The following is a 232,161-nucleotide window of genomic DNA, read 5'->3' as shown; positions in this document are numbered from 1 at the left end:
TTTTGTCACTGGATTTCGTCCACACCATGTAAAGAACTCTGCATCATGCTAGTGTTGTGATCCACATGGGACCCTCAGGCAGAAGCAGGGATGAGTGGCCGCTGATGAAAGGGTGTAGACAGAGCTCACCAAGGTACAGAAGCTGTGGAAGGGTTTGTGGAAGGAAAAGATCTCTGAGGTGGAACAGAATGGCTGAAAACTCAACCCTAATTCTGTAACCTGGTCATGGGGCAAATTATACCATGTTGTTTTAGCTGCTCGTCCACTGACTGCAGTTCATAAAGACAAGTGACAGCTCTTTTTTGGCTGCTGCTGCTTCATCATCTTATCGGGCATCTTAAAAACTGAAGTTAGCTTCCCTCTGTTAGTCAACATGAATAAGCCTCAACCTCATACCTAGTTTTAAGGTCAGCTAAGTTTCATATAGGCTGTGTATGACCCATATGGCTGGCCTGAAAATAAGAATTTGACCTAATTCTGTCAAGATTTTGACTCAAGAAGTAGGAGGAAAGCTGGCTGTAAGCTATGGGGGCAGGAGCTTGCCCAGGGTGGCTGGGGTATAGGACTCACTGGACTTTGTGCAAGACAACTACACGGAGGCCAGTGGGAGAGGATGGGGTGGATGAACTGGCAGGACAAAGCGCCAGATCAAGATGAGAGTGGCCCTAGTCGTCAGAGAAAAGGCTGCAGTAAGAGAACTCACATCCTTTCATGAGGAATTCGCTTGGCAGATAACCCTGGAGTGGGTTAGAACATAAGCTTTTCACAAAGAACCACAGGGAAACAGGTGGAAATCAGTGCTTATCCTCAGATCTGCATGTGACAAATGGGTTTTGCTTTCTGAAGTCCTTTTCATGCTTCTGAGCCTGCTGCTGTCTCTACCAAATAGCTGACTCATATTAAAATTGTTTTAAGAAAATAACTTTACAAACTGAAAAGCAAGGTATAAACATGAGACAGGGTGGACTGGGAAAGAGTGAGGCATTCTTTAACATAGGGGAGAAAAGAGCCAGTATTTGTCTTCCATTTGGGCTCCTTTCGGGGCAGCAAGCATACCTTGAGGCCATAGTGCGAGCTCTCTTTCAATCTCTGACTCCTCATTTAAGGGGATGCACAGATTCAGTTCATACACACTAGTTAAAGAGGACACCTCCCAAAGCTTGTTAACAGGCTGAAGTTCCCTCTCTCTGGGAAATTCATTTTGAGATTCCAATTTTCCTTTTTAGGCAGTCAACTAATTGCATTAAGACACTAAATGTTGGCTATAAGAAGCCAAGAGGGAGCTAAGTTGTGACCCATCAGACAGGAGAAGGAGAGGCCAAATTCAGGATTACCGCCCTTCAGAGGACACCAGAGAATGAGTGTTCAGGACCCGGCAAGAAATGCTAGAGGCACGTGGCAGTTTAAACAATCAATTTGGAAGAAGTCAAGTTCAATGCCAGTTCTGAAGTCAAATACACAGTGAGAGGGGAGTTTTGAAGATTTCTCTCACAGGTCAATCAAGGGCTTGTGTGTTTGATCACACAAAGTCCTCAGGCCTGAAGGAGACCACTGCCTCCAGACTCAGGGTCCCGGAAAACCACTAGGGCCTGGGGAGGGAGCACGGTGGTGGCCACAGGGCCCCATGGAGCAGAAGGGGAAGTGTGCAAGAGGCGGGTGAGGGTGGGGGAGGAGCCAGCGTGCTTACAGGGACCCTGGGGCTCCAGAGAGCACCTGCTGGAAAAAAGAAGTTGGAAGGCTTAGGGGAGTAGTGTGGGAATACGTGAAGCATCCAGAATACCAACACGACAACTTCAGAGAAACTCAAACAATATGAAAACACTTGGAAAATGGTTTAATGATGTTTTACAACAGAAATGAACTGTACAGTTACAGTAAGTTTAATATATATAAAAAATTACAGCAGACAAATGCATCTACACAAAATCTACCATTTCATTCTGATTCACTGTCACCTACACAACCTTTCCCAAGCCTATAGAGCCCCTGCAGGCAGCCTCAGGAAGGGGATCCTATAAAGGGCACTTTTAAAGAGACAGCACCGCTCATGTTCCCCACCACCTCCTCAGGCCTCAGGAGGTACCAGCTAATTCCCCCCAAAGTGAAGTTGCTTGTGTTTCGGGTTTTCAAAACCAAGAAAAAGTGTTTCCCAAGGGCCCAGATAATGAGGTCCTGAACTCCAAGTTATCAGTTGATTCTTATGAAATATTCCTATCAGAGGGGAAATGGCTAACTAGGTATGCTGGGACAGTGAGGCTATACGATAGCCACCCAGACTGTAGTTATCTAAGCAGAAATGTAGAAGGACTCCCAATAAACTACTTATGAATTGTCACTGCCTCATTAAAGTTGCTGGACAATTTTGGAAAAAAATCATTTACACCACATCTTAAGTTTCCACAAAAGAGAACTCAAACTCACATTTTAAAGTTAAGTACATAAAACAAAAAGTTTGGGGAGACCAAGGAGTCAATTTCCCCTTGTATTCCTCCCTTGACAACAGTGGAAAAACACCCCTGAATCAATATTAAAAAAAAAAAAAAGGCAAGAAAAGAGAAAGGTGGTAAAGTTAAGATATTTAAAGACAGAGAGAAAGAAAACAGCTTTAGAAAAACATGATCACTGTCTTCTTAAAACAAAATGGAATCCCAGTTGGGATTGGTAATCAGCAAATATTCAATCCAAATTGAACCCAGTGGAAGTTTATTACTGAATATTATGTACACTCAGAACTTTTTTGTTTTCTTTTTTATTATGAACACCTAGGCAGTGAAAACTGTTATGTTAATACATACAGAGACACACCCCAAACATACAAAAATACTATTATTCAAACTACTAAGAATAGGACAGTTATTTTCATGCTATGACTTTAAGAGCATTACACTGAAACAAGAAATGACTTTTTTTTTTTAATATCCCAGAAATATACCAAAATATACATCTAAGCTTTGGAATTACTGAGGTTAGACTAATGCAAGTGCTGGGTAATCGTACTTAATACACAAGTCTAAGGTTCTGCAGGAAAGAAATTATCTTTGGTATCTGCATCAGGCTAATATTATTAACATTTGGATTTTGCTTTGGGATAGAGCTTGTATGACCCTAAAACCAAATCCCCCCCTTCCCCAATCAACTGAGATTAAAAAGATCCATGTAAAAAGTTCCTTCATTTGCAACCCCCCACCCCCCAAGTTAAAAAGTCACAGGCATCTACCTAGCACAAAAGGTTGTGAAATACACTGCATAGTCGCACAGTGGTGCTGCAAAAGGAAACAAGTTACAATGAGGAGAAATGGAAAGCTCGATAATCGTTCTGCATGTTTTCTCACAAACAGGACAGCCACTTCCAAGCAGTTCCAGTAAAGGAAAAGAGAGAAAAGGCTCAGAAGGGCAACTTGGCGTGTATTCACCCGCCAGCACCGCCCCAGAGGTTAAAGCACCCAGCAGAGCAGCCAATCCTGCACCAGTGTCTTCAATTTCCCCCACTCTGTGGAGTCCATGGGTGCCCAGCAGCACCCCAACCATCCTAGTCCCTCTGCTAAACCCCCGTGGTGACCACGACTGTTGTAGGGGTGGATCACCGTGCTAACTATAGGGTGTGTTATCATGGTGATGGGCTTCAGTCCACTGTTTTGGAAAATCTGAAATGCCAATTTATTCCATGGCATGTTCACAAGCTGGCAAGAGTCAAGGCTACTGAGCATCTGCCTCTGTAAACCTGGAACGTGGAAAACAGACCCCCTGCCCTTCCAATACCGTCAGAGGCCCCACCTCCCCCGCCCCGGCCCCCTCCTCTTAAATGCCAGGACGCCACAGACTGGATTGATGCTGAAGACTTCCCTTTTCTTTGGTTTTTTTGTTTGTTTTGAGTTTATACAATCATTAGAAAATCTTTGGTTTTGGCTGGAAATTTTAAAAATGAAGCAAAACAACACAAAGAAACCACCCTCCCCCTGGCTTATAGCAGCAGTAGTAAGACCTGGCAAAGCTTTTTTTTTCAACATCGGGGGTGGGAATTGAAGGTTGGGAACTACATTCAAAGAAAAGGTGAAGGGCTGGAGATGCAGCTTCTAGACAGCCCAATGGATATAAGATTGTCAAATAATAATAATAATATTAATAATAATAAAAACTTAAATATTTGGATTTTTTTTGGTCATGTCAAAGGAAAAAAGTGAAATGTATATGCAGCAGTCAGGTTAAAGGAGCCTTTGGTGTGTCTTCCCTTCCACCCAAAGTCCTGAAAATAAGCAGAACCCTGAGGCCTCACAGGGGAAGGGGATGACCTCTCCCTACCAGGGAGAAGGCAAGTACAGGAGGTGATGTGTGGCCAGCAGTCAGAGATGTGGTGGGGGCTGGGGGTGTGGGGAGGGCTGGCCAGCCCCTAAGGGCAGGGTGGCGGGGAACAGATGTTAAAGAGTCCTGGGAAGACCCCTTGCAACAAAAAGAAAGAGACGATTGCAATTTGCCCTCAGCTTGCAGTAGCTTTTAAAGCAGCAACGTTCAGAGGCTTTGGGAAGTCCCACCCTAGGCTACAGGTCCCATGATGCTATAGGCCAGAGTTCAACATTACTCAGAAGAGGGAGGGCAGACTTGGCAACTCTGTAGGGGTTAGAGAAAGTTAAAGCATGTTACTCAGTCACGAGTTAGAAATGAGGTATACAATAGCTCCTGGATTTGTGGTGGGCAGAAACCCCCCACACTTACTCACCTCGTTTCTGCTATCACCACAGCTGCAGGGACTGAACTACAGTCTAATGTAGGGGAGGGCATTTCCTTGGAATGAAACCTCCTGTGGACTGAGCAATGCACACAGGCCCCCTCAAGCAAAGGTAAGAAGCTGGAAGAAGTCGGTCTCTCCCTTTTACCCGCACTCAGGGGAGACACACTATTTACGCTCTCAAAAGCCAATGTTACAACAAAGTCTTAGGCTCTCTCCTTCTCCCACTCTGAACTGTTTGCAGTTTTAAACACAACCAGGCTGGTCCCCTCTCCTCTCAGAAAGTCTACGCCTTACGGAGAACGTGTAGGATCAGAACCAAAGATGTTCTGATTGTAGGCACCTCCAGCTGCCTACAACCACAGCCTTTCCTAACAGGACTGTCATTCTGCTTCTCAAAGTGCTTTCCCTTCCTGTGCTATTGTTCAGACTTAGAGACCCTTTGGGACCAGGTAGGAGCACAGAGTCTTCTCTCCCCTTGGCTCTGTCCTTTTCAATTCAAAGGAGATCCCAATTTTAAAGAAGTGTTTGGATGTCTTCTCCTGGAAACAACACTGTACCCAACTGTCTGCCTGCAGACTTCTTATATCACGCGAGAGAGCTCAATGTCACTGCCAAGTCACGAAAGAAGCCTTAAGCTGCTTTTGTGAGGTTGTGGCTGGCTCAAAACAATGATGAACAAGTAAACAAACCAAGCTCGGGGGAACTTTGCATCACACTTCAATGTTTTGCTTGCTTTTTTTTTTATAGAAAATTAGTTTTGGGGTCTGAACCTTCTGACAGTGTCCTGGGTTTGAACTAGAAGGTGACCCTGGGTGGCACGGTCCTGTACAGAATGGGCTGATTCAGGGTCAGAAAGGATCATTACGGGACCGGCCCTGCCCTGCCCACCCTCGGAGCTTCGCTTCCGCGACAGCGGAGGTCCGTCACGTATGGTCTGTCTTCCCACAACTGTTTCAAGTGATGTTATCTTTAATAGTCTTGTTACCTGCTTCCTGACCTATCTAGTACTTTGAAAAGTCACATAATATTAATATCACTTTTATATAATGCCAGAATAGGATTACTGGTAAAGCTGTCATAAAGTTCTGCAACCTGATCATTTTTTGATAGAATATGAAGAACAATAAATTTCTTTTCCCTCTCCCATTTTCTGTGTCTTATCAATAGTAAACCAAAACAATGAATTACTCAAGTCTCCAGAGCCCATACGTAGAAACATTCTGTAACAATACAGCTCTACGGAAGAATAAAAGAAGGTCTTTCGGGTCTTCATGTACTCTTGCTCTTAAAAATGCTCATTCTTTACGAGTGACAGAACAACTAAATAGCATCTGAACTCACACTGGTGGTACTTGTTCTCGCTGTAAGTGTTGGATAAAGGGAAATAAAAGACTCCTACTCCTATCTTTTGCCACACTCTCTCTAAATTTCCCAGCAATTCCAAGAATATCACTGCCACACTGAGCAACTCTATGCATCTTTACAGAACCAGCAGAGTGAAACTAAATAAATCTCTTTCCCAAAGCTAGGACGACCAACAAGACTTCCTTCAAAAGTGGAGACTATAGAGGCGGAAGGAGAGAGGGGAGAGGAAGAGTAGAGAGACAAATGTAAAGCTTTTTCCAAATTTCAGCGTTTTCTCCTTATTTCTGCTGCTTGTGTGGAAAACATAAGAATAAACAATGCAGTGTCTTTGGTATCCAAACGGAACCCCACTTAGGTTCTGAGAGAAGGGTCACCTACTGAAAAATAGCCTTTCTGGATACAGAGTCTATATCTGAACTTGGGAAGCCAAGAAAGTCTGTCCCACAGTCTGGCCAGAAAGGGCTCTTAACTGTTCCTAAACCACATCATTTCTCATTCAAGACAGCCCACCAAGAACAATACTTTCGGCAGTCTCACTAACCGGTCTCTAAAGGTCACACCATCACACGTGTCGGGTGAGCTGGTTGGCTTTCAACTTCTTGATCTGGTTTTCTTCTGTTTGCATTTTTGGTCAAGACAGAATTCGCCTTTATATGAGAAAAGGAAGTGAGGTTTTAAACTGCTGTGCTACCTGCACAACATTCAATAATGTGACAGAGGGTGACAAAAAAATGTTTTACTTTAATTTCCTAAGATGCATCAACCACTCATTTCTCTTTTCCTCTCCAAATTAAAGGGTGTTGTCTAATTCTGTCTCTATTTCTCAACTACATACCCCAACATTCACACATTAATCCTTCTCTTAAGCTCTTGCTACATGAGAGGTAATGAATCATCAGAAGAGCCTGGCAGGGTCTGGGGGGCCCAGGCAGCCATAGGAAGGGATGGAAATGCCTCGAGGACCCTGAACTGGATAACGAATGTGTAACCTGCAAGCCACCACACACTGCACTGCAGCCCAGACCTTAGAGAGGCCAAACCCCAAACCCAAACACAGGGATGATCAAGTTTCCTTTGGCAAGACAGAGATAAGGAAACACACACACACACACACACACACACGCAATGCAATGTTTTCCTTCTAACATAATCACCTTCTTCTCTTCCCCCCACCCCTCCCTAACTCTATAAACTGTAACCTATAAACAGGATCCCAAATACATATAGCATCAGTCATGTTTATCAATCATAATAAACATTAGTTCCACTAAATGCTACAGCTAGAATTATTTCCACTATTTATAAAGTTTTTCCTTTTTATTTATTTGGTTTTTAGTTTAAACCAGCTCTGTAACAATGCTAAGCTATGCTGAGGTATTTTATGAAGGTGCCAGAAGCTAGCTGTTACCCACCAGCATTATCCTCACGGATTAAGGTATCACCATTCAAAGTGAAAAGGAAGAGAGGAAAGGAGATCCAGATTACAGAATAACATAAAATCCACGAATGTTTACTGCTTTAAGCAAAGGCTGAGGGTAGAAGAGCCTACACATGGAACTGCTTCATGAATAAGGATGTTCAGAAGAAAGCAACTTCACAAATCATATGGAAATCTGGGTATAAACTGGAAAACTGAGAAAAGACATATTCCCTGCCCTCTGGCTGGATCCGTTCAAATATCTTACTGAAAATTTCAGGGGTGTCCCATTTAAGTTCTTTAGATTAAGAAAAGTATATGGTAGAACAGGATTAGTATTAGTTTTTAATGGTGAAAGCAATTTATTTATCCTATTTTTGTCCAAGTTCGTATTTGTACTGTGTGCATAGATGGCCAGGGCTGCAATTAAACTAAATGCTTTTCACACACACATACAAAAAGGAACTCGCAATGGTTATGATCAACTGAATCCATCAATTCTTGCCCATTTGAGTCAGCTCCCTGTCCATTCTCTCTCGTTTCTTCCTATTGTAATGATTTCACTTTTCTCTTGGTAAAAGTTTTGTGAGGGTGATATGGTTTGGGAACAACTTTAGACTATGAATTACAAAGAGTTTATTTTGTAAGCCAAGTGTTTATTATATACTAATTGCAATGTTTACTATCAGGATCTACAACTTTAAAAATCTACATTAATTTCCTGTATTTGCAAACGTATCCAGCTTTCCCAGCAATTTAAATAGAAAATTTAACGTTAAAGATTGGGCTGAATTTAAATATTGTGTCAAGCAAGTATCTGTGCTTCTGCATAATATATAGACACGGTTCTCTCCCACCTTCTCTCCCACCAAATAAATGAGGGGTAATAGAACAAAATAACGTAAGAGAGAGGTATATGTGCTTTTCTTCCCAACGATGGATGAACTGTGTAGAATAAACTGGCAAGATAATCTCACTAAAAATCTTTTAATTAATCTTATTTTCCCTTTTAGAAAATGCTAATTTCTAATAATGCTACCATGAAGTACAAATCAGTATGGCCCTAAACAAAATCAAAGTTGGATGCCTTTGGTTCCATTTCTCTAGTAATAAGTTGGGCAAACTGGGATGGTATTGATCTTTCTTAACAAATAAATAAAAGAAAGTGTGTTTTATATCAAGTCATAAATGGATAGGAACAATTTTTTTTTTTAATTCTAAAAGACTGCCTATATAACTTCAGAAACATTTAAACTAACATAGCACTCAACATATTTCTTAACTCAAGAACAATAATATTGTTCTTCTGAGAAGCCCTTTTCTAGGTCTTTCTCCTCTGTCCTTTAGATTTATACAGGGTACAAAGAAAGTTTATAACCAAACTGCCCTGCCTGTGATAAGCAGGATTGAGGCAATTACATTCATCACTCCCCAGGCAGGGCCCAGTACCATGGGCAAATATAGTATCACTATAAATGCATTTGGAATTAGTCTTTGGCTTAATATGTGTTAACCAAATTCAGGAATAAAATAAAACCTGGATAAAGATTAAGGGGAAAACAAAGAAGGACCACAATGAACTGTGATGACCTACCTGGTCTTTTCTCTTAGAAGCGCAGAAACTCTACCAAACATTTCTTTTTGGCCAAATGGACTCCTTAATTTCCAGACTCTCCCATATAAGGTGGCTAAAAGTTAAGTCTGAGTACCTTAGCTTAGGAGATTCAAAGCATTTCTTGAGATGATAAAAAAGATGATACAAAGTAAAAAAGGACTAAAGGCTGAGGCATCAAGCAATATGGTCAGTAGACAATCTAGGGATGATGACGGGGATTCAATTTTAAGTTAAACACCCATCAACAAGCTGTTTTAGTGTTTCATGTATACATTTCACAACTTGTTTCTTAAATAAGAGAATAAAAGAAAAATTCTAAGAGTTACCTTTGTCTAAAGGATATATTTCTTCTTTCGAACACAGGTTTTTATGCTGGTTTTAAGTTTATCCTCACAAAGTGATCCACACTCATACCCACACAAAGGCAGAATCCCTTTATCCCAAACTGATTAGAGACTACAGACAGGGCAGGGAATAGAAGACCATTGTACTGACACTTAAAGCTTAGTATCTTTTTCTTAATATGAAAGTCGATTGGTGATCTTATTTCAGAGAGGGAGTATATCTGAGCCACACGGGGAAACAAACACACACGGCCTTTCCTTGCTCCTCCTCTTAATCCACTGGGCTTGAGTCCCTTGGGACTCAACACTTCCTTTGGTAGCGATTTGGGAAATGAATGCTACAACCTCTAACCCAGTCTGGTGGGTATCAGCATTTTCCTCCCTGAATCCTTCCTCCTAACCTACCACTCCCAAGGGAGGGACCATCCCTGTGGGCAGCTACAGTATAACTGACAGCCCTAAAATCATCTGCACAGACTAAAATTAGAGACGTCAACTCAGGAAAAGGTTAAATTCAACTACATCAGAGAAACAGAGGGATGAAGAGGAGAACAATTAGTAACTGACACTGCCATTCTATTTACACACCAAACTAAATAAACTACTTAAAAAATCAAGTTAATGTCTGCCCAGAGGATATTACAATTTACCAACATAAAAGATTAAAACAAGCAGCAACTTTTATATAAAATTAATAAAGACAAATGAAAAAAAGAAATTGTCAGTAGCATCTATCTCCTCAATGTGTCTGAACTGCACGATATAAACTAGTCCATTAGTACAGCAGCTTGCTAAAAATTGACTTTGGTTCAAGCTTAGTTAAAAAAAAAACATTAAAAAAACATACCACACATAATAACGGTGGATGGACATTTGTTATCGTTTCCCTGCTTGCAGTTCACTGATTTTAGAGGGATTTTAGGAAGGTGAAGGGTACTTTGTGAAATAAAACGGGAAGACAAAAGAAACAGAAGAAAAATTAACAAGGGAACTAAAACGTTTCTGGCCTTTTAATATTAATATGCCTGTCTCCAACTTGAATGATCACAAACAAAAACACACACTGTGTCTGTATCACTGCCTTTCCCAACACTGAGACAAATACACAGAATTCAAGCTCCCTCGTGGACACAAGCAGAGCAAGAAGAAGAAAAATCACCTGTAAGCTCTCTCTCAGCCCCAAGCTTGGAAGGGGAAAAAAGTGCAGTCATGGAACCACTGGAGATGTACACAAGCACCCACAGATGCCAGGCGGGAACCTTTAATTCCAATAAGAAGGGAGCTCAAATGAGCTGCATTGCAGCGATCCAGTCTTTGGGAATTTTTTTGGATACAGATACTATAATAACAGAACACTGACAAAAAGGGAAATCCAATCTCCAGGTTACCCTTCCTGGAGAAGGGAAACCTTCATTCCTATTCATCTCCTTCCATAAACATTTCCTTTTCATGGGCTCATTGACATCGTCTAGAAACACCCTGAAAACAATTATAGAAGCTAACTGCCTTCTACAATGAATAAAGAGATGTGTATTGCCATTTAGACCTACCTAGCAGGAGCATCACTAACAAACCAAGAAGACACGTGAGGTGTGTACAAAGTTCCTGCTCAAAGTCTTTCAAAGGTTCAACAGATCCCATATCTGGCTAATTAGTGCCTTCTCCAGTCAGAGAACCAAGGAGAGTATCAGGGTTAGAGGAACTGATAAGCCATCTACTGAAAAGGAAGTCTGTGGCTGGAGGAAAACGTGGTAACCTCACACTCTTCTCATCACACCTCTTTGGGTGATCCAAACCAATGAAAAACAGTCTAGTAGAGTTCCTTCAATAAACAAAAGAAGGGAAAAGGTTCCCAGTTTCATTTTCTTCTTTGCCAAGTAAGTTAAAGGAAGTTTGGATGAAAAACTTCCACAAAGTGGAAAAAACAAACAAACACACCGACAGTAGGAGCATTTCAGGAGATAAGAAATCAGGAGAACCACCAAGTCAGGTGTCTGCAGTAGTCTTTGCTCTTTGGAACCAAATCCTGCCCTGCAACATGCACAGCCGTTTCCATTCAAAGTAGCAGAAAGCAGCACTGTCGCACCACAGGATCTGGGCCTCAGGTCAATGATCTGGGGTGAGTGAGAGCTACAGTTCAGCAGGAATTCCTTCCTACACAAAAGTGCTCCAAAGGCACCACCTGATGCGGGGGAGGGGGCGTGTGTGGAGTGGGAGTGTTTGCACACACTGCCTTCAGCTTCTGCACCAAGCCTCTTGCATAAGTGGCAAAAGAAAATAATTTTCTAGCACCTCTGTAAGAGTCATCAAGGATAAGGAAACCGGCAAGAACATTCCCCGCAGTTAAGAGCGTAAGTCCCCCCTCACCCTAAAGCCCTCCCACCCCACAGTGTGGGAGCTCGCTGAAACAGGATCCAGGAGCGAGAGATAAACATGTCCAAACTATATATATATATATATATATATAAAAAACAATAACAACAATAACAATAGAGATACAGTAATACAGGCCTGCCTAAATTGTACCAGTTAAGAAAGGAACCCCCAACACAATTGATATGATTATAAACACCTTGTTATGACTTAATGGCCTGTACAACAGACCCATAGAAATGATTTTTTTTAAAGAAAAAGAAATTTAGACAAACAAGAAATCCCCTTCCTATGTCGGAATTGGTAACCCACCTTAACTCGTCATCATGACTGCTGGAAATGATAAGTAGTCCTTTCACTTATTTTTTTGTTTGTTTTTGACTTTTTGTTTCTGCCTTTTTTTTTTTTTTTTTTAATTTTTGGTTAGAAAGTTCTCCAATCCATGAAGCAATCCTGAAAAGACAGTGTTTTATTAAAAAATTAGGCAAATTTGCTGTCCCATCTCCATCTCTTTTTTCCGCCGTGTGTTTTCTCTCTTCTCTCCCTCCTCTCCCTTGCCCTTGCAACATGGCAACAGGAAGTCCATCACATGTTTCAGTCTCTGCCAGCAGCGCCGCGCGGCCCAGCTCACTGCGCCTTGGAGGCGGTGGTGGTGGTGGAGGCAGCCCCGCTGGCAGAGGCCACAGTGAAGAGAGAGTTCTGGATAGACTCAGCTGAGGTGGAGGTGGCATGAAGGCTGGCTACAGGTCCAGAATTCCCTGCAGAGGTTGCAGCGGCAGAGACCAAGCTAACTGGATTGCTGGTGAGCAGAGAGAGGTTCTGAGGGGTCAGGAAGAGAGGGGCGGTCACGATGTTGGGGGCTCCTCCTGCGTTGGCGAATACCAGGTTCCCAGTCGCGTCCAGTGACGTTATTGGCAGAGAGCCACCAGAAGCAAGAGCTACAGACAAACCCCCGGAACAGGCAGGAAGGAGAGTGTTAGTACCAGCCTGGAGAAGACCAAGAACGCATCAAACGTCCTAAGCGCTCCTACAACCCCGATGAAAAAAGTTTATCCCTTAGCTGAATTTTTCCCCTTAATCACAGTGCTATAATTTACCAACCAAAGATTACTTATAATTTTAAAAGAGCCTAGAGGACTGAAAACTCAAATGAGCATGAACAGGATAGGAGAGAAGAGAATCAGAGTTATATTTTTACCTTGAAATCTCAACTTATTTCATCTACCCAGAAATATCTGTTAAATCCAATAATTTTGATTTAATGAAAATTACTGACTAAAGTAACTCCATTCAAAAGACTATTTTTTCCTGTATCTGAAAACCCCCAACAATCCCCTCACCCATATAATCACACCCTCACATGTATATCTGAGGGTTTTTCCTAGTGGCATTAAAATTTTGATTTCTTACATAATTAAAAAAAGCAAGAGGAACTGAGGGAATGTCCCTGACTTTGGACACGATCACACAATGAGTACAGAACAGTGAGTCCGGGTGCAGCTTGGCATTCTCTGAGACCCCAGGCTTAGGGGCATAGTCCAGTTCGGTACTCAGCTGTGTCTTTTTAGCATCACCACAGACCAGAGACACATTGTAATGCAAGAGAAAAAGTGATTTACCACAAATCTTACTCCAAAAAGAAATCATTTTATAACAAAAGCTTTACAGATCTAACCAGGAAGCAATTTCACATATGATTTAGTCAATGAGAAAGTCAATATAATGTAAGGTAATCTAGGTGGTATTTTGGATTTGTTTGGAACTAACTGCCCACAGTATACTGTAGAGATATCATCCATGAAACACTAATCCTAAATGAAGTTTAGCAGTTTAAAAACTGTTTTTGGCTCCAAGAACTCTCATTTAAGCACGAATTATTTTAAGAAAAAATTATGAGATTAGTATAGTGATGTCTCAAAGTGTTTCCTTGAGTCACATAACAGCAAGCATCTTCAAACATGAAGCTCAAATACTAAACAAAGCAGCCTCTTCAATATATAGAATGAGTGGACTTAGACTCATTTTAGACTGGATAGCATGCTAAGGCCAAAAGGGACACATCTGGGCTTGGGAAAGAGATGTTAAAATCCAAGAGAATCTAAGCTCTATAATGATGAGGAAATATAGATGGCAGAACCCAACAAGAATTAGAAGTACTCCTGTAGGCTGCATGCTGCCCTCCAACATTAATTTGTTACAGAGCCTTCCAGTACATGGCTCTTGAGGGTGAGGATGGGGACCGGGCAGTTTTACTTGGTTAAGCTTGCCTGGGGATGGTTCTTGGATGACTATTTAGATAAATTTAGGAAGAAATACCTCCAAGCCTATATTGTAAGAAGATAAATAGTAGCATAAAAGTGCCGGTTTCTTTTTCTGGTTTTCTGCCACACTGTGCAGCCGGCAGGATGTTAGTTCCCTGACCAGGGATGGAACCCGCGTCCCCTGTGGTGGAAGCGCAGTTTTATCCGCTGGATCGCCAGGCAAGTACCATCCTGGTTTCTTAATACACCACACTAAGCATATTTCCTATTCTTACAAACTGACACCTGTATTTTTCTTACAAAGCTTTTTATAGGAACACATTCCTGGTCCTCAGGGTAGTCAGCATTATCAATTCAACTATCTCTTCACGTCACTTTCATCTCTAGCAAAGCAGACTTCCTCCATCTAAGAGAAGAAAGAGAAAGCTAAAGTAAGGGAAACAATTCTACTGACCTTGAATAGTTGCCAGTGTACTGTTGCTCATCAGAGCTGGGCTGAGAGCACCACCAAGGGTTCCCGGATTGAGACTGAGTAAGGCACCTCTGAAAGACCAGAAGAGCAGAGACATTACTACAACGCAGACACATGTGTCAATCTGACAACATACCCAAGGGGACAAGAAAAAGGAAAATACAGGTGGGAAGTATACGGGAACATGTGTTATTCTTTTTATACTCTTTACATGGTGCTTCCAAGTTACTGCTTTCCTTGATGCTCACTTATACAAAGCAAAGCACGGTTATGGTCCACACAAAATGTAAAACTTACAGTCATTTTGACTCTTTAAGTTACTTTGTTCTCTTTTTTCCAAAGCAAGAGAAAAAAATGACAGAGAATAGAATATATTTACAACTAATTCTTATTTTTTTGATGATATAAACTCTAGTCCAACCTCAATCAATGTCCCTGTGCTACTACAGAGCAACCTATTTCAAAGAGATTATGGCTTTAAAGGTTTTCTGTTTTGCATTTAAGATAGTGTTGAAAAGTATTCCCTATGAGTAACTCTAGGGATGACCTCCGAGTTGTTTCTCAAATGTAAACAGGTAAGAAAGCACCTTACCCAGCTGCAAACTGTGAGGGTGCCATCAGGCCTGGGTTTAGTCCTGCAGCAGCAGCCATGGCAGCGAGACTGGCATTTGCTGGCAACTGGGCAGCTCCTTGGAGGGCGGCAGCTGCTGCTGTTTGCAACCCTGATGCTGTCACCATCACCTGGCTGGTCCCAAGAGGAGAGGACAGAGGAGCAGAGGTGGTCTGTGTGGTGCTGGTCTCGCTGGCGCTGGACGCCTCGGAGGTGGCGGCTGAGGCGGAAGGGGAGGGGCTCAGGGCGGGGGAGGTGACCGCCGAGGGGGCCGGAGGCGCCGTGGAAATCACGGTTGCAGTGTTGTTGGAGGTGGTATCTGTAGTGCCTGAGAGAGAATCACACCGGACAGTGACCTTCTGGAACAGTTTTTGGAAGGATGGTTGCTTTATTCAGCCATACTCTAGATTCAGCTGCATCATCTACCATCCAGTAACATGTCTTTTTCTATTAAACTCGTTCAGTGTTTCTATGGAAATTAACCACAAAAACAAACATTGTAAGAACCAAAGCCATGAATCCTACTTTAAGAGGCGAGAGTAATAAAGTAACCCTGAAACAGAGAACATGGCTTTTCAATTCCAATTTCCTATTAAAAAAAAAAAAAAAATCACAGAAGCTCTAACTATAGAACACAACTGCTCTGGAGAAGATAAGTATAAGAAAAAAATCCAAGCTTCTGAAAAGCATTTTCATTTAGAAATCTGCTTAGTCTCTTTAGAAAAATCAAAACAAAGTAATGAAATCAAGAAAAAGATGTATATTTTTATAAAATAAATATTAATAACATTTACAGAAATAGTACAAAAATAACTAAAGGCATATGTCTGGAAGTATAAAAGACTTCAGAAATGATATAAGAACTACACAAATCAAAATAAATATTTCAAACCCATAAACATATTAGAAAAAAGATCTATATAAAAACTTTCTCTGTGATAAAATCTGTCACTAAGCTATAGAATACTCTCTTCTCTATTCACAGCTGTATTAAAAATTTAGTCAGTTTTGTTCTTTTAAAACCTATGCTGAAGCCTTTTTCTGACCTGTACTAAGAACACCTAGAATTCAACTCTCATCATTTTACTGTGAAGAAACGTTTCTTTCACATATCACAGTTCAGTTCAGTTGAGTTGCTTAGTCGTGTCCGACTCTTTGCGACCCCATGATTCCCAGCACGCCAGGCCTCCCTGTCCATCACCAACTCCCAGAGTTAACTCAGACTCGCGTCCATTGAGTCAGTGATGCCATCCAGCCATCTCATCCTCTGTCGTCCCCTTCTCCTCCTGCCCCCAATCCCTCCAAGCATCAGAGTGTTTTCCAATGAGTCAACTCTTCACATGAGGTGGCCAAAGTACTGGAGTTTCAGCTTTAGCATCATTCCTTCCAAAGAAATCCCAGGGCTGATCTCCTTCAGAATGGACTGGTTGGATCTCCTTGAAGTCCAAGGGACTCTCAACAGTCTTCTCCAACACCATAGTTCAAAAACATCAGTTCTTCGGTGCTCAGCTTTCTTCACAGTCCAACTCTCACATCCATACACGACCACAGGAAAAACCATAGCCTTGACTAGACAGATCTTTGTTGGCAAAGTAATGTCTCTGCTTTTGAATATGCTATCTAGGTTGGTCATAACTTTCCTTCCAAGGAGTAAGCGTCTTTAATTTCATGGCTGCAGTCACCATCTGTCATGATTTTGGAGCCTCAAAAAATAAAATCTGACACTGTTTCCCCATCTATTTCCCATGAAGTAATGGGACCGGATGCCATGATCTTCATTTTCTGAATGTTGAGCTTTAAGCCAACTTTCTCACTCTCCACTTTCACTTTCATCAAGAGGCTTTTTAGTTCCTCTTCACTTTCTGCCATAAGGGTGGTGTCATCTGCATATCTGAGGTTATTGATATTTCTCCCCGCAATCTTGATTCCAGCTTGTGCTTCTTCCAGCCCAGCGTTTCTCATGATGTACTCTGCATATAAGTTAAATAAGCAGGGTGACAATATACAGCCTTGACGTACTCCTTTTCCTATTTGGAACCAGTCTGTTGTTCCATGGCCAGTTCTAACTGTTGCTTCCTGACCTGCATACAGATTTCTCAAGAGGCAGGTCAGGTGGTCTGGTATTCCCATCTCTTTCAGAATTTTCCACAGTTTATTGTGATCCACATAGTCAAAGGCTTTGGCATAGTCAATAAAACAGAAATAGATGTTTTTCTGGAACTCTCTTGCTTTTTCCATGATCCAGCGGATGTTGGCAATTTGATCTCTGGTTCCTCTGACTTTTCTAAAACCAGCTTGAACATCAGGAAGTTCACGGTTCACGTATTGCTGAAGTCGGCTTGGAGAATTTTGAGCATTACTTTACTAGCGTGTGAGATGAGTGCAATTGTGTGGTAGTTTGAGCATTCTTTGGCATTGCCTTTCTTTGGGATTGGAATGAAAACTGACCTTTTCCAGTCCTGTGGCCACTGCTGAGTTTTCCAAATTTGCTGGCATATTGAGTGCAGCACTTTCACAGCATCACCTTTCAGGATTTGAAATAGCTCAACTGGAATTCCATCACCTCCACTAGCTTTGTTTGTAGTGATGCTTTCTAAGGCCCATTTGACTTCACATTCCAGGATGTCTGGCTCTAGGTCAGTGATCACATCATCGTGATTATCTGGGTCATGAAGATCTTTTTTGTATAATTCTTCTGTGTATTCTTGCCACTTCTTCTTAATATCTTCTGCTTCTGTTAGGTCCATACCATTTCTGTCCTTTATCGAGCCCATCTTTGCATGAAATGTTCCCTTGGTATCTCTAATTTTCTTGAAGAGATCTCTAATCTTTCCCATTCTGTTGTTTTCCTCTATTTCTTTGCATTGATCGCTGAGGAAGGCTTTCTTATCTCTTCTTGCTATTCTTTGGAACTCTGCATTCAGATGCTTATATCTTTTCTTTTCTCCTTTGCTTGTCGCTTCTCTTCTTTTCACAGCTATTTGTAAGGCCTCCCCAGACAGCCATTTTGCTTTTTTGCATTTCTTTTCCATGGGGATGGTCTTGATCCCTGTCTCCTATACAATGTCATGAACCTCATTCCATAGTTCATCAGGCACTCTATCTATCAGATCTAGGCCCTTAAATCTATTTCTCACTTCCACTGTATAGTCATAAGGGATTTGATTTAGGTCATACCTGAATGGTCTAGTGGTTTTCCCTATTTTCTTCAATATAAGTCTGAATTTGGTGATAAGGAGGTCATGATCTGAGCCACAGTCAGCTTCCGGTCTTGTTTTTGTTGACTGTATAGAGCTTCTCCGTTTTTGGCTGCAAAGAACATAATCAATCTGATTTCGGTGTTGACCATCTGGTGATGTCCATGTGTAGAGTCTTCTCTTGTGTTGTTGGAAGAGGGTGTTTCCAAGGCAAAGTATTCAATATCACAGTAATCCAAGTCTAATCCCCAACCAGTAACACTGAAGAAGCTGAAGTTGAACGGTTCTATGAAGACCTACAAGACCTTTTAGAACTAACACCCAAAACAGATGTCGTTTTCATTATAGGGGACTCAAATGCAAAAGTAGGAAGTCAAGAAACACCTGGAGTTACAGGAAAATTTGGCCTTGAAATATGGAATGAAGCAGGGCAAAGACTAATAGAGTTTTGCCAAGAAAATGCACTGGTCATAGCAAACATATCACAGAGCTAGGAGGAAATCAGACCCCATCTACTTCAGTACTGACTCTATTGTCCCCATTTCCTATCACGTTACACGAAATTGCTATGCAGTCTCTGAATGATTCAGGTAAACATACCTTTCTTACTGTTAACTGAAAAGGGAGGATTTACTTACTCTTCTGCCCTTCTCAAAAATATAAGATGATTCCCTCTTCACTCGTGCTGTCCATAAGTACAAATTACATCTTTGTGGATATTATTAATCACAATATCATCATTCAGTTCTAAATCTATCAAATCAGTTTATGTCGCTGGGCTATTGAAGCTATGTTGGCTCTTATGTTTGGCAGATTCATACACTTTTCCACTTTTTGACACTCTTTTCCTAAGATGTGCACACTGTTCTGTAGGAAGGTAAATGTCTTTTCTCATTTTTCTTCTGCTGCTAGTAAATTTCAATCTTTTCTTGACCAATTTCTCACATTATCTAACTTGATTTCACTTATGGGCACTACTTTCTTTTCAAAGTTCTGAGATGAAATCGCCCATATCTTGAGGTCAAAAGCTTAAAGTGACGTTTATTTCACTCTTTCTTCACTCTCCAGAGCCATTTTTAGACTACTCAGCATCACTTTCTTAAAATCCCACATGTATACAAAGAAAATCTGAATAATTTCATCAGTGAATTTAAGATAAGCTAAGGGACAAAGGCAGAGGAACCAGAGATCAAATTGCCAACATCTGCTGGATCATGGAAAAATTAAGAGAGTTCCAGAAAAACATCTATTTCTGTTTTATTGACTATGCCAAAGCCTTTGACTATGTGGATCACAATAAACTGTGGAAAATTCTGAAAGAGATGGGAATACCAGAACACCTGATCTGCTTCTTGAGAAATTTGTATGCAGGTCAGGAAGCAACAGTTAGAACTGGCCATGGAACAACAGACTGGTTCCAAATAGGAAAAGGAGTACGTCAAGGCTGTATATTGTCACCCTGCTTATTTAACTTATACGCAGAGTACATCATGAGAAACGCTGGACTGGAAGAAACAAGCTGGATTCAAGATTGCGGGGAGAAATATCAATAACCTCAGATATGCAGATGACACCACCCTTATGGCAGAAAGTGAAGAGGAACAAAAAGCCTCTTGATGAAAGTGAAAGTGGAGAGTGAGAAAGCTGGCTTAAAGCTCAACATTCAGAAAATGAAGATCATGGCATCTGGTCCCATCACTTCATGGGAAATAGATGGGGAAACAGTGGAAACAGTGTCAGACTTTATTTTTCTGGGTTCCAAAATCACTGCAGATGGTGACTACAGCCATGAAATTAAAGACGCTTACTCCTTGGAAGGAAAGTTATGACCAACCTAGATAGCATATTCAAAAGCAGAGACATTACTTTGCCAACAAAGATCTGTCTAGTCAAGGCTATGGTTTTTCCTGTGGTCGTGTATGGATGTGACAGTTGGACCGTGAAGAAGGCTGAGGGCCGAAGAATTGATGCTTTTGAACTATGGTGTTGGAGAAGACTGTTGAGAGTCCCTTGGACTTCAAGGAGATCCAACCAGTCCATTCTGAAGGAGATCAGCCCTGGGATTTCTTTGGAAGGAATGATGCTAAAGCTGAAACTCCAGTACTTTGGCCACCTCATGCAAAGAATTGACTCATTGGAAAAGACTCTGATGCTTGGAGGGACTGGGGGCAGGAGGAGAAGGGGACGACAGAGGATGAGATGGCTAGATGGCATCACTGACTCGATGGATGTGAGTCTGAGTGAACTCTGGGAGTTGGTGATGGAGGCCTGGAGTGCTGCGATTCATGGGGTCTCAAAGAGCTGGACACGACTCAGCGACTGATCTGATCTGAAGAGACAATGACTCCAGAAACCATTCAAAGTAGTTTTTTCTGGTTTTATCTTCTAACCACTTCCCAGGTGGCACAATGGTAAAAAATGTGCCTGCCAAAGAGACACAATCCAATAATGCCAATCTCCAATGAGACATAGGGGACTCAGGTTTGATCCCTGGGTTGAGAAGATCCCCCAGAGGAGGAAACTGCAACCTACTCCAGTATTCTTGCTTGGGAAATTCCATGGACAAAGATGGGCTACAGTCCACAGGGTATCAAAGACCCAGATAACCGAGCAGCTAACCGTACACTCCTGCGTCCTCCAGTCACATTCTAAGTGTCTTCAACATGAATGTCCCATAAGCACTAGAGTACAATAACTTAGTAAGATCTTCAAATTATTTCTCCCAGTCAGTAAATCACATTTTAATCAACATATATCTTTTATCTATATTCTTAGCAACTCAATTACTTGGGCAATTTTGATCAGGGAATTGATGTTTGCTGAGCTTCAATGTGCTCAACAACAAAATAAGATGCCATCATCCACCTCACAAGGTTAGCAGAAAGTTACCTGCAAGCATACATAGTGTTTGGCATAACCTCTTGCTTCCCATCTCATCTTTTTTAATTAAAAAAAAAATTTTAAAAAATGATTTTAGTTGGTTTAAATATTGCTCAGGTGTACAGCAAAGTAATTCAGTTATACATACGTCTGTATCTATACATACATTCCCCTCCATTCTTTTCCGTTGCAGGTTACTATAGGATACTTGATATAGTTCCCTGAGCTATACAGTAAATCCTTATTGTTTATTGATTTTATATATAGTAGTTAGTATCTGTTAATCCCTATCTCTGTATTGTTATAATTTTAGTACATGCACTGCCAAGGCAAGCACCCATCTCATCTTTTAAAAAAAATAGATTTAGAGAGATACAATTTATATGCCATAAAATTGACCCAATTTAAGTATAAAATTCAATGGTTTTTAATATATTGACAGAGTGGTACAGCCATCACCCCCATCTAGTTTATGACTGAAAAACGTCCCTAGTACCTATCTGCAGTCACGCTTGTTCCCACCAACAGCCTCCAGTCGTCTGCTTTTTGATCTGTACATTTACCTTTCCCAGATACGTAATATAAATGAATCACTTGGTTTGCAGTCTTTCGCATCTACCTTCCTTCAGTTAGCATGCTGTTTTCAAGGTTCATCCATGTTGTAGTAGGAATCAATACTTCCTTCTGTCTTAAAAGTATCCACTGCAGGGACAGACCACATGACGTTTAATTCATTCACCAGTTGGTGGGTAATAGCTTGTTTCCAGTTTTTGATTATTACGAATAATGCTGCTATGATCATTGTGTTAAAGTTTTTGTGGAAATGTTTGCTGTTCTCTTGGGGGAACTATTGGGTAGGAAGGTAAATTTATGATTAACTTTTAAAGACACTGCCAAAGTATCTTCCAAAGTGGCCATATCATTTTACATTTCCACCAACAATGCATGAAGATTCCAGTTTCTCCATATCTCCAAGACCTATTATTTTTGGTCTTTCTGATTATACCATTTAGTATTAAGAAGTATCTCATTATGATTTTAAACTAGCATTTCTCTGAGTAATAATGTTGAACATCTTTTCATGTGCTTATTAGTCATTCTTATATCTTTGATATAATGTATCAGTTCAGTTCAGTTGCTCAGTCCTGTCCAACTCTTTGTGAGCCCATGGACTTGCAAAGGCTTCCCTGTCTATCACCAATTCTTGGAACTTACTCAAACTCATGTCCAAGTTGGTGATGCCATCCAATCATCTCATCCTCTGTCATCCCCTTCTCTTCCCACCTTCAATCTTTCCCAGTATCAGGATTTTTTCTAAGGAGTCAGTTCTTTGCATCAGGTGGCCAAAGTATTGGCGTTTCAGCTTCAACATCAGTCCTTCCAATGTATATTCAGGACTGATATCCTTTACGATTGACTGGTTGGATCTCCTTGCAGTCCAAGGGACTCTCAAGAGTCTTCTCCAACACCACAGTTCAAAAGCATCAATTCTTCAGTGCTCAGCTTTCTTTTTTTAAATTTTTAGACAGGTTTATTTATTCACTGCTATTAACCACTAATTAAAAGTCTAATTTAGCTCTTGCATGTTTTCAAAATGAAAGAAAAATTTAAAACTGAATACTTCAGTATTTAAAACACATATATTTATTCTTGCAGTTTATAAAATGACAATCTCTTTTTCCATATTCACACTGAAATTCTGGCCCACTGATTTAAAAATTAACATTTTATATGGTGCCAGTATTTCATTAAAATACAAATATATATACACCATATTTTCCTTTGTTACCTAAGTGCCAATACAGAAACCTAATTTTTACATGAATATACATCTGAAACAGTTAACCCCAACTTTATGTTGCTATTCTAAAACAGTTTGATTTATTGTAACAGTTTTTTAAGTTCTCTAATAGTGTTAAAGCCACTTAGACAAGATTTCAGCAAAATCTTATTTTTCTTTTAAACTGATGACAGAATTGGCTTTATCCTTCTGACATACAGACTAAATTCCCAATTTACAGCTACATAAATCCAAAATCACTGCAGATGGTGACTGCAGCCATGAAATTAAAAGACGCTTACTCCTTGGAAGAAAAATTATGACTAACCTAGATAGCATATTGAAAAGCAGAGACATTACTTTGCCAACAAAGGTCCGTCTAGTCAAGGCTTGGTTTTTCCAGTGGTCATGTATGGATGTGAGAGTTGGACTGTGAAGAAAGCTGAGTGCCGAAGAATTGATGCTTTTGAACTGTGGTGTTGGAGAAGACTGTTGAGAGTCCCTTGGACTGCAAGGAGATCCAACCAGTCCATTCTGAAGGAGATCAGCCCTGGGATTTCTTTGGAAGGAATGATGCTAAAGCTGAAACTCCAGTACTTTGGCCACCTCATGCGAAGAGTTGACTCATTGGAAAAGACTGATGCTGGGAGGGATTGGAGGCAGGAGGAGAAGGGGACGACAGAGGATGAGATGGCTGGATGGCATCACTGACTCGATGGACGTGAGTCTGAGTGAACTCTGGGAGTTGGTGATGGACAGGAAGGCCTGGCGTGCTGCGATTCATGGGGTAGCAAAGAGTCGGACAGGACTGAGCGACTGAACTGAACTGGACTACAGGGAGATCCAACCAGTCCATTCTGAAGGAGAACAGCCCTGAGATTTCTTTGGAAGGAATGATGCTCAAGCTGAAACTCCAGTACTTTGGCCACCTCATGCGAAGAGTTGACTCATTGGAAAAGACTCTGATGCTGGGAGGGATTGGGGGCAGGAGGAGAAGGGGACGATAGAGGATGAGATGGCTGGATGGCATCACTGTGCCAATGGACGTGAGTCTGAGTGAACTTCGGGAGCTGGTGATGGACAGGGGGGCCTGGCGTGCTGCGATTCATGGGGTCGCAAAGAGTTGGACACGACTGAGTGACTGAACTGAACTGAATTTAAAGCTCCGTAAGCAAATCCACCATTTCTACTTCCCTTGTAAAAGTGAGGTTCTTACCCTCTGCCCAAGATACCATTAAGGTATACTTTGTGCATAAACAGAAATGTTTCAAATTGGTTTTCTTCATATGTGTACAAGCAGGTTTAAATAACAGAAATATGCACTAGAAAACAAAGGCATACTTAATTTTTAGAGCCAGAAAAATGTTTAAGTTACAATATAAACATTACTGGAAAAGGAAAATAAAACCAGCAGGTGGGCTCATTTCTACATAATCCTTCCTTTGTAAGATAAATAGTCCCTACAAGTACACTTAGTGGGTTTTACTTTTTAATAGATAAAATGAATATCTATACTTTGAAATGCAAAAAAATATAAGAATTAAAATTTAAGGCCAAGTCTGCCCCTATTCATGATTGGCTGCTTGTCTAGTAAGACCTGGGTCCCTAGGTATGTTATCCGCTCTCCAGGAGCTGATTGAAGCAGTGCATGTGAAATTCGGAAGGATCCAGGAGGAACTAAATAGCGTGGAAGACAATAATACGATAAGATGTCAGTCGAGAATTTGTTTTCCTGCATGTATATTCTTCGTAATTTCAGACAGCCCTTAGCTATGACGATCATGGCTTCATCTGAGATCTTGTAACACTGGCCGAAACGATACCTTTGAGTTCTCTGCATTTCGACCCCAGCTGTTTTGAGTCCTTCATCAGTCAGTTTGTCCTGGTTGCTTACATGAACTTTCTGAAGTAAAGGACAGTGAGAGGCAACTGCAATAATAGAGGTGTCAGAAAGCTGTTTACACCTGTAAGCTGTATACCTATGAAGTCCAGGACATTTAAATGTTAGAACACATACGCCAGTATCAGACATACTGCGACAATCAGAAATGCAGATTTCAATTATATTTTGACTTCTTGGTGCAATTTTTTCCAATAATTCATCAGTGACCTGCTGACAACTACTAAGATCCAGCTGCTTCCAAAACTGGAAATCTAAACAAAGGTCACCACGCCAGTACTTGCAAACCAATGATGCAGAAAGGCAACATTCATCCAGAGATAAATTGGAAAATATCTTGAGCAGGATGGAGGGCGGGAGCTGGTTGATATCTGGGGCGTCGGGGGGCAGCTCCCTGTGGCAGTTGCCCAGCAGCTCTGGGCCCTCCGGACAGTGGGCGTCGTCGCCCCCCGCTCAGACCGAGTCCCTGCCAGCCTCCGCGGGGGCCCCTCCCGGGGCGGAGGGGGAGCGCAGGGCTGCTTACAGGGGGTGCAGGCGGGGACCCCGGCCCCCTTCCGCTTGTGCACCATCTCAGGGGGCATGGGGGGCTTGGCCAGCGGTGCCCGGAAGGGCTGAGAGGTGGCGGGCAGAGCAGGCAGGCCCACAGGCTCCGCGTGGGCCCACAGGAGGTTCTGGGCCGGCTGCTCCCGGGCAGCGGCAGAGGCTGGCCCCCTCATCTTTCTTTATAGTCCAAATCTCACATTCATACATGACTACTGAAAAAACCATAGCTTTGACTAGACGGACCTTTGTTGACAAAGTAATGACTCTGCTTTTTAATATGCTGTCTAGGTTGGTCATAACTTTTCTTGCAAGGAGCAAGCATCTTTTAATTTCATGGCTGCGGTCACCATCTGCAGTGATTTTGGAGCCCCCCAAAATAAAATCTGTCACTGTTACCACTGTTTCCCCATCTATTTGCCATGAAGTGACGGGACCAGAAGCCATGATCTTCGTTTTCTGAATATTGAGTTTTAAGCCAACTTTTTCACTCTCTTCTTTCACTTTCATCAAGAGGCTCTTTAGTTCTTCTTTGCTTTCTGCCATAAGTGTGGTGTTATCTGCATATCTGAGGTTATTGATATTTCTCCCGGCAATCTTGATTCCAGCTTGTGCTTCATCTAGTCTAGCATTTCTCATGATGTACTCTGCATTTAAGTTAAATAAGCAGGGTGACAAAGATACAGCTTTGATGTACTCCTTCCCCGATTTGGAACCAGTCTGTTGTTCCATGTCCGGTTCTAACTCTTGCTTCTTGACCTGCATACAGATTTCTCAGGAGGCAGGTCAGGTGGCCTGGTATTCCCATCTTGTGAAGAATTTTCCACAGTTTGTTATGATCCACACAGTCAAAAGCTTTGGTGTAGTCAGTAAAGCAGTAGTAGATGTTTTTCTGGAACTCTCTTGCTTCTTTGATGATCCAGTGGATGTTGGCAATTTGATCTCTGGTTCCTCTGCCTTTTCTAAGCCCAGCTTGAATATCTGGAAGTTCATGGTTCATGTACTGTTGAAGCCTGGCTTGGAGAATTTTGAGCATTACTTTGCTAGCATGTGAGATGAGTGCAATTGTGCAGTTGTTTGAGCATTCTTTGGCACTACCTTTCTTTGGGATTGGAATGAAAACTTTTCCAGTCCTGTGGCCACTGCTGAGTTTTCCAGATTTGCTGGCATATTGAGTGCAGCACTTTCATAGCATCATCTTTTAGGGTTTGAAATAGCTCAACTGGAATTCCATCACCTCCACCAACTTTGTTCAGGGTGATGCTTCCTAAGGCCCACGTGACTTCACATTCTGGATGTCTGGTTCTAGGTTAGTAATCACACCATTGTGGCTATATGGGTCGTAAAGATCTTTTTTGTATAGTTCTTCTGTGTATTCTTACCACCTCTTCTTTATCTCTTCTGCTTCTGTTAGGTCCATACCATTTCTGTCCTTTATAATGTATATTATATATAATGTATATTAGATGTAATGTTATTATATATTAAAATCTTTTGCCCCTTTAAAAAACCAAGTTACTTATATTCTTATTATTGAGTTTTAAAAATTTATTTATCTATGTGTTTAGGCTGCACTGAGTTTTGTTCCTTTGCATGGGCTTTCTCTAGCTGCAGCAAGTGGATGCTACTGCTCCTTGAGGTGCACAGGCGGCAGGAGCTGCGGCTGAGTTCGGCAGGCTTACTGCGGTGGTCTCTCTCGTTGCAGAGCACAGGCTGTGGTGCACAAGCTTCAGTAGTTGTGGCTCCTGGGCTATTAAGAGTGAGGGCTCTGTAGTTGTGGCACACAGGCTTCGTTGCTCTGAGGCATGTGGGATCTTCCTAGACCAGGGGTTGAACCCATGTCCCTTGCAATGATTCTTATACATTGCACCAGGAAAGACAGTCCCCTACTATTGAGTTCTAGGAATTTTTTTTTTTTTTTTTTTTTGCTGAGTGAACTCCCTGGGAATTTTATACATATAGGATGATGAAGAAAAAAAGACAGTTTTAACTTCTCCCCTTTCAAACTGGATGTTTAAAATTATTTTCCATTGTTAAGCTGGCTATAACTAGACTCATTAGAAATCTGTCAGAGCAAACATTCTTCCTTTGTTCCCAATGTCAGGGGGGAAAGCATTCAGTCCTTCCCATTTAGTATGCTGTTAGCTGTAGGTTTTTCAGTTGATGCTCTTTATCAGCTTAGGAAGCCTTCTTCTATTCCAGATTTTTTAAATCATGAGTGGGTGTTGGATTTTGTCAAATGCTTTTTCTGTATCTGGTAAGATGATCATGAGAATTTGGTCTCCTATTACTATGGTGTGTTACATTAATTTATGTTCAATTATTAAGCCAACTTTTTATTCCTGGGATAACTCCTTGGTCATGTATAATCTATTTTATATGTTGCTAGATTTGACTTGTTAAGATTTTGTTGAGGGCTTCTGTGTACATTTTCATGAGTGATATGGGTTTATAATCTTTTTCTTATGATATCTTTGTTTGGCTTTAATAGCAAGGTAATACTGGCTTCATACAATGAGTTGTTCCACTCATTGGACATGTTCCATAGACATGTTCCACTCCATGTCTATCTTCTGGAGGAGACTGCTCAAGAGTAACTCTTACTTCTTGCTCAAATTTCTGATAGAATTCACTGTTACAGCCATCTGAGTTTAGGCATTTCTTTTTGGTTCATTTACTTGTTTTAGGTCTTTTAAAGGTTTTCTATTTCTTGTTGAGTCAGTTTTGGTATTTCGTGTCTTCCTCAAAATCTGTCCATTTCATCTGAGTCACCTAATTTTGGGGGCCATAAGTTGTTTATAATATTTTGGTATGCTGCATAATGCAGCAATTCTACTCCTAAATATATACCCTAGAGAAATGAAAACATATAACCAGTAAAACTTGTAAATGCATACTCATATCAACAGTATGGAAAATGGCCCCAAACTGTAAGTAACTCAAATGACCATCAACTCGTATAATAAACAGAATATGGTATATCCATACAATGAAATACCACTCAATCATTAAAAGGAATGAAGTTCCAATATTACTCTGCAACATGGATAAACCTTGGAAATATCCTAAATGGAAGAAGCAAGACGCAGAAGGTCATGTATTATACGACTCCATTTACATTTGTCTGAGACAGGCAGATCCACAGAGACGGAGCAGATGAGTAACCGCCATGGTACTGGAGGAGTGAGCAGGGAGAGACTGATAATAGCTGTGGGGCTGCACGTGGTTTATTATGAAACGTTACTTCGGAATAAGAATTTGAGGCAGAGCATGTTTAGTTGAGATTATTAAGGCCTGTGGAATTTTTACAAGTTCTTAAGACACATAAGAATAGGTATCTTCCTGGAGCAGTACAGTCATGATCATTCATCTTCTATTCTAGAAAAGTTTACCAGAAATGTTGAATTTAACTCAGGAACACAATGAAAAGAAGTTAAATTAACCAATCATGAGGACTCCAAGGAGAAAATCTTTAGAAAGAAAGTAGAGTGTATTAGATAAACTATAAGATATTGAATGACTTTCATAAATAATATGAGTGAAAGAATATGCTACTTTCATCAACAGAAAAAAAGAAAGGCTGTATAAAAATTTCAGAGCAAAAGAGGCTATAATAAGAAAGTTATGGTCCAAACAGGAATAAAACTAAAACAGGACATGACGTTGAGCTGACAAGAGGAAGAAAACAAAATCCATTTGACATCCGACTCTTGTAATCTTCTCTTTCAAGGAGCAGGGTTTAAGTGCTGTAAGATTACATTTTTTTTTTTTTTACCCTATCATGGTCTGGCCTTGAACAATATTTATGCAAATTTAATACTATTGTGGGCTTCCCTGCTGGCTCAGTTGTAAAGAATCCACCTGCAATGCAGTAGAGGTGGGTTCGATCCCTGGGTTGAGAAGATCCCTTGGAAAGGGAAATGGCAACCCATTCCAGTATTTTTACCTGGGAAATCCCATGGACACAGGTGCCTGGTGGGCTACACAGTCCATAGGGTTGCAAATAGCCAGAAAAGATTGAGTGACTAAACCATCCCAATGCTATCATGCTCACTTTCTATTGCTATTTAACAAAGTACTACAAACTTGGCAACATAAAACACACATTTACTATCACAGTTTCTGTGGGTCAGGCGTGCAAGCACAGCCTAGCTGGTCCTCTGCGAGGCCACAACAAAGGTACCAGCCAAACTGGTTCATTCTGTTGGCATAACTGGCAAAGAGTATGTTGCCAAGCTCACCTGGGTTGTTGGAAAAAATCATTTGGCAGAATTTGCTTGCTACTCTAGACTAAATGCCCAGCTTCTTTCTGGCTGTTGGCTGAAGGTCAACCTCAAAGTTAGAGGTCACCCCCAGTTACCTGACTGGTGAGGTGGGTCTCTGAAGTAAGTCTGCTAACAAGACAGAGTCACAGAAGCATGAACACTACAAGACAGACACCGTGGTGGGGGCTCACCTTAGACTTTGTCTGTCAGAGTTATAAATTCTGATTGTTTATTTAATATTTTGCCTTTGACAATAAGAGTAATGATAGCAAACTTACCCTTATAGCATAATAAGAAGAGAGAAACATATGAGAAATGTTTTAAATATGAGAAGATAAGCAGCACAGGGCTGTGATCCCTGAACAAAGAGAAACAAATGATGTGGGCCCTTTATTTGGGAGCACTTCTATCTGTTTCTTTCTGGCAGCACTGGGTCTTCACTGCTTTGCACAGGTTTTCTCCAGCTGTGGTGAGTGGGGGCTACTCTTCGTTGCGGTGCGTGGGCTTCTCATTGTGGTGGTTTCTCTTGCTGTGAGCACAGGCTCTAGGCACAAGGGCTTTAGGAGCTGCAGAATGCAGGCTCAGTAGCTGCTGCACACGGGTTTAGTTGCTCTGCACTGGCAGGTGGATTCTTAACCATTGTGCCACCGGGGAAGTCCCTGGGAAGTGCTTGGGGAGGAAACTAAGTAGAGCACAGAAATTTCACTGATTCAAGGAGACGAAAACTATGGCTGATGCCAAAATGGCTGGAGTTTGCAGGAAAGAGTAGTGGAAAGGAAGAAACTACATAGAAATGTACAACGGGGTTTCCTAGAATCCTTAGTTGAATACAAAATTACACATGCACAGGGAAACGCTATGAGTCTAAGCAGGGGTGGCTATAAGCTGAATGACCCTTGGAATTCATGCAAGACAAGGAGATACTCCTTGTCTAACTACACAGAGAGGAGACACTATTGAGTTGGGCATTCATTAGAGACCCCAGAAGGGTCACAGCTGAAACTACTGAAGGCTGCTTTAGGCCAATCTAGTAAAGCTTAAAAAATAAGTCTTAAAAGGTCAAGCTAATCTGTAGTAATCTATCTGCCTGCCAAAACCAACTCAGAAACTCTTTAAAAGAAGACATCAAAATCCTGATGTATAATCCCCATCTCTTAAGTACACGTAGATCTGTGAATATGATGCGAGATGCAATAACTATTCCTTTAACTGGATAATATCATATGACAAGGATGAGAGGACTGATTACCTTATATTTATAAGATTCTCTGTATTAGCTGACTGGATAGAGATTTTCATGTTGTTTTTGAAGAAGCTGCCATGTTTAAGGTCATGGAGCTAGGACTTGGGGTTAGCCTGTGGGATTTGACTGATCTAGCTGACAGCCAGCAAAAAAAAAAAAAAAGGGCGGGGTGGGGGGACTTCAGTCCTATAACCATATGGATCGAATTCTGAAAACTAATGAACTTGGAAGATCTTGGTCGTCATATGAGGTCACAGCCCCAGCCAACATCTTAACTTCAGCCTGGTAAATCCCTGAGCAGAGGACTTAGCTCTAATCTATGCCTAAACTTCCAACCTACACGTGGGATAGTAAATGAGTATTGATTTAGGCCACTAAGTTTTAGTAATTGTTATGCACCAACATAAAACTAATATGGTTGGAAAGAAGACAACAATGTCTGTTCTTACCACTTCCCTCAGCTGGAATTTCTAGTCTGTGCAATATTGATCAACTGATGTGAAACAAAACCAATGTCACTGTTATAAAAGATGAAAAATGACTCTTAAGTATATGAAATGATGTCCAACTTTACATGATTAAAAAACTGAAATTTAAAGTACTCCGAGAGAACTTCCCCAGTGGTCAGCAGTTAAGAATCCACCTGCCAATGTGGTGGATGTGGGGGCTATCCCTGGTCCAAGAAGATCCCACAGGCCACAGGGGCAACCGAGTCCTCGTACCACAACTACTGAGCCTGCGCAGTACAGCACCCTTGAACTGCAACTGCTGAGCCCCAAAGCGGCAACTACTGAAGCCGTGCGCTCCAGAGCCTGTGCCTTGCTGCAATGAGAAGTCCATATAGCGCAACTAGAGATAGCCCATGCACAGCCACGAAGACCTAGCACAGCCAAAAATAAAAAAAATAAAGGTACACTGAGAGAGAGATAATTTATCACATATCAGACTGGCAAAAATTAAAAAGTACATAGGCTATGGGGAAGCTGGCCCTCTCATGTATTATTCAGTTCAGTTCAGTTCAGTCGCTCAGTCGTGTCTGACTCTTTGCGACCCCATGAATCGCAGCACACCAGGCCTCCCTGTCCATCACCAACTCCCGGAGTTCACCCAAACTCATGTGCATCGAGTCGGTGATGCCATCCAGCCATCTCATCCTCTGTTGTCCCCTTCTCCTCCTGCCCCCAATCCCTTTCAGCATCAGGGTCTTCTCCAATGAGTCAACTCTTCGCATGTATTATTAGTGGGAATGAAAATAAGTACACTCCTTTTGGAAGGCAATTTGATAGTATCCAACAAAACTACATAGATACTTTTTGACTCAGCAATTCTACTTTTTGAAATTTACCCTCAAGACACACTTCCAACAGTACAAAAATATTTATCCACAAGGTTACTCCTGCAGCATGGTCAATAATTAAAAAATACTGGAAACAAATTCAATGTCCATACAACAGGAAAGGAGTTAAAATAAAATGTAGTATATCCACATAATGGAGTCAAAGTTGGTTAAAGTGAAAGTTAGGTCTCTCAGTAGTGCCCGACTCTCTGTGACCCCATGGACTACAGCCCACCAGGCTCCTCCGTCCATGGGATTCTCCGAGCAAGAATACTGGAGTGGGTTGCCATTTCCTTCTCCAGGGGATCTTCCCGACCCAGGGATTGAACCCAGGTCTCCCGCATTGCAGCAGATGCTTTAACCTCTGAGCCACCAAGGAAGCTCCACATAAGGGAGTATCCTACAACAATAAAACAAGATAATGAAGATTTCCATGAACTAATGTGGAGTGATTTTCAGAATGTCTGTTAAGCAAAAAAAGGTCACCTAAGTATGCAGGAATGGCACAAGTGGGAATGGGATAGAAAGGATACAGAGAATTATGATAGAAAGGAATGACATTTTTCCAAGGAGAACTTAATATCGCATAGTCTTTAAAAAAATCACAAGGATGGAAGGAAAAACACTAATACTTAATATGAACAAAAAATAAACTAAATGGAATTTCAAATGAATAACGTAAATACACTGAAGGGTATATAAGAAGAACTAACACAGATAACTTTTGAACACAGTATTTGGACATCATGTCTTTAGGCTTAAGACAAGAACTCTAAACTGAACTGAACAAGTCGGTCTTTTCAGAAGCATGGGTTAGCAATTTTGAAATCCCTTTCTTTTCACTATAGGACTGTGCAATTAAGTAATTTGTAATTGTTGATAATGGGAGCCAGGTTACTTGTCACTGAGAAGGGAGTTAAAATATGGAAAGAGATTAGGATAGAAAAGAATGAACGAGAGGATACTGGATTGGAACTGGAGATCTCAGTATGAACTTGGGGATTTTAAGGAGGCTGATTGTAGGCCAGAGGCAGAGAAACTTTAAGATGAGGCTGAACATCATGTGTGCCAAAAAAATCAGGAAGTACTCAAAGAATGCTAGGGACACATCAAAAGGGCACAGAAGCCACTTTGAAGTAGTTCCCTTTGGCTAAATCTGGAAAATCTGAATATTAAAATAAAAAGTGATTGTAACCTATTGAATACAGAAAGAATTTCTGAGTCCACACTGATAAAGATAGATAAATAGGGGAAAAGGAAAAGTTCATCCTTAGAGTTGAAAGCCAACTAATAAATGTAAAAGAAATGATGAAACTATATGAGAGTCAGAATAACATAGATTCAGGCAAAAATCATCAATGGACACTAGTGTATAAACATTTGAGGAGCAGGATATTTGCAGTCTCAAACTCCTCATAAGATACTAACTGTAAAGAGTAAAATAACTCTAGAATGTTACTACATTAACAATATACAATAACTTATACAATGAAAAAATCTGGCAGATATCACCTTAATGAAATTATCAAAGTTAATAACATTGGGACTAACCAACAGCACACGTCTCCGCATAAGGCACAAAACGGACTCAACACCACTTCTGTGGGGTTCCTGGCCCAAGTACATCATCTGAATCTAATCATGATAAAACATTTGCTACTGCTGCTAAGTCGTGTCAGTCGTGTCCGATTCTGTGCGACCCGAGACGGCAGCCCACGAGGCCCCCCCCCGTCCCTGGGATTCTCCAGGCAAGAACACTGGAGTGGGTTGCCATTTCCTTCTCCAATGCATGAAAGTGAAAAGAAAGTGAAGTCGCTCAGTCGTGTCCGACTCTTTGCGACCCCATGGACTGCAGCCTTCCAGGCTCCTCTGTCCATGGGATTTTCCAGGCAAGAGTACTGGAGTGGGGTGCCATCGCCTTCTCCGGATAAAACATTTAGGTAAACCCAAATTAAGGGACATTCTACAAAATAACTAGCTATACTCTTCAAAAATATCAATGCCACAAAACACAAAGATTCAAATTGTCCCAAATTAAACGAAACTAAAAGACACAGCAACTGAATGCAATACATGATCTTAGATTTTCTTTTGCTGTAAGCAACATTACTGATTCAACTGGCAAAATCTGAATGTGAGTTATTTACTAGATAATAGTAATTGAGTCAATGTTAATAACCTGATGTTCTATAACTACTCTGGTTATATATAGAATTTCTTGCTTATTAAAAAAATATATAGTTAAGTGTTAGGGGTAAAGGGGGCATATCTGTAATTTGCTCTTAAAAACAGTTCAGAAAAAAACCACATACACAAACACAGGAAGAGAAACACACAGATCAGGGAAAAGGAAGAGAGGAAGCAAATACGGTAAAATTTTAATATTTGGAAAATGTAAGGAAGAGATTTGGGATTTCTTGAGACTATTCTTTTAACTTTTCTATACCTCTGAAATGATATTAAAAAAATTAAAGAAAAAGCTGTATGCACAAAGGTGTTCATTATAGTATTCATAATAGTGAAAACTTCATGCATTTAATAATTACTGGGCATCTTACACTCTAGGTGGTGTGCTGGACATGAGAAATACCGTAGTGAACAAGCAGGGCTGGTTATGTGGCTTAGAGCCTTGAGGAGTCTCCTGGGGTTTAATATTTGCAGGGCTCAGACTGGGAAAGTTGGCTTCCCTCTGTAGAACTTAACCATGATGTCAGCATATAGAAATGTTTATGAAATTACAGTACAATCATTTGATATTAAGGCAAATCAAAACTAGAAAAGTAAAGATTATAGTAACAGAGGAAGATGTTAAAAGATATTAATTTAAAAAAAGAGCAGCAGACACTGTAAATACTATTAGAATTGTACATCTATGCACACATAAAAAAAGATATAAAAACAGCACTCACAGTGGCTTTGTCTTTCCAATTTGAATTTCCCATGTTAAAAATTTTAATGATTAAAGAAAAATTTCACTCCAAAAGTTACTAACATTTCAGAAAATTGTCATAATTAAATGTACATAAATGGGCCAAGTAATTGAGTTTAAGAGAATTTGATTAGTCAGTTAAGATCACCAAAATTTTTTTAATTTCCAGCTAGTTTTGAGTATGTGTATCTTCTTAAAATTACCTTTTGCTTCAGGTTTGTGCCATTTAATGCGCCATTTTATGAAATCTGCAAAGCTACTTGTTCTTAATGTCTGAACTATTATGATTTTTTTTTTTTAACAATAGAGAGGTATCTTTAAACCTAATGTCATATGACTTATAATTTGTTTGGAAGGTAAACTACACAATTTACCAGTTAATGCAGTTAGGGCAGACAGTAACCGCCGCAGAGGCAGGAATTCCATGTTCCTGGTGACCATCACAACAGCAACCAATCACAACAGTTTGCATATGAAGCTAAGGTGCTGAATAGTATACACTCTGGAACAGAAGCTTTTAATTTACCTCTAAGACATCCAGAAATGGCAAGCCTTAGTAAGGTGAGAGCTGATGAGGTTTGTCATTTATAAACCTCCTTGTATTTTACTAAAAACTGAGTATGTCTATTTTGTGAGAGGAAAAGTTTATAGCTTTCACCAAATTTTCAAAGAGGTCAAAGGCCCAAAAGTTAGCAAAGGTACTGCTCTGAATTAACAATATTATGAAATTTTCTAACTTAGAAATTTAATAACTACATAAAACCATTTAATCCAATTTTGTCACTTAAAATATGAGTGGAAAAAAAAATCAAATTTCCCAACTCCAGGTTAAATTTAAGCTTGATTATGAAAGATCATAAATCTATCCAGTGGTTACTAGCATATATATCAACCTGGTGAATAATTAGAGAATGTCTTCTGCAATATGTATCACTAAAAAAATTCTGATGACAATACTAATTTATTTTAGATGTATCTGGAAAATGTGCCATTTAAACAGAAAATATTTATTCATTTTTACCATGAATGTGTCCAACACTAAGCTAGGCACTGACATTTCAAAAATGACAGACCTTCTGAGATGTACAAAGTCTACTGGAAAAGAAAGAAGTATAAAAATTGTTTATAATATAGGCAGGTGGAAATAATTTCCTGGAGAAGCTAAACAATATATATCCAAGAAGAAATGATATTTAAGCTGGAGTAGTTTCATCACTAACAGAAAGAAGTGAAGGCTGGGATGGACATTTTACACTGTGGGGATGTTTACAAAAGGTACAGAGGATCTTTTCCTGTGTTTTGAGGATAGGATCGAGAAAAGATGAGTGGAAGATAAGGTCCAGACAGTAAATGGTTTATAAATTCATGGTGAATTTGGATGTTTTCCTGAATGCAAAAAGCTGAAGCTATTAAGCATTTTTAAGGGGAGGAGAAGTTAATTGGAAAAAAAGTAACTCTGGGCCTTCCCTGGTGGCCCAGTGGTTAAGACTTGGCGCTTCCACTGCAGGTTCAATCCCTAGATGGGAAACTAAGATCCTGCTGCGTGGCACGGCCAAAAAAAAAAAGGTAACGCTGAGGAGCAATGTAAAAGACAAAGTAATGTGGGAAAGAAAAAAAGATAAAATCTTTATGTGAAAGCATTCTTTCTGGAAAAACGTATTATGCCTGATACTTTTTTAGGAGTTCAGGTTTTGACATACAACTTTTTTTTAAAAAAAGCAATATATATTTTTAGTTAAATCCTTAGTTTACAATTTAATGGCAGATTCTCACAGAAACTTATCATGGGCCTCCTATTTGCCTAACAGCTGCACAGCCTGCTTGCTGCTTACCTGTAACAGAGAGATTAGTTACCGCAGCGCTGGTTAAAGGAAGGACTGGATTGACCGTGAGGGTAGTTGCTGCACTGCTTGTCACAAGGCTTGGTGTGGTTGCCACCTAGAGGCCGGAAGTGAAAACATGCAAAAGCATTTAAAAACCAAAATTTAAAAATTTTAAGTCCATACTGTAGATTTATTTTTCCTACAAACATTTTAAAAATTCCAGATACAACAGAATAAAATTAAACTGTCCAAAATGAAATGATTTTATTAATTACTCTCTGACCTTGGAATTGAGAAAACTGGCTTATGTTGAAAGGCTGCTTTTACTAGATGGTTTTTCACTAATATTACAAACGGCTTTGTCCAAGTTTTAATGAGAAATTAACTTAAAAACTCCCATATTTCAATTATGTTGAATAAGATATACTCTAAAGCATTAAAAAATACTACACCATTATCAGTGATCTAAACAAGAAAACTATTCAAGGGGATCATAGAATTTGGAGTTCTTGTACATTACTTCTATTTTCAGCTATGTGGGGGCAAGACTGTCTTGATTTTGTTTTTAATGAAATCTCATTATGGAAAGAATATAAAACAAATTTCTTAAAATGGACAGTTTCTTTTTTTGAAATTACATATTGATACACTAAAGTAGCAAATATTGCCTTCCTTCTATCCTTCCTCCCTTCCTCCTTCTAGTACCAATAAATTGAAAACACAAAAGTCATGTACATAAAACAAAATTACCTAATACTATCATTTTCATAACTACTATCTCATGAACTTTATGATTAAAGTCTTACCAGTTAACAATCAAAGCTTTCACTTAAACTAGGAAGTGCTATTAATGATTACTTTAGTTTGAAAAGTCTCCTTGGCATGGAGTAATATTAAATTAGAAATAAATTAACAAGAAAGTATCAGAAATGCAAACTCAACAATATTCCCATCTTTGGAATCCTGGTTGGAAACATGGCATCACATTCACAATTGTTCTAAAGATCAAGTGAGTCACATGACAACTATATGTCCCTTCAGTCTAGGAATACTATTTTAATGTTAACGGCAGTGGTTACTCAATAAGGTTATAAATAAAAGGGCCACATCAATACGAACTCAGAGCTAAAGGTTATCTGGGAATTTATTGTATTGTATTGTATCACTTAATCATCTAAGTAAAAGTTTAATAAATTGAGCCTTAGAACCCAAAATGAATAAAGAGCAACTAAAGATTTTTTAGATAACTGATATTAGCTGCAAACTGACTCCCAGTTATAGAGTAACCTAAGAAACCATAGCAGAGAAGAGAATAATGAAACTGCAATGAAATAGGAAAGGATTAAAACTGTTTAAAAAAAAAGATCAGTTAAGTTCTTGGGTTAACAACAAGAGATTTCATTACTTTGGTAACATTTAAAATATAAATTTATATACCTTTATTCAACATGAATATATATAATAGATTCCTATAATGATATAAATTCATTTGATAGGTCACTCATAATGTAAACATTAGCCCTCGAGCACGTGCCCTTGCATCCCATCCTTACCAGTGAGGCTGGGCTGGGGAAAACTGCTTTGATAGGCGAGCTGCTGGTCCCACCACTGCTGGGGGGGTTGATTCTTTTTTCCTTCTGGCGGCGGTTACAAAACCAAACACGTATTACCTCCTTTTCCATGTTAAGTTGATCAGCAATCATGGTGATTTCTTCCGAGGTAGGCTTTTGATTCTGAAGGGGAAAATAATAAAATCATCTGTTGGAAAAACTTTCTGAACTACAGGCATAACCATGTCATTAAATGAATAAGCAAACGGGAGGAGAAACAAGAGAATGAAGTTGGGCTATACAGGGCCATATTACTCCACTTCTAACAAAAAACTTCTATATTCTAATAAGCATTTACTAAATGTAGTCATATTAACTTAGAATGTTATTCTTATATATATATTTTTTTTTTTTTTAAGGAAAATTAATCATGAATGAAACAAATGCCTTATTTATTAGTGGGAATTTAAGAATTTTTCCAGTACTTCATACACATAATCTCATTTGGACAATGTGAGGAAGCCAAGAGTTCTGGTTCCAAACACTAGAATTTAGCCAAACCAAACTACTTGTGTTTCCCCTGTACATAACGTTAGTATTACACAGACAATCCCATGTATATGAAAAGTTAAAACCTCACCAACCTCCAAGAAACTCTTCTCTAAGGCCACACGAATGTTGGTCTCTATGCTGGTGCGTTTCTTCCTCCTACGGTTCAAGCCCTCAATCCCCATCCCTGGAGAATTCAGGGCACTTGGGCTGGAGAGAGCTGAATCAGATGAGAGGTTCTCTGTAAGAAAGAAGAAAACACATAAATCAAATTAGCTGAGTATGATTCATGCACATAATATACATATTAACAATAACAATCAACCAAAATACTTTAGGCTAAAAGCAAGTATGAAAGGTTATTATAACTTATATTAAAATATGTTCACTACCATGGATCTTTCCACTGCTCTTACTGGCATTCTCTGTCCCAGGATGGTTCATTATATTGTCACTGCTAGTCTTTGATTTGTTTCTGACAAGGCAGTCTACTACTCCTCTCTTTACTCTAAGCTCTACCTCTTCTGCTTTTATGAGAGTTCTGTTCTCCTGTTTTGGTTTTGCTTGCTCTTTTATTTATTAACTCTAAGGATGAAAGGAAGAAAACCTGGAAATTATTGACTGTTAAATGTTTATCTTGCAAATGACCTCTCATTTTATTTCACTGGTATTCCTCTCCTTCCCCTCAAACCAAACAATGAAACACTTTTAAACTAATTAAAGTTTAAACAAGATTCGGTCATTTAATAGTTTAATGACCCTGAGCATGTCAGAGACATCTCTGAGTTTCTTTCCACTCTGTGTTCTACGAAGGGAACAGACCACAGGTTCTCTCACCTGTGGGACTCAGTAAGATTACAGATGCTGAGGCCGTATGTAGAACAACGAAATCAGACTGTTCAAAGCTGGGAGTTACAGGTTTGTCTTTGCGAAAGACCTGAATTTTGTTCACATCTACAGTGAGAACCACAGTTTAGGGGATCTCTATGATTCCTTACAGCTCTCACAGTTTATGATTCTGTGACTCAAAAGTCAAAACCTCCAAAGGGAAACCGCAGCACAAAGCATGTACGTTAAAATTAATAGCTCAATTTTTTTAATGTATAAAAAGGTGGTCATTTAAAAAAAATCAAAGTATAATGGATTTACAATATTTTGTTGGTTTCAGGGATATAGCAAAGTGATTCTCAGATTGTATTTCACTACAGAGTATTACAAGATGTTGAATATAATTCTCTGTATGATACAGCAGGTCTTTGTTGCTTATCTATGTATAGTAGTAATTTGTATTTTTTGTATTTATTAAACTCATACTCCTAATACGTCCCTCCCTCCCTCTCCCATTTTTGGTAACTATAAGTTTTTTTTTTTTTTTATGTCTGTGTTTCTGTTTCTAAATGAATACAGATTCATTTGTATTATTTTTTGGATTCCACATATAAGTGGTATCATACAGTAGTTGTCTTTGTTTGGCTTATTTACTAAATATAATATTCTCTAGGTCCATCCATGTTGTTGTAAATGGTAATATTTCATTCTTTTTTATGGTTGAGTAATAGTCCATTGTATATACATACCAATGTGTGATCACTTTTTTTTTTTCTACTTTTATTTTATTTTTAAACTTTACATAATTGTATTAGTTTTGCCAAATATCAAAATGAATCCGCCACAGGTATACATGTGTTCCCCATCCCGAACCCTCCTCCCTCCGTGATCACTTTTAATAACAAAGCAGAAATACTATCAGGAACAAATTTATAATAATCCATGGAGGAAGAACCAATAAACTTGTTTTTCAAGTTTATTTAAATACATAGGCCTTCTTATCCTCTTCAACTTCCTTCAACTGTCTCTCATTCTGGGCTCAAATATAAGAAATGTTCCAAAGCTAAAAACTATTGCTGATTATGTACCTTGTAATTACTAGACTATTTAAATGAATTAGCTCCCTAATTTATGTAGTCATAATTTATGTTGATCCTCTCAAGATTAGTGAGCTTCAAGATTCTGTAGTATCAATAATGTAATAAGAAATATAATCCCCATTTATACAACAATCCCTCCTATAAAATTTCAATGATCAACAAGGAAATATATATATTTTTTATATATTTACCCACCTGCATCATTTAGCCACTTCTCCAAAAGTGGCTTTAATTTGCACATGTTCTTAAAGCTGAGGTTCAAGGCTTCAAAACGAGAGATGGTAGTTTGGCTGAAGTCATTTCCATACAGTTTACCCATAGCAAGCCCAACATCGCCCTGTACAATAATACAGAATAGGAAAGGAGAGAGAGAGAAGATTCATGCAATGTTTATGGTCTTCACTCGAGGGTGCTGCTCCAGTAACTGTTCTAGACAAAGAATCAACAATCATTCCATTTACTGGGTTCCACAACAACAACCATCCCTAAGCTGAGCACAGTATTCCAGTGAAGGTTCTTGTTAATTAGGCCTCAATGGTGACAACATTCAAAACTGTCCCATATTCTCTCCATATTGAATCTCTTGTTAATTATTGAAATATCAAGTATTTCTGCTAACTCGCAAAAGGTTGTGCTGATATTCTACCAAGTAAGTGATGCAACCAAAGTGATCTAAGTAATCTTTAAAAATCAGTTAACCTGTATCACCTACAGGGTTAATAGATGTAACTGTCTTGATAACCTTAGATATTTCTGAACTAATCCAACTTCACATAAATCACTTTAAATCTTAGAAATTATGCTTCGTTCTTTAATTTTTTTCCTGTAAAGTTATTTCTGGAAGCTGTGAAAAAAAAATCTCCTTTGCACTCTTAGTTTGGATTTCAAAGTTTGTTATAAAAACCAGGTATTCTAAAAAGACTACTTCTGTAACCATTATAGAAATTCACAGTAGAGAGTTTTGACCCATTTAGTCAAAACCTTTATGGGCACTGGAAACTTGGTAGCCGTAGAGCAATAGAACAATGATCCCCTGAATATACTGCAAAAAATATCTTTCTCTATAAGCCTTTGAAATGTATGGAGGGCTTTTCCTCCAGCTGAAACCTCTCTTATTGTATATATATAGGTAATACAAAGTGTCAGTCGCTCAATTGTGTCTGACTCTTTGTGATCCCATGGACTGTAGCCTCTGTCCTTTGGATTCTCCAGGCAAGAATACTGGAGTGGGTAGCATTCCCTTCTCATGGGATCTTTCTGACCCAGGGATCGAACTCGGGTCTCCTGCATCACAGGTGGATTCTTTACTGTCTGAGCCACCAGTTATATAGTAGAAATAATTCACACTCTCATTTTAAATAGTTTAGTGACAAGACAGAAAGGCAATATTTCTGGTCCAAAATACTACACAGCTAATTCTACTAAGACAGTCACCTCCCAACTATCTTGGCAACACTCGTTCTGAATTAGGAACATCTCACTCCTTTGATTCATCTCCCCTATAAACCACCTTTTGGATAGAACATTGTCTATTAGCACTTACATAAGGGGTTAGTCAGTGAAAAGAAAGAATATTTCTTTTTAAACTCCATTTTCTTACTGGTGAGCAAATTGTATCAAAAAGTTTAATAGAGGAGAAATGTTGGATAAAGATAAAATGAGACTTTGAGAATACTTGAACTGGGGACAGGAGGAGAAGGGGATGACAGAGGATGAGATGGCTGGATGGCATCACCGACTCGATGGACATGAGTTTGAGTAAACTCTGGGAGCTGGTGACGGACAGGGAGGCCTGGCGTGCTGCGATTTATGGGGTCGCAAAGAGCCGGACACGACTGAGCGACTGAACTGAACTGAACTCCAACTGATCTATATTCTAATCTTTCCCATAGAATAGCTACCAGCTGCATGTGTAATTTAAATTAATTCAAAGCAGATAAATTAAAACTTTAGTTCCTTAGCACCACTGCCACCTTCCGAGTACTCAACAGGCACATGTGGACAGTGATTATCCTACTGGACAGCACAGGCACAAACTCATAAAAGGTTTTCCTGACAGCTCCGAATGTACTCTCTCACAGAAGTAGAACAGAAGTAGACCATCACACTTAAATAATTTCATTGTCTAAAAAGCAACAGATGCCTCAGTTAATATACTAATTTTCACTAATTTGATATAAGCTTGGTTTAGTGCTTTTGTAATACACAACCACCTTGGGTTCTCCCTCAGAGTAAATGTTTGAACAGTTAACTCATACATAATCTGAACTAAATAATATCACTTTGATTTTTTTTTTTAAAAGCAGAGAAAAAGAGGAATGAAGATTGAGATTAGGAAATAATGAATGTATCACATGTGAGGGATGGTGTTAGAATATGGCATGCCTTATAATTATGTAATAACATCTACAGCAATCCTTTAATAACAAATTATGTAGTTAGAAAATACTGTTTAAAACACCTAATAACGTGTATATTTACTCAGAGAACAGGAATTTGTTTGTTTCAACTAATAACTTGAATGTCTAACTTACCCTCTGAGTGAATGTGTATAAACTGCATACAAAGCAATGTTAAAAAAAACTACAATTGAGGTATCTGACATAAAACGTGTTGATCTTCCCATCCCACATCAGTAATGTGTGCCTTAATCCACACAGTCAAGGTCTGTGAAATGTTGCCACTGATAAGTCAAAGTCATTTTGAAAAATAAGGAAGCGGTGTGTCAAATAATAGGATAAAACTATAAGCAGAACACCAGATCACAGGGAAGCTCCTTTATCAAAAAAAGAGAGAGGGACTTTGCTGCTAGTGCGGTGGTTAAGAATCCACCTTGCAATACAGGGGATGTGGGTATGACCCCTGACTGGGCAACGAGGTCCCATATACTGCGGAGTAACGAAGCCCGTGCATCACAATGAGAGCCCACAGGCCTCTGTGAAAGGTCCTGCATGAGGTGACAAAGGTCTGTGTGCCACAATTAAGACCCCACACAGCCAAATACATAAATCGTAAAAAAAAAAAAAAAAAAAAAAGCAAGAGAGGGAGAGAAAGACAAAAAGAGAGAGAAACAACCCTGCCAGTGTGTTCGGTCAAATGCCACAGAAAGGCAAACCACTATTTGGCATAAAAATTAAAGAAAGGTTTTTAAAAGTCTTAATAGCCTTGCCATATCACTTGGGCAACAATCTCCTAGGAAACAAAGAGTATGCTATGCTAATAGCTTAAGAGCTGAAGCACTGCTAAACATGCCAACCTTATACTTATTTAAGCTTATTAATTTATTTCTACCAATCTAGTTCTATATTATCTTAGCTTTCTTTTTAAAAGCCAGATGGTTGAGATAGTTCAAAAGTACTAAAATCTTTATGAATTACAATTTGTTTCTTCATAACTGAGACTCTTCACAAATATGCATTTTTTCTAAAATTATTATATGTATTAAAAAACATTTTGTTCTCAATATATAATGTTTCTTTGAGCAAAAATACATTACCAAAGAAATATAAGGAACAAAACAGGGATGTCATCCTTGATTTTTTATCTACTAGAGTAGGTGGTATGTTACAACACTTTCAACATAAAATAATTTGGATAATATTTTAGTGCTGGCTTAAATTTCAAACAGTAATTATATTCTCTGGGGAAAAAGCCATCAGGCTTTTCCTGATTCTATTGAAATACCCAATCTAATCTATACTTCAGTAATTTTATTTCACCTAATGATCTTGCTATGGCCAATGCGTTCTCTTGGCTGAACTCTATTAGCCTTTGCTGTTCTGTATTCCAAGGGCAAATTTGCCTGTTACTACAGGTGTTTCTTGACGTCCTACTTTTGCATTCCAACAACAGAAGACTCTACACGTGGAATCATCAGATGGTCAACACCGAAATCAGACTGATTATATTCTTTGCAGCCAAAGATGAAGAAGCTCTATACAGTCAGCAAAAACAAAACCAGGAGCTGACTGTAGTTCAGATCATGAACTCCACAGTGCCAAATTCAGATTTAAATTGAAGAAAGTAGAGAAAACTACTAGACCATTCAGGTATGACCTAAATCAAATCCCTTATGACTATACACTGGAAGTGAGAAATAGATTTAAAGGATTCGATCTGATAGACAGAGTGCCTGAAGAACTATGGACAGAGGTTTGTGACATTGTACAGGAGACAGGGATCAAGACCATCCCCACGGAAAAGAAATGCAAAAAAGCAAAATGGCTGTCTGAGGAGGCCTTACAAATAGCTGTGAAAAGGGAAGCAAAAAGCAAAGGAGAAAAGGAAAGATATAAGCATCTGTAAGCAGAGTTCCAAAGAATAGTAAGGAGAGACAAGAAAGCCTTCCTCAGCGATCAATGCAAAGAAATAGAGGAAAACAACAGAATGGGAAAGATTAGGGATCTCTTCAAGAAAATTAGAGATACCAAGGGAACATTTCATGTAAAGATGGGCTCAATAAAGGACAGAAATGGTATGGCCCTAACAGAAGCAGAAGATATTAAGAAGAGGCGGAAAGAATACACAGAAGAACTGTACAAAAAAGATCTTCACAGCCCATATAATCATGATGGTGTGATCACTCACCTAGACCAGACATCCTGGAATGTGAAGTCAAGTGGGCCTGAGAAGCATCACTACAAACAAAGCTAGTGGAGGTGATGGAATTCCAGTTGAAATTCCAGAGCTATTTCAAATCCTAAAAGATGATGCTGTGATAGTGCTGCACTCAATATGTCAGCAAATTTGGAAAACTCAGCAGTGGCCACAGGACTGGAAAAGGTCTGTTTTCATTCCAATCCCAAAGAAAGGCAATGCCAAAGAATGTTCAAACTACCGCACAATTGCACTTATCTCACACACTAGTAAAGTAATGCTTAAAATTCTCCAAGAGGGGCTTCAGCAATACGTGAACCATGAACTTCCAGATGTTCAAGCTGGTTTTAGAAAAGGCAGAGGAACCAGAGATCAAACTGCCAACATCCGCTGGATCATGGAAAAAGCAAGAGAGTTCCAGAAAAACATCTATTTCTGCTTTATTGACTATGCCAAAGCCTTTGACTGTGTGGATCACAATAAACTGTGGGAAATTCTGAAAGAGATGGGAATACCAGACCACCTGAACTGCCTCTTGAGAAACCTGTATGCAGCTCAGGAAGCAACAGTTAGAACTGGACATGGAACAACCGACTAGCTCCAAATAGGAAAAGGAGTACGTCAAGGCTGTATATTGTCACCCTGCTTATTTAACTTATATGCAGAGTACATCATGAGAAACGCTGGACTGGAGGAAGCACAAGCTGGAATCAAGATTGCTGGGAGAAATATCAATAACCTCAAATATGCAGATGACACCACCCTTATGGCAGAAAGTGAAGAGGAACTAAAAAGCCTCTTGATGAAAGTGGAAGAGGAGAGTGAAAGTTGGCTTAAAGCTCAACATTCAGAAAACGAAGATCATGGCATCTGGTCCCATCACTTCATGGCAAATAGATGGGGAAACAGTGGCTGACTTTATTTTTCTGGGCTCCAAAATCACTGCAGATGGTGATTGCAGCCATGAAATTAAAAGATGCTTACTCCTTGGAGGGAAAGTTACGACCAACCTAGACAGCATATTAAAAAGCAGAGACATTACTTTGTCAACAAAGGTCCATCTAGTCAAGGCTCTGGTTTTTCCAGTGGTCATGTATGGATGTAAGAGTTGGACTATAAAAAAAGCTGAGCGCTGAAGAATTGATGCTTTTGAACTGTGGTGTTGGAGAAGACTCTTGAGAGTCCCTTGGACTGCAAAGAGATCAACTAGTCCATCCTAAAGGAGATCAGTCCTGGGTGTTCATTGGTAGGACTGCTATTGAAGCTGAAACTCCATTACTTTGGCCACCTGATGCGAAGAGCTGACTTACTGGAAAAGACCCTGATGCTGGGAAAGATTGAGGGCAGGAGAAGGGGATGAAGAGGATGAAATGGTTGGATGGCATCATCGACTCAATGGACATGGGTTTGAGTGGACTGTGGAAGTTGGTGATGGACAGGGAGGCCTGCGTGCTGCGATTTATGGGGTTCCAAAGAGTTGGACACGACTGAGCGACTGAACTGAATGATCTTGCATCACTACATAAATGTCATTCAGCTTAATTATTTTCCTGCTTTATCTGTGACACATTAATCTAAGAGTAAGTCAGCAGGAATGGTTAGAACAACAAGCTATATACCTAGAGCTTTAAACAGGTTTAAACCATTAAATTCATTCCGCATTAAAAACCCTTTGTTAGGTGACATTTTAAAATTTAATTTGGATTTTGATTAATTTGGATTTTTCATCTTCAACAGATTCCTATTTAGTTAATCAGCCTCAGTTTGGTATTACTGTTTGTGTGTGTATGAGTTTCCATTACTGCTTCCTTTTGCCCACAAACTATTTTAAACAAGTCTTTCAAATATTTCCCCTTTCAGCTACTATAAAAGGAATAAAGTAATCTTTATTCCTCTCATTCTTACTTATATACAACACGAAGGGCTAGAACCAAATGTTTTTCAAACGACACAGCCCTCAGTATATTATAGTTATTTCATTCCCCAACATAATCTCTTAAGTTCTCACCATTTATGGGTATAATTCTAATTTCAGAGGCCTGTGTTCTGAGAGAAACGTTAACAATTTTAGCATAATAGTAAATTATTTATTTATACATGAATAAAAATGATGAAAATCTAAACTTACAAATGCAGGAAATGGCTAAGAAAAAGCTACAGTCCAAAATTAAAAACAAACCTGAAAAATATACTGCTCCTTAGAAGTCTCTTTGGACATGGAATGCAAATATTTGGACCTGGCCAAGGAAGGAAGCTTTAGTTAAAGGTAGGTTCATCCTACCTGAGTGAATCCAAGTTTGATTCGTCTTTGTTTGAAGGTCTTGGCAAACTGCTCAAGCTCCTCAAGGTCACTGGGCTCCTCCAAGCTGGGAGTATCAATCCGCTTTGGTGTTGCCTGGCTCTGTGGAAGTGTCTGAATTGGGGTTGCTGCTATTGTGCGTGTTGGGGTTGCTGGCTGTTAGAGAAGGAACAGAAGAATAAGAACACACATACACTAAGAAATTTAAGTTTATATCTGGAATGCTGCAAGTAAACAATTTACACGAACAGCTATATTCAAGAACTATGAAGACCATATAACACTGTGGCAGGTACAACGTAACACCCAGTGAGAACAGCAGAGTGTGGTGCTATATACACTACAATTACAGTTAAGGTCAAACACATACATCTGTGGAAAAGACCTGAATATACAAAAATGAAATCCATTATCCTTGAGTTTTCGAATGGTCTGAATACACGCATCTCATGTCATTTAAGAAATCAGTCTTTATTTTTAAGAACCTGTATCACAAATATGTCACTTAAACTATAAGCTTCAAAACAGCAGGAACCATCCCTGTCTTATCACTATCATATCTCCTACTTGTAATAGAATATTATAAAAAATAAGATTATTAAAAACTATTTTAAGGGGGAAAAACAAATCACCTATAGTTTAAATAACTTAATAGCTTCATTTCTGACTATTTGTTCAAGTTTTCTTCCATAGAGCTTCATTTTTACACTGTTAAATTTATCTATAACCTCTAGAAGTTTTCTTCCTCCTGCACATCTACTGATCTATTGTTAACCTTAACTGTAATTATAGTAACAAAATTTTATACTCTGCTCTTCTCCGTTAACATTAGGTTTCAATTTTTTCTACTATGGTGTTTCAGTCATCTTAATTGTCAAAGGTGGGCTGAAAGGTAATTATATCATAATAATAATTTATTTAGCCATTTCTTTATCGTTAAGACATTTTTCATTTGTTTTTACTAACATAGATGATACCACAATGAAACACTGTGCATACAGTCATTTTTTCCACCTAATTAGTTCTTTGAGATAAATTCACAAAGGATTTTTCTGTAACTGGATAAAGAGTATATACTACACACAATTTCACGGCTTTTGGTATACATCATAATGCTGGTTCTCAGTGTACAATGTTCCCACATGATTTGTGTTAGCAGTTTTAAAAAATGTTTTACTAATTCAGGAATAAACTGTACTTTGCTAATGCCTTAATTCTTATTTCTTATTACTTAAAGCCAAAATTTTCCCATGTGTTAATTATTACCTGTACTTCCTTTCATGTGAATTAACTTTACATCCATAACCCATTTATATATTAATGGTATCCTTATTCTCAAAGATCTCATCAAATGTTATAAATTAAGCCTTTGTCTGTTGTAGTAATACAAATAATTTTCCCACTCTGCTTTTCTCCTTTTATTTTTCAGTGTATGTAAGTGTTGAATTATCATTTGGGTGAACTATTTTTTCTTCCTCAGTTATCTGCTGTTGCTTCAAATCTGAGAAAGCTTTGACTTATTTCTAGCTAAAAATATCCTGCTTCTTCGATGTCTTTAAAAATGTTTAATTATTTAAATCCATCTAAAGTTTATTTGGGACATAAGGGTATACTCTATCTTTTCTGACTCACAAGCTCCGAGTAGAACCCTCCTTCTGAGTACTCACTAGTGACAGGTGCTGCCCTGACTGCATCCTAACTGCTCAGCCAACCCTCCCTGTGAACAGAAGCCCAGGTGAGAGATTACAGGACAGGATTACAGATGGAGCCTCTGGTTGTGTACTTTTTTCCGTATAATTTTAATGCGTCATATTCCCCTAAATTTTACTTCATTAGTAATATGCTCTCTCCAACTGAACTAACTGCCCCTGAAAACTACATAATAGGAATTGCGCATGCCTACACTTGGGGTAAGCTCCTTTCTACCATCCCTCTTCAATGAAGACAAAATTAATCTCTCTGGCGTGCTGACACTGAGAAAATTTTAACCTGACCACCTGGAGGAACCCAAAACTTTACCAACCAAGTTAGAGTCCTATGTGGTTATAACTTCCCACTGAGACTGGTTGATGGTTAGAGATGTGTCTCAACTATCAGACAGTCGCTTTATTTCCAGGCTTGAAGTAGCCCCATTCTCAAATAGTAAAGGACTAAAAATAGCTTGGGTACCTTTTGGTGGAGTGGTTACAGATAAGTTACCCCAACTCCAGAAACCTCAGGCTGGACTGGGCCAGATCTAGAAATAGTAGAGTAAAATTCAGTGAGCAGGAGTCAGGATGAAGCTGTCAGCCCTGCCACTGTTTACAAAGCTTGTAGGTCAGAAAGGAACTGCTGCTATAGGTTTTCTTTTCAACCTCATTTTCATAATTCCGCTTATTCACAATTAAATGCACCATTTAAAAGTGTACAGTTGGATGGGTTTTGACAACTATATGTAGTCATAAAACTCTTATAAGCGATTAAGATGCAGAAAATTTCCATCACCCTCAAAATTTCCTGGGCCCTTTGTTGTCAGTCCTCACCCCTAGCCCCACCCCCTGGCAACCACTGATTTGATTTCTGTCCCTATAGCTTTGTCTGTGTAAAATGCCATGTAAATTGAATCATGCAGTATACAGTTTTTATGTTTGTCTTCTTTCACCTGGCATAATGCTTTTGAAATTCATACATGATGTTGAATGTATCGTAAATACATTTGTTTCTTTGGCTGAGTAGCAATCCATCATATAGATATGTCAAAATTTATGTTATCTATTCAGCAGTTGATGGATATTTAGGCTGTTTATAAAAGCTCTATGAACATTCATATACAGGTCTTTGTGTGAGCAAATGCACTCATTTCTGAGAGTATAGCTGCTGAGTCATAAGTTGTATTTAACTTGAAAAAAAAAACCGCCAAGTTCTCTAAAGGGCCTGCATCAATCCACAACCCCAGTGGCAACGTTTAAGAGCTGGGTTTGCTTTATATTCTCACCAACACTTGGTATTATCATAGTCTTTAATTTTGCCCGTTCTGCTGGGTATGTAGTGATATTTCATTTGCATTTTCCTCATGACTAATAATTTTGAGCATCTTTTCATATACTTATTGGGTATTTAATGTGCCTTCTTTGGTATTTAATTTGCCTTCAAATATCTTGAAATATTTTGCACACACCCCCTTAAAAAAAACAAACAGGTTGTCTTATTGTGCTGTATGAGTTCTTTATATAATCTGGATATAAGTCTTTTATTTTTATACGTTTCAAGAATATTTTCTTCCAGTCTGTGGCTTTTCTTTTCATTCTTTCAACAGAAACTTTTAATTTTTATGAAATTAAATTTATTACTTTTTATCTTTTATGGTTAGTGCTTTTTGTGTCCCACTTAAGAAATTACCTTATCCAGGGACCCAAAGACTTTCCCTTAAGTTTTTTTTTTAGAAGTTTAGGTCTGCAACCCATTTCAAATTAATCTTTGTATATCACTGTGAAGGAGAAGAGGGTGACAGAGGATGAGATGGTTGGATGACATCACTGCTTCAGTGAATGTGAACCTGGGCAAACTTCGGGAGATAGTGAGGGACAGTGAGACCTGGAGCGCTGCAATCGACGGGTTCCCAGAGAGTCGAATGTGACTGAGCAACAACAATATCGTGAAATAAGGAGTGAGGTGCTTTTTTTTTCTGCCTATGGATAGTCAGTTGGTTCTTGATGATGCAAGTCTATCGGACTTCTGCTCTATTTCTATTCACATGCCATTATCACACTGTCTTTCTTACCATAGTTGTATAGTAATTCTAGACAACGAGTAATCCTTTAACTTTCTCACTTTTCAAAACTGGCTATTCCATGACCTCTTCAATTCTGTACAAGTGTTAGAAACACCACACATATTTCTTCAAAGAAAGCTGTAGATATTAATTGGGATTGTGTTGAATCTATAGATCAATTTGGAGAGATCTTGTTTTACGAATCAAAGTCTTCATGAACACATTACATCTCTCCATTTACTTAGGTCTTCAATTTCACTCAGCAAGATTTTGTAGTCTTCAATGTATAGGTCTTATGAACATTTTGTTAAATTTATTCTTAATTACTGCAAATATTTTTCTTATTAATTTCAATTTCCAAATGATTTTTATTAATGTACAGATTTTTGTCTATTGACTTTGTATCTTGCTTGCTAAGTTACTAAGTAATTTTGTATCATACTTGCTAAGTTCACTTACTAATTCCAGCAACATTTTTGTAGATTCTTCTGAATTTTCTGCATAGATAATCATATTGTCTGCCAAAGGAGACCCTTCCTGTTGGGGGCCAGAGTGAGGCACTCTGCCCGTGGCAAAGGTCATGAGGAAGGAGGCTCGACATACGCAAAGGCGGGATCGAGCCTCAGGAGTCCCCCTGGAAATCCTCAAGCATCTACCCCCATAACCAGAGCCTGCCTACTTTACTACTTTGTGCTCTTACCTACATCTCTGACTTTACGGGGGGCTGTCCCCCACCACCTCTTTCGGAGAAGGAGTTAACTTAGGGCTCCAGTTAATAAAAATTCCTGGGCATGACAAGAGTGTTTTAACCTACAAACTCCTCTGAAGGTTCTCTAGCCTGCCTGATAGGCTGGTCCGGCCACATGTGATTGCTCACAGCCTCCCAACCGTGAGAGGCACGAGATGCTTTAAACCTTCTAAAAACAGGTTCCTTAGAAAAGTTAGAAAACCATTAGTATAAGTATAGTGGGCTGATTAGAAACTGTATTGGTGAAGGGTTTTTCATTTATTGAGCCAATGTTTGTTGCTAAGTCTCCACATCCCCTGCCCTTACACACATAAATGAATATATAGAAGAAATAAGTATTAACCTTTGATATAAATCACGTTAGACCTTAGGCTAAGTAAATTTTTTCCTTAACTAAAACCCACTACACCCTCACCCTATAGGAATGTAACTTTATTTGGGTGGCGTCTGTTTTAAGAATAATCACCCCTGGAGAAATAAGTGTCCTGGTTGACTGACCGCTGTCACAAGGAGAGGGTCATAAATTGTCAGCAGGCCCCCTGGCCAGAAGATGATGTAATACCCCTAAGACCTCTGTATACATTTATATGAAGCACCTGACTTTGATAAAAGTCAGGACTGCTGACCCCACGTGACTTTAGCATAACATCTCAGTGTATAAAAGCAGACCATGGAAAATAAAGAATTGGGATCAGTTTCTCGAAATACTGGTCTCCCCATGTCGCTCTCTCTCTCAAACTCTGGCCGAGTCTCCATCTGGAGCGCGGAACCCGCCATGCTTACTAATTATGCCTGGGCTTCTAAGATCCGACCGGGGAGGCCTCAGTGTCTCCTCTCCTTCAGGAGAACGGAAGGATGCCTGCAGCCTACGAAAGTGGTTGCAAACTTCTTGTCTTGAAGTTTTATTGGTCTCCTGCGTAAACCAAGCTACTCAGCCTCTTTTCTCCACTGAATTTTCCTACTGCGCTATCCTCATTCTATTACTCTTTACATCTTTAATTAATATCTAATTGAAGCTATTGTATCCTGATCCTCGCCGATGCCGTCCCCGCTTTGAACTCCTTGGATCAGCTGGGGCTGGACCCCGGCACCTTCCTTTGTAACCTACATGTTCTTTATTTTTCTTATCTTACTGCATTGCTAGGCTCTTCAGTACAATGCTGAATAAAAGTGGTAACAGTGGATAACTGTTCAGTCTTTATAATGTTTTTTTTTTTGGTAGATGCCTTTTAGCAGGTTGAGAAAGTTACTTTCTGTTCTTAGAAGAGTTTTGTTTTTTTTTTTTTAAATCATAAACAGTTGTTGAATTTGGTCAAATCTAGTAATTTGTTAGTATCAAGTGATAACTTCCATAGTTATGAACAAAGAGAATCAGAGATGGAAGGTGAATTGAGGATCAGCTAGTTTAATCATCTACTTTACAGATAAGGAAATGGAGGTGCAGAAAGGAGAAATGATATGCTCAAAGTCACAGCTAGGAAAGAAACAGAACTAGGTCTAAAGCCTTAATCTCTAGATGCCTAGACTTGTACTTTTTCTATAGTTAAACTCTGGAAGAAATTAGCTAAAGCAACACAGGAAAGTTGAGATGGGGAATAAACACAGGGATAAGAGTGTCTTCACAGTTTCTGAGCAAGAGCAAAGAACAATGATGGTTTTAACTGAGGCGCTAGGTGTCTAACTCAAGTGGTAATCTCTCCTGTCATATATCAGGGGAGGGTGGTCCAAGAGCCAGAACGCATTACTCATTCAGTGCTAACATAGTTATTCTTTATGAACATGTAACAAAATAGGGACTAGCTGAAGGTTTTCAAAGACTACATCAATTTGGCAGCATTTTTTTCTATGAAGCTGAAAAACCTAGCTTTGAAATTTTGGTGAGTTTTTTAAAAACTATTCGAATTATTTTTATTAGGGAGTTGAATTAGACAGAGCCCCAAAGTATTTCAAGACAACAGGATAAAAGAAAGCAACCCTCATGGAAGAAAACTGACCTGGGAGGTGAGGGCGATGCTTGGCTGAGACTGTAGGAGGTTGGCTTGGCTTTGCTGAGGTAGTTGTGTTAAAAGATTTTGCGCTTGCAGGAGACCTACAAAACACAAACATGTTATGTCCAACATTAAAGATTACCTTGAACATATGGCATAAGAAAGTGACGTGAAAATTTCAACTGATATCCTGATAGTCCTACTGGTCTTAAAACTCTTAAGGTCTTATTTGCCTACAGTCTTATTAAATACAATTCAGTCGTATTAAATTCAGTCTTATTAAATACAATTTGGGCAAGAAGATATGGAAAAATGTAAAACTGGTATATGTCTTTGGTGTAACCTAACCTCTCTGGTTGATCAATTTTTTTATTTTAGGAAGGAATAGGTGAAAGTGAAGAAGTATTTTAAATGGAAGCAACTTGAAACTCCAAAAAAAAAAACAAAACCCCCACAAAGCTCTACTTCTTAACCCAAAAGCAATTAGAAGCTGCTAAGGCGATGATGGCACCCCACTCCAGTACTCTTGCCTGGAAAATCCCATGGACAGAGGAGCCCGGTAGGCTGCAGTCCATGGGGTCGCTCAGAGTCGGATAGGACTGAGCGACTTCATTTTTACTTTTCACCTTCATGCATTGGAGAAGGAAATGGCAACCCACTCCAGTATTCTTGCCTGGAGAATCCCAGGGACAGGGGAGCCTGGTGGGCTGCCGTCTATGGGGTTGCACAGAGTCGGACACGACTGAAGCGACTTAGCAGCAGCAGCAGCAGCAGCAGTACATGCTAGACCAGAGAACTGTCTAGGTCATGAAAGGGGCAGGCTATCTTATTCGTTTAAAAGTGGAATAGGTATGTGTACAACAAAAGATTTTTGAATGATTAAGAAAAAAGGCTAAAAAACAAATAATGAGGAAGCAGTAATGCACTAATATTCCTTGGGTTGAAGCCTTGATACTCTAATACTGTCTATATTGATTCCATTAACCAGCCCAACAAACATGATTGCACTTTATACAGAAATAACACAACAACATTTGGCACTAAAAGGCCTTGAAGATTTTTTTTTTATAACTCCCCAAATTTGTACAGTTTCTAACATGATACCCTCTTTTTCTTAAACTTTAAAAGAAAACCAATGATTGTTAGAAGCATATACTTTCAATGCTCAAATCCTCAGCCCACATTCTTTGAACACATTCCCATGAAAAACTATCAAAACAGTAGAAGCAATTTATTCAATATATGTGCAGCAGTTGAATTTAATTGAGACTTTTGGTCTAACTCACAGTACTCCTTACTGAGTAAGCATATGAAAGGCAGGGAATGATGACCTTCAATAATGAGGTATGCATGACAAAGTTTTTCTCAACATGAATATTGAGCTTAAAGTTAAATTAAATTAAAAAAAAAACAACACTGTTTTAATGGACAGCTTCCGGGCCAAAATATAATAGTTAGCATCTGTGTGGACAAGTGGACAGCCTTGGTGCACCACTAATAAGCTCTAAGGAGGTGCTCACCCTGCTGGCCCTGGGGCGTCTGTGAGATGATAAACTGCGCTGGTTGCAGGTTGGTTGTTGGATGGACCAGTACAAACTGTTGCAGGTTGAGATTCTGCTGTTGAAGTTGTTGCAGTTGTTGCAGATCCTAAAAAAGTAGGATTAAAACAGGGATTGGAGATTCTGAAATAAAAGTGTGCTTAATCTTAAGTTTCCCAGTTGATGAGTTCTGTCATCCAAATAAAAAGAGAGTCAATATCTGACATTATTATAAACTCCTAACAAGGATGTGCTCTGAATATGTTCCGAAGCGTGTGAAGGAACTTGGAGCTGTGACAAGGACATGCTGTTTCTATGAGTATATATTGCGTCATGACTTAATGCGAAATCTAATTTTCAATAGTTAAATGCTTATGGTTGTATCTTTAACATGTAGAGACCAACATGAGCTTTAGAAGTCAAGTGAGAAAAAAATATGTTGCTTTTTTAAGTGACGGAATTTCCTCTTGTAGAGCAAAAATTAAGTGTTATGTCTGAACCTGCATCAATAAATTAAAAGACCTATGAAATCTGGCACCAGCCTAATTCAACTGAGAAAACAGTGCATAAATTAAAAAAAAAGCTATCCATATAAAAATCTGATCTATAACATATTAAACTTGCTTATATTGGCTTATTATTTCATAATTTTTAATGTCATTGCATGTATATTATCTTATTAGAATAATGTCAATATAGAGTCTCACAACTTAGGCATGAAAAACACTTATTTGGTAATAAAAAAATGGGCAAAATAAAAACTGACTATTAAATAATAATCATAAACATTAGTCTGATATCTATTCTGTACTTATAGTTTATTGGCTTTTTTTTTTTTAATGTTTAGTGAACTTCTAGCTATAATTTAAGCCCATTTCTGAGTCTTCTTTGGGCGTATAAAACAATTATCTGCATTGGACTCATAACAACTCTTCATCATTTCACTGATGTGACTACTTCTACTTTTTTCCTCTCCTTGAGACAAAGGTTTCCATTTACTTTTCCTCCTTGGTAGAACTGTCTATGCCTCTCTAAATAAATTTTTATTATCTCTGGATACTCTGCCCAAAAATGCAAAAATTAAAGCCAAACAACACTCTAATGCAGTTCCGCACAAAGCCAATCACTCTGTAGCAGAGAGATGGTTCTCAGTTCCTCTTACACGCGGGTGGCAACACCCACTGCAGAGCGTGTGAAAGAACGCGGGCCTGTATAATTAGCTAATTAAATAAATATAGTGATCCTCTGCTCCAGAAATACGCAGCTAATTATTCGAGAGCTGCCACCTAATATAAACAGTTATTCAAATAATTGGTTATGTGTTTATAATACTAACTCAAATAAGCAAACAAATGTATTATTTCTAGTTCAGCAGTAAAGAAGTCTTCATCACTCACCTCGCTGATTTAGAGCTTCTCAGGCCTTTAAGCGCCCACACTAACAATCAGAAAGTGAACTTAATACCAAAGAAACTGCCATTCTATTCCTCCCTTCCCGCCCCAGCGATAAGTCACTCACTCACCTGTGCGATCTGTATGGGCTGAGACAAGGGGATCTGCGTCATGGGTGTGGCGGCGGAGGCGGAGATGGTGGCCCCGGCAGCGCTGTGCTGTTGGCTGGCGGAATGCTGCTGCACGGCAGCCGCCAGCAGCTGTGCCTGTGCCTGAGCCTGCTGTAGTAGTAACTGCTGCTGGGCTGGTGTCAAAGTCAGCTAAACAAAGTCAGGACAAACAGTCGGAAAGAGTTAAAGGAGATGGGCCCCCAGTGCAAGCCAACTGCTTTGAAGTAAGTAACTCAAGTGGTATTAAACCATAGCTACCCAACTTCATATGGCAAGTATGAGGCTAAAATGTTCATCAGTGATCAAGCTACCATTACTTGCAGACCATTTACATTAAAATAGTGGTCCTCACTCTGGACTTAATCATTCAAGCTTGTCCAGGACCAAAGGTTCAGGCAAAAAAGTAATTAACTAGTAAGCAACAAAGAAAAGAATCAATACTGCCAGGAAATGAAAAGATATTTACATCCAACAGAACAGCAAGTCATTAGTGAGATGAATAAGGAACAAGGATGCTGGATCTGACCAGGAAAGAACTGATAAGGCCCAGCTTCTTCTAATTAGCATGAATCCCTGCCATATTCCATCACTTTCATTATGTTCTAAGATATGATTAAAGAATATGAGGTCCATTTGTTTCTTTTCCCAGTCTCCGTACAGCCTCCTCCCCAACTATCTTTTCTGTTACTGAAAGCATGGGGTCTCTGCAACTTTACATCCTCTTTCCAATATATTATTTCTGTGAAACAGGTGGTGACAGCCACTCTCTTTAGAGGCAAATGAAGCCCCAGGCCCAAGTTTGACAGAAGCTCCAGCCACATGAACCTGCATTCCCAAGTGTCTCTTACTCTTGTAAACACTAGGCACTCAAACAAAACCCAAACAAGAAAATAGGAAATGTATTTGAAGATTTTAACTTGCTTTCAAAATGCAGCTTTTTTCAAACACACTTAAAGTGTTAAGTATGTTCTACCTTCTTTTTGGTGACATGTTCTGATCAAAGCAAGAAGGAATATTCTGAAGAGCAAGTATGTCATTTAGTGGCATAATCCTTTTTCAAAAAAGGTCCAATACAATTTGTGTATTAGAGACAGAATCAAAATTAAATCATTCAAAATCCCAATACCCGTCAAGATAGATGTTTATAAATATTTTATATAATATGTAAACATATATTAATTTCTATTGATGGGATTTTGTAAAACAATTTTGCAACTATTCTTAAAAGAGCCTTCTGCTACCAAAACATACTTAACTGAAATGAAGGAAATAAAATATTTTGTAGGTTGATGTGATATGAACTGAATAACAAACAACTTTTCCTTACCACTCCTTTTGACTCCCCCACAAAAGATAATTTAATACACAAATTTTCAACATTGGAAAATATTTTTAATGGGGCCTCAGAGAAAAGACATCTGAAAAGTTAAAAGCTTAATATACTTGCACAGGTCAATTTACTACCAATATTGAAAGAGACACATGTACCCCAGTGTTCATCGCAGCACTGTTTACAATAGCCAGGACATGGAAGCAACCTAGATGTCCACTGGCAGACGAATGGATAAGAAAGCTGTGGTACATATACACAATGGAGTATTACTCAGCTATTAAAAAGAATGCATTTGAATCAGTTCTAATGAGGTGGATGAAACTGGAGCCTATTATACAGAGTGAAGTAAGTCAGAAAGAAAAACACCAATACAGTATACTAATGCATATATATGGAATTTAGAAAGATGGTAATGATGACCCTGTATGTGAGACAGCAAAAGAGACACAGATGTAAAGAACTGACTTTTGGACTCTGTCGGAGAGGGCAAGGGTGGGATGATTTGAGAGAACAGCATTGAAACATGTATATTATCATACGTGAAACAGATTGCCAGTTCAGGTTTGATGCATGAGACAGGGTGCTCAGGGCTGGTGCACTGGATGACCCTGAGGGATGGGATGGGGAGGGAGGTGGGAGACAGGGTCAGGATGGGGAACACATGTACACCCGTGGCTGATTCACATGACTGTATAGCAAAAACCACCACAATACTGTAAAGTAATTAGCCTCCAATTAAAATTAAAAAAAAACTTTACTACCAAAAAAACCCAGATGACATTTATTGAACACTATGACATGCCAGACACTGTTCTGTGAGTTTCACCTACATCACTACTCCTAACCTCTAAAACAATTCTGTGAGCTAAGTATTAACATCTCCGTTTAACTGAAGGAAACCTGAGGCACAGAGAGATGAATTAGCCAACAAAGTAAACTGAAGAGCCAGGACACGACAGCAGAGGTTTCATTTTAGAACACTGTGTGTGTGTGTGCTTGGTCACTCAGTCATGCCCGACTCTTTGTGACCCCATGGACTGCAGCCTGCCAGGCTCCTCTGTCCACAGAATTTTGCAGGCAAGAGTACTGGAACAAGTTGCAATTTCCTATTCTAGGGGATCTTCCTGACCCAGAGACCAAACCTGTGTCTCTTGCATCAGCAGGTGGATTCTTTACCACTGAGCCATTTGGGAAGCCCCTTAGAACACTATACAGTAATTTTAAATGTTTTTCTTTTATAGGTACTGATCCATTCTTTAACTTCTACTCTGCAGTGATGTTATAACTCCAAACTGACAACCGCTGATACAATTTCATCACTGTAACTATTTGAACCATGGGAACATGATTCCACTGCAGATGAAGCAACAGTTGGAACACTGGTTTAAAAAAGTTAGTAAGTTTACGCAGAGCCTATCTGCCATAGTAAGAAAAAATACACTGAAAACTCATGACAGAGATAGCTCTTTTTTCAGAGCTGTTTACAATGTAGAAAACTGCTTTAAAGACATATGCCAGGCATAGCCATGTATCTGCTACAGTCAACAGATCTAATCAGATACTGGCCAGTGGCAGTACTGACACAGAGGAAGTTTATTACAAATCTCTCAGTGAAAACTCACCCCAGTTATCTGTCCTCCAGCCAGCATAAGCTGGGTCTGGGGGATGGCTGCCTGCACTGAAGGCTGCTGGGAAGGCTGGCTCGGCTGCTGTGAATCCCCCGATTCTTCATTAGGTTTAGACTGAGGGGGTGGGGGGAGAAAAAAAGATTTAATAATTGATTTTTTAAAAGTACTAATTTCATATTTTGAGATTTACAACACAGACTTATCTAATCATGAGTTTTCCAACTTCACATTTCCTTTCTTATATCTTTGTATTTTCCTAATTTTACGTATTAAGTTTTCAGACTTTTTATTCCCAAACTAGCAAAGCTGCTTAGTTTTTCTCAATTTTTAAAATTTTTCAATAATTCTTAATTTTTAAGAAGTAATGTGGTCTTCCACTAGTTGACAGAACTTTTCATAAACACAAATCCTTACCTCTGGAAATAAGGAGGAAGGGAAGAGCATATTTTCAACCTATGTTTACACTAGACAGACCCTCTATCTCAACATTTTGACATGTCTTTGGTGGCCAGTGTAAAACTTCCCTATATACCATTTCAGAAATTGATTATTTGACCCACTGAACTTTTCAACTAATCTTTTAAAGAACTATAAATTTAGCATTCCCTCATCAAGTAACACGCAAGCTTAGAGGGAAATGCTGAAGCCAAGAGGGAAAGAGAATATGATCCTGAAAGGGGCACTGAGAGAAAATTTTATGGTAATTAAAACTGGTTATGCAGAGCATTAAAATTCTGCCTAGATTTGCATATTTCCCACCACCTGTTTTGGGGACTGCAGCAAGGCTAATTAACATAAAGGCTCTGATTAATTCTGCCAGTCATTGAGAGATAATTACAGTGCAAGACTGTAAACATTCCACAGTGGAGATACAGCCTGTTTGCCAACATCTCTCTAAGGGATAACAGTTTGCCATGGCAACCAAGGCAATTTTCCACCTCCTCTCCCTCAAAAAGGAAGGTCACATTATCTCCTTTTCATTTCTCTTCTCGTCTCCATGTGTTACTAGGTCCATATTTCACTTGGTTTCATGGAATGCTCAGTCCAAGGTCTTTAGTCATTAGCAACACTGAAATCAACCTTCCAGAATACTGTTTTTCTCTCTTGACTGTTAGTTACCTAAACACTATAATGAAAGGAAGCAGCAGGTTGACTGAAGTATTATGGAGTAATGCAGAAGAACTAAACTTTGCATGTTATGTTGAATGGTTCATAGAAACAAAGCACCCAGATTTCAGTTTTGTCTTTAAATTTGACTGTATGAAGCCCATTAACGTTCAGAAATAGGTTTAATTGCAATTCTCAGATTCATGACATGGCAGAGCAGAGAAGAACCTTGTCAATCTTCTAAACTCGTCCACTTAAATACATGCAGTTGCCCCTTGGTATCTACAGAGAATAAGTCCCAGGACCACCCCCACCCCTCCAACCCCCTGCCTCAGACACCAAAATCTGCAGATGCTGAGGTCCTTCACAGTCAGCTCTCTGTACCTCCAGATGTGGAACCCGGGGATAGGCAGGGCTGACTGTATAAGAAAAAATGAGCCCCAGGAGGAAACGTGACTTGCCAAAATTCACACAGCTAGTGAGTGGCAGAATGAGAATTCAAATCTAAGACTTAGGTCTCTCATTTTATTGTTCTTCCCTCTAATATAATGTTTTCCTAAGATATGCAAAATGATAAATGGCTGTACAACTTAGAAACATTTTTACTGAACTTCCAAATAAAACCTTGAAAGTAGAATTTTCTTGTTCACCTTTGGACATTCACAGTGATGTAATATAAAATGGATTTTTATTAATGGCTTTGATTATCATTATTTGAATTTTTATGAGATTCAGTAAGAAAAAAAGTAATACTTCTAAGTATTTTCATTATAAAATTATTGCATATTCATTACAGAAAATTAGAAAAATACGGTAAAAATGAATAGAAAAACTGATCCCCAGTCCCATGTCCCAGCTCACCTGTACATTTAGAGACTGAGCAGCAGCCTGTAAACTTGTTCCAGCGAGCTGGACCTATAAAAGTAAAGCAACTGGGGAAATTCTAATCGAATACTGTTGACATCCATCATTAGAGCCTGTCATCAACAAGTCTCTACAAACGTGTGTTCTATTTAGAGCCAAGCATATGAAGAGGTTTACTTTAAGGAGTTGAAACTTTATGGAAAAGCTCACAGTACCTCCACCTCCCAGCAGAAAGTGCTGTTAAAATTTCCTCTCTGAAGATGTTTTCCCACACTAAATCTGCATCAGCAGGCCTGCCACACTTGTATTTAACATTCCTTACATTACATCGTTAGTACTCACAGGATACTTAGTTTCTAAAACCTTAACTCATCTTCCACATTGTGTTAAAGAACACAGAAGCAGGCTACTTATAGACATTATTTTTACCCTTAAAAACAATCAGAATTATCTACTCATTCTAATTTCAAAATTTCATGTATATAAAAGTAAAAATCTTATAAACACACACACACACACACATCTACATAGTCAAGTCCTTAAAATATTTATTGTCATAATTCAAAAATCCTGGCTGAAATAAAGAATCTGTCCTATAAACCACATATGAAAGTCTGTGAGAACAGTTAATACTAACACTTCACACATTCAGAAAGTTAAAACCATGGTGATATTAAAATAAGGGTCATCATGTGGCAACCATGATAATAATAACTGATTTAGGCAACTGTCACCAATGGATGTTCTAACTAATGGGTGAAATTTAAGGAGTAACATGATATTTACATATGCTCTCCCTATCTCTCCATAGATATTTATTAATTACAAAGGGTAAAATAGTGGGAAAATCAGGAAGACAAGTGATCACAGTTAAAGCCACCAGTAATGATACATGTTCCTCCTACTATGATGCACTTAGAAGAATACAATATTATTTACAGTGTATTTCCCTCTAGTTCTAACCGTGATGAAATATCAGTCAAATCTAAATTGACCAACACTATATAAAACAACTGGACTGTTACATAAACTAGGTTTGAATAAATGGAAACCTACCCTAGAATGGCAGCAGTGGGAATTAAAAGTAGGAAACATGAAAAGTATTGCAAAAGTACTACACAGCATCCTGGAAACTGACTGGATATAAATGAAGAAAAAACAAGTTACGGATTATTCCAGGGTTCAAATTTGGAAGGCTGAAAAATTTATCATTAACATGATAATTCCATTTTGGATTTAGCACACAGCATCAAGACTTCCTGAACTTAAAACTTCTTTGTGATTTTATTTCAATCATGATGTTTCTGGGTAAAAATTTGTTGAGGAATACAAATCTTACAGTATCTCCTTATTAATTATGAGGAAGATAGTTACCTTTATAGTAGACAAATTTGAGACACTACCTTAATCAAATGATCAAATTCAGTACAGAATAATGGGACAAGTTGACATGTATGCTGCTGCGGCTGCTGCTAAGTTGCATCAGTCACGTCTGACTCTGTGCAACCCCACAGACGGCAGCCCACCAGGCTCCCCTGTCCCTGGGATTCTCCAGGCAAGAATACTGGAATGGGTTGCCATTTCCTTCTCCAATGCATGAAAGTGAAAAGTGAAAGTGAAGTTGCTCAGTCGTGTCCGACTCTTAGCGACCCCATGGACTGCAGCCTACCAGGCTCCTCTGTCCATGGGATTTTCCAGGCAAGAGCACTGGAGTGGGTTGCCATTGCCTTCTCCTGACATGTATATACATACACAAAATGTATGTGCACAAACACAGACACATAAAGCTTATATGGTAACATGGTAACAATTAGTGATACCAGATGAAGAGCTTTTGGCTGAAAACTGTTCTATTGTTATTCAATTTTCCATAGATTTTAAAGTTTTCAAAATAGAAAGTTGAAAACAGAAAGTGAGAGCATCCCTTTACAACTCCATTTAGCTAGCTCCCAACATCCTTTGGGCTTCCCTGGTGGCTCAGATGGTAAAGTAACTGCCTGAAATGCTGGAGACCTGAGTTCAATCCCCGGGTTGAGAAGATCCCCTGGGATAGACATGGACCAATGGACTGGTTCAAACTAGGAAAAGGAGCACGTCAAGGCTATATATACTGTCACCCTGCTTATTTAAATTCTATGCAGAGTACATCATGTAAAATGCCAGGCTGGATGAAGCACAAGATGGAATCAAGATTGCCGGGAGAAATATCAACAACCTCAGATATGCAGATGATAGCACTCTAATGGCAGAAAGCAAAGAGGAACTAAAAAAGAACCTCTTGAAGGTGAAAGAGTGGAGTGAAAAACTTGGCTTAAAACTCAACATTCAAAAAATGAAGATCATGGCATCCAGCCCCATCACTTCATGGCAAATAGATGGGGAAAAGTGTTAACAATGACAGATTTTATTTTCTGGGGCTCCAAAATCACTGTGGATGGTGACTGAAGCCATGCAATTAAAAGATGCTTGCTCCTTGGAATGCTGAAGCTGAAGCTCCAATATTTTGGCCACCTGGAAGAAGAATTTGGTGAAGAGCTGACTCACTGGAAAAGACCCTGACGCTGGGGAAGATGACATCACTGACTCAGTGGACATGAGTTTGAGCAAATTCTAGGAGATAGTGAAGGACAGGGAAGCCTGGTGTGCTGTAGTTCCTGGAGTTACAAAGAGTCAGACATGACTTAGCGACTGAACAACAACATTCTTTAAAACCTGGCTTAAAAATCACCCTATGATAAAAATCTTACAATATGTGAGATGAGCTAATCATTTCTTCCTCTGTACTCATAAGTTTTACCATCCATTCATTCATTTGTTCAACAAATTACTGAACATCTATTATTTTATGTCCATATGTGCTTTTCACCGGAGAAGGCAATGGCACCCCACTCCAGTACTCTTGCCTGGAAAATCCATGGACAGAGGAGCCTGGTAGGCTGCAGTCCATGGGGTCACTAAGAGTCGGGAATGACTGAGCGACTTCACTTTCACTTTTCACTTTCATGCATTGGAGAAGGAAATGGCAACCTACTCCAGTGTTCTTGCCTGGAAAATTCCAGGGATGGGGGAGCCTGGTGGGCTGCTGTCTCTGGGGTCGCACAGAGTCGGACACGACTGAAGCGACTTAGCAGCAGCAGCAGCAGTGCTTTTCATTGAACCTCCACCACTAGTACCATCTGGCACTACCAAAATCACTAATGCTGACCTGCACAATTTGTATACTAAACTGGTTCTAGGGTTTATATGAGGTAAAGACCAACAAGTTGTACAAAGTAAAGCTCTAACACATAACTGTGAACATAAATCAAGCAGTTGAGACACATTCCTAATCTGTCTCCCAAATGTTTTCATTGTTTTATTTACTTTCAATTTTCAAGCAGCTCCCATATCCCTTAACTCCTGGAGAGTCAATATTTGTTTTTATATTCCTTTTCTGTTTACTTTAATGATAACATATGGATGATAGATTTAGAGCCTGCTTTAGACTTAGGAGAAATCATGTAACATAAGAGTAATAAAGTTGAACCACAAACCAGGATGTTCACAGTCAAACAAAGCCTCTAAGTGGTTCAGTTCAGTTCAATCGCTCAGTCGTGTCTGACTCTTTGTGACCCCATGAATCGCAGCACGCCAGGCCTCCCTGTCCATCACCAACTCCCGGAGTTCACTCAGACTCACGTTCATCGAGTCGGTGATGCCATCCAGCCATTTCATCCTCTGTCGTCCCCTTCTCCTCCTGCCCCCAATCCCTCCCATCATCAGAGACTTTTCCAATGAGTCAACTCTTCGCATGAGGTGGCCAAAGTACTGGAGTTACAGCTTTAGCATCATTCCTTCCAAAGAAATCCCAGGGTTGATCTCCTTCAGAATGGACTGGTTGGATCTCCTTGCAGTCCAAGGGATTCTCAAGAGCCCAAATGTAAATGGTTTGAAATTGCTTTAAAGAAGGAATACGAGCTGTGAACTCAAAGTCTTACACAGCAGGTCTCAGGCAATGGGCGTTAAATCATTTTGGATGACTTTGTAATTTACTATTCAATACTTTCAGTGATTCACCACAGACCACACTCACAAAACAGTAACCCAGTTGTAAATGTATCTGTTCAAACAAGGAACTCTTTTTCACACAGCTGTGGGGTCAACAGCTATAGTCAACTAAGTTAAAGGATTCCCTAGTAACCATTCAGAACGACACGGTTAGATGCTGGTAACACCACGTTTAAATCAGCTTTAAAAGTCCCACATTCTAAAATAACTTTACTAAGCCCTAGCATTCCATGTCTGCATTTTTCACTCTCACTCCTAGCTGAGCAGAACAACATACCTGATGGAGATGTCCAAGGAAAGCCTGGGCCTGGGCTGTTGAGATGGCTCCTCCAACGGGCACAGGCTGCTTCTGAAAGTCCAGACCATTGGTTTGTGTGCCTAGAAGGCAAGCAAAATAATATAATTATTGAAAACACAAAAACTGAAATAAGCAACGGACTTTTCTTAAACAGGTGCATTTATCAGGCACCTATTTTGTACAAGCATTTTTCTAAGTACCTCCAAGGAGGTAAAGAGATTCAAAAGGATGAAGAAATACAGTAAAATGATTTCTCTTCTAAAGATAGAACTGCAAGACATGTACATGAATGCAGATAAAGGTTAAGAAACAAAAATATGAATAATAAATCATAATCATAAAATCATGTTAGTTCAAAAAGTGAAAGCAGCACTTAGAGCAAGTGGGATCACAACAAGCATGAAACCTACGGTGGCCTGAAGAAGAGATTATCATCATTACACTGCTGTAAAGACTGGTAGAGACACAGCTCTTATGGGAGCACCAAGGCTGTCTTCTAGTCTCTCCTTTCTTGACACATGGCTTGGACAGAAGAAATTAACAGGTGATTTTGCCAAGATTGAGATGAATTTACTCTTAAAATGCTTTAATAAATGATAGTAAAAGCAATCATTTAGATAAACAAAATGATTTTATTAATGTATAGATTGCTGCATACACCTGTTAGCAGGGGCTCTGCTATCGCCATCAGTTTCTAACTGTTACGGCAGTCAGTGCCTTTAACTGCTTACATTGCATCTAATGTAGGAATCGGACTAATGTATGGAAAGACACACCACCCCACTACCCAGAAATACTTTCTAAGAGATATACTACATTGTTTTCAAATTACTATGTCTAGATATTATTTAGAAATAACCAGAGCACTCTTTGTAGTGAATAAAATATAATGGACTATGGGAACCTGCAAGAATCATCGAGTCACATGAACACGGTAGTGAGCTTCCACTTTCTACCACTGGAACTTCTCAACGTCTCTTCCTCAGCCTCGTGTATGTTTACAGAGCAGACCAGTTAGAAAAGAACGAGCTAGAAATTTCAGGCAGTATTTCTAAAAGGGAGCTAACTTCTGCCATTATATGTCCTAGCTAACTTTGAGCAAACGCATCATTTTAATAGAATTAATTAGGCAGATCACATGACTCACAAGAACTATTTAAGGTTTGAGATAATTATTTAAAAAGCGAACATGTATTTCACCTCCTTGAAAAATCTCATAGTGATTGTTCTCTTATGGTTTTTCCTAAAGTTTCTCATAGACAGGAAATACAGAACTTCTAACATATATATAATTAATGAAACTAAGAGTACATGCTTGCATCAAGTAGTGTGAGACACTAGTTGAAATAAAATTTACTTTAAATTCCATAAGCCACATACAGAAGTTTCACTATTTATTTAAAGTTGCACATTTTTGTCAATGGCTGCTGTCTCCATCTCGATGCAGGAAATCACTACTTATGTCAAGATTGTAAGACTGTGCACTATTAGAGAAACAAGCTCAAGATACATTGAAGTGAAGTCACTCAGTTGTGTCCAACTCTTTGCGACCCCATGGACTGTAGCCTACCAGGCTTCTCTGTCCATGGGATTTTCCAGGCAAGTGTACTGGAGTGGATTGCCATTTCCTTCTCCAGGGGATATTCCCGACCCAGGGATCGAACCCAGGTCTCCCGCATTGTAGACAGATGCTTTACCCTCTGAGCCACCAGGGAAGCCTCAAGATACATTAAATAAATCAACAAGGCTAAAAGAAGATAAGATTTTGAAAAACAGAGATAAGCACTTAGAGATTAACACATCACCAGTTGAAGAAGTCTTCCAGAAACAAATATTTCACTCTCATGGAGACCATAAAAATTCCACACACTGGTTCCATTTTCGAGTTCTCATAAAAATAAGAACAACAAGCTTTTTGTAAATCACAAAGAAATATACAACACAAGTTTGACTGATTTCTGGTGTACAAAGCCTATTCCAGTGGCCTACACATAATGCTATTTAAGTACTCTGCTCTTCCTCTTGGGGGTAAGGAGGGGTGGCATAAAGTTATGGTATCCAAAGCATGGTAGGATCAAAACATTGAGATAACAACTCAGACAACCAGAGATCTAAGATGCAAAGGCACAGATTTTTTTTTTTTTAAGTGCTGAGGCTCCACTGGGATATGAGAGGTAGAATAAAGTACATACTGCATAGAAATCATTCTCGTAAAACATATTCTGAGCTAAAGAAAGGAGAAGGGAACAGATACACAGCCATACGCAGGCATATCCTAATCAGACTTCAGTATGAAGACAGCATGGAAAAACAGGAATCAGATCAGAGATCAGTCACTCAGTCATGTCTGACTCTTTGCGACCCCATGAATCGCAGCACGCCAGGCCTCCCTGTCCATCACCAACTCCCGGAGTTCACCGAGACTCACGTCCATTGAGTCAGTGATGCCATCCAGCCATCTCATCCTCTGTCGTCCCCTTCTCCTCCTGCCCCCAATCCCTCCCAGCATCAGAGTCTTTTCCAAAACAGGGACGCTGGGAGCCAAAACCAAATGTGTGCCTGAGAAAATAGCAGCATTCAAAGGAGCAATCAGGGAAACTAAAAGGTTGGGGGAGCAGGCTGAATTACATATGCAGATTAACATACGATACAGCATAGAGTTAACCCAAGTGATCCTGAGGAATTTAGAAATGACAGAGGTCAGAGCTAAAGAACTTGTAAGGTTATCACTAGAACAGTATTACCGAGGTAAACTTCAAAGATCTTGTATACAGCACCTCCTTGTCCCACTGGTGAAGAAACAGAGATTAAGGAATCTTAAGTGAATTGCTCAAGATGTCTGAGCTAGTTGGTGGAAGGGCTAAGACAAGGAATGGGTTCCTGATTCTGCATAAACTCACTCACAGAGAAAGGATAGCTGAAATTAGTAAAGTAAAAAGTCTATTAATTAAGAATGGATATACGTATAGATCTTCCTTAATTAATGATGGGGTTGCTGCTGCTGCTGCTAAGTCACTTCAGTCGTGTCCGACTCTGTGCGACCCCACAGACGGCAGCCCACCAGGCTCCCCCATCCCTGGGATTCCCCAGGCAAGAATACTGGAGTGGGTTGCCATTTCCTTCTCCAATGCATGAAAGTGAAAACTGAAAGTGAAGTCGCTCATTCATATCTGACTCTTCGCGACCCCATGGACTGCAGCCCACCAGGCTCCTCCATCCATGGGATTTTCCAGGCAAGAGTACTGGAATGGGGTACCATCACCTTCTCTGAATGATGGGGTTCTGTTCTGATAAAACCCTTCCTAAACTGAAAATATCCTAAGCCAAAAATGCATTTAATACACCTAACCTACAGAATGTCATAGCTTGGCCTGACCTAGCTTAAATGTGCTCAGAACATTTTTATTAGCCTACAGTTGGGTAAAATCATCTAACACAAAGCTTGTTTTATAATAAAATATTGACATTCTCATGTAACTTAATGGAGAAGGAATATGGCAACCTCCTCCAGTGTTCTTGCCTGGAGAATCCCAGGGACAGAGGAGCCTGGTGGGCTGCTGCCTATGGGGTCGCACAGAGTTGGACATGACTGAAGCAACTTAGCATGCATGCATGTATTGGAGAAGGAAATGGCAACCCACTGCAGTATTGCCTGGAGAATCCCAGGGACAGAGAAGCTTGGCCGGCTGCCGTCTATGGGGTTGCACAGAGTAGGACACGACTGACGCAACTCAGCAGCAGCATGTAACTTAATAAATAATGTAATGAAAGTGAAAAACAGAATGGGTGCATAGTGCTGAATGGTTGTAAGTGTATCAGTTGTTTCCCCTCCTGCTGCTGCCCAGCACCCAAGACAGTATCCGTCACCAGCCTAGGAAAACATCAAAATTCAAGATTCAAAGTATGGTTTCTACAGAGTCCATACTGCTTTTGCACCACCATAGGCTGGGACTGCGTATAGAGAAAAGGTTGAAGATAAGAGGGGACCTAATTAGGATATGTAAAGACAAAGAATCAGAGGAAGCAGTTAAAAAGTAGGAAAAAGCTCCCTCAAGACTAACATCCTCAGGAGCCAGAGAAGAGAAAGTTGCAAGGATGGGGTACTATGATCAAATGGTACAGAAAATATAAGGACTAAGTACTGAGAAAGAAGAAAGAATGGATCAAGAATTAATGAAATGGGGAAAACACGTAACAGAAATATCAACTTGATTCTTTCAAAAGAATCATATAACTAACAAACTTCTGGCAAAATAAAATAAAAGGAGCAAATAATTTAAGGATAACCAAATAAGCAAAATAAAAAAACGTCACAGAAACTAAAAAGAAGATATTGTGAACTGATAAAATAAAACTTAAGAGACAGGTAACTCTCCAGAAACTTTATCAAGACTGACTCAAGAAAGAAAGAAAGAAAAAAAAAAGGCCCAAGAGTCCATAGCATTTGAAGAAATTGAATTAGTAGATAAAAATATTCCTGAAAAGAAAATGAAAAGTCTAGATTATATTATTCTGCTTGCTTTCAAAAATTCAAGGAAAAAAGAATTCCAATCCTATACAACATTATCAGAGTGTGGTTTAAAAAAAAGGAAATACTTCATAACTCATTTTTATGAGGTCAGTATAACCTTGATACTAAAACTTGACAACGTATGAAAAACAAAAATCATAAATATATGAAAATATCCTAAATAATAACAAAAATAATCCAGTATGATAAAATATTGTGACTAAGATGGATTTATTCCAGGAATGCAAGGTTGGTTTCGGGCTAAAAGAAATTCAAATAATGTAAGGGGGATGGAGAAAAACATTTAGACAAAATTCAATATCCACTTATGATAAAAATTCTAGGTGTAGGAAAAGAAAGAAGCTTCTCTAACTTGACAAAGAGTAACACTAAATGCACTCACTTTAAGATTAAGAACAAGATCAGGGTGCTAGCTATTGGAAGGCTTAGTCAGCAAAATAAGGAAAGAAAACAGTTAGTTGGGGTGAAAAAAACGAACCTCCTTCCTAGATAATTTGAGTATGGATATAGAATATCCTAAGGAATGTAACATATAAGATGTTTACAAAGACACACAGATGGCAGAGCAGAAGGATGTGCACTCATCTTCTCATGTGGGAACTCAAAATTGCAACTCGCTGTGGAACAATCATTGACAGGAGAATGTGGGATCTCACCAAAAAAAGATATCCCACGTCAAAGGGCAAAGGAGAAGCCCCAACAAGACAGGAAGAGGGGCGAAATCACGGTTAGAATCAAACCCCATAACCGCCAGAGATGCCTGGAGGGCTCAAAGAAAACCTTGTGCGCAACAGGAGAGCCCACAGACACTGAGGCAGACCTGCCTCTGGGTCTTGAGTGTCTCCTGCGGAGGCACCGGTCAGCAGTGGCCTGCCTCAGGGGCAGGGGCTCTGCTTGTGGCAGACCTGGGTCACACAGTGTGTGGCACAGGCCGTTTAAGAAGAGGTCGCCATGAACCCCGCCATAGAGTTGCCAAGCAGACGACTGACAAACTGCAGAACAATTATGCCAAAGAAATCCTCGCACTGATAAGAAAGTTCTAGGACCCGCAATAGACTTCCCAACCTGGGGATCGGGCAAAGGGACTGAGAACCCCCAGGCAATATGACTTTGGAGGCCAGTGGGATTTGATTACAGAACTTACACAGGACTGGGGAAATAGACACTTGGAGGGGACAAACAAAACCTTGTGCGCACCAGGACCCAGGAGAAAGGAGCAGTGACCCTGCAAGAGACTGACCCAGACTTGCCTGTGAGGGTCCAGGAGTCTCTGGCGGAGGTGTGGGTGCACACTGGCCTGCTGCAGGGTCAGGGGCACTGAATACAACGGTGCCTGTACGAGACCTTTTGAAGGAGGTCGCCATTATCTTCATCAACCCCACCATAATTTGGTCTCAGGTCAAATAACAGGGAGGAAACACAGCCCTGCCCATCAACAGAAAATTAAAGATTTACTGAGCACGGCCCCGCCTGTCTAGTACAGTTCCCCCCACAGTCAGCCTCTCCCAACAGGAGGCTTCTATAAGCCTTTTATCCTTTATCCATCAGAGGACAAACAGAATGAAAACCACAATCACAGAAAAGTAATCAAATTGATCACATGGACCACAGCCTTGTCTAACTTAATGAAACTATGAGCCATGCCTTGTAAGATCACCCAAGATGGACTGAAGACAGACGGGTCATGGTGGAGAGTTCTGACAAAATGTGGTCCACTGGAGAAGGGAATGGCAAACCAGTACTCTAACCATGAGAACCCCATGAACAGTATGAAAAAGCAAACAGTTAAGACACTGAAACATGAACTCCCCAGGTCAGTAGGTGCCCAATATGCTACTGGAGATCAGTGGAGAAATAACTCCAGAAAGAGTGAAGAAACGGAGCCAAAGGGAAAACAACTGCAAGTTGTGGTTGTGACTGGTGGTGGAGGTAAAGTCCGATGCTGTAAAGAGCAATACTGCACAGGAACCTGGAATGTTAGGTCCGTGAATCAAGGTAAACTGGAAGTGGTCAAACAGGAGATGGCAAGAGGGACCATCAACATTTTAGGAATCAGTGAACCAAAATGGACAGGAATGGGCGAATTTAATTCAGATGGCCATTTTATCCACTACTGTGGGCATTCTGAAACTCTTAGAAGAAATGGAGCAGCCCTCATAGTCAACAAGAGTCTGAAATGCAGTACTTGGGTGCAGTCTCAAAAATGACACAATGATCTCTGTTTGTTTCCAAGGCAAACCATTCAATATCATAGTAATCCAAGTCTATGTCCCAACCAGTAATGCTGAAGAAGCTGAAGTTAAACGTTTCTGTGAAGACCTACAAGAACTTCTAGAACTAACACTAAAAAAAGATGTCCTTTGCACCATAGGGTACTGGGATGCAAAAGTACGAAGACAAGAGATACCTGGAGTAACAGGAAAATTTGGCCTTGGAGTACAAAATAAAGCAGGACAAAGGCTAACAGTTTTGCCAAGAGAATGCACTGGTCATAGCAAACATACTCTACAAACAACACAAAAGAAGACTCTTCATACAGACATCACCAGCTGGTTAATACCAAAATCAGATGAGTTAGATTTTTGCAGCCAAAGATGGAGAAGCTCTATACAGTCAGCAAAAACAAGACCAGGACCTGACTGTGGCTCAGATCATGAACTCCTTATTGCCAAATTCAGACTTAAATTGAAGTAAGTGGGGAAAACCATCAGATCATTCAGGTATGACCTAAATCAAATCCCTTACAGTGAAAGTGTACAAAAAGATTCAGTGGAAGTGACAAAAAGATTCAAGGGATTAGATCTGATAGACAGAGTGCCTGAAGAACTATGGACAGAGATTCATAACATTGTACAAGAGGCAGGGATTAACACCATCCTCAAGAAAAAGAAATGCAAAAAGGCAAAATGGTTGTCTGAGGAGGCCTTACAAATACCTATGGAAAGAAGAGAAGGAAAAGGAGAAAAGGAAAGATATACCTAACTGAATGTAGAGTTCCAAAGAATAGCAAGGACAGATAAGAAAGCCTTCCTCAGTGATCAATGCAAGAAACGGAGGAAAACAAGAGAATGGGAAAGAATAGAGATCTCTGCAAGAAAATTAAGAGATACCAAGGGAACATTTCCTGCAAAGATGGGCACAATTAAGGACAGAACCGGTATGGACATAGAAGAAGCAGAAGATATTAAGAAGAGGCAACAAAAGTACACAGAAGAACTATACAAAAAAGATCTTTGTGACCCAGATAACCACAATGGTGTGATCACTCACCTAGAACCAGACATCCTGGAATGCGAAGTCAAGTCGGCCTTAGGAAGCATCACTATGAACAAAGCTAGTGGAGGTGATGGAATTTCAATTGAGCTATTTCAAATCCTAAAAGATGATGCTGTAAAAGTGTTGCACTTGATATGACAGCAGATTTGGAAAACTCAGCAGTGGCCACAGGACTGGAAAATGTCAGTTTTCATTCCAATCCCAAGGGCACTGCCAAAGGGCATTGCCAAAGAAGGGCAATGACAAAGAATGTTCAAACTACCACACAGTTGCACTCATCTCACATGCCAGCAAAGTAATGCTAAAAATTCTCCAAGCCAGGTTTCTACAGTATGTGAACTGTGAACTTCCAGATGTTCAAGCTAGATTTAGAAAAGGTAGAGGAATCAGAAATCAAATTGCCAACATCTGCTGGATTATTGCTTTATTGACTATGCCAAAGCCATTTACTCTGTGGATCACAACAAACTGTGGAAAATTCTTCAAGAGATGGGAACACCAGACCACCTTACCTGCCTCCTGAAAAATCTGTATGCATGTAAAGAAGCAACAGTTAGAACGGGACATGGAACAAAAGAATGGTTCCAAATTGGGAAAGGAGTATGTCAAGGCTGCATTTTGTCACCCTGGTTATTTAACTTATATGCAGACTACATCATGTGAAATACAGGGCTGGATGAAACACAAGCTGGAATAAAGATTGCTGGGAGAAGTATCAGTAAACTCAGATATGCAGATAACACCACCTTATGGCAGAAAGTGAAGAAGAACCTCTTGATAAAGAGCCTTTCATAAAGAGCCTCTTGATGAAAGTGAAAGAGAGAAGTGAAGAAGCTGGCTTAAAACTCAACCTTCAGAAAACTAAGATCATGGCATCAGGTTCTATCACTTCACGGCAAATAGATGGGGAAACAATGGAAACAGTGACAGACTTTATTTTCTTGGGCTCCAAAATCACTACAAATGGTGACTGCAGCCATGAAATTAAAAGACGCTTACTCCTTGGAAGAAAAAGTATGACCAACCTAGCTGCTGCTGCTGCTGCTGCTAAGTCACTTCAATTGTGACTGACTGTGAGACTCCATAGACGGCAACCCACCAGGCTCCTCCGTCCCTAGGATTCTCCAGGCAAGAACACTGGAGTAGGTTGCCATTTCCTTCTCCAATGCATGAAAGTGAAAAGTGGAAGTGAAGTTGCTCAGTCGTATCCTACTCTTTGCAACCCCATGGACTGTGGCCTATCAGGGCTTCTCTGTCCATGGGATGTTCCAGGCAAGAGTACTGGAGTAGGTTTCCATTTCCTTCTCCAACCTAGACAGCATATTAAAAAGCAGAGACATGCCAACAAGGTCCATCTGGTCAAAGTTACAGTTTATCTGGTAGTCATGTATGAATGTGAGAATTGTACCATAAATAAAGCTGACTGCCAAAGAATTGATGCTTTTGAACTGTGGTGTTGGAGAGTCCCTTGGACTGCAAGGAGATCCAACCAGTCAATCTTAAAGGAAATCAGCTCTGAATATTCATTGGAAGGACTGATGCTGCAGCTGAAACTTGGGCCACCTGATGTGAAGAACTGACTCACTGGAAAAGACCCTGATGCTGGGAAAGATTGAAGGCAGGAGGAGAAGGGGACGACAGAGGATGAGATAGTTGGATGGCATCACCAACTCGATGGGCATGAGTTTGAGCAAGCTCCAGGAGTTGGTGATGGACAGGGAAGCCTGGCGTGCTGCAGTCCATGGGGTCGCAAAGAGTTGGACAGGACTGAGCGACTGAACTGAAGTGAATAATCAGAATAAGAGAATTTAATAAGATGCAGCACACAAAATCTGTTAAAAATTGCCTTTGTTATACACAAATGACCTGGGCTTCCTTGGTAAGTCAGCTGATAAAGAATCCATCTGTAACGCAGGAGATTCCCATTTGATTTCTGGGTCGTGAAGATCCTCTGAATGGATAGGCTACTCATTCCAGTATTCTTGGACTTCCCTGGTAGGTCAGATGGTAAAGAATCCCCCTGCAGTGCGGAAGATCTGGGTTCAATCCCTGGGTTGGGAAGATCCCCCGGAGGAGGGCACAGCCACCCACTCCAGTATTCTTGCCTGGAGAATCCTCATGGACAGAGAAGACTGCTGGGATACAGTCCCTGGGTTCACGTAGAGTCAGACACAACTGAGCGACTAACCACATACACACATACTACTTTAAAATTACAAGCATGATTCATCAAAAGACTATGTATGATTAATGAAAAGAAGAAAATAATTACAATACATATAAATAAGAAAGGATTAGTATTTAGAACACACAAAAAACTCCCATGAATCAACTTTAAAAGCCCAAGAGAAAAATTAGATTGGCAAAACGAATTAAGAATTTCACAAAAGAGGAAACATAATGGCCCACAAACACAAGAAAGGATATTCAACTTCCTTGGAAACTAGGGAAATACACTAAAGTGTCCAATGAGATAGCATTTTACACCCACTAGATTGGCTAAAATTACAAAGTTGGTTAATAGGAAGTTTTGGCAAGACTAAAATTCTCGTCTGTTGTTGGTAGCAGTATTATTCAGTACTACTACTTCAGCTACGGCCAGAGTACTGAGAAACAACGTAACAAGTTCAGCAGTTATGTATCAAGAGATTACAAAATTATAGCAGCCATGTTTGTAATAGCAAAAGCCTAAAAATAATGGAAACGTCTATCAATAATAGAATGGATAGAAAAATTGTGACGCATTCATATACTGGGATTACACATCTAGTGAAAGTGAATTAGAGATATATGTACAAACCTGGATGAATCCCAAAACAAAATGTTCAGCCAGACAAAGAAGATATATATATATATATATATAAAAAAATATATATATATGAAAAGAAGAGAAGCGAAAAGCAAAGGAGAAAAGGAAAGATATAAACATCTGAATGCAGAGTTCCAAAGAATAACAAGAAGAGATAAGAAAGCCTTCTTCAGTGATCAACGCAAAGAAATAGAGGAAAACAACAGAATGGGAAAGACTAGAGATCTCTTCAAGAAAATCAGAGATACCAAAGGAACATTTCATGCAAAGATGGGCTCGATAAAGGACAGAAATGGTATGGACCTAACAGAAGCAGAAGATATTAAGAAGAGATGGCAAGAATACACAGAAGAACTGTACAAAAAAGATCTTCACGACCCAGATAATTACGATGGTGTGATCACTGACTTAGAGCCAGACATCCTGGAATGTGAAGTCAAGTGGGCCTTAGAAAGCATCACTACAAACAAAGCTAGTGGAGGTGATGGAATTCCAGTTGAGCTATTCCAAATCCTGAAAGATGATGCTGTGAAAGTGCTGCACTCAATATGCCAGCAAATTTGGAAAACTCAGCAGTGGCCACAGGACTGGAAAAGGTCAGTTTTCATTCCAATCCCAAAGAAAGGCAATGCCAAAGAATGCTCAAACTACCGCACAATTGCACTCATCTTATACACTAGTAAAGTAATGCTCAAAATTCTCCAAGCCAGGCTTCAGCAATATGTGAACCGTGAACTTCCAGATGTTCAAGCTGGTTTTAGAAAAGGCAGAGGAACCAGAGATCAAATTGCCAACATCTGCTGGATCATAGAAAAAGCAAGAGAGTTCCAGAAAAACATCTATTTCTGCTTTATTGACTAGCCAAAGCCTTTGACTGTATGGATCACAATAAACTGTGGGAAATTCTGAAAGAGATGGGAATGCCAGACCACCTGATCTGCCTCTTGAGAAATGTGTATGCAGGTCAGGAAGCAACAGTTAGAACTGGACATGGAACAACAGACTGGTTCCACATAGGAAAAGGAGTACGTCAAGGCTGTATATTGTCACCCTGCTTATTTAACGTATATGCAGAGTACATCATGAAAAACGCTGGACTGGAAGAAGCACAAGCTGGAATCAAGATTGCTGGGAGAAATATCAATAACCTCAGATGTGCAGATGACACCACCCTTATGGCAGAAAGTGAAGAGGAACTAAAAAGCCTCTTGATGAAAGTGAAAGTGGAGAGTGAAAAAGTTGGCTTAAAGCTCAACATTCAGAAGATCATGGCATCCGGTCCCATCACTTCATGGGAAATAGATGGGGAAACAGCGTCAGACTTTATTTTTCTGGGCTCCAAAATCACTGCAGATGGTGACTGCAGCCATGGAATTAAAAGACGCTTACTCCTTAGAAGGAAAGTTATGACTAACCTAGATAGCATATTCAAAAGCAGAGACATTACTTTGCCAACAAAGGTTCGTCTAGTCAAGGCTATGGTTTTTCCTGTGGTCATGTATGGATGTGAGAGTTGGACCGTGAAGAAGGCTGAGCGCCGAAAAATTGATGCTTTTGAACTGTGGTGTTGGAGAAGACTCTTGAGAGTCCCTTGGACTGCAAGGAGATCCAACCAGTCCATTCTGAAGGAGATCAGCCCTGGGATTTCTTTGGAAGGAATGATGCTAAAGCTGAAACTCCAGTACTTTGGCCACCTCATGCGAAGAGTTGACTCATTGGAAAAGACTCTGATGCTGGGAGGGATTGGAGGCAGGAGGAGAAGGGGACGACAGAGGATGAGATGGCTGGATGGCATCACTGACTCGATGGACGTGAGTCTCAGTGAACTTTGGGAGTTGGTGATGGACAGGGAGGCCTGGTGTGCTGCGATTCATGGGGTCCCAAAGAGTCGGACACGACTGAGCAACTGATCTGATCTGATCTTATCTGATATATATATAGTATGATTCAACTAATACCTAGCTGGAAAAATATGCAAAGAAAAGCATGTGACCGTTAACACCAAATTCAGGTTGATGGTTACCTCTTTGGTAGAAGCACATGATCAGAATGGATCTACAGCGGCCTTCTGGAACATGATAACTGTTTTGTGACCAGAGTGGTAGACACATGAGTGCTTAAAGCACACATATGTGTTTACATACAGGTTTTTACAATTACCACTTTTATATTAAAATAGTAAAAGAAAAACATCAACAATGACCAGAGTTGCAGTAAACTTTTGGGGATACATCCAGACAGCAAGAGGCAAAGAAAAAAGCAGGTGCATTAGAGGTGAATCCAAGGACACTAGTTTCAGTGAAGGCCCAGCTGAAAGTTAGGTGAAATTTACATGGAGTTTAAGAATTTTTGGCTTCCCCAGTGGCTCAGCTTGTAAAGAATCCGCCTGCAATGCGGGAGACCTGGGTTTGATCCCTGGGTTCGGAAGATCCCCCAACATCCCCATTCCAGTGTTCTGGCCTGGAGAATTTCAAGACTGTATGGGGTTGCAAAGAGTCAGACATGACTGAGCGACTTTCACTAAAAATTGGCAAGTTGTCATCTCCCAGGAAGTTGTTTCTTCACAGGTAGTAGTCAAGGACCAAACAGGCAAAGGTCTTCTGTCCTGATGAGTAGTTCACACTTCTGAGATTTGCACAGGTTTCATGCTTTTCAATGCCTCTCAGTGTCCAGACCATGTGCTACCTTCCTTTATGTTTCCAACCTTCCAAACACAAAAGCAATAATTTATCAGTTCAGTGCAGTCGCTCAGTCATGTCCAACTCTTTGTGACCCCATGAATCGCAGCACGCCAGGCCTCCCTGTCCATCACCAACTCCCGGAGTTTACTCAGACTCACGTCCATCGAGTCAGTGATGCCATCCAGCCATCTCATCCTTTGTCGTCCCCTTCTCCTCCTGCTCCCAATCCCTCCCAGCATCAGAGTCTTTTCCAATGAGTCAACTCTTCGCATGAGGTGGCCAAAGTACTGGAGTTTCAGCTTTAGCATCATTCCTTCCAAAGAAATCCCAGGGCTGATCTCCTTCAGAATGGACTGGTTGGATCTCCTTGCAGTCCAAGGGACTTTCAACAGTCTTCTCCAACACCACAGTTCAAAAGCATCAATTTTTCGGCGCTCAGCCTTCTTCACAGTCCAACTCTCACATCCATACATGACCACTGGAAAAACCGTAGTCTTATACCTTCTATTACTCCAATGTGATTTGTCTCTTAAAAAAAATTGACTTCTGCTTTTTAAAATTCTGTCCAGGAATGCCTTTATTTTATTATTTTTTGGTAGAGGGAAGACAGTCTTTTCATTATCCTAAACCTATTGTCATTTCTCCATGAATGAGAATAGATATCTATGTCCTTTTTTTTGCTGTTTTAGTCGCTAAGTCATGTCCGACTCTTTTGTGACCCCATGGACTATAGCCTGCAAGGCTCTTTTGTCTGTGGGATTCTCCAGGCAAAAATACTGGAGTGGGTTGCTGGGCCTTCCTCCAGGGGATCTTCCTGATCCAGGGACGGAACCCACGTCTCCCATGTCTCCGGCACTGGCAGGCAGGTTCTGTACCGCTAGTACCACCTGGGAAGCCCCCTGTTATGTACAGTAGTTTGTACATATGAATCCCACACATAGTGAATCCATAATGATTAAAGCAACTTAAAAATATACGTACCTTTCATTTTGACTTTTAAATTAATTTTATTGGAGTATAGTTGATTTACAATGTTGTATTAGTTTCTGCTGTACAGAAAAGTCAATCAGTTATGCATACACATATACGTCCACTCATATTTAGATTCTATTCCCATACGGGTCATTAAAGAGCACAACTGAGCTGTTAAGTAAAGACACTTAATCCTTATTTAGGAGATAATATTAATATTTTCCAAACAGGTCAACCCTTTGAGGCCTCAAAATTAAAACTTACAATCTAATTATCTCTTCAGAATCTAGTTATATCTAAAGGAAACCATGATACTTAAAAACAAATTTTATTTTTTCTAATCTCAGTGACCTCAGATTTTTTTTCTAAATCCATAGGTTTGAGAGGTAGTAAATAAATAAGAAAAACTGCCACTGCCCTCAAGCCAAGCATGGCAGACTACGTTATTTGTGGTAAGAAAGGTACAAAGTGCTTTGAGAGTTCTAGTGTGGCAGAGAGGGAGAGAGGAGATTTTAAATAGGGTCTAGGATTAGAGTGAGGGCTGAACCACCAAGGAGAGCAAAGCAAAAATCAAATGGTTCATATGTAAAAATACTTTATTATTACAACCCATTATTCGTATCTTAAGTCATTCTAACTGTAATACAGAGGAAGATGCCCAAAGACACTGTCAGAAAAAAAAAAAGTAAAGATTTGGATTCTAACACTATTTCCTGACAAAAATGAATACAGAGAGGTTATTTTAAATGTATATTATTCAACCCATTAGCAGGCTCTAAGACTCTTGAGAGTCCCTTGGACTGCAAGGAGATCCAACCAGTCCATTCTGAAGGAGATCAGCCCTGATCTCCTTTCTTTGGAGGGAATGATGCTGAAGCTGAAACTCCAGTACTTTGGCCACCTCATGCGAAGAGTTGACTCATTGGAAAAGACTCTGATGATGGGAGGGATTGGGGGCAGGAGGAGAAGGGGACGACAGAGGATGAGATGGCTGGATGGCATCACTGACTCGATGGACGTGAGTCTGAGTGAACTCTGGGAGTTGGTGATGGACATGGAGGCCTGGCGTGCTGTGATTCATGGGGTCGCAAAGAGTCGGACACGACTGACCGACTGAACTGAACTGAACAGGAGGGAAAAAAAAGGAAAATAACAAGTGTAACAAGGATGTGGAGAAAATGGGATCCTTGGCCCTCATTATGGAAATGGAAAATGATTGAGCTGCTGTGGAAGAGTTTAGTGGGTCTTCAAAAAGGTTAACTACATGATCCATCAATTCCACTGTAGGTATATACCCCAAAGAACTGAAAACAGATACTCAAATCCTTGCACATGAATGTCCATAGCAGCACTATTCACAACAACTAAAAAGCAGAAACAACCCAAATGTCCACTAACAGATAACTGGAAAAACAAACTGTGGTATAGTCACACATGGAATATTATTTGGGCACAAAAAGAATGAAGTACTGCTACAACCTAGATGAACCTCAAAAACATCATGCTAAGTGAAGAAGTCAGACAGACATACTGTATGATGCCATTTAAATGAAATCTCCAGAAGGGTTCAGCCAACACAGACATATCACAGACTGATGACTGCCAGGAGCTGGGGGGAGGGGAAAAGTAGAGTATCCTTTTAATGGCTTCCTTTTGGAATAATGTTAGAACTAGATAAAAGCGACAGCTGCAACAACACTGCGAATGTACTAAATGTCACAGAATTGCTTGCTTTTAATGCTTAATTTTATGTTATATGCACTTCACCTCAATTAAACAGAATCAAAAATGAATTCTCAGCTGTAGAGCAAAACAGACAGTAGAAATCTTACCGCCCTATGAGCTTCCCTGGCTATAGCAGCCAATCTCACCTCTCTGATCGGCCACTTGACATTCTGCTACAAGGCAATTAACAAGAGACTTAGCCTCTAGTGGAACTATGTATGTACAAAAATAAACAAACATTTTTTGAATGAGAAATTCTGGAACATGGGGTTCGTGAAAGTAATTTTTCATCACTAAGCAGATATATTCTGGATGATATGTACTATATTTTAATCTGTAATTAGCAGCCACATTATATACTACTACTTCAGTTAAACCTATACAATAAGGAAAAGTTTTTTTTTTTTCCTTCAGATTCTTAATTTAAGGCAGTAAATTTAATTTCAGTAAATTTAAGGCAATCAAAATTATGGTTAAATTTCAGATGTCCTACAAGAAATAATGATAATATCTGTGCCTGTCACTACATTCCCTTGATAAGCAGCACAAATTCCAAATGAACGTCACAAAAAGTCAGGCAACTGTGGGGCATATCTAATAGAAAAAACAGCCCAAAGATCTTCATGAAAACTTGGCTTCTACTAGTGTGTGTGTCTATGTGTGTGAATAGGTGGTTTCTTCCAAGTGTGTCACCATAAAATAGGAGGAACCTGGGATAATGGAAACCCAGAAAGAGCATCACTTATGGCTATAAAAATGTTCTATGTTACTACAAAGCAAGATGCATCATCAGAACTGAGGCTATAGTTTATCCACGGAATGGATGACTATAACACCTCTGCTAAAAATTTGAAATAAGACTGATTACATTCTTTGCAGCCAAAGATGGAGAAGCTCTATACAGTCAACAAAAACAAGACTGGGAACTGACTGTGGCTCAGGTCATGGACTCCTTATTGCCAAATTCAGACTTAAATTGAAGAAAGTGAGGAAAACCACTAGACCATTCAGGTATGACCTAAATCAAATTCCTTACAGTTACACAGTGGAAGTGAGAAATAGATTTAAGGGACTAGATCTGATAGACAGAGTGCGGATGAACTATGGTCGGAGGTTTGTGACATTGTACAGGAGACAGGGATCAAGAACATCCCAAGGAAAAAGAAATGCAAAAAAGCAAAATGGCTGTCTGAGGAGGCCTTACAAATAGCTGTGAAAAGAAGAGAAGTCAAAACCAAAGGAGAAAAGGAAAGATATACCCATTTGAATGCACAGTTCCAAAGAATAGCAAGTAGAGATAAGAAAGCCTTCCTCCGTGATCAATGCAAGAAATAGAGGGAAACAATAGAATGGGAAAGACTAGAGATCTCTTCTAGAAAGTTAGAGATACCAAGGGAAGATTTCCTGCAAAGATGGGCACAATTAAGTACAGAAATGATATGGAACTAACAGAAGCAGAAGATATTAAGAAGAGGTGGCAAGAATACACAGAAGAACTATACAGAAAAGATCTTCACGACCCAGATAATCACGATGGTGTGATCACCCACCTAGAGCCAGACATCCTGGAATGTGAAGTCAAGTGGGCCTAAGGAAGCATCACTATGAACAAAGCTAGTGGAGGTGATGGAATTCCAGTTGAGCTATTTCAAATCATAAAAGATGATGCTGTGAAAGTGCTGCACTCAATATGCCAGCAAATTTGGAAAACACAGCAGTGGCCACAGGACTGGAAAAGGTCTGTTTTCATTTCAATCCCAAAGAACGGCAATGCCAAAGAATGCTCAAACTACCGCACAATTGCACTCATCTCACACGCTAGTAAAGTAATGTTCAGAATTCTCCAAGCCAGGCTTCAACAATACATGAGGCGAAAACTTTCAGATGTTCAAGCTGGTTTCAGAAAAGGCAGAGGAACCAGAGATCACATTGCCAACATCCGCTGGATCATGGAAAAAGCAAGAGAGTTCCAGAAAAACATCTATTTCTGCTTTATTGACTATGCCAAAGCCTTTGATTGTGTGGATCACAATAAACTATGGAAAATTCTGAAAGAGATGGGAATACCAGACCACCTGACCGGCCTCTTGAGAAACCTGTATGCAGGTCAGGAAGCAACAGTTAAAACTGGACATGGAACAACAGACTGGTTCCAAATAGGAAAAGAAGTACATCAAGGCTGTATATTGTTACCCTGCTTATTTAACTTATATGCAGAGTACATCATGAGAAACACTGGGCTGGAAGAAATACAAGCTGTAATCAAGATTGCTGGAGAAATATCAATAACCTCAGATATGCAGATGACACCATCCTCATAGCAGAAAGTGAAGAACTAAAAACCCTCTTGATGAAAGTGAAAGAGGAGAGTGAAAAAGTTGGCTTAAAGCTCAATATTCAGAAAAAGAAGATCATGGCATCTGGTCCCCTCACTTCATGGCAAATAGATGGGGAAACAGTGTCAGACTTTATTTTTTCGGGCTCCAAAATCACTGTAGATGGTGATTGCAGCCATGAAATTAAAAGACGCTTACTCCTTGGAAGGAAAGTTATGACTAACCTAGATAGCATATTCAAAAGCAGAGACATTACTTTGCCAACATAGGTCCGTCTAGTCAAGGCTATGGTTTTTTCTGTAGTTATATATGGATATGAGAGTTGGGCTATAAAAAAAGCTGAGTGCCAAAGAACTGATGCTTTTGAACTGTGGTGTTGGAGAAGACTCTTGAGAGTCCCTTGGATTGCAAGGAGATCCTACCAGTCCATCCTAAAGGAGATCAGTCCTGAATATTCATTGGAAGGACTGATTCTGAAGCTGAAATTCCAATACTTTGGCCACCTCATGGGAAGAACTGACTCATCTGAAAAGACCCTGATGCTGGGAAAGATTGAGGGCAGGAGAAGAAGGGGACGACAGAGGATGAGATGGTTGGATGGCATCACCAACTCCATGGACATGAGTCTGAGTAAACTCTGGGAGTTGGTGATGAACAGGGAGGCTTGGCGTGCCTCCATGTTCCATGCGTCCATGGGGTCGCAAAGAGTAGGACATGACTGAACTGAACTGAACTGAAGAATTTCCACTGTTATTATATATTCATGTACCAAGAAATGGTACATGTTTTACTTTTTTTGGTTGTTTTTATGTAGATAACTGTACATCAGTGACGCATGATAAGATTTCTATAAATGGTTGACGTTTGTGGAATTAACTCTATAAGGATGAAAGTTCTATTAAAATAATTTTTTTTAGCTTTCTTCTTAATTGTAGAAAAATGACTTGTGAGCTACTAAATACTGAGATCAAGTCTTCTGCAAATATCACAGAATAGGAATACTCTGAAGGCCAAGAAAACCAAAAAGTCCTTATTCTAGAATTACAGTATCATAGCAATATTTTTGTTTACAAAAATCTGCAAACATTTGATGTGTTCCATCCTTCTCCTGCCTCATAATCTAGTCAAGTGCTCCTTATTCACCCTTTAGTGAGCCAGGTAAATGGCAGCAGTGTCCTGCTTTCTTGGGAAACACAAAAGGTCCCTGAAAAGCTGCAGTAAAACTTACTATCCTGATTTTATCTGATGTCAGGGTTCCTAGCTTGAATTATGACTCTGTTACCAATTCTTCTAATACTGTTTATTCATCTGGATGAACTACGTATCCCAGACTTCTTACTGCATTCTATTCCCTGGTTTCATTTTCCCCAATATCACAAGGACATTCCTAATTATCTCTGTTCCTAATCCTATTTAGAGTGCTTTCTTACCTTCCCTTCTACCTAAAAACTTACTATCTATATCCATTATATATAACTTACCTTTAACTTTTTCAGGCTCCCATTTCTCTAACATTTAAAAAAAAGAAAAGTTATGGTGTAGGAGGAGAGGGCTTCTATCTAAGCTGCTGCATTTATCAGTGCTCTGAAAGCCAACATCCACCTTCCCCTTAGAAACTTTGCCACCCCCCTCCTACTGGTTCTCTCAGCATATAAATGGACTTGAACTCCTCTCCCATCCATCCTTCCTTTATTTAATATCACACCATCATCACGCTCATACTCATAATAAACAGTAGTTACTAAGCCCTTACTGAATTATACATCTACTTGCTTTCAACATCAATTTTATGCAATGGCTTATTATTATTTATCTCCATATTATAGCTGAAAAAATCTGTGGCACAGAAGGAAATAATGTGCCCAAAGTAACATAACTGAAAAAGAAACCAGGATCTGAATCCAGATGGTCTGGTTCCAGGGCCTAAGCTCTTAATCACACACGTTCTTATAGAGCTTGTATTTAAAAAGTTGCCTACATTTGTCCTTCCCCTGCCCAACTCTATCCATAGCAATTTCTTTCCTTATATCACTTACTTAAAACCTTTAAGTCCCTGCTGCTGCTGCTGCTAAGTCACTTCAGTCGTGTCCGACTCTGTGTGACCCCATAGACAGCAGCCCACCAGGTTCCCCCGTCCCTGGGATTCTCCAGGCAAGAACACTAGAGCGGATTGCCATTTCCTTCTCCAATGCATGAAAGTGAAAAGTGAAAGTGAAGTCACTCAGTCGTGTCCAACTCTTAGCAACCCCATAGACAGCAGCCCACCAGGCTCCCCCGTCCCTGGGATTCTCCAGGCAAGAACACTGGAGTGGGTTGCCATTTCCTTCTCCAATGCATGAAAGTGAAAAGTCAAAGTGAAGTTGCTCAGTCCCTAGTATATGAATAAATAAACACAGTATTACTGTATAGCACAGGGAACTATATTCAATATCTTGTAATAAATCATAATGAAAAAAATATATATACATATAACTAAATTACTTTGTTGTATAGCAGAAATTAACACAACATTGTAAATCAACTATACTTTAATAAGATACATTTCTTAAAAAGTCCCTAGTAACTACTGTCAAATCCAAAGATCACATTTTAAGATTCCTATATGTCTCCACCTCTTTGCAAGACTTCATTACGGTGAATACGAACTCCATGAAGTCTGCTGTCCAGTTCACTTCTGATCGCTGCAGTTGCTCTTTCTTAGTCTACTTAAAGCACTGTCCAAAGTGAGAGCAGAGTGAAAAAGTTGGCTTAAAGGTCAACATTCAGAAAACGAAGATCATGGCATCCGGTCCCATCACTTCATGGGAAACAGATGGGGAAACAGTGGAAACAGTGTCAGACTTTATTTTTCTGGGCTCCAAAATCACTGCAGATGGTGACTGCAGCCATGAAATTAAAAGACGCTTACTCCTTGGAAGGAAAGTTATGACCAACCTAGATAGCATATTCAAAAGCAGAGACATTACTTTGCCAACAAAGGTCCGTCTAGTCAAGGCTATGGTTTTTCCAGTGGTCATGTATGGATGTGAGAGTTGGACTGTGAAGAAAGCTGAGCGCCGAAGAATTGATGCTTTTGAACTGTGGTGTTGGAGAAGACTCTTGAGAGTCCCTTGGACTGCAAGGAGATCCAACCAGTCCATTCTGAAGGAGATCAGCCCTGGGTGTTCATTGGAAGCACTGATGTTGAAGCTGAGACTCCAGTACTTTGGCCACCTCATGCGAAGAGTTGACTCATTGGAAAAGACTCTGGTGCTGGGAGGGATCGGGGTCAGGAGGAGAAGAGGGACGACAGAGGATGAGATGGCTGGATGGCATCACTGACTCGATGGACGTGAGTCTGAGTGAACTCCGGGAGTTGGTGATGGACAGGGAGGCCTGGAGTGCTGTGATTCATGGGGTCACAAAGAATCGGACACAACTGAGCGACTGAACTGGAACTGGAACTGAAAGGAAATTTCTGTGATGATGGAAATGTTTCACTACCATAGTGGATAGTAGTCGCTAATGACATATGGCTACTGAGCACAAGAAGGGCAGCTAACATGACTGAATTTTAAATTTAATTTAATTTAAACAGCGATGTGCACCCTGTGGCCACCCTACTACAGGGCAGGGCTTCTTTCTCTGTCCACCCTTTTCATGTTATAGAGCTTTGCCTGTGGTCCTCTTCTCAGCTTATCCATTCTCTTCCCATTAGTATCTCCCTGCTAAGTGCTTCCACACCTATATAAGCAGCCAATTTTTTTCCCCCTCAACATATCTCTATCTTCAATTACTCACTTTTTCACCTGCAAGTACTGTAAGGCACCCAAATGCAACATCTGCAAAACCGAACGTATCGCTTCAGGCAGTCTGCTCCCAGCGCAGGCCGCCCCTACTCAGGTAACGGTGCTACGGCTATCGTGGTCCCGAGACAAACACAGGCATTTATTTTAGATTACTCGCTTTCCTTCCTCCCTTTTTTCTAAAAAATCACCTTCTCAATCTCCTCTCCACCTCTCACGAGTGCTCATTAAATCTGACCCCTGGCTTCTACTGCCACTGCTCTAAGCCAAAAATGCTATATAGTGGATCTAATTGAAAGAGCAATGGAGTCTAGTGTTTTGCTTCAAGCAAGATGTAAAATATAAGATAACTGGGAAATCTTTTATATTTGTTAGAAAAAAAGAACACAAAAAAGTGACATGATAGGAAACTAACCTGCCTTGTAAGGAAGAAGGGAGAAAATTACAATCTCATAATCTGTGTTTAAAGCAGCCTTTTAGAAACAAACACAATATATTAATATTCTAAATTCTATTTGTAATGAATAAAAATAAAGTGGATACTGCCTTTAAAAATCTTAATTTTTGTTACTGGGTTACACTTGGTGAAAAGATCAATTGCTCATTCACTCTTTTAACAAAAGTGAAATTTTAATTCAAATATCACTTAGTATCCTCATAGGCTCACTAATCATGCATGGTTCTCTGCTCCATATACCAAAACGACAGCAAAAACTCCCCACAGGCACCAAAGGGCAGGGCCAGGGAAAGTTTCTCAGTATGCAATAATCAGAATCTCTTAGAAGCCATGTATTTTGACATCTGTCAAACCAAACACGAGATAGAGGAAAGCCATCTTTCCTATTAAGCGTTTGACTTTTTGCTTCTGGACCACCAAGAACAGAGTAATATATCCTCTACCATGCTCATGAGGCTCTAGAAGTGCTCCAGGCAGTTCAATGACCTGTAGGACTATTTAAAACATCCTATGAAGGAAGACCGAGAAAAATCAGTACCAGTGTTGGTATTTCCACTCTGACGCTTATAAAAGAACTTTGGCCAGTGCATAATGCAGTCCACACAGTAAAATACGTAATAAATTTAAAACAACAATAATAATAGCAATAAGAATACTAGTAATAATCCTACGATAAACATAAGTTCAAAAGGAAAATGGCCCTGCGGAGTCTGAAATGTGTAATTGTTCCACTATTTTTTCATTTTTTTTGTTGACAAATAATCTTTTCTTTTTCTTTTTTCTCTGCAGTTCTTACCTAGCTGGGCACTTCACCGCACGACTGTTGGTTGATGTCATGAAAGTCGCGTCAATCAACGCTGCAGCCCACAGACTGGGCGGTCTCCAGGATTTCCTTAATGGTTCCAGAGAATACTCTAGCTGTTAAAGACTGATGCCACATCTGTCAGGCAATGTTGACAAGCTCATCAAAAGTGTTATTTCCACTGTGCTTAATGTTTTTCTGCTTCTGTCTTTGTACTTGAGGGCTTTGATGATCAGGGCAGAAGCAGAAGGTATCACCTCAATCTGGGGCTGTCTGTTCTGAATGGTCGGTTTCTCTGTAATCCTCAGGCCCTTCCTATCAGTGGTTGCCTTGGTGATGTCACCACCAATCCTTTTTGGAGACAGAGCCAGAGGACCGATCTTGGGAGCCAGGGCATACGCTGCGCCTACTTCCCCACTGGTGCACCTCAGATACACAACTCTGATTTCGCTGGGGTCTAAGTTAGGTGGCATGGTGGGGTCAGCTGGCGTCAGATGAACCTGCATTGGGGACGACTGAAGAAAGGTGCGTCTTTGCCTCCTGCAAGCCGAGAGCTCCACTACGTTCTGATGAGAACTTTACGTGAGGCCTGTCCCTCAGTGAATTTCTGAGGCTTCTCCTAAAACTACTGGTAGTTCATCTGGAAATGTTTTCCCAAACTAGCACTGTTTCAAGACATCAAGATTCTTCAATTATTACAAAAATAGCAGATATATTCACTGGTGCCCTGGTCTTTCAACATCTTTTGTCCTCATTTCAAAGAAAATGATGCCTGATCATGACCTCTTAAGAATATAACTTTCTAATATCAACCATGGCACTAATAAGTCCCACAGAACAGATAAACATTTGTTGCTAAGAATTTCTGATAGTATTTTTGGAATGTCATTTCATAACTGTATTGATTAATAAATTTTGAATTAATAAATTTATTTGGCTTTTTCAGTTGCCAAAAAGATCTTGATATTATCCTGGAGAAAATCATCTGAATGAAAAAATCAAGTGAACATAATTCAGGTAAAAAGAAGATAGTTAAACCGACCACAAACTCAATCAGTCAACAGGTTAAAACCGAATCCTCCTAAAACTGAGTTTTTGTCTGGTTAAAAGATGAGTTGGTTGCTTTAAAATAGAACAACTTTTAATCTTTCAAAACAGTTAAATATTATTAGAAAAATAATATCTTATATTTTAAAAATTTAATCTGATGTCATTTTTCTTTATTAATTATAAAAGTTACAAAAAGGCAACAATAAATTTTCAAAAATAATAAAAATAAGCCAATGTTAATGGAAGTGGCTGCACTAAAGTCTGCAGAACTCTAACGCTAATTCCGAGGAAGACTAAACGATAAGGGATTTAGAAAGCACGTGATGTGATGGGGAAACGCTAGAGAAATTAGAAACCTTCAGTGCAGACTTCTTCCTCCCATCTTAGCTTTCTTTCTTTCTCCATACTGAACATACACTGCCCATTACCATCACATTTAGATCCCACCCAGCTTCCAGGTCCAGTTGAAGTTCCACTTTCTTCAAAGCCTTCCCTGATCTTCCCAGCTAGAAATGATATCTCCCTACACTGAATTTCTATGGACTCTTGTAATACTTATGATTATTCTATTACATTTTCAAATATGTTCTCTATAAGAGAAATTTCTTGAGAACAAGTTAATATCTTATTCAATTTTAGTGATTCTACTGAGTACAGTATAGAGTCTTACACACAGGAGAGAAAACAAAAGGAACATGGTACAGAAGACAGGAGGATGTCTCTGTCACTTCACAGATATTTGTCTACTGATATGCGTGACTCTTCTTGTCAAGGAACTAAACATCTAAGCCTCAGTCCCTGATCTACAGAAAGAAAAAATAATGCCTCATATGGTGGTTATAAGGATTAAATGAGGTAATCTACACAAGTGTTTAACATACTTAATGAACGTGATACTTAATGAATGACAATCATTATTACATTACTAGTAATACTTAAGAATGACAGCCACTGTTATATTACTTTATAATAAATTATCATATTTATAATACTTTATAATAAATCTATATACTTTATAATATATGTACTAATAAATACTTTATAATAGATCAATTAAAAAAAAAAAAAACTATACAGTCCTGGAATTCTCCAGGCCAGAATACTGGAGTGGGTAGCCTATCCTTTCTCTAGTGGATCTTCCCAACCCAGGAATCCAAGTGGGGTCTCCTGCATTGCAGGCAGATTCTTTACCAACTGAGCTATGAGGGAAGTCCTTTATAATAAATCACTTTATAATAAATGTCAAACGATGAAAACTTAGACTAGGGCAATGACTTCTAGGAAAGCTTTCATTTTTAAAAAATGAGAAAAATCATTTTAATCTGTGTTATTGCTAAGGGCAGAATTCAAGAGTATAGACAACACAGTTATAAAACAGCAGAACAGGATGCATTAAAAACTGTTCCCTGTCAAAGGATGAGTCCAAGCTCAGGGTAGATGAACATTTGCCAGAAATACTGATGAAAGAAATCTGCTCTCTGATTAAAAAGTGAGCAAGGCTTAACATTTGTCTAATAATTTTTACATTAAAGAAAATGCCTTGGTTTTTCTTACTGAAGTTTATAAAACGTTATACAACTTCTGGTCTCCAACTGTCATCTAAAATATAGTTAATCAGATTTAATTTAGGATAAAGTACTCTGGCAGGCACATTTTAATCCCAGAAGCTGTGAATAGTTACCTTACATGGTAAAAAAGATTTTGCAGACTGGATCAGGTCAAGGGTCTTTAGATGGGGGTGTTATGCTTAATTATCTGGGTGGACCCAGTGTAACCACAAAATGGTCTTTGTAAGAGACAGAGGAAGGCAGGAGAGTCAGAGAAAATGTGGTTAAGAGGAGCAGCAGTGAGAGAGAGAGGAAGACAGGCAGATGGACCTAAAGACACTTTACTTCTGGCTCTGAAGATGGAGGAAGAGGTCATAAACCAAGGAACACAGGTAGCCTATAGAAGCTATTAGAAGAGAGAAGGAAATAAATTCTCTCCTTGGAGCTTCTGGAAGGAATGCAGCTTAGGACTTCTGACCTCCAAAGCCATAATAAAATCATGCTGCTTTACCCAGCAATTTCACAATTAGTTATATATTCCAAAGAACTACGTACACTGGTGCACAATTCACAATGGAAACAACCCAAGCATCCATAAACAGATGAATGGGTAAACAAAATGTGATGTAAACATACAACTATATACTGTACAACACAGAGGAACTTGAAAATATACTAAGTGAAATAAATCAGACACAAAAGAACATATTGCATAATTCCACTTAAGTAAAGTATCTAGAATAGGCAAATTCAGAGACAGAAAACAGATTGGAGGTTACCAAAGGCTTGGAGAAAGAAGTAGTTACTGTTTCCCCTAGGGGAAGCATCCTTTCCAGCATCCTGGTACAGAAGGCTGTGTTATAGGAAATATCATTACTACTCCCTCTTATCCAGATGGGTACTTTATTGAAATGATATTATTTGGAAAAATACAATCTTACATTTTCTTCACTTCTGATCTTGGACTTCTTGAGCTAGGCTATGGAAGGTCATATACTCCTGTTGGCTAGATTAAGCCATACATCTACTCTCTTTAATTTGACCTCAAGAAGCTTATTAATATTTTTTTAATCAATCCCTTAAAGGTAACTATGTCAAAATTCACTGCTGCTGCTGCTAAGTTGCTTCAGTCGTGTCCGACTCTGTGCGACCCCATAGACTGCAGCACACCAGGCTCCCCCGTCCCTGGGATTCTCCAGGCAAGAACACTGGAGTGGGTTGCCATTTCCTTCTCCAAAGCATGAAAGTGAAAAGTGAAAGGGAAGTCGCTCAGTTGTGTCCGACTCTTAGCGACCCCATGGACTGCAGCCCACCAGGCTCCTCCATCCATGGGATTTTCCAGGCAAGAGTACTGGAGCGGGGTGCCCTCAAATCTATCTCATTCAAAATCTTTGAGGCAGTATGAGATAATAAAAGGCTCAAGATCTTTGCAATCAAAAATTACTAAATAGTTCTGAATGTATTTCCCTTATCTGTAAAATAGGCATAACACTACTTACTTTTATTAATTATTATATAAAGTATATACAATAAAGCAGCTAGCCATGTACATATACTAAGAATTCAACCAACGGTAAATGCTGCCATTATTATTACTCTTATCCCTGTCTTCCTCTCAGATGAAAATGAAATTTTTTCATCCTCTCAGATGAAAAATGAGAAAAATGGAGAAATCTAATGTAAATTATTCCTCATTTTCCATCTCCCTTCCACCTCAATATTCCGTCACTGTCTGATTTGACCTTCTTCTCCTCAATATTAAAAGGGTGTATCTTTTTCTATTTTCAAAGTTAACCCGCTATTCTGTACTTCTGATCCTACCTCCTTCTCCTACCTCAGTTCTCTCAGTTGTTTTTCTTTAACTTCTTTCTCTCTGGTGGCTCATTCCACCTGGCCTATGAAATATCACCATGGCACTTTTCTATACCTCCTCTTGAATTACCATAATCTACCCTGAATCTGTCACCTGCACATCTGTCTCATCTCTAATGGATTGCTAACTCTTCAAAGACTGAAGCGGTCTCATTTATTTGTACTAACATCTTTTAATAACACCAAGTATAATATTATTATTATACATACAGGATAGGCACATACTTAATAATAAATTAATAAACCTAAACAACAGATTTTCTGTGAACATGTAAGGGCTATTTGACAAAAGTACATTGTCAGACTTAGCTGCTCAACCTAAATACATCACTCTGGCTGGAGAAAGGCAAAGAAGTACCGTCTCAACATAATCTTAAATACTCTTATAATACATTCTTTTAAAATGTCACAAATCAAAAACTATTTTTTCCTGACATGTTTAAAATTGTAGTAATCTATACAAAAGTATTCTGAATCCAGAAAATGTGAAACTTCAGTTTTATTATAATGCTGAGTTCTTTTCCACTGAAAATTTTACTTGTTATTCACAAACTAACAAAATCCAAGAATCCATGTATTCTTTACAATTAATCTCCAGGCTTGATTGTTATATTTTTAAACAAAAATCAATTTATAAGCATGTAATTATTGGAATAAACTATAATTTTATTTTATTATTTTTTGTTTTTTGGCTGTGCCACACAGCATGTAGGATCTTAGTTCTGCAACCAGGGACTGAACCCACACCCCCTACAGTGGAAGTATGCAGTCTTAACCACTGGACACCAGTGAAGTACCAATAAACTGTAATTTTAAACTCAATGTATCAGACATGGTAATTTACTACGCAAACTGGAACTCAAATGTATTTTTATGTTCCTGAGCTAACTACCTGACATCAGTGGGTGACGCTAACAACACAGTGACAGACATTCACCATTGAAAAAACAGACTTTCAAGGTTATCCTCAAGTGAATATATATGCTTCAGTCAACATACAGAAAGTGTGAGTCATCAAGCTTCAGAGTTAAGATCATCTCATGTTTGATCCAGCTTCTATTATTATTGCATTAGCACTAATTCTTGAGAAAAAAGAATACAAATTTCCCCTATTTTGTAAAATCAACCATTACTGCTGGTGATGGAAATAAAAAAAAGTCTAAGAAAGCACCACCCACAAAATCAGTTTTAGAGTCATTAAAAAGTAAAATATCTAAATTCATACTGCTCAGCTCTATGGTAGGAATGAGTCTACCAAGCACTCCATCCATCTTAAAACAGGGCAAGAAATTCATGAGACTGTTTCAGGAAATGTTTCAGCTAGAATTTATCTTACATACCTCTATAAATGGTTTTAGACCTGAAATATATACACAAAGTGTTGCTTAAATTTTCAGTTTTATTTTACTACAATCACAGGAGGAACCATATGCAGGGCATGAAACATATGTCTGGTATAAACCCTGACCCTGCCTTTATTTCCTGGCTGGCTTTATGCCTCAATTTCCTACCCCTTGAAATAATACCTAACTTGCAGGGCTCTCATAAGAACTCAAGTTAAACCGGGTAATGCATATAGTGCTTAAGATTTCTAAAAACATGTCATCAGCGTTTTATTAAATGTGGTACTCAATAAATGGTAGCTACTGAAACTTCTATTACAGTGATGGATTCCCAAGGAATCCCATACAGTGAACATTCGCAGTGTTATCCAATCATTCTGGGTCTGTTTCCCTTCTTTAAGAAATGCAGACTCATCTTTGAATCTGTTCTTTCAGCATAGGTGTCCTGCTCATTCTCTTCTAGCATCTTAATGGTATCAACTGCCTTATTTCTCTCTGCAAACAAGTCCCACACCTAAGTGAGGTGGCCAAATACTGGCAGAGGGACTGCAGCTACAAAAAAAAAAAAAAAGCAAGATGGAACCCAAACAGGAGATACAAAGGAAACTGGTTGACACTTCAGACAGAGCAGAATGCTGCCCTTCCCTTCTCGGGATGTATTTACCACAGTCTATCTGGTTAGCCTCAGGGTAACTTGAGAAACATGTTAAATACAACAGGAAACCTCACTGCTCAGTTTCATATAAAGAAGCAGGTATGTTTTAAAGATTAAAAGATTAACAAGTATCTCCAGGTACAGAAAAATTTTAAATGAAAGAAATATAGGCAGGAAGCTCCTATACTGGTTCAACTCATCTACTTCACTGCTCAGTTTCATATAAAGAAGCAGGTATGTTTTAAAGATTAAAAGATTAACAAGTATCTCCTGGTATAGAAAAATTTTAAATGAAAGAAATATAGGCAGGAAGCTCCTATACTGGTTCAACTCATCTACTTCAAATTAAAAGGTGCTGTAGCTAGGAGGGGTGGAAAACAAAGACAGTTTCCAAGAGGGACTCTCATTTTTACTGTGTCCTATGTGTGGGTGTGTGCTAAGTTGCTTCAGTCGTGTCTGACTCTGTGAGCCTCTGGACCATAGCCCACCAGGCTTCTCTGTCCACGGGATTCTCCAGGGCAAAATGCTGGAGTGGGTTGTCATGCCCTCCTCCGGGGGATCTTCCTGATCCAGGAATTGAACCTGAGTCTCCTACACTGGCAGGCAGTGGGCTTCCCTGGTGGCTCAGACATTAAGGAGTCTGCCTGCAATGCGGGAGCCCCAGTTCAATCCCTGGGTCAGGAAGATCCCCTGGAGAAGGAAATGGCAACCCACTCCAGTACTCTTGCCTGGAAAATCCAATGGATGAAGAAGCCTGGCAGGCTACAGTCCATGGGGTTGTAAAGAGTTGGATGTGACTGAGTGACTTCACGTCACTTCTTAACCACTAATGCCAACTGGGAAGTCCTACTATCTCCCATAGTTAGGCTTTTTTAAAAAAATAGGCATTTTAAAAATGACAAGTCAAAGAGGCAACCCTCTGTGCAAGTAAAAAACCTAGTGAAACTATTACTTTCTGGGTATCCCTTCTTAAATGGTTGTATATTTATAATTTATGCCTTTACTAGAAACTGGGGAAGTCCCTGTACCATCTCTGGCAGATAAAGATACACAGTCAGATATCAGGAGTCAAGAGTATGGGCTGTGGAGACAATCTATCCTTTACAGTCTCACCTCCTCCCAAGGGGGGGGGTCTCAGTTTCCTCATTTTTATGATATTAATTATCTCCGGATAAAGGGTTTAATCAAGTATAAATTTTTTTCTAAAAAATATCAATTAAAAGGATATATTAAGAACAGATATGTTTTTATCTACTTATATTAATATTATTTCAATACAATTTATACTAAATGTGGATAAGATTTCCTATCTTGATTAATACCCATGACAGGAACAACTTTTTACTGAAAGGTTACTGTATAGCTGCCAAAATGTTTAATACATTTCCTGTAGTACTCACAATGACCTGTGAAATTTATTATCCCCATTTTATAGGTGAACAAATTAAGTCTCAAAAAGATTGGGAAACTGCCTAAAGTCACAAAGCTAGTAAGCTACTAATAATTCATACTCAGAACTAACTGACCCACAGGATTATTCTCTCAACTACTCTACAGTTTCTCTGAAAAAGATTAAACAATCTGCAGAAGTTACATAATCTTAAGTAAATACAGTCCCAGTTCCTGCAAATACTAACTTATATTTGACAACTCAATACTCACATTGGTTTTTATTCACCGCTTTTAGCCCTATTACATTTAAGTAAAAGGCTGGATCTGAGAACCATCTCTTACCTGTGTTGCTATCTCCACTCTCCATAGATGGTTTACCGGTTTCTGATGGATTGTTCATTCTTGAGTCTGAAATAAATTAGAGGAGATTTTTTAAAACTTGGGGATGTGGTTAGATAGGCAAAAATTGTGGCAAACGAAAAGGTTAAGAATACTGACTAACGTTACAGCCATAAAGTTCAAGGAGAGATGGTGTCAAAACTAAAACATTGCAAACTGTAATAAAATTTCATCTGAAAGAAATTTAAGATTTCCTTAACTCTGAAATGATCCACAAATAAATCATCTTTTAAAGAAATATAAGATTCTTCCAACAGAGATAACAGAAATCTAACCTGAAAAATTATGAGAGTATAATATGAAAAAGAGGAAAATGATTTATAATATGAAGCATAAAGTATATTACAGAAACAAAATTGGGGTGGGAGGGGGAGAAGTATACCTCACAAAGTAAAATATGTTATTCCCAAATAGTTTCTTTTTTCATAAGTAAAGATATTCATTAATTATAACCTAAATAAGCTACTGGTAATCTTGATAACAGACTGGACAATAACTCAACAGAATAAAAAGAAAACATGTCTAAGAAAAATAACTCCATATTTACTCTCCATGCCCCCCAAAACAAACTAAACATGCATCAAAGTGAAAATATACCAAATTCACACAATTATACAAGAAGCGGACTACAAGGCATAACAGCTACAGCTAATTACAAAATTAAGTCACAGTCATACTCACTTAAAAATGATACTGCTTTGATATCCTAAATGGACACTTTCACAGTAATAAGTTTTCATCAAGCAATATTAATTATCTTAGAAGATATGCAAGAGGGAAAACAAGAACAAGTGCACTTTATTCCTACCTCTAAATTATACTTTTATATATCTTATTCTATTTCTCTTGTGAGCTGAAACTTAGCATATTTATAATCAAATAAGTTTACTATCAAGCAAGTTCTAACTTTTCTGCCCATCAGGTTAAGAACCATTTAACTATCATCACTAGTAGAGAATAATACTTAAACTGTATTTATTTAGATCTTTGACTCAAGAGCCCATTTTGTCATCTGTTTAAATGTTTAACTAGAAAATCAAAATAATCGTTAGTAGTCCCAATCACGTTGCCCTTAGTTATTTTATCCACAGGCATAACTGGTAAGAATCAAGAATCCTCCCATAAATTTCATTTCCAATCTGGAAGCTGTGCAATGGCTTTTCTAAAACAGTTTTTGAAACCAATGCTTGCCTTAGGGCTTAAGCAGTTCTAACATATCTTTGTTTTGTTCTTCACATGTTCAGAGTTCAAATTTGTTAAGTCTGCAGTCATAAATGAAGGCAGTTCTATAACTTCCTTCCCAGACCCATCCAGAAAAATGTAAATATCATCTGAAAGCATACCAAGTTTTGAAAGCAACAGGTGTACAACTTAGTAAATATCAGCTTTCTGAATGACTTAACCAAAATCTTATGAACGTCAACAAAAGTCACAATAAATCTAATAGAATATACTAATAAAGCATACATGCTGCTCAATGCTTCCTTTATAATATATTTTAAAACAAAATGGGAAAAAATGAACTAGCTTACATTCATCAGAAGGGTAACAATTTTTTCCCACAAACCATAAAAACAAAGCTGTAGGCACAGTTCTTAACAAGTCATGGTCTTGTATAATTCATATCTTGGTTTCCACATGTATAAATTAAAAATTATCTCACAGATATTCTATGTGAATCTTCTATGCATTTTCTATTAAACTCTCAAGAGTTTAATACACGTACACAAAAATAAATAAAACCAAATTCTGACTAACTATACAACTATGAATGTTGTACACTGGAATGAAGTGGAAAAATGTTTAAATGATATTAACTGTGAACTGAAAATAACAGAATTTCTAATTCTAAAATATAATGCCAAAAATATTCAAAAAGGCACTGTCCTTTCTTGAGTTCCCAACTTAGTAGACGTAAAAGAGTAAATACAAGTAAGTCTGATTTATGTTTGAAGCTTTTTTTTCTCTCTAGGCACACTAAACTGACTCTGTGAGTCCAAAACACAATCTACTGGTTGCTCTTGGACTCAGTTCTTGACATCAGTTTGTTATTTTAGTCATTCACCCTTTTTCATAGTGGTTCTATCAATGCTGTGTAAGTATTACTACTATCTTGGGTTTAGACCATGCCTTCTGCCTAAAAATTCAAACATCTTCAGATCTCTTATTTTATTAAGAGCAACTGCAAAGGTGTTAGGGACAGCCTCCATTTTTCAAGTGGGAAAAATTACATACAGGAAAAAAAAATAATCCAGGGTTCATAACATCACTTGGAGATGTGACCAGAGTAACCCAAAGAGGTTTCAACAGTTCTTCATATAAACAGAAAAAACTCAGCCCAAAAATACGGTCACTATAGTCACAGTACATCTAAAAACCAAAGTGCTTCAGTCTATTTTAAACCTTAATCAAAGACAGTTTATATATTCAAGCCACACATTTCTCTCCCCAAATCTTATTGTTCTTTAGGAAAAAACTACAAACACACTTTCCAGCACTTAAAAATTGTTTCCTGAAGAACAGAGTTGATTTTTAAAAATAAAAAAGGCTAGTATTAATCAAAATTTGAAAACAGTTAACAGTTTCTAAAATCTGGAAATTGATCAGCAGTCCTACTGCAGTTAACCATTCCCACTACCTTCTGCATTAGGATTTATGGGAACAACTATGTACTACGGCTCCATCTTATTTTTCACCAGGCGGTTTTGGTTTTTAGATAAAATATTCATATTCAGTATGCAAAACATTTTTACTAATATGTACATATTATGGAGGTACACTTTATATCTTGTTTCAGATTTAGACTGTTGTTTTAGAACAATATGAAATGCTCTCAACAGAAATTTCCAAAAAGCAAAAATGTCCTCCATTCAAGTAGAACTCTAAATCCACACTATTTACTGAAAATCTCCTCTGAACCAGAAGAGCTAGTGGTAGGGAGGAACTTACTGTAAATTCAAGCAGGCTTATGCTTTGCAAATGCTCTCCTCCTTCCCAGCTCAGTCCACTTCTCCCCCCTCCCACAAGTTGGTTGCATATGCGATTAAGTATTGATGCATAGTCAACCCTACACACACTATTTCCATATTAAAGCTTATAAGAAAGAACTGTGCTGGTACCCACCTAGGACATAGTCACTGCAGTCCAGCATTGCTGTGAAATCTTCTAGAAGTTCAGACAGTCCAAAGCAAGGAAGAAACAGGTAGCGGTTTGGTGTGGGAGAAAGAAGGTACTACTATTTCTAAATCTACACTATATTCTTTAGAGAACAAGGGTGGGAGGTGGAAAGTGGATTAGGGGGAGAAGCAAAATACAACTTCAGTTACACCATAGCAATCTTCAACTGAATAAGGAAACTTCAGTTGCTCAGAGTAGTTTTAGTCTCTCTTACCAGCTAGGACTGACATTGTCAAGGCAACTGAAGCATGAAAAGTTCCCCTTTTTGTAATAAAATAGAAACAAAGATTGCAGCTGGCAGTTTCCATAATGAAGCTTAATCAGTATGCGCGTGATTAGGGCCTTATGCAAATCTCTCCTCGTTAGCACAGCAGCCAGCACTTTGAAGTCCACGAACAATTCATTTACAGAATACACTGAAAGCACCCCCTGCATAATTTAAATCATTGCATAAATATTTATCAGTCTATTTGCATATTAATTGGCAGTGCATGAAGGGAAAAATTATCTCCTGAGTGCCAGCATAATAATTAGGAGGATAAAATGAGATTTCTTCCAATGGTCTGGCTTCTTGGACCTAACTTAAGATAGTACTGAGGGAGAGGGGAGGGACAGGAGACAGTGTTCTGTTAAAATGCCACTGAAATGACACGTACAAATTAGAAACAACTCTACAGACTTAAGCACCTTTAATCTTATTCCTGCTGGCAACAATGACTTCAGTAATAAGAGGATTTGCAAAAAGCTTTCGACACAATCCAAATAATCCCAAGGAAACAATTAGCAAGGTAGAAGCAGAACACAGGGCTGTCAAGATGGTGCTAGCCTGCTGATAGAGAATTTTCCAAATATTAACATACACTGTCAGGGGAAAGTCCTACTTTAAAACAAGGAACCAACAAATATATGGAAGCAATGCAGCATCTATAAAATTATCTTCATGAGTATGAAAACTCATTAGCTACAATTTCTTTTATACTATCAAATTAATCAAATAGATTAATGAATGTCACCTATCACAAAATATCCTTCCTCCATCAAAATCAATCTAAAGTGTATGACAATTTGTTATTTACAATATCTATCATCAAAAAATGTGTCATTAAATTGTGGAATTACTTAGTGTTTTCCAGTAAATTTCACTTAATGGATATGCATCTATAAACTTAAAATACTTACAAAAAATATATTTATTCAATTTAAAATGAATTTACAAGGTAAAACATCAATCCCAAATTTTTTAGGCATTACCTTATGACAACATTTTAATGTAATCATTAGACAGTTTGAGAGATTTCTAAAAACCCATGAGATAGGCATTACTATTCCTTTTTAAAAATAAGGAAACTGAGGGACAGCTTTAGAGCTGAAGTATTTTACCTAATGTTACACGAATAATTTGGAGTCAGGATTTAAAACCAGATTTTGCTGACATTAAAACTTGAGCACCTGGCCACTATAATACCTAGGTACAAATTATACATTTAGGGAACTGGTAGACACAGAGGGCCTGAATCAAGCAGCAGACTAAAACAGTTTATTTTCAGCATAGTAAGGAAACCAATAATTGGTGACAATGACTTTGTGTTTAAAAGTCAAGTGTGTGTGGGCACACAGAAGAGTGCACTAGGTTTGAGAGTTCTTAACGGTATTATTTCATTAATAATTGCTTTTATTCACAACTCATCTTCAAGCATGCCAAGTGTCTGATTCTTAAAAGTATGTATATACCTTTCCCTAACATTAAGGGTGAAATGAAACAATATGCATATGAGGAAATGAAATATAAGATTTCTCTAAGGGATATTCAAAAGATTTCCCTGCAAGTCAACAACTTTGTTAGGAACAGAACCAAAAAGCTCTCTTACCTTTTAGATCAGCACTCTATTTATATTGCTAGTTTTTCTGTTTTATAGAACCACAAAATCTGTAAGAGAGGGAGTTTGGGGGAGAAATTTAACACTGGCATGTAGTACCTGTGAGACTTTCCCTCTTTGAACCTTCCTTTCCTCATCTGTAAAATACTATCTTTTTCACGAGGCTGCTGTGAGGATAAATGTCCCTGTGCTTCTCAGACTAGACCCTGCACTGGAGCAGGAGGTGGTTGTGCCAGAGAAGACATGAAGACATGGGACAAACATGGTGTATCTTCTAAGATCATCGATTCTATTCAATAATAATTCATAATACTTTGTATTAAAACAATCAAGAATATATTATGGAACAGAAAATGAAACAAATGAATTTTTAAGGTAGAATGTATTGGACTATACAGCTTCTACTTGGCAGGAAAATATGAGAAGTAGCGATGAATGTGATTGGAATTTGGTGGATGTCAGTCAATAAATGTTTTTTTCCTTCTTCTGCCTTCATAAAATTTGACATTTACTGCCTGCATTTATCACAGAACCTCTCTGAACCTCACAATCTACCTTTTTCTACTGTATGCGGTAAATACCACTCAACTATATTTCTGATGCCAACTAGGTCTTTCATCCATCAGCCAAGGATGACTTATAGCTACAGAGAGACAATCACGGGCAACTACGGAGTGTTTACCAGAAGGTACCTGCAGGGCAGTATAACAACCCTCCTCTCCCTCAGGTCAAGAGAGTTCCACAGGGTCTTTCTGCACAGCAGGCCTATACCTCACCAACTCATATAAGTGAAGTCGCTCAGTCGTGTCCGACTCTTTGTGACCCCATGGCCTGTAACCTGCACCAGGCTCCTCTGTCCACGGGATTCTCCAGGCAAGAATACTGGAGTGGGTTGCCATTTCCTTCTCCAGGGGATCTTCTTGACCCAGGGATCGAAGCCAGGTCTCCCACATTGCAGACAGATGCTTTACCCTCTGAGCCACCAGGGAAGCCTCCAACTCACATAGGCTACTATGAAATGTGAGACCTCCTTCCCCTTACTCCACAACTCACCATCTTCACCCCAGGATGAGGGAGAGAGAGGCAGCATGAGACGCAACTATCCAGGATGACATGAAGCCTCACCTTACCCAGGCTACTGACTCTGTCACAGTGGTAAGGGTGAAGAAAACTCTCTCTCTGTCACTCTTGATCTAGGTACTTTGTGCATTCTAGACGGAAGGCTTAAATATTGGAAGGTTGTTCAGGCCTTTCATAGATGGATCGGGGGAGGGATGGCCACCATTTCTCCATTAGAGTCCCCTATCCATGGAATACTTAGATATGAAAGAGGGGAACAGACAGAGAGCTTTTTCCACAAAGTCTCAAATGTTCCTGGTGGCTCAGCTGGTAAAGAATCCGTCTGCAATGCGGGAGACCTAGGTTCGATCCCTAGGTTGGGAAGATCCCCTGGAGAACGGAAAGGCTACCCACTCCACTATTCTGGCCTGGAGAATTCCATGGACTGTATAGTCCATGGGGTCACAAAGAGTCGGACATGACTGAGCTACTTCCACTTCAAATGTTCACTTGGTCCTCTGTCTGAAATAGCACATTAAAGCTTAACCTAAAAAGAATATCCTTTTTAAAAAGAAGAACCATTTCTGGGAGGTTTGTGGGATTGCTATTCACACTTCAGCATGAATTAAATCAATTATAAATTGCTTTCTTTTTAAGACCTAGTTTGGCTTCCCTGGTGGCTCAGTCAGTAAAGAATCTGCCTGCAATGAAGGAGACCTGGTTTGATTCTTGAGTTGAGAAGATTCCCCTGGAGAAGGAAATGGCAACCCACTCCAGTATTCATGCCTGGGAAATCCCATGGACAAAGGAGCCTGGCAGGCTGCAGTTCATGGTATCCCAAAGAGTCGGATACAACTTCTTGATCAAACCACCACCAAGACATAGTTTAGGAGTTGATTAGTAAGGTAACAATTGTTTCCACTGGAAGAGGTCAATAAATACTCTTTTTTAAAATAAATACTTTTATTAAGTATAGTTGATTTATAGTGATTCAGATGTACAGAAAAGTGATTCAGAGACATATTTTCAGATTCTTTTCCATTGAGTTCAGTTCAGTTCAGTCTCTCAGTTGTGTCTGACTCTTTGTGACCCCATGAACCACAGCACACCAGGCCTCCCTGTCCATCAACAACTCCCGGAGTCCATCCAAACCCATGTCCATTGTGTCAGTGATGCCATCCAACCATCCTATCCTCTGTCATCCCCTTCTCCTGCCCTCAATCTTTCCCAGCATCAGGGTCTTTCAAATGAGTCAGCTCTCCACATCAGGTGGCCAAAGTATTGGAGTTTCAGCTTCAACATCAGTCCCTCCAATGAACACCCAAGACTGATCTTCTTTAGGATGGACTGGATGGATCTCCTTGCAGTCCAAGGGACTTTCAAGAGTCTTCTCCAACACCACAGTTCAAAAGCAGCAATTCTTCGGTGCTCAGCTTTCTTCACAGTCCAACTCTCACATCCATACATGACTACTGGAAAAACCCTAGCCTTGACTAGATGGACCTTTGTTGGCAAAGTAATGTCTCTGCTTTTGAATATGCTGTCTAGGCTGGTCATAACTTTTCTTCCAAGGAGCAAGTGTCTTTTAATTTCATGGTTGTGGTCACCATCTGCAGTGATTTTGGAGCTCCCCAAAATAAAGTCAGGCAGTTTCCACTGTTTCCCCATCTATTTGCCATGAAGTGAGGGGACCAGATGCCATGATCTTAGTTTTCTGAATGTTGAGCTTTAAGATGACTTTTTCACTCTCCTCTTTCACTTTCATCAAGAGCCTCTTTAGTTCTTCACTTTCTGCCATAAGGGTGGTGTCATCTGCATATCTGAGGTTACTGATATTTCTCCCAGCAATCTTGATTCCAGCTTGTGCTTCCTCCAGCCCAGCATTTCTCATGGTGTACTCTGCATAGAAGTTAAATAAGTAGGGTGACAATATACAGCCTTGACGTACTTCTTTTCCTATTTGCAACCAGGCTGTTGTTCCATGTCCAGTTTTAACTGTTGCTTCCTGACCTGCATACAGGTTTCTCAAGAGGCTGGTCAGGTGGTCTGGTATTCCCATCTCTTTCAGAATTGTCCACAGTTTATTGTGATCCACACAGTCAAAGGCTTTGGCATAGTCAATAAAGCAGAAATAGATGTTTTTCTGGAACTCTCTTGCTTTTTCAAGGATCCAGTGGATGTTGGCAATGTGATCTCTGGTTCCTCTGCCTTTTCAAAGACCAGCTTGAACATCTGGAAGTTCACGGTTCACGTACTGCTGAAGCCTGACTTGGAGAATTTTAAGCATTACTTTACTAGCGTGTGAGATGAGTGCAATTGTGTGATAGTTTGAGCATTCTTTGGCATTACCTTTCCTAGGGATTAGAATGAAAACTGACCTTTTCCAGTCCTGTGGCCACTTCTGAGTTTTCCAAATTTGCTGACGTATTGAGTGCAGCACTTTCATAGCATCATCTTTTAGGGTTTGAAACAGCTCAAAGATGGAGAAGCTCTATACAGTCATCAAAAACAAGACTGGGAGCGGACTGTGGCTCAGATCATGAACATGAAGTCTTTTCCATTAAAGGCTATTAAAAGATATTGAATATAGTTCCCTGTATTATATAGTAGGTCCCTGTTATAATCTGCTTTATATAGTAGTAGTGTGTATATGTTAACCCCAAATTTCCAATTTATCTCTTCCTTACCATCTCCCTTAGTAACCATATGTTTGTTTTCTATGTCTGTGAATCTATTTCTGTTTTGTAAATAAGTTCATCTATAGAATTTCAGTTTCCACATATACGTGATATCATATTTGTCTTTCTCTGACGTATTTTACTTAAATATGATAATATCTAGGCCCATCCATGCTGCTACAAATGGCGTTATTTCACTCTTCTATGGCTGAGTAATATTCCATTGTGTGTGTGTGTGTGTGTGTGTGTGTGTGTGTATATGTCACATCTTATCTATTCATCTGTCTTGGCTTCTTAGGTTGCTTCCATGTCCTGGCTACTGTAAACAGTGCTGATACGAATACTGAGGTGCATGTATCTTTTTGAGTTAAAGTTTTCAGATATATGCCCAGGAATGGGATTGCAGGATCATATGGTAACCCTATTTTTAGTTTTCAAAGGAATCGTCCTACTTTTCTTCATAGTGGCTGCACCAATTTACATTCCCACCAACAGTGTAGGAGGGTTCCTTTTTCTCCCCATCCTCTCCAGCATTTATTATTTGTGGATTATTAACAGTAGCCATTTTGACTGGCATATGTGAATGATGCCTCCTAAGGTTGCAGTACAGGGATTTGAGTACACACACACCAAAAAAGAAAAAAATACAATAAACCCCCAAACCCCAAATGGAATGTCTACCATTTACTAAAAATTTAGATGACCAAATACCAAAGAGTATTTATTTTTAGTAATTACCTTTTATCAAATCTTTACAAAGCATTCAACTTGGGTTTTCACAGGAAACTTAAGTTTTTCCAGAAACCTAACTTTTTCCTTGATTTATTTAATAATTATTTAAATTGTCTAATTAAATAAGAAGATGAAACCAGTATGAAAAGGCCTGACAGCACAAACCAGTACATGAACCCCGATACCCAACCGCCTCCCACACCAGCAGCAGATATGCACAGGCACACTAAGGAGCAAGCACTCAGCAGGCTGAGGGCGTCATCAGCATGCTTCAAGCAGGGATTCTGAGGGCCTCAGTTAAACAGATCTGTCATAGGTGGTGGTTTGTTAAGAAGCTGCCACACCAGAAAGCAGCCAGTATTTAAGAGGCTCACGCTCTGGTCTCTTCCTTAACCTGTGCTACCTTCTACAACCACGCCACAGCTCATTCACTGCTCAATCCAAAACTCTGGCATTCTTTGGTAAACACAGCATCATTACAAAACCCAACCCTGAACTGCTTAGCTATAAAAGCTTAAATCTTTTACCATTACACTATACTTTTCTATTTTACCATCCTGGTTTTTATTTCTATAACTGTCTTTTGTTTTAAACAGTTTTGCAGTCATTTATCTCATGTAAAAACACGTTCAGTAAGTATTTACTAAGTGCTGTCAGACACTATAATAGGAATTGGGACTACAATGCTGAGTCACAGAATACTTACAATTCCACAGTAGACAAAATATTAAACAATCATCTAAATACAGAATATGGCTCAGTGGTAAAGAATCTACCTACCAATCTCTGATCCAGGAAGATCCCCTGAAGAAAGAAATGGCAACCCACTCCAGTATTCTTGCCTAGTCAGGCGCTTAGCAATTGAACAGCAGAAACAGCAGTAAATACATAACTATAAGTGTGAAAATCCCATGGAGGAGGAGAACAGGTGACAACACAGATCTGTAATTTATTTTGACATCCTTGGCTAATCTTAGAGTTCTCCAACCTTAAGAATAGGAATGTGACTTTTTCTCTGATTACATTTCTTAAATCCATGAAAAACAGACTTTGTTTAAAACCACGTGCTACTTTGGTTATTCCTATCCATCCTTTGAACTAGGCTTCCCAGGTGGCTCTTGATGAAGGTGAAAGAGGAGAGTGAAAAGGCTGGGTTAAAATTCCACATTCAAAAAACAAAGATCATGGCATCTGGTCTCATTACTTCATGGCAAATAGATGAGGAAACAATGGAAATAGTGAGAGACTTTATTTTCGGGCTCTAAAATCACTGCAGATGGTGACTGCTGCCATGAAATTAAAAGACGCTTGTTTCTTAGAAGAAAAGCTAAGACAGACCTAGATAGAGTATTAAAAAGCAGAGACATCACTTTGCCAACAAAGGTCTGTCTAGTCAAAGCTATGGTTTTTCCAGTGGTCATGTATGGATGTGAGAGTTGGATAATAAAGAAGGCTAAGTGCTGAAGAATTGATGTTTTCGAACTGTGGTGTTGGAGAAGACTCTTGAAAGTCCCTTGGACAGCAAGGAGATTAAACCAGTCAATCCTTAAAGGAAATCAACTCTGAGTATTCACTGGAAGGACTGATACAGAAGCTGAAGCTCCAATACTTTGGCCACCTGATGCGAAGAGCTGACTCACTCATGCATTTTGCATACAAGTTAAATAAGCAGGGTGACAATATACAGCCTTGATGTGCTTCTTTGTTATTTTGCTCTATACCAATTTTACTGTCACATGTGTAGACTCATGCAATCACCACTGCAATCAAAATACAGGACCATTTCGTCACAAAGAATTTGCCCGCTGCCACCCACTATGGCTAAGTTAAATATGAAAGTTAAATAAGCAGGATGACAATATACAGCCTTGTTGTGCTCCTTTCCAAATTTTTAACCAGTCCGTTCCATGTCCAGGTCTGACTGCTGCCTCTTTACCTGCATAAAAGCTTCTCAGGAGACAGGTAAGGAGGTCTGGTATTCCCATCTCTGAGCAATTTTTGTTGTGATCCATAGAGTTTATTGTGACCCCCAGTCCCGTCTGTCTTGGGTGGCTCTGCATAGCATGGCTCAGAGCTTCACTGAGTTATGTAACCCCTTCATCACAACAATGTGAAGGGTGATCTATGAAGTGAAAAAAGTGGAAGTGAAGTCGCTCAGTCGTGTTCGACTTTTTGCGACCCCATGGACCATAACCTACCAGGCTCCTCTGTCCATGGGATTTTCCAGGCAAGAGTACTAGAGTGGGTTGCCATTTCCTTCTCCAGGGGATCTTCCCGACCCAGCAATCAAACCCGGGTCTCCCACATTGCAGGCAGAGGCTTTACCGTCTGAGCCACAAGGGAAGCCCATGAAGGGCGTATCTGAAGGGAATATGCTTATTTGCCTTCATATCACCTTCAGTGACATGTCCATTGTTTTCCTAGATTTTTTCTAAAAATGCAAAAATCTGTTGCTTTGTTTCTTTTGGCCATTTCCCACAACTTGTGGGATCTTAGTTCCCCGACCAGGGATTGAACGGGGACTCTTGGCAATGAAAGCATGGAGTTCTAACCATGGACCAGGGAATTTCCTCCAAATCTCTTTTTTTCTAATGGATTTGTTTTTCTCTGGTTCAATTCTGAGAATTCTTTATACATTGTAGATAACAATCCTTTATCAGGCATGTGCTTTGCCACTATTCTTCCTTACTGTGGAGTCTGACTTTCCATCCATTTAACAGAGCTTTGCACACAGAAAAACTTTTTAATTTTGATAAAGTCCAGGTTATCAATTTTTTTCTTTTACGGACTGTGTTTTGGTGTCATAATTAAGCATTTTTTACTGAGGTCTATGTCTTAAAAATTTTGTTTTTAATCCTAGTGTGAGGTTTAGGGTAAAAGTTTTTTCCCCCTCATTTGTTGAAAAGACACTTCCTTCACTGTTTTTGTACTTTAGTCACAAATTCATTGGCTGTACTTGTATAGATATTTCTGAGTTTTCTATTTTGTTCCACTAATCAATGTGTCAATGTCCCTAATACTGAGCCTTGATTCTTATAAAAACTCTTGAAATTAAAGATGGATTCTTCACATTTTCTTCTTTTCAAAATTTTATTAACTTTTCTAATTCTTTTGCATTTCTGTATTAATTTTAGGATAACAATACCTATTAAAATTCTTAACAGAGTTAATGGATACACACTACTAAGTAAAATAGATAAGTACAAGGACCTACTAAGTAGCACAAGGAATTATACTATTTTATAATGAACTATAAAGGAAAAGAGGGCTTCCCAAGTGGCTCTGTGGTAAAGAACCCTTCTGTCAAGCAGAAGTCATGGGTGTGATCCCTGGGTCAGGAAGATGCACTGGATAAAGGAATGGCTACCCACTCCATTATTCTTGCCTGCAGAATCCCATGGGCAGAGGTCGCAAACAGTTGGACACGACAAAGTGACTGAGTAGCACAGCAGCAATGGAAAAGAATCTGATCTCATATATCACTTTGCTGTATATCAGAAGCTAACAACATTGTAAATCAACCATACTTCAACAAAAAAGCAAAAACAAAAAAAAATCTTAAAGGAATTTTAATAGGAATTACATTAAACCTGTTTATCAATTGGGGAAGAATTCATCTTTCCTATGTTGAATCTTCTAATCCATGAACACAGCACATCTCTCCATTTCCCTTAACTTCTCCCATTAGTATTTTTAAGTTTTCAGCAAAGAAGTCCTGAATATGTCCTGCTGGATTTTAAATTAAAAATTCTTTTTGGATAGGGCTGCTAGAAACAAATTCTATTTGTTTTCCTCCATCTAAGAATATCTTGATTTCTTCCTTCATTCCTGAAGGATATTTTTCCTGAATATAGAATTTTTGAGCTCTTTCTGTACTTTAAAAATATTTTGCAAATGCCTCATAGTCTCCATGGTTTCCGATGATTAATCCACTGTTATTGGAACTGTTTCTCCCCATACATACGCTGCCACTTCTCTCCTTGTATTTTCAAGATTTTTCCTGTCTTTAATTTTACGTAAGTTTTATTATGATGTGTCTTGCACATTTCTTTGGGTCTATCTTGTTTGGAATTTGCTCAGTTTCTTGGAGGTGCAGGTTTATGTCTTCTGCCAAGTATGGCAAGTTTGTGTCCATTATTTCTTTAATTACTTCTCAACCCTGCATTCTTTCCACTCTTCTCCTTCTCTTGCTGGAGTCTTTTTTGGTCACAATCCTACAGGTACCTAAAGCTCTGTTAATTTATTTGTTCTAGTAATGTCTACTGTCTTATCTTCAGGATCCCTTTGTCCCCTCCATTCTACTATAAGCCTACCCAGTGAGTTTTTTTTCTTTCAGTTATTATGGGTTTCAATGCTAAAATGTCCATTTAGCTCTTTATATTCACTATTTCTTTATTGAGGTTTTCTGTTTTTTCACTGAGCCTTGATTTTTTACTTCTTTTACTGTTTTGGTGAAGAAATTACTAGTGGAAATGCTTTAAAAAATTATGGCAATATGTAAAAAAAGAAATAGAAGCCAGCTTGAAATGTCTCCCATTGATCAACTTTTGGACAATTTGGACAAAGTGAAAAACAATGATGAATTATAACCATTACTCACAGAAAGTCATGAGTCCATGCTTATATAAAAATAAATGAAGAGAGAGAAGAATAAGTTCTTCCTTACAGCAGAATGTCAGGAAAAGCAACATTTGGGAACCATTATATTAGGTTGATACAAAAGCAGTCGCGGTTTAGGGCTGTGAATTTTAAATCATTAAAACTTGGCTCAAACACATCTTTATTAACAAAATAGGAACCATTTCAATCGACACATTTTTGCCAATGAGAAATAAGTTTGTTTACTCCTGTAGCATAAAAACCCTTTCTTCAGAATTCATGAACTCTTGGCAAGCATTTTCTGTCTCCTACTGGTTGTGGAAGTGTTCTGCCTGCAAAAAGTTGTCGAGATGCTTGAAGAAGCCGAGGTTGGTTGGTGAGAGGGCAGGTGGGGCAAAATTTCATAGTCCAATTTGTTCAACTTTTGAAGTGTTGCTGGTGCAATGTGTGGTAGGATGCTGTCATGGAGAAGAACTGGGCCCATTCTGCTGACCAATGCTGGCTGGAGGCCTTGCAGTTTTTGGTGCATCTCACCAATTTGCTGAGCCTACTTCTGAGATGTAATGGTTTCGCCAGGATTCAGAAAGATCACACTGGCCGAAAGACCACTAAACAGTGACCGTGACCTTTTTTTGGCACAAGTTTGGTTTGGGGAAGTGCTTTGGAGCTTTTCTTGGCCCAACCACTGAGCTGGTCGTCACCAATTTGGTATAAGATCCACTTTTCGTCACACATCACAATCCAATTGAGAAATGGTTCGCTGTTGTTGCATAAAATAAGAGAAGACACTTCAAAATGACAATTTTTAAAAATTTTCAGTCAGCTCATGAGATATCCACGTATCAAACTTTTTCACCTTTCCAATTTGCTTGAAATACCAAATGACTGTAAAATGGTTGACATGGAATCTTCAGCAGTTTCTGTAGTCATAAGAGGATCAGCTTCGACAACTGCTCTCAGCTGTCCTTTGTCCACTTTTGATGCCCGGCCACTATGCTCCTTATCTTCAAGCCTCTTGTCTCCTTTGCAAAACTTCTTGAAGAACCATTGCACTGTATGTTTGTTAGCAGTTCTTGAGCCAAATGCATTGTTGATGTTGCGAGTTGTCTCTATTGCTTTATGACCCATTTTGAACTCAAATTAAAAAGTCACTCAAATTTGCCTTTTGTCTAACATCATTTCTATAGTCTAAAATAAATATAAAATAAACAGCAAGTAATAAGTTATAGGAGTAAAAAAACAAAGCAGGAAATGTGCATTAAAATAATGTATAACATAATCTCATTTACTTAAGAATGCATTCCAATATGAAATGGCAAAGTTCAACAATGTAACACCAAAATTACTTTTGCAACCAACCTAATAGTAGTAAATTCAGTCAAGAAACAACCAATGCTAAATATAGTGGGTGAAAATTTGATGACAAAAATTTATAGTTTGCACACAAAATATAAGACTTCCCAGGTAGCGCTGGTGGTAAGGAACCTTCCCGTCAATGCAAGAGACTTAAGAGACAGGTTGGATCACTGCGTTTGGAAGACCCCCTGCAGGAGGGCATGGCAACCCACTCCAGTATTCTTGCCTGGAGAATCCCATGGATGAGGACCTGGTGGGCTACAGTCCATGAGGCTGCAAAGAGCCCACAAAAATGTGTATTAATTACAAAGGGAAGAAGTGTACCTTACAGTAAAGAAGCTTGGTAAACACCACCTTTAACTGAGTGATCAAAGTGAGTATCACTAGTCAAGAGACAAATCAAACCTCTAGCCCTCTAAAAAATGAGAACACTTCACCACTGTGAGATTCCAGCCATAGACACCTAAACCTGAATCTAACCATGAGAAGGCAATGGCACCCCACTTCAGTACTCTTGCCTGGAAAATCCCATGGACGGAGGAGCCTGGTAGGCTGCAGTCAATGGGGTCGCTAGGAGTCAGACACGACTGAGCAACTTCACTTTCACTTTTCACTTTCATGCATTGAAGAAGGAAATGGCAACCCACTCTAGTGTTCTTGCCTGGAGAATCCCAGGGACGGGGGAGCCTGGTGGGCTGCCATCTCTGGGGTCACACAGAGTCGGACACGACTGAAGCGACTTAGCAGCAACAGCAGCAACCATGAGGAACTATCAGACAAGCTCTAATTCAAACACATTCCACAAAAAATATTCTTCCAAAGTGTCACAGTGCTGAGAAATCAAGGAAAGACTAAGGAACTACTCCAGATGGAAGAACACTAAAGAGACATGACAACTAAATGCAAAGCACGATCTTGGATTGAATTCTTTTGCTATGAAGAGGATATCTAAGAGAACTAAAAAAATTTGAATATGGTCTACGGATTAGTTGGTAGCAATGAATTATCGTGAATTTCCTGAGTTTTATGTTTGTATCAAAGCTATGCAGCAGAATGTCCTTATCTGCAGCAATTATATATACTGAAGTATCTGGGAGTGACAGAGCATCAAGTCAGCAGCTTATTCTCCAAAGGTTCAGGGAAAAAGTTATCTGTACTATTTTTCAACATTTCTGTAAGTCTAAAATCATTTTACAGGAAAAAGGAAGATATAGCAAAGATTTGGGAGGGAGGGGAGGAAGAGATCAACAAACTATCGAACACTGTTTTATTACCCTAGTGGATTCTTGTTCTCTCCAATCTTCAGAAATCTCTGATCACAAGATACATATTAACACAGATTAAACTATAATTCTTCCAGAGCGTGAAACCTACAGATAATCTAGTATCAGAGTGCACTTGAAATAAATTAAACAGTATTCTGATGGGCATCTCAAAATATGGTGGAGGAGTTGACATTTTAAAGCTTTACATTGAATTAATGGTAGTTCAGATTTAAACTCAGATCTAAGCACTGAGTATTGGACAACTTTCCATAGCTTGTGTCGTATCACTTACTTATATCCAAAGAAAGAAAAAGAATTTGAAATCCAGTACAACCAAAAATGCTATTAAATATTTTAGAAACTGGACTGCAAGGAGATCCAACCAGTCCATTCTGAAGGAGATCAGTCCTGGGATTTCTTTGGAAGGAATGATGCTAAAGCTGAAACTCCAGTACTTTGGGCACCTCATGTGAAGAGTTGACTCATTGGAAAAGACTCTGATGCTGGGAGGGATTGGGGGCAAGAGGAGAAGGGGACGACAGAGGATGAGATGGTGGATGGCATCACTGACTCGATGGATGTGAGTCTGAGTGAATTCTGGGAGTTGTTGATGGACAGGGAGGCCTGGCGTGCTGCGATTCATGGGGTCGCAAAGAGTTGGACACGACTGAGCGACTGATCTGACCTGATCTGATCTGACAACCAAAAATGCTATTAAATATTTTAGAAACTCAGTTAATTTTAAATAAAATCTACCCAGGCATAAGAAAATATTATAAAGTGAATTTTACTTTATTAAAATTGAAGTATAGTTGAATTTTCAAAGTGGTATTATAGATATATTTCATATTCTTTTAAAATTACTTTCAGTGGTTGTACAATGCACTGTGTCCAACTTTTCCTACTTAAGAGACCCTAATCAAATGACTTCATATCCTTTATGGGTTGAATTGTGTCTTCCCCAAAGATGCCAAAGGCCTAATCCCAGGATATGTGAATGTGACCTTATGTGGAAATAGGGTCTTTGGAGATGATCAAGTTAAGATGATGTCATCAGGGTGAGCTCCAGTCCAATACTATTGCTGTCTTCACAAAAGAGGAAAATTTAAATACAGAGACAGACACACACAAAGGGAAGACAAGAAGAAGGCATGGAACAGATTCTCGCTCACAACCTTCAGAAGGAACCAACAGTGGCAACACCTTAATCCTGAATTTTTAGCCTCCATGCCTATGATAAGATAAATTGCTGTTGTTTGAGGCACCTGATGTATGGTACTTTGTTACAGCATCCCTAGGAAACTTAACACAACATTTGAATCTTACACTGTCTCATCTGAAAAATGGGAATAATCATGCTGTCTCCCAAGGCTGTTCTTAAAATTAAAATGAGAATGTTAGTTATTTTGACAATAATCAGAAATTATAAAAATAACAGGATTATTTTAATATTCTAATAAATATTCAATATATACTACTCAAGATTTTTTCTATTTTAACCTTTAATGCTGCTAAGTCGCTTCAGTCAGGTCCTACTCTGTGAGACCCCACAGACAGCACCCCACCAGGCTCCGCCGTCCCTGGGATTCTCCAGGCAAGAACACTGCAGTGGGTTGCCATTTCCATCTCCAACGCATGAAAGTGAAAAGTGAAAGTGAAGTCGTTCAGTCGTGTCCGACTCTTAGCGACCCCATGGACTGCAGCCCACCAGGCTCCTCCGTCCACGGGATTTTCCAGGCAAGAATACTGGAGTGGGGTGCCATTGCCTTCTCCAATCTTTAAATAACATTTCTTAAAAGTATAAGTTTGCCCTTTAAAAAGTTTTTTAAAAACCACTTTACTGAGATACGACTGACATACAAAAGGCTCTATATATTTAATGTATACACACTCAGTAAGTTTGGAGATAATATGCATCTGTGAGGCCACCATTAAAGCCATAAACTTATTCACCACCTATAAAAGTTTCCTTTTGTGTCTCCCACCCCACTTTGTTTATAATTAAAAACATTTTTGTGGCAAGAGCATGTAACTAAGATCTACCCTCGTGGCAAAATTTAAAGTATATAATAATATACAACTGTTAACTATTGTCTGAGAACTTAAAATTTAATTTCCCAACACATCCCGTGCCGCCCCCCTCCCTGGGCAAAAAAACCCCAAACCCACTAAATGGCTGTCTATACAGCAATCCCAGGTAGCTGTGACTCAGAGAGCTGGAAACAATCAAAGGATTTGGTTGGCCAAAAGTAGATGACAAAAGAAAATAAAAAGTTTAAAAAGCTGACCATCTATACAAAAAAAGAGATACATTTGTAAATACTGCTTCTTGTCTTTGCTCTACTTCCTGTACTATTACAGTTACCCACAGTTTATAAGTGAAAGCATACATGTAGATTCCAGCTTGTGTTTCTTTCAGTCCAGCATTTCTCATGATGTACTCTGCATATAAGTTAAATAAACAGGGTGACAATATACAGCCTTGACGTACTCCTTTTCCTATTTGGAACCAGTCTGTTGTTCCATGTCCAGTTCTAATTGTTGCTTCCTGACCTGCATACACATTTCTCAAGAGGCAGATCAGGTGGTCTGGTATTCCCATCTCTTTCAGAATTTCCCACAGTTTATTGTGATCCACACAGTCAAAGGCTTTGGCATAGTCAATAAAGCAGAAATAGATGTTTTTCTGGAACTCTCTTGCTTTTTCCACGATCCAGCGGATGTTGGCAATTTGATCTCTAGTTCCTCTGCCTTTTCTAAAATCAGCTTGAACATCTGGAAGTTCACAGTTCACATATTGCTGAAGCCTGGCTTGGAGAATTTTGAGCATTATTTTACTAGCGTGTGAGATGAGTACAATTGTGTGGTAGTTTGAGCATTCTTTGGCATTACCTTTCTTTGGGATTGGAATGAAAACTGACCTTTTCCAGTCCTGTGGCCACTGCTGAGTTTTCCAAATGTGTTGGCATATTGAGTGCAGCACTTTCACAGCATCATCTTTCAGGATGTGGAATAGCTCAACTGGAATTCCATCACCTCCACTAGCTTTGTTTGTAGTGATGCTTTCTAAGGCCCACTTGACTTCACACTCCAGGATGTCTGGCTCTAGGTCAGTGATCACACCATCGTGATTATCTGGGTCATGAAGATCTTTTTTGTATAGTTCTTCTGTGTATTCTTGCCATCTCTTCTTCATATCTTCTGCTTCTGTTAGGTCCATACCATTTCTGTCCTTTATCGAGCCCATCTTTGCATGAAATTTTCCTTTGGTATCTCTGATTTTCTTGAAGAGATCCCTAGTCTTTCCCATTCTGTTGTTTTCCTCTATTTCTTTGCATTGATCGCTGAGGAAGGCTTTCTTATCTCTTCTTGCTATTCTTTGGAACTCTGCATTCAGATGTTTATATCTTTCCTTTTCTCCTTTGCTTTTCGCTTCTCTTCTTTTCACAGCTATTTGTAAGGCCTCCCCAGACAGCCATTTTGCTTTTTTGCGTTTCTTTTCTATGGGAATGGTCTTGATCCCTGTCTCCTATACAATGTCACGAACCTCAGTCCATAGTTCATCAGGCACTCTATCTATCAGATCTAGGCCCTTAAATCTATTTCTCACTTCCACTGTATAATCATAAGGAATTTGATTTAGGTCATACCTGAATGGTCTAGTGGTTTTCCCTACTTTCTTCAATTTAAGTCTGAATTTGGCAATAAGGAGTTCATGGTCTGAGCCACAGTCAGCTCCTGGTCTTGTTTTTGCTGACTGTATAGATCTTCTCCATCTTTGGCTGCAAACAATATAATCAATCTGATTTTGGTGTTGACCATCTGGTGATGTCCATGTATAGAGTCTTCTCTTGTGTTGTTGGAAGAGGGTGTTTGTTATGACCAGTGCATTTTCTTGGCAAAACTCTATTAGTCTTTGCCCTGCTTCATTCCGTATTCCAAGGCCAAATTTGCCTATTACTCCAGGTGTTTCGTGACTTCCTATTTTTGCATTCCAGTCCCCTATAATGAAAGGGACATCTTTTTTGGGTGTTAGTTCTAAAAGGTCTTGTAGGTCTTAACAGAACCGTTCAACTTCAGCTACTTCAGCGTTCCTGGTTGGGGCATATGGCAGAAAGTGAAGAGGAACTCAAAAGCCTCTTGATGAAAGTGAAAGTGGAGAGTGAAAAAGTTGGCTTAAAGCTCAACATTCAGAAAACGAAGATCATGGCATCCGGTCCCATCACTTCATGGGAAATAGATGGGGAAACAGTGGAAATAGTGTCAGACTTTATTTTTTGGGACTCCAAAATCACTACAGATGGTGACTGCAGCCATGAAATTAAAAGACGCTTACTCCTTGGAAGGAAAGTTATGACCAACCTAGATAGCATATTCAAAAGCAGAGACATTACTTTGCCAAAAAAGGTTCGTCTAGTCAAGGCTATGGTTTTTCCAGTGGTCATGTATGGATGTGAGAGTTGGACTGTGAAGAGGGCTGAGCACCGAAGAATTGATGCTTTTGAACTGTGGTGTTGGAGAAGACTCTTGAGAGTCCCTTGGACTTCAAGGAGATCCAATCAGTCCATTCTGAAGGAGATCAGCCCTGGGATTTCTTTGGAAGGAATGATGCTAAAGCTGAAACTCCAGTACTTTGGCCACCTCATGCGAAGAGTTGACTCATGGGAAAAGGACTCTGATGCTGGGAGGGACTGGGGGCAGGAGAAGGGGACGACAGAGGATGAGATGGCTGGATGGCATCACTGACTCGATGGACGTGAGTCTCAGTGAACTCTGGGAGTTGGTTATGGACAGGGAGGCCTGGCGTGCTGCAATTAATGGGGTCGCAAAGAGTCGGACACGACTGAGTGACTGATCTGATCTGATACATGTAGATGTGTCTAGCACATGCCCAACACAGTAGGAAGTTAATAAATGTCAGCTGCCCCAGCCCTACCTCACCTCCTTCCCCTTTACTCAGTGGATGATGAGTAGCTGCAATTAATATTTAGGATAGTTACATAACTTTGTAATCTCATCATAATGTCACTGTATCAATAAATTTCTTCCACCTTCACAAGTTCCAGTTAGAACAGAAAGGTACCAATCTAATTTATGTTATTTCTCATTTTGAATAGTAGAGATTAGAATGCACATAAATTACAATTCTATGCTATAAAGTCTCCACACTGCCAGGAATAAAACAGTTATGTGTGCCTGTGTGCTCAGTCACTCCATTGTGCTGATTCTTTGTGACCCCATGGACTGCAGCCCGCCAGCCTCCTCTGTCCATGAAATTCTGCAGGCAAGAATACTGGAATGGGTTGCCCTTTCCTGTTCCAGGGGATATTCCCAATCCAGTGACAGAACCCATGTCTCCTGCATTGGCAGGTGAATTCTTTACCACTGAGCCACCTGGGAAGCCCCAGTTATGTGACATGGGCTACCAAAAAAAAGAGTATTTCTTTATATCTCATCGTCTACATTGTGCACCCCACTCTCTCTCGGCCAGGCAGGTTGTGGCAGTAATTTAGTGAAAGATTCCTGAGGACAAGTGAATTTGAAAGGATAAGTCAGATAAGATAAGACAAAGACTCTCCTAGTTTGAGAAACTCAGGCATTCTAGGTATTTTACTAAAGAAGAAAATATTAAAGTATTTTCTTTAAACTTTTATCATTACAGTTTCATTTAGAATAATAAGCTTTTGTTTATTCCAAAGCCAGTCAGACACCTGAAATGTCTTAATTTCTGACTAATACTCTTTGCTATAATATCGATATTTTTTCATTAATGGTATCAGCTTTATTTTTAGGTTGAGTAATATTCTAATTTGTTTTTTAATTGAAAGATAATTGCTTTACAGAATTTTCTGTTTTCTGTCAAACCTCAACATAAATCAGCCATAGGTATACATATATCCCCTCCCCTGTGAACCTCTCTCCCATCTCCCACCCCATTCCACCCCTCTAGGTTGATACAGAGCCCTGCTTTGAGTTTCCTGAGCCATACAGCAAATTCCCGTTGGCTGTCTATTTTACATATGGTAATGTAAGTTTCCATACATCTCACCCTCTCCTCCCCTCTCCCCATGTCCATAAGTCTATTCTCTCTGCCTGTTTCTCTACTGCTGCCCTGTAAATAAATTCTTCAGTAACATTATTCTAGATTCCGTATATATGCATTAGAATACGGTACTTATCTTTCTCTTTCTGACTCACTTCACTCTGTATAAAGACTCACTTCACTCTGTATAATAGGTTCTAGGTTCATCTACCTGATTAGAACTGACTCAAATATGTTTGTCTTTATGGCTGAGTAATATTCCACTGTGCATATGTACCAAAACTTCTTTATCATCTGTCGATGGACATCTAGGTGGCTTCCATGCTCTAGCTATTGTAAATAGTGCTGCAATGAACAACGGGATACATGTATCTCTTACAATTTTGGTTTCCTCAGGGTATATGCCTAGGAGTGGGATTGCTGTGTTATATGGTGGTTTTATTCCTAGGTTTTTAAGGAATCTCCATACTGTCTTCCATAATGGCTGTATCAATTTACATTCCCACCAAAAGTGCCAGAGCGTTCCCTTTTCTCCACACCCTTTCCAGCATTTATTGTTTGTACACTTTTTGATGGCCATCCTGACCAGTGTGAGGTGATATCTCATTGTAGTTTTGATTTGCATTTCTCTAATAATGAGTGATGTTGAGCATCTTTTCATGTATTTGTTGCTGCTGCTGCTGCTAAGTCGCTTCAGTTGTGTCTGACTCTGTGCAACACCATAGACCTCAGCCCACCAGGCTCCCCCGTCCCTGGGATTCTCCAGGCAAGAATACTGGAGTGGGTTGCCATTTCCTTCTCCAATGCATGAAAGTGAAAAAATAAAGTCAAGCCACTCAGTTGTGTCCAACTCCTAGCAACCCCATGGACTGCAACCCACCAGGCTGCTCCATCCATGGGATTTTCCAGGCAAGAGTACTGGACTGGGTTGCCACTGCCTTCTCCCATGTATTTGTTAGCCATCTGTATATCTTCTTTGGAGAAATGTCTGTTTAGTTCTTTTTCCCACTTTTTGATTGGGTTGTTTGTTTTTCTGGTATTGAGTTGTATGAGTTGCTTGTATATTTTGGAAATTAATCCTTTGTCAGTTGTTTCATTTGCTATTATTTTCTCTCATTCTGAGGGTTGTCTTTTCACTTTGCTTATAGGTTCCTTTGCTGTGCAAAAGCCTTTAGGTTTAATCAGGTCCAACTTGTTTTCTTTTGTTTTTATTTCCATTACTCTAGTAGGTGGGTCATAGAGGATCTTGCTTTGATTTATGTCATCAAGTGTTCTGCCTATGTTTTTCTCTAAGTATTTTATAGTTTCTGGTCTTATATTTAGGTCTTTAATCCATTTTGAGTGTATTTTTGTGTATGCTGTTAGGAAGTGTTCTAATTTCATTCTTTTACATGTAATTGTCCACTTTCCCCAGCACCATTTATTGAAGAGGGTGTCTTTGCCTGATTGTATATTCCTGCCTCCTTTATCAAAAATAAGGTACCCATAGGCATATGGGTTTATTTCTGGGCTTTCTATCTTGTTCCATTGATCTATATTTCTGTTTTGGTGCCAGTACCATACTGTCTTGATGACTGTAGCTTTGTACTACAATTTGAAGTCAGGAAGGTTGATTCCTCCAGCTCCATTCTTTATTCTCAAGACTGCTTTGGCTATTCGGGGTCTTTTCACTTTCCAGAAGAACTGTGAAATTTTTTGTTCTAATTCTGTGAAAAATGCCATTGGTAATTTGATAGGGATCCCATTGAATCTGTAGATTGCATTTGGTAGTATAGTCATTTTCACAATATTGATTCTTCCTACCCAGGAACATGGAATATCTCTCCATCTGTTTATGTCATCTTTGATTTCTTTCATTAGTGTCTTATAATTTTTCTCTGTACAGTTCTTTTGTCTCCTTAGGTAAGTTTACTCCTAAATATTTAATTATTTTTGTTGCAATGGTGAATGGGATTGATTCCTTAATTTGTCTGATTTTTCATTGTTAATATATAGAAATGCAAGAGATTTCTGTGTATTGATTTTGGATCCTGCAACTCTGCTAAATTCACTGATTAGCTCTAGTAATTTTCTGATACTATCTTCAGGGTTTTCTATGAACAGTATCATGTCATCTGCAAACAGTGAGAGCTTACTTCTTCTTTTCCATTCTGGATTCTTTTCATTTCTTTTTCTTCTCTCATTGCTATAGGTAGGACTTTTCAGAACTATGTTGAAGAACAGTGGTGAAAGTGGACACCCTTGTCTTGTTTCTGATCTTAGGGGGAATGCTTTCAGTTTTTCACCATTGAGGATAATGTTTGCCATAGGCTTATCATATATGGCCTTTACTATGTTGAGGTAGGTTCCTTTTATGCCCATTTTTTTGAAGAGTTTTAATCACAAATAGTTGCTGAATTTTGTTAAAGGCTTTTCCCGCATCTATTGAGAAGATCATATGGTTTTTATCTTTCAATTTGTTAATATGGTGTATCACATTGATTGATTTGCATATACTGAAGAATCCTTGCATCCCTGGAATAAACCCAACTTGATCCTAGTTTATGAGCTTTCTGATGTGTTGCTGCACTCTGTTTGCTAAAATTTTGCTGAGGATTTTTGCATCTCTGTGCATCAGTGATATTGGCCTGTCGTTTTCTTTTTTTGTGTTCTCTTTGTCTGGTTTTGGTATCAGGGTGATGGTGGCCTTGTAGAATGAGTTTGGAAGTGTTCCTTCCTCTGCAATTTTTTGAAAGATTCTTAGGATAGGCATTAGCTCCTCTCTAAATGCTTGACAGAATTCTCCTGTGAAGCCATCTGGTCCTGGGCTCTTGTTTTTTGGGAGATTTTTGATCACAGCTTCAATTTCAGTGCTTGTAATTAGGTTGTCTATAATTTCTATTTCTTCCTGGTTCAGTCTTGGAAGATTGAACTTTTCTAAGAATCTGTCCATTTCTTCCAGATTTTAGATTTTATTGCCATCTAGTTGTTCATAATAGTTTCCTATAAACATGTGTATTTCTGCATTGTCTGTTGTAACCTCTCCTTTTTCATTTCTGGTTTGTTGGTTTGATTCTTCTCTTTTTGTTCTTGATGAGTCTGGCTAAAGGTCTGTCAGTTTTGTTTACATTTTCAAAGAATCAGCTTTTAGTTTTATTGATCTTTACTATTGTTTCTTTCATTTCTTTTTCATTTATTACTGCTTGGATCATTATGATTTCTTTCCTTCTACTAATTGTGGGTTTTTGTTGTTCTTTTTCCAGTTGTTTTAGATGTAAAGTTAGGTGGTTTATTTGATGTTTTTCTAGCTTCTTGAGGTAGGACTGTATTGCTATAAACTTCCTCTTAGAACTGCTTTTGCTGCATCCCGTAGGTTTTGATTTGTCGTGTTTTCATTGTCATTTGTTTCTAGAAATTTTTTGATTTCCCTTTTGATTTCTTCAGTAACCTGCTGGTTATTTAGAAACGTGTTGCTTAATCTCCATGTGTTTGCGTTTCTAACAGTTTTTTTTTTTTTGTAATTCATATCTAGTCTCATAGCATTGTGGTCAGAGAAGTTGCAAGATACAATTTCAATTTTCTTAAATTTACTCAAGTTTGATTTGTGACTCAGGATGTGGTCTATCCTGAAGAATGTTCCATGTGCACTTGAGAAGAAGGTGTATTCTTCTGCCTTTGGATGGAATGTCCTGAAGGTATCCATGAGATCCATTTCATCTAATGTATCATGTAAGACTTGTGTTTCCTTATTAATTTTCTGTTTTGATGATCTGTCCATTGGTGTGAGTTGGGTGTTAAAGTTTCCTACTACTATTTTGTTACTGTCAATTTCTCCTTTTATGTCTGTTAGTGTTTGTCTTATGTGTTGAGGTGCTCCTATGTTCGGTGCATGGATATTTACAATTGTTACACCTTCCTCTTGGATTGATCCCTTGATCATTATGTAGTGTCCTTCCTTATATCTTGTAATACTCTTTATGTTAAAGTCTATTTTGTCTGATATGAGGATTGCTACTCCAGCTTTCTTTTGCTTCCTATTTACATGGAACATATTTTTCCATCCTCTTTCAGTTTATATGTGTCTTGAGGTCTGAAGTGGGTTTCTTGTAGACAGCATATATAAGGGTCTTGTTTTTGTATCCATTCAGCCAGTCTGTGTCTTTTGGTTGGACCATTTAATCCATTTACATTTAAGTAATTATTGGCATATATGTTCCTATTGCCATTTTCTTAATTGTTTGGGGTTGATTTTGTAGATCATTTTGCTTCTCTTGTATTTCTTGACTATATAAGTCCCTTTAACATTTGTCATAAAGCTGATTTTGTGGTCCTGAATTCTCTTAACTTTTGCTTGTCTGAAAAGCTTTTTATTTCTCCATCAATTTTGAATGAGATCCTTGCCAGGTACAGTAATCTTGATTGTAGATTTTTCCCTTTCAGTACTTTAAGTATTTCCTGACATTCCCTTTTGGCCTACAGAGTTTCTGCTGAAACATCAGCCGTTAAAGTGTATGGGGTTTCCCTTGTATGTTACTTGTTGCTTCTCCCTTGCTGCTTTTAATGTTCTTTCTTTGTGTTTAGTCTTTAATAGTTTGATTAGTATGTATTGTGGCATGTTTCTCCATGGGTTTATCCTGTATGGGACTCTTTGTGCCTCTTGCACTTGATTGACTATTTCCTTTTCCATGTTGAGGAAATTTTCAACTCTAATCTCTTCAGAAATTTTCTCATACCCTTTCTTTTTCTCTTCTTCTTCTAGGACCCCTATAATTTGAAAGTTGGCACCTTTGATATGGTCCCAGAGGTCTCTGAGACTGTCCTCAGTTCTTTTCATTCTTTTTACTTTATCCTCCTCTTCAGAAGTTATTTCCACCATTTTATCTTCCAGCTCATTGATTCATTCTTCTGCTTCAGATATTCTGCTATTGATTCCTTCTAGAGTATTTTTAATTTCAGTAACTGTGTTGTCTCTGTATGTTTATTCTTTAATTCTTCTGTGTCTTTGTTAATCAATTCTTGCATTTTCTCCATTTTCAAGGTATCATCTTTACTATCATTATTCTGAATTCTTTTTCAGGTAGTTTGCCTAGTTCCTCTTCATTTATTTGGACTTCTGTGTTTCTAGTTTGTTCCTTCATTTGTTTAGCATTTCTCCGTCTCTTTATTATTTTTTTTAACAGTTTTTGTGTTTGAGGTCTCCTTTTCCCAAGCTTCAAGGAAAGTTGAATTCTCCAGTGGTTTGTGTGAGCTTCATATAAAGATGAGATTTGTGCTGGTTTTTGCTTGTTTTTCCTCTGATGGGCAAGGGTGAGTGAGGTGTTAATCCTGTCTGCTGATGACTGGGTTTGTATTTTTGTTTTGTTTGTTGTTTAGATGAGGCATCCTGCAGAGGGTGCTACTGGTGGTTGGTGATGCTGGGTCTTGTATTCAAGTGGTTTGCTTTGTGTGAGTTCTCACTATCTGATACTCCCTAGGGTCAGTTCTCTGGTAATCTAGGGTCTTGGAGTTAGTGCTCCCACTCCAAAGACTCAGGGCTTGACCCATAAGTGGGTTTGTTATGGCATGAAGGGAGATCAAAACAAATATCCAAAAATGGTAAACCAAAGATGAACCCCAAATGGCAGTTACAAAATCAGGCAAATCATAATTAAAATAATGGAATATACACATATACATATACACACATGAGCAAAGTGAAAACAGTCTAACAAAAATAAAGTACAGTAGATTGACCTGGTGAACAAAGCAAATCAAAAATTATATTTATCAGTTAAGAACAAAACTAACTAAAGCACAAACTGGAAAACAAAACTAAAACAAGGTGCCAAGTGGGGAATAAAACAATGAAAATAAAACTAACAAATATGTTGAGAGGAAAGGAGAGAAAGAAACAAAGAATAGATATGCAAAGTTAAATAGAGGTAGATAAAGATTTATATATGTTACAGATAACTGCAACGGGGAAAGAACAGTAGGAAAAGCAAACAAAGGAGTTAAGTGTAGAAAAAATAAAAACAGGTTTAAAATTTTTTTTAAAAAAGAAAAAAAAAAAAAAAAGAGGAAAACTCTGCTGAACTGCAAAAGCCCAATGTAGAGGCAGAGGTATACAACAACAATAAAAAATGTGACTGAGGGGAAGGAAAAAAAGCTCAAAAGCTTAATTGGATTTCTTAGTGCCTGGCAGCTCAAAGTGTGCAGGGACACGACTGTCTCTGCTGCAGGAGTTATGGCCCTATCAGAGTCTTTTTTCCGAGCCTGTTGTAGCTGGCAATCAGAAGGCCTCTTTGGCCAGTCTTTCTCTGTAGCTCCACCCATTCAGGCACATAGAGGGCTGCCATGCCTGGGGTCCTACTCTGTAGATCGGCACTTCAGGCACCTAAAGGGGCCCCCTGGGTGGGGTCCTATCTGTAGTTCAGTGTGTCAGGCATTTGATGGGCCAGCCTCTATTCTTCAGCTGCAGATGTTGGCATGTTGGGGGAGATAGGCTACGGTGACAGTGACGGCTTCACCCCCTACGACACTCAGCTGTATTGCCTTGCTTCCATGGCTTCCTGGCTTTCCTCCACAGGCATTTCCCACCACAGTCTCCTCCCTCACATCCCCTCCATCCGTCTCTCTGCAGTCAACAGCAGCCCTTGCCCTGGGATTGCTCCACACTCCCCAAACTCCAGCTCCCAGCCACTGCGCCTTCCAGAGGACCAGCTCCTGTACGGGGCATGTATGGCTGCAGCAAGGACTGTCTGATTCTCATTCCATTCACACTGTCACAGATCAGCTGTTTCCCTCTCAGCCTTAAATGTTTCTCCTCTGACTCGGACAACTGCCCTGATGTGTTCCCCCACCCGCTGAGAGCAGGTCCACTCCTACTAACACTCCTGTTTTTCCCCCTAGTTCCTTCATCCTACCGAGTTTTGTGTGGTTCTGTGTATTCTTTTCCTCTGGTCAGGTACTCCTGTCTGCTCTCGCTGGTGTCCTGCACGCACTCCTGTGTCTGAAGGTGTATCCTGATGTATCCGTGGAGAGAGACGTACTCCACGTCCACCTACTCCTCCGCCATCTCCTTCTCCTCTTAACTAATTTTGAAAGGTCCACTTTAAAAATATTTTAGGAAAATAATCATTGCTTGATGATCAACTATAATAAGTAGAAACATGGAGACAAAACTTTCATATGTATATTTAGACACACTAAATATACATATGGACTTGCTCAAATTAGTTTAAACATACAAATATTATATAAAGTGGAGAAGAAAATGGCTACCCACTCCAGTTTCTTGCCTGGAGAATACCATTGACAGCGGAGCCTGGCCGGCTACAGTCCAGGGGTTGCAAAGAGTCGGACATGACTGAGCGACTGAGCACATTATACATTTTTTGAGGGGGTATAAAGCCTACAGAAACAATTTTATGGTTTCTCCACACTACTTCAACATGTCTTTAAAGTGGTCAAATTTTGGGATGGATGAGTTAAGAGGAAATAATTCCATAATCAGTATCAATTAATAAGGAATGGGTTGGATCATTAAATTTTAATTTAAAAAATAAACAGGTTTCACAGTTTAGTAATGTGCTTTGAAAGCAGAGGAAAAGTGTGTTTAAACTCCAGTTCTAGAAGTGTAAAAATTCTAAACTATTACTCTTTCTAAGCCTCAGTTCCCTCATCTGTAAAACAGGTACAATAATACTCCCAAGGGTTCTCCTCAGATTTGAACAAAACATATCTAAAAGCTTCAGTGGCACCTAGTAGTTAATTAATTGTTCTAATATTGCTATTAATAGACAAAATATTTAATGTAGAATAAATAAAACTATTTTGTCTTCTCTGTTGCTGTATTAAGTTACACAAAAGGGAAATTCACATGAAATGTCATTATGGTTTTTTATTCCCTTAAGTAAGTTAATTTATATTTAAGGTACTTTAAGAATTTTTAAAAGGCACTAGACTAGGCATCTAGATTCTAATCATAGCTCTACACTGGCTAACTGAACTTCCTTAAACAAGTTACTTCATCAATCTAATATTCACTTCAGTTCAGTTCAGTTCAGTCACTCAGTCATGTCCGACTCTTTTCGACCCCATGAATAGCAGCACGCCAGGCCTCCCTGTCCATCACCATCTCCAGGAGTTCACTCAGACTCACATCCATCGAGTCAGTGATGCCATCTAGCCATCTCATCCTCTGTCGTCCCCTTCTCCTCCTGCCCCCATCCCTCCCAGCATCAGAGTCTTTTCCAATGAGTCAACTCTTCGCAAGAGGTGGCCAAAGTACTGGAGTTTCAGCTTTAGCATCATTTCTTCCAAAGAAATCCCAGGGCTGATCTCCTTCAGAATGGACTGGATGGATCTCCTTGCAGTCCAAGGGACTCTCAAGAGTCTTCTCCAACACCACAGTTTAAAAGCATCAATTCTTCAGTGCTCAGCCTTCTTCACAGTCCAACTCTCACATCCATACATGACCACAGGAAAAACCATAGCCTTGACTAGACGGACCTTTGTTGGCAAAGGAATGTCTCTGCTTTTCAATATGCTATCTAGGTTGGTCATAACTTTCCTTCCAAGGAGTAAGTGTCTTTTAATTTCATGGTTGCAGTCACCATCTGCAGTGATTTTGGAGCCCAGAAAAATAAAGTCTGACACTGTTTCCAGTTTCCCCATCTATTTCCCATGAAGTGATGGAATATTCACTTAGGTCATTTGTAAAATGGTAAAATCCAGGTTATAATATTTTGATTAATAGATTAATTTTATAAAACTACAAAGCACTTCTATTAAACTACCACATAGGGATTATTACTGTTATATTATCTCAATAAAAATGAGACTTAACATGTACCTATTTACATTAATTTCACAACTTTTTCAAAAGAAATCAGAGCCAAATCTAAGTAGTAGGGCCAATCCTAAACTGTTTTCCATTGCTGGGTAGGACACAGGCATTCTAAGCATAACTATCATATCAATACATATCAAACAAATTTCAGAGTTAAAATGAACTATAATATACTGAGTCATTTTTATAATCATTCCACAAACTCAAAGGTAATCATCATAACACCTGGATTTTATCAGAGACCACTAAATTAATAGCTTTTATTAGCATAAGATATTTACCAGGTATAGAAAGACTGCATTCTTTCTCTGAACTGATTCACTGAAACCTGAGAGTAGTTTGGTAATTAAAAGGCAGGGAAGCTCTTCTTACTTTTCCAGTCTATGAATACAAAAAGAGAAAAAGGCAACACTGAGTAAGGTGTATGAAATAACCTAAGACTCTAAGGGGGAACAATCACAAATAGTGGGCAGCACTAGAATGGTTAGCTGCCTAAACATAAAGTGACTGGAAACAGGTATCTCTCTTGTGCCTACTTCCTCATCCACAGAACAGGGATACTAGCACCTGCAGCTACCTCAGAAACATGGAGGCAAATCAGAAACTTCTTGGACTATGTATTATAAGGGGGTGGTCCTTCATGAAGCTCGATAGCCTACTTCATATTTTCTTTTAAGGGTATATTTCATTAACTTTAAAAAAGACCCCCAAATCTGACATTAACCTCCTTCCAAATTTATAAGCAACTACTTCAGTTGGCTGAGAACACTCACACAGATGACAGGCATACATCAATATAGATTGTTATCACTGAATTCTGGGAAAAGGTGCAAGATTACATTTTGTCTTCAGAAAATGAGAAAGGTCACTATTTGGTACACATGGGTGTGTACATTTACTGTCACTGACTGACCATTACATTCTTTGCCACAAGGGCTCAGAACTCTGAACAGTAGGTTCAAGCAGCCTTAATGGATGACGAGCTGGTACACACACTGACTCTTACTTGCCACATACCTCTACTTCGTAGCTTTGTCTGAATTAGTATGACGTGACTAATTAGTGTAGTTGGTATAAATTAGTACAACTGAGTAGGACAACATTAATGAGAAACATCTGAGTTTTATATAACTGTGCTCAGTGCTCATGTAATAGACAATCGACTTTTTTCTATATATTCTATGATGTTCTTAACTACTTCATGAAACACTGAACCAAGAGCTTAAGTTCAAAGTGCAAACAAAATCAAATATGTAAACAGTTCAAACTATCTTCTTAAAAAGGAGTTATTTTTGTGAGAGAAGAGGCTCATATTAGCTCATAATATTGAAAATAGAGATCATCACTAAAATTCTGTCACAATTCTCCAATAATGATTAAAAATTTATTACGACATTTTACTATTGTTTCACAACTGAAAAAAAAAAAGAATTTTTCCCTCTCTTAAAAAGTATGATCTATATTTAACTATGTATCTATATTTTTTAAAATGTTAAGCTGTAAGAGGATATACCTAAAACAAAAAGCAAAATGAAACAGAACATACTAATACGAAACAGAAACTAAATACACAAAATAAACAGACTTTTCAGTTCAGTTCAGTCACTCAGTCGTGTCCGACTATTTGCGACCCCATGAATCTCAGCACGCCAGGCCTCCCTGTCCATCACCAACTCCCAGAGTTCACTCAAACTCACATCCATCGAGTCGGTGATGCCATCCAGCCATCTCATCTTCTGTCGTCCCCTTCTCCTGCCCCCAATTCCTCCCAGCATCAGAGTCTTTTCCAATGAGTCAACTCTTCGCATGAGGTGGCCAAAGTACTGGAGTTTCAGCTTTAGCATCATTCCTTCCAAAGAACACCCAGGACTGATCTCCTTTAGGATGGACTAGTTGGATCTCCTGGCAGTCCAAGGGACTCTCAAGAGTCTTCTCCAACACCACAGTTCAAAAGCATCACTTCTCTGGTGCTCAACCTTCTTCACAGTCCAACTCTCACATCCATACATGACCACAGGAAAAACCATAGCCTTGACTAGATGGACCTTTGTTGGCAAAGTAATGTCTCTGCGTTTGAATATGCTATCTAGGTTGAGCACACCCATCAAAATCATCTAGAGCAGGAACTGTAACAAATAAGGAAAACCTACTCACCCTTCCTCTTTTAGACCAGTGTGATGGTTACAAAGTGACAAGCTCTTACTGCTGTCCACTGGCGTATCTACAGACCTCTTATTCTTTTGAAATTTCCCCAACTTAAAATGGATGCAAATAAGCCAGGTGTGATTCCAACAAAAGCGATCCTGCTAGTCCCTACTGAGTTTCCACAGAAACGTGCACAGTTGGCAATGGCAAAGAAGTTGTGTACTGGCCTCAAACTAGCTTAAAGTTTTAATATTCAAAAGGTCCGTCTAGTCAAGGCTGTGGTTTTTCCAGTGGTCATGTATGGATGTGACAGTTGTACTGTGAAGAAAGCTGAGCGCCGAAGCATTGATGCTTTTGAACTGTGGTGTTGGAGAAGACTCTTGAGAGTCCCTTGGACTGCAAGGAGATCCAACCAGTCCATTCTGAAGGAGATCAGCCCTGGGATTTCTTTGGAAGGAATGATGTTAAAGCTGAAACTCCAGTACTTTGGCCACCTCATGTGAAGAGTTGACTCATTGGAAAAGACTCTGATGCTCGGAGGGATTGGGGGCGGGAGGAGAAGGGGAGGACAGAGGATGAGATGGCTGGATGGCATCACTGACTCGATGGATGAAGTCTGGGTGAACTCCAGGAGATGGTGATGGACAGGGAGGCCTGGCATGCTGCGTTGTTGATAGACAGGGAGGCCTGGTGTGCTGCGATTTATGGGGTTGCAAAGAGTCGGACACGACTGAGGGACTGAACTGAACTGTGTGAAATAACAATCATAGTACTTAGTAAAAACCCAATACCAAAAGAAAAAGTGTCTGTGAAAAGTTACAATTACAAATGGCAACCATTCTTTTACTAAAGAAACACAGTTTATGAGAGTATTCCCAGTAGGTCACTTAAAATGTAATAACCAACATCCAGAGAAAAACAATATAAAGTTTAATCTAAATACTAGTAAATATTGTGTGTATCTTTCTTTCCCTTAAATAAATTCAGTATGACTCCTCATTGGTTTTACTTAAAAGTAAATGTTTTTACATCAGTGATTCTCAAAGGGCAGTACCTAGATCAGCATCCTCAGGAAAATGATTTGAAATGTACATTCTTGTTCCCACACCCCAGACTTACTGAAACAGAAACTTTGGGGGTGAAGTCCAGCAATATATGTTTTCACAAACCCTCCAGGAGATTCTGATGCAAGCTAAAGTTTGAGAACTTTATATAGTGTCAAATTTTAGAGGAGGCTAAATATGAAACAGAAACTGCAAAGCTTTATTTAACCCGTTGGAACTAAGTAAGACAAGGTAATAAAATACAATGCAAAGGAGAACTCACTGGCCTCCTGTATTAAGTCTGTTGGTTAGTAGATCACTGTCTCACAACACATTTCCAACCACTGAGGTCTTCAGACACACAAGGCAACAACCTAACCATTTATTACTTTACAGTAAGAGAATAATCTTTTTTCCAATACATCAATCATGTATGTAGGGATGAGCCTGAAAGTTTGAGTCATAAATTTTAACATTCTTCACTAAAATTGGCCCTCCATATCTATGGGATCTGCATCCAAGGATTTAATCAACCCATGTAAATAAAAAATAACTTAAAAAAAAAAACAAAACCCAGAAAGTTTCAAAAAGTAAAACCTGAATTTGCCACATGCTAGCAACTATTTACAGGGCATCTGCATTATATTCACAACTATTTATGCAGCCTTTATATTGTATTAGATATTATAAGTAGTCAAAAGGTGATTTAAAGTACTATTTAGGATATATACAAATTCTATGCCATCCTATACAAGGGACTTCAGCACCCTTGGGGTTTTGGTGTCCATGAGGGTCATGAAACTGATTTCCCCAGTGCTCAGGGATGGCTGTACTTGTTAAAAAAAAAGAAAAAAAAAAAAAGAAGAAGAAAATTTTTTTAAGAAACATACATGGAGAGACATCCATGTGTACATCCACTGGTGCTATGTATGCACTGGTGGTCCAGTGGTTAAGAATCTGCCTGCCAATACAGGGGACAAGCCACCTCAGGGAGAAGTCCAACAACAGAGTAGCCCCACTCGCTGCAACTAGAGAAAGTCCTAACACAGCAATGAAGACCCCGCACAGCCAAAAAAAAGGAACATACATGGGTGCAGTTCTTCCTTAGGATCTAACACATTCGAGTTTATACACTACAAAATACTCATTTTCCATTAACTTCTGTATATATATTTGTAATTCCTTCTCTATTTCCTTTAAGACAACAGACAGTGCTAAAAAAAAAAACAAAAAACAAAACCCAGGTAGTTTTTAAAGTAACCAGAGAGATATAACGGCGAAAAACTACTGGGTAAATCAAATATGCCATATACCATTTAAATCAATGAATTCAAGCCAGCTGAAGTTTTCTGAAGGTTGTCATTTAAAATAATTTGCTAAATGCCTTCAGTATTTTTTGAATAGTTTTATTTTTGGCTGTGCCGGGCCTTTGCTGCTGGGAATGAGTTTTCTCTAGTTGTGGAGAGCAGGGGCTACTCATGTGTGGCTTCTCGTGGTGGCGGCTTCTCTTGCTGCAGAGCATGGTCTCTAGGGTGTGAAGGCTTCGTGAGCCACAGCACAGGGCTCAGCGGTTGTGGTGCACTGGCTTAACTGCTCCAAGGCATGTGGGATCTTCCCAGACCAGGGACTGAACCAGTGTCTCCCACATTGTATGGAGGATTCTTAACCACTGGACCACCAGGGGAGCCCAATACCTTCAGTATTACACCTGCAAAATGTACTTTTAAAAATCATGTTTTAAGTGAGTTGACGATCAGTCACAATTTACAAAGAAAAAACCTAAGAAATTCAAAGCAGAATATTTACCTACACCAAAAATTATTTTATAATCTGTTTTATGATAAGAAGCATGATGCAATTTACTCAAAGGTCAGATTCTTGACTTTACAAACAAGGCAGGAAGCAGAAAAGAATATACATTTGACTTGTTTTCTCCTGCTTGTTATTTTCGTTTCTCAAATTAGGAAACACTTGAATTATAAGAACATTTTTACCCAAATATTCAAGGGAAAAGTTTTACTTAAGGGATAAATTCAAATCTCAGTTTCTAAGCTTACCATATTTCCAGCAATCCATTGTCTTGGAAAAAGAAATATAAAGAAAACATACCCTAAGGTCATCATTATTGTCTTAAATTTGTAAAACAATTCTCCATCAAAGCAGCAATACAGAATAAACTTAAGTAGCAAACTGATTCACAGGCTCCTCTTCTCCTCTGTTAAATATTGGTGCTCCTTACGGCCCATCCTTGGTCCACTTTGGACTATACCAGTGACTGCCAAAGGGCCCCTAGTGGGCCAGAGCTGATCCAGTAATATTGATTTCATTGACTTTGATGTCTGACAGCAGGCTACACACTAATGGTCCACGCTGGTTGCCATTCCTACTCTCCCACTTGGATAAGGGCAAGATCTGAAAGATTAACTAATCCCCCAAGCTGATGACTTGTTCAGGAATGAACTGTACGTATACAAGAACTTTACTCAAATCTGGCCGGCGAAATCAAGGAAAGAGCTCCTGAACTTTTATGGGATAGTCATTCTCACTTTGAGTACAGACAGTAAGTGGTGACTCTCCCTTCTTTGGACATGAACAAGGAAGCATATTTTCCTGGTTGCTGCTGGAAGTTGTTTTGCAACCATAAATAAAAGAACCCGAGGGCACAGCAACCCAGAGTCCAGTTCTACCATCTCTAAAGCATCTAATCTCTTAATTATGTGAGCCAAGTCACACGAGATATTTGGGAGTGTGTGTGTGCAGGTGTGTGTATACACGCACACGATTCTCTAACATGAATGTGAGAGAAAACAAGCAGGACTGTGGAAAAGGCATGCCGGATCTCAGGAGCTCCAGGCCAGCAGCACTGCCACAGGGTAGCCGGGCTTCATTCTGCCCAACGTGAAGGGGCAAGAGCCCCTGAAGTAATGTCACTCAGATAATCTTCTACTATCCGAGACCATCTGGGAGACAAATGAGGCTATTAAAACTCTCCATTCTAAGCTTGAACTTACCATTAAACAGATTTCATTTTTACTTTGGAAAAACTCCCCAATAATAAGCTAATATGCAATGGAATATGCTCAATGTAAAAGAGAGACGCCCCGAGCACCTCCTCCCACCCTGAAAAAAATGAAACTTGGAAAAAAAAAACAAAAACAGTATTATATTGTAGACCACTTCATAAAATCTCCTTACACTTGAAGAGGCCATAAACCTCCGAATATGCCACCATTTGCGTTGAGCCCCTTATAAACATATCATTCTTTTGTAGTAAAATCTTAATACTTAGAGAAAAATTAGGAATATAAAAAGTACAGGCCATTAAAGAAAATAAAAGTGGCACAACTGATCTTAACATAATCAGCTTGTACATACTACCACTGAACATTTTCAAGGTTTTCCTTTAGGTTTTCCTTTATCATTTAACAACAGTAGTAAGTACTACTATCCTCTATCACTAGATACAGAATTGAATCTAACATAAAGGTAACCTTTATCTCTCCTGGTTCTTACAAACAACAAAGGATGAAAACTGCAGAGTTTTAGAACAAGAGAAATGTTAACAGTAATCAATTGAATGCCTTCATTTTGCATACTAGGACACTGCACGGCTGCGTGATTTATTCTGGAACACTCTTGCAAATGATGGCACAGCTGAAATTCAGACCCATATGCTGATGTTTGGTACATCTAAGTGTTCTGCACATTGACCACCTTCTCTTTTAGAAATGCAAAAATATTTTCTAACAAGAATTTTACAAAATCACTTTTTAAAAAGTAATCAATGTCATGTTAATCATTTTAAGTATACTGACTACTGATCACTATTCTCTAAAGATCACTTTAAAATAAGGTTTACACATATTCATCTAATTTGTCCACTCAAAAAAAAAAAACTTTAAGAAATTATGGGCTTCCTTGGTGGCGCAGTGGGTAAGAATCCATCTGCCAATGCAGGGGACACTAGTTTGACCCCTAGTCCAGGAAGATTCCACAAGACTCAGAGTAACTAAGTCTGTGCACCTCACTTACTGAGCAAGGGCGCTTCAACTACAAACCCTGTGAAGCCTGAAAACCTACAAGCCTGTACTCCAAAACAAGACAAGCCATCACAATGACAAAGTCTGCACTACACAACCAGAGAACAGCCTCCATTTGCCTAACAAGAGAAAAGCCTGAGCAAAGCAACAAAAACCCAGCACAGTCAAAAATAATAATAAAAAAAGTAATCATTATGTACAGGGTTCTCTGCTCCAGGAAGCCAGAAATATCAGACCTGAAAAGCTACCAGACTGAAAGCAATCAGAATGAAAAGCTGCTGCTGCTGCTAAGTCGCTTCAGTCGTGTCCAACTCTGTGCGACCCCATAGACGGCAGCCCATCAGGCTGCACAGTCCCTGGGATTCTGGGACATTAGAAATCTATAATTTAAGTAAAGGCTAAGACATGTTTTTACTTTTAAAAGGGAGCAAACATGTATTTTAATACAAAGAGAAAAGGTAGTTTTCATAAAATTTTAAGATTCTTTACTAATATTGAAAACCTATAAATAACTAGATATTTATGTAATAATTTATTCTAAAAAATAGATAAAATGTTTAAATTCTGTAACGTCATTTGGGGTTCTTAATATTACCTTTCAGGTTTCATATCTGAGACGCTATGATCCTTTGCCATTATGTCTTGCCTCCTGCTTATTTAACTTATACACACAGTACATTATGCAAAATCCCAAGCTGGATGAAGCACAAGCCAGAATCAAGATTGCCAGGAGAAATATCAATACTTCAGATATGCTGATGACACCACCCTTATGGCAGAAAGCAAAGAAGAACTGCAGAGCCTCTTGAAGGTGAAAGTGGAAAGTGAAAAAGCTGGCTTAAAACTCAACACTCAAAAAACTAAGATAATGGCATCTGGTCCCATCACTTCTTGGCAAATAGATGAAGAAAAAGCATAAAAAGTGACAGACTGTATTTTCTTGGGCTTCAAAATCACTGCTGATGGTGACTGCAGCCATGAAATTAAATGATGCTTGCTCCTTGGAAGGAAAGTTATGACAAACCTAGAGAGTGTATTAAAAAGCAGAGACATCACTTTGCCAACCAAGATCCATATAGTCAAAGCTATGGTTTTTCCAGTAGTCATGTATGGATGTGAGAGTTGGACTATAAAGAAAGCTGAGCGCCGAAGAATGGATGCTTCTGAACTGTGGTGTTGAAGAAGATTCTTGAGAGTCTCTTGGACTACAAGGAGATGAGACCAGTCAATCCTAAAGGAAATCAACCCTGAATATTCATTGGAAGGACTGATAATGAAGCTAAAACTCCATTACTTTGGCCACTTGATGCAAAGAGCTTACTCATTACAAAAGACCCTGATGCTGGGAAAGATAGAAGGCAGGAGGAGAAGGGGACGACAGAGGATGAAATGGTTAGATGGCATCACCAACTCAATGGATGTTGAGTTTGAGTAAACTCCAGGAGTTAGTGATGGACAGGGAGGCCTGGCGTGTTGCAGTCCATGGGGTCACAAAGAGTCAAACACAACTGAGCGACAGAACAATAACAACCAATCACTTGTCTCCTATATGAAAAACCTATATTTATAACAGTGTTTAGTTTCACAGGCTGAATACAGGACAGGGCAAAAATCAGGGTAATTTACCCAAGTCAGTAAAAGAAACTGAAGTTATGATAATCTGGTGTGCTTTTCACACCATCATAACATTAAAATAAATTTCCACAAAATGTAAGGCCATGTTAAGCTACCACATAAATATACTCTCTAAATGCATGCCTCTGCAGTTTGTGGGTCATCTGCTCTGCAGCTCTATGGTGGGGTTAATGGCGACCTGCTCCAACAGGGCTTATGCCACAGGCTGTATGACCAGGGAACTGCACCCAGAGCCCCTGCCCCTGCGGCAGGCCACTCGTACCTCTGCAGGAGACTCAAACGTAGGTCTGGCTCAGTATTCTTCAGTATTCAGTAATACTTCAGTATTCTTGCCTGGAGAACCCCACGAACAGTATGAAAAGGCAAAAAGATAGGACACTGAAAGATGAACTCTCCAGGTCAGTAGATGCCCAATATGCTCCTGGGGAAGAGTGGAGAAATAATTCCAGAAAGAATGAAGAGACAGAGCCAAAGCGAACACAACACCCAGTTGTGGATGTGATTAGTGATGGAAGTAAAGTCTGATGCTGTAAAGAGTGATACTGCATAGGAACCTGGAATGTTAGGTCTGTGAATCAAGGTAAATTGGAAGTGGTCAAACAGAAGATGGCAAGAGTAAACTGATATTTTAGGAATCAGTGAACTAAAATGGACTGGAATCAGTGAATTTAATTCAAATGACCATTATATCTACTGTGGGCAAGAATCCCTTAGAAGAAATGGGAGTAGCCCTCATAGTCAACAAAACAGTCTGATATGCAGTACCTGGGTGCAATCTCAAAAATGACAGAATGATCTCTGTTTGTTTCCAAGGCAAACCATTCAATATCACAGTAATCCATGTCTACGCCCCAACAAGTAAAGCTGAAGACGCTGAAACTGAACAGCTCTATGAAGACCTACAAGACTTTCTAGAATTAACACCCAAAAAAGATGTCTTTTCATCATAGGAGACTGGAATGCAAAAGTAGGAAGTCAAGAGCTACCTGGAGTAACAGGCAAGTTTGGCATTGGAGTACAAAATGAAGCAGGGCAAAGGCTAACAGAGTTTTGCCAAGAGAATGCACTGGTCATAGCAAACACCCTTTTCCAACAACACAAGAGACTATTCTACATATGGACATCACCAGATGGTCAATACCGAAATCAGACTGTTTCTATTCTTTGCAGCTAAAGATGCAGAACCTCTATAAAGTCAGCAAAAATAAGACCAGAAACTTACTGTGGCTCAGATCATGAACTCTGTATTGCCAAATCCAGACTAAAATTGAAGAAAGTAAGGAAAACCACTAGACCATTCAGGTATGACCTAAATCAAACCCCTTATGATTATACAGTGGAAGCGACAAACAGATTCAAGGGATGAGGTCTGATAGACAGAGTGCCTGAAGAACTATGGACAGAGGTTTGTAACATAACACAGGAGGCAGTGATCTAAACCATCCCCAAGAAAAAGAAATGCAAAAAGGCAAACTGGTTGTCTGAGGAGGGCTTACAAATATTTGAGAAAAGGAGAGAAGCAAAAGGCAAAGGAGAAAAGGAAAGATATACCCATTTGAATGCAGAGTTCTAAAGAATAGCAAGGAGAGATAAGAAAGCCTTCCTCAGTGACCAATGCAAAGAAATAGAAGAAAACAACAGAATGGAAAAGACTAGAGATCTCTTCAAGAAAATTATAGTGATACTAAGGGAATATTTCATGCAAAGACGGTCACAATAAATGGCAGAATGGTATGGACCTAACAGAAGCAGAAGTTATTAAGAGGTGGCAAGAATACACAGAAGAATGACACAAAAAAGATCTTCACGACCCAGATAACCACAATGGTGTGATCACTCACCTAAAGCCAGACATCCTGGAATGTGAAGTCAAGTGGGCCTCAGAAAGCATCACTACGAACAAAGCTAGTGGAGGTGATGGAATTTCAGTTGGGCTATTTCAAATCCTAAAAGATGATGCTGTCAAAGTGCTGCACTAAGTATGTCAGCAAATTTGGAAAACTCAGCAGCGTCCAGAGGACTGGAAAAGGTCCGTGTTCATTCCAATCCCAAAGAAAGGCAATGCCAAGGAATGCTCAAACTACCACATAATTGCACTCATCTCACACGCTAGTAAAGTAATGCTCAAAATTCTCCAAGCTTCAATAGTATGTGAACCGTGAACTTCCAGACGTTCAGCTGAATTTAGAAAAGGCAGAGGAACCAGAGATCAAATTGCCAATATCCAGTGGATCATAGAAAAAAAAGAGAGTTCCAGAAAAACATCTACTTCTGCTTTATTGACTACACCAAAGCCTTTGACTATGTAGATCACAACAAACTGGAAAATTCTTCAAGACATAGGAATAGCAGACAGCCTTACTTGCCTCCTGAGAAATCTGTATGCAGGTCAAGAAGTAACAGTTAGAACCAGACATGGAACAACGGACTGGTTCCCAATTGGGAAAGGAGTACATCAAAGATGTATAACATCACCCTGCTTATGTAACTTACATGAAGACTACATCATGCGAACTGCCCGGCTGTATGAAGCACAAGCTGGACTGAAGACTGCCGGGACAAATACCAATAACCTCAGATATGCAGATGACACCACCCTTACTGAAGAGGAACTAAAGAGCAGAAAGTGAAGAGGAACTAAAGAGCCTCTTGATGAAAGTGAAAGAGAAGAGTGAAAAGGCTGCCGTAAAACTCAACATTCAAAAAACAAAGATGGTGGCATCCAGTGCCATCACTTCATGGCAAATAGATGGGGAAACAATGGAAACAGTGAGGGACTTTATTTTCTTGGACTCCAAAATCACTGCAGATGGTGACTCAGCCATGAAATTAAAAGATGCTTGCTCCTTGAAGGGAAACATGACCAATCTAGACAGCTTATTAAAAAGCCGAGACATTACTTTGCCTACAAAGGTCCGCCTAACCAAAGCTAGGGTTTTTCCAGGAGTCATATATGGATGTGAGAGTTGGACTATAAAGAAAGCTGAGTGCTGAAGAATTGATGCATTTGAACTTTGAAAGTCCTTGGGACTGTAAGATCAAACCAGTCACTTGTAAAGGAAATCAGTCCTGAATGTTCATTGGAAGGACTGATGTTGAAGCTGAAACTCCAATACTTTGGCCAACTGATGCGAAGAACTGACCCACTGGAAAAGACCCTGATGCTGGGAAAGATTGAGGGCAGGAGGAGAAGGGGATGACAGAGGATGAGATGGTTGGATGGCATCACTGACTTGATGGACATGAGTTTGAGCAAGCTCTGGGAGTTGGTGATGGACAGGGAAGCCTGGTGTGCTGCAGTCCTTGGGGTCACAAAGAGTTGAACACAGCTGAATGACTGAACTGAAGTGCGTAGACCGTGAATTCAATGACAGTCTCATGGTTAGGAGTTGGCACATTCATAACTGAGGAAGTGCATATACTGGGAATCCCATGACAGTCTAATGGTTAGGACTTGGCACTTTCGCAACCGAGAGCATAGGTTCAAGCCCTGATAGGAATTAACATCTTGCAATGTGTCATGGCTATAAGAAAATTAAAATTAAAAAAGTGCACATACCACCACAGGGATATATACCAAGGTCATCAGCCTTACAGTCTTTGCGACTTCTTTTCCTTCAATCTAGGATGCTTCTGCCCAGGTAGCTTCTTTTTCTTTGCTATTCCAGTCTTGGGACTGAAAGTCATCTCGTCAAAGAAGGCTTCCCTGACCATGCAATCTAAAGAATATTTCTCCCTCCCTGTACCAATCCATGACTATCATGTCATGCCATTTTGTTCTATGTTCTCATAATTTTAACTTACTCCATTAAAAGACAAGGGCATGTTTCATGCAAAGACGGGCACAATAAAGGGCAGAAATGGTAAGGACCTAACAGAAACAGAAGTCATTAAGAAGAGATGGCAAGAATACACAGAAGAACTAAACAGAAAAGGTCTTAATGAACTGGATAACCACAATGGTGTGATCACTCACCTGAGAGCCAGACATCCTGGAGTGTAAAGCCAAGGAAGCATTAGTAGAAACAAAGCTTGTGGGGGTGATGGAATTCCAGATGAGCTATTTAAAATTCGAAAATAGGATGATGCTGTTAAAGTGCTGCAATCGAATGCCAACAAATTTGGAAAACTCAGTAGTTGCCAAAGGCTCCGAAGAAGGGCAATGTCAAAGAATGTGCAATCTACCATACAATTGCACTCATTTCACATGCTAGAAAGGTAATACTCAGAATCCTTCCAGCTAGGCTTCAGCAATACGTGAACCAAGAACTTCCAGATGTACAGGCTGGTTGAGAAAAGGGAGAGGAACCAGAGACCAAACTGCAAACATTTGTTAGATCATAGAGACAGTAAGGGAATTCCCAAAAAAACATGTACTTCTGTTTCACTGACTATGCTAAAGCCTTTGACTTGTAGGGATAACAACAAACTGTGGAAAATACTTAAAGAGATGGGAATACCAGACCACTTTATCTATCTCCTGGGAAACTTGCACGTAGGTCAGGAAGCAACAGTTAGAACTGGGCATGGAACAACGGACTGGTTCCAAATCGGGAAAGGAGCACAACAAGGCCGCACATTGTCACCTTGCTTATGTAACTTACATGCAGAGCACATCATGCGAAATGTGGACTGGGTAAATCAAAAGCTGAAATCAAGATTCCTCAGATGTGCAGATGATACCACTCTAATGGCATAAAGTGAAGAGGGACTAAAAGCTGGCTTAAAAATCAACATTCAAAAAATGAAGATCATGGCGTCCAGTCCCATCACTTCATGGCAAATGGATGGAGGAGAAGTGGAAACAGTGGCAGATTTTATTTTCCTGGGTTTCAAAATCACTGTGGACAGTGACTGCCGGAATGAAATTAAAAGGTACCTGCTCCTTGGAAGAAAAGCTATGACAAACCTAGAATGTATTAAAAAGCAGAGACCTCACTTTGCTGACCAAAGTCAGTATAGTCAAAGCTATGGTTTTTCCAGTAGTCATGTACAGATGTGAGAGTTGGACCACAAAGAAGGCTGAGTGGTGAAGAATTGGTGCTTTCAAATCAGGGTGCTGGTGAAGACTCTGAGAGTCCTGTGGGCTGCAAGGAGATCAAACCAATCAACCCCAAAAGAAGTCAACCCTGAACAGTCCTTTCAAAAGGACTGATGCTGAAGCTCCAATACTTTGGCCACCTGATGTGAAGAGGTGACTCATCAGAAAACACCCCAATGCTGGGAAAGATTGAAAGCAAAAGGAGTAGGGGGCAACAGAGGATGAGACTGTTAGAGAGCATCACCGACTCGATGGACATGAGTCTCAACAAGTTCGGGGAGTTGGTGATGGACAGGGAAGCTTGGCGTGCTGCAGTCCATGGGTTGACAAAGAGCTGGACACAACTGAGCGACTGAACAAAACAAAAAAAGGCAAGCTTTCTGGGCACAGGTATTTTTTCAGTCTGTCTTATTCACAACAGCAACCTTAGTGCATAGTAGAGTGTGAACGGTACTCAGAAGTATTTCTTAAGTGAATGAAAGGAAACTGGGAAGTCAGTATCTATCAGATCAGGGATAGCAGCTTAAGCCCATGATAAAGCAGACTCCTTGAAAGAAATTATTTCCGAAAAAGACAGAAATATGTGTTCAGAGAAGTCCTTTACTGATTTTGAATAAAAGCAGCCCTCCTAACAAAACCCTACTAAAAGTATACTCCTGATAGCATATCTGAAATACAACAGTTAAATATTTTGTTTACCAAATATTTTTTTTTTAAAGTCAGGGCCATAGAGGAGACTCAGTTCAATTCAGTTCAGTTGCTCAATCCTGTCTGACTCTGTGACCCCATGGACTGCAACACGCCAGGCCTCCCTTGTCCATCAGCACTCCTGGAGTTTACCCAAACTCATGTGCATTGAGTCAGTGATGCCATCCAACCATCTCATCCTCTGTTGTCCCCTTCTCTTCGCACTTTCTATCTTTCCCACCATCAGGGTCTTTTCCAATGAATCAGCTCTTCACATCAGGTGGCCAAAGTATTGGAGTTTCAGCTTCAACATCAGTCCTTCCATTGACACCCAAGAATGATGTCCTTTAGGATGGACTGGTTGGATCTTCTTACAGTCCAAGGGACTCTCAAGAGTCTTCTCCAACACCACAGTTCAAAAGCATCAATTCTTTAGCACTCAGCTTTCTTATAGTCTAACTCTCACATCCATACATGACCACTGGAAAAACCATAGCCTTGACTAGATGGACCTTTGTTGAAAAGTAATGTCTCTGGTTCTTAATATGCTGTCTAGGTTGGTCATCTCCAGTACTCTTGCCTGGAAAATCCCATGGATGGAGGAGCCTGGTGGGCTACAGTCCATGGGGTTGCTAAGTCGGACACAACTGAGCGACTTCACTTTCACTTTTCACTTTCATGCATTGGAGAAGGAAATGGCAACCCACTCCAGTGTTCTTGCCTGGAAAATCTCAGGGACGGGGGAGCCTGGTGGGGTGCCGTCTATGGGGTCACACAGAGTCGGACATGACTGAAGCGACTTAGTGGCAGCAGCAGCAGCAGCAGCAGGTTGGTCATAACTTTCCTTCCAAGGAGTAAGTGTCTTTTAATTTCATGGCTGCAGTCACCATCTACAGCGATTTTGGAGCCCCGCCAAAATAAAGTCAGCCACTGTTTCCCTATCTATTTGACATGAAGTGATGGAACTGGATGCTATGATCTTAGTTTTCTGAATGTTGAGCTTTAAGCCAACTTTTTCACTCTCCTCTTTCACTTTCATCAAGAGGATCTTTAGTTCTTCTTCACTTTCTGCCATAAGGGTGTGTCATCTGCATATCTGAGGTTATTGATATTTCTCCTGGCAATCTTGATTCCAGCTTGTGCTTCTTACAGCCCAGCGCTTCTCATGATGTAACTCTATAGAAGTTAAATAAGCAGGGTGACAATATACAGCCTTGATGTACTCCTTTTCCTATTTGGAACCAGCCTCTTGTTCCATGTCCACTTCTAAGTGTTGCTTCCTGACTACAATTAGATTCAATTTAAACTTTCTCATTTTATTCTCCATATCTCTTAACTTCTCTTTCATATCTTTCACTACTTCAGCTGCTTAATTTCTTTACATCTGTCATTAACTCACTCTTCAAAAAGTACCTTATCTACTATTTAATTTGTTCATTGCATTTCTTATTTTTTTCTTTCTAGCGATTATCTCTTTGCCAAATCTGCTTAGTGATTTTCACAGCTGGTTACCTGCTCATGATTTCAATCCCCTTTTATTACTAAAACATTTAAAAACTAATTTAAATAGCACACCTGAGTTTAACCAGTCAACTTCCTTCAAGTCTGTGGGAGGCAGCAGGGCATCTACTCCTATTGCTGATTGTTTTGCCTCAGCTCTGACGTTGTCTTGTCTCTTCCTACATTCTGTAATTTTGGGGTATACACTCATATTAAGAAAACTAATGGAGAAGTCTCGAACGCATGGGTTGAATGTACATTCCTTCAGAAAGGTCATATATTTGCTTCTGCCTAACCTGAGGCATTTATACCTGGGGAGCACTTTTATTTCTTGGCTTTGGGTTTCCCAGATCACACAGGTAGTATAAATTTGAACTTCAAATTTGTATTTAAAAAGAGCTAAGGTTATAAATTCTCAGGAAGATTTGTACATAGATGTAAAGTGAGACAAGCCTTCACTGCAGGACTCTGCTGGTGGGTGAAATTTTCCTGGCCTACCCTTCTGCCATGTATGGGTTGTTATTGCTGTTGCTGCTGTTGTTCAGTCGCTAAGTCGTGTCTGACATTTTGTGACCTCTTGTACTGTAGCATGCCAGACTCCTCTGTCCTCCACTATCTCCCGGAGTTTGCTCAAACTCATATTCATTTAGTCGGTGATGTGATCTAACCATCTCCTTCTCTGCAGTCCCGTTCTCCTTTTGTCTTTAATCTTTCCCAGCATCAGGGTCTTTTCCAACGAGTCAGCTCTTCGCATCAGGTGGCCTAAGTATTGGATCTTCACCTTTCAATGAATACTCAGGGTTGATTTCCTTTAGGATTGATTGATTGGCTTGATTTCCATGCAGTTCAAGGGACTCTCAAGAGTCTTCTCCAGCACCACAATTTGAAAGCATTGATTTTTCAGTGCTCAGCCTTTTTTATGATCCAATTCTCACATCTGTACATGAGTACTGAGAAAATCATAGCTTTGACTATACAGACCTTTGTCAGCAAATTAAGGTCTGTGCTTTTTAATACACTGTCTAGGCACCCCACTTCAGTACTCTTGCCTGGCAAATCCCATAGACAGAGGAGCCTGGTAGGCTGCAGTCCATGGGGTTGCTAGGAGTCAGACACGACTAGGCGACTTCACTTTCACTTTTCACTTTCATGCATGGGGGAAGGCAATGGCAACCCACTCCAGTGTTCTTGCCTGGAGAATCCCAGGGAAGGGGTAGCCTGGTGGGCTGCCGTCTATGGGGTCACACAGAGTCAGACACGACTGAAGCGACTTAGCAGCAGCAGCAGCAGGTTTGTTATAACTTTCCTTCCCAGGAGCAAGTGTCTTTTAATTTCAAGGCTGCCGTCACTGTCTGCAGTGATTTGCAAGCCCAGAAAATAAAGTCTGTCCCTGCCTCCACCTTTCCCCTTCTATTTTCCCTGAAGAGATGGGACCAGATGCCATGGTCTCAGTTGTTTGAATGTTGCTTAGGATGTAGGCCTTTTGTAAGAGTTCCAAGCTTTATGCAGGGATCTCAGCTCCATTTCTCCACCCTGAAAAGTCTAGTCTTCTGCTAGAATAGACATTAAATCACAAGGGTCTGGAGGATGGTTTGGACAAAGGCCCTTAAGGTAGCGCCAGGGTGAGCTTGGTGACTATACATTTTCTTCTTCATGGATTCTGTGGAAATGCCTCACATATCCTTCGGCTTGCACAGAAAACATATAAAGGAATGTTATAGGCATTTGTAGGATTTTTGTAGAATTTCTCTGAATAATCCATTATAGTGTCAGAAGTCTTTGAGAGTAAGTTTTAAAATAAACAATTTCAATCCTCAAAAACAAGGTCTAGGACTTCTTTGGTGGTACAGTGGATAAGAACTCCACCTGCCAATGCAGAGGACACGGATTCAATTTCTGGTCCAGCAAGAATTCCACATGCCACAGAGCACCTAAGCCCATGAGCCACAACTACTGAGGCTGCGTTCGAGAGTCCATGGGCTGCAACTACCGAAGCCCAAGTACCGAGTCTGTGCTCCACAACAGGAGAAGCCACCAAAGCCAGTCCGCCACAAAGAAGAATAGCCCCACCTGCTGCAACTAGAGAAAGCCTGTGTGCAGCAACGAAGCCCCGGCACAGCCAAAAAATAAATACATTTAAATTAGAAAAACAAAACCCACAATGCTCTAAGTTGATTTGCTTAGAGCAAGTGCTGCTCTGCGTCGCCACAGCACAGGGCACCCTCCACCATAGCTCTTCCTTTACTCCACACTCTCGTCAATGCGGCTTAGAGTCTCCTCCTCTGCCCTGATTTTAACAGACAGTTCTAGTGCTCACTACCTCAAGGTAATGCATCAACAATGACATTACCTGAGTGATTCTTGCCTTGGCTAGAACAGGAAAGGAAGAATCAGCAGACTCTTTCCTGAGCTTCACTAAGATGATAAGGGTCAAGGACAGTGACACGGTTTACAAGATACTATCTGTATTTTTTAAGAATTAGATCTGCGAAAGGTTTTGAAGAATACTCTTAACAGGACAGCAAGAATGGAAACTTACTGGCTGATTCTGAGCCACGTGTCACAGTAACCTAGGTGGCGGTAGCTGAAACTCAGAAAATACAGGGATAAATTCAACGTGTTTTTCAGAGGTAAAACTGACAGGTGTCTGATTTGATGTGAGGGAAAAGAAAGGGATTGCCTCTATTAGGCTACAGAAAACGAACTAGAAGAGAGATAAAAGTTACAACAAGGAGACATATTTCAAGTTAATATTAAGAACTATTTTAAAATTATTATATACTTAAAAAAAAAAAGGAATGATTCCAATTACAGCATTCACAGTTAAAGCATTTGCATTATATCCCATCTGATATGTACCAGCAAGTCAACTGCAGCAATGCATCCAGGACTCCTACTGTCTGGCTGTGACTTTCCCTTCCAACCTGACCTTTACCTATTCCTTTACCTTTCCTTAACTCCAGTAAAATGGAATTTTAAAAGAGTCCTGACTTTCTGTGGCGGCTCTGTATTTTCTCTCCTTTGTTCCACTTGCTCCTGCAGTCAGAAACTCCGGTAAGTCTTCACATTCTGCTCGTCCTTCACGATCTAGCTCCACTGCCGCCTCTTCAATGCAGCCTGCCATAAACAGCCTTCTTGAGAAGAGTGCTGTTGCTGTTCAGTCACCCAGTTGTGTCCGACTCTACAACCCCACGGACTGCGGCATGCCAGGACTCCTGTTCCTCCCTTGAGAAGGGCGTCTGTGCCTTCCTCAACTCCAGAACTTTCTCAAAATCCACCAAGTGCCTTATCCGTAGGCACGGAGAAATGAATACTTGATGGGGATGCTAGACAAAAAATTAAATTCCTAAAGGGAGGCTGAGCTTGAACTCTGATTTCCCCTCTAATTTTTATGATTTTGTGATTCTATAAGGCCTCTATTAAAATAGCCTTCAGACACACCTAAGCACTATTTGTGTTTAGCACGTTGAACACTTACTGAACAGTTTTCTTGTATCAGATACCATGTTAGGTAGGCTTCAACGTGATCTGATTTAAACCTAACAAAATTCTCTGAAGCAGTTATTTTTTGCTTTATTTTATAGATGAGAAAAAGGAAATTTAAGCAAACTGTCATAATTCAGATGCTATAAAAACGGCAGAATAAAGGCACAAACTAAGTTTAAGCCTACTGCCCTTAAACCAACGTCACAGATGCCAATCGATTTAGAATTCAATTTCCACTTCTAAATAAAGCAAAACAAAGCAACTCATCTACTCAGTGGGTTCAATTCGACAATCATTTATTTATTGTGAAAGGCATTAACAAATTTCTGAAAGTAATATGCGAAGAATAACATTAGAGCCTATCATTGTACGTATTAGAGTTCATGGTAGCACGGAAGAAGATTCTATAGTTTAATGCTAAAGATGAAACATCACATTATTTCCCATTTTTTTCATTAAAATGTTTATTTTAAGAGAGAAAAATAAGCTTATATTGACAGATGCTCTTCTTCACAAGCAATGTTCTATAGGAGCAGGGTTTCCCACTTTTGCCTCCAGATCAGAATATGGAGAGGTAAGGACTGCCTCCAGAACAATGTGTAAGATCTTAGTCTCATGAAGAAGTTTTTAAAGTTTTGGACAGTGGGAATACCAAAGTGAGTATTACCATGGTATTTTCAAATACCTGAAAAATAAACAAGAAATATATTTTAAATCCTGATCATTATTATTCTGTCAAATAACAATGGAAAGCCAGAGATACAACATGGTCTAACAGAAAGCAGAACAGTGGGAGAGGGAGTAAGTAGTGCTTCGGTACCTGATACTATGTGCTATGGATGAGGAGCACATTACCATAACAACAGGTCAATGCTCAGTAAGCGTTAACATGTGCCAAGGACTACTCCAAGTATTTGACATACACTATTCTCACAAGAGCAAGCCTATTAGGTAAGTTCTATTATTACTCCCATTTAACATATGAGAAAATTGAGTGATATAAAGACATTAACTGTTGCCCAAGGAGACCTAGCCAGCAGAATGGAGCTTAAGTTTTACTATCTAGTTTATCTCTGGAGCAAGTCCTGCATTTAAACTCTTACCTGAGATGTTAAAGGCGCCAAGAAGAGCTACAACTTATAAATCAGACAAGGAAGTCAGAGCAGGATTCGCTGAGTAGAACAAGTGAAACAAGGAGTACTGGGGTGGAAGAGTATAGAAAAAGTAGGACATGAGAAGGGAAAGCGGTGTGATAGTCACAAGTTCAGGAAACAGCAAATGGTATGTGTGAGGCGGTAAGGAAGTGCTCGGAAGTAAAGTTAAGAGAGGTAAGCAAGGACATAAAGTTCCTCATATTTAAATTTCAGCTTCAATTTAAAATAACTTAAAAGTTTAAATTTTGACCTTAAAGTTTTAAGGATTTTAAGCAAGAGTAACATAATTATTTTTTTAACTATTTTTTGATAGTTTTTTGGAAGCTATATGACTACAAGTTAACAGGGTGTCCAGTCTGAAAATTGAACCATGCATGAACTCAAGGCATGAATGGGGTTAGAACTGAAGCGGTCGGCTGAGAATGGAGAAGACACAGCGTGAACACTAAGGGGCAGCCTTGGCGCCAGTTTACACGCTCAGCTCAGTGAAGGAGACGAGCAGGAGGGCTGCCAGCTTCTGGGCCCAGTGACGGAGTATGTAGGTGATGGCATTAAGGAGGAGGGAAGCATGAGTACAAGAAGGGACAATGTGGGCGTGAAGAGGGAATGAGTTTGGGTGTACTTAATTTGACATGCCTATGGGATCCAAGAGGTTCAGCAAGGAGCTGAATTTATAGGTCTGAAACAAAAAGGAAAGGTCCCTATCTTATCCAGATCACAGTATTCTTCAACACACTGCCTCACTCCAAAAGGACGACACACGCCAGGCAGCCCTCCACGCCACTTGCACACCGTCACTGCTATCCCTCTTTCTCACCACATCACATTCTGTAAAACCCCATAGTGATGACAGAAACTGTCCCACCAACAAATGCCATGATCGCTACATCTTCAAGCTTCAACTTTTCTTTATTCAACCAGCAAAATAAATCTTATTTGCTGTTTTGTTAACCTATCACCTTGCCTGGTGTACAAAAGTGCACCTGCAGGGATGGGAGTATGACAACAAAAAAGATACCTAGAAAAGAAGATTCTTGCTAACAGTTCTCATCACAATTTCTAATCTAAGCAAATATGCACTGCATTTGTTCCCTAAAGGATAGGGGAGGAAGACGCACAGTGTGGCTGTTACAGCAAAGATGGCATCATTTTAGGCTCCTGATCACACGGTACAAGGTGACTTTGCACAAGCAGTGTGGTCTTTAAAGACGTCTGTATGCATTATGGTGAGCTAGATTAACCTGAGCTATATCTGTATTCATATTTGCTTCTTGCGGGCTGGGGTGGAGATAACGTTAAAAATGCAGGCTTCTGTTCCCCAGCGGCACTTCATTACACCTCATACTAGACCCTTGTTTCTTAACTCCAGCACTACTGACCTTTGGGACTGGGTAATGCTTGCTGTGGACACTGCACTGTGCAGTATGGGATGTTTAGCAGCGCCCAAGTCTGTAACAAGGTGTCAGTAGCACCCTTCTCCCAGACGCAGTCAAATGCCTCTTGAGAGGCAAAATCGCCCTCATTTGAGAACACCTGCTTCAGAGCCACACAAATTTACTCAAAACTCTTTTTTTTTGTGAACTGTCCTCTGGAACTAATCCCGATTCCTGGAATGCTCTTCCACATTCAGCAGGCCAATCTTTTGTTATTCAAACAACTCTTAAAATCCCTCTTTTATAAGCTTCAAGCACAATTATGTCTCAGAATTCTAAAAATCATGAATATTTACAGGCTACTAAAAGGCATTCTCCACTGGATCTGATTTTTAGTTTGCCAGGAATTTGCCCAACGACAGGCTGGTCAATTGTGGGGGTGCTTTAATATTTTTCATTTGTCCAATATCTAGTTCTCTATGTTTTTACAAAGTTCTAGTATTCTTCAACTTAATAGCTACCATTTATTAAGCCTTTGCTGTGGCTAAATACTGTTCTAACCACTTTGATATATTATGCTCAAAACAGCCCAGGACTCAAACACAGGCAGTCTGGCTTTAGAACCCCACCATCATCCCCTGAGGCCCGGCCTCCCAAATGTTCATCAGTAACTGCATCTACTCTACCTATTCAAGGTTTTATGATCTCAGATCGTATACAATCTCAAGGTTTTTTTTTAAATTTCCTGTTCTTTTGTTTTTCCTATTAGAGCAGTAAGAAAAACAAACCAGAGAGACATACAGTTTGCACTGACCAGTCTGACGGAAGTATCAAAGAGCATTCTATGAGCCTAGTACATGGCCTAGAATATACTGGTTTCTCAGTAACTACCTGGTTGAATGGATGCCTAAAACATCCTAAATTTTTATAATAACCCAGATTGAAGTGCTCTGATTATTTTGTCTTTTTGGTTTTTAAATGCCTCTTCTGGAAGTTTCTTCTTTCCTAAAGCAACATGTCCAAACCTATATACAATATATACAGATATTTTGGCACAAGAGTAGAAAAATATTTTCTATGTTTCTAACAATCCTTCTTGTAAAAGTCAGAACTAGTCTTTTGGGTGCAGCACATCAGTCTGCTATCTTCAAATAATAAAAAACAGTAATTTTAAAATTCTCTCTCCTAGTAATAGCTTGAAAGCAATAGCTTGCTGTACTACATGTAAGAATTGGAATATTTTCTCCAAAATACATTATTTTAAACTTATATAGTTTTCTTTATGTAGACAATCAGAGTCTTAGGCATTCTGCTACTGGGACAACACTCCCAAATACAATACTTAACATACATTTTGAATAAGACCAGTCTATAAATGGACCTCTGAAGAACTGTATAATTTATATTTCTTCATCTAAACCAGACCCAGATGAAAACTAGACCACCGTCCCCCTCTGGGGATGCTATCTTAAAGTATTTAGGGCACTTAGCTTGGTAGGGTGGAGTAGGGACACTATTTATATGAATACTTTCAGTAGTATGATTTGCATTCATGTTACCTGGCGCTTTAAAAGCACTCAATAGCTGGCAGTCCCACATGCTCCTATTTTATTACTGTAACACTTTGCATAGTAGCAAGCACGTGCCTTTGGCATGAGGACTGCTTGAAATCTAAGAAGCTAATATTTTAGCACAATTAATTTCTGGAAAAGGGTTAGAAAGAAGGAAGATTTTCCCTTTCATGCTTATTTAGGACTGGAAAGAACAAGCAAAGGAAACCATCTCAATGTAAAGGGAACGCAAAAGCCTAAAAGAAAAGCAAAATTGGTTGGTGGCCCACCTTGCCCCTCACGTTTAAAACAGAGTGGGGGTCAGGTAAAAACCTAATGCCAACTAGCTTTTTTAGAAGTGACTGTTACAGTACCATCCATGCCTCTAGGCCATCTGGGCTGACACGGGCACAAAGACAACCGACAGGAGAAACTGTTTTGAAACATAACAACATGTCTGCTAAATACAAAGTGTTCAGAGTTATTTTTCTAAATTCTCTGGATGAAGACTACTTAGAAACCTTAAAAAACAGCTGTAAGTAACAAAATTAAGCCATTAAAAAAAAAATAAAGCTCTAACACCATCATCTTTGCTACCTATAGCATCGGCTTTTACTTTCACAATACCAGAGCAAACTTTTATTTTTTCTCACGTTATAAACTTTATTCTATATTTTAAAATACAAATCATCTTATCAAGTCAAAATTCTTAGCTTATATTTCCAAACATAGTTTCCACTAATCACCACCTTTTTGTCACTCTAGACAAGTAAGCCTGCAAGCTAAATCTTCCACTTAATCCCATTCATCATCCCCTGACTCTCATCAACATCTGTCTCCTTAGGAACATTTATGCTATAGTTCCCTCTACCAAGAACCACATTTCTCCCCTACCCCCCTGTTAAGCTCTTTAATAATCCAATATTTCTATTTCAAATAATCCAATAAACCAATATCTGGTTTGCAAGGGTAGGCCACAAGTTACTCCCTTAACTCTGATAATAATCTATCATGGTGGGAAAGATCTCTAAGGGGGGAAAAAAAGGCTCAGCATAAACCTAAATTTGAAAATGATAACAGTTCTTGGTCTACATGCTGGGGCAGAAATTAATTGTATTTTTAAAACAACTGAATTTCTTTTTAAAAATCCTATTTCTAAGTCTTATCCATGAATGACATTTGTTACATACCACAACCCTCTACCAAATATCTGGGAAAGTATTCTACTGATATTGTCAGGAAGAAACAGAACTTAGGGGAACAAATCTATTTCCAATGGCATTTGAATAACTTTAACAGGCATAATTATGTAAAAATTAGAGTTTGCCTAACTAATCACAGTCAATTGAAGAGATATCTTTCACGTGAACACTTCATTTATAAAGTGATTTGTTTAAAGAAAGGCTCAAAGACACAAATATGTACCCATGTGCAACAGAGGTCATGGAAAGCAAATCTAGGTTTAAAATTACTTTAACTTCCATTATCACAGAAAGATAAATGCAGGGGGCAGTAGTCAATTAAAGTCTACAAAGTGTCTGGCATATTATACGCCCTCGAATGTTTGCTGAATTAAAGCAAAACACCTAAGTCAGCATGTCTTCTTTGAGGAAACACATTCAGGGACAGGTAAAAATGGTGTTTCCAGACAATCTGAAAAGACTCATTTCCATTTCAGAAAATAGCTGATTTTTACTGCATCTTTTATTTCTATACTGTGTTGAATGATAAACATTATAGAAAACACGATTACCCTCATCTTTGAGTCCTAAACAGATTACACAATGTCCTAAGATTTCTTGAAAGTAGAATGTATGGACCAGTGATGCATACCTTGAGTCCACAGAAAAGAGAGACTCAAGGCATTTAACCCCCAGGTGCTGAGGATTCTGGGCGTTCAGCGGGGACAGAAACAGACAAGGTTTCATCCCTCTTGGGATTTTTCTGTCTTATCACAGAGATACATAATGACAAATTACGATAAATGTGAGAAAAGAAAAGAACAAACTACTGTAAGAACATATATCAGGAAGCAATTTTTCTACGGAAACTGTCTTTGTGTTGATATCTGAAGAATGAACTGGGAATTGACCAGGCAAAGGGAAATGTGGAAGGTCAGAGTTGATACCTGAGAGAATCTGAACAAAGGGGCTGGGTGGCTCATGTACAGAGGAGGAGGAAAGAGGAAAGGCTGGAGACGTGGGCATGTGGGATGTCAGTCTTTATTCTAAAAGCAGTGGGAAAGAATTTTTAGCAGAATGACTGGACTTATATTTTCAAAAGATCATCTTAGCTTCAGTGTAGAGAATAAATTAAAGGAAGATTATGGGAGACTACTATTATGCTGTAAGACAGAGATGATGACTACAAGACTAGGGCAGCTGAGAACATGGACTGAGAAACAGGCAGACTTGGGAGTCCTTAAATAACGTAAAACAGGCTGTGGTAGTAAGGATTTGGGATGTGAGGCTGAGCGGGGGTGTTGGGAATGACTCCTAAGTCTCTGTCCTGGACATCTAAATGAGTAAGGTAATGCTATTCACTGATAGGCAGGACACTAGAGAACGACATGTAGCATCAGTTAGTGGTAACTGAAGCCACAGGGATGGATACATTTGCTAGGCTGTAGAAAACACATATAGGTGTCTAGGACTGAGCCTTCATGAACTTCAGTGTCTAAGGACAAAAATGTAAGAAAACAGAAGCTACTAGAGAAATGAGAGGAAAATCAAAATAATGATTTCACAGCTTCCAGAGGGGTTAGAGAGAGAGAGTGGACAAGAATGTCAAATGCTGTTGAGAGCTCAATTAAATGGTCTGGAAAAATGCCCACTGGATTTCATAACCTAGAGATTACTGATGATCAAATAAGAATATTTCAAAGTCTGGTGAATTATTCCAAGGCTCTTAGCAGCAGAACATGACAAGTAGATTTTCTGCTCACCCCTTTAATAAAACCTCTCTTGTTTTCCCTTATTTCTAACCGTTCTTTCTTGCTTTGTACTGTCTCCCTGCCATCAAGATAGCTTTCTTTTTCATTTCTTTTTTTTCTATACTGTGTTACCTCCTTCACTTGATTACAATATGGAACTGAAAATATTTCACTTTTTAATTGAATACTTTCTATTCTTCCTGTCCTTTTAAAAAACACTTCACAGTTCAGACTCATGTGGGCAGGGAGGCTGATGGTAAAACGTAGCTGCTTTTAATTACGAAAACTTCAGAACAATTTTTCTCACAAGGGACATCAATGGCTTCAATAGGAAAAGATTTTGTAAAAAAAAAAAAAAAAAAAAGAAAAGAAATGAGTTCTTCCTATGTAAGAATAGTCTTCTAATGAAAGTTAAATATTTTGCTCCTGTACTACTTATTTTGGGGCATAATGCAGTCAAACCGCCATCTGTTAAAAATTTTAAAATAAGTGAATGATTAAGTAGGATTCATTAAAGTAGTTTTTCCTGAACACTTACAGGACACAAAGGTATTCTTATACAGGAACTCTGAATGGAAAGTAGTTAAGGCATAAATGCCATTTCACAGAACCATCAATCAGTCATTACCAGGGTTTCACATTTTTCATTTATTGTTTAATCAAGCATCACCGTTGGGGATGGGGGGATGAAGAATGACAGAATCTAAAATTCACCATTACTAGGACAGAGTGCCACTAAGCTGGTATTTTAAAATGTCTTTGCTTCTTAACCTAAACTCTTCCAAGCCGTCTTCAAATGTAAAGATTCTGTAACTCTGCCTGCAGAGTTCGGTGTGTTTGGTCATGTTTGACTCTTTGTGGTCCCATGGACTGTAGCCCCTAGGATATTCTGTCCAAGGGATTTCCCAGGCAGGAATACTGGAGTGGGCTGCCGTTTCCTTCTCCAGGGTAGCTCAAGCATATACTAACACTTTAAAAAATGAGAATGGAGAACCTGAACAGCTGAAGCAGAATATTTAGTCCCATCTTCCAATTTTAGAAAGAATGAGTAGAGAGATTTCATGGCCACTGGGGCCCACTGTAATATTACGGCAGAATGATGTACCCTTACTTCTATGATAGAGTTTTAAAATAAGCTGCAAAGTAAGTATCTGATGTAAGAAAACACTCTTGGTAAGAGATGGTCTGTCCTCACCAAGCTGCTCCCTGTTTGCCAGGGAAGAACAGCCGCAGTTGAGGTTGCTGGGGGCTGCTGGTAAAAACAATAATAACACCCCTACTCACAATATCTCATCCAGTCCTCATAGGGGCAAACAGGGTTTAGGATGCTAAGGTCACGAGGCTGGAAGACGAGAAGCAGACTCCCCCGCAGGCCTGGCCCCCAGACCACTGTCTGTCCGTCTGTGACGCTGGCTTCCTCAGGGGCCTCTCCCCGCGACCTGAACACCGTTCAAGGGGCCAGTCCCTGTTTCCCTGAGCTTAATGCACCCTATGTGCCAGTTTCCTCTGCACCATGATTTACAGGTTCAGTTTTACTGGCTAATATTTAATAATGTTTCCTCACACAATTCACTTGTCCAATATCCTATCCCGCTCCTTTGCTTCTTTCATAATGTCTATCTGCTGTTAAGAGCATGTCAGTGGAACACATGCATTCTTTAGTAGAGTTACAAGTTTAGGTGGGTCTATTCTACTTATTTTTGGATGAAGATTTTTGAGATTATCTGAAATGAGGTCCAAGACAAAGGCACAACTAACCCCAATGACTTCTGATGTGTACACACAGTTATATATGTGAAAACATTTACTCACCACGTTTCTGAGCTCCGGCTATGTGCTCTGCTCACTATTCGGGTGGTGGGATACAAAGAGAACAAGTCAACATCTGCGCCCTTGTGCAGCATACACTCCAATGGGGAAAACCATAATGCTTTTTAAATACACATAAAAATAAATGCTAAAGAGAAAAATTAATCAGACTATAAGAAACAGAAGCTTTAAAACAATGAGGCCGGATTTTTTGTGTGATTTAATCTGTCCAACTATTACAGACATCTCAAGGAAAGTTACTCAACAGTAAAATTTAGTCTCTAATTTGTGGGGAAAAAAACAAGACAATCATTGAGAGAATGACAAAATAAAATATCATTAAATCATCCCTCTATGCTCACTACAAAAATAATTTCACCTCTCTGTTAGGTAGATTCCACCTTACTTGCCTTTTAGAATATGTACAAGTACAAGAAAAGAAAAGGAGAGGGAAGGGAGGAAAGTGAAGGAGAGGGAGGGGGCGAGTGCGGAGAGGAGAGGAAGGGAGAGGCAAGGGAGGGGACGGAGGGATAGGGGAGGGGAGCGGAAGGAGAATACACTACTGATCTCATCATATAATTCTTCCACCATCAATAATCATTATATTCTTTTGGCTAAGGTTAGCCCTGGAATTTATCAGTTGCAAATCTCGGGACTAAAAACAGCACGTTCCAGAAAAACAGTATCTTCTAAAAGGCAAAGAAAAAGATGGAAAACAAGAAAGAACTGTAAAGGAAAGTGACAAGATTGTTAATATTCTTCTTAGATGAAGATGTTAGCAACTAATGAAAACTAACATGACTTCAGAGACATTACTCTGCCAACAAAGGTCCGTCTAGTCAAGGCTATGGTTTTTCCAGTGGTCATGTATGGATGTGAGAGTTGGACTATAAAGAAAGCTGAGCATCGAAGAATTGATGCTTTTGAACTGTGGTGTTGGAGAAGACTCATGAGAGTCCCTTGGACTGCAAGGAGATCCAACCAGTCCATCCTAAAGGAGATCAGCCTTGAATATTCATTGGAAGGACTGATGCTGAAGCTGAAACTCCAATACTTTGGCCACCTGATGGGAAGAACTGACTCATTTGAAAAGATCCTGATGCTGGGAAAGATTGAAGGTGGGAGGAGAAGGGGACAACAGAGGATGAGATGGTTGGATGGCATCACCAACTCAAAGGACATGAGTCTGAGTAAACTCTGGGAGTTGGTGATGGACAGGGAGGCCTGGCATGCTGTAGTCCATGGGATCGCAAAGAATCGGACATGACTGAGTGACTGAACTGAACATGACTTCGTGCAAGAAAATAATTTATAAGAAAGCATAATTTTACCAAATTCATAGTTTAGACTGAACTATGAACAATTAAGAACCTAATTAATTTCCTAACTGTTTTGGTAACACATTTGAGTCCACAGAGAAGTAAGCCTACTAATTAGCAAATACATTAAATTATGTTATAGGGCTTCCCAGGCGGCACAGTGGTAAAGAATCCGCCTGCCAATACAGGAGACACAAAAGACGTGGGTTCCATCCCTGGTTGGGAGGATCCCCTGGAGTAGGAAATGACAACCCACTCCAGTATTCTTGCCTGGAAAATCCCATGGACAGAGAAACCTGGCAGGATACAGTCCATGAGGTTGCAAAGAGTTGGCTACAACTGAGTGACAGAGCAGCAGCAGTGGGTAGACAAGTGGCCATACACTACACTCTGTATGTGTATGGCGCCAAATAGCAACTTATCTAAATGCAGAGTGTATGGCGCCAAATAGCAACTTATCTAAATGCAGAGTGTATGGCACCAAATAGCAACTTATCTAAATGCAGAGTCGGCCACGACTGAGCGACTGAACTGAACTGAATAAAACAACAGGAATAGGTAACTTCTTATTTAAAACCAAAACTGCTTCTTTACTATCCCTGCAACTCCTACAGAAATTAACCAAAAAGGGTAAATTTAGGCAATATGCAAAGATCTAAATGGAAAGCAAAGAAACTAAGCAAAGAAATTATCGAAAATGATCAATCTGAGTATTACCATTATATTATATTACCATTACAGCCACATGGGTTTTTGATAGCTTCATTCTCTACCCAAGCATGTTTAAAAAAATCCTGAATGAGGAATTTCCTTGTGGTCCAGTGGTTAGAACTCAGCACTTTCCTTGTGGAGGCCCAGGTTTGATCCCTTATCTGGCTGGAGAACTAAGATCCCACAAGCCTGCATGACTTGAAAAAAAAAAAAAAATCTGCATAGACTAATATAATGTGAATAATGAAATAAAGGAAAATATCAACTTTTATTACTGCTCGGCTATGACTAGGAACAAGAAATCCTAGCTAGAGTAAAAAATCATTCTTAGTTTGCAGCTGGTGGTCATTCAGAATAAATCAGGAGTTTGATTTATGATTACTACCTTCCTCATTTTATATAGAGATAAGTCATGAACAATCTGCTTCTGATTCTGTTAAGAGATGTTAGGAAGACAAAAAACTAAATACCTATTTTTAACTATGACTTTTATACCTTTGTCAAACCCATTAATGTATTCTATGATGATATTTCTAAGTCCCTAATTTTACTGTCCTAAGCATGTGATTGACAGGAGAGAGAAAAGCAGGAAGAATCACAGAATACAGTCTACAAATTCAAATTCTCCACCCAGGCAAATCTCCATCCAGTAAACTATAATACGGGTCACCCTAGCTTTTCCTATGAAGCCTAAGAGGGCTCCCAATTACTTTCCCAACAACTGCCACACTTCATTGGATAGAAGGGAAGGACAGAAGCTACCAACCCTGAAGCCAAGAGAAGTAAAAATCAATATTTTAAAGAACAAGTCTAAAATGCAATCCTCTTAATGCAGCTTAAAATGACTGATTTACAAATTTTGGAAGGTCTAATGCTTTTTTGTTTTTTAATTTAATTTTATTTTTTAACTTTACAATATTGTATTGGTTTTGCCATATATCAACATGAATCCGCCACAGGTATACACGTGTTCCCCATCCTGAACCCTCCTCCCTCCTCCCTCCCCATACCATCCCTCTGGGTTGTCCCAGTGCACCAGCCTCAAGCATCCAGTATCGTGCATCGAACCTGGACTGGCGACTCGTTTCATACATGATATTTTACATGTTTCAATGCCATTCTCCCAAATCTTCCCACTTTCTCCCTCCCTCACAGTGTCCAAAAAACTGTTCTATACATCAGTGTCTCTTTTGCTGTCTTGTACACAGAGTTATTGTTACCATCTTTCTAAATTCCATATATATGCATTAGTATACTGTATTGGTGTTTTTCCTTCTGGCTTACTTCACTCTGTATAATAGGCTCCAGTTTCATCCACCTCATTAGAACTGATTCAAATGTATTCTTTTTAATGGCTGAGTAAATACTCCATTGTGTATATGTACCACAGCTTTCTTATCTATTCTTCTGCTGATGGACATCTAGGTTGCTTCCATGTCCTGGCTATTATAAACAGTGCTGCGATGAACATTGGGGTACACGTGTCTCTTTCAATTCTAGTTTCCTCGGTGTGTATGCCCAGCAGTGGGATTCCTGGGTCATATAGCAGTTCTATTTCCAGTTTTTTAAGGAGTCTCCACACTGTTCTCCATAGTGGCTGTACTAGTTTGCATTCCCACCAACAGTGTAAGAGGGTTCCCTTTTCTCCACACCCTCTCCAGCATTTATTGCTTGTAGATTTTTGGAGCACAGCCATTCTGACTGGCATGAATTGGTACCTCATAGTGGTTTTGATTTGCATTTCTCTGATAATGAGTGATGTTGAGAATCTTTACATGTGTTTGTTAGCCATCTGTATGTCTTCTTTGGAGAAATGTCTATTTAGTTCTTTGGCCCATTTTTTGATTGGGTCATTTATTTTTCTGGAATTGAGCTGTAGGAGTTGCTTGTATATTTTTGAGATTAGTTGTTTGTCAGTTGCTTCATTTGCTAATATTTTCTCCCATTCCGAAGGCTGTCTTTTCACCTTGCAAGATTAACTGCCCATTTCAGTGTCTGGCTAAAATGGGGCAATATTTGCTTGTGTGAATCTAAGTTCTCAAATTTTCCTCAACAACAGTATATAGCTCTCTGATGGTCAAGCAATGTAATCTCCCATGCTTTAAAGAAGAAAAAGCAACACAGCTCTCAGCAGACTTGGAAATTAGACTGAGTTCTGAACACAGTTTGATTCTTTCGAAATCTTAGTGAGTAGAAAATATACTTAAGGAGCCAGAGTAAAAGCATCTCCCCCCAGCCCTCCCCCACCCCCTAAAAAGAGCAATCTCAAACAAACAAAAAAAGAGAAGAGGAGGAGGAGGAGGAAAGAAAAACCAAGAAAGGATTGGAAAAAGTCTTCCTGATGAACAAATACAAGAACACAGAACACAAACATATTAATGGCAAACATGTCTAGTCTCAGAAAAACTCTATACTGCTCATTCTAAAATACTGCAGGCAATCCTTTACTACAAGCTTGCTCTGTAAAGGGCCAGAAGGTAAACATTTTCATCTTTATGAAAATGTTTTCATTCAGTCCCGTCACAGCCACTCAACTGACTGTTGCAGCGCAAGTGCAGCCACAGATTCTACACAGAGAATATAAAAACAAATGGGGGTGGTGGTGTCCCAGCAGAACTTTCTTTACGGATACAGAAATTCCCATTTAATTTTCATGTGTCATGAAATATTATGCTTTTAGTGTTTTTCTATTTAAAAATAAAAAATTTCATCTTAGCTCATGGGCCATACAAAAACTGAAAGCATGCTGGATTTGGCCAGAGGACAACCTGTGCTGTGCTGTGCTTAGTCGCTCAGTCGTGTCCGACTCTTTGACCCCATGGACTGTAGCCCGCCAGGCTCCATGGGGATTCTCCAGATAAGAATACTGGAGTGGGTTGCCATGCCCTCCTCTAGGGGATCTTTCCAACCCAAGGATCGAACTCAGGTCTCCCGCATTATAGGTGAATTCTTTACTGTCTGAGCCACCAGGGAAGCCCAACCTTATGCCTATCCCTGTTTCCATCAATGTAGAAATAAAAACTGCCACAGTTCAGTAGTTCGTATTTGACTGTGAAGTGATTTTTCCTGAAGACAGATGCCACCCCGAGGAACAAAAGCAGAAAAACAATCCAATGTATGACCAGAGGCAAAAGCAAGAAAAGATTAGAACTGCAAGCCTCTTCCCTCCCCCTCTCCCGCAAATTCCTTTGCTACATCTTTAGAACATCCTGCACATACAGCCGAAATGGTAATTTCCTACACAATACAAAGCAAGAAGCTCTTTGCCTTTTCTTTTGCTGCCAAATATATAAACCAAAGGATTTCCTGCAAACTCCTGTAACCCTAAAAAATAAGAAACCAAGCAATATGGTTCCTGAAAAGCAATAACAAGGGTCCACTAAAGGTCAAAACATTTCCTCACATAGTTAACACATTTATTTTTTATTTCAAGTGCACTAGCCAGGTTTTAGTATTAAAAGAAATGCTTAGGATCAAAAACGGGGGTACACTATGGACTTTTATTTGAATGTTGTATGGGAGAAAGAAATACTAAAAGTCTCATGAAATTTTCAAAATAAAATGTTACTACTGTTCCTACAAAGGATATATTTTTTTTAATTCTTACAAAGGTTCTTTTTAACCCCACTGAATCACTTCTGTAAACCTAAAACGGTAGATTCACCCTCTATACGTCAAGTCACAAATTGTCCACCAGATTCTTCCTTCTTCCATCTCTTTCACCACGTCCCCAAACCCTACCACAAATCAGAGTGACTTGCCAATTTCTTCAAAAGAATAAATAAAACCATAGTTCAAACCTCCAATTATCAGATATTGCATCTTTGTAGTGAACTAAGGAGGTCTCTGGCTATTTCACTAGACTTGCTAATCTGATGTTTTTCTCAATGATGAACAAGTAGGCAAATATCTTGAATTAATCATACATTCCTCTGCAAAAGCAACTGACCTTTGTCAGCAACAGTAAAGCAAGCTAAATTTCAAGCTAAGTTTCAAGTGCGTAAAATCGGAAATTTCAATATTTTTTCTCTGAAATTTTAAGTCTGTCTGTACATAAGTAATTCCCTTTATTATTTGCCACTGTAAGCTGTTTGTTGTCATCATTCCTCTGAGAAGACAACAAGCCTATCTAAGCTATCTACACAACACCAAAAAGCAAATATCCAAGGAAAACCAGCAGCAACTTAGTAAGTTTCTCAGGACTACAAGATCTGTTCTCAGCAATTAAATGTATTCCTATTTGCCTGTTTTGTTATGTTAGCCAAAGAGAGGAGAAACTAGCTCCGCAGCCTAGACTGAATGTGAATCACAGTTATTTTTACAATGCAGGGTATGCAAAGGCACAGAGTGGAAGCACAGCAGAGATTTCCGCTCCTGCCACCCGCCCTGGATTCTGGAGTTGCAGCTTCTCTAACAGGCAAGCTTCTCCCCTTGTGGGGTTTTGATGTCATCTCTCTCCACTTCCTTTTCTACCCATGTAGTTTTTTAAAAGGAGATAAAGCAACTGTATAAGAATGCTTAAAGGCCTCAAAGACCTACAGCCTCCCTGGCTGCGTGTGGCACTGGCGGAAGACAAGGAAAGCGTGAGGTAACGAGGATCTACTGCATTTACCTTATGTGCAGGGCATGTGGACAACAATAGGAACTATGTAGGGTGCGCGTTTTGTCAAAAAAGAACATGGCAGCCTAATGGGAGGCCTTTGTTCTTCAAAAGGGTCTCCTTTCCCCCTTTTGTGCTTCATTTAATTCATGGCATCTGAGCTGCTCTTGAACTTGACAGACTGAGAGAAAGAAAGCGAAAAGAGAGGGGGAGTCAGACACACAAAGAGAGGGGGGAAAGGGAGGACTTCAAAGAGAATTCATTTGAAAAAATTAGTTCTACTGCCAGTTTTCATGAAGTTTTGGAACTTTAAAGGTGTTAGAGAGTATCACCAGTATTAAAATAAACAATTTTCCCAGAGATTGTCATGAGTAATAAAGTAGATACAGAACAAAATGAATTATGTCTAAAGAACTTCTGCTACACTGTATTCCTTGAAATAATAGTTTGAAAAACATCTGATTTTCAACAGTTACATGAAAGACAGCATTCCTCAAACAGGACTAGTAATTAAAGATTTTGAAGTTTAGGTGAATTACACTTGAGTAATCAACACTACGAAAGAACACAAAGCCACCAGCGCCGCCTGCAGGATAAATACAGATGAGACTTGTATAATATATTTTAAAGCCTAAGATTTCTTAAAACAAACCATTCCATAACTAATCTTTTGACATTTTCACTTTCAAGTAAATAATTTAAAAATTTTTAAAAAGCAGTGAATAACTTCAGATGAAGAGCAAGACCCTAGGAACCTTTAGCCAATTTTAGGTATTCGTGAATATAAATACAAAACTACTAAAAAGTTTCATATTAAAACAAAAGGCTACTTCAAAACAATAAAAGATCTGGCTATAAAGTATGATGACTGTTCCTTCACTTTAAAATATTTGCTATTTTTCTTCCCGACTGTAAAACATATATTCATTATAAAACTATCAAACATGTCTGAAATTCAGAAAGCTATCCAATCAGGGCTTCCCTGGTGGCTCAGCTGGTAAAGAGTCCACCTGCAATGCAGGAAATCCCAGTTCGATTCCTGGGTTGGGAAGATCCCCCGGAGAACGGATAGGCTACCCACTCCAGTATTCTTGGGCTTCGCTGCTGGCTCAAGTCAGTAAAGAATTCACCTGCAATGCAGGAGACCTGGGTTCAATTCCTGGGTTGGAAAGATCCCCTGGAGAAGAGAACGGCTACTCACTTCAGTATTCAAGCCTGGAGAATTCCATGGACAGAGGAGCCTGGCGGGCTAAAGTCCATGGGGTCACAAAGAGTTGGATATGACTGAGCGACTTTCACTTACCTAGTCCCAACTGTTAGATTTAGTACTTTTTCCTCCAGCTCCTACACGTATAATTTTCTATAGTACGCCATATGTGCTTATTTGGGTTTTGCTTTGTTTTTACAGTTCCCTCTCCAATTGAATATATTTTACATCTCCTTTCAGTCCACATATAAATTCTTTTTGGTGGTGTACAATAACCCACCATAGAGATGTACTGAAGATTAGTGACCGAGATGCTGTTGATAGGTATATGGATTGTTCCCTTTTTTCCACTTTACAGACAATGCTTTAAGAAACAGCTTATATGTATACAGACTATGAAATAGGGAATTTATATGTGCCTTTGCTTACTGGTATAAATGTTTCTGTAAATTAATGACGAGGTAGAATTTCAAATATTTAAAATTTTAATATTACCAAATTGCTCTCCAAAAGTTGTGCCAAAGTTTCCCCAAATTATTTGAGAGTGCCTATTTCCCCTGATCCTAGACAACAACCATCTTTTTACTATTTTGACATTCTGAGAAACACTGCATTTCTTTTAAATCATTTTAGAACTTTCACACATAAACATGCTCCTTCAAGTTGAGAATTCAGTAATTTATTCCCAATATTTACTGATGAAAATATCTGCATAAGAAGCATTACTCTTTTTAACTATCTTCAGAGCCAATTATTACTTTATAAGTCATATCTCAATTTCACCTTTCAACAGAATTACTCCCCAACCTCGTTACTCATCACAGTACCTTCAGAAAGCACTGGATATTTCCTAACTCATCCTCAGAAGAAAATGTGGTACCAATACGAAGATTTCAAGAATTTGCTGCAGGCTCAAAGGCAACTGTAAAAAAGGGCAGGATCACAGAAACCAGTAAGGCAGGATCACATAAACGAATAATCTTGCCAACGGAACTACTTTGAAGATAGAGCTTTCAACTGGATTCATGTACCTGAGCATATATATATGTTGCTTACTGTATATCTGTTTAAAAGTAAGAACCACTCTAGTCACACCTTGCATAGACAAGACATTATACAGGTCTGTGGATGTTACAGTTTAACTGCAGACTGACCACTAAACTAGGTGAAATCTGAGCTTCAATCCCTGAGGCGGGGTTCTCATCCCCAGCACTACTGGCTTCTTGGACCAAAGTCCATGGGGGAGGAGGGCTGCGTGGGTACTGCAGAGAGTTAAGCAGCAAAACCTGGCCTCTGGTAACTAGCGCTACTAGCAATATCCTACAAGTTGCTAGTGGCACCTACAACCAAACATGTCTCCAGACATTGCCAAATGTTCCCTGGGGAGCAAAATCATCCCAAGTTAGGAACCACCACCCTAGGCTAACTAAAAGACCTATCCCATATACACCACTTCTGCATGCATTGTCCCACCAGTTTGATCTTAAAAGTCTAAAGATATTTAAAATAACTAAGAATTAATGTTTTAAATATTTAAAATACTTATCAAATTCAATTACTCTTCACCACACTCTGCTACTAGCAGTGAATATGGCAGCACCAGTAGACAGAGATTTAAAAAAAAAAAATCTAATTACTAATATATTACTAGATAACAATTATGTTTCATGGTGATTTAATGAAAAAAAAAAACCATTAAATTTGCAAGGTAATGGCTTGAGTTATTTTAGTCATGTGAACTATCCTGTTGATTCTTATCTCCAAGATATAGCTTTAAAAAAATAATAATTATTTATTCGGCTGCACTGGGTCTTAGCTGTGGCATGAGGGAGTCTAGTTCCCCGACCAAGGACTGAACCCAGGCCCCCTGCTTTGGGAGTAGAGAGTCACAGCCACTGAACCACCAGGGAAGTCTCCTCCAAAACATCTCTTAAATCCATCATTTTTTGCATCTTCCACAATCTTCAACTAGGCCGACATCATCTCTCACCTAGACAAAGAACCTTTAACTGTTCCCTCAGCTTCTACTCTAGACTCCTCCAATTCAATCTCCATCCATTCATCCTTCAGCTAATAATTACTAAATGTCTGCTATCTGCCAGGCAGACTAAGTAATGAGTATTGAGTACCATGCACAAAATTCTCCTACAAAATCCTTTATCTAAGAAACTTAAATTCTAGAATAAAACCCATCTGAAGGCAGTTAAGTGCTCTGGAGAAAAAGAAAGGAGGAAAGGACAGACAGGGTGCGGTCTAGTGTTAAACATATGTGGCCAGGGATGGACTCACCAACCGTACAAAGACCTAAAGGTTAGGAAGTGAACCACAGGCTACATCTGGAAAAGCACCCAGGCAAAGAGAACAAAGATAAAGGCTCTGAGGTGGGAGCTTGCCTCTGCCTTTTACTCTGTATGAAATAGGAACACACTAGAGGAGCTGGAGCAGAGGAGAGCCATGCTGTAACATTTTAGAGGAAAACACTAGCAACTATGTCAAGAATAGGCTGTAGGACTGCAAGAGTGGAAGCAGAGACCAGCTAATTCATATGAGTTTTAGGCCAGGGCAGGGTAGGTAGAGAAAAGAAGAGGCTAGATTTAGGATATATTACTAATTACAGTGATTTGTAAAACCAAAAACTGAACTGTATCATTCTTCAAAAGCCTTTCAATGACTACCTTCTTCCCATTGTATTGGATATAAAACGACAAATCCTAAATATGGCCCCAAAGGCTCTACATGATCTCTCTGGCCTCACCTTACTCCTCAGTAACCAAAATGCCTGGCCACACTGACCTTTCAGCTCCTCTGTGACCCCAAATTCCTCTCCACTCGGTGGGGGTGGAAGATTGGGCAGGCTGTTCTCTCTGCTTGGAAGGAATGCCCTTCTCACCTTTTGCTTTGCCTCTTCACTCTCACCCTCACATTTCAGTTCTTAGCTTAAAATTTACTTCCTTAAAGAGACCTTCCCTGACAGGCCACTCTGAATTAGCTTCATGGCCTTCCCTCATTATATTCTCTCAAAGTACCCCAAAAAAGTACTTGTCCTCGATAGGACTCACCTCAACCAGTGGTCATAATATTGGCTTAACTGTACCTAACACTTAATGTTTGTCTCTTGAGACTGCAGGCTATGAAGAGCAGGAACACTTCTGCTCCGCTCACCATCATGTCCTCAGGGTACGGCACAGTACCTGGCACCTGACAAGTACAAAGGATACTTTTTGAACAAACGATAGAGCCTTCACCCCAGCTCTGCCAGATATGATCTAGTCACTTACGTTCTCGGGACCGCAATGTCCTTTCCCCTTTCTTAATGTTATGACTCTTAAGAGGATCAGAGAAACTAGAGTAACTGAGACAAAGAAACAGGAAATCACAAGTAGTCTTAAGAATACTTTTTCTGAAGCAGTCAGGGAATGCTGGGAGTGGGAGAGGGAAAGGAGGGAGGGCCTTGATTACTGGGTTTGACTTTCAGACTCTCCTCAGCAGCCAAGTGGTGAAGGCTTCTTGAGGAGTACAATGGTACAATCAGAACAATATATTGGAAGGTTAATCTATCTGTGGTATGTAACTACCTGAAGAAGAGTCTAAATGCAAAAATGTAATTAGAATCCATCAGGTGAACAAGGCCTCAACTAGTTTTAAAAGGTAGTTGAATATGAAAACACAAATATATGTATTACTAAAGATTCTTAGCATTATTATTTAATAACTAAGCTCATGCTTGGTTTTAGTTATGTTTAGATAGAAAGGAAAAAGAAGTGAGCGAACAATGGAAAATACCTTCATTTCCCCATTCATTCATTAGTCACAATTAATCTTTCAAAACCATGGCCCAGATTATATTACTCAAAAAACTTTAGTGGCTCCTCACTGTCTAGTGAATTAAGTCCAAACACCTTAGCCTGATATTTAAGACCCTACACAAACTGGCAAGCTTATTTACTTTTACTTCTCTGTATTCTAGCCAAATTGAACTACTTTTGCTCCAAACATGAGTTTTTTTCTGTCTCCACCAGATTTTGGTTCACACAGTTCTGTCTTTCTGAAATGCAATCCCACCCTCTGCTCCTAATCCACCTGTTACAATCCTGCCTTCCTTGTTCAGGACCCGGCTCACGTTAGCGCCACTCTCGGTCTCCAGCATACCTCAAGTACAAAACTATTTCCTCCACTTCTACAGCCACCCGTACTTCCAGGGCTTTGTAACTTACCCTATACTATCTCGATGACTTTCTCCTTGTGTGTTTCATCTGCCCAGTTAAATTATAAACAACTTCTACCCCCTCCTTTCGTGAAGTTAAGATGGATACATTTGCACATAAAAACAACTGTATTTATAATTCGTAAAAACTGTTCTAAGAGCCTTTTGAGGGCAGGAACTGTTTCTGATTCATGTTTTGTTTCCTGTAATTCTTTGAGCAAAGGTTGTACTTAAAAAAACTTTGCTGAATAAAATATTCTTATAAATTTTAGGTTGAATATAAAATTTGTCCTTATACTCAGGTCTTATTCACTGAGGCCACACTGAAAGAAAGAAGCATGCATAAGCCCCTGTACTGCAGTTAGCCGGGCTTCCAGGTGGTGCCGTGGTGGAGAATGTGCCTGCCAATGCAGGAGACTGGGGTTCGATCCCTGGGTCAGAATGATTGGCTAAAGATAACCCATTAGGTGAAACTACTCCCATCACCATAAAACCCAAGACTGTGAGCCACATGGCAGAGAAGTTCTCCTAGGTTCCCTTACCCTACTGCTCTCTACCCGGGTGCCCTTTCCCAGTAAGATCTCTTGCTTTGTCAGCATATGCATCTCCTTGGACAATTCATTTCCAAGTTTTAGACAAGAGCCCAGTTTCGGACCCTGGAAGGGGTCCCCCTTCCTGCAACACACATCCAGACAGTGAAAAGGGACTGCCACATTCAAATAGGATTTTATTGCTGTATAGGGATCTCTCTGCCTAAGAACTCAAATTTATGACTGCCTTAAAATAAAGATTCCTGTAGCTATAACCAGCATACCCAAACCCTATTTATCAATAGATATGCACTGAGGGTCTTCAGGAAGGAGTCACTGTACTGTTCTATCCCAAAGAGTTCTTCAAATACAACAAAAAGATAGATAAAAATCATCTTTCTTTTTATCCACAGGCAGCTCAACCAAGAGGGCTTCCCTCGTGGCTCAGTGGTAAAGAATCCATATGCCAATGCAGGAGACGCAAGAGACATAGGTTTGATCCCTGAGTCAGGAAGATCCCCTGGAGAAGTAAATAACAACCTACTTCTTGCCTGGGAAATTCCATGAAGAGAGGAGCCTGGCGAGCTGCAGTCCATAGGGTCACAGAGTCAGACATGACTGAGTGACTGAACAACAGGTCAACCAGAGAGGATCATTTCTTTTCTGTCCACGTAAGTCAGATGATATGGTATTAAAAGTGCTGAGCTAGAAGTACACTACTGAAATTTTAATCTCAGCTCTCACTTATCAGTAAGTCACTTAATTCTGCTGTTTTCAACTCAGTTAGGAACTCAATGCAGAGTACATCCTGAGAAATGCCAGGCTGGATGAATTACAAAATGGAATCAAGACTGCCAGAGAAATAACAACAACTTCAGATATGCAGATGTTACCATTTTAATGATAGAAAGTCAAGAGGAACTAAAGAGCCTCTTGATGAGGGTGAAAGAGGAGAGTGAAAAAGCTGGCTGAAAACTCAACATTGAAAAATCTAGGAACATGGAATCCAGTCAGATCACAGTATGGCAAACAGGAGAGGAAAAAGTGAGAGCAGTGACAGATTTTATTTTCTTAGGCTCCAAAATCACTGTGGACAGTGACTGAAGCCATGAAATTAGAAGACACTTGCTCCCTGGAAGGAAAGCTAAGACAAACCTAGCTATGTGTGGTAGCTGCTCAGTTGTGTTCAACTCTTAGGGACCCATGGTCTGTAGCCCACAGGCTCCTCTGTCCATGGAATTCTTCAGGCAAGAATACTGGAGTGGGTTGCCATCTTCTTCTCCAGGGGATCTTCCCATCCCAGGGATGGAACATAGGTCTCTAGCACTGTAGGCAGACATTTTACCATTTGAGCCACCAAAGCAGAGACATCACTTTGCCAAAAGGTCCATATAGTCAAAGCTGCGGTTTTTCCAGTAGTTATGTACAGATGTGAGAGTTGGACCAAAAAGAAGGCTGAGCACCAAAGAATTGATGCATTCTAACTGTGGTGCTGGAGAAGACTCTTGAGAGTCCCTTGGACTGCAAGGAGATCCAACCAGTCCATCCTAAAGGAAATCAGTCCTGAATATTCATTGGAAGGACTGATGCTGAAGTTGAAGCTCCAATACTTTGGCCACCTGTTGTGAAGAACAGACTCACTGGCAAAGACCTTGATGCTAGGAAAGACTGAGGCAAAAGGAGATGGGGCAACAGAGGATGAGATGGTTAGATAGCATCACTGACTCAATGGACATGAATCTGAGCAAACTCTGGGAGACTGTGAAGGACGTGGGGGCCTGGCATACTGCAGTCTATGGGGTCGCAAAGAGTTGGACATGACTTAGTGACTGAACAACAACAACAAAGGAACTCAAGGTCATTTGGGTGAATATCCTGACCAATTCTTCATCTAAAAATTCATATTCTGTCTGCCATCTATTCTCCTGACTCAAAAAAAGTTTTGTTTTGTTTTTAAATTTCCCTTTCAAGACTACATCTATTCTGAGGGACAGGAAACCTAATACAAATTGATATAAATTAAAAGAAAAGTGGTGGTGGGGGGTGTATTTAATGGGCTCAAATAACTGGAACAGCCAAAGTAGAACACATTACAGACGCTTAACCAAAATCTTCAAGACCTGACTCTTCTCTCTTCTCTGTCTCTCTGACATCCCTCTGAGGCTTCACTTGATGGGCCAAGAAGTACAGCCACTCCTGCATTTCATTAGCCTGGGTTTAAGTGGCAGGAGGACTCCTCCTAGCTCTAAGGCAAAAGCTGCGATTGGCTTCACCCAAGAAACTGCCCACCTTGAACAAACCACTCGACTGGGGAATGTCAGAGCAATCACTCATTACGCATGGTCTCAGAGTGGCGAAGGAGTGAGCCCCCAACAAAAACACAGATGTTCTTTACTCCTTCTCATCCAAAGTAAATTCTTCCACTGACGCTCACTCCCATTTCCCTCTCCCATCAGCTATAACCTCCACCCCCATTATCTTCTTCAAAAACCAAATTATGTCCTGAAAACCTTTACCTTGATGTTTGGCACATTTTCCAAACTCTTAATACAAATGAGGTTTCATTTTCTCTTCTTCATTTTCGAAACCCAATCAGTCACCAATTCTCAAAGATTTCACCTCCTTAACATTTTCCTAATCCTCTTCCCTCCCCAGCTGTGTTTAATTCCCTTAGGCTCGGCCTTCTCATCACTCCTGCTGGATTACTGTGACTGTATCGAACTGGCCTCCCTGCATCCAGTCTCATACCACTCCAATCCATATTCCATACTGTCACCTATGATCTTGCTAAAGTTCAAGTCTAATCTTATTTTTCTTTCATCATACTTTTTAATATCTCCTTGTTTCCTACAGCATAAAAGCCATCTTAATTCTGACCATCTTCACCACATAATTACGCTCTTACAATTTCCAAAATGTAGTAAGCTGTTTTTCATTTGTCCTTTGTTCACATTGGGATTCCCTGGTGGCTCAGCTGGTAAAGAATCCACCTGCAATGCAGGAGACCTGGGTTCAATCCCTGGGTTGGGAAGATCCCCTGGAGAAGGGAAAGGCTACCCACTCTAGTACCCTGGTCTAGAGACTTCCATGGACTAGTGCATGGGGTCGCAAGGAGTTGGACACGACTGAGAGACTTTCACTTGTTCACACCGCTCTCAGCTAGAATTTTCCTGTGCTACGCCATGGATTCAAGGGGTTTCCCTCCTCTAAAACACCTGGGTGAACAAGATTCAGCTGAGGTGTTTGTTCTAGCATGAAACCTTTCTTTTAGGTACCCATTAGGACTTTGAGCTGGAGAAGGCAATGGCACCCCACTCCAGTACTCTTGCCTGGAGAATCCCATGGATGGAGGAGCCTGGTGGGCTGCAGTCCATGGGGTCGCTAAGAGTCGGACACGACTGAGCGACTTCCCTTTCACTTTTCACTTTCCTGCATTGGAGAAGGAAATGGCAACCCACTCCAGTGTTCTTGCCTGGAGAATACCAGGGACTGGGGAGCCTGGTGGGCTGCCGTTTATGGGGTCGCACAGAGTTGGACACGACTGAAGTGACTTAGCAGTAGGACTTTGAGCCCTCAGCATACCAAATACAGGTCTCTCTCACAATACCTACAACATTTCATTGCACTTACCTATTCACAGACTTGTCTCATTCCTATAGATTTTAAAAGCAAACATGGTTTAGGAGCCTTTGAAAGGCTTTGTAAAAACAAAGATGCCTGAACCTACTAAACCTATTAATAAATTAGGGCCCAGCCATGCATACTGTGAAAAAGCTTCAAGGTGAATAATGTTACCTGCCCCTACCTCTAGAGTTAAAAAAACCATTGACTGCTGAAAATCTGCTTAAGGAAAACAATTCTTATTAAATATATCCAGTTCTTCAAATTGTTGGCAGTAGGGAAGCAGTAAATGCTATGGAATGTAAGTTCAGTCTTACACTTTGCTGTGAATTAGTCACCAAAAATCACCCAATGGAAGAAAATGCATCATAATATCATTTTGGAGCATTCCAATTAAATAATGCTTTACACACTGGGTGGGTGTGGGGTGGGGGGGAATGGGGAAAGAAACAGATGAAGATATTACCCAAACCAACATCTTCTCTGATAATCAAGAATGAAACGTATCCCATACATTCAATTGCTGAATCGAAGGATAAATGCTTCTGATTTTAGGTTCAAGGTTCTCTACGGTTGTGAGACTCTAAATAGTACTTGCTGCTTTTTAACAATGAATAAAACTAATACTGCCTTCTTCATAGCTTCCTATGCAGCAAGAAACAATATACACGTGGAACATAGCTCTGGTATGAATTAAAGTTAGGCAATAGAAAAAATTACCCCTGCATCAAATCCCACTTAGAAAATGGTTTCTACCTCCTTGCAGGGCCACACGCTAGTTCATTTGTACTAGTGAGGTGAAAAAGAGGCACAGTGGTTGCTCTCACTTAAAGAACATTAGTAATATTGCTCAAATTCACATTAAATAAAATTGAGGCTGCCAAATGTTTATTTGTATGTCATCATAACCTTTAAGTCAGACCAATACTCTTTTAAGATTTTACAAGAGACGTCTTCTAGATTTGTGCAGCATTATCAAAAAGGTTTCCTGTTCAAAACCTGAACAATGTGTGAATCGACAGATCAGATCAGTCGCTCAGTCGTGTCTGACTCTTTGCGACCCCATGAATCGCAGCACGCCAGGCCTCCCTGTCCATCACCAACTCCCGGAGTTCACTGAGACTCACGTCTTGTTAAAAAAACTGGAAATCCCACTGAAGCAATTTAACTCATCATATTATATAGGAATCTGAAATATTTTGCCACAGGACTCAACCAAGCAAGAATAGAGTCCATTCATTCTCATCAAAACTCAAACTAATAAAACTTACTATATGCCAACTATAGTATAAGTGTCACTGAAGTTGTCTTTTTTTTTTCCACTTGTATTATAAAAGGAGCAAGCAGAAAAAATTAAATAATACAGAAAAGACAAAAACTTTCCCTCAGTGAAGATTTTCTATTCTTTTTCGTACTGAGACAGACAAACCTAGCACAAACTTTAAAAGGAATAAAAAAAATCTAAGAGAAAGAACTCTATTTATTTAAAATTTAAAAATCCTTAACCAAATCTAGTTCCAAGTTTCACTCTTAAGAAGAAAACTCTAGAAAAATAAAAGATGAAACACAGTGATGGAAAAAATGACATCTTGTTGTACAACAGAGTTAGCAGATTATCATAGAATTCGCAGAGGATAAAAGTTTTGTTTCTGACCTTTAAGTACAACCTCTTGGGCTGAAAAGAGACAGAAAAACAATAACTCAAACTGCTTAAAAGACTGTGGGCTTTTCTTTGAAGTGAAGCTCTTTTGGCCTCATTAACTGAACTTGTCCCTTGATAACATAGTCTGTTCAAGTTTCAGAAGTATTTCATTAATAAATTCATCATAATATGCACTTTGGGCCATCCTATTTTAAAATATGCATTGTAAAGAACACTGTACTGTAATAAAACAAGGCCATTTTTACAAACCCAAAGGCTCAAAAAGATTATATAAATATGAATTAAATGTATACATAAACCAGCCAATACCCAAAGATCCCAGCAAAATGCCAGCCAGCACAGTTTGGGCTGTGAAATATTAGAAATAACATTCTTGACAGATACATAATGTATCACATGAAAAGCTACAAACTAATCATCCATGTTAACTCTGCTATAAGCAAAAAAAAAAAAACTATCAAATATGGTTATATTTTAGAAGAATTTTTTAAAGCTTTTCTAATAGGCAGAAACATTTTAATTAATTTTGCCACTTGTGGCTCACTTATGAACGTCTTTTGGTTTGGAATTTGTGAAAAAGTAAAAACCCACATTTATTAAAAGCTGTAACTTGGTTACACAATTATACAGAATATAGATAATAATCTGGTTTGTCCTCTCAAATTATCAACTATGGATTTCATTATGGTGCTGATTTCCCTTCACAGCAAAAATTAATTAACACTGAAAACAGACTTTGGAAACTTATGGCCCCCTAAACACTTCATATTAGTGATTTTTGCATGAGCTTCTACACAGAAAACTATGCAGGAATAAGTTAAAACAGCACTTTAGAAAAGCACACTTGAATTCCCCAAACAAACCTCTCAAGGGGAATTAGTGAGGACTGTTGATTTGCTTCCCTGGTGGCTCAGTGGTAAAGAATCCACCTCCTATGTAGGAGACTCCAGTTCAATCCCTGGGTGGGGAAGATTCTCTGGAAAGGGTACTGGCAAGTCACTCCCATATTCTTGCCCAGGAAATCCCATGGATATAAGAGCCTGGTAGGCTACAGTCCATGGAGCCGCAAAGAGTCAGACATGACTTAGCAACTGAACACGTATGCATAAAGATACAGGACATGAATCCTAGACTGTTGGTTCTAAATATACTCTCTACAGAGATCTCTTCAGATCACCCTAATAGTAAACAGGATGGCGTTCATTTGGAGAAGCATCATATCCTATGAGATGAAAGATAAGGAAGCATTCAAAAACACAGAGAAAACTGCCAACCCTAAGATAAGAAATACATTTGATTCAAATAATTAATACATAAAAAAAAAAAGAAGAAACAGAAAAAAAAGGATAGAATGGGAAAGACTAGACATCTGCTCAAGAAAATTAGAGATATCAAGGGAACATTTCATGCAAAGATGGGCTCAATAAAGGACAGAAATGGTCTTAATGACCTGGACAACCACGATGGTGTGATCACTCACCTAGAGCCAGACATCCTGGAATGCGAAGTCAAGTGGGCCTTAGGAAGCATCACTATGAACAAAGCTTGTAGAGGTGATAGAATTCCAGTTGAGCTATTTCAAATCCTAAAAGATGATGCTGTGCAAATGCTGTACTCAATATGGCAGGAAATTTGGAAAACTCAGCAGTGGCCACAGAACTGGAAAAGGTCAGTTTTCATTCCAATCCCAAAGAAGGGCAATGCCAAAGAATGTTCAAAGTACCACACAATTGCACTCATTTCACACATGCTAGCAAGGTAATATTCAAATCCTTCAAGCTAGGATTCAACAGTACGTGAACCAAGAACTTCCAGATGTACAAGCTGGATTTAGAAAATTTACAAAGGTTGGTGGCTCAGAGGTTACAGTGTCTGCCTGGAATGAGGGAGACCCGGGTTCGATCCCTGGGTTGGGAAGATCCCCTGGAGAAGGAAATGGCAACCCACTCCAGTACTCTTGCCTGGAGAATCTCACGTAGGGAGGAGCCTGGTAGGCTACAGTCCATGGGGTCGCAAAGAGTTGGACAAGACTGAGCGACTTCACTCACTTTCAAGATTACAAGAACTTCCAGATGTACAAGGATTTAGAAAAGGCAGAGGAACCAGAGATCAAATTGTGAACATCCGTTGGATCATCAAAAAAGCAAGAGAGTTCAGAAAAACATTTACTTCTGTTTTACTGACTCCATCAGACCACCTTACCTGCCTCCTGAGAAATCTGTATGCAGGTCAAGAAGTAACAGTTAGAACTGGGCATGGAATAATGGACTGGTTCCAAATTGGGAAAGGAGCACACCAAGGCTGTATGTTGTCACCCTGCTTATTTAACTTATATGCAGAGTACATCAGGCGAAATACTGGGCTAGATGAATCACAAGCTGGAATCGAGACTGCCGGGAGAAATATCAATAACCTCAGATATGCAGATGATACCACCCTAACAGAAGAAAGCAAAGAGGAACTAAAGAGGCTCTTGATGAAGGTGAAACATTCAAAGAACAAAGATCATGGCAACCTGTCCCAACACTTCATGGCAAACAGGGAGAAACAATGGAAACAGTGACACACTTTATTTTCTTAGGCTCCAAAATCACTGCAGATGGTGACTGTAGCTATGAAAATAAAAGACAGTTGCTTCTTGAAAGAAAAGCTATGACAAACCTAGCCAACAAAAGTCTGTGTAGTCAAAGCTCTGGTTTTCCCAGTAGTCACTTATAGATGTGAGAGCTGAACCATAAAGAAGGCTGAGCACCAAGAACTTATGCTTTCGAACCGTGGTGCCGGAGAAGACTCTCGCGAGTCCCTTGGATAGCAAGGAAATCAAACCAGTCGATTCTAAAGGAAACCCACCCTGAATATTCACTGGAAGGACTGATGTTGAAACTGAAGTTCCAATACTTTGTCAACCTGATGCGAAGAGCTGACTTACTGGAAAAGACTCTGATGCTGGGAAAAATTGAGGGTAAGAGGAGAAGGGGACGACAGAGGATGAGATGGCTGGATGGCATCTGTGACTCAATGGACAAGAGTTTGAGCAAGCTCCAGGAGGTGGTGAAGGACAAGGAAACCTGGCATGCTGCAGTGCATGGGGTCCCAAAGAGTCGGACATGACTAAGCGACTGAACAACAAATACCATATCTATTTTCTCATAATTCCTAATAAAATAGATAATTTAGTTTACATTATCCACTGTTAAGTCTACAACACCAATATACTGACTAAGGATAAAAATGATGTGGTGTTTTTATCCATCTTGCAAAACCTACTGTGTCAGGCAGGAAATATACCCTAAGGTTTGATCAATAAGCTCTGGATGTCAAACCAGGAGAATTTCCAAGAAGTACAAACTTTGAGTGGAAAAATACCATTTTCCTAATATCCAATATAGAGAAAACATGAAAGCAAATCAAAACAAGAATTCTCTACTAATATATTGTAAACTATGTCTCCAAACTCTGTTTCTCTCCATACTTAGCCAAATATTGATAAATACCTGCCCCAATTTACTTAGGTACAAATGAACTCAAGATTAGTTTTTTGTTTTTATCAAGATTAGTTTTAAAACTAAAAACCTCATAGTTTGCTCATGAGATTTTCTTATAATACCTCTAAAATATGCACAAACACAAACCTATTATTACCTGAAATGTTGTTAAATTTTCACTGATTTCTTGAAGAACACAATCCTGAAATTACTAAAATAACAGAATAATTTGCTTTTAGAATCTTAGCAAAATAAAGTTTGTGTATGTGTATTCATTTTCAACCTAGCCTAAAGTGAACATAATCAGGAAAATTTGAAGAAATAAAATAACTTACAATAAAGACACAGTGATATTATGACATATTTTAAAAACAATGCACTACTGTATATACCACAATACTGAGTTATGCAATACATAGATCTAGGCCCTTAAATTTCCCCTGTTGATGAGATTTGTTGTTGTTGTTTACTGGCAAAGTCATGTCAGACTATTTGCGACCCCATGGACTGTAGCCCTCCAGGCCCCTCTATCCATGGGATTTCCCAGGCAAAAAATACTGGAATGGTTTCCTTCTCCAGAGTATCTTCCCGACCCAGGTATCGAATCCATGTCTCTGGTGTCTCCTGCACTGGCAGGCGGGTTCTTTACCACTGGGTCACCTGGGAAGCACACAGATGAGATCTGTGAAGTCGCTCAGTCATGTCCGACTCTGTGCGACCCCATGGACTATAGCCTACCAGGCTCCTCCCTCCATGGGATTCTTCAGGCAAGAGTACTGGAGTGGGGTGCCATTTCCTTCTTCAGGGAATCTTCCCAACCCAGGGATTGAACCCGGGTCTCCCGCATTCCAGGCAGACGCTTTAACCTCTGAGCCACCAGGGAAGCCTACAGATGGGATTACTGGAAACCAATTTTTAGAGCCACTCTATTGATACAAAGAAGGCTTTCAGAGTCCACTAAGTAAATAGCTATGTCTAAATTCATAGAAAACCAACAGACTGTACCTTTGTTACTTGTATGCATCAATGTTAAGCCCCAAAGTAGCATCCTCTCAGGGCAATGCTAACAAAAACTAATTCTCTCAAATAAGATTGCATTACATTTTTCCCCCTTACGTTCCTGTGGTAACAGCCTCAAGTATAAAATACTGAGTAATATCCCATTGTGTGTATGTACCATAGCTTCCTTATCCATTCATCTGCCGATGGACAAAAAGAGGACACATACAAGAATCTGATCATACAAACAATGCTTCTTTTCACTGAAGCCTTCGCATTATTCTACACAAACAAGAATAATATGTCAATTACCAGGGTAAACATACCCTCCCAGTGCTTAATGAATATTTGGCAGCGAGGGGCAGAGACGATGACAAAGAGCAACCTTACAAATTATGCTTTCATTCTTTTTCACAGCTCATCACATTGCTCCACTGAATACACAGGCCCATCCTCACCCTGAGTCAATTATACCTCACCCTGGATTAATCAGCTTCCTCAACATTAACAAAATGATCCTTGTTTCAGGAAGCCTGGTGGTCTACAGCCCATGGGGTCGCAAAGAGTTGGACACAACTGAGAGACTAACACTTTTCTTTTCAGTCGCTCACACCAAAGGTCATATCTGGAATCCCATCATCACCCAGAACTACTCCTCCTCTAACACTTCAAACTTTCTCAACACAACCCCACTCTTTCGGGATTGCTCACTCCCTTACTCTCACTAAAGACCTATTTTCTCCAACTCATTCAGACCCCTTCAGTTCAATTCACTCGCTCAGTCCTGTCTGAGTCTTTGCAACCCCATGGACTGCAGCACACCAAGCCTCCCTGTCCATCACCAACTCCCAGAGCTAGCTCAAACTCATGTCCATCAAGTCGGTGATGCCTTCCACCATCTCGTCCTCTCTTATTCCCTTATTCTCCTGCCTTCAGTCTTTCCCAGCATCAGGGTCTTTTCCAGTGAGTCAGCTCTTTGCATCAGGTTGACAAAGTACTGGGAGTTTCAGCTTCAGTATTAGTCCTTCCAATGAATATTCGGGGTTGATTTCCTTCAGGATTGATTGATTTGATCTCCTTACTAACCTCAGGGGACTCTCAGGAGTCTTCTCCAACACCACAGTTCAAAAGCATCGATTCTTCCGCATTCAGCTTTCTTTATAGGCCAACTCTCACATCCATACGTGACTACTGGAAAAACCATAGCTTTGACTAGACGGACCTCTGTCAGAAAAATAATGTCTTTGCTTTTTAATATGCTGTCTAGGTTGGTCACAGCTTTTCTTCCAAGGAGCAGGCGTCTTTTAATTTCATGGCTGCATCCATCATCTGCAGTGATTTTGGAGCCCCCCCAAAATAAAAGTCTCTCACTGTTTCCATTATTTCCCCATCTATTTGCCATGAATTGATGGGACTGGATGCCATGATCTTAATTTTCTGAATGCTGAGTTTTAAGCCAACTTTTTCACTCTCCTTTTCACTTTCATCAAGAGGCTCTTTAGTTCTTCTTCACTTTCTGCCATAACGGTGGTGTCATCTGCATATCTGAGGTTATTAATATTTTTCCTGGCAATCTTGATTCCAGCTTTTGCTTCATCCAGCCTGGCATTTTGCATGATGTACTCTGTATGTAAGTTAAATAAGCAGGGTGACAATATACAGCCTTGACGCACTCCTTTCCCAATTTGGAACCAGTTTGTTGTTCCATGCCCCGTTCTAACTGTTGCTTCTTGACCTGCATCCAGATTTCTCAGAAGACAGGTAAGGTGGTCTGGTATTCCCATCTCGTGAAGAATTTTCCAGTCTGTTGTGATCCACACAGTCAAAGGCTTTGGTATAGTCAATAAAGCAGAAAGGGTTGTTTTTCTGAACTCTCTTGCTTTTTCGATGATCCAGCGGATGTTGACAACTTGATCTCTGGTTCCTCAGCCTTTTCTAAATCCAGATTGAACATCTGGAAGTTCTCAGTTTACGTACTGTTGAAGCCTGGCTTGGAGAATTTTGAGCATTACTTTGCTAACTTGTGAGATGAGTGCAATTGTGCGGTAGTTTGAACAGTCTTTGGCATTGCCCTTCTTTGGGATTGGAATGAAAACTGACCTTTTCTAGTCCTGTGGTCACTGCTGAGTTTTCCAAATTTGCTGGCATATTGAGTGTAGCACTTTTACAGCATCATCTTTTAGGATCTGAAATAGCTCAACTGGGCTTCTATCACCTCCACTAGCTTTGTTTATAATGATGCTTCCTAAGGCCCGTTTGACTTCACATTCCAGGATGTCTGGCTCTAGGTGACATTATCTGGGTCGTGAAGACTTTTTTGTACAGTTCTTCTGTGTATTCTTGCCACCTCTTCTTAATATCTTCTGCTTCCATTAGGTCCATACCATTTCTGTCCTTTACTGAGCCCATCTTTACATGAAATGTTCCCCTTGGTATCTCTAATTTTCTTGAAGAGATCCCTAGTCTTTCCCATTCTGTTGTTTTCCTCTATTTCTTTGCATTGATCGCTGAGGAAGGCTTTCTTATCTCAACTTGCTGTTCTTTGGAACTCTGTATTCAGATGGGTATATCTTTCCTTTTCTCCTTTGCCTTTAGCTTCTCTTCTTTTCTCAGCTATTTTAAGGCCTCCTCAGACAACTATTTTGCCTTTTTGCATTTCTTTTTCTTGGTGATGGTCTTGACCACTGCCTTCTGTGCAAAGTCACAAACTTCTATCCATAGTTCTTCAGGCACTCTGCCTGACCCCTTATGTGTCCATTTTCCCCTAGGCCATCAATTCACTCAATTCTCTCAATTCCACTGAGACCATGGGATCCATTACTGACTTTTTTGTCAATACTCTCCACTGCCTTGCTTCCTTGTTTCTCCACTGTACATCCCCACAAAGCCCCCAATCCTGGAGGATTACATGTGACTGCCTTCTCCGCTCATATACCTTGGGCTGCCAAGCACTATCGGAAAAATTAAAACAATAGGAAGCACAACCCTACAGGCCAGTCCTCCACAACCCAGTAAGTTTCCTTATAAGTATCTCTTTAGAACCCAGATTTCAATGGGTTGAGGAGGAAGTTAAAGGTGCCTAGCAAAGGAAGAGAGTTCAGCAGTTTACATCATGTTCAAAGAAGCCTGGGGCAAGGTGAAAGAAAAGGCTGATATGTGAAAAGGGTTTACCTCCAAAGCAACCCAGAGTTTAACTTCTTGTACTAATAAAAGCCCAAACTCTGAAGTTAGTCAGCCTGGGTTTATATTCAAGCTCTTCCACTTCCTAGTTATGATATTTTCCAGGTAGGTTATTTCATCTTCCTATGCCTCATCTGTAAAATGGGAATAATCACAGTACCTACATAATAGCATTGTGAGAATTAAAGGACTTAATACACAGAACACACAAAGCTCTTGGAGTGACTGGCACATATACAAGCATGTATCAGCTATTATTCTGGCTAAAAACTTAAAATGCTACTTAGATGCTCTTGTGTTCATGCTAAACTCCCCTTGCCCACCCCCATATCCTCAGCTTAACTCCTTATCTTTCAGCTCTGGTCTTCTTTTGGTAGTCTTCCCTGACTTTCTCTCCCTCTCCCCAGTGGCTCAGACAGTAAAGAATCTGTTGCAATGCAAGAGACCAGGGTTCAATCCCTGGCGGGAATATCCCCTGGAGAAGGGAATGGCAACCCATTCCAGTATTCTTGCCTGGAGAATTTCTTGGACAGAGGAGCCTGGTGGGCTACAGTTCATGGGGTCGCAAAGAGTTGGACACGACTGAGCGACGAACACACACGCACTCTCCCTAAACAATGCGTTTAAGTGAATCTCTTCTCTACTGCATACCAGGTGGTTTACATCCTTCACAGATTTATCACAGGATATTACAAGTTTCAAGTGATTCATCTATCCCCATACTACCCTCCCTCCATAACCTCCACTGAACTGTGAATTCTTGCAGGATGGTGGCTATCTTTTCTGACTGAAGTTCAGAGTAAAGAATAAGCGATATATGTAAATCAGTAAGACATGGTGCCTGATGTATATTAGACAATAAATATTAAATAACATTTAACATTAGCCTTCAATGACTGTTTCATACAAGTTCATCTACTAAAAGTCTATTATTTATAAATTTGCTTCAGTTAAATACTTAAGTTAAAAAACCTAACTATCCTACCCTGAGTTCTTAAAAAGCACTGCACACAAAGGAATTACCACACACCAACGAAATTATCACACACAATTTCTTGCAATGTTTTCTAAATTCAGTTATACAACTATGCCTTTCCCAAAAAACACCTGATAATGGGTTAAAAGAAGTAAAACTGTTTGTTATACACTCTGTAAAGCAAAATATGTGACTCAACTACAGGTCTTTCCATAAACCACAGGTCATTCTATTACCAGAAATTGATACTTCCTCCTTACTGGTGATTATTCTACCTGTATTCTTTGTTTAAGCTAACTTTTTGAAGCACATCTTTTGAACTATATGTATATAAAACATGTATAAAAGCCAAAAAAAGAACTTATAAACAATTTAATGTTCCAACTGCTAAGAAGTTAGAAGCTAATATGTATTAGATAGCTCAAAATTGAAATTCAACTGGAGATGAAAGATTTTCAGAAATTTTTAAACAAAAAGGAAAAAGGAAGAGATATGGCAAAGAGGAAAGTTGGCAGTGGGGGGGGCAAAGAGGAAATTTGGGTAAAGATTAAAATACATGCACTGTTTTTAACAGTCCCTTACCAATTCAAACTCGTCTTAAAATTGGGGAAAAATTAAAAGAAACCATACACAAAATGAAGACAACCCTCAGAATGGGAGAAAATATCTGCAAACTGACGAGGGATTAACCTCAAAAATAATACAAACAGCTCATACAGCTCAAATAAAAAGAAACAAACAACCCAATCAAAATATGGGTGGGAGATCTAAACAGACATTTCTCCAACAACATACAGATGGTAAAAAGCACATGAAAAGGTTCTCTACATCACTGATTATTAGAGAAATGCAAATCAAAAACTACAATGAGATATCACCTTACTATGGCCAGAATGGCCATCATCAAAAAAATCTACAAACAAATGCTAGAGAGGATGTGGAGAAAAGAGAACCCTCCTACACTGTTGGTGGGAATGTAAATTGGTACAGCACTATGGAGAAGAGTAAGGAGGTTCCTTAAAAAAGCTGAAAATAGAGCCGCCATATGATCCAGAAATGCCACTCCTGGGCATATATCTGGATAAACCATAATTCAACAAGATACACACAACCCAATGTTCACTGTAGCACTCTTTACAACAGCCAGGACATGGAAGCAACCTAAATGTCCATCAACAGAAGAATGGATAAGGATATGCTAAAAATACACAATGGAATGTTACTTGGCCCCCAAAAATAAAATAATGCCATTTGCAGCAACACAAATGAACCTAGAGATTGTCATACTGAGTGAAGTAAATCAGATAGAAGAAGACAAATACATGCTATGGCTTATATGTGGAATCTTAAAAAAAAAAAAAGTCTATAAATTATCTACAAAACAGAAATACAGTTACAGATGGTAAAAAAATAAACTCATGGTTACCGGCAGGTAAGGGGGGGAGATAAATTGGAAGACTGGGATGGACACATATATAAGAAACTAATAAGGACCTACTATATAGCACAGGGAACTCTACTCAATACTCTGTAATGACCTATACGAAAAAAGACATCAAAAAAGAAAGGACAGGTGTATAACAGATTCACTTTGTTGTATACCTGAAACTGACACAACACTGTAAATCAATTATACCTCAATAATTTATTTTTAAATTGGGAGAAATTTTTTTATGAACTGGGAGAAATAAAAATTGAATGTTTATAACCTGATTTACTTACAAAATTACATTTAGCATTAAACTGAGGTATCATTTGCTCACACGGTCATCATTTCCTTATATAGCTATAAACTAATTAAATCTACAACACCTCCTTTTTGTGAGCCTATGAGAAACAGAAAAAAATCTAACAGAAGAAATTATCAACAAAAAAGCAAAGGAAAAATTAAAGATATGGTCTTCCTGTCTTCCATATACTGCCAGGAGATACAGAAATCATTACATTTTAATTTTTAAAAAACAAAAGCAAACACAATTTACTTGGAAATCTAAAGTATGGAGTCTTTCTCAATTGTAAGACCTTGGGTCAAGTAACTTAACTCCGCTTTAAGTTATTGAAGGAGAGTCTTTAGGATTTTAAATCCCTTCCAGATCTTAACAATCATAGAAATTATCTTCTATGCTTATTTCACTGTTTATCAAACACATTTTACGTTTTCAGTAAACCAAGATACATGCACCCCAATGTTTCCCCACAACTTTTCTCATTAAAGAGGTAGCACAGGAAGTGGTTCTAAGTACCAGGTTACAAAAGTCAAACTAGGGTTTGTACCCAGGTTCTACCACTTAGTTAGGAGTTGGATGATTTCAAGCAAGTTATTTCAGCTCCCCACGCCTGTTTCCTTGTCTATAAAGCAGTAGTTAATACACACATCTACCCTCATAAAGTTGTTGTGAAGATTAAAAGAGAAAGTGCTTAGTACAGTCCTGGCACATAGTTAAGACATTCAATTAAAGCTAGCTACATTTTTATTTTATTTTGAAGACTTTTAGAAATGTTATCACTCCTTCCATCACATGGACAGATACACAACAGTTTGCGTGCTCACTCAAACAACCCATTTAGGTTGTTTTTAAATTTCACCTTTTTTAAAATAGGGGATATAAACATCTTGGGCATTAAGCTTTTTCCAAATTTAGGCAATCTCCTTTAGGAGATATTCAAGAATTTAAATCATTAGATCAAAAGCTATGGACGTCTTAGGGCTCTCCAGAAAGGTAGTATAGATTTATACTTCCACCAGTAGAGTCCATCATGAGACACACTGGGCTGGAGGAAGCACAGCTGGAATCAAGATTGCTGGGAGAAATATCAATAACCTCAGATATGTAGATGACACCACACTTATGGCAGAAAGTGAAGAAGAACTAAAGAGCCTCTTGATGAAAGTGAAAGAGGAGAGTGAAAAAGTTGGCTTAAAACTCAACATTCAGAAAACTAAGGTAATGGCATCCGATCCCATCACTTCACAGCAAACAGATGGGGAAACAATGGCAGACTGCATTTTTCTGGGCTCTAAAATCACTGTAGATGGTGATTGCATCCATGAAATTAAAAGACGCCTGCTCTTTGGAAGAAAAGTTATGACCTAGACAGCATATTAAATAGCAGAGACATTACTTTGCCAACAAAGGTCCATCTACTCAAAGCTATGGTTTTTCCAGTAGTCACATATGCATGTGAGAGTTGGACTATAAAGAAAGCTGAGCACCCAAGAATTGATGCTTTTGAACTGTGGTGTTGAAGAAGACTCTTGAGAGTCCCTTGGACTGCAAGGAGATCCAACCAGTCCATCCTAAAGGAGATCAGCCCTGGGTGTTCATTGAAAGGACTGATGGTGAAGTTGAAACTCCAATACTTTGGCCACCTGATGCTAAGAGCTGACTCACTGGAAAAGACCCGGATGCTGGGAAAGACTGAGGGCAGGAGGAGAAGGGGACGACAGAGGACGAGATGGTTGGATGGCATCACCAACTCAATGGACGTGAGTTTGAGTAAACTCCGGGAGTTGGTGATGGACAGGGAGGCCTGGCGTGCTGCAGGCCTCCCTGCAGCACACAACGGGGCTGCAAGGAGTCAGACACGACTGAACTGAACTGAACTGAACTGAATAGATATGATAGTGCCCTATTCACTGTATCCATGTCAACCAGTGGGCTTCCAGGTGGCACAGTGGTAAAGAATTCTCCAATGCAGGAGACTGAAGAGACATGGGTTCAATCCCTAGGTCAGGAAGATCCCCTGGAGAAGGAAATGACAACCTACTCCAGCATCTTTGCCTGGGAAATCTACAGAGGAGCCTGGTGGGTCCCAAAAGAGTCAGATATGACTCAACAACAATGTCAATCAGCACTGAAAACCATATTTTCATTTCTTATAGCTTGATTTAAAATACTTCTCAATGTTGCTATAATTTGCATTTCTTTGATAACTAGTAAAGCTGAGAATTTTTTCAGTTTATTATTATTAAAAATTTCATAAGAACAATCTCATAAGTTCTTTCTGAGGAAGAAAAAAGTACAAGACACATAGAAAAAAAGGAAATTAAGAAGAAAAGAATAAAACAAGCATAAATTTAGAATGTAAATATATAAAGTTCTTAAACTGAGGAATAATTTGGCACTAAAATTCTTAGCAGCTAAAAGCAAAGGAGAAAATGTTCTGAACTTTGCTTTGGGAGGGTTGAGGCAAGGGGACAGCAGCATTCAATTCCTCAATAAAAGCGAAACTTTTTCAAACATTTAATATCTAAAAGTTATTTCTTAGATGGATCTTCATAAAAAGGATACAAATTGACTGATGGACAACAATCTCATCAACAATAAATCTGATAGAAGGACTTCTTTGCTGCAATTGTGTTTCTTACCTTAAATTTCAAAAATATAAGCAAATAGAATAATTCACTAAACACGGTTTTGGCACATGACACTTAGTATTACGGTCATTTCCCAAGTTACTACTATACTGCTATCTGCAATTTCTGCTGCTTCTAGCCATCCATTTTCATCTTGACAAATTTCTAGCACTGAAGGCTTGATCAAACTGAGACAAGCTTATCTGCAATTTTTCAGCTCCTTTATATTTATATGTGAATCTTGGGATATTAACAATATTCAGGCTAGTCTGATATCAATATTGGCTTATCTGACATCAACATTCTTCTCAGTCACCTTGTATGCTTTTATACTTGCAAGAAGAAATAAAATTAGACTCACAAAAATTATTTTGTCTTGCCCTAAATGAGTTTGAAAAGAAAACTTTTTGTTTGGATCAAATGATGTGATATAAACAATTTTACAATAAAATCATCATTTTTTAAGAAAATATTTGGGTCATTCAATGGCCTTTAAGCAATATTGGAATTGATCTGAAACATTTTAACAACCATTTAAAAAAAAATTATCACTGCAAATTCTTTCACTTTTACAGTCAAGTTCTGAGAGCTTCCTAAAGGGTAACATATATACAAAGATTCCCCAAAGAAAAGTTCTGCTTTGTAAGAATATGTTCCTATTTTTCTTCTTTCCCAGACTTCTCTAAACTATAGATATTAAAGCTAAAGATATTTGGACACAAGGACCTGTGATCAACATCTGATAATCCTATGTTATAATATAAAATGCTTAAATAAATACTGTAGTGAAGTTAATAACCTCAGTATCTTCATATGAGTGCGTTCTTCATAAAAGGAAAGAGAAGCAAGTGGGGAAAGATAAAGGGATGGTAGAAAAGACATTAAGAAACCTCATATACTTACTTCTGAAATTCTGCCTATAAGTCATCACTAATCACAGATCTGGTCATTCATTTTCTTCTCACCCCAACCCAGACCACTTCAAAAACTGTGAAAACAAATAGAACCTTCACCTAATCCATGGCTCCACTCTACAGATGAAGAAATTTTAGCTCCAAAAGAGTAACATCACAGAAGTGGACAGTGGCAAAAGTGTAGTGGAAACTTCAAAATTCTCACCAAGAAATCAAGCTTCTCATATCATAAAGAACAGTGCAAATATTTAGTTAGATGCTACTCTTACATCTCTCAATCAACCAAGCACCCTACGTATCTGACGTCAAGTGCATTCTCTCTTTCTACTCATGGAGCTGCAATTACCATGACAAAACAGTGCTTTGTGTTCTCATGACAGCTATGATATGCTTCAGAGACTTTAATTTTTCTAACATCTGCTATTTCATTCTATCATGTTTGTGCTACTTCCTAAAAGATGTTGCTAAAAAAAAACAAACAGCTATGTAATAAATAATATTAAGACCCTCTTCTTCAGAAAATGAGGTCCACGGAAAGGAGAAGCTCTTCCTCATTTCACTTTCACTTCCCAGCCCAAGGTATTACTCTAAAGAAAGCCTTTTTAAAGGATGCTATTACTTCCCACACGCATATGCCACCGATTTAACAGGTGTGTAGATTAGGAGTTCTCTCTCTCTTTTTTTTAAGTCTCAGGGCCCCTTTATACACTTAAAAATTACTGAAGATCCTGTGGTCAAATTTTTAAGATGGCCCCCAAGAATTCCCAACTCTTGGTATTCATGCCTGGGTAGACTCCTCCTCTTGTGTGTGGGCTGAACCAAGTGACTTGCTTGTAATAAACAGAATATTACAAAAGGATGAGATTGCTTCTGTGATTAGATTACACAGGCCGTGAGTTCTAACAACTCCTGTCCTGCTAGCACTCTCTAGCTCTTCTTGTGTTTTTGAGCCGATGAAGCAAGAGGAGAAGCTCACAGGGTAAGAACTGAGGGTAGCCTCCAGCCAACAGCCTAGATGGAACCAAGGCCCTCAACTCATCCGTCTGACAGTAAGGACCTGAGTCTAGCCAACCGCCATGTGTGTGACTGTGGAAGCGGCTCATCCCCCCACTGGGCCCTTCGGATGAGATCCCAGCTCTGGCCAACACCTTGACCTTTTGAGAGACTGAAGCAGAGGATCTAGCTAAGCCACACTCAAATTTCTGACTCTCAAAAATTCTTCCTTTTCCTTTACATGCTATCGTCTAACCTAAAATGTATTTCCAATCCCAAATCTCCAGAGCCCATATTCTCACACTGGCCCAGCCCTTCAATTCAGCAAGCCTCACAGTGTCCAGTGCTTAGGATTCTCAGAGCCAGGATGAGCAGAACATGGGCAGACACAGAAAGACTCTACTCTGGGTCAGTTATTAAGGACACATACAGCAGAGAGCAAAAGAAGAAATGTTTCTACGTGACAGCTCCTCAGATCTTTATCGTTTATTAGGCCTACTAGTCAGAGAAGGCAGTGGTACCCCACTCCAGTACTCTTGCCTGGAAAATCCCATGGATGGAGGAGCCTGGTGGGCTGCAGTCCATGGGGTCACTAAGAGTTAGACACGACTGAGCGACTTCACTTTCACTTTCATGCATTGGAGAAGGAAATGGCAACCCACTCCAGTGCTCTTGCCTGGAGAATCCCAGGAACAGGGGAGCCTGGTGGGCTGCCGTCTATGGGGTCGCACAGAGTCGGACACGACTGAAGTGACTTAGCATTAGCATAGGCCTACTAGTGTGCCTGTGGTAGCGAGCAAGATGCTAATTACATGAGACACATTAAAATGAAAACTGCCAATCCTGAATTAAATTTACGAAAACACTTCAATAAATATATATTTAGTATCTGCTACGAGCTAAATACTGTGCTAAAATCAGTACTAAAATTAACAAAACTTGGAATCTTTCAAAACCCTCAAGGAATCCAAAGTCTAAGGATTACCAAGAGAAATATTAAGCAAAAATCTACTTTGCAAAGAATAAAAATTACATGTAACAGTAAACATCATGTTCACTTTACTGTTTTCTTTAATATGAATAAATTATTTAGTCTCCCACAATTTATGGCATATCTAATGACAATATTTTAAAAATCAAAGGAGTCTTAAAATGTGGATAATCAATTCGCTTTCTGTATTTGTAATTTTGCATGACACATTAGAAATGTAAGCACTCATTCATACTTGCTTTTCTACTATGAGAGTTCAAAGTCATCAAAAGATTTAAATAACATATAAATTTTTACAGATCCCAGGATAAGAAAAAAAATTATGAATTTCATTTTCCAGGCAAAGCGCTCAGCAATCTATGTACATTATCTCATTTAATTCTAAACACAGCTATGTGAGGAAGAATATTTACAGATAATTTCTCAGAATCTAGGTTTTCTTCAGTGCCTAAAATAATGCCTCATATATAGTTAAGAAATGAAATCTGCAGAAGGAAGAAAGTTATTGGTCATGTATTCAAACCAATTTGCCAGATTTCTGGGCTATTATTCTTAATTACCATGTGATAGCGATGCAGTTAAAATGTAAAACAGAGCTGGACATAGATATAGGCGAACATCAGTTACACAGCGGCACCAAAGAACAGAGATCCGGCTTCAACTAAGTGACACTTCCTCAAGATTCTGAGTCAAATAAACATAGAATTCATTTTGAGAGTCTAAGGAGAAAGAGAAAAAAAGAGAATATGCCCATATATTTGCATATAAATATGTGTAATGGATACAGTTTTCTGAATCTTATCTATAATGTACAGATATAATATTTATCCTGTGCAAAAGCAGGCACCATAAATATATTACTATATGTGAAGTACTGTTTTACAGCAAAACAATTATAGTTGGCACAAACTCCCAAAAGTTTTGAACTTTTTGTTACTGGATTGGCCAAAAAGTTCATTCTAGTTTTTCATACTTATCTTACAGAAAAACTCAAAAATAAAAATAAATAATTTCATTTACTGTATTTATTTTTGGCTGTGCTGGGTCTCTGCTGTTGCACAGGCTTTCCCTAGTTGAGGTGGCTCCTCTTGCTGTGGAGCCGGGCTCTAGGTGCTCGGGCTGCAGTGGCCGCGGCACGTGGGCTCAGCACTTGTGACTCTCCACCTCCAGAGCACAGGCTCAATAGTCGTGGTGCCCAGGCTTAGCTGCTCCGAGGCGTGTGAGATCTTCCCAGATCAGGGTCAAACCTGTGTCTCCTGCATTGGCAGGTGGATTCTTTACCACTGAGCCCCTAGGGAAGCTCCTCAAACAAACTTTTTAGCCAACCCAATACTTTGCTAATAAAAACAAGTAACAATTGCAAATATGAAAACTTGGGTCCATATAAATTGATTAAGTTGTGGCTTCTGGTTTGGGTTGATTTTACATACAGGGTAACTAAATAACTAAGTAAAAGTTAAGCTATGGAAAAAAGTATAGATTTGCTTCTCTATCTCAAGACAAAACCTAGCAAATTCTATAGCTAGACCATCTTCAGAGACTTGCTCATCTTCTGCTTCAACATGTCACCACTGTAAGAAAGCTGGTCTTGGGAGTCTTCTGTGATTTGAGTTCTTAAACCAGCAACTTTTCATCTCTTTTGCAAATACCAGCTTTAACAGTCTTTCAGCACCATCAAAAGGGCAAGCAGCTCTTTCGTGAGGTCCAGAACAGAAAACTGGCCACAGACAGGCAGACAGACGTACACACACACACACACCTTCCAAAGGTCTCCACATTCTATTTTTCTTTTATATCACTGTTCATAGTGCTGGAAGTTTCATCCACGGAATTTATGTTGACTGCTGCTAGAAGCCTGGACAACTCAAAACTGATACCTCAACTTCAAAAAGCATTAAATTATGCTTCTCAATTGATCCAAAATTAATATCTATAATACTATATGACAGAAGCAAGCAACACTTAAACGCATAATTATCTCTAAAGTTACTTTGCCACCCAACAGATAACTTGTTTCCAAAAATATGAAAAAAAAAAGTGACTGACAATAATAAAGAATTTCTGCTAAAAAATACCATCCTTAATCAGTCAAATAGAGAAGTCAACTAACGTTAGCTAAAACCTGGAATCAATGCCTTCAACTTACTATAAGCTAAGTCTACCATTTTCTAGTTGGTAACTTTGGAAAATCATATGACTTTCTTATACCTCAGTCTCCACATCTACAAAACAGAGTTGTAACAGAATCTATATATCATAGTATCATAGCTGATGTGAGGATTAAATGAGATAATTCATCTAGAACACTTAGCACAGTGCCTGGCAGATGGGCCAAAAACAAACTTGATAACTTGTTATCTTATACTACCCAGAACCATTCCATCTTAAGCTAATACTGACAACTGAGGTTGTCTGTTAATTAATTTTTCAGCTCACACCAAAAAAATTAGCCGTCAACTTATTTATCCATGCTTTCAAATTCTTGTAACAGTATCACTTCATATCTGAGCTGACCTCATTATGGCCACCCACTCCAGTACTCTTTCCTAGAGAATTCTGTGGACGGAGGAGCCTGGTGGGCTGCTGTCCATGGGGTCGCACAGAGTCGGACACGACTGAGCGACTTCACTTTCACTTTTCACTTTCATGCATTGGAGAAGGAACTGGCAACCCACTCCAGTGTTCTTGCCTGGAGAATCCCAGGGACGGCTGGGCCTGGTGGGCTGCCGTCTACGGGGTTGCACAGAGTTGGACACGACTGAAGCGACTTAGCGGTGGCGGCAGCACTATGTCTACTGCCCAGCAGTAGCTGGATTTCCGATTCCTTCTTTTTAAGTAAAATAATTATTTCACTTGGCACTAGAAGGAGGTGTCTGTAGACCACTTGGAGACACACCTATAAGAAAAGTGAGTTATAGTGGAAGAGACAGTTCTGCTAAGGTTATTGCTTTACAGTGGCCAACGAGGTAAATGATTAAAACAGGAAAGGAGGAGGAGAGATTAACTGTTATCTCCTGGATGACAATTTCATTACAAAACAAGGAACCCCTAATGCAAAAGTTCCAGAAGTTGAGTTCTGAATCAGAATGGATATTCCCATAAATGTAATGCTGAAGAATTCTGGGGGAAGGGCTTCAAACTATTGCAAAAAGGACCTTCATCAGGATGGTGGGAGCATGTATTAAAGATGTTTGTGCAGGAGTACAAGAAAAAGTGAGTTAATAGTTGACTTTCAATTATCTATGAGACATTTATCTAGGAACAAATTAACAATCACTGCAGTTCACAGGGTTGCAAAGCGTTGGACACAACTGCGCATCTACGCACACACGTGAACACAAGATCCGGCAAGGCATGAATAAATCATTTACCTGCTGCCTTGTGTATCAAATCAGGAATGGCAGGAGTCCCTTCTCTACTTAACCATTTCAGATTTTAAATATATTTTCCTCCCTTATGTATGTTTAGTCACTCAGTCATATCTAACTCTTTATGGCCCCACGGAGTGTAGCCCGCCAGGACCCTCTCTCTGTCTGTGGGGATTCTCCAGGGAAAAATACGAGTGGGTGGCAGTGCCCTCCTCCACTGGATCTTCCCAACCCAGAGATCGAACCCAGGTCTCCCACAGTGCAGGTGTATTCTTTACCATCTGAGCTACCAGAGAAGCCCTTTCCTCCTTTAAAGCAACAGAATTACCAAATAGCATGTATATTGGAAACAATACACACATAAACATATATATTGGGTTGACAAGAAAAGTTCATTCAGGGTTTTTATCACAGTTTTCAAAAATCCAAACAAACTTTTTGGCCAACCCAATATATACCAAATGGTAATTTTATTGTTTTAAAGGAGGAAATGGCATATATATATTTTGGGTTGGCCAAAAAATTCATTTGGGTTTTTCGAACGACGTAATGAAAAAACCTGAATGAATTTTTCGGCCAACCCAATATACATATGTGTGTGTACTTTTTTGTTCAGTCACTGCGTCTGACTCTTCACAACCCACGGACTGTAGCACACCAGGCTTCCCTGTCCTTCGTCATCTCCCAAAGTTTGCTCAAACTCATATCTGTTGAGTCGGTGATGCCATCCAACCATCTCACCCTATCACCCCCTTTTCCTCCTGCCCTCAATCTTCCTCAGCATCAGGGTCTTTCCAGTGAGTCAGCTCTTCACATCAGGTGGCCAAAGTATTGGAGCTTCAGCATCAGTCATTTCAAAGAATATTCAGGGTTGATTTTCTTTTAGGGTTGATTGGTTTGATTTCCTTGCAGCCCAGGGACTCTCAAGAGTCTTCACCACACCCTGATTTGAAGGCATCAATTCTGGTCCAACTCTCACATCTGTACATTTACTGGCAAAACCATAGCTTTGACTATGTGGACCCTGGTTGGCAAAGTGATGTCTCTGCTTTTTAATCCACTGTCTAGGTTTGTCATAGCTTTCCTTCCAAGGAGCAAGCGTCTTTTAATTTCACAGCTGCAGTCGTTGTCCGCAGTGTTTCTGGAGCCCCCCAAAATAAAATCTGCTTACGGTTTCCATTGTCTCCCCATCTATTTGCCATGAAGTGATGGGATTGCATGTAGTTTTTTGAATGTTGAATTTTAAGCTGGCTTTTTCACTCTCCTCTTTCACCTTCATCAAGAAGCTCTTTAGTATATACATATACAAACACTCGTATGTTACTTCTAAACCATGGCCAGTATTCAACTCTACCCCTTTCCCTAACACATTTCTCCACTATTCTACCTAAAGCACAACTTTTCTAATTCATCCTTGCATGTTTTGTATTTCCACCTTGAAGAATGTTCTGTCTTTATAGCTGAGGCTCTTAATCAGGGTTCATATGTTTATACTCTTATTGTCAAGCCAACTGCCTGTTCGTAGTGTTTGACCACTTTTCTATTTGGGATGTCTGCCGTTTATTGTTGACACCTAACAATACTCAATGGGCCCCCTGGGGGCTCAGCTGGTAAAGCATCCGCCTGCAGTGTGGGAGACCTGGGTTCCATCCCTGGGTTGGGAAGATCCCCTGGAGAAGGGAACGGCTACCCACTCCAGTATTCTGACCTGGAGAATTCCAGGGACTGTATAGTCCATGGTGTCACAGAGTCGGATATGACTGAGCGACTTTCACTTTCACTTTTCACGAATACTTAATACATTAAGAAAAATCAACTGTCATTCCTATATGCTACAATATTTGTATATTAAGTTATATAACTTTTTACAGAGTCTTTTGGCAGGAAGAAACTTAAAATATTTTACATAGTTAAACCTATCAATCTTTTCCTTGTATGGCATCTGAGTTGTGTCATGTCAAAAACCTTTTCCATGCCTAAAATTAAATAAACTGACAGGAAGCTTTCATATCTGCATTAAAGTGATCACTTTTCAAAGCTTATTGCTGTTCAAGGGGCTATGTATTCTGCTTTGAGCATTCCCAGCACCTGCTAGAATTAAAAAAAAGGGGGTACGCAGAGATGAGAGTCTCAACCGTGCCAACACCACCAATGTATCGCCATTAGGTCACCTCACTTCCTCTGCCTATGCACAACTGTAGTGCACACATACATTACACCTGAGTTGCTGTCTATGGACAGCACTTTATTAGATTGTCTCTTTTAGTCTGGCTTCCCAGGTGGCTCAGTGGTAAAGAATCTGCCTACCAATGCAGGAGATGTGGGTTCAATCCCTGGGTGAGAAAGATCCCCTGGAGGAGGAAATGCCAACCCACTCCAGTATTCCTGCCAGGAAAACCCCATGGACAGAGGAGCCTGGCAGGCTACAGACCGTGAGGTCGCACAGTGGGACAAAACTGAGTGACTGAACATGCATGCATTTATTCTGTCAAAGCAATGGAAACTATTTAAGATAAACATCATTTATCGTACCTGAGAGTTAACTGTGCCTTAACAGCATGGTAAACAAGAATACCACAGGGAGTTGAAATCCACAAACAATACAAATATCAAACTTCAACTTTCTCCCTTATTTAAAAACAGCTTTTAAATAGACTATTTAACCTAGTGCTTCTTTCCATCAGTGGCAAACAATTAAAAACAGGAAAAATTTTCAGGATGTGCCCAGCACTGTTCAAGGCAAAATACATCCTAACCAGCAGAGAAAGTACGTCCTAACTATTAGCCTAATTATTTCCTTAGCCTTGACCAAAAAAAAAGTCATTAGGCAACTCTTCTGACTGCAATTTGGCTTCTGGTAAAATGAGGCAATGTACTGCTGAATGATCAAGAGTTCTGGTACACTCTGCAACTGTATTTCTCATAACAGGTTCATAGGTTAACACAAACAGGCATTGTTTCTATTTTTGTCTATCCTGTATTTGCTCATCAAGAATCAGTTCTTTTGAACTCAATTACCCATAAGGATGGTAACGAAATCAAGTTTCTGAGAACCAGGCCTCCAATGAGCCTGCCATATGGTATTAACCTTTGAGGTGCTGCCTGAGCAGCCAAGGTCTCCCTGAACAAAACTCTACCTTCAATTTCAAACTCAGTGCATATGTATTCTGAAAAGACTCAGTAACCGACACTGTGCCGGTAACTCTGTACTAATGTGAACAAAACAGACCTGCTATCCTCACAGAGCTTATAATCTATACAAAACTGAGAGAAAGAATACTTGTAGGAGACTGCCTAAATGATATGCAACATTTCCATCCTTCTAATCATTATAAACTCTCTGCCACACCGTTCTGAATCATCCTCATCTGCCCAATGATCACACATCTTGGCCTATAGCGGGGCCTTGGGAAGTTCCTTGGTGCATGCACAGTAGGACTGCTGTGAGGCCACTGCTCATTTTATTACATGGGGTCCTATCTACAAGGCCTGTGAGGAGCAACTTCCTTCTGATCTTAATTGTCAGAAACTCCACTTTTTTAAACCACAAGTTTGTTTGCTTTCAAATATTATGAACATAGATTGAGGTTTTTTTTTGCACCGTCTACAATGAAGCTTAGAGAAATATCTGTGAAAGCAAATATTAGATTTTTATATTAGAATTTTTATTTTATATTTTTATTTTACATTTCTTGCTACAGTTCATAAACCTCTACAAACCACCTTAAATTTTATGAAACAAAAAAAGCAACAAATGGATGAAGCTTGCAGTAATGCATCATATGGAAAATGTTTTTAAATTTAGTGCAACAGAAAACAAAATCACATGAGAAGTCAAGGGAGTGGAAGGATTTCAAGAGTATGATACACAGATTTAAAAAAATAAAAACCAGACAATGCTCAGTTAACTGGGGAAATCAGAAAAGGGAAATTAAGAAGGGGAGCAGAAGAAAGATCAGAGAATATCGCCAATAATTTTTTTAATTTTTTTTATTTATACAAATTAGAACAATGGTAGTTAAAAATGGCTTTGTGTAAACTTGAACTTATTGTAAATCTAAAGTTACTTATAATATTTAGAAATATTATTTCACAGGTATCACTCAAAATAGTAAAAACAAAAGTCATAATTGACAAAGAAAACATAAAAATTATTCAATAAAAATGACCAAAAGGGAAAAACAAATGGACTGTTACTATAACCCGTGTCTTATCTGAGCTCTTCTCCCTACCCCCAAATACGAGGAAAAACCCTATGCATTGCAACAATCTGAGTCTACTGACCCCTCAGCTTTCCAATTACTTGGCATAATGTAGGCAGGTGTTTAAACTCCACAAGATGCATGATCGTGAGTTTGCTAGGCAGCCTCTTTCTTCAAGGTCACTGTCATCTTTCCTAGCCACCAAGTGACTCTACAATGATATCACTGCTGTATGTCAATCAGGGTTCACACATAATATTGTTGAGCCATTTCCATTCAGAAGTTAAATTACCCTCCTCCCATCATCAGCTTCCTGAAATTCCCTGTTCCTCACACCCAGAAAACACCAAGCTTGCTGGGAGGTTAGATCCCAGCTCAGTCTAGCACTGGAATGATTTTAGGTCCTGTCAGTACCAAGTTCATGCTGTGTGCTAAGTCGCTTCAGTTGTGTCTGACTCTGTGCAACCCCATGGACTGTAGCCCATCAGGCTCCTCCCTCCATGGGATTCTCCAGGCAAGAGTACTGGAGTGGATTGCCATTTGTTTCTCCGGGGGATCTTCCCCACCCAGGGATCGAACCAGCGTCTCTTACATATAACCTGCATTCGCAGGCAGGTTCTTTACCACTAGCACCACGTGGGACAAGTTCATAGGGAGTAAATAAATTCCTAGACTTTCCAACTTGAACTTCTTTTCAATTCTTCTTCATCCTAAACATCTGATTAAAAATCAAAATTTCTTCAGAACAGGCAGAGTAAAAAATTAGGCTCACCCTAATTCCCCCCTACTAAAAGAAACGTTTTTGTGCAGTGCAAGGCATGGCCCTGCTCTCCAGGACCACAGTGCCACAGCTGACCTGCAACTATCCCCTCTTTATGAATGAACAGCTAACAGATGGTTGCCAATAAAGGATATGACTACCAAGCGGGTACATACATGTAGAACTTAAGGTTACCAGGCAGGGGTCAATGAGAGAGCACACAGAATATATGCAGATGCTTTTGCTGGTCATTTCGTATTCTTTCAAAAATGCACTATTTCTTTTAAACTATAGTTAGTCTGCACACCAGTTGATTCCAGATAAATAAGACTTGGTGGTTGCTGAATCACTCCTAAGTGGACGGGAAATTAGCAACAGATCCAGGGGAAGGAGGGTCAATAGTCACAAGGAAGAGAACCTAGACACACCTGATGCTCCATGAAGGCAAACACATGATTATTATGATTACAAACCTGGCAAACAGCACAACGCCACAAACTGCAGGCATTCAAATATCTGCTGTGAATAAACTTGTTAAACAGATAATTCTATAAAGTACTACAAGGAGGCTGAGTAACTAGCCCACCAGCCCACTGACCCACAGCCAGGAGGTGGCAAAGCCAGAATTCAAACCCACATCTGTTTGGTTCCAGAATTGAAGCTCTTTTCACTTCATACTCTTCCTTGGTAAGGAGACTGATTTGGCAAGGATCTCAGGCAGAGTACTCAAAACCATAGATATGCTTCTCTTCCTAGAAAGTAAATTTTACTCAAAAATTGAATAATTTAAAATATTTGATATATGAAACATATTATCAACATACTATGAAAGAAAATATTCATAGATGAAAATTTTAAACTATTAGAGGCCACCACAGTTTTTTCCTTTGTGTGATATAGCCCCAGGCTCTCTCAGGATACAAGTTCATTCTCTTCTGCTATCAGAGATACATTGCTAGATGAAAATCTGAGAATCAAAAAAAAAAAAAAGTTCATTCAATAAATATTTGTTGAGCACCAAATACATAGCAAACATGTGTTAAAACAGTCGATCCTAAAGGAAATTGACCCTGAATATTCATTGGAAGGACTGATGCTGAAGCTCCAATACTTTGGCCACCTGACTCATTGGAAAAGACCCTGATGATGGGAAAGATTGAGGGCAAAAGGAGAAGGCGGTGGCAGAGGATGAGATGGGAGTAAATAAATTCCTAGACTTTCCAACTTGAATTTCTTTCCAATTCTTCTTCATCCTAAACAGTTGATTAAAAATCAAAATTTCTTCAGAACAGGCAGAGTAAAAAATTAGGCTCACTCTAATTCCCCTCTACTAAAAGAAACATTTTTGTGCAGCACAAGGCATGGCTCAATCGAAACACTGATTCACATGAACTGAAGCAAATGCCAGGAGACAGTGAACAGCAGAGGAGCCGAGCATGCTGCACTCCATGGGGTCACAAGGAGTCAGACAAACTGAACAGCAACAACGCACCTGCTACATGCCTGGGGTAAAAAGCCCCTAAGAGTACAGAGTTAAGTTATTACAAAACAGAGGAACAAGTTAACCGATAATTAAAGGTGGCAACTAAGATGCCAGGATAGGATCTATAGAAACAGGGAAATATACTAACTCCTGTTATGGGGGATACTAGGGAGGCTGAGGAAGAAAGCTTAAGTCTTGCCAAGGCATGACCCCAGCGCTCCTCTCATCCCTAAGCTTATGCTATTCAAAAGAGGTACAGGAGTTCATTGTGTGTGTAGTGAGGGGGGTACTCATGAGAAGGAAATATTTAAGAAGTTATAAATCTTCATGAAAGGGTCAGAACTACAGCAACAAGAGTAACAACTCACTGTTTTACATTATATTTGAAAAATATACAGAAAAAGAAGTTAAAATGTAATAAAATGTTTGACTTACAGCAAAAATATGAAAATTAAAACAATGTTTCATCTATCAGTACATCCAAAAGTTTAAAAAGACACTGTGGGGAAACTGATACTATTAAATACTATAGATAAAATATGTACTATAGATAAAAACACAGAATGGTACCTCTCTCAAGAGCAATCTGAAAACACACACACAAATTTTTAACATATTTTTAAAGGCTATAATTCTATTCCTAAGAATTTATCTTAAAAAAAAAAAAAGCACTGTAGATGGATGCTTATAATTACGGAAAAAATTTAACATACATCCAAAAGAAACAAGTAAATAAGCTGATGCATCAATACAATAAAATACAACCATTAAAAAGGATTAGGTAAGGTATGGAAGGATATTTGTAAAAAAAAAAATTACTAGGTAAAAGGGCAGGTTAGGTGAGTTTTTGAAGAACTGAAAGCTGCAGACATGTCAATATTTTCCAGTCTCATAAGACAAGGTGAAAATTGCCCCGCTACTGACTTCACTGGGTCTCTCTGATTAACCTAAGATCACTCACCCTTGATCAGTTACAGCTACCCTGAATAACAATTCAACAATCAGTTTATTGTTTGTTATTTATGCCACTAGAAGTTACTTAACTAAATGAAATTCAAAGATCTTTAAAAAAAAAAGGGTGGGGGGAGTTAGCCTTGAACTTACCCAGTGCTTAGCTGCTCAGTTCAGTTCAGTCACTCAGTTGTGTCCAACTCTTTGTGACCCCATGAACTACAACCTATCAGACTTTTCTGTCCATGGGATTCTCCAGGCAAGAATACTGGAGTAGGTTGCCATTTCCTTCTCCAGGGGAACTTCCCAACCCAGGGATCAAACCCAGGTCTCCCGCATGGCAGGCGGATTCTTTACCATCTGAGATATCAGAGAAGTCCTGAAATTACCCAGAGGTTGTACTTAACAAATAAAAAGGTTTATTTACCTGGGTAAACCTAAAATATGATGACATGTTTACAAGAAAAAAAAAAAAAGCAGGATGTACACCGACTTTTTGAATTATGTACACACATATAAGTAGGGAAGGAAACGGCAAACCACTCCTATATTCTTAAGTGGCAAATCCCTCGGACAGAGGACCCTGGCGGGCTACAGTTCCCAGGACTGCAAAAGAATTGGATACAACTTAGCAACTAAACAGCAGCCACACATACACAAGGGGGGCCGGCACACCTGAGGTAGGTATGCGAGTGGAGGCGCGCACATTTGAGAACATTCCAGGGAAGGGCTCAGGCGCTGACCCAGCACCACCTGGGTCTTACAGCAGGACAGCACTATTCAGACGTGATTCCGGTACCAAGAACTGGCGATGGTGCTGACACTACACTCTAATTCTCTGAAGTTACACCATGATTTCTTCCAGTAACCCTCATAAAATTGTTAATTTGTCTTCTCAGGCTTTAGTGATGTTTACGATGTCTCTCATGACACCAGAGGATTTTCACCAATTCTTTTCTAAGTAACAGTGATTGACATATGAATTAATATATACTACAGTCTGCTAAAACAGCCTTCCTGGCTGACTGCACGAAGCAGCACATAGAGGGCAATGACTATGCAGTGTGAAGAAAAAATGTTTCACACACAAACACTGTAACAATGAACAGGGTGATATGGGGAAGGATTAAACATGCTATACATGATAGGGAATATCAATACCATTAAATGACTGACTTCTCATCAGAAAAAATAAGCAACTGTCATGTTTCTTCAACTGAAAGCTGGCTCAGTTACAGCTTGCTGGGGGAAGGGGAGTGATAAACAAATTCCCGGCACTTGCCAGCATATCAATTTTAAGTCACAACTCACTGGCGAAACACTCAAATATTTTAAATACATGTCCTGATTTCCTAATCTAGCCAACAGAAGAATATAAATGATGCCCCAAATGAAAATTATCTGGATGTTAACATCTGCAAGTAGCTTCAGTTTTAAAGTATAATTTCAAAGTGTTCAAGCTTTATGGATCACCAGAATCAACAATCTACATACAGCCAGCTTCAGAATATTTTTATAATCAACAACTGGAGATGCCTGAAAGCTAGGTTAACATTAGATCTGCTGATCAACTGTCCATCTCCCCAAACTGCAAGATAGAGATAAATGCACCACTGATTCTAGACCACACAATCTGGAACCGGGAACTGCATAAGAGCACTAAGGATAAACTCAAAAATAATAACTGCTAAACAGTTCATCATTCAATTTGACTGGAAGCAGAAATTAATGGTTAAGAGCATAATAATGCTCTTAATTACATCCAAAAGGTCAGAGACCTAGGTGTACCACTTAGCCTCTTTGCAGCTTTCTTAGCTGAAAGATGACGAGGATGAATGACGAAAAACACGCTTCGTGGGGTCACTGTGAAGACTAACGGGAAAATGCACGTGAAGCTTAGTAACCAGCACTGGTTTCAAAAATCACATATATATTGCTTCCTTTGCTTATAACATTTTCAACCCCACTTCCTACTCCCAGACTTGAACTGATAACTTGCAGTCACCCTTCAGGTCTCAAGTGTAAACACTGCTTCCTCAGGAAGCCCTTCCTAAATCCTCTCATTCTGATTAGGTGTCCTTATCTTATTCAGAGTATTCTGAATCTCCCGTATTTTACTCAATTAACTATAAACCGTGTTATTTAATGTATGACTTGCCCAACAGACTATAAGATTTCAGAGGACAGGGGCAGTCTGTGTCTTATTCACTACTCTTTCTCCAGTGTGGTGTGCATGGCAAGGAACAGAAGAAAACTCTATATTTACTGAATTAAATGAATGCAGAAGGACCAGTCTGATTGGTTAATTATAATCCACTTTATGTTCACAAGAATTATTACAGTTCCTGATAAGCTTACTGTCCTTATTCATTCATTCACATTCTAGAAAGATGTTTCAAGTTTAAAATCTAAATATTACATTTTCAGACTCCCCATATATTTTAGCTCTACTGCCGAGATAGGATCGAACCTACCATGTTCTATATTCTTTATATGTTTATTAAAATGGTATTCAGATGAAAGCCAAAGTATCTGTTGTGTCTACTGGTCTTCACCAAAAAAGATGCTTTTGAAGAATTCCACAGCTTAAAAAGAAAAACAAAATATGAAAATAAAACACAATTCGTCAATTTAGAACCCTATGGGCCAGAAAAGTTAAGAGATTTGTTCAATAGCATAAAGCCGGATAGTGCTACAAACAGAGGAAGGATCCAAGCTTCCTAGTTCTCTGTCTTTTCACTATGAAGACTTCACGGTCCACTGAGAACCACAATTCAAAATATTCTAAGCAATAATCTTGAAATGCAACAAATTCAAAGTAACTGAATTATTTTTTACAAACTTTTAAAAACTATGACTTGCCAGACCTCTACTTTATTAGAAACTTGGAAGGTAAGGTCTGGGCCTCTGCATGCTGAAAAAGTTCCACGGGCAAGTCTTATCCCAGCAAAGACTCAGTTCAGTCACTCAGTCGTGTCTGACTCTTTTCGACCCCATGGACTGCAGCACACCAGGCTTTCCTGTCTATCACCAACTCCTGGAGCTTGCTCAAACTGCTATCCATCCAGTGATGCCATCCAACCATCTTATCCTCTCTCATCCCCTTCTCCTCCTGCCTTCAATCTTTCCCAGCATCGGGGTTCTTCACATCAGGTGATCAAAGTATTGCAAAATATTGAGAACCTCTAATTTAATCAATCAAGCATCATTTGCTAACTGTCGACTCTATCTCTAGCAGCGTGTTCCCTCTCTCAAGGCTCTTAGGAAGAGACAAGATTTACTTATAAAACTCAATTAGTGAAGAAAATAAGACTGTGTATAATGAAGTGCTAAATTAGCTAAATGAACACAAATAAAGTGCTGAGTGCAGACAAAGTAGGACAGAAGCACAGACGTAGAGACAGAATAACAAATAGACAGGCCTGTATGATAAATAAGGGTAACCAGTTTCAAACAGTGCACCAGCAGGTTCTAAGAGCCTATGAAGGGGTCTACAGGGTCACTGTGGGGAGCAGAGGGAGATGTTTTCCCTGCCCCTGTGCCTTCCTCAATCAGAAGAGCTCCACTCTTACTTTTTATCATTAAGCTTCTGTCTAAAATTCATTTTGAAAATGATTCCAATGGCCTTTTGTTTGAAAACGTTTACACACGCAAATAAAGAAAAAAAAAAAAAAAACCAGTGGTGAAGTAACTTGTCCCAGTCACAAAGCTAGTTAGAGATGGAGAGCCCAGGTCTCCCAACCTTCCATGCTGCTTTCACTGTACCACGAACACACCACAACATTCCGAGGGAGGGGGTGGTGTGAGCCCGTGAGCAAAAGTTCTCAAGAGTATCCCAGATACAAGACTGACCAAGACAGCGGGCCTACTTTCAGGACATGTGACGGAACTGTGACGGGGAGAGGAGAGTCCACACTTCAAAATAAATAAAGCCACCTTCCCAGAATAGCTCTTCAAGACAAAGTTTTAAGGTGATTTTTAAAAAAATTAAAACCTGTTAAAAGAAACACTGTTTGTGGTGGGCCTATAAAGAGACATAGAGGGCGATGGGCATGAGTTTGAGCAAGCTCTAGGAGTTGGTGATGGACAGGGAAGCCTGGCGTGCTGCAGTCCATGGGGTTGCAAAGAGTCAGACAGGACTGAGCGACTGAACTGACTATAAAGGGTACTTTCTATTGGAATTATTGAGTCATGCTCTTTAAGGAAGTAGTAAAAGATAAGAATGTATAGGCAGGGGTAGGGGCGAGATAACAGAATGCCTTGAAATCAAGGACAAGTTTATGTTTGCTACAATGCAATAATACCTCACTATATAGCTTCTGAAAGAGTATTAGGGGAGTACCTTCTTCTTCCAAGATGCAGGTTACACATGGGAATGTACAACCTGAAGTATGGTGTCCCACAGAATCAATTTAAAAGCTCCCTCTCTACAGCAGCACAAATAATAATAACTGCTAAATTTACTCTTGTGCTCATGGAAGAAAAACTATTACAGAACTTTAAAAATGCTTCTGCTACCAATTTGTAACTCCCCACAGCATCCCTGTAACACTGCTATTATCACCATCTTATTATTGAAACCACTACAGAAGCCAGTGGCAAAGGCAAAATGAGATGCCTAGAATTTACCGTGTTGAGACGTAATACTCAGTCCACACACAGTGGCATGAACATAAACCTCACATCCTATTATTAGTATGAGTTCCCTGGTGGCTCAGATAGTAAAGAGTCTGCCTGAAATGTGGGAGACGAGGGTTCGATCCTTTGATCAGGAAGATATCCCTGGAGAAGAAAATGACAACCCACTCCAGTCTTCTTCCCTGGAAATCCCACGGACAGAGGAGCCCCAGTTCATGGGGTCACAAGGGTTGGACATGATTGGGCAAGACACACACACACACACACAATTTAACTCTGTAACACTTTGTTGATTTTCACAATAAACGTGTAACCCCATGAAAACCACCCAATCATGTCTCAAATGACATGTCTAAAATTGAATTCATTGCCTAGTCCCCCAAATGGCTCTCTCTTCCAACTTCCCTACTTCTGTTCACAGCACTGCTTTTGATACTCTAAGCTCAAAACCCTGGTATCCCTTTGACTCTAATTACCTGCTTTTAAACACTTTAAATTAAGAACTTTGATTATGGCTCAGTACAGAACAAAAAAATTCAATGACTCCTACTGCCAAGCAAGTGGAATCCAAACTCCTACACCATCAACGCCTGACACGCAGGGCTCTCCAGAAAAGAATCCCAGCCTGCCTTCTACCACTTTGCAGTGTGCGGCCTCAGTAACAGCCAACCTAGAAGTCCCGCCAGCCCCCAAACACACTGAGTGCTGATTAAGCACATGACCTCGGGAGAGTCACTTAAACTAAGTTTTATTTTACTCAACTGTAAAATGGGTGCAATAATTTTTGCCTGAAAGGAGCAAACAAGTTAATGAAAATAAGAGTACCACCATAAATGTTAAGGTACTATAAAAATACAGACAGAATCATTATGCTATGATTACCGGTAATTTTATCTATACCTGCTTTGCTCCACAAAGGATATAAGATAGACCACATAAAACACAAAATAACAAGAGTTTAAAGGTGGAAGCAATAAAAGAAATGCAAAACAAAAGGTAAGGACCTAACATGGATCTGGGAATGAGGCTAAGAAAAACGGATGCTATAATTGCTTATCTAAGTTTTCAGGTTGATAACGTGGTCTAAACAGTGTAGTTTGATTTGAAAAGGAAATAAAGTCAATTAGTTCAGTGTCCCAAAGACTAAAAACAAAATCATTGGTCAGAAATAAAAAAGTTCTTACTGTAAAGACCGGCAAGAATTTCTCCCAAAGGTCCTTATTCTGTGCACAGTAACTGAACATTCTCAACATCCTATGAATTATCTATTTTCATTACATCACTATTAGACTGAAAGCCTTTTGACGTACGGTAATTGTCTTATTATATAATGTTTGTATCTCCCTGGTGGCTCAGCAGTAAACAATCTGCCTGCCAATGCAGGAGACCCAGGTTCAATCCCTGGGTGGGGAGGATCTCCTGGAGAAGGAAATGGCAACCCACTCCAGTATTCTTGCCTGGGAAACCCCATGAACAGAGAAGCTTGGTGAGCTATAGTCCATGGGGTCGCAGAAGAGTCAGACACGACTTAGCAACTACACAACAATCTCCATAGCTTAATTAGTCAAAACCCACATACCCTGACTTTTATATACTGGTTTCCATGGACCCAAATCCCTCCCTTCCTATTTCAAAAGGTCCTGCACACCACCATGTTAATCCCAGAATGCTGCTTTTATCACAGAATTCCTTACTTCAAAAACCTCTAACAGCCTCCCTGCACACAGAGTAACCTTATGCTTTACATCTTGAACACAATCTCCCCTGCAGTATCTTCCCTGTCTTCCCATTCCTCTAAATTCTTTTCACCCTTTTAAATGTGGCTTAAAAATCTAACCTCCTACTAAAAGTCTTCTCTGACTAGCAGCAATGTGGTAGAGGGAGAGATGGGGCAGGGGAGGAGAAGACTAAAAGTCTTCTTTACTCAACAGTTAAGAGACTGTGGGCAAGTCACTAAACCACCACCCTCAGTGAGAATACTGTCTCATTGGTAAAGGTTTTAAGATAGACTGTACCTAAATTACCTTCCAGCTTTAACCATTCTAGGATGTTTTGGTTCCTACAAACTTGGACAGACCTGATCTCTACTCTGACCATTATTATCTATTATATATTTTAATATGTAACTACAACCATCCCCTGCTATCCACAGGTGATTGGTTCCAGAATCTCCACAGATACCAAAACCCAGGGGTGCGCAACATTTGCATGTAACTTATGCACATCCTCATATACTTTAAATCATCTTTAGCTTACTTACAGTACCTAATACAATGTAAATGCTAAGTAAATAGTTGCCAGGATGCAACAAATTTAAGTTCTGCTTTTTGGAACTTGCTGGAATATTTTCCATTATTTTCAATCTGTAGTTGGCTGAATTAACGGATAACAAACTCACCAATATAGAGGGTTGACGGTAGACACACTGCTTTAAAATATTCCCTGCTAAGTATAAACTCCACAGCAGAGTCTTATATTCCCTTGTTAGCCTCAAAGACAAGTGGCATAGGGACCAGGTAAAAAGCAGCATATATATTTTTGTAAGCTTAGCAATGTTTAAATAATTATTTTTAAAAGATTGATTAAAATATACTTGCCTACTGCAGCATTAATCAGCAAAAAAAAAAAAAAAAGCATTTTTAACACTAAGCAGACTATTTTAAAAATATACTAAAGCAAGAAAATAGTTAAGTCACTTTTCTCTAAAATATATATTCATTCTGCAGATTACAAAGCTAGTCAGTACAACTTGAGGTGACCACATGTTAAAAATAATTGAGCTGTTTAACATACACAACATAATGTTCACTTCCTAGCCATTCCTGTTTGCATCTTCTGTTGTAAACAAAGGCTCACCAGTCCAAAAAAAAAAAAAGGTCTATCATAATTTTTATTATTTTACTGATTTAATGATTAACTTTACATGCTAGAGCTATGATTCCAACATAAAAACCAATAAAGTTACACAGAAAATTATGAAACAGAACAAGTGACAAATTAAACTGTACTTGCAATGACTTTCAATATCACAGGCTGAGTAAAGCTACTACCAACACTCACAGTGAGCCAAGTTTTGTGCTTCACACTGTCACTCTAAAAATTAATTATTACGTATCCTCTTCTGGATGAGTATCTAGTTTCCTGTATAGTACTTAAAAAAAAAAAAAAGAATCTGATAAACCTAGAGGTTTGCTGATTCTTCTTTTGCTGATTGCTACGTCTGTCTATAAAATCTAGACAGCACTGAAAACTTGAGTACTTGCTTAACTGGGAAAAAAAATTTAAAAACAAAAGCATTTTATCAGTCACTAAATACAAATAAGATATCTTATCAATGCTCAGTAAATTAATATCCCACAGTAAAAACTACGTGTATTATACATAAAGAACTTCCTCAAATCAGAGGTTCTGAAACTCAAGACAATTCTCATATTCCAAATTCTAAACATACTGTACATGGATCAGTAAGTCAAGCACTGGCTCCACTCACGCTATTTTTGTTTCCATTGCTATTACTGCTAAAAGAGTTTATAAGGGCTCATTGCCAGTTTAGAGCACAGTTAGAAGTATTTCAGTACAAAATAAAATCAATTAATTCCTAAGAAGAAATATAAATCTAAGGTATCCAACTATCTATACAAAACACCAACAATGTGCAAAACTATTTGGCAAAAGAAGATGGATAAGTAATCTGTGAACCATAAGTATTACATCTTTCAATATTGATTCCACTCAAAAAGACATTTTTAAGCAACACAATCAAGATAAGAATTAAGCAAAATTCTGGTCCGAAGAGTTTCCTATAAAGAGGAAAACGAGGAAAGAACTCATTCAGGAGGGATACAGAAACTCAGATAAGGCAAATGTGTAACAATCAAATCTACACTCTCATGCCTAATATTAGATTTCCTTGAAGAAATAAGTAATAAACATGTTTGCTCAGGCATTTAACATTAAAGGAGACAACAGAAACACGGGTGACAGAAAAGGGACATGTTTTGCCTGTGATTTGCTCTGTTCTGTAAACAATAATTGTTTGAATATTCCCAAACAAAATCATTTCCACTAGGAAAACACATTCCTGCTTAAAATTAGGCTTCCTAGTAAGTCTTTACTAATTACAAAAACTGTAACTGAACCAACACTGACAGTCACATACCAGTATTTTAAAAGAAAATTAATTTTAATAGGGCTTGAAAGAAGACTAAAGCTGTCAGCTTTCAACGTTAAAAAAATAACTGATAACATTAAGGGAATCACTACTACATTATAGTCTTCCTAGTACAAAGGGACAGACGTTCATGAAAGTGAGAGACCAATTTTAAAAACACAACTTAAACATACAAACCCACACACCTAAACTCAAGATCAAGCAATACAAATTCAAGAAACTGTTTCATTCTTAATGGAAAATACTTGTGAAAGGCAACATTCAAATTTCCAGTTATGTCATTTTAGAACCACCTGCTTAAGATATACAAGGCTCCTTTAAACATCTCTGGTGACTTTATAAGAGCAATTTAACATTCTGAACCGTAAACTTATTCCAAGATCCACTGAGCACATGAATAACAGATTAACAATTACTTCAACCTATGCAGTAATGAGACACATTTTATTTCTTCTTTATATTGCTTATCAAAGCAGAGAGTAATAAATCTAAAATATGCCAGAATACTGTACCACTCAACCTGGAATAACAGTCACTGTTTCTTCCTTGACGACTGGGATTTTTGACAATGTCAAAATGAAAGGAACTGGAAATTAGTTTGGGGGTCAAGGTTAAAAATGACTTGAACAGTAATGCCTTGGAAGAACAGTCCTCTTAGAAATTAAAATATTTGGTCAGCTGTCACATAAATTTTCAAGACCTAAGTTCAAAAGTACCATTATAATTACTAGACAGGGCAAGAAAGAAGGAAGTCACAATGGCTTTTCCGAAAACTTGTGGGAAGCCACCTGACAGATGCAAAAGGAGAGAAGCAGGCCATAAACTCATGCAGGCCTCACCCTAACCCTAACCCTAAAATACTCGATGACTCTCCTCTCACACCGACAGAGGCAGGAATCAATCACAACAATTCCACTACATTCCCAGGATATTTTAATCATCACTTTAAGATAAACTAGTTAAAAATAAGATGGAAAATGTCTGACAGGAAAATTTAATAGGTCAAAAATCATCTGTGCATTCATACCTCACAGTGAAACAATTTTAAAAATCACTAATCAATCAAAATAAAATGCACAAACTTGTCCAGACTAAATTAAGACAATCCAAAAAGAATTCTGAAATTAAAAAAAAAAAAAAAAACTGTTTGCAAAGCACATGCTTTCCTGTTAAGTATTTTACCTTAAACACTATAATTTCAACCTAACAATATACAACCCTCATCCTCTTCAAGTTCACTCTACTCACTTTAACAGGTTCTAAGCCAAATATGATCTCTCCTTTATCCTGAGCGATGCTCTGAAGAAATTATATCAAGAAATATAGCTTCTTACTAGAGTTTGGGGGATTATAAAAAACCTATCTAAAACAGGCATACTTATAGATCATTTCTATGATTATACTTATTTAAAACCACGGTCCCCAATTGAGAATTTTAGGAAATGAATTTTTACAACAGCATGGGAAGCCAACCAAAATATAAGGCCAGTTAACAATACTCACCCTTTCCTGTATCACAATAATTGTAAGAAAGAAATTTTGTTTGTAAAACGCAATGTGCATTTTATCATCTTGGATAAAATATTTGCAGCCTCGGTAGTGGTTAAATTGCAGCTATAAAGGAAATTGTCCTGAGATAAATGGTTTCCCTATGAGGAGGTTTCATTGCTACACTTCACCTCAGGACAATAAATCAAATTAACTGCACCTTGTCCTTTGTCCAATGACATCATCAGTTTGACCACATCTTCAGAATCGTGTGCAAAAACATACGCTATTTAAGGCATGAAATCATGTTACTGTTTTCTGTCCATCCAACCTCATGCTTCAGGTCTCTGAAGCAGTTATTCACCTGAACATTCTCATGAAAGCGGCAGATTCTTTTTTCCTGCTGCATTCAGGCCCTGCCTATTGGCAGTAAAAGAAAAAAAAAAAGTGAGAACTGGTATTTGCAATTGGCTTGTTTTTAGCCCATCAAATCCAGAATTTTATTTCCATTTAAACTGAAGACTAATGTCTCACAAAATATGTATCTTGCAACTGACCATCAAGTGCATTAACATAATTTCAAAGGTTAAACAAGTCGCTGTTCAACAACTCTTCTCCGATACTTTACTAGCAGGGGTTTAAAAAACACCAAGGAGAAGCCACACCATGCTTTTAAAAAACAGGTAAGAACTATACAAAATTAAAAAGACAACTCTACTAAGGGAAAGCCCCCAAATCAAAATTATTTCTTTTAAATAGCAAAAGTTAATCTGCCTTTCACAGACCAAATGTTCTAAGCCTACACAAAATATAAAATCAATTCTGACAACTTAAAGATGAGGGGTGGGTGTGCTTGGGAAGGGAATAAGTTTCAAGATCAGAGTAGACACAATGCCTCAGTTTATTCTTCCATTTTCACTCATTTAACCTTGACACAAACACTCAAAGAAAATATAACCCCATATCTGTTTTCAGGAGTGCTACAATTAAAATAAGTAAGTCTATAACAGTGGTAACACAAAATTAATATCAGCTCCATTTTAAATTAGAATGAAGAGGCTGAAAGGGGAATACAGCATGCTGTTAATTGGAACTTCTAAAATAACTAGCTATTCTACAACTCCTAGAAAAAAACTACTGCTTTTTTTTTTTTTTTAAACAAATACCGAAGATCTTTACAAAGCCTGAAAGTGTTTAACTTGGGGGTAGAAGTCAAGGGGCAGGGGTGAACTAGCCCGAAAACAAAGTGATTTATTTTATTAAACCAAAATAGGTTTCATTCGCCTCTGAAAATGAGAAAGCATAGATTTTTTTCCTTAGGCCCAATATTATGGCAAACCATAAGAAAGTCTTTTTTAAGATAAAACAGAACACGACAGAGTTGATGCTTAGCTAGAAGCTGTTTGAAAGTTGCTAACGCCCAAGAGGGTTTCTTCTGCCCGTGGAGTAGAGGTAAGCGTACGGAAGTTATTTGGGGGGGTAGGGGGAGTCATTTTGGTTATTAGTAAATAAATCAAGCGGCAGAGAACATGAGGCCTAGGCCACTGCTACATAGGGGCCAAGGCCTAGCTCTCTCCCTCTCCTCCCAGCCCAGTCTGGGTTTGATCTCAGAGCCCTGTGGATTGCCAAGGAAAAAAAAAAAAGAATCATATCGAACCACAAAAGCACATGGGGCGAATGTAAAATATAAACACGGCGTTGGGCTGTGAGTGGCTGTTATTAAAGGTCTGAATTACTAAACATGAGAGGCGGGGAAAGCCAGGCGGCCATTTCAATAATATAAACCTCCCCGAATTAGACATTATTCAAATGAGAGAGGTTCAGCTAACCAGAGCATAAGAGGACCCAGCACCCAACAAGAAAACAGGGGCAGAGACCCAGGAAGGGGGATCCCCGCCCCTACCCAACTCCCAACCGGTGGGGGGTAAACCGAGAATATTATCAACTTGTCAGCCAGCCGGTTCTGGGGCCGGGCAGGAGGGCAGCGCTTCACGTCCGAGTTCCCGGGAGGCCTCCGGGCGCCGCTGGGGCCTGAGGGGGAGCGAGGCCCCCGAGGGCCCCCGGCCCCGCGGGTCTGGGTCAAGCGCAGAGGCGGGGGGCAGACAGGGTGGGGCAGGGGACCCGGAGCTCAGACCGCGCCAGGCACCTTCATTCGGCTCAACTCTCCCGAGAATCCACGGCCGCCGGGGAACAAGGGGCTTCCCCAGGACTCGCTGGGACCCCTGACCGGTGGCCCGGAGCACATGGGACGGCCTCAGAGGACCTGCTCCTTGGAGGGGAACTTTCCCCGAGGGCCGCTTTCAACCCAGTCCGCCCCCAAGGGGGCGAAGCGCGTGCCGGCGCGGACTCCCTAGTCCCTCCGCCCGGAGGCCCCCTCGCAGCGCCCAGGACCGCTCACCCCTACCCATCTACAGCGCAGGCCCGCCTCCGGTCAGGCCACCGTTCGGGGGATGAGCGGGGCGCGGCCGGGGCGCCCGGGGCCGTGACCCGCGGGCTTGGCCCCGCTCGGACCCTGGTGCGGCGGCGGGGCGCGGGCGCGGGCCGGGCGCTGTCCGCGGGCGCACCCGGGCCGCCCCCCGCGGCCAGCAGCGCGGGGGAGGGGGCGCCCCGGCCCGCGCCGGGGGCAGGACACGTGCGGCGGTCCGGCCGCCGGGGTCCACTCCGGCCCCGCCGCCTCCCCGGCATTGTGCTCGCCGCCACCTCCATCTCGCCCTCCACGCCCCCCCACCCCGCGCCCGCCCGGCCCGGCCCGGGTCGCCCGCCCGCGCCCCGCCGCGCCCCGCCGGCCCAGCAGCTATGAATATGTAAAACGTCTTTATTGTCCTCTCCCTCTGCCCCGGCCCCGCGGCCCCGCCGCGGACCCGCTCGGGTTGGGGCTCGGCGGCGAGGAGGCGGAGGCGGCGGGCGGCCGGCGGCCGGCGGAGGAGGAGGGCCGGTGCCGGCGGGCGGGCGGGCGAGCCCGCGGCGGGGTGGGCTAGGGGCAGGAGGAGAGCGGCGGATAGCAGCCCCCTTTGCCCCTCGTCTTCCCCCTCCGCCTGGGCGCTCCGAGCCTCTTTCCCCCTCCGCTCGGCGCCCGGCGGGGGCTCCGTGCTCCCTGGCCCCCCATCTCCCCGCCGTTAATTATAATAATCCTGAGTACTAATAAATTATGCTAAGTCGCGGGGGGGGGGCAGCGGGAGCCGGGGTTGAGTATGAATATGAATATGTAAAATGCTGTAATGATTACCTGCTGCTGCTGCCGCCGCGGCTGAACTCTCATCTTGACTCGCTGCTCCTCCGTCCGCCATTTTGAATATTTTAACCAAAATCGCCCGGTCGATAAACCCTCCCTCGCTCCGGCTCCCCTCCCCCCGCCCGCCCTCCAGACCTCCTCCCTGCTCTCCGCCCCCTCCAGCTCCCGCCTCTCCTCGGGCGCGCGCCAGGGGGCGCGCGAGGCTGTCCCCCTGGAAGAGGCCCACCTCCACCGGGCTCTCTGCGCACGCGCCCCCTGGCAGCTGTGGCTCCTCAGTAGCTAAAGCGCCCTCAACCTGCGAGTCACTCCTTCGCTTCATTTCTTCTCGTCTGGGCTCTGCACATGCGCGAATTTCCCCAAGCGCCTAAAAGGCGGTCTGCGCTTGCGCCATTTCCCCTTGGCTCCGTCCTGATATGTGAAGTGTAAAGTGTTGTACGGAGCGCGATTGTGGCATCTTAATATCCTCCCTTCTCTTCCCGCTTTACTCTCCTCCCGATTTTACTCTGGCTTCCCCCAGTGGCATGCTACAAGAAGGACAGGGGACACGGTGGCCGAAAGGGTGGAGATGCGTGAAGTGTCGGTGAGCGGACTGGCCCGCGCCCTCTTCGGTGCGCACTTTTTAAGGCTTTCCGCGCTGTTTAAACACCGACAACAAAGGACGGGCCGCTCCCCTGCTAGGTAATTTCCGGCCCTGCGGGCAGGTAGGGACGGAAACCAGCCTCGGGGAACCGGGCTGGAGGCACCTGCTGAGCCTGGCGCGGGCCTCCCGCTTTAAGTTTGAATCCGAATTAGTCCCCGCCCTCAACCTTGCGAATGCTAGAGTCCTGACCCGGGCCAATGCGAAGCGGAGGGTCCTGTGATTCTTTTAGTTAGCCCCAGATCTTCTCTACTTGTTTCCAACACCCCGCTGGCTTCCACGTTAGCTGGGAGTTAATTATTAAGTCGCTAATTCCCGCCCCTGCCCTTTCAGGTGCCTCGATCGCCGCTCACCGGATGGAAACAAATAGCCGACCTCTGGTCTACAGATAGGCATTCTTCTCTTCCTTTTGGTTAGGAACATCTTTTGAAACCTAACATAAACTGAAAACCCACGACCTAGTAAATAAAAAAAAATGTCGAAATCAGCGGTAGCTTCATCAAGAATTTTATTTTGTTGCTTCTCAAGGTAAATATGAAGAGTAGGCTTTTTCCGATGTAGATATCTTTGCTTGTAACTAGTCACAATATTCTAAGATTTCTTTAGTAAGTGTAATAGATTTTCCTGAACAAGACTCAGGTCTAATTATTTTACGAATTTTTAAGCTCTACGGTTTTTCCAGTTTTTTGTTTTTTGTTTTTTTTTCTTAAGAGAAGTCTACTATATTTCATGGTTACCAAAGAAAAGTTTTTTAAAAAAATCAGTTTTAGGTAGTCTTGAGAAGAAAAAAATGAGTGTAAGATTTATATTGAGTAGGATTACAAATTCTGGTCTTCCCAGAATGGCTCAGGTGAAGAATCCGCTGGCCAGTGCAGGAACTGAAGGAGACTGGGGCTCCATCTCTGGGTGGTGAAGATACCCGTGAGGAGGAAATGGCAACCCGCTCGGGTGTTCCTGCCATTCCTGCCGGGATAACCCGATGGACAGAGGAGCCAGTTGGGCTGCAGTCCAGGGAGTCGCAAAGAGTAGGACACGACTGAGCACGCAGGCACGATTTCTTCACTGAGGAAAAAAACTGATCTCTAGGAGATAGCCAGCCATTGTTTAATACCTAAAGTTTTAATCATTGTTCTTAGCCTGCTCATTGAATTTCTTACACTGTGCAAGTACAGTTAAAGCTATTGTCAATGTCAGCCAATGAATTCCAGGTGGTATTGATTTATTCATGGCAATTAATGCCTAGGGTGTACGCATGACTGTTTAAGCCAAATAATCGGGCTGCCCTGTAATCTAATTATTTCAGACAATGGCCAACCAACACACAGTTAAGGAAATGCAAAATTCAATCATGTTACAATTAATCTGTAAATATAGCATATTCACCAGCATTGCTATTAATAGAAAGTCTCAGAATCTTCAATCTATGTGAAACTGAAAGTTGCTCATCAGTCAGACTCTTTGAGACCCGGTAGACTGTACAGTCCGTGGAATTCTCTGGGCCAGGATACTGGACTGGGTAGCCTTTCACTTCAGGGGATCTTCCCAAACCAGGGATCGAACCCAGGTCTCCCACGTTGCAAGTGGATTGTTTATCAGCTGAGCCACAAGGGACAAAGTTAAGTACATGACTCTGCTTTAAGGGCAACAAATTTGAAGTCATCTCCACTAAGAAAAAGAAATCAAATACCCTTATTTAAATTCTTATCTTCTATTTAATCTTTGTTTTGCTCTTTGTTTTAAAAAGTAAATTAATATGACTTTCAGGAAGGAACTGAAGCCAGTGCATCTGCTATTCATTATTATTTTATTTATATAAAAGGAAATTTTTATGGAATGAACTTTTATGTAAAGAAAAATACTCTGTGAGGAAAAGAAAGCTTAAAATACTGTGTATTAATGATTCATCTTCCTCTTGATGGTAATATTTATGTTTGCAAATGTGTGCCCAGTTCAGTTCAGTCACTCAGTCATGTCCGACTCTTTGCAACCCCATAGACTGCAGCATGCCAGGCTTCCCTGTTCATCACCAATTCCTGGAGCTTACTCAAACTCATGTTCATTGAGTCGGTGATGCCATCCAGCCATCTCATCCTCGGTTGTCCCCTTCTCTTCTGGCCCTCAATCTTTCCCCAAATCAGGGTCTTTTCCAGTAAGTCAGTTCTTCACATCAGGTGGCCAAAGTACTGGAGTTTCAGCTTCAGTGTCAGTCCTTCCATTGAATATTCAGGACTGATTTCCTTTAGGATGGACTGGTTGCATCTCCTTGAAGTCCAAGGGATTCTCAAGAGTCTTCTCCAACACTGCAGTTCAAAAGCATCAATTCTTAGGCACTCAGCTTTCTTTATAATCCAACTCTCACATCCATACATGACTACTGGAAAAACCATAGCTTTCACGAGACAGACTTTTTTGTTGGCAAAGTAATATCTCTGCTTTTTAAGATGCTGTCTAGGTTGGTCATAACTTTTCTTCCAAGGAGCAAGTGTCTTAATTTCATGGCTACAGTCACCATCTTCAGTGATATTGGAGCCAAAAAAAACCAAAGGCTGTCACTGTTTGCATTATTTCCCCATCTATTTGCCATGATGCCATGATCTTAGTTTCCTGAATGTTGAGTTTTAAACCAACTTTTTTCATTCTCCTCTTTCACTTTCATCAAGAGGCTCTTTAGTTTTTCTTCACTTTCTGCCATAAGGGTGGTGTCATCTGCATATCTGAGGTTATTGATATTTCTCCCAGCAATCTTGATTCCAGCTTGTGCTTCATCCAGCCTGGCATTGTGCATGATGTACTCTGCATATAAGTTAAATAAGCAGGGTGACAGTATACAGCCTTGATGTACTCCTTTCCCGATTTGGAACTAGTCCCGATTTGTTCCATGTCCAGTTCTAACTGTTGCTTCTTATCCTGTATACAGATTTCTCAGGAGTCAAGTCAGGTAGTCTGGTATTCCCATCTCTTGAAGAATTTTCCAGTTTGTTGAGATCTACACAGTCAAAGGCTTTGGCATACTTAATAAAGCAGAAGTAGATGTTTTTTTGGAACTCTTGTGCTTTTTTGATGATCCGCTGGATGTTGGCAATTTGATCTCTGATTCCTCTGCCTTTTCTAAATCCAGCTTGAACATCTGGAAGTTCACGGTTCATGTACTGATGAAGTCTGGCTTGGAGAATTTTAAGCATTACTTTGCTAGCGTGTGCTGTTGCTGCTGCTAAGTCGATTCAGTCGTGTCCGACTCTGTGCGACCCCATAGACGGCAGCCCACTAGGCTCCTCTGTCCCTGGGATTCTCCAGGCAAGAATACTGGAGTGGGTTGCCATTTCCTTCTCCAATGCATGAAAGTGAAATTGAAATTGCTCAATCGTGCCTGACTCTTCTCGACCCCATGGACTGCAGCCCATCAGGCTCCTCTGACCATGGGATTTTCCAGGCAAGAGTACTGGAGTGGGTTGCCATTGCCTTCTCCTTGCTAGCATGTGGGATGAGTGCAATTGTGTGGTAGTTTGAACATTCTTTGGCATTGCCTTGCTTTGGGATTGGAATGAAAACTGACCTTTTCCAGTCCTGTGGCCACTGCAGAGTTTTCCAAATTTGCTAGCATATTGAGTGCCACACTTTCACGGCATCATCTTTCAGGATTTGAAATAGGTCAACATGAATTCCATCACCTCCACTGGCTTTGTTTGTAGTGATGCTTCCTAAGGCCCACTTGACTTCACATTCCAGGATGTCTGGCTCTAGGTGAGTAATCACACCATCATGGTTATCTGGGTCATGAAGATCTTTTTTGTATAGTTTTCCTGTGTATTCTTGCCACCTCTTCTTAGCATCTTCTGCTTCTGTTAGGTCCATACCATTTCTGTCCTTAATTGTGCCTATCTTTGCATGAAACGTTCCCTTGGTATCTCTAATTTTCTTAGAGATCTCTAGTCTTTCCTGTTCTATTATTTTCCTCTATTTCTTTGTATTGATTACTGAGGAAGGCTTTCTTATCTCTCCGTGCTATTCTTTGAAACTGTGCATTCACAACCTGACTGAACTCAGGCTCTACTACAAAGCCACAGTCATCAAGACAGTATGGTACTGGCACAAAGACAGAAATATAGATCAATGGAACAAAATAGAAAGCCCACAGATAAACCCACACACCTATGGACACCTTATCTTTGACAAAGGAGGCAAGAATATACAATGGAGAAAAGACAATCTCTTTAACAAGTGGTGCTGGGAAAACTGGTCAACCACTTGCAAAAGAATGAAACTAGAACACTTTCTAACACCATACACAAAAATAAACTCAAAATGGATTAAAGATCTAAACATAAGACCAGAAACTATAAAACTCTTAGAGGAGAACATAGGCAAAACACTCTCTGACATACATCACAGCAGGATCCTCTATGACCCACCTCCCAGAATACTGGAAATAAAGGCAAAAATAAATAAATGGGATCTAATTAAAATTAAAAGCTTCTGCACAACAAAAGAAAATATAAGCAAGGTGAAAAGACAGTCTTCAGAATGGGAGAAAATAATGGCAAATGAAGCAACTGACAAACAACTAATCTCAAAAATATACAAGCAACTCCTGCAGCTCAATTCTAGAAAAATAAACGACCCAATCAAAAAATGGGCCAAAGAACTAAATAGACATTTCTCCAAAGAAGACATACAGATGGCTAACAAACACATGAAAAGATGTTCAAGATCACTCATTATCAGAGAAATGCAAATCAAAACCACAATGAGGTACCATTTCCCACCAGTCAGAATGGCTGCTATCCAAAAGTCTACAAGCAATAAATGCTGGAGAGGGTGTGGAGAAAAGGGAACCCTCTTACACTGTTGGTGGGAATGCAAACTAGTACAGCCACTATGGAGAACAGTGTGGAGATTTCTTAAAAAACTGGAAATAGAACTGCCATACAACCCAGGAATCCCACTGCTGGGCATACATACCAAGGAAACCAGAATTGAAAGAGACACGTGTACCCCAATGTTCATCGCAGCACTGTTTATAATAGCCAGGACATGGAAGAAACCTACATGCCCATCTGCAGACACATGGATAAGAAAGCTGTGGTACATATACACAATGGACTATTACTCAGCCATTAAAAAGAATACATTTGAATCAGTTCTAATGAGGTGGATGAAACTGGAGCCTATTATACAGAGTGAAGTAAGCCAGAAAGAAAAACACCAGTACAGTATACTAACGCATATATATGGAATTTAGAAAGATGGTAACAACAACCCTGTATGTGAGACAGCAAAAGAGACACTGATGTATAGAACAGTCTCTTGGACTCTGTGGGAGAGGGAGGGGGGGATGATGTGGGAGAATGGCATTAAAACATGTGTAATATCATATAAGAAACGAATTGCCAGTCCAGGTTTGATGCAGGATACAGGAAGCTTGGGGCTGGTGCACTGGGATGACCCAGAGGGATGGTATGGGGAGGGAGGTGAGAGGGGGGTTTAGGGTGGGGAACACGTATACACCCAAGGCGGATGCATGTTGATGTATGGCAAAACCAATACAATATTGTAAAGTAAAAAATAATAATAATAAAAAAGAAACTGTGCATTCAAATGGGTATATCTTTCCTTTTCTTCTTTGCCTTTAGCATCTCTTCTTTTCTCAGCTATTTGTAAAGCCTCCTCAAACAACCATTTTGCCTTTTTCATTTCTTTTTCTTGGGGATGGTCTTTATCACTGCCTCCTGTACAATGTCAGGAACCTCTGTCCATAGTTCTTCAGGGACTCCGTCTATCAGGTCTAATCCCTTGAATCTATTTGTTACTTTCACTGTATAATCATAAGGGATTTTGTTTAGGTCATACCTGAATGGTCTAGTGGTTTTCCGTACTTTCTTTAAGTCTGAATTTGGCAATAAGGAGTTCATGATCTGAGTCTAGGGCCTAGTACAATAACTGAACATAGTAGATAGTCATAAATATTTGTTGAGTAAAAAATAATAAATGATACAGTTATATATGTTAGGATTATTTTAAAAATTGATAAATCATCTATTTGACAAATAGTTTTGAAATCTTCATTCTGCCATAAACTTTACTAGGTGTTAAGGATATGAAAATGTGTAAGATACTGCTTTGACCCCAGCAAACTTTGTGTATCAACGTTTTAAAATCCTTAAAACTCTGGAAGATAGAACTCTGATTATCCCAGTTTTCCAGGATGGGGAAATTGAGTCATATAGATATTATGTAACTTGCTTGTATTAGTGTTCTGCAAAGAAACAAAACCAATCGGAGATACATATATATAAATTTATGTATATGAAAGATATGTTTTATAAAGAATGAGTTTATATAATTACAGAGGCTGAAAAGTCTCCAGATCTGCAGTTTGAAGGCCCAAGAAGCAATGTCATGTTCCAGTCCAAGTACAAAGGCCTGATTCAACTTCGTATTCTTTCCATCATTATCCTAATATCCATTTCCATACTTGTTCCCAAGATTTCTGTCTGTGACAATTAGAAGACTCAAGGAGTTCTTTTGAAGTGCTGTGCACCTCCTCATAAATCAGGTAATTTCCAGTTCGTGATGGGTAGTTCAAGTCTCGTGGTAATTTGGTGGCCCATCGGTAAGCATCCAGTCTCTATTGAGGTCCAGTGGCAGGCCAAGAGCTATTTCCCAAAAGGAGAGTAGTAATCTATAGAAGATGTCAGGGCTTTGCTCTAAAATCCTGAGGGTTTGAGCTGTGGTTCAGTCGGAGCCCAGTGCATCCCCACCTGTGACTGACATGTCGAGCATCTCTGGATCTGCCGGACCCTGAGGCCTGTGTGGTGGAGTAGCTCACACAGCTGTCTGGTCTTGCTGCGCAGCTTTCCCGTATGCTGGGTCTCATTCAAAACTAATGGCTTTTTGAGTCACTTGGTAAGTAGGTTGAAATAACCCAAATGTGGGCTGTTTCCTCCAAAATCCAAAGCCCACTAGGCACTGTGCCTCTTTTTTTTAGTTGTAGGAGGAGCCAGATGCAACGATTTATCCTTCACCTTAGAAGGGATATCTTAATATGCACCACACCACTGAGTCCCTAGAAATTTCACTGAGGTAGAAAGCCCCTGAATTTGTGTCAGACTTATTTATCACACTTTGACACGTAAATGCCTTACAAGTTTAAGTATGAAGTAGTTCCTACTTCTTGCTTACTAGGTCCAATCAGCATGATGTCATCAATGTAATGAACTAGTGTAATAGCTTCTGAAAGAGAAAAGAGAGCAAGATCCTGCAAACTCAACTGTGATTCCCAGCTGGTGAATTGACATACTTCTGAGGTGGGATAGTGAAGGTGTATTTGCTTCAAACAAACTGCTTCTTGTGGGTCTTATTAACAGGGATAGAGGAAAAAGCATTTGCTAGATTAATAGCTATATACCAGAGGATGTGTTAATTTGCTCAAGCATTGAAATCACATCTGGTACAGCAGCTGTCAGTGAGGTCACCACCCAGTTAAGCTTATCGTAATCCTCTGTCATTTTCCAAGATCCATCTGTCTTCTGTATAGGCCAGATAGGAGAGTTAAATGGGGATGTGGTAGGAATAACCACCCCTACATCTTTCAGGTCCTTGATGGTGGAACTAATCTCTACAATCCCTCCAGTAATGCAGCTTTCCTTTTGGTTTACTACTTTCCTGGATAGAAGTAGGTCTAGTGGCTTCCACTTGGCCTTTCCCATGTAATAGCCTGACTCCCCAGGTCAAGGAACCAATGTGAAGGTTATGACAGCTGCTTCCATTTTCCAGGGTGGGGGACATTGAGGCATAGAGGTAGTAAGTAACTTGCCCCGTGTCACCCCACTATTAAACAGTAGAGCTGAGATTCAAACACAGGTCAGGGATTGTACTCTCGTAACACTGTGATGCTTGCTTTGGATCAGGAAAAATCCTGGGGGTGCCTAAAGTTCATGTGGTAAGAGAACATATTAACACATAACATCCTTGTATGTAATCTCATAATTAAAATACAGACATGGATGCAAATTTATGTTCACTCAAAAACATACATACAAATAGCAGCTCTGTTATATTTGCCAAATCTAGAAATAATTCAAAGGCTCTTAAACAAGTGAATGGAAAAAAACAAACTGGAGTACATTCATAATGTGGAATACTATTTTTCAGTTTAAAAAATGAATTATTGACAAATGCAACAACTTCAGTGAATCTCAGAGGCATTACACTAAGTGAAAGCAGAAAATCTCAAATCATGCAGTATGATTCTGTTTGCATGACATCCTTGAAATAAAACTGATTAGTAGTTGCCTGGAGGTAATGGTGGAAGGAGGTGAATATGTGTGTGTATATATATATTCACACACCATATACATATAAGGTAAAGAAGTAGTACAAAGGTATGGTGAATTGGCCTAGAAGTTACTGTTACTGGATGTTCTTTAGCTGACAGCAGTAATGTGTGGATGTGAATGTATAAATCTATCCTACTAAAGGGTAAGACACAAGCCTTTGTAACTAGGTGTGGCCACATGATTAAATTAAATTTTGGCTTTTGGGTTTTAAGGAATTGTTGGGTTGGCTTTCTAAGAAGCTCTAAAAGAAGAGTTACTTTTCATTGGAAAAGCCTCTGATGCTGGGAGGGATTGAGGGCAGGAGGAGAAGGGCATGACAGAGGATGAGATGGCTGGATGCATCACCGACTTGATGGACGTGAGTTTGAGTGAACTCCGGGAGTTGGTGATGGACAGGGAGGCCTGGCGTGCTGCGATTCATGGGGTCGCAAAGAGTCGAACACAACTGAGCAACTGAACTGAACTGGGTTGGCTTTCTAGGAAGCTTCTAAAAGAAGAGTTACTCTGTTCTTCCTTCTTCCCTTCCTGCTGCCTGGAACGTAGATGTGAAGACTGAAATTCCTGCAGCTTTCCTGGACCATGGCATATCATTCTCAAGAGAGAACATGTTAGAAATAGCAAACCAATCAGCTGAAGGGAAGCCTGGGACTGGGACTGGTCCGGACACAGAATTCCTTGTACTGAAGTTAACTCTCCATGCTGCTACATAGTTTTTTTAAAGACTGAGGAATCCAGATTCTGGGAAATGTATTTTAATTATTGTAATTACCTTAGTTGAATAAATTAAAAACAATTGTATTTTTATAAACATCTCCAACATTTTAGCTATTCATAAAGATTATCATTATAATTAGCAAATTAATTTCTCTAGTGACCTAAGGTGTATTTCATAACTAGTTACTCTTATAGCAGGGCTTTCAAGCCATGTTTCTTGAAGATCTTAGGCCTGGCCTTAAGAAAGGGTGAGCTCCAGAAAGCTCAACCCCTCCACCTCCTCTTTAGCTGAAATGATTTTACTTTACCTATATTGGAAATCAAGATAAAATTTATTTGAAAACATGGTATCACTATTTTAAAACATTATATATAATTCATATACATGTATGTGTGTGCTAAATTTTTTCAGTTGTGTCCGAATCTTTGCAACCCTATGGACTGTAGCCCACCAGGCTCCCCTGTCTATGGGATTCTCTAGGCAAGAACACTGGAGAGGGTTGCCATGCCCTCCTCCAGGGGATCTTCCCAACCCAGGGATTGAACCCACATCTCCTACATTGGTAGGTGGATTCTATATCACTAGCACCACCTGGGAAGCCCCCATATGTGTACAAATACATACAAATACATATATATATATATATATGAAATTTACATATATATATATATGAAATTCATATATATGAAATTTACTATCCTGGAAGATTCAGCCAAGATGTGTCATTGCTTAAAGGTACATATACTATGAGTACTTCTTTGGAGTGGAGCAAGATTAGCACCAGTGACTTTAAAAAGTTTTCATGACAAAATGATCATGACCTTTGTATAAGTAGCATTGGGACCTTGATCTCCTTTTTCTCCATGTCTTACAGTGTGCCCAGAATTTTTCCCAAGGAAGATTTTGATTTTGCCTCAGATATTTCCATGATCCTCCTCTATGAGCAGGTGGAGATGGCCTCTATTAAACTAGTAACTGTATCCTGATCACATATCTTAACTTTCATAAAGGGATGTCAAACCTACTTACTGTAGCTATCTGCTGCAATTTATGTTTCTACCTTTAATGTACAATGTAGAGTATGTGTACTTCTTACAGAATGTATACTGAAATCTTTAAAAGTCAATGCTCATCAGAAAGCTCAATATCATTGATGGAGAACTAATAGATATATAGCCCATGGTCCCCTCTGGTTCAGGGTCAGCAAATTTGTGTCACTACTCTTATATTGATATAATATTATAATATTTTATACTGATATTAAGAAGAGGTGGCAAGAATACACAGAAGAACTATACAAAAAAGATCTTTATGACCCAGATAATCATGATGGTGTGATCACTCACCTAGAGCCAGACATCTTGGAATGGGAAGTCAAGTGAGCCTTAGGAAGCATCACTACGAATAAAGCTAGAGGACGTGATGGAATTCCAGTTGAGCTATTTTAAATCCTGAGAGATGATGCCGTGAAAGTGCAGCACTCAATATGCTAGCAAAATTGGAAAACTCAGCAGTGGCCACAGGACTGGAAAAGGTCAGTTTTCATTCCAATCTCAAAGAAAGGCAATGCCAAAGAATGCTCAAACTACCGCACAATTGCACTCATCTCACACCCTAGCAAAGTAATGCTTAAAATTCTCCAAGCCAGCCCCAAGCATCCTGTATCCTGCATCAAACCTGGACTGGCAATTCATTTCTTATGAGGGATGGTATGGGGAGGGAGGTGGGAGTGGGGCTCAGGATTGGGAACACATGTCACCCATGGCAGATTCATGTTGATGTATGGCAAAACCAATACAATATTGTAAAGTAATTAGCCTCTAATTTAAATAAATTTAAATTTAAAAAATTCTCCAAGCCAGACTTCAACAGTACATGAACCGTGAACTTCCAGATGTTCAAGCTGGATTTAGAAAAGGCAGAGGAACCAGAGATCAAATTGCCAACATCCACTGGATCATTGAAAAAGCACCAAAAAAAATCTACTTCTGCTTTATTGAGTACGCCAAAGCCTTTGACTGTGTGGATCACAACAAACTGGAAAATTCTTCAAGAGATGAGAATACCAGACCACGAGACCTGACTCCTGAGAAATCTGTATGCAGGGTAAGAAACAGCAGTTAGAAATGGACATGGAACAACAGACTGGTTCCAAATAGGAAAAGGAGTATGTCAAGGCTGTATATTGTCACCCTGCTTATTTAACTTATATACAGAGTACATCATGTGCAATGCTGGACTGGATGAAACACAAGCTAGAATCAAGATTGCTGGGAGAAATATCAATAACCTCAGATATGCAGATGACACCACACTTATGGCAGAAAGCAAAGAACTAAAGAGCCTCTTGGTGAAAATGAAAGAGGAGAGTGAAAAAGTTGGCTTAAAACTCAACATTCGGAAAACTAAGATCATGGCATCTGGTCCCATCACTTCATGGCAAATAGATGGGGAAACAATGGAGACAGTGACAGACTTTATTTTCTTGGGCTCCAAAATCACTGCAAATGGTGACTGCAGCCATGAAATTAAAAGACACTTGCTCCTTGGAAGAAAAGTTATGACCAACCTAGACAGCTTTTTGAAAGGCAGAGACATGAAACTTTGCCAACAAAGGTCCATCTAGTCAAAGCTATGGTTTTTCCAGTAGTCATGTATGGATGTGAGAGTTGGACTATAAAGAAAGCTGAGCACCTAAGAATTGATGCCTTTGAACTGTGGTGTTAGAGAAGACTCTTGAGAGTCCCTTGGACTGCAAGGAGATCCAACCAGTCCATCCTAAAGGAAATCAGTCCTGAATATTCATTGGAAGGACTGATGTTGAAGCTGAAACTCCAGTACTTTGACCACCTGATGTGAAGAATTGACTCATTGGAAAAGACCCTCATGCTGGGAAAGATTGAAGGCAGGAGGAGAAGGGGATGACCAAGGATGAGATGGTTGGATGACATCATTGACTCAATGGACATGAGTTTGAGTAAACTCCGGGACTTGGTAACAGACAGGGAGGCTTGGCATGCTGCAGTCCATGGGGTCGCAAAGAGTCGGACACGACTGAGTGACTGAACTGAACTGAACTCTTGTACTGTCTGTTCCAAGCCCCTAGACACCTTCTTTAATCCCTTCTTAAGCCAAGCCTTGACTGTTTTTTCCAACCTGTGCCTCAGGCAGTCATTGGTATTTCATCAGTCTTGGCATTCAGAATGAAATCCACTTCTAATTCCATCTCTAGGTATTCTTAAAAGCCAAACTGTCAGAGAGCAATGCACTTAAAAACAGTCATTTTGTTCCCTTGTAAGATTCTTTCCTAGAATTATGCTTGGATTTGTTTCATCAGCCTACATTAAAATTATAAGGAGGAAAACAACCAAGGAATGTACCATATTTACTGTTAAGAGTGTTTTTGGCATGTCTGTTTCCTTTCTGAGGATTTTTTCTTGGTATCTGAAGGGCCAAGGTGAAGTAACTTGCCCAGGTTCATACAGTAAGGAACTAGGAGTTGAATGAAAGACTGCCTGATTCCATACCGTCTCTAGGACATCAGATCTGCTCTGTGCCTCGGCTGCCCTCTGCCTCCCCAAGGGTGCCTTCTACTGCATCTAGACATCCATGCCCTTGCTTTGTTTCCATGTTTCTCTCTCTATTTCCCCTCCTGCATTCATTGATTCCATTTCTGCCCTTTCTATTTTTTCCCTGTCTCTTCCTATCCTTCCTCATAAGCTATTTCTAAATAAACTCTTGCATTTACTCCTCTACTTATTATAGTCTGATATCTGCTCCAATCATTTTCCTGAAATTACTTTATTAGAAGTTACTGATGACCTCCCAGCTGCCAAATTTGGTAACACTTCCAGTTTTCATCTTGTTCATCTCTCAGCAGTTGGGTAACAGTGATGGTTCCTTCCTTCTTAAAGCCATCCGTCTAAATCTAGCTTCAATAACAAATTTGCTTTCCATTGTTTCCTCTTATCTCTCTAAACACATCTTGGTTTTCCTTGCTGGATCCCTCCAGTCCTGACCTCGCTCTAACGTCAAACTTTGTTTGTTATATTTCTTTCTTTCATCAGAGTATAAAATATTCAAGGGCTGGACTATATTGTCCTCATTATTTTTTGTTCTCTTTTTATGCTTTATGCTATAGCACAAGCCTAGATATAGTCTATGCTTAGCAATTTAAAAAAAACAATTTTTACATACTTCCTCTTATATTTTAGTGGCCATCCAACGCAGCTAAGAAGACTTTATTCTCTCACAAGCATTCATCAAGTACCTACCATGCACTCGGCATTACTCTGGGCAAATATTTCCTTTAGTTTCTTGGAACGCCTTTGGGAGTACACATTTAATTCAGTTTTTCAACACCCAAGTCTACATCTATAACTCTATATCTTATCTACTCCAAGATGCACATTGTTTTTCACATTTTGAGATCTTTTAAATCAAGATGCATCTTACAAAGTATATAAGAAAATGTGTCATATTTTAATTGGCAGCACTTCTTAATGGTATATTAAATTATAGTGCATTTTACAAGCAATGACATATTAAATCAACGAAATATGATACTGTGTATAGAAAACAAAGGTTTAGAAACTTCTTTCTAATGTTTAATCATCCAAGAAATATTTAATTATCCTGAGTATGCTAGAGTTTCTAAGGAAGGAAAATAAAGGTTTTAAAGGAGTTTTCAACAATAAGGATTCAAACAAAAGGAAAGAGAACCAAAAAGGAATGGGCCCCAAAGCAGTTACTCTTTCCCTGAATGAGGAATAGCACATAAGTGGGTCTGCCGCTGTGGGCCTGTTGGGCTGCAAGCCGGGAGGAAGGCAGTGGTGCTGGGATTTTAGCACCACAAACAGAAAGAACTAGAACTAGGTCCATGGCTTGAAGTATCTTTGCCCTCCCCCTACCACCACACACACACACTGTTTGTAATTGGTGGTGTTTGGTTACAATTTTATCTTCCATAAATCTAAGTCATTTTATGTAGACAGATTTTACATAAATAAAAAATCAAAACTAAGCATTTTATGATATAATACAAGGAGTTCTTATGTTTACACCATTTCCCACTTCCTCTCCTCTTTAGGAAATCATTTTCGTTTATTTGTTGCTTATCCTTCTAAATCTCTTCGTACAACCACATAAATTCTTATTTCCCTCTCTTTCTTATACAAAATACAGATACCACGTGTGCTGTTCCGTACCTTGCTTTTTTCATATATGTATGTATCCAGAAAATTGTGTCGTATCAGTATTTGGAGATTTTACTTCCCATTTTTGTGGCTGTGTGTACTTCATTGTGTGCACAAACTGTGGTTTACTCACCCTTTCCTCTCTTGCTGAACACAAGCTATTTACAAACACTTCATGTTACTCACAACCTTCTACCTATGGCATTTTATACTCCTTTTTATACTCTATTTTATACTCACACACCTTTATAGATGGAAGCTGAGTAAAAGTGCTGCTTGACTGCTGCCTGGAACTACAGCTTTATAGGAAGTTGAGAAGTTAGTCAGCTAGGAAGACCAAGGCACAGCCTTGCTGCCCAGAAGTAAGTAGAATTGCTCCCTGGATTGTTCTAGTGTTGCAGGAGGCTCTAAGCACCATCAGTACGTTTAATTATGGACCAAAATTTTAGGAGGTGGTGTGGTGTTAACTACAAAACCATTAAACAGCCAAAGAAAGAGACTTCAAAACAAATACACACATATGTATGCAAATAAATGTATATATTAAAAAACAAAAACATGTGTCTATTAATATATATAATATTTCAAATTGTTAATATTAAATAAAATTAAAATTATGTGTTAATTTATTTAAAATTACATTTAGCTTATATTAAAGCAATTTATCCACTTTTTAAAACTGGATCTATATCTCAATGTGCTTCCCTAGTGACTCAGATGCTAAAGAATCTGCCTGCAATGCAGGAGAC

The 232,161-nt window shown here is 39.6% G+C and overlaps 1 protein-coding gene, 1 non-coding gene and 2 pseudogenes across 7 annotated transcripts; all 4 read right to left on the bottom strand.

The window, feature by feature from the left end:
* Window positions 1-1,819: 1,819 nt before the first annotated feature.
* POU2F1 (POU class 2 homeobox 1) lies at window positions 1,820-216,576 on the bottom strand. 6 transcript variants are annotated; one of them, XM_070366820.1, is made up of 16 exons: window positions 216,524-216,576; window positions 98,437-98,502; window positions 66,841-66,941; window positions 62,514-62,567; window positions 60,540-60,659; window positions 57,546-57,734; window positions 56,006-56,132; window positions 54,492-54,586; window positions 47,981-48,154; window positions 41,299-41,440; window positions 39,271-39,416; window positions 38,630-38,809; window positions 37,086-37,191; window positions 15,166-15,511; window positions 14,556-14,644; window positions 1,820-12,778 (listed from the first exon to the last, which is right to left on the bottom strand). In XM_070366820.1, exons 2-16 carry the CDS (start codon window positions 98,492-98,494, stop codon window positions 12,468-12,470), a joined length of 2,238 nt encoding a protein of 745 aa, XP_070222921.1. In that variant the 5' UTR covers window positions 98,495-98,502; window positions 216,524-216,576; the 3' UTR covers window positions 1,820-12,467. The 6 variants fall into 6 exon arrangements, with proteins under 6 accessions (XP_070222921.1, XP_070222933.1, XP_070222926.1 ...); XM_070366832.1 differs by lacking the exon at window positions 216,524-216,576 and adding an exon at window positions 130,373-130,466; XM_070366825.1 differs by lacking the exon at window positions 216,524-216,576 and adding an exon at window positions 103,539-103,600.
* Window positions 22,722-27,072, bottom strand: LOC138986845 (F-box/LRR-repeat protein 17 pseudogene; annotated as a pseudogene).
* On the bottom strand, window positions 90,226-90,830 carry LOC102272912 (large ribosomal subunit protein uL11-like; annotated as a pseudogene).
* On the bottom strand, window positions 180,638-180,709 carry TRNAS-GGA (transfer RNA serine (anticodon GGA)). The gene has a single exon. It is a non-coding gene; the product is annotated as a tRNA-Ser (tRNA).
* Window positions 216,577-232,161: the final 15,585 nt, after the last annotated feature.

This window comes from Bos mutus, chromosome 3 (assembly GCF_027580195.1).
Source record: "Bos mutus isolate GX-2022 chromosome 3, NWIPB_WYAK_1.1, whole genome shotgun sequence".
Classification (NCBI taxonomy): Eukaryota; Metazoa; Chordata; class Mammalia; order Artiodactyla; family Bovidae; genus Bos; species Bos mutus.
The sequence above is the reverse complement of the archived record's forward strand: the minus strand, read 5'-3'. Positions and strand labels throughout refer to the sequence as shown.

Excerpts from the sequence above, each read along its gene's own strand:
- POU2F1 (XM_070366805.1), bottom strand. The coding sequence starts at position 101,644 with ATGCTGGACTGCAGTGACTATGTCCTAG. Across the intron at positions 41,441-47,980 it reads TCAAACTTGGATTCACTCAG|GGCGATGTTGGGCTTGCTAT; the intron begins GTAGGATGAACC and ends ATTATTGTACAG. Across the intron at positions 15,512-37,085 it reads AACTAATCTCTCTGTTACAG|GCACTACAGATACCACCTCC; the intron begins GTAAGCAGCAAG and ends ATTCTCTCTCAG.